The sequence below is a fragment of the Desmodus rotundus genome, chromosome 13 (assembly GCF_022682495.2).
Source record: "Desmodus rotundus isolate HL8 chromosome 13, HLdesRot8A.1, whole genome shotgun sequence".
Lineage (NCBI taxonomy): Eukaryota > Metazoa > Chordata > Mammalia > Chiroptera > Phyllostomidae > Desmodus > Desmodus rotundus.
The window spans coordinates 21,027,642-21,315,999 of NC_071399.1; the positions used below are offsets into that span (position 1 = coordinate 21,027,642).

General features: G+C 40.8%; 1 protein-coding gene and 1 pseudogene across 1 annotated transcript; both read left to right on the forward strand.

Annotated features, from left to right (window-relative positions):
- The first annotated feature begins 94,583 nt into the window (after window positions 1-94,583).
- On the forward strand, window positions 94,584-217,118 carry KCNU1 (potassium calcium-activated channel subfamily U member 1). Its single transcript, XM_053916742.1, is given in 27 exon segments — window positions 94,584-94,778; window positions 97,492-97,611; window positions 109,586-109,647; window positions 110,699-110,789; window positions 112,511-112,622; window positions 113,557-113,632; window positions 114,856-114,931; window positions 119,552-119,722; window positions 120,643-120,734; window positions 124,193-124,303; window positions 128,097-128,202; window positions 129,315-129,397; window positions 130,637-130,706; window positions 133,705-133,857; window positions 137,638-137,750; window positions 138,123-138,191; window positions 141,332-141,421; window positions 141,559-141,656; window positions 148,136-148,250; window positions 187,802-187,889; window positions 191,154-191,378; window positions 195,653-195,839; window positions 202,012-202,083; window positions 205,128-205,267; window positions 212,436-212,630; window positions 214,280-214,404; window positions 216,851-217,118. Coding segments are annotated over 27 exon segments (3,303 nt in total).
- Window positions 217,119-226,109: 8,991 nt separating this feature from the next.
- Window positions 226,110-228,529, forward strand: LOC112306691 (exocyst complex component 3-like; annotated as a pseudogene).
- Window positions 228,530-288,358: the final 59,829 nt, after the last annotated feature.

Consider the following 288,358-nt stretch of genomic DNA (forward strand, 5'->3'; position numbering starts at 1 on the left):
ACGGAACTGCATGCCTGAAAGTGATTTTGATAGTTTTATGTTATGTGTATTTTACTACAAACAAATAATTACCCCATTCAGAAACCATTATTGAACATCTGCGGTACACTAGACATGGAGTCAGTCAGGCGTGGGAGTTCGTCAGTCCAGCAGGGAACCCCTGGCTCCCCACAGGCAGGGGTGGGACTGGAAAGGGACTATGGGAAACAGCACTGTCTGTGGTGGGTTCTCACATTGTCTGCTGAATGCTATTTCGTTTAAACCCTCCATCCACCTCCTCCATGAAACCCCCGAGTAAGCCTTTTTTACTCAGATTTTGAGTAAAATTTCTTTGGAGAAAACCAAAGAGGTGCCAAGATATTTTGTCCAAGGTTGACATGGGCCAGACACAGACTTAGTTGCAGGCTTTGCGCTATATCTCCAAATACATTCTGCTCCTTAATGGCGACATGCACTGTCTTATTTGCAGCTCCAGGTACTTGGCATGGTGTCTGGCCCTCACCCTCATCCCATAGGTAATTAATGAATGCTCCACTGACAGGAAGAGTAATTGATTACTGAATATTTCTCTCCCACCTGAGAAGTAGCAGGGCATATCCCCAGTTATAGCTGGCGCTGCCATGAGACAGGATTGTGAAGCAGGACACTAGCTTACCCTGGCGCTTACACCGGCCCTCCATGGGCAATGTCGGGCATCAGGGGAAGTGCTCACTGTTGGCTAGACGCAGGCAGAGAAGCACAACAAACACACAGGCTGATCCAAGCAAGATTCTGGCAGCTACTGGCTGACAGAGAATAACAACTTGGACTTCTTAAATTAAAAAAAAAAAAAAAGAAAGAAAACCTCCCCTTTCTTGTTATTTGACTCCTCATTTTCTCTTCCCATCCATCGCAATCTTCTCCCATCTTTTATTTTATAGAAATTTTTTGGTTGGCTCCTCCTAATGAGTCTGTCGGTGTGGGGATATAGTTGAGTGGATGCTTATCAGAGATCAACATGGAAGACAAATAAATTGATTTTAGTGAAAAGCCTGACTCTAGTCCTCATCAAAAAAACAAAATACCAAAATAATGTTTAGTATGCTTTTCACAAAAATGGAACATTGCAGTTTTTAAAGACTTCAGATAATTTTAAATTGAATTTTTATAGCAGTCTCTTAAGGTAGAGAGAGGCAAAATAGTGTAACAAACAGGAAATGAATCTGGATTGAAAAGAGGCTGAGGCTATGTCCTGGCTGACCACACACCGGTGGGCTCAGGTCCCACTCATCTGAATGTTTTAAACCCTTATTTTCTTCATCTATAAAATGGGGGTTAAGATGATCTTTTTCTTCTAAAGCAAGAATTAAGTAAGAAATCTCTAAAATTCATATAAATGCCCTGGCTGGTGTGGCTCAGTGGATTAAGTGCCGGCCTGCAAAGCAAGAAGTTGCCAGTTTGATTCCCAGTCAGGTCACATGCCTGGGTTGTGGGCCAGGTCCCCAGTAGGGGGTGCAAAAGAGGCAAGCACACATTGATGTTTCTCTCCCTCTTTTTCTCCCTCTCTTTCCCTCTAAAAATAAATAAATAAATAAGTTTAAATTCATATAAATGCTTACTATATATTCATTCAAAAAATATTTTTGGATCATCTACTGTGTTCCAAGCACTCTTCTTGGCCCTGAGATACAGCAGTGAATAATAAAGTCAAATTCGTTGTGCTCATGTTTTTCTTCATATTCATGCATGTTTGTTCATAGAAAAAGGTACGAGGTATAGTATGTCAGATGTGTAAGTGCTACAGAGAAAATAAAGCAAGAAATGCAGAGAGAGAAAGTGCCAGGGAGGGAGAGGACCTGTAATTTTAAATAGGATGAGAAGTCAGGGGCTGTCAGAGGAAAAACAGCTGGGACAAGAGCCTCCCAAAAACAGGAGCAAGAAGAGCAAAATCCTTGAGAGGTGAATGTGTTTGGAGAGAAGGCAGGGAGGGAGAGTGTCCTAGGAAATATGTGGAATAGTAGAAACACGGGGTCTGGCTTTGCAGGGCTGATGGCCATTATCAGGCCTCCAGCTTTACCTCTGAGAGGGCAGATGTGGAACTAGAGGAAGTACATGGATAAACATGTGGATTAATTCACTCTTCTTCATTTTGCTGTTCAAAGAATTGAGTCTCTGGGAAGATAAGACATTTCCAATGGGTACATATTTGATTTAACCCATGATTGAAACCCAAACTTCCAAGTCCTTATTGACGAGGAAATGAACAAGGTGGCATCCGTCGTTGTGAATTCAGTTCAGGCAGGAGGTAGGGAAGCCATGTTCTGGCAACCAAGACCTTTCAGAATGGATAAGGCAACATTATGTGGGAGCCCATCTATGGGAATTAGACTCTGGTTGTGATGAGAACAGCCAAGAAGGTTGGCTCTGCCCTCATCCAGTTCAATGACGCTATTGCACGCCTCTCAGACTGGCAGTCTAGTCACTAATGGCATCCTTCTTTCCTAGTCAATTCTGTGTTAGAGAAATGGCAAGCTATTTCTCATTACTTAAGGCCCAGTTTCAAATAGCGGTAACTATAGCTTCTAACACACTGCAAAGAAGACATTTCTAAAGTGGCTATCAGAAATACATATTCATTTTGCTATTGAGAATATAAAAGCAATACCTTCTACTTGTGGGGAACATCATTTTTCTAGCTGTGATTTGTTCATAAAAGAGCAATATTTGTGACAAGAACCCAGTGAAACAAATGTCCTTCTTGATGGAAAATGTCCACACTAATTTGAAGCTGTAAAATAAGAATTTTAAATTCACCTTTCTGTGATTTGGCATTTGCAACGTCTCCGTAATTTAACTCATGTTGAGCTACCTGAAAGGACTCAATGGATAGTGCTACACAGTGAAATACCAGGTTCATGCTCTGAAATTGTTACCATTACCTTTCAAAGGTGCTTATTTCCGGAGTGCAGTTAGGCGTCCTATCATCGTCCTTTCTTTGAAATGTCACCCTTGTTCTGTCAATGGCTCCTGTCTGCGTGTCTGACTAGCTTTGCAAATGTCTGACAGAAAATTGTCAAAAAAAGCTATAAATTGAGACACTTTTTGTTTCTAAGTGGAAAAGATGGTGTTTTGGGGACAACACAGATCAGCCGAGCAAATGCTAGGTGAGTTCACCAGCTCTTTTAAAAGGCACAAGGATAATGCCAGAGGGTTGGGCCGTTTCCCGGTCCCACTGCCCTCGTGTAACTCTCTCCACTCTACCTCCATCCGGCAACTCTGGATAAGCTCTGTGGAACTTCGGCGACTCTGGCAGCTCGACCAGTGGAGTGTTCAGGACTTCCCGATGCTATAATTCCCGTGCAAATATTCAGACAAAATAAGAAAGAGAACCCAATGAAGGAGACAGTTTCCCACCACCAACACACTTGGCTCTTTAACACAGAATCTACTTTATAACCACCGATGAGAAGGATCGAACAGTTAATATGGAAGAAGTCGAAAGCCTTTCTGTATTCACAGTGCCTATCTTCTGTTTATCTCTCCCTGAGCCTCTGGGCAGCACCGCAGGCATCAGGGCTCCTCAGGCTTCGGGGGGGGGGGGGGGGGGGACGGGGAGTCACACAGCAAGAAGGGCAGTCGTGGGAGCAGGGGACCTGTAGCACCGGCCTTGTTGATTTGGCTTCAGACACCTGCGATCTCCCTGCTGGGTGGCCGCACGTCCCACACAGAGCAGAGTAGAGGAACTCAACTCGCATTTTTAAAAATGTTTATTCACATTCATAAGAAAATGACACTTCTGAAGAAGTAGAAGTTGTTTCTGGTTTCTGGCTCTGAATGTAAGGAGCAAGTCATCACTCCATCCTAAAAAGTAAAAAGCTGAACAAACTGAAATAATACCAACTCTGACTGGATTCACGAAAGAGAGAAAACACACGGCAAACCGCTGTCCTCAGGACTGGAGAGGTAGACACGTGGCTACAGGGAGCTGTGTCCTCCTGGAACACAGATGCCTTCGCCACAGGAAAACACCACAGGTACCTGTGGCAGGGGAGGAACCTAACTGTAATTGACAAATTGCTGGAGGCTCATTGTGCAAAACTCTGAGAACCAAAAATGCCAGGGAGACCCAGTTGTGTAGAGGGGATCCCCACGATATTGTAAGATTTATCTTTAGGAGCCCTTCCTTCTCTCAAGGGAAACTAGCTAACCAGAGCCAAACTTACTGGGGTTTTATCCAAACCTAAGTGACCTGGGAAAGGGAAACACCCAGGGTCAGGCTGTTCTAGTCCTTTTGCCCCACATAAAGGGTAAAAAACCACCAACTGAGAAACACTTGGTGGGAGTTCACAGCTCAAAGGCATAGGCTCACTAGAAGACTGAGGCCTCATCGTAGGGACAGACAGCACTCCGTCTCCCTGCCACGTCACACCACATTACCGAATGTCTGTTTACAGCCATTCCTTTTACATTGTATATCACGTGCAGCAATCAACAGTAATTACAAGGCATACCAAAAGGCAAAATCACAATGTAAAGGCACAGGACAAGCCTGAGAACCAGGCCTGGCAGAATTGTTGAAATGATCAGCCGGGGAACTTAGAACAATGATGAGCAATATGCTAAAGCTCTAATGGGTAAAGTAGACAGCAGAAAAGAACAGATGGGCGGTGTAGGCAGAGAGCTGGAAATTCTGCGACACAATACTAAAAAGAAATGGTATAGGTATATAACACTGTAAAAGAAGCAAAGAACGCCTTTGATGGGCTTATCATGGAACTGAAGATGACTGAGAAAACAGTCTATTGGTGAGAGGATGTATCCATAAAATTCTCAAAACCCAAAAAGCAAAGTAAAAAAAAAAAAAGATAAAACCAAAACATAATATCCAAGGACCATGGGACAACTACAAAAGGCATAGCATGTGCATAATGGGATTACCAGAAGGAGAAGAAAGAAAGAAAAGAAACATTTGAAACAATATGGACTGAGAATTTCTCCCAAATTAATGTCAGAGAAAACTATGGATCAAAGATGCTCAGAGAACACCAAGCAGTATAAATGTCAAAAAGCCCAGCAGAGTAAATGTCAACACGACTATACCTAGGCATATCATTTTAAGATTACAGAAAATCAAAGATTTAAAAAAATCCTGAATGAAGCCAGAGGGGGGAAAGAACCCTTACCTCTAGAGGAACAAATAAAAGAATTACATTCAACTAGTCCTCGGAAATCATGGAAACAAGAAGAGAGTGGAATAAAATATTTAGAGCGTCAAGAGACAAAAAACACCAACCTAGAATTCTATATCCTGTGAAATTGTCCTTTGAAAATGAAGTGGAAATACTTTCCTAGAAAAACAAAATTTGAGGGCATTTGTTGCCAGTAGACCTGACTTGCAAGCAATGTTAAAAAAAAGTTCTTCAAAGAGAAAGAAAATAATGTAGGTCAGAAACTCAAATTTACACAAAGGAAAGAATAAGAAGAAAGAAAGAATAAATAAAGGTAAAATAAAACTTTGTTTTTTCTTTTTCTTAATTGATCTAACATGTAAATTTGTTCAAAATAATAATAGCAACAATGTATACATCTTATACCATATCTATTAGCATATATGCTTATGTACTGCATATATTACATATGCCTCTATATGTTTATATGTAAGTGAAATGAATGACAGTAATGATAAAACAGTCAGGAGGATAAATATAAATTATTTTATTATAACATATTCACACTGTCCATAAAGTGGCATAGCATTATTGAAAGCGGACTTATTTTAGTTGTAAATGTATAATGCAAACTCTAGAACAACCATTTAAAAAGGTAAGAAAAAAGTGTAACATATTTTAAGAAAGAACAGAAAATGGAATCATACAAAATGCTCAATTAAACCACAAAAGGCAGGAAAAAATTGGAAGACAAAAGAAGGAACAAAGAACAAGGACAACAGAAGACAGTAATGCACACAGTAGGCGCTGTGTCAGTATCACTCTGAATGTCAATGGTCTGAGTGCTCCAGTTGAGACATTGTCACAGTGGATTAAAGTCACACCCTGTCCAGCCAGCACAAGGACCACTCCAAGGGAGTGAGAACACCCATGTCCTGCAGGAAGCTCAGGGAGGAGTAGGTGGTGAGTGGCTACGAGTCGTTGGAACAGGCCTCTCTCAGGAGCTGTTTTTGAACGACTCCTAGCAGAGCTTCCTCCCGCAATCGCTTTGCAGTAACACCAGCAGGAGCAGTTCGACCAGCGCCGGCCAGATGCCTCCCCGTGAGCAAGTGGCCTGTCAGGTCTCAGTGAGTTTGGAGAGGCCACTGTGGGAAAATGAAGCCGTGAAGGACACAGGGGAAGGGCAGCCATCTAAGCAGGAGGAAGATGACCGGACAAAAAGAAAGTGAAGAGAGAGTGATTTTCCTCCCCAACCACGTTGGATGACAGAGGAAAGCTAGGAATTAACAGCAGAAGACACTTTGTGTTTAAATTAGTTTTTCTTAAGCTACACAGTTTGTTCTGTGCTCTAAATTCTGACACTATAAATCATTTTTGTCATATTTTTCAAGTGCCAAATTGAAAGAGCCTATTCGGGTATGACTAAGAAGACTCTGAAAAGTTTTTATTCTAAACTGACATAGCTGTCAAGATTCCCGAAAACACAGACCACGTTCACATGCCCCCTGACAGCCCTGCTGGAACACAGGCATTCCGCTGGGGCGGTCACAAGGCAGACCCAGTCCCTGTGCGGGTACGGATCAGTCTTGCAAAGATATGAGGTCAAGTTAATTCAGCCTCCAGGGCACCCTGCCCTGGCCGGTCCACGTGCTTACTTTCTCAGCTTGTCCTGCCTACCGTCTGTGGTGTCCCAGTGTGGGAAGGTCCAGGATGCTGCGCTGAGAAAGCTGATCTCTTTCTGCACCACGAACCAGAGGTTTTGAGCCACCTCGTCAGTCGGTTGTTCCCTGATCAACTAATTTAAAATTGATCCTCCCGTCCATATTCCCTTCCTTTGTTTTATAGCTTCTTAGCCCTTCTTACCTTCTGCTGTATTATAGGGTAATTTGTTTGTGTTTTGCCCTTTCTTCCCTGCCCATTGGAATGTAAGTTCTATGAGAGCAGAACCTGTTTCGTCCCACTCCTAGAACATTTAGTAGATGTTCCATAAAGTTTTGTTGAATAAATAAGTTAATGAATATATGCTTGAAAATTACAACAGCACATCTTGGAAAACATACTCTAATCCCAAATCTGCAATCTCAGCCCCTGTTCCCCTGCTGGAATATCTGTTACATGGTGAGGCTATCAGTGTATCTTCTACACAAGCCGTACACTGAAAAATAAGGGCCGTCAAAAATTATTTTGGTTTGGTATTTTGATTCCTGTTCTGTTTGGAGGAAAAATTTTCCCCTAAATTCCAAATAGCTCCTTTAAGAATTTTCATATCCATATCTGACAGTTCCAAGTCATGGCTTTCAAATTAGCCAAAACAGGAGGCTGAGAATTTACCAGAAGCCCCTTTTCCTGGAATTACTGATTTTCCTTCTGACAGAAGTTCATTTGGCTGACCTCAAGGGCACCATGCAAAGCTGAACTTAAATCTCCCTCACAAGGAAGGGCTGGCATTTCTTATAACTCCCGTATACTCTTTAGCCACTACTATTTTAGTTTTATGCATTTTAATTGATGCTCTCTTTCTGTTTGTTTGTTTTATTCATTCATATGTCGGCTTACTTTCTTATTTATTTTTTACAGGAGCCCAAAAATGGCTCACTAGAGGAAGAAATTTAAAAGCTAACAAATAATTTCAACCCAAATGAGCCTTCTTACAAAAAAAGATTGGGCTGGCTTGGTACACCCAAGATACCCTAATCGCTACCAAGGGCTCTAGACTTTGTCAATACACCTAGCTAGCTGAGTCAAGAGAAACTATTGCTATATATCTTTTTATTTTCTCCAAGCCATGGAATCTAGAAAGGAGGAATGCTCTCCTTTGTGCAATGCTCTCCATTCCTGAGTGGGGCAGAATGTTTCTTCACCATGTATCAGAACACTGGTACTCATTTATTCATTTAACAAATATTCATTTAACAAGCATTTGCAATGTGTCCAATGTTGTCTTAGAAATTGTAGATACAAAGAGAAATACAACCCTGCTCAGGAAGAGCCCACAGTGTTACAAGGGCTATTATTCTGCAGTTTATATATATTATATTAATTATGTTGTGTTGTGTTATGTTATGTTATGTTGTATTATATTTATTATATTATATTGTATTAAAACTAGTTGATGTTAAAATGTCAGAGTTCCGGGGTCAGCAGTGAAATGGGATCACAGTCAGAGAGGAGGTGATATTTGGGCAGTATTTTATCAAGTAGGATTTTAGCAATAATGCAAGTCTGCCTTCTGTCTGTCGGAGGTAGCGGCATCACTGTGGACGACAAAGGAGGGAAAGAAAAGTGGTTCTGGGAAGGACATTACAGGCCAAAGAAGAGCAAGTGAAAAGAGAAATATTTGGAGTAAGGCCTGAAATTCCATCACCTTGCTAGAGCACGAGATAGCAGAGAAACACTTGCCTGGGATCGAAAGCGATGTTTGTATTTCTCAGCATCAGCAAGACTGTTTGAATTCAAGACTGCAGTGTGATTTTCCTGAAAATCAGAAGTAACTTTTGGCCTTACCCTTTACCCAGCTCTTCTGAGATCTCTGAAAAAAACTCAGGAACCATATGCAAATGTGGCGTTTCCAGTTACGTATAAGCAGCACTGTCACTGCTAGCGAGGAACAGGACTCACATTAGAATCTAACCATTAAACAGGTATTGTTCTGTTGCATGTGGCTGAAGATGAGTCATTCTCTTAGCATCTTCTGTCCTCACCATTAAACACATAATGGCAGAAAGACAGGCATAGCATTTTCTCCCTCTGTGTAGAACAAAACAGATGAGTCGATTTAAATTTATAGTTTCCCTTTCTGTTTGTCCAAGAAAAGTGATTGTTTTGAGAAACTGACATCAGCTCTGATACACACAAAAGAAGAGACCGTTTGTCCATTATGTATGAATCCAAATGTAATCCTCTGGGCTGGGCTGGAAGACTAAGTCAAATACTACAGGGGACCTTTAAATTGGGAACGGAGTCAGAAATGACTACAACACAAACATATTAAAGGGAGGCAATTAAATGCAAACAAATACTATTGCAATTTTCTCCTAAGGAAATATAATTAGATTGCCAAGTAGATTGCTTTTGGATTATTTGGATTAAGTGTTGCATTCTCGAAAGCTTAGTGACTTCCTAGCATTTCATTTCCTTGGAAACCACGAGTCTCCACTGTTACAGGTTAAGCAGATTCTCTCATATGCTTTGGGAATCTTTTTTTTTTTTTTCTAATGTGCTTTTGTTTCTAAGATTGGGAATCACAGCATTTGAAAATAGGACACCGACAAAAGCAAGGATTAGGTCACAGAGTTCTGGCTGATTTGGAAAGCCTGGGCAACAGCATCATTACTGCAGCCTGAAAACATACTCACTGGGTTCCACAGATAAAGGACCATGAACAGTCATTCTTGCTCCTAAGGTGACCTTGAGACTTTAATAAGCTGTACAACCACATGGAAGAGCTCCTACATTAGTTAACTCAAGACCTTTCTTTTGCTCTCATTTTTGCCTGCTTTCCAGCCCATGAGACCTTGAGAAATAACCTTTATTTACCATGTTGTTAGCTTCAGACTGAGTTGAAAGTCACCTCCCAGGAGGAAACACTCCCGAGATTTCACCTGTGTCTGATTAATAAAGTTTCCATTTAGAGAAGAAACTCGGGCATCTAAATAAGGAACCACGCTGCATATACAATAAGAGATAAAAAAGAGAAGGCCAGAGAGATGTCAGTGGCAAAGATTCATTGAGGAAATAAAAATGAAGGGCCATTGACTTCCTGTTTAAACTAGCCAGACTCACCAATGAGCTAGAGACTCAATTTCATCATGAACTTGATGGAGTCAAGTCTCACCTGTCAAAGACATGGGCTTACACGGGTGCAAACGGGTGACTTGACTGGTTACAGACATCCTGACTTAACTGCTCTGATTCAAGCTTGAAATGTTCTTTTAAAGTGCTGAGTCTTCCTGAACTGATTTTCACAACTGGCACACTCTGGGAGACAATGCAGTCTCTCTTCTTAACAAGTTTGGTCCTTAGCAAAACTACGACATGGGGAGATGGAGCTTGCATTCCATTTTCACTTAGCTCCTAAGTTGGTCACCAGGCACAGGTATCCATCTGTCTCTCTTTTTTTAAGGGCTCAGGTAAATCCGTCCAACTGAGACTGAGCTGACTGAGGTTTGCACTGTCTCACAGTCCTGAACCTCCAACACCAATTTCCTCTTCCGCCTGCCGTTTCTTCAGGTCTGTGCTCACTAAGTGAACTTAATTGTCTTAATGGAATCATATTCATCGCATTTAGTGTGAACGTGTAAAACCTAGTGGTACTCTGGGCATTTTATTAGATGCTTTTTGGAAATTTACCGTAATCCCAACATGGGGTTTTCGGAATTGTGTCAAAACCATCAGTTTAATGGGGGAGATATTTGGGGTGAGAGGGCTTGTTTGGTTTCTGAACTCGGATCTGAGGGTGGTTCGGAATTGTACCAGACAAAAGAACAGCCTGAAGGAGGCTTCACACCAGGGGTCAGCAAGCTTTTGCTGTAAATGGACAGTAAACATGTTTGGCTTTGCAGGCCCTCTGGTCCCTGTAACTACCTTGCTCAGCCGTGGAAGTGGGACAGTGCCACAGACAACGCATCATGAGTAGAAGTGGCTGTGTTCCAAGAACACATATTTTACAAAAATAGGCCAGGTCAAAATTTGGCCCCAAACATACAGTTTGCTGACCTCTGATTTATACTAATCAAAGGAAGACACCAATTACCCATCAGCCCCAGGTGAGTTGCAACATCCAGACATGTGGGAGAAAATTTAAAAATAATTCTTTTAGAAAGAAAAAACCGTGTGTGTGTGTATGTATAGGTATGTGTATGCATATATAAAAATAAATATGAATATTTATGCATATATTTCTACATACTCATACACACTTTTGTGGAAAACATATACATATGGAACTTATAAAACTTTATTTATAAGACTCTTTAAATTATAATCTTTTCATCTATAGGGTATTTGTGCTTTCAGTTTAGATAAGCCAAAAGTATGTTTCCCAGAATCCCTGTCTTTGTCCATTTGCAGTGACATTGTGCAGGAGATTTGGAAGGAAGCAGGCTGGAAACCAACACCACTATCTCACACTCTCAGGTGGATGCAAGGACCAGGCACTGTTGCGGCCCACACTGGTGGCTGCTGACCCACTGATCTGTGGGTGTGAGGCAGCCGCTGAGCCCTCAACCCCTCCAGATCTGGCCACACCTCCACCTTCCATTTTCCAAATCCTGGCCCGGTTCAAGTGCAACTCTGTGGAGGAGGACACCAGCTTCTTCTGCAGCCCTCCCCTCGCATCAGGGAAGCTAGCGGCCTGGAGGCAGTGAGAGGCGGCTGCAGGTTCCAGTTTGTCCTCACGGTTTGCAGCTCACCTTGGGAGTTTGTCTGTCCTTCTTCCCACTTTCACCTCCTCTCCCTCTGGACTGCCAGCCCTGCTGAGGTCAGGCCCAGCTGCAGATGGAACCGCCTCACATGAGCTCTTTCACCAGCTCCCAGAACTGCGTAAGGTCCAGCTCTTATAATCATTCCTTGTTCTGCATGGGTCATAGTGATGCTGCTATTCTGATGAAGCTGATGTATTATCCCAACCGCAGAAGTGTCTCATTCAGAGAAAGGACATTCAAGGATTGACAATGAAAAGGACTATGTTTTCAAATATTATAACAATAGTGCTGTTCATTTCTCCTATGTGAAGGTCACACTATTTCATTCAACCCTGAGATTCTGCAATGCTGGCTTCTATAATGATGTTGACCTGTTCACATGGCATGGAGTCTGGTTTGCTTTTCTTCTCCTCTAGGACCAATGCTACACATTAGTGAGGCGGCTGGTGGAAAGCCAGTGGAGCAGTCTCTTGCCCCAAAACTAAGCAAAGCCATCTGGGCCTTGGAGGAATTGAACCACATCCTTGACCTCAATTAGCACCAGTGTTTAACCAACTGCAGAAATTCAAGCTGTGATTCACTCCATTGTCTTCTCTTTGATTATCCCCAATTGCAATGCTCTATCCATACTTACCTTCTGAAACCCAAAAGGCCACGCTCTTGGGCAAGCGACACTGAAAGGCGTGATGTCCCAGTATTGTCACTGTTGCGACTGGAAGGATGGCAGCAGATCATAGTTTTAGCTTTCTTGTCTTAACTCATGCCGCACTAAACGAGTGAAGGCTCATACCTATTTAGTTAATGAAGAGTTACCTCGTTAACAATGAGAGGTCCATTACCTCTCATCTCAGCACTCCTCCACCTGCACCATGCTTCTCCTCGGCTCCTTAGAAAAGGAAAGCTTACTTTCAGTTACCTTTTGCTCATGTTCAATGAGTTAATTTTCCTCAGTTACAATTTTCAGCATACAATACACTTGTTTCGTTCATCTGAGTCACCGGACCAGTTGCATTGTGTTTTATACTTTCTGCTGTCTTAATTTGAACTTTAGTAAAATTGAGAAGACAGAGGGAACTGTCTTACTGTAAGTAGCACTCCTTTCATCTACCTAATTGCTTTTGCTGGTTATAGCAGTTTGTCTCCTAAACACAGGGCATTTGCTTAGATGATTTTCAGCAAGTATCCCACGTATATGCTACTTGATGGATCAGGTTGCTTGTGTTTGCTTCTACTACCCCATAAACCAGCTCAGATAAAAACTAAATCTTAATGGATAAAGGTCACAGGAGAAAGATTGTTTGTTGTTTCTAAAGTTTCTTTTTCCACTCTAGCTCATGTAATGCTATATGTCTCTATTAAAACCAGCAGTGCTTTTAGTTGGAAACCTTTATGAGGCCCATTTGTAGATGCAGACAGATGGGGGCCAGTCTGCAGAGCGTGTGGAATGATGTGGTTGATGTGTCAACTGGTGGGATTTTAGAAATGGGTTTTTGATGGTGTGGTAGGCTGAAAATGACCCCAAAGATAGCAGGTCTGAATTGAGCCCTAATTCCTGGAACATGTAAATATGACCTTATTTGAAAAAGAGTCTTTGCAGACACAAGGAGTAACTTTGTAATTCAGTTGAAGGTGTTGAAATGGGGAAATCACCTGAATCCACTGTGTGGACCCTAATGTAATTACAAGCACTGTATATTCATAAGAGAGAGACAGAGGAAGATTAGACGACAGAAAGAACAGAATGTGGCAAGATCACAGGATACAAGATCAACATACAACAGTAACACCTGTATACTAACAACTCACATGTAGAAACCAAAACTAAAGTCAAAATATCATTTCTAGTCATGCCAAATAATAAAATTATTTAGGTATATATGGAAGAAAAATAGGGACAGGATCTGTATGCTAGAAAGTATAAAGTACTTATAAAAGAAATAAAAAAGAATTTTTGAAATGTAGAGAGATATACCATGTTCATGCTTTGGAAAATTCAGTATATGAAATTCACCCAAATTAACCCATAGGTTTAATTTAATTCATATCAAAATGGTAGCAACATATTTTGTAGACAGGCTTATTCTAAACTTTCTGTAGAAAAAAAGGCAATTCACAGACAGGGAGAAAATATTTGTAAACCACATAGCTGACAGAGGTTCCATATCTAGAACGACCAATCCTATCAGAAAATGGGCAAAAGTATAAGGAGACATTTCACCTAAAAGGACATGCAGATGGCAGATAAGCACATGCAAGGACAGTTAACATTATGAACCATGTAAATAAATGCAAATTAAAGTAATAGTAAATGTCAATATAAATTAATGAAAATTAAAACCACAATGAGATATTACTACACACTTGTAAAAATGACTAAAATAAATAATGCTGATAATACCAAATGCCGACAGGAATGCAGAAAAACCGAGTCACGCATACATTACTGGTGTGGAAGCAAAATGGTACAGTCTCCCTGACAAAGAGGTTGGCTGTTCCTTGAAATAGCAAATGTGCAACTACCCTAGGACCCAGCAGCTACACTCCTGGGCATTTCCTCCAGAAAAATGAAAACATGGTCGAAGTCCTGGTCAGGCGGAGTCAGCAAGAGCGACCCCGCCACAATTAGTGGCCTGCATTAGGAAGCCTCTTTGCCCTACAGGGCAAATAATTCATTGGTCACGTTTTCTTTAGGCAAACAACCAGAAACAAATGCCTATATGTATAGGGACTAGCTAAAAATGGACAACTACTGTACAGTGGTTAAAATACTGAAATAGTTTTATGGATCCTAACAAGGTATACTGAAAATATATTGAGAAAAAAAGGTTAAAAACCATTTGTATATTATGCTGTGTATATGTTAAATCATACGACATAGATAAATTTTATGTGTGTATGGGTTACACAAATGTTCTATAGGTCTACATACACATACGTGCATTTTTGTATGTATAAGTACATATTTTTAAAAATAGTTGAGGAAGAAGTTATACATTTTAAATGAATTCCTCTATTTTTTAGAGCAGCTTATGTTGAATTTTCTTTTACCTCTAATTGAACATATTCTAATGATATGCTCTGTAAGAATGAGTACTTTGGTCTAAATGAGGAGACATACTACTCTCTCTTTCTCTATATTCAGATATGGAGAGAAGTAGCATATTTGTTTCTAGTAGTATATTTGTTTGTAGTGGAATAGCTCAATCAATCCAAGGAATGGAAAAACATGATTTTACCTTAATTCACCCCATTAAATGGACTCTAATTCATTTTCTTTCCAAAATATAATAAATAGGACATTGTTTTATGTATTTTAATATCTCTTTCTGAAACTTAGGAAACTATAAGAAAGGACTATGTCTAAATTATACTGGGAGTGTTTTTTATTATACAGTTTTACATCCTTTATATCAATATGTGGCCAGCATATAACTAGAATTTTTAAATAGGAGAAAGTTTCTCTACTCTACCATCCTCTGTTTTATACTAGAGAGGTAAAATGGCTCTCAGATCATAAACTAGTAAGAGGAAGGTCTAGACTCCTAAGTTCAGGTTTAATATACTTTCCATCATACCATATGGCCCAATAGCTAATAAAAATGTGCTAAAGTGTCTTCAAAAGATTAGTGTGGATTCCAAGTCCTTGAAAGGTTGATGCATTTCAACCACCCGGCAAATGGTCCAGACAACAATACGTGTGAGGAAGCTCCAGTCTGACCTGTTAAAACAAAAGCTGGGACTTATACAAACCAACAGCCAACATCCATATAGACACTGTTTAATGGACGAGAACAAATAGCTCTTGTTCTCATTAAAGAGCTTTCTGTGCTGGCTCCAGAGTATGCTCATAAATGTAATTCACTCTTTGGCTGTCCAGGCCTCCTGACTAATTGTTCCCCAGTCCCTTCATTGTCTTGAATAAGTAACATTGACTGGCTTAAAATATCAGGTGACTCAATTGAGTGATAATATAAAATGCATATTTTTCAGAATAGTCTCGTAAACCTGGATAGTACATCATTTCCATAAAAAGAAAGATAAAACATCATGGACATGTGTCAGACTCAGAAATAAACTCCTGCTACCAGCATGAGAAAAGCCTAACAGAAATTCTAAAATCAATACCCCAAATAACCAGATGCCATATTTTCCCGGACTCGGTGGTTTCGTTGTGAGTAAAGCTCACTGGGATCTCCTTTCAGACCCAGTGCCTCAGGCACGTCCTCGCTAGAGCATATTCCCTGGGGGTGGAGTAACTGGGTTGGAATTCAGGCCCCACTGCAGTGACCTTGGACAAGTTACCTAACCTCATCTGTACAGGGTGATTAATACCAGTTTCCACCTGTGGTTATTTTATTTCTGATCGGGCACTCAACCCAGCCCGTCTACAACAAACAGGTGCTCAATAAATGAATGTCGACCAGGTGCCAGGCACTCTGCTCTGCTGGGGTCAGGTGGAGGTGAGTAAACACGGTCTTGTAAAGGAACGGAGGAGGATAAAAAGGCTAGGGAAGCGCAACAGCGGAGACAGAGGCTGAACTCTTCGGGGGCTGAGAGTAAAGTCACATTCGAAGAGAATTATGAATTTCTCCATGACGACGGGATGATTTGAGACAAAACCTATAAGATGGGTGAAATTTTGGCAATATGAAGGTGAGGAGACAGAGCACATTTTTTGAGCAAAGTCCAGTTTGGTGTAAATAAATAGGAGAGGAACAGTGAGAGATAATGATGTAAAAATGAGGCTAGGACTGCATCAAATTACCACTGTGAGAAATTTGGACTTAGTTCTGTAAGTGATAAGCCATAAGTTGGTATTCCCAGCAAGGTAGTCGTGTGATTACAACGTGGCTTTAGGAAAATTAATTTAACCAACGTTAACGCACATGTGATGGGGAAAGAGAAGCTGGAAGTAGCAGTAGGGTTACCTGGGGTAAAATTGTCATAGAAATCTCCTGGAGAGAGAGAGCAAATGCCTGCCCTCATGAAGCACACATTTTAGTGGAGCAGATATGTAGAATAAAAATAAACAAATAAACCAGTAATAATAGGTCAGGTCATAATAAATAAATCAAGGTGAAAGAATGAAGTGTGGTGAGGGTTGATGTTACAAGTAGTGACGACCAAGAATGAATACTGTGAAGAGGTGAATTTTGAACAGAGACCAGATAAAGCGAAAGTCTTTGAGACAGAAAAAAATTTGCATTTTTTGAAAAACAGCACGGCAGCCAGAATGGCTAGAATAAATTGAGCAGCACGGGAAGATGTAGAAAATGAAGTGTGAGAGGAAAAAAAAAAACAAAAAACGGTGAATTCTGGTATAACTTCCAAGCCACACTGCAACACTGATGAGGGTGTTTGGATTTTCTCCACACCCGAGAATCATTTGACCTTGTTTTCTCTCTCAGTTTCCAAGCCATTGAGACCAAAGTAGATACTAACACAACCCTCTCTGGTAGCCTGTGTCTGAGTCTCCGAGGAATAATTTGGGCTTATTTTTGACACCCTGGCATGTCACCCATTACGCACAGGGGGCTGTTATTCCCTAAAGGGAGTTAACATTTACATTATCAGTCATCTCAGAAGGAGAGATGCCCTTGGGTATGAAGCAGACCTTGGAGGCCGGCTTTTGGCAGGCGAGGGAATGTCTGCATTTCTCTGGACTGCTACCTTGGGCCTGGATTTCAGGGAGTGTAGTTTAGTGGTGCCCATATGCCCGTTACATCAGAACCACCCAGAATATTTTACAAAGTAAAGATTCTCAGGTCCCATGCCTGATCTACTGGGTAGGAATGAATGGGAGAAGAGGAAAGATGGGTATGGGGGAGAAAAAACAACTCTTTTAAGCTTATTCTTAGTAAACAGGCATTTGGGAATTACTCCCTGGTTGATATTAAGGGTACTACTGTTCCCACCTTCTCCCCAAACTCCATGCTCACTCTTTCAGGCCTGTGGGAAAAGGCTTTAGTAGTCACCTGGAGGTGTCCCATGAGGCAAGGTTAGTCAGTTACTACTTTTGATATCAGTTTCCATTTTATCTCTCTTTGGATAATTTTTTTTTCTGTGTCTATGAGTTTGGGCTTTTTTTTTTTTGCTTGATCCCCTCATCTCCCAAACCCCTCCCCTCTGACAGCTGTCAGACTGTTCTAGGTACCTGTGGGTCTGTTTCTATTTTGTTTGTTAGTTTATTTTGTTCATTAGATTCCACATATAGGTGAAATAATGAGATATTTGTCTTTTTCTGACTGGCATATTTAAGTTAGCATAATGTTCTCCAGGTCCATCCATGCTGTCATAAAAGGTAAGATTTTCCCTTTTTAAACAGCCTAATATTATTCCATTGTGTAAATGTACCAAAGCTTTTTTATCCACCAATGGACTGATGGGTACTTGGGCTGCTTCCAAATCTTGGCTATTGTAAATGGCACTACAATGAACATAGGGGTGCATATGTTCTAATTATTATTGCAGGTTTTTTCAGATATTACCACAAGTGGAATCTCTGGGTCATAAGGCAGTTCCATTTTTAATTTTAAAATGTAACCCCATCATGTTTCTTTTTTAAAAAAATATTTTTATTGATTATGCTATTACAATTTTCCCAGTTTTCCCCCTCTATTCCCCTCTGCCCTGCTCCCCCCAACCCTCCAGTGTTCCCCCCGCTAACTTCATGTCCATGGTTTGTACATATAAGTTCTTTGAGTCCTCTGTTTCCTGTACCATTTTTTCTCTCCCCGTCTACCTTATGCCTACTAACCATGCTTCTTCTTCCCTGTCCCTTTTCCCCTCTATTCCCCTTCCCCCTCCCCACTGAAATCCCTCCATGTGATGCCCATTTCTCTGATTCTGTTCCTGTTCTGGTTGTTTGCTCGGTTTTTGTTTCTGTTATTTTTTTTTTCTTTTAGGTTCATTTGTTGATAGTTGTAAGTTTGTTGTCATTTTACTGTTCATATTTTTTATCTTTTTCTTACATAAGTCCCCTTAACATTTCATATAATAATGGCTTGGTGATGATGAACTCCTTTAACTTGACCTTATCTGGGAAGCACTTTATCTGCCTTCCATTCTAAATGAAAGCTTTGCTGGATAGAGTAATCTTGGATGTGGGACCTTGACTTTCATGACTTCAAATACTTCTTTCCAGCCCCTTCTTGCCTACAAGGTTTCTTTTGAGAAATTAGCTGATAGTCTAATGGGAACTCCTCTTTAAGTAACTGTCTCCTTTTCTCTTGCAGCTTTTAAGATTCTCTCCTTGTCTTTAATCTTGGGTAACTTAATGATGATGTGCCTTGGTGAGTTCCTCTTTGGGTCCAACTTCCTTGGGACTCTGGGCTTCCTGGACTTCCTGGAAGTCTATTTCCTTCGCCAGATTGGGGAAGTTTTCTTTCATTATTTGTTCAAGTGAGTTTTCAATTTCTTGCTGCTGTTCTTCTCCTTCTGGCACCGCTACAATTCAGATATTGGAACATTTCAGGTTGTCCAAGAGGTTTGTAAGAGTCTCTTCACTTTTTCAAATTCTTTTTTCCTCATTTTGATCTGGATGGATGTTTATTTTTTCCTTTTGTTCCAAATCGTTGCTTTGAGTCCTGGTTTCCTTCCCATCACTGTTGGTCCCCTGAACATTCTGCTTTATCTCACTTTGGGTATCCTTCATTTGTTTTTTCATTTTTCAACCAAGCTCAATCAGATCTGTGAGCATTTTGATTACCAGGGCTTTAAGTTCTCCATCAGATAGGTTGGTGATCTCCTCCTTGTTTAGCTCTCTTTCTGAGGCTCTACTCTGTTCTTTTATTTGAGCCATCTTTCTTTGTCTTGGCACTGCTGATAGGTTGTAAGGGGGCGGGGCCTTAGGTACTCACCCATGCTGGGCAACTCTCTTTGCTGCACTGTGGTACTGCCTATGGGGGAGGGGCCAGAGAGGGAATGGTGTGGCTACCTGCTTGTCTCTAACACACTTTTCAATGGACTCTTGGACTCTCCTGTGAGACTGGAAGCTTCTCCTACCACAGCAACCCAGCTGTAGCCCACAGCCACCTCTGAGTCCCCTTAAGTCAGCCCCTCCCAGGCAGCCTGCCTAGCTGGGCAGCCAGCCCTGCCTCCAATGTTGCCCTGGTTTTTCTGAGTCAGCTGACGGGTCTGCTGCCTTCCTGACTGATCTGGTTGTTCTGGTTGATTTCTTCTTTAATTTCTTGGTTGTTGGAGTTCCATGCAGTTTGGTTTTCTGGTGCTTTTGGTTGTTTATTGATTTCAGATTGGTTGTTGTCCTCCTTTTGGCTGTGCGAGGAAGTGAAGGTTCTCTACCTACACCTCCATCCTGGCGGGAACAGTAACCCCATGTTTTCCAAAGTGGCTGCACCAATCTGCAACCAACAATGGAAGGATAACCTTTTCTCCACATGCTCACCAACACTTGTTGTTTGTTGATTTATTGATGATAGCTGTTTTGACAGATGTGAGGGGATATCTCATTGTGGAATAGTCTTACTTTTAAAGCTACAGTCACTTTTCTGCTGCTCCAGGAAGAAATCAAGGAAGAATTTTGAACTCATTTGAGCTCACTGCAGTATCAGTAGCCATTAGCAAGCAACCAAGGAGGAATAAAGTTAATAGGAGGGGAAAAGAAGTCAAAACTCTGAGGTTTAGTGTGCCAACCATGTAGAAATCTTTTCTCTACTGACAGTCTTGAGAATTCATTACCTGCGTGTATGCAGAAAGCCTCAAATTTCTTTATGATGAGAGCCAAATAATCAGAATACATAAGAAATCCAGCACCAGAAAAGTCACAGCTACTTTTTAGCCATTCATTGCTCTGACTAATGCCAGAGCTTTACAAAGTAGTGGCCAGTGCTCTTCCGACTCCTGAATGGACTGTTGAATCATCTCTCTACTTAGGGGTATTTTTCTTGTTATGTTGTTATGTTATGTTATGTATAGTATAGTACAGTATAGTATAGCATAAATTCCCTCATATAGTAATGTTTCTCTTTCCCAAACAGTTAGGAACTGATTGCTACATAGAAAATATCTGCAAATAGTTGGTGAATAGAAGAGGAAGCTGAAAGGATTGTCATATCGGAGACAACATCTCTAGTTGCTGAGGCTGCCACATCCCTCATGTCATTCCATCTCTCATGCCTCTTTCCTGGCCTGCAGTAAGGTCTACCGTCAGCCAAGCCTCCACGAGGACTCTCACATGTAAACCTGACCTTACAGGCTCCCCACCCCCACCGCTATCCACATCATCCAGTTGAGTATGATATACACATAGAAAGATACCCATGTAAAGTCTGCATGCTAATGTGGTTGGACAGACCATAAATGTGATATAGAACATAACTGCAGGAAAGGATGACCAGCACACACATAGAAGATGTGATAAAAGAGATGAACCTTGGGGCTTAGAAAACAGCCCCAAAACAAGTGTTGATAGGTGGAAGTGGGCTGTATTCGGATAGACATCGCAGGCAAACTGGTTTTAGGAAGTTAAATCTTGCCTTGCTACTGAGCATAGATTTGAGGAAGCGACGCTGTATAAAAGGAAATCAGCTAGGAGCATTTCACAAGGCAGCGGTGGGAGCCCACATGATGGTGCCAGGAAGGCAAAGGAGAGGTGAATACGAGACAAGAAAGTTTATTTTTCATTGAAATTAGTAACTGACTTGCCTTAATCAATGAGTCACAGTCATAGAATGTTAGAGTTGCAAATGGTCTTTAACGTTTGTCCCATTCAATCTACCATTTTAGGGATAAAGAAACTGAGGCCCACATTTTAGTACATGTGCTGCTGAAGAGAACACAAAAATTGAGGTCCATGTTAAGACAGCATTTTAACTAAGATATACTGTACTTTCTTCTTTTTTCTTTTTTTAAATATACTGTACTTTTACTTTCTCTTATAGGAAATCTTGGGGAAATAGAAATTCTATAAAAAAATTTAACTGAAAATGGACTGAAAGTCAAAGAAGTAAATATGAGTAAAACAGTAAGTTAAAAAGAAACTTAAGATGATGCCACATAATTACTTTCAGGAAAGGTGCTGATTCCAGATGGTTTTATGGGTTAATTATACCAAGTCCTTTTAGAAAATATATGAACTATTTCAGAACATAGACAGATTGAAGCTCCAAGTTATTTAATAAAGGTAGTGTAACATCAGTAAAAATATCTGACAATGAGCTTTCAAAAAATTAGAATCCAATCTTACTCATGTATGGAGATCAAGTTATCCTTAATAAATGTTATGAAACTCAGCCTAGAAATTTATTGAACAACATATCAAAACCAAGTAAGATTTATTTCAGTAATATAAAAATGGTTCAACAGAATCTATTAATTTAATTCAAAACAGTATTAGATCAGACTTATAAAAACGTAACATCAAACAATAAACTCCTGAAAGATACTTCATAAAAGCAACATTATTTCATATATTGTTTTTTATTTTTCAATTAGAAAACAACATCTCACACCAAAAAACTAAGAGTAAAATTTTTTAACAATACGTATATTAAATATGTGTCACGAGCAGGGCCACATTCCCCACACTAACAGAAACACCTCTCATCTTTTATAACCAAGAATACAGACAGGCACATCAATCACCACTGTGAATTTGCATTATTCGGGGAGTTTTAGCCAATACGATAATATAAGGACTGAAGTAAACTTTAGGTATTAGAAACAAAGATGTAAAACTTTTATAATTGTAATAACATTTTCTAATGCCTGTATGAAAAACTAAGGTAATCAAGTGAAAAACCATTAGAAATGATCAGAACTTAGGAAATTCAAATGTGGTAAATATACAAAAAAGTCTTCCTCATATATTTACAAAGCTGATTAGAAAATATGGAGACATGATCCCATTCATAAAATTTACATAAATAAACAAATATATAGTATAAGAAATCTAGCAGTGATTATAATAATTGCTATCATTTATTGAACAGCTATTTCTGTCTCAAACACTATGATAAGTGCTCTTACATATATCTCATTTGATTTGCCATATTCTCCTGTAAGGTAGACACTGTTATTCATGCCATTAAGAAAACTTACACCTTGGAAGGTTAAGTGACTTGCTTAATTTTACTTCACTAATAAGTAGATGACAGAAATATGAAAATAATTTTTAAAATTTACTGAGTGGCCTTAAAAAATGCCTGAATAAATTGAATAATATATTCTATCTCTGGATGGAAAGATTTAACATCATAATAAGTCCGATCCCCAAAATGCATATACATGTTAAATTCTAAAGGTTATTAGAAAGAATACATATGGAAGCATAACTCTAAAAGGACACGGAGGGAAGAAAGTGAAGCCGCCTGAGCAGAAGCCTCAGTCATGAATATTTGGACGGACAACACAAGCCATCCCAAGCTGCGAAAGTGCGCTGACTGACCTGGGAAAATATTTATCATACATACTTATGTGAAAAACCAGGATGCAACATTTTCTATGAGGTATTATTTTTTACAGCAGCTCCATTTGCAGTGCTGCCTCATTCTCACCAGTTCCTTTTTTCCTTGTGGCTTCCGCAGCTGCTTCAGAGATGCCATCCATACCTTCTAGATCATTGAGAACAGCCTTGTGAATCATAGTTTTCCGTCCTCCTGCATTACGTAATGCTCATAGGTGGGAGGAGCCACAGAGTCTTAAGTGTGGTTACACATTTTCTGGCTATTTCCCTTAAGTGTCCTTGCAGGGCTGTGCATGTGTATGCTGGATCTTCATTCGGGATTGAAGAGAGCTGTAGACTATGTGTTTCTCAGCAGGCCTTACAGACCAACTGCCTTGTCCTAGGTGTTATGGCTGATCATGAAAACTATTTCTCCTCTATCACGGTCACACAGCTAGACTACATTTCCCAGACTACCTTGTCAGGTGGGGTCATGGGACTGAGTTCTAGCAAGTGAAATGTGAGCAGAAGCGATGTCTGCTATCTGAAGCCTGGCCCAGCAAAGATTCCCTGTTCTTTCCCTCTCCGCTGGCTTTATATAAACATGCACGCATGGAAGTCACTTGGTCAAGAAGAAAGGAGGCTGGGATCCTGAATTGCTGCTTGGAAGGGAATTGCCCACTGATTAAGAGCCCCTTATCTGGACTTGAAGCATGTGAGAAATAATCTTCTATTAAGTCAAATCGCTGAGGTTTGGAAGTTACCTTCAGAGCAGGTTGTTTTCCTGATACGGTTCTACAGTCACACAGTAGGATAGAGGTTATGCCTTCTCATACCACAGCAGCGATGGGCCGTGGGAGCAAATAGCGAAATTTTTGCCATTACACCATCATAGGAGGGTCAAGAAAGATTCTGCTCCGCTCCTTCACCAGCACGGATAGCCAGACAATTAATTCCTAGCTCCTAGTGATCAGGCAACTAAGGCTCTGTGGGCCGTGCAGGCTAGTTTCTACTTGGGTTTCCGAAGGAAAGAGAAGCAAGCCCGATTTCCTTTAATGAGAAGAGCAGGGATATTGGACAGCTGAACAAAAAGGCTACAACGAAGTGGGATGTGACACCAGCAAGCTGTGGTCGAGGTGCTACTCAGACCTCCTGCAGGTTCATCTCCTGCCCCTGGTCCCGAGCTGGCTTTGGGCCAGATTGTTCTGTTTCTCACTGAATGCGGGACAGGCCTCTTCCGGCAGCATAATGTGTTTGACCTGGACCCAAACCAGGATGTCTGGGTCACAAAATATTCTAGGTTTTTATGTTATGAGGGGTTTCTGTGTTTGGGGCACTGTAGTGAGTATCTCGTGTGCATTATTACATTCGAAAACCTAAAATCTATAATCTAGCCTGTAACATAGTCCTACTATTACACCTATTTTACAACTGAGTGTACGTTCAGCTCAGTGTTGGTGGCCAGTTTCTTAACTAGGAAGAAAAAACATAACAGAATTAGGGAAGAAACAAAAGAAAGAAAACTGGTATTCCCTTGGTTGGGCTGGAAAACATCCAGTGAACAAGAGACAGCGAGATACAGAGGGAGAGAGGTTGTAGCATTGATAAAAAGGGCCTGTCCTATATCAGACTGTAAGTTGCATTATATTGGCATTGTCATTAATTTTTAATTTTTAGTGTGGTTCACTGGCCCATTTTCCTAGTTATGAGGAATCCGCTTTCGCACTGGGAGAAAGGCCCTTTGTGGACCAAAGGGATAGAGAGCAGGCTGACAGCTGCAGGGGGTGGGGGGAGGAAGTGTGGAGGGACTGAGCAAAAAGAAAAGGACTCATGCACAAGGACAACAGTGTGGTGATTGTAAGGGGAGAGGGTGGAGGGAGGAGGAAGAGGGTGTAAGGGGGATGAATGGTCATGGAAAAAAATACAATAAATATTGCAGGAAAAAAGTCAGCTTTTTTCAACCAGTCCAAAAGCCTGCAATTAATTTATGCCATGCAAATAATAGATGGGCATATTAAACAGAACAGCTGGCAAGTTTACCCTCTCATGTGAGTGGAATTCCCTTCTCAGGCATACAACTGGAAAACAAATTAAAGTGCTTGGCTTCTAGCTTATAGCTCGTGACCCCAAGATATTCTTCTCCGTGGGTACAGTAGCATTAAGTTGAGCCGCCTTCTCCTGTCTTCATTTCTCTTCTTTGATGGGCAGAGACATGGAATACATGAGCTGCTAGAGCCCGCAGCCTGCACCAGGGTTCCTCCTGTCTCTGCCCTGCCCCGTAGTGTATTTGCTGGAATCATAACTCTCTAACTCAGCACTCCAGCACCAGCCCTGTCCTTCTATTTCCTGTCTTTTTATTTGCTAGAAAACATATCGGGGTAGCCTCGGTTTTCTGTTGTTGCACACCTGGGGTATCTTGTTCAAAAAGTGGAGGAGGAACAAGGTGCTGCCTTAAAGTTCTTTAGGAAAGAAAGTCTGCTTCCCTTCATGTGTTCTAGCATCTGTCACCACTCGTCTCTTTTTGTCACCGTAGCCCTTCCAAACATCGGCGATCACACACTGTTGCAGTCACTGATTTGGTATATGTGTGTGCATGTGCGTGTTATAACTTACCTTTTTTTTCCTCTCCGAATTTTCATAAGAATTACAAGGGAGTTAAGAATGCCAAAATCACCATCTTAATCAACAAACGTAACACTTTATGTTGAAAGAGAGCATAACATGCTTGATATTTTTCAACATAAATTATGTGAGTGAGTTTAAGATTCTTATGATAAACCCTACTTGATGTTCTTTTCTCAACACTCTTACCATATGTCCTGTTTGAGGTCCTTGTCTCTTGGTCAGCAGCTCTTAGATACTATGTAAATAGGAAAACGGTACACTATAGCTCAAGGACATGCTTCTTTTGGCCCAGATAATCTGGCCTCCTATTGAAAGCACTGTGAAAAGCTCCAGACACTTGGGTCCTAGTGGATAACTTCACACTGAATGACAGGGAAGCATTCTCCTGAAAAACTCAGGAGCTCCCTTTCAGGGATGGAGTGAATCAAGGTTAATTTACATTTCTGAACCTATTCTCTGCATTGCTGTGTGCTGACACAATTGAGTTTCTAGGAGACAACCAAAGTAATACAGTAAAGCACAATTTTAATGTTATTACAAGCCAGGAAGAGCCATGATTAATTACCACTAAAGCTGAAGGGCAGAAAGGAAGACTCCAGGAATCAGTTTAATTAATCACTTGCTTTAGAATTAATAAAATCCCTCTAAACTTGGTAAGAAAGAGGCCTGACAGAGAACAAATGGTGTTTGCTGTTCAGGAAATTGACACAAGCTCTTAATCTCGAGAACAACTGAGGCATCTTTGAGTTATTTGCTTTTATTTTGCTTCATTTTTAAAAAGTAAACAAAATTGATTCTGATCTTACGTTTTTTGTAAAATAGATAGCAATGCAGTCTGGGGTTTCCAAAGGCCTCTGCAAAGAGGTGGCTATCTCATTTCTGCTGTGTGCCACTCCCATGCTACGTGTATGCTGGTCCCCTTGATGCTAATCAAAACCCCACAGAGACAGGCTGCGTCTAGACTGTGGGTGAAAGGCAGAAGTTTGTAATTAGACAGGGCAACTGAACAATGGACATATAATCAAAGCAGGCAACCCCAACTCCAAACTGCATGTTTCAGCTGGCACACTAACCAGCTGATTGAAAACTCTCCATCCTACCTTAAGAAGGCAGAAAGGACCCAAGAGATCGACTTTAAATTTACTAGAGAAAGGATGATACCTATTTGGGGCAGCTTTTCTTTCTCTCAACTGGATTGAATCAAATCAAAGTGAGATCCCTCGAATGCAAAGCTGTGCATAGCTCCAGCTGGACATCGCACAGGCTGCCGCATGGGCTGCCCGACACACCGCCCCAGTGAAGCCTCTTGACCACGTCCTCAGGAAAGAATACCGTCCGTGAGCAGCACTGCGGCAGTAGCTAATGAGCAATGAAAGCTTCTCCCTTGTCAGACATGGTGTTTTCATGTATTATCCCACTTGACTTTTTGACTTTCCACAAGAACCTTCTGAAGTTCTACAGCCAGGAGGAGTAAGGTCAGAATGTGAATTCAGGCTTACCTGAGTCTAGACAAGATCACTGAGAGAAAAAGAAATATATATTTATAGAGCTTTCTATGATATGGAAGTTACCAGAGATTCCTTAATTCAAAGTATAAACAAAAAGAAACATCATTGATATTATTTATAATCAATGGTGGGTCATTATCTCTCTTATCTGAGGTTTACTGGTATCATTCATGCAACCTCCCTTTTCATAAATCTCCCCCAAAACCTGAAATTGTCGATTCATTTTTGCTAAGGAAATATCTTTAGAGTTTCACATTTCAGAATGAAAATCTGACCCATCACTTCATTGCAGATAGCGTTCAGGTTATCAAACAATGAAATGAACATAAATACTTTCAGCACGATGATTATGCATCCACATTATTTTGTGGGATAAGTCCATCAGCAGAACTCACAGGATTAGAGAATACTTCTAAGGTGAAACAGAAGTGAATATAGAGTAGAATGGAATTTTATATACAGATTAGTTTCTAGTATCAGCCTGTGAAACAAAAATCATATACGTTAAAAATCACCTGTAAACAGTCTTAGGAAGATGGCATGTTGGGAGCTATACCATCTCACAAGTTCAGCACACTAGCATTTGATGAGATAGCTCTTTCTTCCCTAGGGCACAGATGGAGGAGCTGGCCTAAGCTTGGAACCACATTGTCTAAGAAAGGTATTCCTCCAAACACTCCAATGCCACTGGATGTGGCTAAGAACTCGTTTCCTGCCATTAACCCTGAAGCAAATGCTTATTAGGTGGGTTGTTTTAGTTTGACTAATTCCCTGTCATCTCCTTGCCTTCTCTTTTTTTCTTGACTCTCTCTCTCTGCCAAGTATGTTTAATTGAATTCATTAAAATTAAAAGTTCATATGACAACACAATTAAAAATAGGCCAAAGACCATAACAGAGACTTCACCAAAGAAGATATACAGAAGGCAAATAAGCACGTGGAAAGATGCTCCACGTCATATGTCATCAGATAAATAAAAATGAAAACCATCACAAAACAACCATTGCACATCTATTAGAATGACCAGCATCCCAAACACTGACAACACCAAATGCTGGTGAGACTGTGGAGCAAAAGGAGCTCTTGTTCGTCGCAGGTGGGAATGCAAAATGGTATAATACTCTGGAAGTCAGTGCGGCAGCTTCTTACAAAACTAAACATACTCTTACCATACAGTCTAGTGTTTGCACCCCTTGGTATTTAGCCAAAGGAGTTGAAAACTTATGCCTACACAAAAACTTGCACATAGATGTTTATAGCAGCTTTATTCATAATTGCCAAAACTTAGAAGCAACCAGATGTCCTTCAGTAAGTGAGTGGATAAAGAAACTGGGGTACTTCTGGGGAATGGGATCTTATTCAAGGCTAACAAGAAATGAGCTATCAGGCCATGAAATGATATGCAGGAAACTTAAATGCATCTTAGTACGTAAAAGAAGCCAATCTGAAAAGGGTGCTTATAGTCTGATTCCAACTATCCTGGAAAAGGCAAAACCATGGCGACAGTGGAGCAATGGGTGGCCTGGGAGGGGCAAGATGACTGACTAGGTGGAGCACAGCGGACCGTTAGAACACTGAAACCACTCAATAGGACACTACAGTCCTGAGCACATGTAGCTATGCTTTGTCCAAACCCACAGAACGTCCACCACCAAGAGTGAACCCTAGTGTAAACTACAGACTTCAGGTGATCATGATGTGCCAATGCAGATTCATCACTTTTAACAAACGTATCACTCTGGTGAGGAATGTTAATAATGGGAGGGGCTATGCATGAAGTGGGACATGAGGCATGTAGGAAATCTCTGTAGCTTTCTCTGCATTTTGCTGTGAACCAAAACTGCTCTAAAAAAAATGGAAGCTATTTTTTTAAAGTGCATATAAAGTAAATTCACTGTACCTTGTTGATTCCTACCTACAGAAGCATGAAACTAGCTGGTGGCTCACTATGGCCTCCATTTGGTAAATGATCAGATTGCATCGGAAAGAGTAGATAAGGATTCATTCCTGTGCCTCCCACTAACTTAGAGAATAGCTTCACTGTCTTACCATTGAGCCAGAATCATTTAGAACTAATGATGATGACATAAATTGAAGGTGATGATGAAAAACAAATAATAGGAAGGAGAAGGAGGAGGAGGGGAGGGGAAGGAAGAGAAGCAGGGGGAGAAAGAAGGAGGGGAGGATGAAGAAGAGGAAGAGAAGGGGGAAGGGTAGGAAGAGGGTGAGGCAAGGGAAACGAGGAGTTAATAATCTGTTTACAGAACACTTACCATGTGCCAAGCAGTATGCTAATTGTTTCTCTTGGATTGTAGGAGATCCTACAACAACCATATGAAGCTGGTACAGCTATTAGCACCCCCAATTTAAAAATGAGGAAACTGCTGCTTAGTAACTTGCCTGAGCTAGCCTCTGATATAGCCAGTGTTCAAACCCAGACAGTCTGACACTAGAGCCTGCGCATGTAACAGTTATCACAGTGCGTGGAGCCACCTCTAATTCTGTCTTTGCCACCCGCTCCTCCCACCACCGTAGTTTCCTGCAGTCATCAAGTCAAGGAAATTCTGCCTCCTGGAAACACAGTTCCTCCTGCCTCATTGCCACTACCGCTGCTAGATTCAGTCTTTCGCTTGGCTCTTAACAATTGATATGTGCCTGGTTTTTTTCCTAGTCTTTCTTAGACTGCCTAACTAGCTTCTCCTTTTTCCTAGTTTTCATTACTTCAAACCATTCTACCCAGTGCTGTCAGAGTGACATTAATGAAATACAAATCTCTATGGCTCCCCTTTTTAAACCTGCTATGCAAGACCCCATTACTGCAGAAATATAGTCAAATGCCTTAACGCGACATGCAGAGTCTTCTGTGATCTTGCTTCAGGCTACCCTTTCAACCTCATCCTCTACAACATCCCCACACCTACTCCTAGCTCAGTCATATCAAACGACTCTCTTTATGTCATTGTTTATTCTGTTCCTTCTGCTTAGAATGTCTTCCTATCGCCCAGGTTCAGATTTTTCTCTTCCTAGAAAACTCTTACCCATATTTTGAACCTCACCTTGAATGGTCACTCTGTTGTGATGTTACTCCTGGCCCCACGAGGTGAGGCAGACCCTAACATCTCTATCCTTTCATAGTCAGTATGCCTACCCCAAAGACAATGATCAACCTCTTGAATGATGATTGTCTTAGGAGGAGGCCTGTGGGCTCCAAAGAGCAATGACTACGTAACATGAGGGGCCCCCTACTATCCGATCCCCAACTGTAAATACTCGTATAGCCTTCTCTCACCACACGTCACTGAAGCGCCTGCCATAGTCTACCAAATCACGTCCTCCATATACCTCATCATGTATTGCTTCTGTGCAATTCATTGGTCCAGCCATCTCTTCTATCTGCATAGACCCTGCCCCTCAAATTCCCACCTATAAAACCATTTCTACATTTTCAGGTCTAGCCCCAGTAACACCACCTCCTCAAAATTTTCCACACCCAGAGATGGTCTCTTCTTCTTGGAACTGACATTAAACTTCCTGAACTTTGGATTCATCTCCCTGTCACTTCATCATTTTCTTTTTTGTATCAAGCTTCTCTGTGTCCATGTCTTTGTCTCCCTATTCTAAATCAGTCCCTGAGTATGTTATTAGAAATCGAATCTTCTTCATCTTTCACTTTCATATCAAATCTACTCATCTCTACTTTCCTCCTGCTGCAAGCCCAGTCAGGTATGATAGATGAGTGAGTAAATGTTAGTGACTAGCCCTGTTTCTCCTACCCCTCTCATCCTCATAATCCCCTTTTGCTAAAGGAAGGGCTCATAGAAGCAGCAATAGGCTAAGAAATCGTTAATACTAGAAAATGGACGGAAGAGTGTTATTTGGTTTATGCTTCTGGGTCTAGTTTATATCAAGACATAGTTTGGTCTGATCTGACGATGTTGAGCTGGGAGTTGGCAACACCTCACTGGAGAATAAGAATCATTACTACTCTACACACTTGTGTTTATGAGGGTCTGTGCCAAACATTCTGTGTGCATTTGCTGATTCTTCATAGCAACCTAATAAAGTAATACCGTTACTAATTTTACACGTGAGAAAACTGACTTATACAGAGGTTATGTAACTTATCTAAGATCACAGAGCTAGGTGGTGGATGTGGGAGTGAAATCCATTGCTATCTGACTGAAACTCAAACCTTTAACCACGAGGCTCTTTTCTTTAGAAGCTTCAGTGTCTGACGTCAGGACCCAGCTAACTTACCATGGTAGAAGAAGGAGAGCAGTAATGTCCCATTCTCTGGAGATTTATTTAAAGCAAAGTTTCTCAACTGTAACACTACTGACATTTTTGGCTGCAAAGTTCTTTGTTGGCAGGGGCCGGGGGAGTCAGTCTTGTGCATTTCAGGATATTTTTGCAGCATTCTAGCCTCTATTTGCTAGATGCCACTGATACTCCTGCACTGCCCTCCCACCCCCAATTCTGGTAACCAAAACGTTTCCAGACATTGCCAAATCACCCCTGCTGACAATGACCTGATTTAAAGGGAAAGAAAGCCTCTTTGTTAGGACAGGATGGCCCAATCACAATTCAAGCAAAATGCTAAATGGAATGATATTGCGAGAGATGGAACTTAAACTAAAATAGTTGGTCTCAGTTGAGTGGCAGCAGGGCAGAATTTCCTGAGGTGTTTTCTTTAACATTCGTGGCTGTTCAAAGTATACCAGGACCTTGGACAGAGGTTAGGACAGCTGAAGCAGTAATATAAATCTTCCCTCAAGAGGTAACTGAGGACCACAGGCATTTCTAAAACATTTTGTCTACGTGAAGCCAGCTTCCAACATTTTTACACCAATAAAATCCAATTAAAATCATCATTGAGAGTGTTTTTCAGAGGAATAGCTATCAAGGAGCACTTTGACAGGAAATACGAGGAATAGGAGGAAGGTCCCCACCTCCCCCCCCCCCCCCCGCCAAATTTGCCATGGTAACAGAGCTAGGTATTTTAATGAATTGTTCATTTGAATTGTAATTGTTTGTTTTTTTGAAAATTAGTATTAGGGGAGCTCTCTTACAACCCCTTCATTACAAGGAATGAAGGCAGAGTTCTTGGATTTAGATAATTCTACTACTGTACCAAATAAAAGTTAGGAATAACTGAAGTCTGAACAAAGGACAAATTAACTGAAGTTGCTGTGGGATCTTTGCATTTTTAGAAGGGACAAAAGTGGAAAAGTCAAGGTTTATTGTTTAAGCTCTAATGGTATAAACACAAGCAGTGGTTTTAGAATTCTTTGCTGGGAGTTGGTGCATTGAGGGCCCTCTTAGGAGAACCTTGTGCTACCATTCTGGTCTTCCCACTCACTAGACAAGAGTCCGTCATAAAAATGTAACTCCTTTAGACTAACCCAAGTTTCAATCAATAAACACAAAGTAACCATGAATAGTACTCCAGGTATGACTTACTATGTAAAGAGTATGAGGGAAGTCAGCCATAGGTTCTCGTGTTAAGTACTTAGTCACATTTTTGAGGAATGTTGATGTTGAAACTTACTGTTGGAATGAAAACACTTTGTAAATGATGTGGCTTCTCCCCTTACCAGCTCTGTGCCTTGGGACATTGTCACTCAATTTCTTTGAACCTCAGTTTTCTTTAAGATGAGGACAACAAATACCTATATTGAAGAGTTGCTGAAGGATAATGTGATTTATTTTCTCCTCTTTTTCCTTCTGGGTTTTCCCGTGCTTGCCAGGAAGGATGTAAACTATTTAAGGACATCACATGTGCTATTATTCCAGTACAAGGTTGTTTCTCTCCCTTTCTCTTTATTCACGGCTGCATTCATTCCCCCACTAGATTGATTTTCTTGCTGCCAGCCAGCAGTTACATACACAAAGAAGTCCTGAATACTCAGCTCTATTCACTTTGGGCAGCTCTTTTATGCATTTTGTGCTGCATAAATATCTGTTATTTTCTATTATTTATGCTGCTGTCATTTCTATAAAACCCCACATAACTTATACTTGGTCGAAACAGGGACACCATTCAGATTTCATCTGCTGACATTCCTTGGCATCCTTGGAGAAGCTGGGAGGCAATGCACTGAGCCATTCACAGAGAGCTCAGCAGACCCTCTTTATTCTCCCATTTTCTGCCCTGGCTGTCCCAGGTTCTATAGAGTAATGGCCAGGACAGATAGAACGGAGCACAGAAACACAGTAAGAAAAGGAATTGAGTACCAAGATGATATTTTTGAGGCTAAGGTGCCATTGAAATGGTGTTGACTAAATTTAAACTCTACTAGGGTCTCCATTATCTTAAAAATCTGTTATTTTGTTCTGTCCTAGGACTTGTGCTGACAGCAAGTAGCATTTCTTAGCAACTATACCAGAGAAAGCTGTGGGAATTCAGAATGAGGAGACTGTTAGTCTCTTTCAAATAACCCATGAATTAAGGGGTGATTTTAAACATGAGCTCCCTGCCTCCATAGGGTTCTTTTCTTTAGAAATGCCTATGAGGGGCCAACTCGGAAAACTAGGTAAGGGACCTGAGTTTGCGGCTGCAGGCCCTCCAATCCTACTTAAATCAGAGCAGCTCAGAGTTAATCTATTTTTAATATATTAAAATTATTCATGAATTTTTTTAGAAAGTAGTTATATTACTAAAAAGACATTTGAACACATTTGAAGTGGTGCCTTTGGGGCTTTGTCTGGAAACCTCCAAACCCTAGACTAGATACATTTCTGGTTTTTGAAAATCAATGACTTAAATAGCTACAGAAATGCAAAGAATGCAAAGGATGTTCAGGGGGAGAAAATGAAAGTGGTCAGAAGTCAGAAGTGTCCCTGAGCCAGAAAACTTGTAAAAACCAACAATGACTTTCTATCTTTTTTCACAATGCAACTTCTCAAAAACGTATTTCTCACTGTCTTCACTCCCATTCACAATTTAATCCCATGTTACCTGACTTTCGACCTCATGGCTCCACGAAAAACATAGTTTTCCGTGTAATTAGATGGAACAAGCATGGCTCAGTCCTTATCTCACTTCACGTCTCGGCAGCATTTGCTACTGATGGCCACTCCTTCTTGAGACCATGCAGATGGGTTGGGCTTCGTGGTCCCCAGTGGTTCTGGCTGTCTTCTGGCCTTCCTCTGTCTTCCTTCTTCTTCTCCCATCCCATCAATTCTATCTTAGTTTCTCTTATCTCAGTGTTGTGTCTTCTTTAGTGAACTCACTCCTATGATTTCAATTACATCTAAGTTCTAATGACTTTTAAGTGTTTTTTCTAACTCTGAGCTATAGACCCACAAATATTCATTTGTATTTCTCAAAGCCATCTTATTTTCAAAACGTCCAATGTCTATTTCATTATCTTCCCTATCACCTCATTTTATATGCATAGTTGTCCAAACCAGAAATCTGAGTATCATTCTTGACTCCAGATCTTCAACTTTCCCTTTCCTCTACTCCTCCCTCACATTAAATCAATCACGGAGACCCATTTTTATTCCTAAGTATTTTTCATATATTTATGATTTTCTTCCTTCCCATTCCGTTCTTAGGTTAGCCCACCCTCTTCTGTCCTCTGAATGACAGCAGTGACCTCCTGGCTGGTCTTCCAGCATTCATTCACTTGTTCCTTCTTCAACCCACTCTCCATACTTCAAGCAAATTAATCTTTGTAAAGTGAAAATTTAGGTAGACCAATGCTTTCATACCCTCTAATTGTTTCTCACGTTTCCTCAGTAAAATTAAACTACTTTAACATGGCTTATAAACAGTGGACAAGATTACTCCATCTTGGCTCTGAAGTGTCATCTCTTGGTATTCTACCAAAATCTGAATTTATACATATTCCTTATTCTATGGCCTTTCTATCTGCTACTCTTTTCTTTGGCGTGAATGATCTTCTCCCGTATTTTTACTTTACTAAGCCTGGCTTAGTCGTCAAATCTCGGTGTACACATTACTTCCTACAGGAAGTACTTACTAATTTCCCAAACCTTGATGGATTTCCCACCCCGGTGCTCCTACAGCACCCTTCCCTTCTGTACATGAGCACTTATCCCATTGTGCGGCCACAGTCCGTTTTTCCATCTCCCATCCAGACTCCAAGCTTGAAGAAGGCAGATACCTGTTATAGCCTGAGCATTTAGCAGTACACTTGGCATTCGGTGAAGAGCTCCTGATGAATGGAAAATAAGTGACTTCTAGAGAACAAAAAAGAAAGTGCCTTAAAGACTCAAGATCGTTGACGTCTGAGGAGCATAAAAAGAAGGAACTAAAAACAAGCAAAGAGTGATAAATTTGTTCCCAGCATGCACAGGATCACGTCACCATGGTTTCAAGTATGAGACCCGTAAGTCATGTAAGACAACATATGCAGGGTTTAGGAACTGGTGAGGTTAATGCATCTTTTGGATTGATGTAGTCGGGTTCAAGAATTGACCACATAGATGTGAAACTAGGCTGGACTTTTTAACTGGACATCTGGGACTGATCCAGGATAATAAATGTTAGAGAGGAAAAACGTGACAAGTAACAGAGACTCCCCAATACAAACCCGAAGCTTTTGTTGGAGGACAGTGCTCAATCAATAAACGCCTTCCATCAGCAAGGGCTATGCTAGGTCCTCAGTTACTCAGAAACAAGGCAGCCACCTTCCTTGGTTTAACTAGTTCAGAACATCGAGACAAAACCACCCCACCACCACCAACGAGGAATTGCACTGAATTTGTAAGCACGACAGCTAAGACGACAATTGAACTAAGATACTAAGAACGGATGAGTAAGATTTAATCTGACAGAGGTGAGAAGTGGAGAAACTCTAGGAAATTCTAGGCAGAATAGGAGCAATCACAAAGCAAGAACCATAGAAATTTTTTTTTTTAAAGCATGGCACAGTCAGGAATAGCAAGCATATCCATGAAACTGATCATAAAGTTCATGTAGCGTGGTAGAGGGTGGTGAGGCAGAGAGACCAGTAAAACTCAGACTTTAACCCCCTGCTAAGGTGACTAAAGGCACTGGATAAACACCAAGTTTTTATGGACATTTGTAACATAATCAGATTTAACTTTCAGAAAATCTCTTCAAGTGATTGGAAGGTAGAGAGACTAGAAGAGGCAGAGCTTAGATGAGTGCTAAGGCAATAACCCAGGGAACTCTGGGTAACTTTGAACATATATGGCTCAGTCACACAGATGATGGACTGTGTGTGGCGGGGCAAGGGGAAGCTGTGTGTGGATGGGTAGGGTATTGGAAGTAGATGAGGTACAATCTCTCCTTCTCCAAATTTGGATTTCTCACAACTGGTGCTTTAGCAGTCTTATTCTTCCACACAGTTTGAAAAGGTCAGATGCCTGAATTAATTTCATGAGGTGAAAGGCAACTCAGAGAAAAGATAATGAAGCATATCACAGAAAATATACCAGGCTATTTCCTCATTTTTAAGATGATTTTGTGCTATCTCAAGTAAATCCATTCACCAGGTTTCATTTTGTCTCTTCAGCGCATCTTCCTAGGTGCACGGGAAGTGTTTTCCTCAGCATATTATACATGAAAATTTAAATCCCAGGTATATTCGGAATCCAAAGATCAACGCATTTGTTAAAATATCAATATAACAGGAACAGCTGGCTTGTTCCCTTCCCTAAAAAAATTAAAAATGTCTTTCTGAATGTTCCTGGCAGATCTGTCATCTCTTCTTCAAGCCAAATGACAAGTGAGTTATACAATGGGGCTTTAAAAGGTTCGAACCATATTGAACAGCAGATGCTCTGAAACCATTATTTAGAGAGTCTGCCTGGGCCCCCTATTGCCCTCTGATTCCCTCGAAGCAATTTATGACCTACTCTCGCTTTGCATCGGTTAGATTATGACTACATTAATCCAAAAGATGCATTAACCTCACCTCTACTTCGATTTCTCTGAGTCCTCAGCCCCAGCCATGCACACACACGTCACATCTCACCACCATATATACACACCGTGCTCTTTCATATATTGTCTAATGCAGGATTATTTCAGGAATGTATTTGGGCCAAAATGACCAGTTTGATATACATTGAACTTTTACCTAATTCACTCGTTCTGGGCTTTTCTGCTTTTGTTCCATCATAAATCCTCCAGCAGCTTTCATTTTGGAGGATAATGATCTTTCTACTTACTTCTATTTCATCTTATTTCTCAATCAATCTACCTTTAAAATTAACCTGTGTTAGCACTTCATATGATGCCTTACATGAAATTCTAGAGATCGTCCTCAGATTCACACATTAGAGGGACTCAATAGTGTTCATTATAATGCTTTCAGTGAAATCTTATCTTAGACATATTGAGACTACAAAATACTCAGCACTTATAGATCTTGTTGAATTCATGACTATTACCTACACAGCCGCAAATCAGGAAAATTAGAGTTGGAAAAGTCTTGTTAGGACGGAGAGTCTATGCCTAGAGGCTATGTAAGAATGTTACGTGTAATTTAACATTTATTAAGACCCCCCAATACACTAGGCTCTTTACAGAACAAAGAGCTGGACAGAATCAGAGCCTAAATTATTTACAAAATTGCACCATCACCCTGTCTATTTTTCTCTCTAAAGTACTCCAGACAGGGAGCATCTACGGTTTTCCACGAACCATGATTCTATGCCTTGATAAATTTTTCTGATGAGAAATTTTTTTCCGGTATCTAGCCTATATACTCATTTGAAGAAAATCTTAATTCACTATATGCCAATTAAAAATTAGGAGCAAAATCAACCTACAGAATATAAAAACTGAGAGTAACCTCTTTCTGAGTTCCATCCAGTTTCCTTTCCTATCTTGAAGAATACGGAAGAAAACCAAATCTCAGTCAACATGATTTACATATTTGGTCATAATTAGCTGAACATTTCCCTGCTCTGTCTCTTCTCCTTTCTTTCTCTTAATAAATATACATCTGTAAATATGTTTACTTAATACAATACATTACACCCTGCTTGGCACATAGTAAGCACTTAACACATTTTTGTTATGTGGATGTAATAAAGACAATTTTTTCAATAATGTAAGACTGTGGTAGGCTTGGCTCCTCTTGCATTGTTAGACTCAGTCTACTGGGGCAAATGAACCAGAACGCTGACTATTCACCGTGCTTTTAAAAAGGCACTGATTCCGACGCCCAGTCCTCTAGTGCACCTCTAAGATATACAGACTCATGTATCATAGAGAGTTCAAGTCAATGAACACTCACACCAGGACTTTTCACAACCATTCAAAAACCATTTTGACTAAAACATTCCATTGCATACTGTGAGAAGTTTTCAAATAAAATAAATTAAAACCTGGCCACTGGGAGGAGGGGTGGTGGGAACCCTCAGGGTAACTAATTTTTTGTTTAATTGCTCACTGACTTGATAGAACTGAGAAGTGTTGGTCTCAGACGTAGACTTACTGTTTAAATGGACATACAGGTGCTACATAAACTACACTAGACTTACTGTTTAAATGGACATACGGGTGCTACATAAACTACCCGGCCACTCGATGAACTGATTGCATTACTTCATCTGACCCCTGCTTCAATGCCAAGACCTGTATTGTCCATACAAACACCCCAGGCTGCAATTTTTAAATATTCTCTCATCTTGGCTCTGGAAATAGAGTGATAATTATACTTAACTCTAAATTTTTTTCTTTAATTTTATTGTTGACACTATTACACATGTCCCCATCCTCTCTTCTCTCTCCCCCTTTGCATACCTCCATCCATCCCATGACCCCCTTCCCTCTGGCCATCCCACAGAGTTGTCTGTGTCTATGAGTTATGCATGCATGTCTTTGGCTAATCCCTTCACCTTCTTTCACCCAGCCCCCCCTTCCCTCTGACAGCTGTCAGTCTGTTCCATGTATCCATGCCTCTGTTTCTATTTTGTTAGCTGTTAAGATTTTTAAAAAAATCTTGTGCTCTTTGCCACATAATAAATGAGACATTGACCCTTAATTCTCCTGCCAAAGGAAAAAAAATGGCACTGTGCTCTATTTTCTTTTCCAAATGCTCTCAATCTACGAAACCCTTTCCCCTACTCCCCATACTGCATCCCACCGCAACCAAGCAGGGGACACACGGAGATGTATCACTAAAGCACTTGCCTTTAAACAAAAATATTTGTCATAAAAGAGGCCTGCTAGTCTTAAATCTATGGCTCCTGGAGGTGAAGAAAGCAAGTGTGACAGACCTGCATTTGAAAGCACTGAAGATCATCACCATTCAGATGACGTATCAGGCGATTGCACCCCACCTTCCTGGAGTGAGGCGGCCTGTATGGGAACGGAGCTGTGGGAAGAACCTGGAACAGCTCTGGGCTGCCAGTCAGGGACCTGCGGCTTCCCATCTGCTGCTAACTCACCATGTGACCTTCAGAGACAACACACATGCCTTTTCTTGGTTTTAGTTCATTTTCTTACAAAATGAAAAGGTCGAACTAGATTATTTCCAGGGTCGTTGCTACTAACAAGTTTCATACTTTAAGAAATTTACTTTGCAGATCTTGACATGACAGAGAGTATAATTTGACCCTTAGTACCATACCTGTACAATAGAAATCTACCATGACGTTAAGCATCCATAAGGTAGATGTCCCTTACTGACCTGGAGCATTACTCTTTCTATGTTACTTTGTCTCAGCCTGGCAAGTTACCCTCACTTTACAGACGAGGAACCTCAAGTTGAAAGAAGATAACTTCCTCTGTCACAAGGTCTTACAAGAGGTGGAGCTGGGGTTAGAACTTAGGTCTAAAGACAAAGCCCATGCCCTTTACATGATACCAGAACAAAGTATTTACAATTTTTTTTTATATTCCAGGAGCCACTGGAACATAATAATGATACCTAATCTATAGGGGCCTTTCCACTGTGCCAGACAGTGTTCTAAGAACTCTGTGTGTATTACGTCATCTAAATTTACAACAGTCCTCTACAGGGAAACCGTAGGAGCGTTAAGATTTGAATCCCTATTATCTTATGGCAGAGCTTGCTACCCTGTGATGTCTCTGCACAAACACATCTCTGATTTGAAACTGAGTTCTTTCTTAAGCAAATAGAGAAAATGCTTAGAGGTCTGGCTCACTGCATTGCTATCTGAAGGAAAACAATTTTTGATGCGGGTGTCATTGTGGGTCCTCCTTCCAGGCGTACCCAAAAACAGTGTTTGGTTAAACTGCGGTTCTCTCCTACTCAGTGTGAGCAACAACATTCCTCGGGCCATCAGTTACTGCTGCTCACCTCCCGGCTCTGCCACCTCCCTCACCTTCAGACTCAGCTCCCACCTGTCCCCACTCCATATTTAACTGAGGGGCCCCCGATAACTCCCCTAGACTGATATGGACCAACACAGTAGTGAAGGTGCTTCACTATTGCCAAAGCTGAGTATTTAATAAGTGATATGTAAATTGAATACGTGTAAAATGAATCACACTTTAATGTATTTTAACGTACAGGAACCAAGAAGCAAATGTGTATAGATATAAAGCAGATATTCCTTATTTTCTTTGCAAATGTATCTGCATCAGATTTTCAATTTTTCATACATCAAGTTGTCCTTAAGCTTGGCATAGCAGAAAAATTGAATGCTTGGGAAAGATCAATTCTTAGGTTTGCTTTTTAAGAAAAGAGTCCTTGTACACTCTGCTGACATTCCACTCTTTGGTAAGATTTGCATTTATACTAAACACACCTAAAGTATCATCTTCAGAGGGTAGAATGCATAGTCTTCCGTGACCTAGAAATGCTAAATTGTTTATTTCCTCAGAAGGGTGATGCTCCTGGCTGAGACACACTGAATACATCCATCATATTTTGTCACAAAGTAGTATCACAATTTAGATTCCTTAACCTAAACATTCACACTGTGTCCATAGATAAAAACTGACATGAAAGGAAACAACTAGCCATTGACTGAATTCAGCAAAGGTTCCTTTTCCCCATCTTCAAACAACCAGTTCATTAAATTGATCCACTACCCCAAGCAGTTTGTATATGTGTCAAGATAGTTTGAAAGACCGCATTTGGCGCCTAAGAATATTTTCACCTATTTTCATCTAAGAATATTAGATGCTCAGTAAGTATTTGTTGAATGAAGGCATGATATTCTCCAAATACAGGTTTGTGACATTTTTGGTGTATGCTGTAATGTCCCAGATTTATATCTTAATATAGCTTCTTATCTTATCAGGGATCATGTCTACTAAGAGGTTTATTTTCTGTTTAAAACAATAACAGAAATGTTAATTGAAACATCTGGCATCTTTTTCAAAAGATTTTACAAGTCCAGGAACCTGAAAGCTGCTAGATTTGGGCCCAAGTCTTGATCTCCTATTGTCTTCGGCAGGGTGACCTTGTTCAAATCACTTAGATCCTTGGAACCTTAGTTTTATGGGAATGGAAGTTAAAGAACAACTAAATGATGCTTGATTTTGTTTCATACTCTGAAATTCTTTTATTTGTAGGATATTCTCTTCCACCCATTCAATGTTTTAAGGACTTCGTGTATATAGAACCTGTACTGGTTGAGAAAAAAGATATAGACAAAATGGAAGACCTCAGTGCTTACTCAATAGATAGAGAAAATAAGAAATCAGAGAGATCTATTATTATCCAGTTTTTACATGTAAATTTATGTAACAGTTATTTGAAAAGTCAAGTGCTTTCTTACTGTTGCCTCCAGCATTGACAGTCCTGAACTTGTGAATTATACCTGACATGAGCGCAGCTTTGCGACTCTTCTTTTATCCAGATTACAAAGCCACTGCACTGTCTTTTCCTCTTGGATGCTCCATTGAACATACTATACAATTTTTCAACACCGTAATTTGATCAGAGAACATCTGCAAAAAATCTGAAACATGTTTTCCCCTTCTCAGCACTTGACTTCAAGCTTCCCACATCAGGCATTCTTCCCCAGTTTCTGGGACACACTGTTGGGCAAATCATCAGCAATGTACTGTTTTGGACAGTGCCAACAGAAAAGAAAAGGAGCCAGATTAACGTCATCATTAACAGAATTCTTAACTACAAGCTCACCTATGGATAAATTGGTCATTTGAGAAATAACAACCTAGTAGCATTTTCCCCACTATTATTCTTTTGAAATTGCTTATCAAGATTATTCCACTCACATTTATTTCCCCCAATACTGTAAGTTTTCTGGAAAGAACTGCCAGACATTCCTTGGGGTCATTGTTTCAGAAAGTGGAAAAGTTCAGGTAACATTCAAATTTTATTTCAATCGTGCACATATAAAACCTATTTACTTTCTCTTATTGTATTCTTTCCTTCTATGCCTTATAGTCGTCTAGGCCTCATTTCCTCCATTCCACAGAAATTCAACAACAAAAAATGCCACCATAGCTATTAGTTCCCCGCCTTTTGCCCCTTGTTTTCCTAATTGCATTCTATTATTTATTTTTTTCTTATTTTCTTGTAGATTTCTAGCTGCTGTATCTGCTTTCCAAATACACTCAGATTCGCAGATTCCAGGGATTAGGATGTTACACATATGAATGGGAGGAGAGAGAGGACATAATTCGGCCCATAACTGGTTTCTTTCTTTCTCTTTCCCTTTGTTTGTTAATCCACTATTATTCTATGCTTCACCATTAGGAGCTCATACAATCCAAATAAAACACAGGGAAGGACTTGTGACAGAATTATCCCCACTTTTTCTAAGTATCTTCTACCAATTTTACTAGTGAGGAAAGTAAAAGTCAGTGAGTTGCCCAAAACCCCACATCTTAAAGTCAGATCTTCTGATGTGGCATATATGGTTTTTATCTCAGCTCTATGTCTTCTAAATAACCCCTATCCACCATAAACCGTGTGCTTCCTGCTTTGCAAAAAAAAAAAAATTGTCATGAAATGTCAAATGGTATTTAGACACCCAAAGATGATTTAAAAGCAAACATTAGAAAATCAAAGGATCTGATCTCAGAATAGCTCATGCTCTCCTAGTCCAACACAGACCGCATGCTTGTCTTGTGAGCTTCTGGACAGCACAGAGCCAGCGTCGGACCTACTTATGACCATTTGCCCATCCCTGACATTATTTTATCACTTACAAAAGCCCAAAGTTAATAGTCTAACACTGATCTTGTCCATACAAATTGAAGGTGTCTTTTGTTCAACTTCTCTTGCTTAACAATTTACAATACAATTTTCGTGCTGAATGCTACAAAGCTCAAAAAGTAAGGTAAATACTAAAATAATTTAAGAACCCATGTTCCTTTTATGAGAATTCTGCTTCTGTTTTATCTAAATATTTTCCACCCGAATGAACTTTAAATGACTTGTATACAATGTATGCCCCCATCTCTCCAAGAACGACTTGAATAATGTTGTAATTAATATGCACAATCACACAGATTTGCCCTGTGACTATAAACACAATCTCCACTTAGTGTACCTATATTTATCCTCCTCTAAAACAAGCATAGAGTTAAGTGGAGTGATGTGTGCGAAATCTGCAGCAGAATCCTGAGCATGCAGAATGTACTGAAAATGATGCGTAAGTGATGGAGCCGATATTGAGCACGCAGCAACATGACAGACGGGAGTTCTCTGTGCTAAGTCCAGTGAGTGGGGGAACGCCTTGTTGTGTTATTCTACAGGGCAATACACAAATGCTAATGCATAACAGTCATAGAAGCACATGATTTGAGTCTCTATTCAAACTTCCAGAGGGCTGTAACTGATTTTTAGTTTTTGTTTTAAATCAAAGCAAAGTAATAACAATTTAAACAATCTTTTAAGGCAGAGCTTGCTTTTTGCAGCAGATGTGTCACTTGCTGGAAAGGGCTAGGAGAGGAGGATGGAGGAGGGGTTTTGAGTGCCCTTGGGGTCCAGTCTTCTGTAGGATGATACCTTTGGTAAATGGGCTGGAGGACTCATGCTTACCCTCACAGTGTGGTAGGGAGTAGGAACAGGAAACTCGAGGCAATTTCTTCAACATCTCCATTTTACAGCTGTGCTTTTGAGAGCCCGAAAAGCAAAGTGACTTGAGATCGCACAAGCCGTTAACAACAAAGCCAAGACCTCATCATCTCTCAGTTCCCTGCCTCTGTATGTTTGGTACTATTTACAGGAGTTGAAGATAATCCACTTATAGTAAATACATGAGGCTGTATTCTGTGTTTTATGAACATAAAATAAATCATGTCTTTAAAAAATCCTGTTTTTTGTTCTGATAGACTGACCTTCTAAAAACTGAAGTAGAATGTGAACACTGATATCCAAGGGACTAGTTCCACCCAACTAATATCTAGTTCCATCCATCTAATATCCAAGAGCTTGGTACATCCAACTTCACGTACTCACAGGCCTTCATTCAATGGCAGCAGGCCACTTAGCTGTCGCTGTGCTCTGAGAAGTCATGAGGCAGGGATAAAATGTCTGGGTCAGGAAGGATCCGAGAGTTCACCAATTAATGTCCTTCCATCATGGACATCTTCCCTGTAATATCACTAATAGGTAGTGATGAGTCAGCCTTTGCTTTAGAAACCCCAGCGGCAGAAGCTCGCTATCAATATATTCTGAGGCATTGTGATCCATCACATTGTGTTGTTTCTCTGGAAATTGGTGGTTAGGACTACAAAGTATGGTTGTGTAAGCATTTTGAGATTTGTGCAATGATGTCTGGCCACACAGAGAAAATCTCAACTCAAATATAGTAGCCCTGTGCCCTGCAAGTGATTGTGTCTACTTGGATAAAGGAGCATTCTTTGTACAAAAGCATCCGTGTCTCCCAAGCCAGACATCAGTGGGGCTGTCAGCAGTTGGGGGAAGAAAGGACAGGAAGTCCAGCTTTTTCCAATTTACACAGACACAGTATAAGCTAGTAGTGGCCCTAGTGGCAATATGTACAATCAAGAGAGAAGTGAGCAGGGAGGGCTGTAAGAGAAGTGTGCTGAGCTGGGTACTGATGCCCAGAAGTGATTTCTCCAGTGTAGTCAGTAGATGAACCAGTTCTCTGGTCTTGCGCCACCAGTGAGCTTCTGCACTCAACAAAAGCTAAAGTTATGGACCCTTTTAAAGATGAAAAGAAGCTGTGCATGGGGACTCTGGCTGGACAACCTTGAAGGTGAAAGTAAAGAATGTAAGGCTAAAGGCCCACTATTCTGCAAGGTCTCCTAATGTAGCGGCACACCAGACTCTGAGCATCTAGCTCCAGCCTAACTTCCCAGCCTCATTTCCTGCACGTGGACCCTCCCTTACCTTCACTCACCCCTCCCCTTCACCAAACAGACACCGTCTGTGCTCTGGCCACACTGCACTTCTCACCACTGCACAGCCATCTGGCTCTTAGGCCTTCCGTCCCTCTCTGCCAAGCTGTTCCCTAGGATTAGTCTAGCTTCTTCCCTGGAATTGACCTGCCATCCCTACTCCTGACCCAACTCGATGGTTGTTTCCTTTGGGAACATACCCTTCCCCACCCCATTTCCATAATACTCAGGACTCAAAGATAGGGATCATTCCTTATTTGTCATTGTGTCCTATGTATTCAGAGAGGATAAAGAAATTTCTTGGTGTAGCTATCTCTAAATCAGGGCTGTCTGAAACGGTCCTTCACTGGACGTTGCTTTTTTGTGGCTGTGATTTTCCTACACTATCTCCTGCTTGTTTTATCCCCCAATTCTTGAAATTCCAAATCGGTGTGATCTTTAGAATTCAGCTTCCTTATTTAAAATTGAGCGAATGATATAAATATCTCATAGGTTTAGGGGATTAAATGAGATAGTGTATGTACAATGCCTAGCAAAGTGCCTGGTTGTATTAACAAGAACTTCATTATTACTGGTGTATATTCCATTCTCACGATGCACATGCTTTTGGATCTGACTGAAGCGGGATTCACTAGGTAGCAAAAGACTGTACTTTTAAAACTAACTCAGGAAACCACTGACGTTAAACTAAAGAAATGTAACGTCAAAAAGGGACATGTATTTTTCTTTAAATTGTGACTCCCCAGATCTATCACAGCAGATAGCTGTTTCTTTGACTTTTTGTGGAACTCACTTCCAGTTCTAAAATTTCCAGGATTCCATGAATGGCTTTCAAAGACCCAGCACCCTTAATTATTCTAACTAGAAGTGAGGCACACAGGATAGGGGTAAATTACTCCTGACCCATTTTCCTGGTGGCTTCTTGCGTAAGCTAGATAGCTGCATTATACAGGAGACCTGCCCCATGTACAGTCCAAATGTTTATTTCGCATGCTGTTTAAAACCCACAATAATTGATCTGAATTCAATTGGCTTGGGACATCAGACTCTCTCCCTCTTCTGTATAAAATTCACTTCGTTATAATTTCAGGTCATAGGTCATGACTTAAACTTCTCTTTCACAAAGCTAACTCATGTCTGTTTCTCACAGACCTCATTTACATCGTGATTTTAAAGTCTACCTCGTTTAATTTAAAATCACTCTAAAGCATTATCAAAATGAGGCCCTGATTATGTCTTTCAGTTGATGAAAACCAGCATTATTGCCACATCCATATGTCTCAAAAAACGAGTTTAATCTTATCAGATCTGTCACAATTATTTGTCAGGCTGAAAGCTATTGATTATTAATGGTAATTACTGGCTTAAGAAATCCCTCCCCAGGTTCTGAATTTCAAATCACAGAACCTCCAGGCTTGCTAGCAGAGGCTGTCACTGGGACTGAAGGGAGAGGGAGGGGCCAAGGTGGTGGGCCTTTCTGGGGGGGGGGGCCTCTGAGGAGATTGATGAAATCACAGATAGTCTTTAACCAAATACCAAGCCTACCTGACAGAAACCACACAGCAATTCAAAGGGTCCAGGAGCAAGAGCGATGCATTTTAAACATACTCCCAGCCTTCGGTCTGTCAGTAACAAATTAGACTTGTCACTTTCTGCAAGCAGATTTAGTGAGGACATTACCAATGTTAATGATCTGTGCTCACTGGGGGTGGAAGAGGCTGGAAGCAGAGTTTGGTAGCGCCTAGGGAAAGCTTTAATTTTCTGTTCATTTCTTTTCTTCTGGCTCCATGTATCATGACAAGTGCCGTTTTGCCACAGCCATCCCTCTCTCCAGTTTGGAAATGTCAGACCATATGAAAATCTCATATATTCTATGCTTCAACAGACAGACCAATGTGTACCCACTATTTACCACTATCCATGAGTTCAATTTAGGAATGTCAGGGGAATTAACCTTCCAGAGGAGTGTGTGTGTGTGTGTGTGTGCGTGCGTGTGTGTGTAAACACAGGGCTTGTTTTATAGGACGAAGATTCTCTTAGGTTGTCCATAGATGTGTTTTAAATAGGATCCACACTCTCCTGGACCTTGCTTCTTGTTTCCCCTGAAACCCATATACTAGAGGAAGAAGCTTGAAACTGAAGTACAAGCAAGAACTCAGTGTTATAATAGAGGATCTCCAGCTTTAAGAGGAAAACTCCTTGAATTGATCTACAATAATTAAAGATTTTTCTCTAATGCAATTTTACCAGGCTGCTACAAGAATTTTTGAAACGTGTAATACCTACTTAGTCAGGGGCACAGACCTCTTTTCCTTTATCGAATACAAAAATGACAACAGCCAACACAATAGTCTTTGGGTGTGAATGACTTGTGTTGAACCATAAATATATAGGTCATATAATACAGTTGCATCCTATTGGTCACGTTGCATAATAAGATTGCATCTGATTGGTTAATTCTTGGTACCAGAAATCCTTAGATACATGTATAGACACCTGATTTTTTTTTAAAAGTCACTTTGGAGCAAAAAGGGTAGGTAATTACTACTATTTTTTTTGTAAATCGATCAAAATTATACCTATTTTTTGTCAGGTTGGCAAAAAGTATATAGTAATGCCTGCTTGAGTGTGGTTGGTAGGATACGTGAATGTCTCACACGAGATGGACAGCAATTTGAACATTTCACCTAAAATGTCACATGGTGTGCTTGAGTGTGATATTGTTATGCTACAGAATCACATCCTTATGATTTTTTAATAAAAGAGTTTGTAATAAAAAAGGGGAGTTATTTGGGCTGGATCCTGTATGTATTTTTTGGTGTGTTGCCCAATTTTAGTAATTAGTTTATGTATGCCATGAAATGAAAAAGGTTGAAATTCACTGCTCTAGTGCATAGATGCAACGCCATTGACAAGTATACTTTATATTGCTACATCATTTTTTCCAAAACTTTCTCAGAAATGCAAATGACAGGAAAATCAGGATGTTTCTCCTTCCCAAATGTAACCATTGATTATATAGTAGATATGAAGTAGATGAAGAAAATCAATCCATCTAAACCTACTAAGCTCCAGTAATTATTTCAGTGACCCAAACTCCAAAATTGAAAAAAAAAAAAAAAACTTTAAGGTTGATAGCTCAGATTAAGAATTAAATTTGCCAAACACCCACAGAACTTACCAAATACAAAACAGACTGAAATGTTGTGTTACATTAAAAGACACGAATGATTTCAAAGAGTAGGCTGTAAGGCTGGTATATTGAAATTGGGCTACTTTTAGTCTGAAGTTTGTCCACAGCTTTGTATTTGCAGCCCCTCACACAACTCAGAGGCCTGAGCCCAGCAATCCACAAATGAGTTAATAAAAACCATAATTAAGGACAATTCAGTAGGGAAATTTATTTCATGGTCTTGATATGATGGTATTATGGGCTGTTCATTAATCATTACGATTTTTAGGGTTGTTGGGGGGAAATATCAATGACAAAGAGAGCGCATAAACCACAGGGATAGACCAGACAGAGTCAGCTTTGCTTTCAAGCCCTGAGTTTGCAGCAGCCTGCTAGCCGAAAGCACACCAAGAGGAAGGGGAAAACAAACAAAAGCCTAAACAGGCAACTCCAAGGAAAGCTTTCAGAAGCAGCCTGAGTTTGTTCTCGCCCCTTGGTTAGCCCAAGCCAGCACCTGCCCCAGCACCCGGGGGCAGCAGAGCCGCGTGCTCCTCTCTTACTGTAGGCCAGCACCTTCTCCACTTTGATTCTCTGGGCTTTCAAGTACATACATCCAGACACACACCCCAAACTGAATCTCCACAGGGAAAACCTCAGTTCTTTCTTTTTTTCAGGGTCTTTTCTTCTGCCCCCCTTTTGCCTTATTGCCTCTTCCTCACATACAGTTCTTCAGCATCTACTTCACCTGCAACCCCGTTTTCCTTTTCAAAACTGTCATCACTAACTAGCTGTTCTTAGTCAAGAGATGACTGAGTTCTGCGAGGCACCTCCCACTGGGAACTTTGCCTTGGTGCAAGAGGCTCTGAATTACAGGTTGGCTGCATTTCTGATGCATCCTGAGCATGACGTATTACCATCCAGGGATGGAGGCAGCCAGTCGCACTTGGACTGGGTAGCTCAACAAACATAATTTTCAGACATACTGGATTTTGCAACATCCGCATTGGATTTTGCCCCACAGGGATACTACTTATTTATTCCTTTAATCTCTAGGGCTTTATGGATTTAAGAAGGCCTGAGTCATAGGAGCAAATTACAATGAAGCTTTTTAAAGTTTAGCCTAAAACCCAAGATGCAAAGAAAAAACTAAATGAATGGCAATTCTGAACTTAGAGAACAATGGTTTACTTCTAACATGTACAAGTTGTGTTTAAAACCCAGCAGTACCAAAGGATAAACATGAAGTAATGAATGTTGATGTATATATTTGTCAGTTTTTACTGTGGCAACAAACAAACTCAAGATCTCAGTAGTTTATAGCACATTTATTTCAGATTCGTGGATCCGTGGGCCGGTAATGCTCTGCTGGCTCAGCTGCGTTTGGCTGGGCTCAGCTCCAGCTTGCACTTTGCGTTCAGATCTGCTCCACTGGTTTTCATTTTGTAACCCAGGCGCAAGGAGCAGCCACTCTCTGGGGCATGCTGTCAGGGTGACCGAGGACAGAAGCTCAAAAGTAGGAGCAGAAATGGGGAATTCCTCTTAAAATCCTTCACTTGGACCTCGGACAATGTCACAGTTATCCACATTTTATTGTTCTAGGCAAGTCACATGACCAAGCCCAAAGTCAGTGGGGTGTGAAAGCTATTGTATAGTAAAAAAATGAATACTTGGTCTTTGTTTTTAGTTCCTTTCACAGAGCTCCTAAAACTTTTGAAATTTACTGTCTTTTATATGCCAGTAAGGTGACACAAATGGAGGGGGCCCTTGGTAGCTTTAGGATGGGTGTTGGTTACCAGAAAACCAACCATATGAACACAGGGTTAGACTCAAGGCCCTAACCCCCAGGTAGAAACAAGAAGCTGGGGACTGAGTTCAAACACCAATGTCTAATGATATAACCATTTGTGCCTATGGAATAAAACCTCCATAAAAACTCCCATGATAGGGTGCAGGGACTTGCAGGGCTGTTCAATTCATTGATGTGCCGGGAGGGTGGCAGGCCCAGGGAAGGCAAGGAAGCGCTGTGCCTCCCCAGTTTCACCACACCCTATGCATCTCTTCCATTTGGCTGTTCCTGAGTTGTATCCTTTATAGTAAACCAGTAACATGAGTGAAGTGCTTTCCTGAGATCCATGTCAATCTAGAAAGCGAGCGGACCTGAGTGGGAGTGCGGAAGGGGGGTAGTCCCCAGGCAGAAGTGTAGGTAACCTAGGGACCCCGCTTGCAATTGACATCTGAAATGGGTGTAGTGTTGTGGAGCTGAGTCCTTAACCTGGGGGGTCTGCACTAACTATGGGCAGTTAGTGTCAGAATTGAGTTAAACTGTTGGACATCTAGTCATTGCTGAAGAACTGGGAGACCTGAAATGACACATTTGGTGTTAGAAACCAAGCTTAAGGAATGGGCAAATACTTAAAATCAAATAATACAGTCAACCACAGGGGACTTTGGGACATATTTAAATGCATTAAAAATACTGAGTACTATTGAGGATCCTCAACTCCCAGCTTTCTAGGCTACTCCCCAATCAACTGTAGCAAATACTATCATCTCCTTTTTCTTCATAAAAACATCGACATAATCCAGCATGGGTCAGAGGAGGTCCTCTGTTTCCTAGTAAATATTTCATATAATTTGTCTTCCACTCAAGTTACTCAGAGAAGAAAAAAAGACAAGAATTACAAAACAACACAGATAAGCCCAACACAGTCCTTGGAGCTTCCCTTTCCTCAGTGCCTTTGATCTCGTGACAGCTCTGTAAGGGGATCCCATCCCCCCCGTGCCCACCCCAGTTGTTCAGACGAGGAAACTGAGATTCAGAGATGGGCAATTTGCCCGCACTGACACAACCAGCATGCAATGGGACCAACATTTGAACTTCGCCCCATATGGCAAAAGCTTTTCTCTCTACTCCGTATTTTTCCACAGGAAAGGCCACAGACCTGACTTTGTCCCTAGGAAAGACCAACTAAGAATTTGTTTGGTCATGAAAACTATCAAAAGGTTCCTGTATTTGGAGAAGAAGGTAGTAAAGTAAAAACTATGTTAATTGAGTAAACAAAGCTGGTATTAGATATCTCTGGCATAAGTTGTTCACAGCTAGGGTTTATTTGCTTATTTTTCCAGAGCCCTGTACGTACCTTACAATCTACACATACATAACAGACAACCCCCAAAAGTGGGAGAAAGATCTGAAGAGACAATTCACCAAAGAAGATGAACAGATGGCAAAGAAACACATGAAAAGATGCCCGACATCCCCAGTTGTGAGGAAAATGGAAATTAAAACCACAATGAGACACTACAGCACACCTATTAGGATGGCTAAAGTAAAAAACAAAAAGACAATAACAAGTATTGACAATGATGTAGAGTAACTGGAACTCTTATATACTGATGAAAAGTAATCCTCTATAACCAAAATTGTACAGCCACTTGGTCAAACAGTTTGGCAGTTTTTTAATGGTAACAACCCATATGACACAACTATTTGACTACTAGTTACCCAGTAAAAAGAACAACATATGTATACAATGATATTTACACATAAATATCCATCAATAGATACACACATAAATATAGTGTGGTATGTCCACACACAGTGGACTACTACTCAGTGATAAAAAGAAATGAACTGGATATACACAACCACATGGGCGAATCTCTGTGCTAAGTTAACTAAGCCAGACCTTCCCACAAAATTATATGATTCAATTTATGTGAAATTCTGTGGGGGAGCTTTGCCCACAGAGCCCCCCATGGATGAAAATAAGTCTACCAAGACATGATCTGCTTGGGGAGGAAAGGTGGCTGATCTCTCAAAGGAGAAGGTCCAGGAGCCTATTCCTCAGTGGGCTTTTATTGGGTTTATTTGCATAGGAATACAGGGCGAATATATGTAAAGCTCATCAGTCATTGTCAAGCAGTAATGATCAAACACCAGATAATATTCAAAGAACTCTTAGGGCTTATTCTGAGTCAGGGTCAGATAGTTAAAGGGCCATAAAACTTTGGGGAACAAACTCATTTCATGCTTGGACCCTTATCATTTAAATTGAGAGTATTGGAAAGTAGGTTTCACAGGATTTTATGCATTCTTTCTTAGGCTGGATCACCCTAGGGAACCCACCCTTTCCAGCACAGGGCCGAACCCACCTCCGGCATTGTTTCATGCTTAAGTTGGGTAGGGGAAATAAGGCAGACAAGAGATTAGGAGACTTTTTGCAGACAGAATGAGGACTCAGGCCATATCAAAGCTGAGGGCCGAGGGTCCATCACCCCCTTTTTCTATAGCCCCCCGAGTCCTTCCCTGAGGGCCCCTTCACAACCATGCCTGTCTTGGGTCGTCGCTCCTTTGAGGAATCTTACTTGTCATTGGCTAACCGGTCATCCGCCTGGGGCCAAGCAGGGTGAGGTGACAGGGGGCAGAGGTGGTGCCCCTGCCAGGGAGATAAGCCTTGTCTCCTTAGTGGCTTATGGTCCCAAGTCTTTTTACTCAGCTTAAGCCACAAGGGGTTACAGTTTCTGAAACCAGGCAGGGCGGTTCCCAACAAAATTCTAGAAAATGCCAATTGATCTACAGTGACAAAAGCAGATCGGTGGTTGGACAAGGACAGGAGGTGGGGAGACATGGGTAAAATCACAAAGAGCGTGAGGAAGATTTTGGAAGTGCTAAATGTTTTTTTTTATTTTGATGGTGGTGATGGTTTCATGAGTATATACCTACGTCAAAACTTATTAAATTGTACCCTTGAAGTATGTTCAGTGTATTATACGTCAATTATAACACAATCATGCTTTTTTAAAAATAAAAGTACATCACATAGGCATACTGTGAAGAATAAATGATTTCGGACATGAAAACTTAGAGCCATATCTGGCACATTGTGGGCATTTAATGCATGCTAAGGTCTCACTACTATTGTTTTTATTGTTCTTGAGAGGGATGTTGCAGGGTCATTGCTGCCATTAAGTGTATCTGCAAGGATCTACTTTCTACTTTCTGCAGCAATTGCCTTCCTATGTCACTGCTCAACCGTGACAGAGCCGACAAATTCTAGGGCAAAGCCTTAAGACTAAGTCTGACCAATGAACACTTTGTCATGTCTACATTTCACAACGCGAGAAGTATATTAGGAAAATAAAACCTACTCTGTGTGAAGATGAATAGTTTCTGCTTAGAATGGCTTTTGATAATCCTAAATGAGCTACGCCAATTCACTGAGCTCAAGAGGTTAAGTTCTCCCCCAACCATTTTCCCTTTCACCCACCCTGAATGCTGAATGGAACTCGGATTATGAACATTGCGCTGTTTGTTGGGGAATGTGGAGTGAAGCTAGCTCAGCTCCAAGGTCAGTCATAATCCATGTGCTTTGGCAGCTGAACTAATTTCCCAGGTATTAAAGAAGAAATTTTCACTCTTTTACTTGTGTTCTAATGTCATTGCTAGGTAGTTCACCTTCACGGTGTACAGATTCCTGCTGATACACGAAGACCCTGTAGGAAGTGACCTTGGAAATGTAACAAATTTATGAGTTTCTCTTTTGGTTGCAACCAAAGGCCAGAAAGGACATGTGCTAAGAGCACTGGGGACTGGCCAGGGAAGTCACCAGTAAAGTGGCTGTAAACCTCATCTTACGTAAGAATATGAATTCCGTCCATAAAGTATCCAGCCATGTAACATGAAAAATAGTGACATTTATTGAAGAAGATACAAGATACAAGAAACATTGTACATAGGACAATGATACCTCAGTCCCTTTCAAACCGTTGGACCTCACACAGTTGTCCCAATTGCCATCAGATGCTCTGTCACATTTTCCTGAATCTTATCTACAGTCTGAAATCTCTTCCCTTTCAAAGGTGATTTTAGTTTTGGGAAAAGCCAGAAGTCTCAAGGCACCAAATCGGGGCTGCAGGGGGCTGAGTCACCTGGGTGATATGGTGTTTTGCCAAAAAACTCTGTGTGAGACTTGATACATGAGCAGGGGTATTGTCATGATAAAGCTGCCAATCACCAGTTGCCCATAGCTGTGGCCTTCTGAATTATCTGAATAGTTTCCATGGAGGAATGTTCAAGCTGAATGCAAAATTCGATGCAGATTTGTTGTTCTACTGGCTCAGTCATGTTGAATGTGACAGCTACACAGTACGCATGCTCACTCAATGACATCTACGGCCCCCACCAACTAGAACAGTGAAGTCGTCATTGTTTACACATGTGCATTCCAGTCCACAGTCCGTGGCTGTCAGGTTACATCAATGTTGTGCAAATCATTCTCATTATGTTAACAACAGCTGGACTTCTTCTGGACAGATATCCTACACGAGTGACTAGGGTTAGGTCCAGACTGAATAGTGATTTAAAAAAAAAAAAAGCAGGGGTGGGGAGAGAAACTAAAACTCTACAAATATTTGGTTTGAAGAACATCAGTGCTATTGACCTTTCTAAGTTTTTTAAATACATCACCTTGAAAATTTTTATCTATAGTAATTTATCCTAGCTCCTTATACATATTCTCTCCATCTTACTGGTGATTAGGAAGGAATAGAAAGGGGAAAATGTGAAATTTGTGTCATCTTTATCTTCATCTAGTATAAATTTAGCACTATTTGCCACTTTCTTGGAAACACTCTGTATGGAGATTGAGAGAAGGTTGAACTGAGGCTGAATCCAATGTGGTCTTTGTCCTCACAACTACAAGTGATCGAGCAAAACTCACCTTCACTGAAGGAAGGGAGGCTGTCAGCTCACCGTTATAGCCACAGCACCTAGAACATACTGACCAATGGACCACAAGGTTCCTACAAGAGGATCAGAAAGAAAAAAAACCTTTTACGCACTGAGACAGTTATTCATGTTCTCGCTGGTGACTGACGTCTTTGACTCAGAATCTCGTTTGTGAGATTCACACATGTTGTATGTGCAATAGTTTAATCACTCTTCTCATTGTATAACATTATATTGGGTTGCCCAAAATGTCCATTTAGTTTTTTCCATAAAAAAGACACATTTTTCATTTTCACCAATAACTTTATTGATTTGGATATTTTGAGTATGTCAAGTATCTCTCAAGTGGTACAACGTTGATTGTTCTTAATGTCTCAATTTGATCGTTATCAACTTCGACTGGTCTACCAGACCACGGGGCATCGTCCAGCAAGAAATCTCCAGCACGAAACTTCACAAACCACTTTTGTTACCTTTGATCAGTCACAGTGCCTTCTCCATACACTGCACAAATCTTTTATTTTTCATTCCAGTTCTGTTTTTACCTTTCTTGAAATACTAAAGCATAATACGATGAAAATATTGCATTTTTCCTCCATCCTCAATATTAAAATGGCTGTACAAAAATTCACCAATTTTGATAAGTTTTTAAAAAATGCGTGCTGATATGACAGCTATCATCATACCATCCAACAAAATTGTTTCAAATGAAATTAAAGACAACTAAGTGCTACTAGAGTCATCTCACAGAAAAAACCAAATGAACTTTTTAGCCAACCCAATAAATATATCACCATTTATTTATCTGATGGGCATTTAGATATGTTTTCAGTTTGAAGATATTACAAATAATGCTACTGCAAATATTCATGAATGCATGTGTATCTACTGGGTATACCCTGAGGAATGGAGACGGTAGGTCCTGGATATGCATATTTCAGCTTTTGAAGAAATTGCATGGGTCCCTCCAATGAGTGTTCCAATTTACACTCCCACCAGCAGGGTTTGAGAGTTCTAGTTATTCCACATTCTTGAGAGCACTTGAAATTTTTGCTTTGGCAAGGGTGTGCTATGGTACTTCAGTACAGTTTTAATTTTCATAGTTGTGTTGACTAAGGAAGTTGAGCGTGCTTAGATTTAGCCATCTGGTTAACCCTTTCATGAATTGCCTCTTTGTGACTGCTGTCCTGTTTCTTTCTATTGAATTTTTTGTTATTTTGTTTAGACTCTTTACAGATTCTGGATGGAAACCTTTTGATGAGGTTATGTATTGTAAATAGTCTCCCCACGCTGTTGTCTGCCTTTTTATTTTCAAATATATGTTTGACAAATAAAATTCTTAATTTTAATAAGTTTTCTTTTATGTCAGTTCTTTTATGATTAGTACTTTCTCCCTTATTCTCAGATCACAAAATCATTCTCCTAAGTTTTGCTCAAAAAGATTAATCATGTTCCTTTCTCATTCATATCTACAAGACATCTGAAAATTGATTTTGGTGTACAGTGTATAGTAGGGGTTAAGATGCATTTTTCTCCCTATAAATACCCCATTGACCTTATATTATTAACCAAGTAAAAAACCCAAAAACGACTTTCCTCCCCTTTCTTTGCAGTAGCAAGTTTTTCATAAATCAAGTAAGTCTGTCTGTGTGAGTTGCTTTTTGGACTCTGGTTTGTTCCATCAGCTGGCCTGTCTTCCGAACTCCACACCATTTTAATTATGCAGCTTCATGCCAGGACTTAATTTATGCCTATTAAAGAAAGACTAACTTTTTCTATTTTTTTCTTGTCTTTTCTTGGGCCTTAGACTTTCTCTATAAATTTTAGAATCAACTTTTCAGTTTTCTAAAACAAAACAAAAACATTTCTTGCATTGTAACTGAGACAGCTTTGAATTTAAACAATTGGTCTATGGGACAATTGACATTTTGAAATACTGAGTCTTCTAATTCATGGACACAATAATTTCTTCCACTTATTTTAAAATTTATCTCAGCAAGTAGATTTTAGTGCAGAAATTCTTTCCACATTTCATTAAATTTATTCCTAAATAATTGATGTTATTTATGCTACTATAAATGGTATTTTTTATAAATTTCAAATGAAATTTATTTTAGATGAGATACAGAAATGCAATTGGTTTTTAGGTTGACTTAGAATCCAGTGACCTCATTAAATTAACTTATTACTTCTTTCAGTTTTTCTGTAGATTTTTTATGTTTCCTATTCATATATTAAGGCTTTGTAAAAATAATGACCATTGAATTCATCCTTTCAAATCCTTACTATTTTTATTTTGTTTTCTAAACTATGTTCATTGTCTATGATCTTCTTACATATTGGATAGAAATGAAAATAGCATAAATCCTTCTTTCATTCCCAGTTTTAGCTGTTAGTAAGACACAACTAAGTATATTGTTCGTATAGGTTATTTTTTGATAAATACAGATCTTACCAGATTAAGAATGTTTGCTTCTATCACTAATTTGCTTGGAGTTTCTATTATGAATGTTTATTAGATTTTATCAAATGTTATCAGATACTTTTTGGCATCTTCTGAAATGAGTATATTATTTTATCTTTTGTTCTATTTATATAGTGAATTCCACTGATTAAATTTTTAATGTTAAATCAAACATACAATAATAAAATAAATCCAGTTAGGTTGTGTTATTAAAAAGATTCTTATATATAGTTGTACACAATTGGCTAATATTTTAAAATTTTTGCACTTATGTTTATAAATTACTGATCTATAATATTCTTTTCTTGTATTTTATTGCCCTTGGTATAGTATTTTGTAGCTGCATTTGGTAACAAAATTATTCAAGTTTCTAAGAGAGGTTTTGTTATTGTTGTTTTTCTCTGAAAAAGTCCATCTAAATTTGGTATTTTTAAAGCTATTTATTCACCTCGTCTAAACTTTTTAATCTATGGTTTTATCAATTCAATTGGTCCTTTTAAAGAATCAACATTTTCTGTTATTGATTTTTCTCTGTTGCAATTTGTTTCTATCTCCCTAATTTCTACTCTGAATTTGTTTCATTTTCTCCACTTTCTCTGATTTTACTACACAGCCCTTTCTCCAACATGACGATTTGATTCTCAGATCATTGACTTTTAGCCTTTCTTTTCAAAAATACTATCAATGATACTTTGAGAGCAGCTTTAGTTTCATTCGACAAATTCTGATGTACTTACTCTATTTTTATTGTCATCCACACAACAGGATTTAAATCCGAATTTCTAATTTAATCTAGAATTCCTCCAGCTAAAGTGTACTAGTCTTTCATTTCTTTTTCAGCCATAAATGCATGGTATTCAAACTTTTATGTAAAAATACTTAGATACAAAAAGGAATAAAACTGCCATTTTTAGTTGGCATATCCTGTGCCAGTAAATGGTCAAGCTTTTTCCTTATTTGTGCTTTTATATTTAATACTCACAACAACCTTGGGGGTTTGGATTATTATCTCCTCTCTACAAATAAAGTAACATGTACAAAGATATTAAGGGATTGTGTTCAACTAATATGTATTAAACCGAGGGTTTAAAGATGAACAAGATAAACTTTTCTAGCTCTAAAGTCTGTGTTTTCTTTCATTCATTCTCTCCTACTCCATGCTGCTTCTACACATTTACTACCATGTATTCAAGAAATAGAACCTAAGAATTACCACTAGAATGAGTGAGGTATCTCAGACCCTTCCTTATATTTTGCAAGTAAGAAAACAAGATTCCAGAAAAGTTGTATAGCTGATCCAACTTGTATGCTAGCAAACGGTTTGGCCAGGACCAAATCCGAGGTGTCCTAATTCCTAGAACAATGATCTGTCTGCCCTTCTGAACTGTCCCAGTCCACCACTGAGAAACCGGCAGTAATGCCACACCATCACCCGGCTGTAAATCTGAATTTAGTCTCTCAGAGTTGCCACAAAAGAGTACAGAACATTGCTATTGGTCCCTATTAGCTCCTTAAAAATATTTTTCATAACTTCTTCAAAAGCTTTCTTGTCCCTCCTTGATAGTCACTGGCGGGAGTTACTGTGGAGAGCAGAGGATAAGAGTTCTCAAGTGATCAGGAGGAGTGCTTTTTGGAAGTGCTAAAAACTGTTAGCTGGGTTTAAACGTGACTTCAGGGAACAGAGTCCAGGTATGTGGATTCTATCCGGCTTGACTGCTAAAACTCCACCTGCCAGGTTTTTCCCGTCTCTTGGCCTCTAGCACTTTGAGCAGCTTACCCTTCTGCCCACAGGGGAATCCTGTGAAGGGTACCCAAAGCTTTGATATGGGGTCCCTGTGGGCTGTGACAGGAAAGAGGGGGTCGTAGATGCATGATTTAACCTCTTTTCACTCTCCATGCTCCTTGCCAGAGAGAATCTCTGTCACATCAGCTAACGGCAGCGACAAGACCAGAGAAAGAAACCATAAACTGTAAAACTCTATTCTCAGAAAACACATCATCCAATGAATGCCTGGTAGCTTTTTGCTGAGAGACAATAAATGCTACTGCTCTACAGTAAGGAGCAATGAGAACTCCTCTTCCCGCGGGAGAAAAAATACATCTCCACGTGTGACATGTAGTTAACATTATGGATAGCGTCTGCCTGTGCTCTTATCATGATGCAAATTTGTTTTCTATTCACTGGCTTGAACAGTAACAAAATAATATTAAAATGTGAATGAAACACCAGATACAAATTTTATTACAACTTCCAAGGCAATCTGACTGGTGGGGCGGGGGGGGGGCGGTTAGGAGTGAACAAAAGCAGTTAGTCACCTCTAGTATGTATAACCTCTATTGGAAAGCCAATCTGCTTATTAATAATAAGCCAAATGCTGATTGGAATAAGTTTTATACGCATTGCCAATGTTATATAACTGGATTTTACATAAAGTTTCTGAAGTGCTGTGTACTAACTTGTTGACAAGATTGTTTATTATTTCTTTTGGATGAAATATAAAATGAAATTCTGGCCACAAGGATCATAAAAACTATTTTATGCCTTTTTTCCCTCCCTAGGAATAGACATACCAGTTGTGAGGTTCTGGATAAATGTACTTCAGATTTATCCTTTATATTAAGCTGCCAAGAGACAGGACTCGTATATCTTATAAACGTAGTACAGCACCTACGTTAGGTAAGTTTGAAGGTGTGCATTGGTGACAATAACCTGGAGACTTTTAAGACTTATGCAGCGGTAACAGAACTCCTACAAGAAGTGAACTCTAGCATTACAAGCAGACACAGGAGATTTTATTATCTTTTATTCTGTATGTACATGGTTTCCTCATGAGTATGACCTGACTCTCGGAGAGTTGCTCATTTTTACCATAGACCTAACTGCCTTTAGGAAATGGAGAGATGATTTCCTCACTGCTAAATTTAGTTTAAGGAAATTAAATCAATTTCCTTCGTAGTACCTTTCAATTTACACATTTTATGCCTGTATTCAGTCTAGAGTTTAAATACGTTTTTAAAAATATTTATTTTAGGAATTACACTTTTATTTCCAAGATTTCTAGTGGTTCTTTTTCATTTTCTACCTGTTCGTGTTTTGTCAATGCGTTATTTTTCTTTTCTACTAATAGTTGCTATAATGTTTATCTTCTTGATTATATAACCATTGTATAAAAGTTTTTCAGATGGTTTATTAATTTCATATCACCCAGAGAAAATTTATGTGCCATTGTCGACATTGTGTAGTCTTTCTTAGTTGACAACGGAAGGAGAAGTTGTCTCCTTCTGTTTTGGAACTTTGGTTTGCAGCTCCATTTGGAGAAGGGGAATTTCCCCTTTTATCTCCTTTTCTCTCTTCATTTATGCCTATTCTCTACTTTCAGTTTCTTCCCTTACTCATTCTTTTCCAGGCTCCCAGCCCAGAACTTAAGTCTTATATTAGTGATGTAAAGACAGTATAGACCTCGTTACTGAGCCCATGGGTGGTTTGGCCCAGATTTGGTCTTAGATCTACACCCACATCCTCCAGAATCCCCTCACTACAGATGTGGCCTCATGGAAGCCTCAGAGTCTAGTAGCTGCCAGCAGAAGTGGTTTTAGCTTTTTTTCACAAATGAGTTGAAGGAAAGATGTACCACTCTCCAAGTTCCTAGGTTCAATTTATCATTTTGTATTTTATCTATCACTTTTAAGTGTTTGGATCCATAGAAACTTATTTCTGGAAAACATATATTACCTTTATTTAAATATATATTTATTATATATATATAATTTTGTTATATTACATATTTTATATACAATATAAATATAATATAAATATAATATAATTTTGTTATATTATATACATATAAAATTTTGTTTAAAACACCACTGGATGTGGGATGTATTGACTAATGGATGTGAAAGTCAATTTTAGGATAATCTAAGTACAGAAAGTTGATCTTAGGAGCTGGAGAACAATATTAGAGCTAGAAGTGTCCACCAGTATTGATTCCAACCTCTTCCTTTGAAAACAGTAGAACTAAGACCCAGAGAGGCTGTGAGTTGCTTCTCCAACTTTTAGACTCCAGGCATGTGGGAAAGGGGGGCAAGTGATTTCACTCTTTCACCAAGGCAAAGCCTGGGGTAAGTCTTTTAAAAGATGAGATGTTTCTCCCCTCGAGAATGCTATGCAAGGGCCAGAGGAACTTGTGTCTGCTTTAGGGAGGCAGAAACAAAAACATCAGATTGTTGCTCGGCTTCGCCCCCCAAACTGGGGGCTGGAGGAGTGAGGCCAGTCAGCGTGCACGTTCTTGCATTTGGTCCTGGCCGGAACACCATCACAGACGAGCCTTAAGTCTGGTTTCTGCTCCTCGGAGCTGCAGAAGTCTGCTGGGTCCCTGGTGTTGGCTTCTTACTGGCAATAGTCTTTCTCACTGCTGGAAAGGGTCAGTATTCTGTGTATGGACAAGGCTATTCACATCTATAAATTGATTATAGGAGCCAAGTGAGAACCCTCTTAAAGTGACAAAGTCAAATTGACTTACAATACGCAGAGAGTATAGTAACTGGAAAAACATGAAAAAGATCTTGCTAAACCTTCTGAGTTCCTGTGATCTACTTCACTATGGAAAAAGCCACTGACAGGAATAGCAGAACTTTACAAAAACATATATTACTTAATAAATTTAGGTTTCCTTCCCCTCCACTCCAGTAACTAAATGTAATGTTAAAATCCTACTAATGTTTTCTGGGTTTCCCATATCTAACATAACTGAATTCTCAATAAGACTACGTGAACTAGTTACCGTAATAGCTACTGTGATCTCCACGTACATCTCGTCAGGACCCACCACCCATCCAGCAGCTGCAGGGGAACATCAGCTCTGACTGTTCACACTGCCTTCCTCTCGAGAAGTTACCCGTGGCCTCAGGGAACTGCTGCACCTAAGATTTTTGCCCCCTTCCAATGTGTAGCATACGGCCACCTCTGAAGAGCATTCACGCCATTGATGTGGCCAGTGCTTTCTTCTTTTTCTCTATCAGAAAAGAAGTTCAGAAGCAGTTCTCACTCATCTGGATCTCATAAGATTGGGGAAAGGTTTGCGTGTGTGTGTATGTATGTGTGTCTTTATATATATCCTTCTGTGTTGGTAAATACGAAAGAGAAATATTTAATTGATATATATTTTTTAATCAAAATAATTTTCTGAGAGGAAAGGAAGCACAGATACTTTTTACCCATGAAGTTAAGTATAGTATATAAATATAATTGATTTCACATACCATGTTCATACATAGGAAGACTTAACATCATTAAAATGTCCATACTACCCACAGCAATGTATAGATTCAATGCAATTCCTATCAAGATTCCAATGACATATTTCACAGAACTAGAACAAATATTTCAAAAATTTATATGGAACCACAGAAGGCCCCACATAGCAACAGCAATCCTGAGAAAGAAAAACAAAGTTGAAGGAATCACAGTACCTAATATCAAACTATACTATAAGGCCATAGTAATCAAAATAGCATGGCACTGGCATACAAACAGACGCATAAACAAATGGAACAGAATTGAGAGCCCAGAAACAAACCCACACCTTTAGAGTCAACTAATATTCAACAGAGGAAGCAAGCACATACAATGGGCTAAAGATAGTTTATTCAATAAATGGTATTGGGAAGTGTGGACAGGTGTGTGCAGAAAAATGAAACTAGACCACCTTCTTACTTCTCATGCAAGAATACATTCAAAATGGATTGAAGATTTAAATGTTAGACCCAAAACCATGAAATAAAAGAGCAAAATATAGGCAGCAAAATCTCGGACATAGCTCATAGCAATATTTTATCAGATATATTTCCCAAGCAAGGGAAACAAAAGAAATAATATACAAATTGGACTACATCAAACTAAAATGTTTTTGCACAACAAAGGAAAACATCAACAAATAAAAAGGCAGCCCACAGAATGGGAGAACATATTCATTGATACATCTGATAAGGGGTTAATATCCAAAGAAAAAAGAACTTAAATAACTCAACACCAAAAAAACAAACAACCCAATCAAAAAATGAGCAAAGGACCTGAATAGACCCTTCCCCAAAGAGGACATACAAATCGTCAATAGACATATGAAAAGGTGCTCGATGTCAGTGATCATCAGAGAGATGCTAATTAAAACCACAATGAGATATCACTTCACACCGTTCAGAATGGCCATCAATAAATCAACAGCAAGTGCTGGTGAGGATGTGGAGAAAGAGGAACCTTTCTGCACATGTGATGGGAATGCAGATTGGTGCAGCCACTGTGGAAAGCATTATGAACATACCTCAAAAAATTAAAAATGGATCCTTTTGACCCAGCAATCCCATTTCTGGGAATGTATCCAAATGAACCCAAAACACTAATAGAAAAGAACATAAGCACCCCTATGTTCACTGCAGCATTATTTACAGTTGCCAAGATATGGAAGCAGCCCGAGTGTCCTTCAGTAGGTGAGTGGATAAAACAACTACGGGACATTTACACAATGGAAGACTACTTGGCAGTAAAAAAGAAGAAAATTTCACCCTTTGCGACAGCATGGATGGACCTAGAGACCATTATGCTAAGTGAAATAAGCTGGTCAGAGAAAGACAAATACCATATGATCTCACTCATATGTGGAATCTAATGAACAAACTGAACTAATAAGCAAAATAGAGACAGATTCAGAGAGAGCAGAATGACAGCTAAAGGAGGCGAGGGGAGGGGTGGAGGGACTGAGCAAAAAGGGAAAAGGACTCATGGACGTGGACAACAGTGTGGTGATTGTGGGAGGCAGATATAAGGGGACTAAATGGTAATGAGAAAATAAAACAAAAATTACTAAATTTTAAAAAATACTAGCTTTTGAGCCTGAAAACTGACTCCCATTTAGAAACTGAGTAAGGATGTTGACTATTTAGCATCATATGAGATAACTTTCTTCAGCCTCTTAATCTAGTCTTGATTTATTTGTTGTATAAAATAAGTTTTGTTCTTGGTGGCTGTTCATCTCTTTTGCCCCTGAGAACACTGTGTCCCAGTAACCATTTTCACAGCTCTCTACAGGCCAGGCCGCTCAACTACTGCTCAGACCTTGACATTCATTACAATAATTGTGCCAACCGGACTGCACTCTGCAAGTGCAGCCACCTGGACTCTATGATAATAGATCCTATTACCCCACTGTTACAGAGGAGCCCCATTGTATATTAACATCTCCTACTCTCTTCCCTGGTCTACAGAAGTCAGAGTATCATTCCACTTTCCGATGATATTTTTGCCCAGTTCTCTAGGGTGTTTCTTATTGCTTTCGTAACTACAGTATCTTTGAGCTCTCTGCAATGCAGTTGGCAGATGAGTTTTCTGGACTTCCTCTAGCATGCTCATTCCTCTGGGCCTTTTAATTCCTCCTTCTGCTGTGTGCCATGGAAGTTCTAGCATTTCAGCTTAACTTCGTGTGGGCCTTAGCCTTCCGTAAGCTTCTAGGGACATCCTATTAGCACATATGCATCATCTCCTAATGATCCTTGCCAGGGCAACAAATTGTGTATGTCCATCTTTAGAAATTCTCCATAGAGATGGATAACTGTATGTTCTGTCCCTCTAGTTTTACTACCCTCAAGTTCCTGTCCTATGTGTATGGGAGCCGGCCCAGCATGAGGTTAACCTAGACCAGAGTGTGTGGAGAAAGAAGGGGCTAGAGGTGTCGGTTATGACCTTGAGCTGCCCCATCATAGGCTGTAGTGGCTGGTCAGTGACCCTTCTCTTGTAAGTTTCTCTAGGAATAAGACCAATGAGAATTCTGTAGAAAGTGTTCCTTTATAGGTAAACTTACTATATGAAGCAAAAGGACTTCATCCAATTAGGAATGTAGTATAGACAATTTTGTATGGATCTCCTTTGGGAGCCAAACCGCCTATTCCCCAGAACTGGGATTATTAGCTGCTAATGGTTCACAGCTGTGTTCCTCACTGGGAACTGCCTTCCACCGAGGGATCTGCTTTACCCAAGGCTATGCTCCACCCAGGGGGTGTCCCTCGAGCAGTACCTGGCTGATACAGGGTTATAAAGACTTGTCCTCTTGCCTTGACTGAGACAATAGAGGTCCATGCTCCTCTGACCTGATTTGCCTGAATTCTCTGTATAATCCATTGAGTCTTTACTTGCAGCCACATTGCAGGTAGCTTCTCTTTCTGCCCAATCCTGCCTTTTACACTCCCTAAAAGACATATTCCAAGTGTTAGTTCCCAATAAACCTGTAGCATTCAACCCTCCATCTCACAAATTGTTTCCAAGGGATTCAATCTAAAGAGTTATTATCATTCTCATTTATACTTTAGGGAAAGTGCTCTCTAATCTTATGGTTAAATCTCAGTCTTTTAATGGGGCTGTGTCTCTGAGCTGTGACCTTCGCAAATGTTTCTCCCCCACGCATACCCCATCTTAGGTGAGACAGGGGACTAATAGAGGGGACTATAGTGGGGGTAAATGTCCTTCCTCTGGGTGAGACAGAGAACTACAGAGGGGACTATGGTAGGGTACATGTCCTTCCTCCGAGTGAGATAAGGCTCAAGCCGCCGTTTACCCTGGAGAGAAGGTCTTGGGGAGAATGGCCTGACTATGGCTCAGAGTGGTGACTTTTCTGCTGCCTCTGCTGGAGCCATAGGAAGATCTTTCTTGGTTCTTCAATGAGCAGAGCTGTGGGGTTAAATCTACTAAAGGGCGGTGATTCTCCTACGACTGTGGCTTCTAGGGTTTCTAATTCTCATGCTAGTCTATATTCAGCCTCCACCTATTTATCAAAATAACCACTTAAGTATTTCTAACATTTTATTGCTCAAGTGACAACTGCCCCAGGTAAGAAAATATTGGCTGTGAGTGTGGATTTTCCTGGATCTCCAAATTTTGGTGTGGATATTTTTCTTGAGACCTCAACTCTTCGGTAGATCCAAGAAAGGTCATTAATTAATAGTTTGTTCAGTTTTTTTGTATTGTGAGGTTGGAAGTGATGACTTCTAGCTCTTTACTTGTCAGAGCTGAAGCCAGATATCTCCTAGTCCCTTTTAAAAGTTAGTGTCAAAAAAAAGGTGGAGGGGTTCTAGAGGAAAAGAACATTAACATAAATTTCACCAAATAAAATTTGTGTTACTTTACTGGATCCTAGTTTGAACAATACGTATTTTTTTAGTACCACACATTTTGGGTACAATTGGAAACATTTTAATATGTACTTGTGATTAGATTATATTAAGGATATATTATTTTATTTCAGTGCCATAATGGTATCATTAATGTTTTTTTCGGATGCTATGCTTATTTTTTGAAATGCTATTTAAGAATTTAGAGTAAAATGCCGTAATATTTGTAATTTACTGTTAAAAACCTAGAACAAAAAGGCAAAATAAATGTCAAAATGTTAACAATTATAAAATCAAGGTAATAGATACATAAATATTCATATATATAGGTTCATAGATAGGTATGTATGGCTATTCATTACACTATGCTGTATATTTTTCTAGATATTTAAACTTTTTATTTCAAAATTTTAAAATAAATTCAAAATATCATAAAATTAATAAAATTTAAAATATATCTACCTTGCCATGTAAATAAGTAGAAAATTATATGTATGAGATACCAAATAAAGTATTGGGTTACCCAAAAAGTCCATTTAGTTTTTTTCCATAAAATTCATTTTTACCAATCATTTTATTGATTTGGATATTTGGATATTCTTGTATGGTATAAGGGTGGTTGTTCTCAATTAATGTCTTGATTTGATTGCTGTCAACTTCAGCTGGTCTACCCGACTGTGGAGCATCATCCAGCGAGAAATCTCCAGCACGAAACTTCTCAAACCACTTTTGACCCAGTCAGTCAGTCACGGCACCCTCTCCATATACTGCATCAATCTTGTTTTGCATTTCAGTTCCATTTTTACCTTTTTTGAAATACTAAAGCATAATATGCTAACAATCTTCAATATTCTAATAGCTACACAAGAATTCACCAATTTTGATCAGTTTTCAATGCGCTCTGATTGACAGCTGTTACAACACAATCTAACAAAATTGTCTCAACTAAAGTTAAAGACAACTGAGCACTACTTGAGCCATCTTACGGAAAAAACCAAACAAACTTTTTGGCCAACCCAACAGAATGCAAGGCACACAGAAGGTGCTCAGTAAGTGCAGTGAAATACTATCCCCCCGTTGGAAATTTTCTATCCTGGAGCAAGGGTTCGTGTGTTGGCTTAGAATAAATAATGTGGTCCTCTGAAATTAGTTTCACTTCACCTAACTCTCATCTTTTCCCAGGAATGAAGGGCAAATCAATGTTGCTTGTCAAGCAAACACTATTAGTGTGAATGCAGCATATGTTAATGCCTTTGCAACTTAATGTTAAATGATCGGTAAGTGAGGTAGACACCTACAACGCCATCCCAGCTGTGAATTTCCTGACACTTGGTAGACATCCATTAAGTGACTGATGCTTAGTGAGGGACTGGCAGGTCAGTAAATTTCTTGATTTTCTGTGCTTCAAAGAGGGTTCCAGTCTGTGAAAATACACATTCAGAAGGTTAACTTGCATTTAGCACGCGAAAGGTTTACAAACATGAAGTCGCCTGCTTTCCTGCCACCTCATTAAGCTATTCAACAGTTCTGTATTCTATGAGTTATGGATTGCTTTCAAAATCAGTTGGAACACAGGAACCATCTGGCATAATGCTGTCACCTCAAATATGAGGAAACTAAGCTCAAGGAAATCAAAGGACTGCCTGGACCAGAAAACAGGACTCTTGTTTTGAGTTCTGTGTCTTGATACATAAAACACATATAAAGTTACATTTCAGGTAACTTTAGATAGGACTTCAACATAACATGGAGATTACTTTTTATTGTATTCTCATATAATTGTGGTTTTCTCAAATATACGTTTATTAATTGTTTACCATGTGACAAGCCATCAGGACACTAAAAGGAAATTCTGTGTTTATTGCCTTCAGCAAGCTCACAATCCAGTGCGGAAATTAAATGAACAATGGTGAGCAAGTAACTGAGAACAATGGAAATATCGAAGACAGGGGAATGGATTTTGCCAGGGCTGGCCATGTGAGGAGAGTAGATGTCATGGAGGAAATGGGTCTGATCTGGGTCAATGAATATGTATTCACTGGATGAAGTAGGAGTGACAAGGGACAACAGGAATAATGACACAAAAATACAAAATGTAAAAGAAAGGTGGAGATAGTAAATTTATCTGATGACTCAAGAACTTAGCTTTTGCTCAGACTGTTAGTTTTAGCTGTTAAAATATTTCCCAATTCTCTGTAATAAAATAAACATCAGATTCAGGGTAAAAAAAAAAAAAAACGCCCTCAAAATTAAGAGACTATTTCCTCAAATCTATCTCTCACTCAAATATCTAAAGAAATTTAGATATTAAAGAAAGCACAATGGCCTTGGCTGGTGTGGCTCAGTGGATTGAGTGCCAGCCTTTGACCCAAAGGGTTGCTGGTTCAATTCCCAGTCAGGGCACATGCCTGGGTTGTGGGCCAGGTCCCCAGTAGGGGGCACATGAGAGGCAACCACACACTGATGTTTCTCTCCCTCTCTTTCTCCCTTCCTTCCTCTCTCTAAAAATAAATACATAAAACCTTTAAAAAAAGAAAGAAAGAAAACACAATGTAGGACATTCTCAACTTCCCTGGATTTACCAAATCCTCATATTACAATCCCAGCCCAGAAGTTCTCAAGCATTGTTTTAATTCAATCATCTCAATGTTCATTTATTTTAAAAAATATTTAATGCACATCGATGGTGTGCTGGGCCCTGACCGAGGTTCCGAGGACCCTGCCTGAGTAAGACAAGCCCAGTTTCTGCACTTACGGAGCTCACACTCAGGCACAGGCCTTGTTTCTTTCCATTCATTTGAGCACTTCTTAATTTTACCCTTTCATTCTTTTTTTGGTTTTGTTGTTTTTTTTACCCTTTCATTCTTTAAACAATGCAAATAACTCACAACAAACTATAGTTTGGATTGAAATACACCATCATTTTTTCCCATCCCACTTCCTATTGTTTCTCTTCCATTTATCTTCTTTATTAATCTCTTAAAAACACTGTCACTCCCTGCTCACAAATCTCCAATAGGTCCCTGTGGCTCTTTGCAGTGAATGCATGGTCATCTTTAACATCCTCTCCCATCTCCCCTTTCTTTGAGGATCACTCTTGTGTCAGCTCCTTTTATTGAGATGAGTGGAACACGCTCCCCAGGTTTATTAGGATGGAGAAAAACATACAAATTCCTTACACTAACTGCAGCTATGTCTGACCCCCCACCTTCCTGTTCAGCTTTATCAACCTCTGATACAGCGTTATTCTCATAATTTCTATATCAATGCCTGAAATCTCATCCATCACCCTGTTTCTCCCACCTAAAAAGCCTCAGTGCTTTTGGATTCTTCCAATTTTCAAAAATTAATTTTTTTGCTTTCTTGAAATACTATTCATGTTATTATTTTCATCTATATTTACCTCAAGAGATGCACAGTCTCCTGAGGGATTGGGGCCACATCCATCATTATGTGCATTAGTCATAGCGCCGGGAAGAAGTGGGTGCACAGAGGCAGGGTGGGACGAATGTGAGAGCTTTGTGCTTAGAATTGAACAGACCTTGACTCAGATCTGGTTTAGAATCTGAGAGATCTTGATTTAGTCAGGTACCAACGAGTAAAAGAAAAAACACTAGATCTTTTTTTTTTTAATTACAACTCTGAGTCTCTTAGTTCACCAACAAGGAAACAGGCAGCAGTGAAGAAACTTATTTAGTTGCTCACTGGGTGCTACAGAATATGACTCTATTTGGAGACAGCACCCTTAAAGAGGTAACTAAGGGAAAATGAGGTTACATAAGGATGTCGGGGAGCTAATGCAAAGTGACTAGTGTCCTTATAAGAAGAGGAGATGACTAGGACCCAGGCACACACAGAAGATCATGTGAAGTCAATTATCTACAAGCCAGGAAGAGAGACTTCAGAGGAAAGCAACCTTACTGACACCTTGACTGGGGACTTCTAGCCTCCAGAACTGTCAGAAAATAAATCTGTTGTTGAGGCCACCCTGTCGTTAGTACTTTGTTATGCAGCCCTAGCAAACTAGTAGACATTTTGGTCCTGGGAAGTGGGGTGCAAATAGCTAAATAGCTAAGACAAATAGCTAAAGACAAATACCTGAGACAAATAGCTAAAAATGTGGGAGTGGATTGGAACTGAGTGATGGGTAGAGGCTCGAAGGGTTTGAGGCGTGTGTTACAAAAAGCCTTGATTGCCTTGAAAAGACTGTTGGTAGAAACCTAAAAATTAAATGTGTTTCTTTTAAGGTCTCAGGCAGAAAGGAGGAACATGTAATTGGAACCTGAAGGAAAGTGATCCTTGTTACAAAGTGGCAAAGAACTTGGCTGAATTGTGTTCTCGTGTTTTGTGGAAAGCAAACTTGTAGGAGATGAACTTGGATATTTCGCTGAGATTTCTATGAAAGCGGATCACTCAATATGATTCAGAGATAATAGGAGGAGATGTGGGAAAATGAAAGCCTGTCTTGGTTTTCAGAAAAGCAAACTTTCACTAGAAACTGCAGCGGGAAGTCAAGAGAGAAACTTTCAATACAAATCCTATGACTTGCACTAACTTTCTGATCCCCCTAACAAGGATCACAGAAGAAGTTTAAAGAGCAATGTGTTTAAAATCTGTCTCAACAAATGTCCCAAAGGACTAGTTGAATACATTTAGCCTTAACTTTAGTTTGAGGCTTGCAAAGCCAATAATTCTTGACACACACTTACTGTTCCTATTAATTGACGAAAAGTGACCCGAACTGTCTTTAGGGAAGTGCTTAGTTCAGAATTTTTCATCCTGCAAATGAAATTGCTGGGTCCCATCCACAACTTCGTTATTCTTGGGCCAACGACCAGAGTCCAGGAAGAGAGTTTGATCTCTGATTTCAAGCAATCTGTAGAATATCGAATTTGAACAAATAGACTTCTGTATCTTTCTCCCAGGTCATTATTTTAAAGGCTTTAAAGATTTATTCAGAAGGAGGTCATAATTCTTAACCAGACACACAAAATATATTAAATACTAAGTTGAAAATGCCCAGTTCCTTTCCTCATAAACCATTGAGATAAGGCAATTTTTATGTTTTTTCTAGATTTTTTGCATCTTAAAGAGCACTTTTCTACTTTTCGTTGGAATATATATTGGCTGCAAAATAGTGATGTTGTTACATGTATAAACTAACAGGACATCTTAATTGAATAGCATTTTTTAACTCTTAATTTTTCTATTTGTTTCATTTAGATCACATAAAATCACCACCAACAGAAGTGTGACTTTTCTTTCCATTCAAACATTTGACAATCATCTATATAATTCTCTGCATAATTTTGTCACACATTTGTGTGAATTTCTGGAAGGTAAAAACATGCCTTACACTATGGTATTTATTTTTATCTAGTATCACACCTTGCAGATGGGAGGTGCGAGATACACATTTGTCAATCTAATCTAGTGAAAAACAATATGGAAAAACAACATTGTACACAATACCTTCCTATGTCAACTCGTATAAATCCCAAACGACTAATAAAGCATCCAGAAAGACCATAATGATAGGCCATAGGCCATAGGCCATCAGGGGGCCACTTCACTTAGGCATGTGGGTGTGGAGGTGCATTTACTCCCCACAGAGCATGGCATCATAGTGAGTCTCTAAGTCCAGTGGTCCATGGAAGCTCAACCGTGCTAAAGATGGACGTGTCACTTCTATCCTCAAAACCTATCACACAATGTTATTTCTGCTATGTTTTTCGGTTTGGACACCTCTGTGGGCTTCTCAACCAAGGACTTTCTGAAGCTTCTGGATAAAACTTTGGCTCCAGAAGAATTACTTCGCAGGGCATTCTTTAAGGGCAAAGATGGGAAAACTCTCTACATCAGTAAGAAATCAAAGCCAGGTCTCTTATTTTCAAAAGAGAAAGTCAATTTTGCCACCATTCTGCCTGGTTATTCAAATCTAATGGATCTCCTTTCAGCCCAAAATTGCAACTATTTGTGTTTTCAGCTGCTTATCAGTGTCCTAAACTTGAACATTTTGCCACCAATTTCCAACCTGATTTTTTTTAAAAAAGCACATCCACCACCAGCAGTCACCCTCTTTTGGAAGAATACATACAAAAATAATTAGTATTATGGGGCCTCTGGGACATCATCGAGCATAACAACACCCATGTCATAGGGATATCAGAAGTAGAAGAGAGAAAGCAAGAGATCAAAACCTACTTGAAGAAATAATGACTGGAAACTTCACTAACTTGGTGAATTAAAAAGACACGTAAGACCAGGAAGTGCAGATAGTCCCAAAGAAGATGAATCCAAAGAGGCCCACACCAAGACACGTTATAATTAAAATGCCAAAGATTAAAGGCAAAGAGAGAATCTTAAGAGGAGCAAGAGAAAAGCTGTTAATTATCTACAAGGGAGCTCCCAAAAAGACCATCAGGTGATTTTTCAACAGAGACACTTCAGGCCAGAGGGGATGACAAGAAATAATCAAAGTGATGAAAAGCAAGGACCTAAAACTGAGATTACTCTATGCAGCAAAACTATCATTCAAAATCAAAGGGCAGATAAAGAGCTTCCCAGACAAGAAAAAGCTAAAGGAGTTCATCACCACAAAGCCAGTATTACGAGAAATGTCACGGGGTGTTTTTTTAAGAAGAAAAAAGATAAAAAATATGAATAAAATGCCAATACATATCTATCAGTAATTACTGTAAATGCAAGTGGATTAAATGCTCCAATCGAAAGACAAAGCATTGCTGAACGGAAAGAAAACTAGGTCCCTACATGTGCTGTCTCCAAGAGACTCACCTCAAATGGAAAGACATAGAGACAGACTAAAAAGTAAAGAGATGGAAAGACAAATGCCATACGATTTCACCTACATACGGAATCTAAAAAATAAAATAAACAAAAACAATAGATACAGAAAATATTTTGACACTGTCAGATGGCAGAGGGCTTGGGGGGAGGGGAGAAGAATGAAATAGGTGAAGAGATTAAGAGGTATAAATTGGGAAAAAAATTCAAGACGTTATCTAAAAATATAAGAGTAAAGAGGGCTTTTAAACCCCCTCAGAAGATTTTAGATTTGTGGTAAAAATAAACAGGGAGATAAAGTAGCTAAAGAAGGTTTGCTGTGGCTAAAGTACTCTCCACTTCCATAAGCCTTTATTCACGTTTCCCTATTGTATGGGGTCCAGCAGAAGTAAGGCTTGCCTGAGTGTGGTTGGTAGGGTAATAATATGGGTATAATAATTTGTAGTTTTAATTTGAACATTTCACCTAAAATGTCATATGGTGTGCTTGAATGTGATATTGTTATGTTACAGAATTATATGCTTCCTTTGATTTTGTAATAAAAGATTCTATAATTAAAAAGGGTATTATTTGTGCCAGACCACTGTATGTAATATATATAACATTTGACTCTTCTAAACTGGGGATGCTTGTACCTGTCACCTCAGGTGAAGGTAATGTTTTATTTCCCAGCAGACTACAAGCACCTTGAATACAGCAACACCATTTTTTCTGTTCTTTTGTCACTCCTTTACACATACAGATACTGCAATGATTGTCAGTCACCAAGAGACTCATGAAAATTGCAAGAGGGAGGTGATAGATTACAATATGCCATGAATCTCACTCTGACCTTTATCCATGCCTCCGTGCAATGTGACTTCACAGGGCTTCCCAGCCAGGGACAGAATCTGTTCCTTAATCCTATGCATCTGGCCTGTACTTGCTTTGACCATGGAATGGTGGCAGAAATGATGCTGTACCAGTTCCGGGCCTATTCTTCAAGAGGGCTTGCATGTCTCATTCTCTCTCAGAACCCTCCTAGTCACCATGTGAACCGACACAGGCTAGCCTGCTCTGTATTAAAAATTGCTTGACCTGTTGTCCCTAATAACTCAGCTAATAGGTAGTCCACCCCCAGAAGCAGAGCCTCCGGGCTGACCAGAGCTGACTACAGATGCATTACTGAAACAAGCTGAGAGTAGAATTGCTGACTCATAGAACTGTGAGCTGAATAAATGTTTGTTGTGCTAAGCCACTCTGTTTAGGGTGGTGTTTTGAAAAGAGAACCATAAGTGATGGGAGGGATGAAGGGGAAAGAAAGGAAAAGAAGAGGCAGAAGGAGGCAGGAAGGGAGAAGAGGGCCTCTGTATGTGAATGACTTTTTCATGGAAGCTCTGAACCCTGTATTTTATTTAATCAGGGTTACTGTTGCATTGGTAGCATTCAGCAAAGTCACTAAAGTTATGTTGCATTCCTTCTTCTATTTTATCAAACTTGAAGTTTAAAATATTCATACAGATAAAAGAACTCATTATAATTCAAGAGAAATGTCTTCATTTGCCATTAGTTCCTATGTACAGCAGCAGCACCTGTCTTCCAGCAATGGGTAGCTACTTAGTCTCGCTAGCAATTTTCCCTTTGATTAAGCCCACATATCAGAACATTACTGCTTTCCTGTGTCTATTAGGATAGTGGTGATTTGCCTTTTTAAGGCTGTTGATAGAGCATTGAGTGAGGCAATGTTTTTTATAGAGACATTGATCAGATTCCTGAAGCCACATAATTCTGGACTCCGATATGAAGTTCTCATTTTTTTTTCCTTCTCTCCCCACCATACACCTTTGAATATATATATTTATTTTAAAATCAGGAAATACATGAGAAATAGTACCCAGTGAAAAATGCTTACAAAGACCTGGAAAAAAGGAGGTTAAGGGGTGGAGGGATCGAATGAAAAGGAAAAGGACTCATGGACATGGACAACAGTGTGGTGACTGCAGGGGGACAGGAGTATAAGGGGATTACATGGTAATGGAAAAAATACAATTAAAAAATATCAGTATAAAAGTTTAGATAAGAGGTCATTTATTTGATCTACTATCAAAATGTCAGTGTTCTATCTCGATACTGTGCAAGGACCTCAGAGAGTATCTGTGGACAGGGGAAACTAAAGAAAGAAGTACAAGAGGTTAAAATAAAGAAATAGTAAACCCTTGAATCACTCAATTGCTTACCCCCCTGTTAAGGGTTTTTGAAAAATTGGAAGAAGACTGGGGAACCAAGGTGATAAGCAAGGCAGTGATGCCGAGTTATTAGAGAATAAATACATGGGAAAATAGAAGAAGCATGGGATAGAGACATCCAACATTTTCGTCTGTAATTTTGGCTTTAGCCACCTTTGGTGGTCTTTTCACTCAGTGGACTGCCTGGCAGATCAAAATAAAATTATTAATGCAAGTAAAATTAATTGTACTTATCGGGATCCCTGGACCTGTGTAGCCCGGTGGTATCAGTCAATGCACTTCCATGCCCCTCCCATCCTCACACACTCTTGGGTGAGAAGGGCTGCAGGAGACTCATGCTTCCCAAAGCATTTGTGCAAGAGAATTGCCCTAGAGATTTTAATAAACAAGATAGACTTCTCTGAGGGTTGGGGCCTGCTCATCCAAACTCAGAGAACCTCCCCAGTTAATTTTCTTGCAGTCATCCCGCTTCTGGTTTCTGACCAGATTTTTGGAAACCACAGGACAAGAGGAAATTAAGGTCAAGGTTCTAGCGTAAGGTATTTGTAGAGTTTTTGGTACAGTAAGTTGATGTCTACAGAATTAGTTTTAGCACTTCTATAAATACACTGTTTTAATGAGGCTGTAAAGCAGGGAATACAAATACAAACTCCTACCGAATGAAGCAGGAAGAATGAAGACTTTAAGCAGGCAAGTGGAAAGCATAAGAAATTGGGGAGTAATGCCCTGCCTAAAAGTCATAGCCGACTACTGCCATCTGGACATGCGGGCACAGTTCCATTTGTCAAACACATTCAGAAACCCAGATATCTTAAAGGGAAATTTCCCAATGTTAAAGTGTTAACAACTTGTCTTTAAGAACTTAAAACACTGTCCTTCACGGATTCAACTAGATGTTTCTCTGGGCTGGAATGTGACTGCTTCATAAGCTGCTTTTGGGCATCTGCAGGTGTGACCTTACCTTTGTATAATTCCACTGTGTAATAAATATTCTGAGGTATTTCAGGTATCAAAAGACTCTAAGCACAGCAAGGAAACTGCCCCAGATTTAATAATGACTAATGTTTACAAATATTATTTTTCCCCGTGTACATTATGACTTCATTCTAAAGACAGACCGACATGGGGCTCAGCAACAACCCTCTGCCCACACATAAACTCATACATGCGTACTTACTTCTCTTTCAGCATCTTTTTGTGTGGCCTTATCTACGTGGGGTGTTTGTTTCCTGGCTGGAGGGAAGCACATTATCCAGGGAGACTGGGTGTAATAAGGTAAAGGAACAGTGGCTACCGCTCTCTGTGTTTCCTCTGACTTCTTGGTCCTTGTGGAGAATGGTGTTAAAACCACAAAATAAAACAGCTCTTTCCTGGAGAGATCCTGTAGGACTCTGAACCCAAAAGTGCCCAGAACATCAACACAGAGCCAAAAGTCCTATCCCTTTCTCTCCAGGTGACCATGTGGCCCCGGAACCTGGGGACCTCAAAGACAAGGCAGCTTCCTTTGGCACCTTTAGGGCATCGTAGCTTTTAGTGGGTTGGGGTCAGGAATTTAGCATCTTTTGGAGAGTGGCACTGGCAGTCACAAATGACCTACCTAGAGTCAACTGTCAGCAGCCACCATCCACAAGGAAAGCAGAGTTGACATAAGCCAACTCTTTCCTGTATATCAATGAAACCACGCAGGGAAGAACCAGAAAATTGATCTGTGCCCACCATATACCTGCCCCTAGTGAATGCCCTATTTCCCCCAACAGTATCAAATAAGGCTGACCTAAGCCAATTTAGCCATTCAGAGTCATTAGGTTCTTTCTGGCAAATATTAGTTGTCTCTAGTGGTTAGAGATGGTTGGAGCCAATTGTTTCCTTGCATCATTATTGCCAGATAGTATGTTTTTTAACAAATCAAAACCCATACCCAATTCTGCCACAAGTACTAATATTTACTGGCAAGCAGGCATCAAAACCTGCAAACCATGAGGTCTTGCAGATTTGGCGAAGTTCCTACTCTCTATCCTTTCCATTGTGTGCCGTCTAGGCACGCCACAAGCCACTGGGGTGAAAGGCTCATCTTGCCATACCAACTAGTCTGATAGCAGACACGGCTGTGTTTCTAGTTTGATCAGAGTGAAGAATTCACTATCGAGTGGGGAACTCGGGAATAAGTGGAGTTCTAGAGCTAGGGTAACACTCAAAAAATATTAGCCCGCTGGGATTGTCAGAGTATTCGTCACGCAAGGGTAGACTTTTCTGTACAAGTGTTTCTGGCTGATATATATTGACGCTATTCATTTCTCCATGGCATAATTTAATATTCTTTATGTTAATTAATAAACCCTCTGGCACCACATCAGACTGTGATATGTGAAGCACTTTCTGTAGTCCCCTCTGGGGAGTGTGAACCATGGAATAAGGTTTTCAAATTCTAACCAACCACCTCTGAAATGTTCTGAAGTGTAAATTATCGAGTAGCGTACTTCACAAGTCATGTGACCATCCCTGCTGTACAGATTAATGTTAACGTAGACATGTATATGCACCTTATACTGTCAAACCGAAGTACTTCAAGTAAATTTTAGAAAATAGAGCAACATTTCACAGAACACTGTGTTTGGCCAAGCAACTCACTTTTCAGTGAATTCACTTTACAGTGAAAGAATCCAAGCCCATGGGATTCACTGATCTCCCCACCCAATCCGTCATCTAGAAGCAGCTAGCTCTGTAAAATGGTAGAATGGCTTATTAGGACACACTGTTAACTAGGAGGAAACACCAAACAAGACAGGGTACTGTGCACAGACTTGGTGTTCCCTCTGCATCCGCAGCCAGCGATGGAGCCCCTTCTCACTGAAGCACAGGCATGGGAGTGAAAGGAGTCCCTCTTAGTTTCACGCACATAACGACCCCTCACAAAACTTCCTCTTTTGCAGCAGTGACATTTCCCACTGGATAGTCATTATCACTTTCCTTGCCCAATATCCCCAAATCACCTCCTTTTCTGCTTAACTGGAAGCCAGAGAAACCCAAATTAGCCAGGTGTATGTTATAGCTTCAGATTGATTGGGACCATATTTAGTGGCAACACTATGCTCCTGAAATATTAATTTTTTTGCATTTTTAAAAACATTTATTGTATTTTTTCTATTACCATTTAACCTCCTTTATCCCCTTCCTCCCTGCAATCACCATACCATTGTCCAAGGAAAATTTTAAAACCACAGGAGCTCTGGAAGGATCAGCTTCTACCTGCTGACAAGCTGTCCAACTGCCTCGGAATGCTCAGGTCAGGGCAGGGATGCTCAGATCAGCCTTTTACTGGAAGTCTCTAGGAGCCAGTCTGAAAGAGAGAACATGAATTTTGAAGACATTCAAAATTGTCCTCAGATCTGACCAACGGATTGGACGGAAAGGAGGAAATTGAGGAGTGTGTCTGGAAGAATGTGCCACAGCCTAGACATCGCTGGGGAGACTGGTTCTAAGAAAAGTGTGAAGCTAGCTGGCCAGTGCCCGCCAGAGCTCTGCCTCCACCCTTGGGTCACATTGCTGTCTGGGGAGGAGAGGCCAGGCCTGTGGCATAACAGAGGATCCCGACCACTCTGGTGTGGAAAATCCCTTCCAAAGAGCTGGTTGAAAACAGAGAGGAACGTGCCTGCTGCCATGCTGAGAGAAGAAGCCCCCCGTGTTGGTTGGGGAAGGATTGGGCTCTTTGTCAAGGACTCTGAGACAGAAGGAGCAGCCATGATGGAAAGGTAAGGACATCTAATCTTTTTGTAAGGTCATCCCCTCTCTTAACCAAATCCCTAAAGAATAATGTAGAGAGGAGGCCCCAGAAGTGCTTCATCAAGAAGGGAGAGGCTCCGAACACCGATATTTGCGGAATTACAAAATAGTGATAACGTCGGGTAGAAATCCAGATCACCTGTGGGTTACAAATACATGAGCCAAAGGGTTGATATTGTCCTTAATACATGTTTGACGTTGAAACAAAGAAAGGATGGCCTTTCCGATGGAAAAAATATCAAAGGATGTCAACAGATAATTTGCTAGTGAATAAAGGAGACCAGAAAATATTATCCCAAAATATACCTCTTTGATGTAAAAATTTTTTGAGCTGAAGGCAAATAAGACACAGAAAATTCAGAAAGACCTCTTCTTTTTCTGCCTAGATACAGGGTATACCTTCTCTTTTTATTGCAGACAGACTCTTACCAACCCAGAGGGGGTACAGAGGACCCTGCAAACAAACCTCTGTTCAACTGACCCCATCTCCCTAGTTGCTGGTCATCGCGTAATTGTTTACTACCCTAGCACAAACCCAAACCCCTTGTCTTGTCAGTCCTTCACAAATGTATTCAAATAGATTATTGTTGTTTTTCTATCTAAAAAGTGCAAAAGCTCCCTGTTCTCGTTACTTCTTTGGGTCTTTATGCTCTTATGAAGTCTCCCCTGTGCATGTAAAATTCGATCAAATTTGTACGCTTTTCTCCTGTGGGTCTGTCTTTTCTGCCCTACATGAAGAACTGTGACTTACAAATGCATAACGCACAAACATTCACTTTGAAAATCAAAAGAGAAATGAAAATTAAGATGACAAAATACATTAGATTATCAACCCAAGTGGTATTTTAAAAATGCTAAACACTACAGAGAAGAGAGAAGACCCAGAAGAGAGAAGAGAGAAGACCCCGAAGCTTCCGTGGGAACGAAGGCGGCACAAGCTTGCCAAGTAGAGATCTGACAATAATTATCGAATGCTTACAAATGCCCATGTCCTTTGACATAGTGATCTCACTTTCAGGACTCAACACAAGGAAGTCACTAGAGATGAGGGCTGATATTTACAAAAATACTCATTTTTATAATAAAAACATCATTTTTATAATGAAAACACTGAAAACCTAAATATCTAGGGAACGGCTAAGTAATTAAGGTAACGTAAGTATTACACAGTCATTGAAACAATGTTTTGAAGTCATTTTAGTGACATGGAAAGTATGCAATGTCTAACATACAGCAGAGGGAGAACAGAAGGATGGGAAACTGTAAAGTAGGATTACCTACAAGCCATCAAATCACTGAACTGTAGCTCAGGCATCATCCAGGCCCCTGAAATCATTTTATGGATAAAGAGATTAAGATTCAAAAAAGAAACGAGGGATGAGAGAGGATAAATGACTTCCCCAAAGTCACAGAATCAATTACAAACACACCAGGGCCAGAATTCTAGTCCCTCAACTCCTCATTCATAGTTCCTAGAATTTGCTTACATAAATTTCCTGACTCACATCACGCACCTTTATGGCTTTCCACCCTCCCACCTGCATCAACACAGGGCTCTCTTTTCATTAGCATTACCCTCACCAACCAGTTAGGGCTCTAGCTCAACCTATCTTATCTCCGCATCCTTACCTGACTAGGTAAAGGGAAGTCTTTTTTGACTACTTTGCATCCACTCTAAATCATTTTGTTCCTTTCTGCACCATGCCATTAACACTTTAAAGAATATGCATTCTGGGGGGCAATGTCCCCAGGCCTTCTCAAATTCACATCACTTCACCCATAAAATGCTATAAAGTATAACTTAAAATTTTAAGTGACCCCCTTAGACAATTAATGATTCTATAAATTAAGTACTAACGTCTTTCACATAGCTATTAAAATAAATTCTGATAGAGGCAATTGCTGAAATAGTTTCACAAATTGCTTACCCTTGTTTCTCTGTGGCGTAAGTAGCTCATAGTTCTGAATTGAACTTTCCATTAGAGTTCCTAATATTATTTTCTGGCTTAGAAACATAACCTTTGGAGCCAGTTAACTTTCATTACAAACTTAATTGTTGACTTTCTTTCAAGGTCATTTTTCAAAAAATATGTGTTTTCAGTTTTATTTTTAATCTAATCATGAGCAATAGTGAATAGACAGTACTAATAATAGAGAACAGAGTTGAGGCAAGATTTAGGTATTGGGAAGCCAACTAAGTTCACCTACTAAGAGACTCACCATCATAGCCCATTTCTAGACTATTAAGTTCAAATTCATGAGCCCTGCAAAATCACTACATCATGGTTCCAAATAATTGAAATTTAAAATGTTACCCATAAATGCCAAGAATCTAATCTACTGTTTTAATGATGTTTTTTTATTCTCAGGACACTTTATTATCTACAGTCTATTTTTTAAATTATCCTATGCCTATCTTACCTCCCTTCCAATTAGCTTAGGTAGATATTTCGATGTTCTTAACCCCATCCCTAGCACGTTAAACAGCTTCTCAGTACTTACCTGTTTGACAAAAGCTTGGCAACCACACCAGGCTCAGATTGTTAGTGGGACCGAGAGGAAAGACTGTAATACATGTTCTTGGGGCACCCCTTTGGTTTTATGCAATCAAACCTTTGGTTTCCTACATTACCCCAAAGTGAATGCTAAGGGGGAAATTGCATTGTCCATGTATAGTGGAGGAAGAATGAAATTCCACAATATATAGCATTTGCAAATTTCACGATATATTCCATTTGCAGAAAGTAAAGATGAACACTCAAATTGCCGTGTTCTTCCTTCTTTCTCCAGCAAATGCCAATTCACAGAACGATTAGAAAGGCATGTCGAAACATGACCTAGCTTTGCCATGCTGAGGACTATGGAAGGACTTAACCGGTGCTCCAAAGAGCCGGGAAACTCAGACCTCTAACTGGGGACATGGAGGCAGGACCTGTTGGGTGTTCATTGTTACATGTGTGTTCGGGACTTTGAACAAGTCAATTATTTTGACTTGAACTTCCTCTTGAATAGTTTTCTGGCATAAATTTGCTTTGGCTAAAGGAAGATTTTAAGGATTGTTTTTCAATGATTACAATAAATCTCAGCAGGTGTTAACAACTTTTTGAGTCTAGTAAATAAATTTCAATTAGATTTGCATGGTAAATACTAGGGTGCTTTATCACTGTTCCCATGGACAATCAGGACTGAGTCCTCACAATTGTACCTCCAAAGATCTCTCACATTCATCCACTCTTTATTGTTCCTCCCATCATCATCCAGTATCACACTGCCATATTCCCTGACTCGAACTTTAACAATCATTTTCTACTCTTGTTCTCCACCAATCTCTTCTCCCCATTAGAGAGAGAGTTTGCGCAACGTATCTGGCGTCAGGTCTCTCTGCTCCAAGTGCTCCTAAGGCTTTTCAGTGCTGTCAGGATAGTAACCACACACACAGGATATAAATCCCATGGCCCACAGAGCCTTATGTGGTCGGGCCCTGCGCACCTGCCAATGGGCTCAGAACCAGGGGGCTGAAGTTTGTCTCACCTGGAGGGAGGCACGTGGGCCAGAGGAGATGAGGTTGCTGGTGGTGTTGGGGGGTGGGGGTGGGATTTGTTAAGGATTTTTGAAAGCGTCCCTCATGATTCTAATATTCCAATATTCAGAGTTGAGAACCAAGCCTCCCAAGTGGGCAGCGTCAGCTCACTTTGTTTTGAATTCTCAGAGAAGTGTGTTTACTTTCTTCGGAGAACTTGTTTTCCTTTGCAATTTTAGACAAGTTCAGGGGATCGTTTTCTTGAAAGCACTGGAACCGTTGTGGGCAAGTGCCTCCTTAGCACTGTGGCTTCTCAGAGCCTGTTCCGTGAGTGGCTGAATGAAGGACAACTGCAGGCTAGTTGGTTATTTTGTTTAAAACATTTACAACAAAGCAGTACATATTCATTATAGAGGCCATGAAAAATATATAATAAAAAATTCTTATAATCTCACCACTAAAAAATAACAGGTATCCCTACACTACATTTCCTTCATATCTTTTTTTAACCTAAGTGTAAATATGTAAATATTATTGGGATAATAGTATATATTGAATATCACTGCCTTTCTTAAAAATAAGTTGTTATGATAATTTTCCATACAATGAGTGGGAGGATAATATTCTACCATGGATGTCTTTATTTTTTTTCTTTTTCCATTTAGTCCTTAGGTACTGTCTATTATTTTTTTCATTAAAAAAAATAAGTTCTCTTTTTGAAGTGCTTTTTTTAAAGTTCTGATCGCTTAGTAAAGACAGATAACTTAAAATAAATTATAGAGTCAAAGGAAATAAATATTTTGATGCCTTTGCAACATTTGCATTTTCAACAGCGGCATTTCAGGCAAAATGTCTGACTTACCCTTATGAAAAGAAAACTTCCTTCTGCTGGAATTTTCAGGTTGTTTTCAATTACTTGTTTTTATCTTCATCACTGAATATTCATGTTCCTTTTCATTTTTCCAGTAATGTTTAGTGTTTTGTATAAATTTAATAAGTTATTAATAAGAAGGATCAAAATTTGGGCCAATTAATTATACCAAAAATATTGTTTGGTTTTAATTTTATGATGTCTATAGCTATAAAAATTAATTTCCATATTATCAAAGAAATTCATTTTCCTTTTGTGATTTTTTTTTCCTTTCTCATTTTGCTTAGAAAATCTTTTCCCTTGCCAGATCAGATAAATAGCAACTGCATATTCTTCTGGCTTTAATTTCTTTTTCTCTCTTTTCTTCTCTCTCTCTGTCTGTCTCTCTGACTCTCTGCCTTTCTTTACATTTTTAGACATTTACCTGTAAATCTCATTTCTCCTTTATAGAACCAAGCTCTGGAATTGAGAAGAGACATGGTTAAAAGGAAAGAATACATACTGTGGGATCAAAGGATTTGGGCTTCTATTTCTGATTAGGTCAATGATCTTAGATAGGTTAACTCACATCTCTGAGCAAACTGGGAATCATAACATCCAGTGTCCAAGACTATTATGAAGGAGATGTCATAAAATAGCTGGATCCCAAAGAGAATATTTCTGTTTTCTCTCCCCTTTGCACACATGTTCATTCTTTCATTTCATGACATATTTTTCTCTGTAATGATTTTGTGTTTCCTTCATCCTCTAAATTCTACCTGATCTTTCTTAGTGTCTCCTTAAGAATAGTCAGTATTATCTGACCTCGTAACCCCCTCAGGGCTGCACCCCCCAGGGTATAATTGAGTGCTAAGTGCCTCTGCACAGTTTCTCACTGCTGTGTGTGCGTTTGCCTTCCCTGCACAACTCCGTCCTCCACTAAACTCTTCATCTCAAATGTGAAGACAGTCTCCGAGATGCTGCGGAGGAGACAAAAGAAAACCTTCCAAATCTCAGCTGCCCGACACTTAATTTATCAAAATGAAATCACCATTCAAGAACTTAACCCCTACTGCCTGCCACTTGTATGCTAACCAAAAACTTGCACCTTAAAAAAATACATATATGGAAGGATTAACCAAATTCCAGCTACAGAGAGCAAGTATCAATGACAAAGGATGTATTATAGGTTAGTCCGCCCCCACCACCACCACCGCCTTTCCAGTGCATTGGGGAGCTATGGGGCTATTTCCCTGTTCTGAACACAGTCTCCAAAATTGAGACCTCAAGGTGAAGTACTTCTAGGTGGCCTGGGCCCACCGCCCAGGGTACCCTCTTTCCCATCTCCTACTGGACCTCAGTGTCTTCAAAGTACCACGAGTCTGACTTCTTAGAGAAGAGTCCCATTCGGGCAGGCTACAGAATGCTACTAATCAGGTGTGGTGACTGGCCTCATCCCTTCAGTGTGCTCTGCCTTCCCTTCTGTCTATCCCCCACCCTTTTCTTTTCTCCTTAGACTGCAGAGATCCCATTAAATAATGGGACTTCCAAACAGAGTGGAGAAGGCAATCAGGATGGTCACGGAAGGCCACTAGAGATCCTTCATTAGCATCAGTGCCCCCTTGTAAGGAATCATGTGGCCTGAAAGGAGAAAGGAGACTTATCCTCTCAGCAGGGGGGCAGCCTGAGAAGCTGAAGGTTTCACTGCCCAAGATAAAGGCAGCGGCTTGCAACAGACCCATCCCTACAGCGATGTTGGTTAACGGCATGAGAAGGAAAAAGTTTCCCTCGACACTCTTAGGTCCCTGCCTGGGTCTGCAAATTAAACTGACAAAGCGAAATGAACGCGAAAAAAGAATACAAATTTGACTGAATTTTTACATGTTCATAGGAGCCTCTGCAAAAGAATGAAGACCTGAAAAAGTGATCAGAGAAGGCAAATTTTATACCTTTCAGACAAAGAAACAATACATTTGTGGAGAATTGACAAGACAAAGGGGTTTGGAGTAGGGGTAGCTAATGGTAGAGGGCTAACTAGAAAATAAAGGTTAGCTTAGCAAATATTTTTATACAGCCTCTGTGGCCCTACACTCCCTGCATGCCTCTGGTAGTAAGAATGCTCCTTTCCACCCAGAGGAGGGAGGGTACCTTTTACATGGCAGTTTTATAACCTATTTCAGGGAAAGGCAAGAGAGAAAAGCAGAAGGTCAAGGTGACCTTCTTGTTTCTGTCATTTAAAAAATTCCTTCAGATATTTATTGCCAATGTACCCTACTTTGGGGTAACATGTCCTGAACCCCACCAGTGAAAACACTGAGTCTGGAGTTGAACAAGACTGTAGACTGGGCTTTGAATTAAAATAATCACTTCTTAACTCAGGGACCTAGGACAGACTGCTGAATTTCTCTAGACCTCAAACTTTTCATCTCTAAAGTAGGGAAATTTATGTCTCATGCAGTTGTGATGATTTAGTGAGACAATTTGCATAAAGTGCTTAATAGGGAACTCTATGCTCAGTAAATGACAGCTATTGAGTATCCAAAATGCTATCCCACTGAGGGCGTAACATACCTTACATTTATAAAGTGCTGTCCTCACAGTGCCCCACGAGAACCTCATGCAATCTATGAGGCAGACAAAGTAGGTGTTTTATCCCTCAGGAGACTGCTGGGTTTTCGTTGTTTTCAAATCTGGTAAGTAAAAGCCAAGGCTCAGAGCCATCATTTGGCAGCTGAGGGCACTGTCTCCTGGCCACAAAGCGCCCAGGGCGCTTTCTCTTGGCCACAAAGGATGTCTGGACTCTCTAGGGGAGGAGCCACCGTCTACAGAGGCCCGGACTCCCCTGTAAATAATGAGTTTCTAAACAATGTGAGTGGGTTGACCTCATTCCATCTACTTGATCCAGCCAGGCAGGACTGACGTTGAGAAGTCCAGCTGTTGTGTACTGTCATTTGCCTGATGATTATTCCAGGAGCAGGTGATTTCTATCAGTGCAAGGGACAGATAGCTTATTTCACAGAAATGCAGGTTTGCCAAACTAGGAACCCTCAGCAAATGGAAGCAGAGCTGATTGGTCCCTAACCCACACCCAGCAGAAGGTTAACGATGTGGTCCTCTGGGGGTTGCTTGGCCAGGCAGGGGTTCTAGACTCTGAACATCTCTACTCACTCCAGCACGGAGAAGCACATGGGGCAGGTAGGGTGAGGGGGAATGACAGCGTGTGTGATGGGTTTAGAAGGAAGAGTCTAGGAATTAAAAGGAGCCCCATAAGCTTATTTTCCAGCTGGTGAGGAGATTGGGCGTACTCAAAAAGCCTTGGAAGAGTCCTGGGCCATCTTTCTCACCGCATCATTGTCGTTCTGGAGGGAACTGTTGAATTTCTCCTGGCTTTCTGTGCTTTCTTTGGCATCGTCACATTTACTGGGGAGGGATTTTAAAGATTCTCCTGCCTATTTCCTCATTTGTGTGGTGGATCTTGATTGCCAATGATTGAGATCACTCTTGTAAGGTGGTCTTTGCCCCAAGAAGACCCCACACTAAAGAAGACATTTTGAGTAGAGATGCAATAAAATAATTTGTCTTTTTGGTTCTCTCATTAAATTCACTAATCCAACAATAATGCTTCTGGGCAAGGGTTAACTTCACAAACGTGTTCTGGTTCTCCGACGTATGAAAATCCAGGGAGGAAAGGTATCCTGTGACTGTCTAACTAGAGAGATTCGTGTGTGCAGACCCAAACATCTGTCCTTCTAACTTCACTGAGGTGACCCAAGGCACTGGCAGACAAAGGGACGGCCAATGTATCTCACTGTTAGTTGAGATTCCATTTCTTTCCCCCTACTCTGAGCAGGACACACAAAGGTATGATTTTTTTTTGGAAGTGTTTATTTGGAATGTACTCCCCGTTCAAAAAAAAAAAAAAAAAAAAAAAAAAAAAAGGCTTTTAGGGCAAAAGTTAGTCAAGGTCTCCCCCTTGTGGCAAGATTTCCAAAGGGCAATCTTTGCTTTGCTGAGTAACTGCAATGACACTTGCTGGTTGGGAACCTGCCCCTTGACATTACTGATCAGGAATAGTGTCAGTGAGGCCCTGGACGGCCAGCTCCGTTGGTCCTGATATGCCAAGGTTGCAGGTTCAATCCCCAACCCAGGCACATATAAGAAACAATCAATGAGTGCATAAATAAATGGAACAACAAAGAAATGTTTCTCTTTCTCTGTCCCTCTCTCTCTAAAATCAACAAATAAAAAACAAAATTAAAAAAAAGAAATAGTGTAAATGAGGAGAAGAGGCTTACAAGCTCAGTGTTGGCCATTCCATGGAGTTTGATTTTCTCAACTAACAAATAAAATCTTGCCAACAAAATGCTACACTGTCTCCTTTCAGTATCTCTCCTGGCTAGAGAATATTTGATTCTCTGCTATCGTACCTTTTCCTTCCCACCATCAGTTTAATGATTGTTAGAAGTGAGATAAAAAGACACTTTAAAGTACTCAGGAAGCTCAAAGACTTCACCAAATACCTTGATAACTACTCACCATCATCAGTTGGCCTTTTTTTCTCCAAAACACTATGCATTGGGAGGAGCTGAGGTAGCTGTGCATTCCCAAACTGAAGAATACATTCCTGTGCGTTGGTCTGGATTTGTTTTTAAAAGAAATAAGGAGGAGTTAGGGATAAAGAGATTTAATGTTCAATAATTCTCACACCTAAATGCACATAGTTCTTGCCTATTACCTTCCAATAGGTCCTTATTTCAAGGATATCCCCCCAAAAGAAAATAAATGTATTAATACAACAGTTACATTCAAACTCTGTATCAAGGGCATTGATTACAGAGGCAGCTTTTAGAGAAATACAATTGAAATAACAATGCTGATGAACAATGTCAGAAATGCTAATAAAATGGGCAACATTACCCTTTGATGGAAGAAATAATAAAGCAGGTGAAGAAGCAAGGTGTCTTAGAAGATGTTAACCCATTTCAAAGCACATTATTTGCCCCATGCTAGCACTTTATGTCTTTGTTTGGATTTTTAAAAAATATGTAGATTAAAACATATTTGGTTTTTATAAAGTTATCTGATATCTGTAGAGCAAGTGTTTTTCTCCTGAAAAAATTAAAAAACTGCTGGGCTATTCCCAAACCAAAGACAGAGCTAAAGGCCAGTCTTCTCATCCCCAAAGCTTGCAAGGAGACGGGGCATTTCAAGAGTGTCTGGGTGAACACACCAATCCAGGAGGAGCTGATACAGGACAGATGTCTTTCATCTCCTATGCTGTTGGTGAAAAATCAGTTTTTCCACGTAATCTTCCAGGTGGATGTGACACCCAGAGACTCAAACACACACACAGAGTACATTGAAATTGCGATTTTGGGAATACACACACACACACACACACACACACCCTGCATCTGGATGAATAATATAACCAGCTGCTTGGAAAACGCTTGGTGACTGGATAGTAGACCAGAAAATCCAAACAGGAGCAGTAGAGAGGAAGGGCAAAGGGATGGCATGACGACCTCTGGGCAGAGTCAATGGCTGGAGCAGCCAACACGCCACTTTGGCTGCTGGGCACTCCGCATTCCGATGTTCAGCCCGCCTGACTGCTGAAGAGGCTGACTGCATTATTCCTTTTTCATGGGAAGATTCTCAGGGCTCTCAAAGACTCACAGAGGTAATGGAAAAAAAAAAACTCCAGAGTTATCGACAGTTTAATTTATCCTTCTGTTCTTTCAAAAGGGGCAGTCACAGAGGATAAACAGAAGCTGAGTACAAAATGGGTCTTTCATGAGCCTGAGTTTGGAAGCCCTGTATTTTGTAGAATCGGGTGTCCCTCTCTTCCTTGCTTAGTTTCTGTTTTTTATTTCTCCTTTCTACTTCTTTTCCAGAGGGGTCCTCCATCTTCTCAGAAAAACAAAAATGAAACCAAGTCAAACAAAATCTTGCGGCTTGTTAATTACCTATGAAATACTTCCATCTACTGGCCAAATGGAGAAGTTTCACATAGCATTTTTTGTTGTACCAAAATTTATGAAGACCACCCTCCAAACAGTGCAATAATTAAGAATTACAAATCAGAAAATTAAAGAAGCTTATAAAATTCTTCACTTTGCACGTAGCAATTCGCCAGAGGAAAATCCTCATGTATTTGGTATACCTGTGGACGGACACACATACGCAGCGTGCCAATACCCAAAATGAACTGTAACTCTGCGTTGCTACAGAAAGCACACGAGGGAGAAACAGGAACGGGAGACTGAACAGAGAGAGGGGAAGGGATAATCTCTCTGGCAAACTGGTTAGCATTTTGTAATGAGATCACAAAGTAAACAAACTCTGGATTCCAAGATGGGATCAGAGACTGTGGCCAAGTTAAGCATATTCCTGCTGAAGAAAAGTAACTCCACGAGATCTGAGGTGAAATTCAGGTTAATTTATCAAGATGATACTCCTTCAAAAAAAAAAAAAAGAAAGCCACACAGAATCGAAGCTTCCTCCTTTTTGTTCATTTTTTTTTCCCCAAAAAGAATCCATCTAGGAAATATCGGATACTAAAATATTAAAAAATGATAATCTTGTTAGAAACATAATCTGGGACTATACAAGCGAAGATTCAGAGTATGCGAAAGCCGGTAGGGATCCCAAATACCAGCCCAGCCTCCTCGTATTACTGATGAGAAAATTAAGATTGGGGAGTGTAAGAAGCCCATCCAAAGACTTGTATTTCAGAAGTAAACCAACAAATTTGAAGAAAAGATAAAAACAAAGCCCAAACTTGTATGGATTTTAAATACAATTACATTGTTTTTAATATTAGTCTCCCAGAATTGGCAGTTTCTGAAAATAAAACCACCAAAATAGTATAGACGTTCTATTGGATTAAAGGGCTTACCACCACCGTGGAACATCTTGCTGTGGTTTATCCATTTTGAAAAAACACAGTGAAGAAAAACGTGCAGTGCTTTTTTTAAAGGGTGAATTTCAGTAGATCATGGATCTAAATAGAATATGGACTAAATCATATTCTTTCTTTCAAAAGTAAGCTTCCTCTAAAAGTGGTTAATAATACAATCTGCCCTATTCCATGAAACTCGAGGAGCTGAACCAAAAATGAAACATCAAGAAGAGGAAAGGTAAAGACTCAGTGACTGAAACAGCTTCATGTAAACACCTTGAGAAACAGAGGCAATAATCTTTAAGTGGCATTCCCAAAGTGACAGACACAATAGACTAGTAAGAAGATGTTTACCCAAGAAACAGCTTACCGTGGCGCGCTTTCGCTCTGATGTGAGTGTTCACTGGGCAAAACCATCTTCATTCCTCACTTTAGAGCTGGTTCTGTCACTGACGAGCTGTGCAAACCGAGGCCCAGGACGTCCTCAGCAGTGGGTGTGACCGGTGGTGTGGATATTTTTTGGGGGGTAAGAAAGAAACGTCTGCTTACAGAAATAGAAGAAGGTGGGGCTATACCATTAAGTGTGACAGCTGGATACAGGCCCTTACAAGATACCATTACAATGTGATTTACTACTTTCGGAAGCATTAAACACACATCCGTGACTGCTGTTATGTACACTTAAAAAATGAAGTTCTATCCTTTTTCAAGCATGGCACATTTCTTGAAGAAAGTAAATTTTTCAAATGAAACATATGTTCAATCTCATTATAAAGTATAATTCTTCCAGAATATTTGAGTGCCCAGAAGTAAATTATGGAGATGTGTACAAAGCGAAGCTAATTATTAATCAAATCACTGACATGTTAAAAAAATTCATCCGAAAAAAAAGGAAATCTTCAGTAGCATAGTGTTGTTCATTTCTTAGATCTAGTTTTTAAAAGGGCCCCAACCACGACCCAGAAGTTCCGGCCAGAAGTGCAGGGCTGGCTATGACACACCCTCACGCTCACATCTACACGCCCGTGTGAGGCCCTCACGCCCCGGCCTTTGCTGGCGGCTGCCCGCACATCCCACCCACCAGCACACTCACTGCACTAGCCTCCTCCCACTCTGGCGCAGTGTCTTCTCCGACTGGAAGCCAGGGCGACCCTTTCACAACCGGCACTCAATCATTCAACTCCCTTCTTTCAAGTCCTCCCGGTGTTTCCTCTTACCATAAAGTGTGTGTTTGTATTGTTTAACTTAAACTGGAACACAAGGCCTTGGATGATCTGGTTCCCCCCATGCATGAATGGCATCTCTTGCATCGTGGCTTTCTACCGGCCACCGATTAGAGAGCCATCTCCCTTCTACCCTGCCCACGGTAGTCCCACAGTCTAACAATACGTGTGCCCGGTTTCCCCAGCCCACCAGGGGTCCTGGCCTAGGTGGCTTCTCCTGCTCCAGACCTCAGCTTCACACATGGCGTAGTCTCTGCACTCTTCACTTGAATCAGGTTCCTCCTTCCACTACACATTTCCCCCCCAAACACTTCCCCTGGTTTCTAATTGTAAATGTCCTCAGCTACCTGTATGGCCTGGCAGGTGTTAACTACGTTTGCTTTGTTGACATTGTGCTTCCAGAGCCTGGCACACAGTAGCTACTCAAAATACACACACACACACCATGTGTTCACACATACACACGCACACCTTTGACAAAGATTCTGCTGGTAGCCAACAAAGTAGATACTAGTTTGTGTTTCTTCAAACTCTCGAGCACAGGGAGAGCACTTTCTTAGTTATTGTGAAGGGCGACGTTGCTTCAGAGTTGTCTGCTCCCTGTGTTGTGAGCGCTGAATGGCCACCAAGTTGCAAATGGCAGCTTTTCTCTATCACACACTGTCCCCGGCGACAAAAGCCCGGGCAGAACACCCCAGGTTCAAGATGAATCCGGAGACACTGACTGAAACCACTCACACATGTTTTCACTTATCCACAGATGCTGATAATTATATAACAATAACAGGATATTAGGGGGATGAACTACCTGTCTGTTTAAATGAAATCCTTTTTGTTCTCACAGGTTTACTTCTGGGAAAAGGGAAAAGATGCCTACACAGCATCTTGGAAAGAACTGGTAATACTACGACAATATTAAAGAGCAAGTTAGGAAAATTGGAAAATTTCTTTGATGATGATAGCTCCATCGTTACTTCAGTGAAATCAGTCTAAGTAAATGACATGAATGAACTTTGACCTGGAAACTGTGATCTAATTTTCCAAATAGCTATAGGTGTGTGTGTGTGTATCTGTGTGTAATATATACAAATAATTCTTCCTTCCCTCCCTTCCTTCATTTTTTCTTTCCTTCCTCCTTCTTCCCTTCCTCCTCCTTTCTTTATAATCAATGCCATTCCAAAGGAACTGAAATAACTCTTCTTGTATGGGGTCTTCTGTCTTTCAATATAAAACCTTATTGAATCCCCACAATAATTCTATTAAGTAGGTGTTCTTGTCAACACAAAGTTAGACTATGAGAAGGAAAGCGACCTGTTAGACATCGCATAGTAACTCACTACAAGGACTGGGGCTGGAACCCAGGGCTCCAACCTCCTGCACAGACCGGACTTCTTTGTCACGCCGCCCTGTGCTAGTTAGCTAGCTTGGTGACAGGACTTAGTGGAGATTATCGGTGAGCTTAAAGGAAGGAACTGTAACAATGGCAGCAGTCCTAGGAAATGTATTTATCTTCTCGAACTAGTCTGCCACCCAAAGCAGAGGCATGGCGGACTGCAAAGGACAACAAAGTTTCTCTCGGGTCTCATCACCTCGTGTCAGGTCACTTCACAGCAACTGGGAAGAACCAGACCCCCCGTTAGGCTCTGACATTTTTCCTGCCGCTTGTACACGCAGAAAGGCAGGACATTTCTTACACCTTTGAAAACATCAGAGAAAAGAGAAGAAATTGCTCTCATTCTGAACTTTACCTCTGCCGAACCAAAGGGCTTGCTGACAGGGCAGAGATAAACACAACAAAGGGTAAGGTCCCATAAAGAAGAAGTAAAAGGAACAGAGGCACAGGTTCAAACAACAATTGCCCAGTGTTCACCCTGGCAAAATTGCCTTCTGTGATACCGGTACTCTCTCCCATACTTTTCTTATTGAAAAGATACACTAAAATCTTGAAGTTCTTCTCTCATCCATCCTTCGAAGATTACTGAGCGTGTGGTATTTGCTCAGGTGAAGAACCGACTCACTCACTGACACACAGGTGGCTGAATGTCATTTCATTCAAAAAGAGTCGTTCTGACATCGTTGGCCTGCACAAACCAAACAGAGAGGCTGTCGACCATGGCCGCAAAGGATGGAGATTCCTGAAGGTCAAGGAGAAAGAGACAGAATGAGATCTAGAATCCACAGCATCTGAAGGCCCCTGTTGTGGACCCCAGCTTTCTCCCTCTGTTCATTCATGGCATCCTGTGAGTCAGCCCTGCGTGCTTAGCCCACCCACGTTCTTAGAACTCTCATCGCATTGCACCCAGTGTTAAGACGCTGTATGCACTGAACTCTAACTCCTAGAATCATTGCCACGTGATTCATGACATCATAGAATTCTGATACTCAGTGTCCTGATGTTTCAAACCAAGCTACAAAATGCTAATGGGCAAGAACTGGGGAAAATATCCTGCACAACTGAGATCCAAGCTGCGTTTATTCTTTCCTCCTTAGGGACTTTCTTAAGTGGACTTCTCATCTTGTTCCTTTTCAGGCAAATCTGGAGGGCCATAAAGAAACTGCACAACATCAAGGGAACAGGAATTCTCTTGGTCAGTTTCCTTATCTGGGATCCCACTGTATGAAGATCAGAGACAGGTTTGATTTAGAAATCATGTGTTTGTGTTTGGAAAATGATTAAGGCTTCACTCGGTTTTTACAGGCTAACAGAGGCAGCTCTGCTCTGCCTTAGAAAGGGGCTGATCTGCTTGAGGCTGAAAATCAGACCCCAGGCCACTGCTTCAAAGGCCACAGGTACAGGGCCAGGCCTCCTCTCCTATGACTTGGGGAAGAAATATCTTGTATGGCTGCTGATGAATGTTAGCTCTGGAAAGAGATCGCTTTTCTAAAAAACAAAACAAAACAAAACAACAGCAACAAAACAAAAAAAACCCACCCACAAACATTATGTTTATGCCTCTCTTTTGAATTTTAAAATGACAACTGTGCTAGGTCCTGTGAGGGAGGCAAAAAGGAGCACCAAAATCGCCCTCACTTTCATAAATCCATCAGTCATGACACGTATGCATTTACACATGTACACTGCCTTCCGTAGACCATGTTAACACAACACACTGAGTTACACATACCTAGCACATGGATGCCCGCACATACACACACATAACATCCTGCCTCAAATGCAGAGACCTTTTCATACCAAGACAAGTTGAGCAAGGACGGGTGGTATTGACTGACACCTGGCAGATGATGATGACGAAAACCATGCTATATTACCCAGATAAGACGTTACGTAAGAGCTTGAACTAAAACTCTCAAATGCTACATAACTGCTATTCTACCACTAGTGGTCCAGGGCAAAGAGCTTTATTATGCCCTGTGTGGACTGTTTCTAGATTTTGTTTCCTAAACTTTCTCTGATTTTAGTAATTTCCCCAACAGAACACATTTCATCTGGACAATATAATTAATATTACAGGGTTGCTTAAAACATTTCTCTTCATGCTAAACATTGACAAAAAACAACAGAATTTTAATAGCTTGGTAACTTTTTAAGTTCATTGGCCATCTCATAATACGGAACTCAGGTTTCTGCATTTGAGAAGTACCCAATATTGACGTTCACAGATTTTGTCGCAAAGTAAGTTCACTCTATTACTAATTACTTCTAGATCAGAGGCTTTAAGTAACGACATAAAAACTGGGGAAAGAATTCTGGGGCACTGACAGAGTGTGCACATGGGGTGGTGAGTTAGCCTTCTTTCCTATTTTCAATTCCGCACAATTCAATGAGCGGAATTATTTAATCCTCTTAGACTTCTGTTCCAGGAACTATATATCTTCTTCTCCATTACATTCATTTGCATGTAGTTGCCAAAATGTGAGAACCCATTTGTCCATAAATATTTGCTATATTTTTCATTTCTTTGGATGTAACTCCTGTCTACCCTTCAGTTCAGAGTTCCACCTTTTAATTAGGAAGCAAGTGTTACAAAATGTTAAGAAATGAGGTCCAAGAAACTAGAATACTGTATTATTCTGCTCTTGAAGCTTGAGGACTTCGATAAAAGTTGAGTGACTTCTCAATGACTTGTTATACTAATACAAATTGAGAATGCTGTATTTTTTCTCTAAGCTTTTGGGAAAGTTGGCCTAATGTAAAAAATGTCACAAATCTGGGTACTGTCTTGTAAAAATTATTTGGAGAGTCATAATTTTTCTCCTTAAATGTCCATTTAAAAAGGTTTACTACATTAGTAAGTATAATTTTATTATATCTTAGGGCCAATTTGTTTTCCACTGAAGGCACCTCCAATTTTATAATGCAATTCAAATGAGTGTTCTATATTAATGTCATATTGAATATTTTTTAAAAATCAATTCTAAACACCACAGGAATGCACTTGATGAGTTATAGGTAAGGAAGGGCAAATCACTGATCAAGATATGAACTCTACCCAATAGTTATTTATTAAGAATTCTCTTCCTACCACTCAGAAAATATGAGTAGAAAAATTAAGCCATTTCAAAACCCTGGCCCGACCTAACATGAACTTCTCTAAAAGTCAGAGGGTACAGGCAGCATGTGGTCAGTCCTAATTTGCTTGTGCTTTTCTCGGTGGTAGTTCCAGACCAGCAACAGATGTGGAGGTGAATTTAGACTCCATCTCTCCCAATTGCCTGCCTGTGGGCAAGTCATTTAATTTCTCCATACCTCGGCTTCCTTATCAATATCAAATGGATTTAATCATATTTAATCGTAATTTGTGTACATCATAGGATTATTGCCCAGGTCATATATAATAAGTAAAGGCACTTAGCAAATGTGAGGATGAATTATAACTTCATCAGGATACAGTGCTAGATAAGGAACTAAAAGCAACATCATATTCCTAAAACTTTCCTTCTTCTTTTTCTCTCAAAAAAGCAGATACTTAAGCAGTCACCTAAAAATCCATCTGCAATCTCTTTTCTTTGTCCATGTGTCTTGATGGAAAAGGATAAGGCCCTTGTTCCCACAGCAGCACTATGCCTGCTGCTCTCAGCCCTGCGCCACGTCAATGAAGGGTCTGAGAGTAAGAGTGTGCGAGAAAAGCATGATGAAGCCTGTCAAACCCAGGGTTAAAAAGCTGCTCAGAAGACCAGCCAAATACAAACTCAGTAACATTCACCACTTGAAATAGGGTTCCATGGGTTTGGGCTAACTATGTGGGGTAATTTCTGACTGATACTGCAGCAGGAGAAACTATCGACAGATTACTTTCTCTGAGGCCCAGCTCACACTCAGTTCCTTTCTCTTGCTTCTAGAAACTAATCTTGTCGAAGATCATCGGCAGTAAACACTTAAAAAGTCTCCAGCTCCATGGAGAATTTCAGGATCGTATAGAAATGTTACTCTCGGCACAGACCTTCGTGGGGCGAGTGTTGGTAAGTGCGTTTTCGCTGTTACCTAGCTAGGAGACTTCAGCCATGGGATGATGATGGTCGGTACATATAATTTTATCGTGCAGGGAAGTGTCTGATGTTCTCTGATGGCCGCATCTAAAATATCACTTCCTCCCAACTGCCGTCTGTGTCTACCCTCTTTAGCCATTGTTTTGCTTGTTTTTTCTTTGGAATATGATTACTTGGAATTATATTTTGTACTTATTGTCTGCCCATCCTCCAGAAGAAAAGCTGTATTAGGGCAAAGGCTGTACACGTTTTGTTCTTCTTGTATGGATGTCTGGCATATAGCAGATGTTCAACAAATTTTGATGTTTCCTGGATTATCAGCCCTGAAATGTACAGCTCTATTCCAGTCCTTTAAATACCATAGCCTCTTTTCTTCCTTAAACAAACTAGTCATTTTCTGCCGTTTCACAATACAGGGTCGGGCAGAAATAACCCCATTGTGTGTGGTTGGTACTGTAGGTGGCCGTCTTCCATGAGATGAACAGCAATTTGCACATTTCACCTAAAAGGTCATATGGCGTGCTTGAGTGTGATATTGTGATGTTACAGAATTACGTGCTTATGATTTTGTAATAAAAGATTTTTATGTAATAAGAAGGGGCGTAATTTGTGCCAGACCCTGTATTTATCATTTCACTCCGTGTTTAAATCTGCGAAACTTGGACCTAGTAAAACTCAATCCAGATGTCATCTCCTTGCAGAAATCTGACCTCATCTCTCTATCAGGCGAAGAGTCTCTCAGGCTCCATGGTACGCACTGGACACCGCTATTAAAATCTCTGCATGTGCCTCTCTCCCCAGTACACCGTGAGCTCCTCGAGAGGAGAGATTATGCCCCAGAAATCTTTGTGTACTGTTGTCTGGAAATACCAGATGCCCCATAAGTGAGGAGTACGCTGATCATCGTTTCAGCAGTAGACTGTGATCTGGAACATTAAAAACCAGAATCTGGAATTTGAGGGAACACTGCCCTCAGATGGTGGTACGACAGAAACAGACACATGCAAACTACCGTTTCCTCTGCTTTTTTATAATTGGTGAAGACATCGCTCTTTTCCGATTAATGTTATTGAATTCAAAATAATCAATTTTTAAAACTTATTTGGAAGTACATAAGTAAAACTGCTGTACTAAAATCTGCAAGAAATGTTGAATCATCTGGGAATGTGCCTCTCCTTTCTTTTCTTTCTAAGATTTTAATCTTTTTGTTTTTCTGTCAAAGTTCCTGTCAGAATGATCTATTAGAGAAGAATTTTGTGATTCTGATTATAACATGGATTTCTTGATTAGGATCTCTTGAAATTTTCTAACTGTGTTTGACTGTATGAGGATAGTATTGGAAATAATGTATTGTATTAAAGGTCACTGGCGTGAGGCAGAAGAGAAAATTCACCCTCTACCAAATTCCCCTTTTTAAAAGAACACCAGTCCCACTAAATCGGAGTCCATCCCATGATCTTTTCTTAACGTGAACACATCTGCAAGGCCCTGTTATCAATGTTATCAAACAAGATCACTCTCGGGCGTACTTACCTGTAGGACTTCAACATACATTTTTGGGTGGACATGATGCAATGCACAGCCATTGTAATGATAAATGTAATAATCCTCAGCAAAGAGATGACGTCACAAATAGCTTTACACCAAAAATGTAACTTGGAGATAATGAATAAGTGAAAAATACAAGAAATAAAGAAGAAATATTAAAATGCAAAGGTAGTAAGAACTTTTAGTTCAGTTATCTCATATCAGGACATACTAAATAGACAGAAAAAAATAATAACCGTAAAGAAGACAAGAGTAACTTAATGAGAGAGCTGATTGAAATGGTTACACTCTATATGTTGAAAACGAATTCAACTTACAAGTGACTATGAACTATTTGTAAAAATTCAGCATACATTAAGCCACAGAAAATCCCAACTATAAAACATATAAAGTGCAGACAACATTAACTGAACCGAGTGCAATAAATAGGAAAATAATAAACAAACCCAGGAAAAAAAGAACCAAAAACAAAGACCTTATAGCTAAAATTTAACAAAGTTCTCTCTTTAATAATTCTTGACTTGGGGAAATCAAAATAATAATTTTGGTATATATAAAACACAAAAATAGTGAAAACACCACATATCACTTACGCCTACAGTATAAGCTGAGGGCAGTCCTGGATTAAATGCTTAACAATAAAAGCCTTTTGATAAATGAAAACATTTAAATAAATGAATTAAGCATGAATCTCAAAAAGTTAGAGAAAAAGAACACATTAATCTAAGAAGAATAAATATAAAGTCAGAAATTAATGAATTATAAAACAGCTGATTATTTGAAATAAACAAGAACTTGAACAATAAGATTAAAAAATAAAATTCATGTGAAATATTAAAAAAGAAATAAACAACAAAATAGAGAAACTAATAGCTAGTCTAAACAAAGAGGAGAAAAAAAGCACAAATACATATGAAGTAGGACATTAAAATGGGAAAATAAGTGCAGATAAAAAGAAATTTGAGCCCTGGCTGGTGTAGCTCAGTGGATTAAGTGTCGGCCTGTGACCCAAAGGGTCACTGGTTCGATTCCCAGTCAGGGCACATGCCTGGGTTGCAGGCCAGGTCCCCAGTGGGGGGCACACAAGAGGCAACCACACATTGATGTTTCTCTCCCTCTCTTCTCCCTCCTTTCCCATCTATCCAAGAATAAATAAATAAAATATTTTAAAAAAAGAAATTTGAAATATATTTGTGCAATTAAATTTGAAAACTGGATGATTCCTTAGGACAATATAAATGACCAAAACTGACCATAAAAGAAACTCAAACAGACCAAATATCTGAAGAAATAAAGATGTTTGTTTTCAAAGACCCATGTTAACATCACCACCATTACCCCTCCTCACCTGCCTCCTATGGGACACCCAGATGATTTCAAGGCCTAGTCGAATAAAGCTTCAATGACTGGACTTCTCTAATGATAATTCAATAGTGCCAGGACATAGAAAATAGAGGAAGAAAACACCCACTTTTGTTTTTCAGTGAAGGCACAGTACCTACATCAAAACCCCCAAAGATGGCAAATTAAAAATCTCAACAGACTAATGTCCTTAATACTTTGGGGGAGGATTCATGGCCAACCGCCCAGTAGAAGAAGAAAAGGAAGGGGGGAGGGACAGCAAGAGAAGAAGAAAATGAAACGAGAAAAAGAAAAAGATGGAAATTAAGGATAAGGAGGAAAATCCAATAAACAAAGGGGGAAAAAAGGTATTATCTTGAAAGCAGGATACCTTCTAGAAATCCTTACAGAGATTAGAACATGGCAAAGTATCAATCACCTGTATGGGTTTTTTTTTTAAAGTAATCACAAGGTATGTTTTTATTACTACCTGTGGGATATTTGCTTTTTCACTAATTCTAAATATAGCCCTAGTCCTAAACAATCTGCTCGCTTGGAGGGAGTGGGGTATGTTGTTAATTATGCAATTAACTCTGTTGCTTTGTTTGTCTGCCGGCTAGACCATTCAGAACCAAAATTGTGGCTCCTGTTTAGTGCGTGTATCTATTTTTAGTTCCATTCTAAGCACCACTTTATGTCCACATTCTGTTTTTCTGTCTTCTCTGACTTCTATTTTTTTAGGTAATCTAACACTTTGTGTCCTTGTATTTGCCTTCACTCTTTCCCCTAAAAGTGCAATCTTTTCTGTGAATGTAAGATCCTTCCTGTAGATATGTAAATAAGCCCTTAGCGAGAACAAAGGTTGTCAGTCTCAGTGTACAGAACAACTAAAATGAGCAAAGAGAACATCACAATTCCTTTGGAAATGAGAAAGAATATTTCAAAAATGATCCTGGGAAAATTGACTAAATAAAAAATTATTTTGCTGGGTTTTGCTCATTTTTGTAATGTAACGGAAAGAAAAACATAAAACATACTAGAAATGATCAGTTTCTCCACAGTTCACATCCCTTGTTTATGTTATAAAATTAAACAACCTTTTCTACCACCTTGAAATGCTGTATCTTCATCTAGGTTTTATTCCATTTCCTTTCTTATTTCATATTTCATATTTAATATACCATCAACTATCAGGAACTCATTTTGTTATATAGTATGATATATGCTTTAGTTCAGAGCTCTTTATCATATGAACAAAGAAAAGACTGGTAAAAATACAATAGTCACACTGATTATTTCCAGATGATTTCATTGTTTGTCTTTTTATGCACATGGTAAAATATTCAAGAAGTATCACAGGGCACATAGTAAGAAATTACTTTCTTCCTTACACTTCTCTCCATCCACTGCCGTGAATTTCTTCCTTCAAACCTGCAGATTCTTAGCAACACTGTCAGATATATTTTCTTTAGTTGTTTAGGTAACTTAAGATAACTCCTCTCCCTCCCCCATCGTAAGTTCTATCTAGAAAATTTAAATTATGATAAAATAAAGTTTCTGATAAAGTTTGTTATTCCTTGTGGCAGTTCTTTGTGAAGAATAGTAAAGCGAATGGTTAATGGAGCCAGTGGAAGTAAAATTAGACCTCAATTAAGTTAGTCCACTGATCTTGTGTCTGCGAACTGAAATACACCCCGGGAAGGAGGTAAAAGTTGTTGCAACAGACTTCTGAGGGGCCAGCAGATACCACCAGTTCTCCAACTTTCTTAAGTGCTATTTGTTAATATGTATCTACCTGAGGACACTTCACAACGGTCCTCCTCTCCCATCATCCTTTTACAAACCATCTTACAAAACAGATGTACTATCAACACCTCCTTTTGATAAATGAGGAATTTGAAACACGGAGATAAAATGAAAAACTTATAAAATGGGGATAAATAATCCTATCTACGGAGAGTTTATTTCAATGAATAAATGAGTTCATATATAAGATGCTGCACCCTATCTCATTTGAGGAATAATTAATATCCATAAATACATACATTAATTTAAAAAGCCATCTATTTTGGATGAATTTCCTATGTGATTTTACTTTTGATGATTACCAGAATTTGTAATATAGTTACGTTGTTCAATCAATGCATCTTAACAACTGTAATGATAATTCAATCCAGAATAAATTTTTAAAGTGCATTTAGATTTGTATCTCTCTGATGGCGAGTGATGTTGAGCATTTTTTCCTATGTCGATGGGCCCTCTGTCTGTCCTCCTTGGAGAAGTGTCTCACAATGAGACACCACTTCATACTGCTCAGAATGGCTACCATTACAGAGTCTCTTGCATTCTTTTTTTTTTTTTTGAGTTTTTTGCCCCTTTAATTTTATTGTTCAAGTACAGTTCTCTGCCTTGCCCCCCAAGCCCACCCCAACCCCCAGCCTTCCCCACCTCCCTCTCATTTCCACCCCCACCCCCTTATTGTCCATGTGTCCTTTATAATTGTTCCTACAAACCCTTCACTCTTTTCGCCTGAAATTCCCTCCCCTCTCCCCTCTAGTCAATGTCGGTCTAAGATGGGAGTCTCTTGCATTCTTAAAGTTTACTTGAGTGCACAATAAGTAACAGAACCACCTTTGTTTGTCAAAGCCACAGGACGTTTTCCAAAGAAAAACAGCCACTAGAGAAGAATGCGACTTTGAAGGGCTCCTTAACTGCTCCATAGATTAACACTCTATCTGCGGTTAGACAAAAACACTCTTTCTCTCTCACCTCCTAATTTACACCATTCTCTCCTCCACGACCTGCCCTGTCCCTCCCTTTGGGTCTCATCTAGCCTTGCTGGAAATTTTCATTAGTCTCATGATATACATATACATATAATTAATATATTTTTATCATAATTTTGCTACCCAGTTTTTTCCCATTTATTTTATTTTCCCATCCAGTCAGTTTTACAACCCCACCAGTTTAGGAAGAGAATTTTCTAATAAGTCTTTTTTTGACACCAATATATGTTTCTTCTCTATCATTCGAAGGTCCACCCCAGGTCTGGGGAAGAGTTGACTGGATGGGCCCTGAGTTGACTGGAAGAAATCCCCAAGTTGACATATTTCTCTTTTGCAAGGAGATTGGTCAGGGAAAGCGAGTTGTAGCCCCCCCCCCCAAGAAAGAAGGATTAACATGCAATAAGCAGGCTGCTCCACCTGGTAAAGCTTGTGCTAAAAGAGCAACTTCTTAACCCCCAGGTTACTTTTTTCACCGTGGCAGTGGCTTACATTGTTCTTGCGAGGACCCTGGTCTCCAAACGCAGAGCCCATATTTTCATCGCTGGGGCAGCTTTGATGAGCTGAGCCTTCCTGAAGTCTGAGTCAGCTCTGCCAAAGAGCTGACACTTCTTGCCAGTCTGGGATCCCCCTATTCAGGACCCTGGTGGCTCCCCCGGCCCCGCGGCTCTGCCAGGATGCCACCGCATGGCACTGCGCACGCCCAGCGCCAGGTCTCAGCACGCGTGCGCAGTCTTCGCAGACAGCGGCTGTCGGGGCTGGACTGACCTTTCTGGCTTCTTCAGTTAAGTTTTATACACACGAATTTTTTTCTCGGAGTACTTCTTTGGCTACTTGTCACAGACTTCGGCTAGTAATGCCCTTATTTTTATTAATGTCTAATTCGCCTTTACGTTGTTTTAAGTTTTAATTTCTTGTTTGATCTTGGTGTATTGAGATTAATGTGGTCTGCTTTTATTTTCTTCGGGATTGAGTGGCTGGCTGGCTTTTTTACTTTGTTAAAATTTATGGTCCAAGAATATCACTGCCTTTATGATTTCTCGTTTACAGAATGTATGGGGAAATTGTTTGCTGCCCGGTGCGTGATCATTTTTATTACTACTTAATGGATTTTAGAAAGAAAATACGTAGTATTTTCCAGTTTGATATATAAGAACTGTTAATTGTGTTATATGTTTTCTATATCCTTAATTATTCGATGACCGATTGAAAGGGGAATGTCAGAAATTTTCATTGATTATTTTATACTTTTATCAAATGTCTTGAAGTTCTAACAGGTTTTGAATGATAAATTTTATGTAACACCAATTAGTGCCTAAAGTTACCTATCACACCTATTACATCTTCTCATCGATGTGACATATCCATTTTTGTCACATTTAGCGTTTTTTAGTTTCTTTTATTTTTCTTGCTGGAACATTTTAAAATGTAACATTAGGATATAACATTGCTTCCATTTTATTCAAACTTCACTGGGATGTCTTTGCCCAGCTCTTTCAGTCTTCAGTCTTATTTCCTCCTAAGTGTGTCTCATAAATATCATGTACCTGGATTTTAATTCTTTTATGACTTACAAATGCATTTATTTGTTAGTTCACCTTATGGTGATCTGCTTTATTGGTCTTTATAATATTTAGAAATTGAATTTTCTGCATAATAGAATATCTAATATTAGTGGCTTGAAAAAAAACCAAAAGGGATGTCTGTCAGTGAGAAAAGGGAGAATGGGTGTCGGATACACAACTGAGCTCCACCCCAGTCTGGGTTCCGAGTCTTACTGGGGAGGCAAAATTGCACGGTGGCTGTAATTTTTGAGAGATGTGAACTCACACATCGGCTCCTCCACTTCCTACTGTGCAATCCTGGGCAAGCAAGTTTTCTTAAATTGGGTTCTGTTCCTATAATGTGAATAACCTCCTTTAAAGTATTGTAGGGGAAATTATATGATAATACATGTAAACCATTCAAGGCACATAAGAATTGACCATTAGTGGATATTTCCATTTCTGATTTGTTACTTTTTATTACTTTTATTTATTTCCCTGCATCTTTGACTTGGATGATTCCATTTTTAATACATAGCATAGGCATATTAGGTAAATCAAATTCAGAGCAAAATTTCCATTCTGTATTTCTCCATGTATCTGCATATTTTATATCCATATTCTCTTCTTGCATGAGATCTTTCACACCACTCTTCTTTCCTTCCAGAAGTTGAACTAATCTGACATTCATTTCTAGATTACTATTTTGTTTCGAGCATTATATACCTGTTAATATTTTTTTTCTTAATGTTTACTTCAGGGTCAAAAACTGCATTATTTTTACCTTTCATTAGGCACCACTTTTATCTTTCTGATTTTTTTCTTGAGTACTTTCCATATTTATTTGTAAGGGAAAATGTGGGTGGTATAATCTCTGAATTCTTGAATATCCAAACATGGCTTTTATCTTGCTCTCACAAGTGAACAACAGTTTGGTTGGATGTCGAATTCTTGGCTTCCAGTCCTTTTTTTCTGAAATCTCAGTAAATGTTTCAGTGTCTTCTAGCACTTAAGATGACCTGCTATCAAGGGTGTCCAACCTTTTGGCATCTCTGGGCCACACTGGAAGAAGTAGTGTTGTTTGGGCCACACATTAAATACACAAACACTAACAAAAACTGATGAGCAAAAAAAAAAAAAGGTTTTAAGTAAATTTATAATTTTGTGTTGGGCCCTATTCAGAGCCATCCTGGGCCACATGTAGCCTTTGGGCTGTGGGTTGGACACCCCTGTCAACTAGACACTAAGCTCTTGTCTCCCAGCTCCCAGTCCACCCTCTCTCCTCTGCTCTGTGGTGTGAAGCCAGGACTCAGCAATCACATGTGTCTTGTGTGAGCTCCCTTATATTTAGGCTCTGCTGACAGGGGCACAAGAGGAGACCAGAAACCTAGTGGAGAGGAAGGGAACTGCTTCTTACCATGTTTTGCATCTGTCGTTTTCAGCCGCATCTATTCAGTGATATTTTATCCCTGTAGTAGTCAGCACTTAAAAACAATTTAAAAAACTATTTTTTTCTCAACACTGCCAGAACCAGGCTCACAGCATCTCCTCAGAGGTACAATTGCCAGCCAAGCCTGGTCCCATCCTCCTAGGTCTGAATCTCAACTCCCAGAGGATACCTCTTATAAGATACTACATGTTGATAATCTTGACCTCTTTTTTTGATCTCTCAGGCAGTGTTGGGGTGCAGCTTCTTGCAGTTGTGATATCTGTGTTACCCCCATATTCTCTTTTTGCTTTCCAGATCCTCCAATACTAACTACTTAACAGACTTTTAGAACCTCACTAGGAACAATCATTGTAATTTTTAAAAGTTTCATTACGTAGTCCATGTTAACTCTTTCATGGGAGTTCATTTCATCTCCTTTCACTGCCTGATCCTCCTGTTTTCTTATACTTCCCATGTAACTGCCAATTTTCTATTGCCTGCTAATAGTCATAAGTGAAAGTTTAAAGTATTCACAGTGTCCAGTGTTAACCATGTTGACCACTGTTTGCATTCTGAAGATGCCCATAACTGTCCATCAAGTAAACAGGGAGAGTTGAGCCCCACTGTGGAAGGCAGAGCCTCAATTTACTGCGCATTTTCCCACACGGACAAACCCAGGGCGAGAATGCTGTGGCCAGCAACTCTGCAGAAGGGGCTGTCTCTGGATGGGGTCTCAAATTACTCAGTTTATTTTTCTGACTGCTTTCCAAGGTGCTTCCGAGAAAAACAGTCTTGCTGCTAGCTACAGGGTTCCTCCTCAGCAGCTGCTTGGCTTCAGGGTGCCTCCGCTAGGCCCCTCTGGCTTCGTGGCTCCATCTTTAATCCACACCTCACGTGGAGTGCTTTCTACCCTTGCCAAACAGCCGGGTTTCCAGATTTTGCCCCTTGAACCCAAGAGGCCGTCGCAGAATTGTCTCCCATTTCAACCCGACTCACTGAACAGTGTTCACAGCTTTTAGGTCCCGCTGCCTCCTTTTGGGTTGGTGTGCCGTTTTCTGTTCGCTGCATGTTAATTCTAGGTAATGCTCTCTAGGGTTGTGACGTAAGGCTCGTACTGTTCGCAGTGTCAACAAAACTAACATTTTCTTCTTTTTTGTTGATTTCGATGATTTGGAGGATGGTAAACATTAGTCTGCCACCATCTTTCTGGAAGCCTGTCAATGTATGATTTATACTTGAAGAATCACTTAGAAAATTTAGTAAGAGAGAAAAAATATGTTCATGTGTAAAGGAAAGAGAAAAGATTTCATGAAAACCATGTATTATTATCAATATGCTGATACACACACACACACACACATACACAATCTGCACATATCCACCCCCAACATTTTCCCTGAGCTTAGCAACATCTCAACGCTTAACGTAAATGATAAAATAAAAGCCAGTAACTCCTATGAATTAAGTAAGCTGCAACACTGCCACTTACAAAGCAGTTAGAAGAAAACCAGTTGAAGCTCTCAGCATATTACCCCATCACATGTAATGAGGGTAAGCTGCAAATAGAAAAGGATTTTTGAAACAACTTCTGTTGTAGCAGAGGTGTGGGATTATATCCTCTCATTTGAAACCTAAAGGAAAAGGCTTATGAGAGACCACTCCGAAATTTCAATTTGCATCTGTTGAACTTTGGGGACACAGTGAACTGACAGCTGGCTCCCTGTGAGAAGAGGCTGTCTGGCTAGCTGCTCTGTGCCAGAGGAGGTGCCACACTGAAGGTGGTCTGTCCTTCTAGTGTTTGTTGGGGCAAAAAAATGCTTGAGGTGGTCCAGGGGCCAGGTGTGAGTCCCATGTGAGAGCTTCTCCTACCTACTCAAGAGGCATCTGGAGGGGAAGGACTCCAGCAGAATATAGGACTGTGAAGTGCACTGAGAAAAGACCCGGGAGCCTCCAGTGGTTCACCCAATTCACAGGGACCACGAACAGGACACACAGCAATGAGATGTCAGCAAGATGGCAACTCTCCTGCCCCCTCCTCTTGCATTTCTCATCCCCTTCATATTATTTTCCGAACATGTAGTATTCACTAATGTACCATATCACTTAAGCTCCATACAGGCAGGGACCTCTGCATAAGTTGTTCACTGGTGTATCCCAACCACCAGGATAGTATATGGATCAGGATAGGTACCACAGAAGTAGTTGCTGAACGACTAGAATTGGGTTTGCCACAGAGCAGTGAAAGAACTCGTGACAGTGAACTTGAAACACCTTCGGTTCTCAGACAGCCCCGGCGGGGAACATCGTACTCTAAGGTGGGTCCAGTCCAACTTTCAGCTCTGACCTTGCCTTTCTGTTCACTCCCCCACATGGCCTGCAATTCTGCAGAGGCCATAGGTAGCCTGGTCACTGGGCAACTAGGAACCCCAAAAAGGATTAACAGAGAAGAAACTGACCTCTTTCCCAGTAGAGGTAACCTGCCCCAGGAATACCGGAGCTAGAAGAGTGTAAACCTTTAATTGTAAATAAAATTCACTTTTATTAATAGTATTATTAATACTATGCTGGACTGGACATACTAAGGAAACAAATGGCTTGGAAACTAGACATAACTGGAGGAACATTCGCCTACCTGTAGTTGGCCTGAAAAGTCAAGGGGGCTGCGAAAGAGTTCATCCAAATGCATCGGGGGTTTCAGATGGATACATTCCTAATTATATTGTACAAGCTCTGCTTATTTTATAGACTAGATACATTGGCAGGTTAAAAGCGTTCGTTTTTTTCCCCTCACTGTAGCACTTTCCCTCCTGTCAAAATTCAGACCATCTGAATTTTGTGGATAGACATGTTTGGGACTGTTTGTCCTGCAATATCACAGGCAATTCAACTCCAAAGTCTACATTTTCTAGCATGTACTGAAGCACAGAACTTACAATAAACACTTAATGAATGTTTCATGAGTGAATGAGTGAATAAATGATAGCACTTCTTGAGATTAGATGTCTTCAGGAGCAGCAGGAAGAACAAGCTACTATGAAGCGTGTAAGAGTTAAAATCAGGTAAGTAAAATGGGTAGGTACATGCTTGTTTATTGAATACCCAGTAAAGATCCCATCCATTTTTCTTGAAAGAAAGAATGAAAAAAATGAATGAATGGCTACTAACATAAATAAACTGTGAAAGTGACTATGCATGTATAGGCATGATGAAAAGAAGAAAACGGTTTCGTTGATTTGTTTATTCATCATAGTCATGTCAATGAAATGGATTTTGTACATTTTCCTCTGTTTTTTTTCTTTCAGGTGATCCTTGTCTTTGTACTAAGCATTGGGTCTCTTATAATCTATTTCATCAACTCTTCTGAGTGAGTAAAATCCCTAATCACCTTTGTCTGCTATATCATTAGGCTGCCAGCTCATTTGGAATTTTCTGTCAGGAAAAATGGTTAATAATATACTTTTGAACATATTCACATACACAAGCTCATAAAAAGGATAAGTGTTTAGTTTCCCCCAGGAAGCAGTAAAACCAACTCCACAAAAATGCGCGCACCGCGTCTGCATCCAGCCGTGCTGCGATGCTAGGGGCTCGGGTGCCCTGCACGTGTCTAGTCTCCGGGCTGTGGGTCTGCAAGCCTCCGGCGCTCGTCTGCTCCTTCGGGCCACTTAGGAGGGCTTTGTGTGCCTTTGGATTCTTCAGGCATTGAAGAGGAAGTTCTGTGGTCATTTCAGGGTTTCTCGTAGGTTTGAAACAGTTTAGGGTAGTCTTGAGAAAGAAAAATGCTAGATCTCATTTGGGACAAAGGAGCAAACTACTGTCTGCTCTTCTCCGAAGGCATCTTCCGCTTTTATGCCAAAGTGAGGAGGAACACAGTCTAATCTGAACCCCAGGCTGAGCCTCTGGGAATTACCTTGGACTTCCAGCGGAGGTGAAATTGGGATTGCAGGGCCAAAGAGTCAGGCAGCTTTAGAGGTCCTCGGGAAACTAGTAGTCTTTGCTTTGTGAATTCCTTACCGATCTTTTAGAAAATTTGCTCTTTTAATTTGTCTTCGGTCATTTCATTTGACCTGGAGTAGCTTTGTATCAAAAGGGTATAGAACTTAAATTTGGGGGCTGGGTAGATGGTCATACAAACCAAGAAGAACCACATAATTTCTAGGCCTCTGAATCCCTATTGGTAAAACAGAAGTAGATGCAATAAACTCTGGGAAAGGAAAGCAGATAATTTTCTGGTTATTTTCAGCTCCATGCACAGCCTAGTGGTTTTGTTCATGCATGCCTCTACTCCCAAGACAAAAGAAATTTCCTGGAGATATGCGAACTTAGGTGTCTGGATTGGTTCTTTTTATTTTGTCCTAAGTAGGCACAGCTTTTAAAATGTGCATCTTTATAAACCGTCTTTGTTTCTTTTGTAGCCCTGTTGGAAGCTGTTCTTCATACCAAGACAAAACCATCCCTATTGATTTGACTTTCAATGCTTTCTTTACTTTCTATTTTGGGTTGAGAGTAAGTACCTATTGAAAGTGGGATAAAAAGACAAACACAACAGGTACAGCACAAAGCGGTCTGTGTGTGCCTTGGTTACACTGTCAGCCTGTGTTTTTAGGCTCCAAAGTTAGAGGGTCTATGCCCTAAATAGTTAAATGTATACTAAGACATAATAACTCTCTCTCCTGCATCTGAAGCTGTAACCCAGGCCAAAAATTCCGATACAAAAATATCATCAACCTGTCCCACTGCCCTCCTGACTGGCTTTCCACCCACCATTGAGAGAGCTTTACTAATAATCACAAGCCAGCAGAACCTGAGTAACAAGCTCTGAAAATGTCACGGGCTTCACTGACGGCATCTGTGCCCTGTACCTATATAAAACACTTTCACGTCTTTGTTTAATTTTTGTTACACTCATACATTCAATAGTTCTCTCATTCACGGCATTTATTGAGGACCCACGCTAGATACAGATTTCAGTGTATTTATCCATCCCATGTTTTATATACATACAATATAGGTATGTTATACATAGGAGTTCTGTCTGGAAAAAGTCCAGCTATGGTTAATATAGCAAGCATGGTTTGTGTGACATTGATGTACCCTGGAAGCCAAGGACGGTGGACTGGAATGTGCATGTGTGAACAATGACTTCACTGTACTAGTCAGTGGGGGTGGTAGATGTCATTGAGTGAGCATGTGTACTGTGTGGCTGTCACATTGAAAACGACTGAGAGAGTAGAGCAACAAATCTGTATCATATTTTGTGTTAAAATTGAACATTGCTCTGTGGAAACTATTTGGATGACTCGGGAGGCTAGCTATGGGCAACTGGTGATTGGCAGCTTCATCATAACAACGCACCTGCTCATGCATCACGTCTCATGCACTTTTTTGGCAAAACATCAAATCAACCAGGTTATTCAGGTTCACTACAGCCCAGATTTGGTGCCCTGCGACTTCTGGCTTTTCCCAAAACTAAAATCACCTTTAAAAGGGAAGAAATTTCAGACTGTCGATGAGATTCAGGAAAATATGATGGGGCAGCTGACAGCGATTGGGAGAACTGTGTGAGGTCTTACTTTGAAGGGGAGTGAGATGTCATTGTCCTATGTACAATGTTTCTTGTATCTTGTATCTTCTTCAATAAATGTCTCTTTTTCATATTACATGGCTGGATACCTTCTGGACAGGCCACATATGGATGTAATATGTGTTTCTATGGCTATCCTTCAGAACATAATCTGACCACACTGACCATGAAAATCTTTTTATAGCAAATTCTCCTTTCTGGAAATGCTTGCTTTGTTAATCTAAATAGGGAAGCTCATAAACACAGGCCTCAGCCAGCCAAAATTCTAGACAGCTGTACCTTTCCCATTGAAGGCCATGCTAAATCATGTTTCCTCATTGCTTACAAATGGAGGGTTTTAGTTATATAATTACAAAGATCTAGGAGCAGCGGAAGGTCAAAGTGTGAGAGTTAAGATCCAGGAAGTAAGGTGGTTTCCTGGTTGTTTATTGAATACCTACTGAAGGTATAATCTTTGTATCTACCTAAATACAGATGTATCTATATAAATAGATCTATAGCTATATAATATGTTTGTGTGTGTATATGTGTATATGCATATAATGGAACCAGATCAAAGAGCCAGTTGGTGAGTGAAATGTGTCTGAATAAAGCCACTCTAGTGGCCACACAGAATTTGGAATCTTTTATTTTTATTTCGTAGTTTTTGGCAGCTGACGACAAGATCAGGTTCTGGTTGGAGATGAATTCAATTGTAGACATCTTTACCATCCCACCAACCTTTATTTCTTATTATTTGAAGAGTAATTGGCTGGGTAAGTATCTTGTGGGAATCGGAAACAATCTCTTAAGAAAAGCCTCAATGTCCATTCCTAAGTATCCTCTATTTTCCTTTAATGCCTAAATGCCATTTTAAGAAATTCCTTGCTGTACTTTTATGGTTTTGTAATATATTTTCAGAAGCCATTTTTTTACCTCAGTACCTAGCAGTGTGAGGCGCCTGATGCGCAGTAGGTGTTGATGTTTGTTGTTGTTAGTGGACTGGCTCATCCAGGACTTGAGAGGCAAGGCACCCCATCCCCGGGGGCCCCTCCATGCTGGGATCCATGAGTGGGAGCGATGAAAAGCCTCGCTTGGCCTGTCAAATCTATAACTCATGAAATCCAGACACGCTGTGACATGTTGGAGATTTGTTTAGGTACTTAGTCTTTGTGGTAGACGTATTGACCGTACATGGGAGTCACACAGCTTTTACTGATTTTTATGTAATTTTACATTATTATCTATAAAATATTTCTTGCTATCATTATTATCAAACTATATAACATAAAGCCATCAAACAAACAGTGAGAAACAGATCACGGACATTCTATAGTTAGAAGTTTAAGTGGTTTATGGATAATTTGTTTTTTATTCTAAAAAGAATTAAGTAAAATGTGAGTAGTGCTTATTACAACATATACATTCTATTAGCTCAGCAACCCTATGAGGTAGGTACTATTGTAATTCCCATTCTACAGATGAGAAATTAGAGAAGTTGAGGACATTGTTGTAGATTATAACAGCTACTAAGTGTCAGGGCTAGTATTTGAATGAGAGCTCACACTCTTAAACCCACGACATTATAGTATATTATGAGCATTTCAGGGAGGGAAAGAGTGTAATCACTCTGAACTGGGTTGTAGCTCAGGTCATTCCCTGTTGTAACCCTCTTCTTCTGGCGGCTTTCTCCTTCCTGTCACTTTCTAGGTTTAAGGTTCCTAAGAGCACTGAGGCTGCTAGAACTCCCTCAAATCTTGCAAATTCTGAGAGCCATCAGGACCAGGTAAATGCCCTTCCCAAGTACCACTCACTCACTGTTTGGGGGTGGGGAATTAAAATGTTAACTGAACCTTCAGTTCAACTCATTTCTCATCAAAATTCTGGTGCAAAAATCATGACACCCTGTAGCTCCCAAGGTATTATTTGCTCACTTTCTCCCACTGTGTTAACATCTCACACTTGCTGAAAAGTCTGCAATCATTTTGAAGATTTTGTTTTTTGCTTGTTTTGTAGAGCTACAATGTGTAAATCCACTTAGGCTTTAATTCCCCTACCATCACCACCTAAATAAAAAATCAGAACAATTCAGAGGCTTTGGTTCTATACATTGTCTGCTATGAATCATGTCTTTCCTGGCTGGGAACAAAAGACAATCCCTCTGAGCATGAGAGCTGCCCAGTGGCCGCAGTGAACTATTGCTTGCAGACACAGAGCCACCCAAATGTCTCAAAAAAAAAAAAAAAAAGCTACCTTTGAGCAGCAATACTTATAAAGTTTTAAGCAGTTTGGTCTTATGTTACCCACTCAAAATCTCCATGCCTTTAGGTCCTCACTAGAAGCACCAGGTATTACAGGCCGGAGAGATCTCACTGCTAAATGTTTACACGCAATGGGGATCGTAAAAGGCTGTTCTTGGGTGACAGGTGGCCCCACCTGAAAACCACAGAGATTTCAGTAAATGCCAGGGCTTTATTTAGGAGACAGGAGCTTGTCTGATCCTCTTCACTCAAAGGTGCTGGTATGAGCTTGGCAATATGAAACCATATTTCTGTGACCTACCCAAAGTTTCATTTTGCAAGCCTACTCTGGATTCCTGGGACACTGCAGTTCATACAGTTACTTTAGGGAATTAGCAATCTATTAAATTTATTTTATGATGATACACATATAATATGTCTTTAAAAACAGTGTAACATTAGGTAGGCTAGAGGATATTATAGCAAAATCTAAGCTTTTTGAACAGGTGTGTGTCACTGGGTCTGCTTTAGAGCTGTGCATCTTCAACTCTAATGTGTATCTGAAGGAAGCAGAGGATCTTGCAACACTGCAGATCTGTAGATGAGAGGTGGGGCCTGGGATTCCGCATTTCAAATACACTCCTGGGTAAGTGTATCATTGTTTTGGGTCCATGAACCATACTTTGAGTAGCAAGATTTCAGACGATGAGGTATTCGTGTTTTCTGGAACCTGTCAGAATCCAACAGCTGTTTGTCTTTCTTCTTCTAGCAATTCAGTGAAGTTTTCCAAACTGTTATCAATAGTTCTGAGTACCTGGTTCACAGCTGCAGGATTCATTCACCTGGTAAGCATCTCCTGTTGCCAGTCAGCATGAGTGTCTTTTCTTTAAAAAATGGAGGTTATGCTTCTGAATTCCTGTCTCCATCATTAGAACTAGCATGAGGCTTATCTTTTTACTTCCCACTCAGGGCTTTCTCCCCCCCATATTTACGACAAATGTGTATCTCCTACACTCAAGTTATCTATGTTCTTTCTTCCAGCTTTCAAAACCTTCCCTAGTAAAGCTTACCCTTCAGAGGTAGAAGCAATAAGTAAAATTTATTACTGTATCTTCATAAGTGTTCCAGCATTTTAAAAAAGAATAAATAGTCAAATAAGTGAAGCTAGACAGAGAATTTTATACTTTTAAAAACCAGAAAATTGTGGGGGAGGTGTTTCTGAGTTGCAAAGGGGATTTCTTCTTTCTGAAATTAATCTGCTTCCTTTGAGTATAGGAAACGTTAGTTTTTAGCCCATGTTAGTCAACAATATAATGAGTGGATTTCAACAGTAGGAAACTAACTTCTAGACTGTGTTGCTCTAGAACAGTGGAGGAGCAGTGGTTAGAAAATGCAGAAATTAAAATGGGATGTTAAGAGCATCCACAGGCCTTTAAGAAAAGCAAAGCAAAACAAAAAACTTAGCAGAAGTCATTTTCACATGGGCCCTTGTCTCGAAATTAATTAAAATAATAACAAGAAAAAAGAAAAATGTCAAATACCAAATGCAAATTGTTATAGAAACTTCAAGAAATCTGAAACCAGCCACACCCTTTCTTAGCACTCAAGCAAGCAGGAGATTTTCCTGAAACGAAGTGTCACAGCAGTGAAGGCAGGTCCCTAGATCTAGAGGATTGGTCCGAGGGTCACGGGCCTACCAGGGGAGAAGCAATCACGTGTGTCCCTGTAGAGACCTGCAGGCCATCACAGGATGGAAGGGAAGCCAGCGCTAAAGGAGCAACGACCTTTTGCCTTCAGCAGCAGTTCCAACATGGGGTTCTCAGGCCGAATGTAGCTGACAGGCATCTTTTATTTGACTTAATTATGTTTGCATTTTATTTTCTATTTTTTATTGCATGCTCTTCCATATAAAAAGATTTCTGGGTTTGGGGGGAAAACACAAGTCCAACCCATTCTGCCAAGGCCACCAGCAGTCCTAGTGGAAGACTAGCTGCTTCCTGCAAGTAGCGTGTGCTCCTGAGTTGGGCACAGTCTCTGCCAGGCTTATTTGAATCATTCAAGATTCTTGATTGACCCTTCTAAGCATGTGAATATGTGTCCTTATTGGGCATCCAGTCACCCAGGCAAAGAGACCCCCGACAAGGATGCGTGTAGAGAAAGAAGGAGAAGTAACCAGATGGTTTGTGACTTAAAGGGATCTACTGTAGTCCCACCAACATCTAGAGCATTAACAACCTAGAAGAGCTATACCCCAGAGCAAAGAGAATGGCAGATTTTGTTGAGAGGATATTTGAAATGACAAAACAAAATAAAAGTGTGACTGTCTCAATTCACTATCTTCCCATAGTCACGGCTAAAAGTTAACACCATTCAAAGGTGAATATGAACCAGAAAGCAATCAGTACGGTGCCTCTCCTTAAATTCTGCCAGAAATGCCGAGAGGGCGTGAAGGACAGCAGACATCAGTTTGCACAGCAACAGTTTGCACAGCTGCACAGCGTAACAGTTAAAAGAACAATTACAAGATAATTTGCCCAAGGCAACAAAGGTTAAGAAAAAGTCCTTTATATTTGAGAAAAATACAAATAAAGAGTTCTAAAAACTGAAAATGATCATTCAAACTACATATATAAGATTTTAAATAAAAAGAATTCTAAACAGTAGCAGGAGGTGAAAATGGGCTGAAAGCTATCAGAGAAGAAGAAAGTGTCACAGAGCTGAAAACTGCATCAGGGGAACCACGATGTAGTACCTGCAACCACGCACGCTCAGAAACGCGGCGGGCAAAACTCCGGCCTGGAAAGAACAAAGGTGCTCGGCTGGCAGTTGAGCAGAACCATGGAAGATGGGCAATGTCGACTCAGCACACTGTTGAATTGGTGTTTCTGGGGAAAATGGCATGGCAAAGGGCACCAGAAAAAGTGCTTAAAATAAAGTTTTGAAGCTGTAGATTAGAAGACATACTGAATGCAGGAAAAATAACTCTAAATTATTTACTCTAACCATATTTTGGGACAGTTTACTGACCTTTGAGGATAAGGAGAGAATCCAAGCAGAACAAAGCAAAGTCTATAAAAAGGGGAAAAACTCAAACTAGCCTCAGATTGCTGGGCAACATCAATCAGCACAGGAAGACGACAGAGCAGCGTCTGCAAAGTTTGTGTGGAAAAAAGTGTAACCTGTCCTGACGTTTTAAGAGAAAATAACACCTATCAGCCCCTTTAAAAATGTGTCTTGATGATAAAATCCAGCCACAGAGGCGATGAATCCAAATTAAGAACTCAAGAATGAAGAAACCACGATAAAAATTAGTGGTGGTGATTACTGAATGACGTGAAAATAGAGCTAAGACATAACTAAGGGTATTATGGTTATAGACCAGAACTCCCATCTACAGTCAGAAAATAATGTATAACTAGTACAAAGGATGGGGGAAGGAGATGGGAGCATGTCCTTCTGCCCTCCTCCTCCATAGCATTTCTAATCTGAAATTGCAACACAAAATTTGAAAACATAAAAATTCAGTTGCTTTGAAATAGGGAGTTAAAAATAGATAATTCAGTATCTTAACATTGTTTCATAATCCTTTATCCTAACTTTAGTTTACTTCCCACGTGGGACTGACAGGCGGTTGCTAACAGGGATAAGAGGAAGAGCAGACTAGACGGGCAGAGCAGCAGAAGGCCGCCATGTCTTGGGGCGGGCTGGGGAGTGGGGAGGGATTGGAAACACTAACATGATACTCCCAGAGAGAGTGAGTGAAACCCTAAATCGTTCTTTAAGTTATTGTGAAGAAGATTTCCAGGTTGAAATAAATTTAGTTTTAGTTTGTACGGCATGTTGTATAAGGATATGACTGAAGCCATGTGCTAAGATGTTTTAAAAGACACTGTAAGGTTTTAGCTTGAAGGAGACTGTCCCGAGTAACTCTTGTATTCCTGGGCGGAATATATACAGAGTGGGGCAAAAATGGGTTTACAGTTGTTGATATAAAAAATAATAGGATAATTAATAAATACTACAAGAGTAAACTTTGGTTTTGCATACTCACAGTTATGTGTATATATTTCTAGGTGTATGTATATGTATGTGTATATATTTGTATGTATGTATGTATATTATTTTAAAAATCTGTGTGATTTAAACTTGGTTTTCTAACAGTACAATAGTCTCAGAAAATAGTGAAAACTCCAGAAGTCAGTAAAAACAGATTAGTATACTTTGTAACGTAATCCACAGGCCATGGGAATTAAGTATAGACATACAATTTCCTTTTTTGGAGTGGGATTTATAGGAGTCCACACTCATAACCTACTCATCAAATTTAAGAAAGAGTCAGCACTGGGCATATCACTTTTAAAAAGTGATCACATACCTGCCCTGACTGGTATGGCTCAGTTGGGCATCATCCCACAAAGTGAAAGGTTGCTGGTTCGATTCCCGATCAGGGTACATTCCTCGGTTGCGGCCTGGTCCCACCCGGGTCATGTGAGAGGAAGCACATCAGTGTTCCTCTCCTTCTCTCTACCTTCCTTCCCCTCTCTCTAAAAATAAATAAAAACTTTTTAAAAAAAATTGATTATATACCTGGGCAAACTACATTATTTCTCATTTCTATTCCAGTTCTTAACAACAAAACAAAACCTACTTTGCCCAGGCATCTTAGTATTTTATTATTTTTGCATCAAATAGAAAAGGAATATATCTAAGAAATATGTAAGCTATTTGGAAAATATGCCTAAAATGGAAAAAAGGGGAAATTATATATACTCTATATAATTGTTATATGTTATTTGTTGTGATATACTCAGATATTGTATATTTATAATGAGTTTACATATCCTATGTATACATAAAGTATAATGTCATTACCTAAGTTACTCTTTTTATTTAATATAACAAAGATAACTTGATTAATTTAGTTTCCTTAAAATGTGGAGACCGAGGGGGGAATCAGAGGAAATATTTTTCACTGAAACATAAGTGAATCACTGAAGAGACTTTTGTGGGAAGTGGGGGAAATAACCTGGGAAGCTTGTTTGCTTTTCCTTAGACACCCGCTTCCATGAGGTTAAGCTCACTAAAATAAAGTGCTGACTTGAGTGCTCCTTCCTTTAATGACAGCTAACCCTGACTTGGTGAAAAGTGAGAATGAACAGTAATTGCTCCAGGCCATGGTGATGTGCCCGCTTGAGAAGAGAGAGAAGTGGGCAGCGAATTTCACTATGGAGCGTTCCAAATGCGGGCTCATGCTACCTGCCCCCAAGATTTCAGCAATAATCACAGTGGAAGAAAATAAGACTTCACAATCACTACCCACAGTTTGCCAACACTTCACAACAGCCTAGGGATCATTTATATCTCATGAGAATTTGGAATTGAATTAAGTAATTTTGTCTATCCTTTGTAAACTTCCCTTGTAGTCCATTCAGAGACCTTTGCTGAGCCTTTTTCTTTTTGGACAGGTGGAAAATTCTGGGGATCCCTGGCTCAAAGGCAGAAACTCACAGAATATATCATATTTTGAGTCCATTTACCTGGTCATGGCGACAACGTCAACCGTTGGCTTCGGAGACGTGGTAGCAAAGACATCCCTAGGACGAACATTCATCATGTTTTTCACCCTGGGGAGTTTGGTGAAGAATATTTTTAATATCTTTTGAATGTAGCTATGTAAATTAAAAGCATTTGATTAATGGTGAGAAATGAAGCAGTTTTGGCTTGAGAGTGAATGTTACATTGTTCAAGTGTCAAATGAAAAGCTGTATGGATCCCACGTTTTCCCAAACTGTATCCCCTGGAGTACGGGATGTAATGTTTCGTTGCCAAAGATGAGGACTCTTGACAAAGGAGAAGTAGACTTTCCTATTAGCCTCTACATTGGTTTGAGCAACGGTATCTTCCCTGATCTTCGGCCCATCAGATTAAAGTCTTTCTTCCAAAGAGGAGGGGCATTTGAGATTGGATCTGAAGAAAGTGCTGTTGTTTCCAACTCAAATGAGTAAGCTCTCCGAACCAGCACTTTACTTCAGATGGGTGAGAGTCTGTGTGCGGTTCAGGAGTGTGTGTCCAGGACAACGGAAGCCTCCTTTTCTTTTACTTCCTAATTTCAGTTCCTTAAAAACAGTACCTGAGCCCTCTTCGTCACCTTTTGACATTCTGCTGTCCACATTGCTACATCTCCTCACTTCAGTTTGCCTTACCCCTGCTCTGCCCTGCATGCTCCCCTCACCAGTGCCCTAAATGACAGCAAGTCGAAGAGTCAGAAGGGCAGTTGGTGGTGATGAAGGGGCAAAATGGGAAGGAGGTTGCCTTGCTGCTTGTCCTTGTTTTATCGCTGTCATCATTTTGAATGCCGAAAAGCCTTTTATTCAACTTTAACCAAGTGTGAAGGCTGAAGTAAGAAAAGAAATGATCTCTCTTTAAAGTAGTTCATAGTGATGCCCCTCATAGATGAGACAAAGTTTTATGTACCTTCTTTCTTCTTTATAATCTCAAAATTTTGGTGTTTCCTTTAAAATAATGAGATTAAGGTTTTATTTGCTGATCATTTTAGATAATATTTGCAAACTATATCCCTGAGATGGTGGAACTTTTTGGTAACAAGAAGAAATACACCACTTCCTACGATGTGCTCAAAGGAAAGAAGTAAGTGGCTTTCAGCTACAGTTTCTATAGTTCGAGATACTCTGCTAATCACATAGCTGTTTCTGAACACCTGTTGCTTGGCTTAGGTGAATATATTGGTAGAACCCTTCATTCGCTAAAGAGGGTTGTGCTAAAATAAATGCCATAAGAAGATAATGTTTGCTACTTGATACAAACTAATACATAGATGTTCATAAGAACATTAAATTAACTAAAATGACAGATGATATTGTCATTCATTGTCAAATATTGATTGTGACAATATTTTGACCTTCCTTATTACTAACTATTCTCTTATACCCATTACTATTTGTCTTATTCATTTTAATCATGTGGTTAACTCAGGCTAACTTTATATAATGGATCAAATTCAAAATACAGTTTGAATTTAAAATAATTTGGTTGTCTTAGCCCCAACTCCCCTAAGCCTATGGGGCTCATTCACAGGCGGAGGTTTGCTAGAGTGAGGAGCAATTTCAGCCCCTTCTCCAGCACTTCATAGATCTCCTGTGTCCATGCTACAGCCACTATTCCCAGGAGGAAAACAGATTTGTTTTTACTCTATTTATTTGTTGGTATATGTTGCCTCAGTTTCTATTATGCTTTTCACATCTAAGGAAAAAAGAATGAATTGGAGATCTTCAACTTGAAGTGATTCTTTTTTATTTAGTCTCGGTCTCCTATAGAGGAAGGAGGCACAGTGGAGCTAAGTTCTTTTGGAATGGTCTCTTAATGCAGTTGGGTGAAAACCAAGATTGACCTAGGACAAAAAATAATGAAATGAATCAAAACAATGGAACAAACTAGATAAGCCAAAGTTCGATCCAGTTTATTTTGGGGAAGGGATATGTGACCCATGCTAAATAAGCCAGTATGGTCTGGAATATTTAGGGTAAAGTAGGTTTTTAAAAATATATATATTAAGCCTAAGGCAATTGACAACTATTTTCTACCACAAAAGTTACATGCTTATACTTTTGCACCTGTCCTAGTTGTCTCTTCATTGGGCTCACTTTTTTTCTAACTGCTGGATAACTTTAGATGTGGAAGATAAACCGAAATACCTAGATCCCAGTGCTACCTCAGCCATAGCATTTAACTGTGGGAAAATCAATAAAACATTCTGAGCCACAGTTGTTCCTCAGTGAAAAGTGATTTTATCATCCAATCAGGAATCAAGTGGAAAGTCAAATCAAATTACACATTTATGAATCCATTAGAAGTTGTAAATAACCGACTTCCAGCGAAGATGGAGGCAAGGTAGATCACTGTGCCTCCTCACACAACCAAAAGAGGGACAACAACAAATTTAAAAACAAAAAACCAGAACTGCCAGAAACTCAAACTGCATGGAGGTCAAACAACCAAGGAGTTAAAGAAACATTCATCTAGACTGGTAGGAGGGACAGAGATGGCAGTGGCTGGAGAACATGGGTGGGCGAGGTGGTGGCTGGTAGAGTGACCAGTCCCACATTTATGTGCAGATAAACTGGTAAGAACAACTAGGGAGTAAGACACACCATGCAACCCAGGGTTCCAGAGCAGGGCAATGAAGCCTCAAAACCTCTGGCTGTAAAAATCTGTGGGGGGTTGAGGTGACAGAAGAAACTCCCAGCCTCACAGGAGAGTTTGTTGGAGAGACCCACAGGGTCCTAGAATGTACACAAACCCACCCACCTGGGATTCAGCACCAGGAGAGCCCAGTTTACTTGTGGGTAGTGGAGGAAATGACTGAAAGCTGGCAGAGAGCCAAGCAAGTGGCATTGTTCCCACTCAGACCCCACCCCCACAAACAGTGCCACAATGCAGCGATGTGGGTTGCCCTGCCCTGGCAAATACCTAATGCTCTGCCCCTTACTATGTAACAGGTGCACTGAGACAAAAAAAAAAAAAAAAGAAAAGAAAAGAAAAGAAAAAGCCCAAATGAAAGAACAGATCAAAGCTCCAGAAAAAAATACAACTAAGTGATGAAGAGGTAGCCAACCAATCAGAGGCACAGTTTAAAACACTGGTAGTCAGGATGCTCACAAAAATGGTTGAGTATGGTCTCAAGATAGAATAAAAAGTGAAGGCTATGAAAATTGAAATAAAGGAAAATGTACAGGGAACCAACAGTAATGGGAAGGAAACTGGGACTCCAGTCAATGGTTTGGACCAGAAGGAAGAAATAAATATTCAACCAGAACACAATGAAGAAGCAAGAATTCAAAGAAATGAGGAGAGGCTTAGGAACCTCTGGGACAACTTTAAACTTTCCAACATCTGAATCATAAGGGTGCCAGAAGGAGAAGAGGAAGACCAAGAAAATTAAAACTTATTTGAAAAAACAATGAAGGAGAACTTACCCAATCTGGCAAAGGAAATGGATTCCAGGAAGTCCAGGAAGCTCAGAGAGTCCCAAAGAATTTGGATCCAAGGAAGCATACACCAAGGCACAGGATAATTACATTACCCAAGATTAAAGAGAAGGAGAGAATCTTAAAAGCAGCAAGAGAAAAGGGAAGAGTTACCTAGGAGTTCCCATAAGACTCTCATCTGATTTCTCAAAAGAAACCTTGCAGGCAAGAAGGGGCTGGAAAAAAGTATTTGAAGTCATGAAAGGCAAGGACTTACATCCAAGATTACTCTATTCAGCAAAGCTATCATTTAGGATGGAAGGGCAGATAAAGTGCTTCCCGGATAAGGTCAAGTTAAAGGATTTCATCATCACCAAGCCTTTATTATATGAAATGTTAAAGGAACTTATCTAAGAAAAAGAAGAAGGTCAAAAATATGAACAATAAAATGATAACAAACTCAGAACCATCATCAACTGAACCTAAAAAAACAAAAACAAAAACAAACTAAGCAAATAGAACAGGAACAGAATCACAGAAATGGAGATCTCATGGAGGGTTATCAACGGGGAGGAGAAGAGGGGAGAAAGGGGGAAAAGGTACAGAGAATAAGTAGCACAAATGGTAGGTAGAAAATAAACACGGGGAGGTTAAGAATAATATAAGAAATGTAGAAGGCAAAGAACTTACATATACAACCCACAGACATGAACTAAGGGGAAGGAATGCTCGTGGGTGGGGCAGTGCAGGGCAGAGGGGAATAAAGGGGGGAAAATGGGACAACTGTAATAGCATAATCAATAAAATATATTTTAAAAAAGTTGTAAATAACCATGAAAATCATAGCAGTTATGAGTTACCGTTTTAGTCCTAAAAAGCCATGTGTAATTCAAATGTGTGACGTGATACCCTATAAGAGATGATCTAGAGACAACAGAAATCTTATGCTTCTTTTGTATCATGGAGATAAAGTTCTGATTGTTTCTATTTTTCAAATCTGGGTGATTCAAATACCAAATTTATTTAAAATTAAGTGTAAGCTCATGGTCCATCTCTAAATCTAGACAGGGAGATGTCTACTCGTGTTCCTCGGGTGATCACCGGACTTGCTCTTGCCCCCAGGTTCATCGTGGTCTGTGGCAACATCACCGTGGACAGCGTGACTGCCTTCCTGAGGAACTTCCTGCGTCATAAGTCGGGGGAGATCAACACGGAGATCGTCTTTCTGGGAGAGTAAGTGTATCTGTTTGGCTCGTGAGCTCTAAATTAATGCTTGCGATATATGTGAATGTTTTAAATGGAACAAAGTTAACCTTGTAATATTCATAGAAAAGTTACAAACAAAAAGAAACAAAAATAAAAGAAAAAGCAACCTCATGATCAGAGTTATCTCCTGAAAAAGTTTGGGAAGGTATCTTGCCAGAAGTCTTTCTGTGTACATACTATTAAGTGATGCCCTATCACTAAGGTTCTTCTATACTTATTACTATTATATATGGGCCATAATTTTGTGCACAAGTCTGGCACACTTCATAATTGCAACTCTAACTGTTAATGATCAGGACTGGACATCTAAAGCTCAGAGAGATGCAGGAAGGATTTTTTTGATGATGTTTTCTATGCAGTGTGCCTTTTCACAAGCAGAGTCAAAGATTTTGTGAAACACTGAGAAATGCATATTTAATACAAAAAGATTTTGAAATTGGCAAAATGGTTTCTAATTCTTTTATTTTACAATTTTAGTTCCTAGTGAGATGGTACAACATTTGTGTGTTTTGATGATTTGCTTTCCTTTTTGAAATTCCTCTTCATTTCTTTTATCCTCTTTTCTATGAGACTGGTCATCTGTTATTTTACTGACTTAAGCACTCAGTATATTTTGATATTAGCTGTTTTATGTCATGTGTTGTAAATATTTTTTCTCCCTCTTTGCCTTTTAATTTTTATGCTTTTATTTTAACATAGGAGCATTTAATTTACATGCACTTCAATCCATTCACTCTTTATTTTATTATGTTTTTGGTTCTTGCTTTTCTGACATTCTTAGGCCTCTCTGTTCTAGGATTAAATAAACATTTCTCTAGCATTTCTGTGTCTTCATATGGAAATTTTTCTTATACTTAAGCTCTCTGGAATTGATTTAGTATAATGTAAAGGGAACTAACTTCTTTTTTCCCCCCAAGTGGTTAGTCAGTTAGTCAGACATCACTCAAACAAGTCAGGCAGATTTGAAGTGATATTTTGATCTCACATAGGAATTTATATAGGATTCACCTCAACTTTTACGCATTTTATAGTTAAAACAGAAAACTAAGCATTGTTTTTGATACTCCTGTCTCCCTCAAACACTACGTACACTTTCATCAGTGTCATCAATTTTGTCTCCTAAATACATTCTAATTCCATTTCTACCATTTCATTTCTACTAGCACAACCCTGTTCAAAGTTAGTATCTTGTCTCTCCTGAATTTCTATAAAGGCTACTTTATTGATGGTTTCTTTTTGCTCAGAATTTCTTCTATCTTTATATGATCAGTTTATTTTCATCCTTCAGCACTCAGAGAGAATTTCTCTATTCTTCTAAAGTAGTATCTTCTAAACCTTCTGTCTCTTTATGCTGTTATATCTTCTTTAAAGCACTTATCACCATCTATAATTGTGGTAGATTTTCCTTTAATACAACTATTAACATTTTCTTCCCTTACTGTGCATTCATGCTTCTCCTCTCAATAAAAGATGGAGTCTCTTCTTCTTCCCTTTGAATCTGGCCTAGCCAGTGACTTGATTTGATACATAGAATGCGGTGACACTTGGTTAGTTTAGGCCTGGCCTTTCAGAGGACTGGCAGTTTCAACTTTCACTCTAAGAGAGTCCTGAGCCCTAATACATCATATAAAAAGTCAGACTAGTTTGCTGGGGAGAAGGCCCAGCCAGATCTCACCTGCTCTACTCAGGTAGCTGCGACAATAACCATGTGAGTAAAGTCATTTTGATCATTCCAGCCCTTAGTGAAACTCTCTGATGAATGTACCCACATGAATGGTCACAGCAACACTATGTGGAATCACCTTGCTGAGGCTGGCCAACCACAAAATCTTGGAAAATAATATATAATTTTTGTTTTAGGTCAGTAAGTTCTAGGATGGTTTGTTTTGCAGAAACAAAAAAGTAGTGTGGTAGTGGAAGTAGGGTGCTGTTATTACAAAAGCCAAAACGTGGTCTTTTCCTAGGAACTGCCGGTAGGCAGAGAGCAGAAGGGCCGCATGGAGACTCTTAGTGGAGGCCATAAAAACAATGAGGAAAGTGCTGTTAGGAATTGGAAGAAGAGCAGAATTTTGGTAACAGTGTCACTAAAAGTAATTTGGAAGATAGAAAATGTACCTGCTGCAGTTGTGAAGCTGGTTAAAAAAATTAACTGGTAGAATGTTGAGTGTCATTTGCCATCATATAATCATGTATGATAACGTAAGAAAATTGAACTGGAGAAGAAACTTTTTAGTTTTTAGCAGAATGTAAAAGAAATATAGAAGTCTCAGAACACTCTCTCTAGCTGGCCAAAAAAAATTTCAAATAGGATAATTATATCAGCAGAGAAAAAAGTCAAATCTAGGATGCTGCCTATAAAATATGACCTCAAGTTTCAAGGTCAAGATCCAATGAAGGATGTGGCTGAAGACCCTCTGTTAAGATCTCAGAAGGATTTAAGGTGGTGACTTAACTGATGCTCCTTTCCATCAGGAAAAGGGTTTCTGAGAACCTGAGGCCATTCTTCCCAGAATTCTGACATTATCAAAGTAGAGATCTATCACCAGAAGAATCATGACTGTGACTTTGTGGGCGCGCTGTGAACCTGAATAATATGCACAGAAACATGTCAATGCTTTCAAGAAAATTTTACTGGTAAAAGCACTGCCAGCTTGGGATAAAAGGGACAGAGAGATTTCGAAACGAAAAAAAAAAAAAAAATGCCTCCGGGCCTCCAATGTAGCACATGCAAAAACCAAGCTGAGAAAGCTGCTCAAGTACAAATAGGGGACATTTATCAGGGAAAAAGAAGGGTGACTCAAAGGGTCAGAGGGCAGAAACAAGAATCAAAAAGAACATGGGTTAGCTCATAAGGACAGAACTGAGCTCTAATCAAGAAGTACAGGGATTTAGAAGTACAAATTGGTAGGTACAAAATACACAGGGGGATGTTAAGGACAGTATAGGAAGTGGAGTAGCCAAAGAACTTCTATGTATGACCCACGGACATGAACTAAAGGGGGTATTGGTAGAGGGAATGGGGGGCACTGGGTGGAGAGGAACAACAAAAATCGAGACAACTGTAATAGCATAATCAATAAAATATATTTAAATATACCCTCTGCCCCCTGGAGTAGGGGGCCCTAATAATATATGCTCAAAGAGATTTTAGAATTTCGATGTGCTGAATTCTAGCAATTTGTATGTGCCTTTCATTAGAAGCCACACCTCTTTTGATTGGGAATGTCTTTTGAAATTTTCCTATTACTTTTCATGGTGTGTTTGGTGTGGAGATGGGGACAGTAAAACCTGACTATTTAGTTCATGGGTCTTCAGATGAGGAGGAGCTATACCTGAGGAGCCCCATCCACATCGAGACCTGACTTAAGAAGATAAGATCCAAGACTTGGACCTGATTGCTCTAAAGAGATGAGACTTGGGGAGGAGAACATGAGAGTATTTTGTATGGGGGAGGGATGTGAATTCTTGTGGCCAGAGGGAAGACTGTGGTAGATGGGTTTTAAAAGATGGCTATCAGCAATTTCTCCCAAATGTTTACACATGTACCATTTCTTTACCAACTTAGACCTGAGCTTCAGACCCATCCCTGGGATCAGGCTAGTGGTGTCAACATGACCTAACCATGTGGATTAATAACGAATGGAATATACGCTTCTTCCAAGAGGAGATTAAGGGGTCTATTAAATGCAAGTAAACATAACAGTCTCTGAAGCAAAGTCAGTCATCTTTTTCCATCTTTGGGTCTGCGTTCTTTGTCCAGGGTTCCTCCTTCTTTGGAATTGGAAGCCATATTTAAGTGCTCCATGGCCTACACGACTTTTGTTTCTGGATCTGCACTGAAGTGGGAGGATCTGAGGCGAGTTGCGGTAAGAACTAATTTTTATTCGCCTTGTAGGTAACCTCACCTGCAGTCATTAAGATGATAGGATATATGCTCTTTTAAAAGCATTACTCTAGACCCTTAAATTGGGGGAAATATGACTTTCTTAATTTAAAAACTGACCATAAAAGAAATGTAGTAATTGACCTCCAGTTCCTCTTTGACAAATATCAAGCAGACCTCACTGTTTGCCTGCACTTACAGTGAAGTTATCTAGTTTACCAAATTCCCTATCTAGAGCTATTTTATTTCCACACTCTAAGAGATCTGTAAAAATTATAGATAGCCCAAGTGTGTTTGATCTTACCATTCAAATGGGATTCTCACCAGAGGACAGATTTACCAACTTCTAAACACACCGATGTGCCTCCTGATAGGGGAGACGTGAAGGAAACTAGCAGAGATCCCATTAAGGCTGGGACTCAAACTAATGATTAAAGGCCAACCCTGTAGACAGCTCTCATTTAAGATCAAAGCCAGCTTCCTCTCATTTTGTAGGTTTCACAGAATGATATAAATCAAAAGGCTTCAGCTTTTTAAAGCAGAGATCTATAGAGTTAACATAGAGAGTTGAAGCAGAAAATGACAGACTCAGAATAATTATTGTCTTTCCTGCACTTTGGTTTTATAAGAGCCACGCTAATAATTTTCTAGAATCTTAAGATTCAGAATCCACAGATAGTGAATGACTGCTTACTTTGAGCTAAGCAGACATCCAGTTCCTTCATTCTTTGCTGTCCTGAAAGGCAAATAAGTATACAGGCAGTTGCTTTGAAAGATCTATTACCCATCAGTAGGCATAAACTGATGATTAGGATGATAGGAAAGATGTAACTATGCACCCATTTTAAAGCAACCTAGAATCTATGCTGGAGACCCTGTGTCTTAGTTCCACTGCAGTCCTCACAGCCCTTGCAGCATTTACAGGACGACAGCCCTGATGTCATTGCATCCTTATCACAACTTCTCCCCAAGTGTGTTCTGTTTCTTATTGGAAATTTTATGAAAAAAAAAACCCCATAAGAAAACCCAAAAGAGGAACACAAGAGCATTTCCCATGTAATTAACAAATGATTGCTGTTCAATCTTGAAGAATAGGTGGAATCTGCAGAAGCATGCCTGATTATAGCCAACCCTTTGTGCAGTGATTCACACGCTGAAGACACTTCAAACATTATGAAGTAAGAAGCTGGTACAGTGTTTTTAATGCTACAGTGTTGATTTATTCCCGCCTCTTTTAAAATAAAGCCTGCTGCACAGGCCTAGACAGGAGAAGATGTCATTCACCACAGCAGTAGGTTCATCATGTTACAGGTTTCTGCCTATTTTCTTTTTTGCCCCCAGAGATGGTGCAGATGTATGAAAAAGTCATTGAAAATACAGTATCCTAAGTGTCTGTGGTCTTCTCTACATACTTGCCTCAAGTTTCATATAATAGCTATCTAAACTTAAAAAGCAAGCGTACAAATAACTGGTAACTGTCCAGACAGCATTATTGTAAGTAGTACATCCTCTCCTGCTCAACAACAGAGATGCCATTGGTGATATGAGAACACTATTAATAGGCTTTACCTACTGGGTTTTTTTCCAGTGATTCTGGTAAAAGATTGTGCATGGTTCAGTGTGATGGGCTTGTGACTACCGGAAATTCTTTTTAAGATGGCTAGAATAAGTTACCATCTTTAACTGTGAACTATCTATGAGCAGGAACTTGACTTGTAACAGATTCAAACTATCGTTGTGATGGCAATGGCATTGTTCCTAACCCAGATGATCTTCTGGCCCCCAAGGCAAAATAAACATAAATAGCTGAAGGTGACTCCACAGATAGTAAGAAACCACTGAGAATTTGCCCTGTGCACAATATGGTAAATATGACATGAACTTTAGTGTCTTAATTTGTAAAATGAGAAAGATGGATATGAGAGTCTGTAAACTATTTCAAGCTACAAACAGCAATTCAATATTCAATTTTTACTTATAATTAATGTGTTTGAGTTTGAAGGCTAAAATGTATATGAAACTGTTTATTTCCTTGTCAAGAATTGGTCCCACAAATCAAGGGGGAGGGTGGAGGTGGGGGAGGGAGGGGGTTCAGCTGGGGTGGGGTGGAGGGATGGGGAGAAAAGGCACACAACCGTAATTGAATAACAAAAAAAAATTAAAAAAAAAAAGAATTGGTCCCAGAAGACCATAATCTTCTAATACCAAAAACTGACCTTTTGATAGATTTATTTTACTAAGTCACTAAAACAACTGTATCCTATTAAACAGGACATTTTTAGAGAACAGCATAACAATGAAACTTATATGCCATTTTATTATGCTTACCCACATATCAATTAAACTCTGAACTGAATTGTACTACAAAGCCATTGTATGTGGCACGTCACTGATGACCATGTTTATTGTTTATGTAGGGTACTGTCCATCAAGAACTATAGCCCTAATACCAGAGTCATCATACAGATACTTCAATCCCATAACAAGGTATTGTAACTTTCTAACCGATCCAGTCACCTTGTCTGTTAGTCTGTGGAGCTAGATGAACTTAGTTCATCTAAGTAATAGATGAATTTATTACTTCCAAATGGCTTTACACTCAAAAAGTTTTTGCCAACTGTAAGTGAAATTTGGAGTCTTATTAAGATTGTTAATCACTTACAAATGTAAATTCAGAAAAAGGTGTATTTGTGTATTTTAAAAGCTGCTTGCTACCTGGTGGTCTAACTTCCAAATCATCCTCAGATCCTCTGCTTTGGGACACTGACAGGTCTTGGCACACTCTCAACTGATTAAACAATCACAAAAGTTTGAGAGAGAAAACAAAGAGCTAGGTTGGGGTTGATTTATAAGGTTTACCATATACATGAGGCCACTAGGAGAGGTCGATGTTTTCTATAATGCAGAAGAAAAACCAACACAGAAAGTCAAGGAAAATGAAGAAACAGAAATATGTGTTCTAAACAAAAAGCAAAACAAGACAAAACCTCAGAAAAATATGTTAATGAAAGAGAGATAACTTGCTTACCTGACAGAGTTCAAAATAACTGTCATAAAAGTGCCACTGAACTTGGAAGAAGAATGAATAAACAAGTGAATATTTCAACAAAGAGGTAGAAAATATCTAAAGTACCGAAGAGAAGTCACAGAGCTGAGGAATACAATAACTGAACTGAACATTGCAATATAGGGCCTCGACACAGACTAGATGAATCAGAAGACAGGATCAGTGACATGGAAGACAGAATAGTGGAACTCACCTAACCAGAGCAGCAAAAAAGAAAAAAGAATGCAAATGAGTTGAGACAGCTTAAGCGGCTTATGGGAAAACACCGAGTGGACCAACATTTGCATTATAGGAATCCTAGAAGGAGAAGACAGAGAAAAAGGGACAGAAAGCTTATTTAAAGAAATAATAGCTGAAAACATCCCTGGCATTGGGAAGGAAACAGACATCCAGAGTCAGGAGGCCAAAAATTCAAAATAAGTGGAAGCCAAAGAGACCCACACTAAAGTGTCAAAAGTTGAGGACAACCAAAAGTTGTTTATTTGAGACTTTTCTTGTTTCTTGAGGTAGGTACTTATTGCTATGACCTCACTTATATATAGAATCTAAAAATAAAACAAACATACAAACAAACCCTGACCTCATAGATGCAGAGAGAAGATTGGTGGTTGCCAGAAGCAGGCGATGGGAATGGGAAAAATTGGTGAAAAAGATCAAAAGGTACAAACTTCCAGTTAAAAAATAAATAAACCATGGTGGTGTAATACACAGCATGGTGGCTATAGTTAATAATACTTTATTATATATTTGAAAGTTGCTAAGAGAATACATTTCTAAAGTTACTATCACAAGAAAAAATAATAACCACAATTGCAATGGATGTTAACTAGACTTAGTTTTGTGATCATTTTGCAATGTATGTAAATACTGAATCATATATTCTTTCTGATTGGTGTTTCAGGAGTCTTGGAATATATTGCCTGAATCCCAAAGCACCAATCAGAAAGAATATATGACCAGAAAGTATCCATCCATGTATATGAAAAATAGTGATAGTTATTGAAGAAGATACAAGATAACAAGAAACATTGTATATAGGACAATGACATTCCAGTCCCCTTCAAAGTACACATCTTGGGACCTCACAGAGTTCTCCCAATTGCCATCAGCTGCCCTGTTGTATTTTCCTGAATATCATTGATGTTCTAAAATCTCTTCCCTTTCAAAGGTGATTTTAGTTTTGGGAAAAGCCAGAAGTCTCAGGGTGCCAAATCTGGGATGTACTTGGGCTGAGTCATCTGGGTGATTTGATGTTTCACCAAAAAACTCTGCACGAGATGTGATGCATGAGCAGGCACGTTGTTGTGATGAAGCTGCCAGTCACCTGTTGCCCATAGCTGTGGTCTTCTGAATCATCCGATTGGTTTCTGTGGAGGAATGTTCAAGCTTAACACAAAATTTGATGCAGATTCGTTGCTCCCCTCACTCAGTCATTTTGGATGTGATGGCCACACAGTACACATGCTCACTCAATGGCATCTACCGCCCCCACTGATTAGTACAGTGAAGTTATCATTATTCATACATGAGTATTCCAGTCCACTCTCCTTGGCTGCCAGCTTACCTTGATTTCACACAAACCGTTCTTACTATGTTAACAATGGTTGGACTTTTTCCAGACAGACTTTGCATGCACCCCTATGTTCATAGCAGCATTATTTACAATAACCCAGATGAAAACAGCCCAAGTGCCCATCAGTAGATGAGTGGATAAAGAAGATGTGATACATTTACATAATGAATACTATACAGCTGTAAAAAAGGAACTGTTACTCTTCGAGACAGCATGGATGGACCTGGAAAATATTATGCTAAGTGAAATAACCCAGTCAGAGAAGGACAAATACCATTATGTGGAATCTAATGAATGAAACAAAACCAGAGCATGGATACATGCAACAGACTGACAGATCTCAGAGGGGAAGAGATGCAGGAGACTGGAAGAGATTAGTCAAACAACATATATACATATATGCATAGGGCATGGGCACAGACAACAATGCAGTGAAGGCTAGGTGGAGGGGGCTGGTGGGGGGAAATGAGGGACATCTGTAACAGTATCAACAATTAAAAATAATATTGGATTTTTATGTTGTACACCTATAACTAATATAATGTTATAGATCCACTATACCTTCATAAAATCAATACCCCTCAAAAATAAATCAACAGAAAAGATTGTGAATTTTGACTAGAATCAGAGCCTAAGCCATTTGACCTGTTTTTGCAACTATAGCTATTTTTGTTTTAAAAAGTGGAGCAGTTGACCACTAACCACTTGTCAATATTGAATTTGTTCTTTTCTCTTGACCTGGGCACAATAAATGCTTTAAAGTAAAATAAAGTCATTTATATAGAAAGAGATTTCTCAAATTATTTTTATTCTTAATATTTGATCTACTTTCTACCATGAAACAGGTTTTCCTGCCAAAGATTCCCAGCTGGGACTGGACCACTGGAGACAACATCATCTGTTTTGCTGAACTGAAGCTTGGACTTATTGCCCAAGGATGCTTGGTGCCAGGCTTGTGTACTTTTCTGACATCTCTATTTCTTGAGCAAAACAGTAAGGTAACCTTGTAAACTGATGTTGAATCTTGGCTCTATCCCCATGTTCTCACACATTAGTATCCTAAATAGATATAAAAACTGAGGAAAGCAAAAGGCCCCAAGAAATGAGATTTGACTTCTACTTGAGCTGGAAAGGGATTGAGAAATCTAGATTGAGTTCCCGGGGACTGCACTGACCTTGAAAAAAGTTACTTATCTTATTCTTGCCTAAGATTATTTATCTGTATATCATGCAAAATAGAGATCATAACTCTGCTTCCTACCTGCTCCACAATAATATGAATGTAAATGTATTCATAAATGTAGAAGCGCTTTGAGTTATTGAAAGTAGAACTATAATTAAAGGTCATGTTATTAGTGGAGAAGTCATATATTTAAACATAAATTAAATATAAAATAATCAACAGGATAATAAATATATTTATCAAGCATAAATAATAATACAAATAATAATTAAAATCTAAATTTCTAGGTTATTTGGGGGGCATTCCATACAGTAATAATACTGACCACAAATCAAGTGCCTTCTGTGTGCTATGCATTTTAAATACATTATGTCTCCCCTTCACAGTATTCCAAGGTAGTGTCCCAGCAATGGGTCAGTGATGCTAAGTAACCTGGTCATATGGTAAGTGAGTAGCAGAACTAGACTTGCCTGACCTGCAGTCTTACCACTCGGCCCTATCCTTATGGTTGCTGGGGTCTACAGTCTCCCACATCACCTTTGTCTGAGACAAAATAACCAGCTAAAAAGGGCTATTGAAATGAGTTAACATAGCACAGAGGATGGCCTTCGAAATGCTAGTCCCATGAAATGTTTTAACCCTCAGCTGGGCCTGGTATCCCATTGTCCAAAGGCCCTCCAGAGATTGACCTTTCTCTCCATTTAAATACCAGTCCACTTTTGCCTTTTTACATGCATTTTTCCTCCTGGTCTCTCTTCACACTTACTTCCCTTGTTCAAGAAATTCAAAAAATGTTTACATTTTTTCTGGTGCTATTAAGGAAAAGCAACAGAGGTGAATGATGCTCTGGCCAACAAAGCGCTACTTGGAACACATAGAATTCTTCCGTGGTTCCTTCTGTGAATGTGAGGAGACATGATATACAGACGAATAGAAATGGCCATCGGGCAGATGGAAATGAGCTTGATGCCCCCACAGTGACCATGCTTTAACCTTCGATTAGCGGTCACTGTGTCTGGCCTAGGGAATGGCTTGTCAGGAAATCCTCTTTGTGTCGTATGGTTAGAAAGTGGAAGATAACCACGCGTCCGCTGTGATGATTGCAATTTCAATCTCTGTGGCTGCAGAAAATGAAAAGAGTGAGTTCTCTATCTGAAGACCTCTTCTCTCTCATGGAAACATAGGAGGTAGAAATGTAAAACCAGCACTTTTATGCTTTTCTTTTTCTTTCTTTTCTTATTTTATTTTTAAAAACTATTTTATTTTTGATGCTACTATAATATTACAGTTGTCCCACATTTTCCCCCTTCACCCCCATCCACCCAGCGCACCCCCAACTTCCACGATCAGACCCTTCACCGTTGTCCGTGTCCGTGGGTCCTTCATAGATGTTCTTCGACTGATCCCTTCACCTTCTTTCCATCAGTCCCCACCTCCTTCTTCCCCTCCTACCACTGTCAGTCTGTTCCATGATTCTGTGCCTCTGCTTCTATTTTGCTCATTAGTTTATTCTGTTCATCAGATTCCTCTCATAAGTGAGATCACATGGTATGTCTTTCGCCGACTGGCTTATTTCACTTGGCATAAGAATCTCCATCTTAAATTGTAGCGTCCTCACTGAGGATGATTATCTGCCAATATTCGTCACAAGGTGGTTTTTGGAATACAGGAAGTGAGAGGTATTTGTGGTCATGATCATTTCTTTTTTTTAGATGTAAACTCACTTTCAGAAATCCTAAACCGGGCAGAGTGAGTCAGAGCAAGATTTTTTAATGCCGTATGCTGCTCTGGTGCTTCACATTCTGTAATTAACTATTTGCTTGGGTGTAATGGCCAGAGCTCCACTATCTTATACTGCACTTTTCTCAGGTTAGGCACTTAACTTTCACTGTTAGTTTTTGCATCTACAAATGAGAGTTCTTGCATCTATAAATGAGAGTTGTTAATCTCATAACCAGATTTTTCCAAGTATTGAGTTGATATTTGTAGAACTCCTGAGTGCTCAGATCAAAAGGCCTTGGATCGATAGCATGTGTTCGTTTGTTTTCACTATATCGAGTACATGGCGGGAAATTAGTTTGAAAAGCAGTTCCGTCGGCGTTAGGCACAAAGCATTCCCTTACCAGCTTAAATTTAGATTAGATCTAATCCAGCTGATTTACTTGAGCTCCCCGATTCTACCATCCAAATCCAAAATCCTTCTTGTCTTCCTGTTTCCCTTTCTGACCTTTTAAAAACTAACTCAGGAAGTCTTCTCCATCTCTATGGTTACCATTTTTTACCCTTTTCCAAAAGTGAAACATTTAGATTAAAAGCATTAAGCCAATTTTTTCAGTAGTAGGGACTTGAATAGTGGCATGAACTGCCCAATGAGGTGAGCCCTCCTCAGCAGAGGAATTTAAGAGAGTGGGAAAAGGCAGGAGATTCAGCTGAGCCTTGGGAAGCATTAGGGGTTGCCTGGATTGCGTGAAATGGTGATTCTCTTTAGCAGGGCAGAAATATTTCTTTGTGTTTGTATTTTCATTTGTTTTTCCTAAACCACAAAATGTCCATTGGAGAAGTAGTTCTGAACTGGCGTTAACTCTCCATGGCTACAACGTTTCAGAGTTTATAGAAATCCCAGACTTTTATCTGAGATTCTGGGCTTTAAGGAGCCTCTTCCTGCCATATCAAAACAGCGTGGTAGTGATTCTCGTGGAAGCAGGTGGAGGAGTACGAGGAGGATGTAGAGAGAGAATAACAAAGTTGTGAGGGACCTCACACAAATAATGGAGATGGGTGATGCAACCACCCCTCTCTTCTCAGGTTGAATTTAGCCTTTTTGAGAGATACCCCTCTCCCTTCACATCTCCCATCTATCTAGAAACCTACTGCTGTCCTTGATTTTTACATTTGCATTTCCGTTAATAAGGGTGGCTCTTTGAGTTCATTTGAATCCATGAAGGGTTCTGATACTGAGCGGAAACCATGTATATTTTTTTCTTTGCAGTAAGTGATTAGAAACATCGCTCAGAGATATTTCAGGATAGCTGCAGACCATCGCTATAAAGCCGAGTACCTCAATAAAGTGACTCGTTTTCTTCACTGGTGGGGGGCTCTGCTGTCAATTTGTTAAAAAAAAAAGTAACATCTGTGAAGTGCATTAAAGTCAAACACAATAAAATGAGGTTTGCCTGTAGTTAGTTATAAAATAATATGTTTAAAAAACCAATCTTGAACAGCCATATCTAGGGAGAGACAATTTAGATTCTATATTATCCTTCCCATCTTATTACTTACGCAAAAACCAGGCTACCCTGCTGAAATTATTGGGAGAAGAATTCTAATCTCCAGCAAGGACTCTTGGTTGCCCTGTGGGAAGAAGCTATGTTATGCTTCCACCTCATTCTGAACTCTTTAGTGAAAAGAGTCGGGGTGTATGTGAGAGTTTTCGTTCTTCCTTCGATATTTCTCCAGTTAAGCACTAGGACAAATCCCCTTCCTACCACCTAAGTGCAATGGGTACTGGTTTGCTGCTTAGCAAAATATACAACTTGAATGATAGCATCCCATATTCCATGCCAAGTGCTTCATGTGGCATGATTGTGTATTACAGGTTTGTCCTAAACAACCCTGGCAGAAAATTTTTGTAAATGGCCTGAAGAACAAAATCCTGACTCAGCGTCTCTCTGATGACTTTGCTGGAATGACTTTTCCTGAAGTTTCCCGGTAAGTTAAAAGAAATACTTTCCACATTTTTTCATGCAACGGCATTCTTTCAACAACATTCACTGATGACCCTCTGTAGGTCGGGCTCCATGAAAAGCACTGAAGATGTAAGATTATAAGACCTGAGAGTGAATGAGTCTGAGTCTGTGCACCCTAGACTCCGGGGGCAGTTTTGTCTCTGCCCCATAGGCACGCTGCCCGTGAGTTACTTCAGGCCGGATTCACGCACGAGGGGGAATCCCTATTTGGGAGGCGTTCCTCTGCTGAGGTTCTGGCGTTCTCCCAAGCGCAGGGCACCCAGCGTTAGTCATAGTACTGTGAAGCAGCACCCTGCTGGCCTGCCTTTCCTCACGACTCTGTCTTCCTTTCCAGGCTCTGCTTTGTGAAGCTGCACCTCATGCTGATAGCCATCCAACAGGAATCCATGTGTTCCGGTTCCTGGTAGCAACGAGGCTTTGAACCTCTTCAGTGTTTTTGAGGGGAATGTTATGACTAAGAGTTTTCCAAAGAATACAGCCATAGCTAAGCTTTCTGCTACTTGTTGAGAGCCAGGCTATTGGGCACCCAGGTTGCCGTGGTGCATTTAGTGTTACCTCTAAAGACTGGGGTTAGGATGGTCACCCTGAAGGGTGGGCGGGCACTTTGCCTTTGCTCCTGTGACCCTGCCCCTATTCACATGAGCGGGGCAGAGAAGAAACGATCACCTTCTCAGGTCCGTTCCTCTTAATGTATTACCAGGTCTTGCAAATCTTGGCCATGAAACCATACTATGAAATAGAATTATTTACGATAAAAATGTTCTCACAAACTCTAGCTTTAGAAACAAATCTGCAAAACGTGGCAAAATGGGAATTTGACTGGCCTACTAGATAAAGTCTCCTGTTAATAGGGTAAATGAAAGAGATAACATTACCAGCATTTCCTGAGAACCCATATTGGATGATATTAGAAGCAAAAGAAGTTATCATGTATTAAAAAATAAAACTTTGGACAAATAGAAAATCAGCTACAATGACACATAGTGAAAAGATGATGAAAAATAAAAAGTGGGGCTTAAATGGATGAAGAACAAGACAGATGTTATCTTATATATGGTTTTCGTTTAAAACTCCCTTAAATTAAACTGGAATCCACACATTAGTTTCTAGTCTTGATTATGATTTGCTAGCACCTGAGACCCCTTCCAGCTCTAAACTTGACCTTACCAGGAACCCTGCCATTGCAAGGAAACAGTCAGAATTCAATAATTTTGAGTGATAGCACATGGACGACAAAGGAATGATTTTACACGAAAGGCTGGAAAGAACAACAGTTCTGTGTAAGGAGAAAGCGTGCCGAAGAAGTCTGGGCAAGAGAGACCCGTGGGGTGCGCTGCAGAGCAAGTCACTAAGGAGACAACAACGAGGACTGGCTGGCTGGCTAAAGTCTACTCATGCTCACGAAAAAACTCAAAATCGAAACCCAAACCAAGCAATTTGGATTTCAGACCAGCCCAAAACTTGGTCAAGTTTTAACCTCTTTTTGGCCTTAAACAACCTGGGCTACACATCAGAATGATTTGCAAACTTTTAAAGACGTATAGATTGTAAAACCCCACTTCTGAACTTGACAAAATCAAAATCTCCAAGGGCGGAGCCTGACACTTCTTAAAGTCTCCGTGAGATAGTCAGTTTACTCACTGGCAATTGGGAACTACGGGACCAAATGCTTTTAAGTTCCTCTTCAACTCTGACATCCTAGATTTCTACAAACATTAGAATGACTAGTAGGACATCATACACTGGCAACATGAATCCCTAGTAAGGTATTATTAGGCATAGCTAAACAGAGGAGAGGCCTGAGGCCCAGAAAGGTTACCCAATTTCCCCAAGCTCACACGACTCCCAAGTGGCAGAGCCAGAATCTGAACTCAGGCTGGCCCCGGGGGCTGTGCCTGAGATCACCGAGCTGTACTAAATCCACCACAGCCATGTGTGAGTGGGAGAAAAGCAGGGCGTCTCAGTGGCTGGGCTTTCCGCGAGTATATTGAAACACTGATGGAAAACCTCTTCTCTCACCTTTTATTTTCTCCTCTAATGAATACACTTGAATACACTCTAAGACTTGCAAAACCCCTGGGTAATCATAAAGATTTGTCTCAGGGGATAATTCGTCAGCTGCTAAGAGATCATGTTGGACCTGACCCACTTAGATAATATTCTGAGATTGTTCTAGCAGCGAATGTTCTCCAATAAAGCAACTGGCCATGATTAATGAGGAGGGGAATTAAGCAATAATGCCAGTTCAGAAAAATCTTCAAAAGTTCACCTCTTCTTTCAAATGCAACCAGAGATATTGATGGCGACAGTATCTTCATAACTAAATGTTTAATAAAAGTTCAAAGGACCGTCCCTTTTGAAAAGGAGCTATGAAGATACAACTAAGTATATGCTTGCTAGCTAGTGAACTTGCACCAGTGATATCTGCGGTGGGAGGCACACACCCATGTTCATTCTCTTTTGTAGTCAAAACACTCATTCCACTCGTTAACGCCAGACAGAAAACACTTAGGAAATGCCATCCAATGTCGTAAGTAACAATCTACCTGAACATGGCTATTTGGCGCCTTCCTCCTCTTGGCATTGGGCTGAATCGCGTTTGCTGCACGAGCCCTTTTATTTTTGTGAGGCTCTGACACGTGGAAGTTGCTGGGGAGTACTCTAACAGCAGGGTAAGCTTTGCCAAAATAAAGAGCCGACCCCTTTCTGATGCGAATACAAAAGTAGTGTGTTTTCAAGGACGAAAGGAATACTTTCATCACGCACAAATGTAGGGCAGGGGCTTAGAGGGTTTAAGACCTCATCATACTGGAGGTCTGAAAAGTAACAGGAGGTCTGACAAACACAGGGAGAAACGTGGGGAACTCAAATAGTCGTAACAAAGGACTGTAGTCGCATCAAGGAATATCATGGACGAAGTTTGTAAGATAGCATTCTCCATCACACAAACAATAAGAAAATTGAAATTCAAAACATTCAAGTAATGTAGAAATAGAAACAAGTCATGTGGCTCCTACCCTCAAAATCTTGCAATCAGGAGACAAAAATGAAGTCAAAAGAAATATACAAGGCCAGGAAATGCACAGGCCAGTAAAAGGAACTTCTGAACCCAACTAATTACTAGACTTAATTGAATTTTAAAGGGCAGGTAGCCTAAGGATGAGCACCACTAGTACGTCCAGCAACTGTGTGGCCTTGGCCTAGAAGGCAATGGATAGCCTAAATCATCAAGGCGTCACACATCTGAGTTGGTTTGACCATCTCAGAATCAGGACACAGTCCAAGAAGGAGCTTACCCTTAGCTCAACCGTGTACGCAGCTCAGCGGTTGTGTTGTGACCCGGCTTCCCTCGGCGCATGTAGCAGCAATCAGAGTATTAAATACAGTCAAATTCACATTTCCTACCATGTTTAGCAGGAAAAGGGCATTGAGTCCTATTAACTCTGCAATTTAGAGAATCCATTTGTAATGACAGAATGAAACACCAAACATTGGCACAGAAATTGAAGGGAAAATTACTGTATTTTTATTTTCTGTCTGTAGTGGTCCAGTATTAAATCCACCTGAGCAGGTTAAGCTGCGTAGGAACACATTAGGCTTCTTTATTGCTGAATCTGCAAAGACTGTCAAAAGGTAATTTTTTTTTATTACTTTATGGGGAGAAAGTCCTGAAGCACATAGAACTTAATGGCAGGCAGACCGAGTCAGCGCCATGCTTCCTTAGTGTGAAGCCTCACAGAAGTCATTCTTGATTTGCTCTCATTGTCCAGGGCCGCCTTCTACTGTGCCACCTGTCACAGTGACGTGCATTCTCCTGAGCTAATTGGAAAATGTAGCTGCAGAAGCAAGAACCATCGAGCCTTCCCAGGTAACTGCACTTTATATCTGGCTGTCCTCAGCCCAGCTGCTGGGGGTGTGGCCAAGGAAAGAGGAGAGGTCTCCCCTTAAAGGACAATGCCCATTTGAACTTGGCCAAGAAGTGGCAGACTTATCCCCACGGGGCATGCAAGACCTGAGAAACAATCTTTTAGAGCTGAAAGCAAACTTGCTAGTTTTCTAGTTCAACTCGACCACAGGCCAGGCAAATGGGTTCTAAAGGAGACTCACTGAGGAGCAGGTCCATGGGGCTTCTCATGCTGCCATTCTGCATGCAAAATTAAGGCTCTGTCTTAACCCTGTCTTCGTTTTTTCTGAATTTTTCAATTTCCCCTTGAGAATCTAAGACAGTTTTGGGCATAGAAAAACAAACAAATTAAAACCCATTCCTAAGATGACCACGTACAAGCCCAAAAGAGCAGCCTCAGATGACATCAACCTCACCAATACTCTGATCTTGAACTTCCAGCTTCCAGGACTGTGAGCAAATAAATATATTTCTGCGCCAAAGAGAAGAAAAACTATTCCCTTATAATTTCCTGAAATGCTTTAGTCTGAAGAATATTATTAATTAAATGGGCTTTAAGACCCTGTTGTGGGTTCAGAAGTGAAACATGGGCTCTTTCTGAATTCTATAACAATATGAATCTTTTTTTAGGCAATAGATGAAGCTGACTAAGTACAGGAAATAACCCACTAAAGAAGGTGTGACTAAGGAGGAAAAATGTATCAAAAGTATCATCTCACGATACATGTCTTTATACCCTTATGAACATTTAGCATGGTTTCATGCAGTAGACACATCCCTACAAACACAGTGTGCAAATAACACTGTTTCACATAAATATACACACCCATATACTTGCACTGCTATCAGTCATTTTGCAAAACAAAAATGTTTTGTAAAAATGTTATTACCCCTTTATTTAGCTGACTTTTAAGTGTGGTTTTACTATAAATATTTTAAAGCAGGATGTCACTCTCATATAAAGATAGAAATATTTTTGTTTAAAGAGAAAGGCTCTGCTTTTATATTTGTATATACACTAAATTTTTCCCTCTTCTAGGACATGTATTTTATAGTATTAAAGGAAGCCTTTCGAATCTAATGTTTGAGCTTCGATGTAGTTATCACATTCCTCAGAACTTTATTATTCTCATAATAGAATCATTTCTTCTTTCTGCTCCTTACGGACCCTCTGTCACCACTCATGCCAAGCCTCACCCATGGGATTCAGGAGAACTCCATTAATCTGGTATGGAGACTGAAATACCAGGGGACAAGCGAGTTTGCTGTTCTTTACTTCAATCTGCCAGATGATGGCAGCAGAGTTCCATGAAATGCTCACTGATCTCGTGGCTAAAGGGTAGACTTCAGAGTGGATTTGAATCTGGAGAGTTAGTTCAAGCCAAAATGTTCCAAAGAGGACATCATTATAGAAGCTGACTGCTTGGCCTTATATACTTAAAAAGTCATGACAATATCTGGAAACTCTCCCAGAGAATTGACTTTTGTAAAAGGACTTAGAAATTTACCAATGGGTGCCAAATGGATACATTACTGACTTTGGATTAGTACCAATTCCAGGTTGAGTATTTCATGTTTCACAGCCAGGTGAAGGGTATTTCCAGTCTACTCCCTTCAAATAAGTATCACTTGATTGAGCTAGTAAAGTTTTCTCAATTCCACCAATTTCTTCCTCCTACTATACCAAACGAGAATTCAGAACACTTGAATTCTGACCACAGCTATTCCACTCATTACCTGTAGTTTAAGGAAAAGATGTTACCTTCTGGGGTCTTGGTAGTATTTCCAAATTTGGAAGTTCTTATCACCTCTATGGCCCTTTTTCATTCCGATAGTCCAGCAATTTTCAGTTGGTGTGCAGGGAGAATTTTTAAAACATGAAATACCTGACTATTTAGTTAGGGGCACTGACCTCTTTTCCTTTAGATTTTCAAATTTAAAAAATGACAACAGCCAACACAACAACAGCCATCCAGTGTGAATAAATTAAAATTATACCTATTTTTGTCAGATCAGCAAAAAATATATATATTTTGATGTGCTACAGAATTTTAGTAATTAGTATATGTGTACCATGAGATGATAAATATTGAAAATCACTGTCATAGTCTAAGATTCATAATCCCTCTACCTCTGATTACTTTCACTTTTCTAAACCAGAACCACACCAGAGGTTCTCCACTGAAGCTCATTGTCTCTAGTTTTAGCAAGGCAGCAGGGTGCAGTGGTTAGAATGGGGTGCGGCACTGGTCACTTAGCTGAGTGGCTTAGGCCACATTATTTAAGGTCTCCCTAGGTTTCACATTTCTGTGAAATGTTGATAATATATTTCAGAAGATTAAATGGGAATATTAGTATATACAGGCATACATTTTGAGTATATTAATATAAGAAAACATTAAGACCAATGCTAGGAAAATGGTAAATACTACATATATGTTAATTATATTACCTATAGTAACATACAAAAAATTATTTTTTTCTAATCAATGAGATACAGATGAGATAAAAACTGGCAGAGGAGTTCTGGTAGAGTATACTGATTCTGCCCCATTCGTTGGCATGAACACTAACAGGGCTAGCCTTCAGAGCAAGAGGAATAACTGTCTTCCTGCTTTTCTGCGTAATGTCAGTTAGCTAAGTTACTGGGCAGGAACACTCCTAGTGCCAACTGTAGAGTTCACTGCCTGCTGTTTCACCATCAACATCTTGAATGCTGAAGGAAGCTCTTCGAGAAGGGGTCCTCAACCAGGGCAAGGAGGAGAACGTAGGAATCTGCACGTATGATGGAGTGGAGGGAGTGGGCAACGTGAGAATGGCCCTCGGGAAAGTTGTGGCCAAACGCTCCGATCTGAACCCCTGAGAACTTTTCCAGGTCTCGTTAGAATGCTAATTTTTGGAATAGGGTCATACCTGAAAGGGGAATTATGAAAATGAAATTGGAGACAAGGTGTGAAAAGAGTTAGAAATAGTTTGAATAGGTGGCCCAAACTTGAATTAACCGGTTTGTCCCTGGGTCTCTTTTTTTTTAATAAACATCCAAGACTGACTGAGCCCTCAGAGAGAAGTGGCCCCGCCAGTGTGCCCCAGGGAGGGGAGTTCCAGACCCAGAAGGTAGTAGGATGACCACCCCAATGCCGCCCCCAGCTCCTCTCCCCAGGATGGCTTACCTCAGCCCCTCTGAAGTCACCAGAGCTCTCTTCCTGCCAGTGGCCTTAGACAGGAGGGAGAGTAGCTGTTTCTGTACGACTCTTCTCTAAAGCAGGGTCACCAGCACACGCCCACCAAAGCCCAACAAAAGGAAAGCGATTTGGTAATGAGTCCACAAGGAACATACAGAAACATCTTGCATTCCTACATTCTTCACAGTTGTGATTGTTCTTTCTAGTCCCACGGTTGACTCTGGGGCTCCACATGCTTCGGTCCTGACTGTTCATCTCCCCCGCAGCTGCGGCCCCCTTTATTTCTCATTCCAGTGATCACAGCCGCTTTCTAGCTGGTTTCCCTGGATCTATAATGGTTTTCATGAAATCAAGTTCTCATCACGGGTGGATATATCAATAAAGAAATAAATAGACGATGAATGTTACCCTTGCTTTCGCAAGACTGCGGCAGTGGCTTGGTCTGTCGTCCTGCTGGTGCTGCAGGTCGTAAGAGCAGTGGTTCTTGTCCAGAATACGTGGCACCACTCTTCAGGTGTGTGACCGTGATTGGAAATACAAAATTTTGTAAATAGCTGCAACAAATTAGCTATTTAGTAGATTGGAGATGATTCAGAATTATACAAATAATACAGGGGTTATTCTCACTCATGTGAACATATGCTAAGATTTCTGGAGGGAGATAGAAAGGAGTAGAATTATTGCTATTCATTTGGAAATCATATCTGAGGCCTGTCTTAACATGTGATCTTATCACACATGCCAGGAAGGGAAAATATTTGCACGTAGCTTTCACGGAAATCACTTCTTGAAGAGGAGAGAGAGATGATAATAATAATGTTGGCCGCAGATAGGACTTTCACTTCTTCACAGTCATCCCCAGGTCTCACATGCCATGTCTTTTTGATGTGTAATGTGTTATTCAAATGCCTACGTTAGAATATCCATGGGGAAGTCACAGTAAGCTGTGGCAAGACACCATCAGTCTAGCTAGAGTGTTAGGCAAAATCCATTCCATGTTTTTCTTGCCCAAAATACGAAAAAATAATTACTTGCACACTGTAAGCAACCGACAGATAAAAATATAAATAAATAAAATTATCAAACTGTCTTAAAATGAAATCAAAGAAACCTCAGTTACTTATCTACTACCTTGAGAGAGGTGACTTTACTTTCTTATTTTGATTTTGATTTTTTGACTTTTTTTTCAAATGTCCGAAGCAGCATAGACATTGGGGACAAGGGCAGCGATAGATCTTGCTCATTCTTAACTGCCCTGTCTGCACTCCGGTACAGAGAGCACTTTTAGACTCTTTTCCTGAAGGTCATTAGGATTATAGAATTCAGAGTTGGAAGGGCCCAAAGCAGAATACGTGTGCCGGTTCATCTTTTACCTCCAGGCTGCCAGGCTGCCAACGCGCAGCCAGAGGCTCGGCCCGTCCGCACACAGGCTGTTCTTTCCGGCCCCATACCCGTGCGTGTACTTCCATAATTATGAAAGCTTTCAAAATTATACAGATCATTACTGTGTTTTCAGAAGAGATTTTATAAAGAATGACACAAGGGAAGATTCAAAGCTTTAGCAAAAATTTCACACCCTTTTTTTAGTACCTGGCAAATGCTTTTGGCTGGAGAGTTAGGCTTCGAGAAAGCAGAGACTTCCCGAAAGCTCTATTGTTCCTAAGCCAGTTTGAGCATGTTGCTTTTCACATTCCATAGTTCAGCTTCTACCGCGTGTCCTAAGCCACTAGCCTTTAAAGACTGACGTTGGTAACACACTAGTTCTCGCTCAGACTTTTCTTCAGATATTCCCTTCCTGGGCTGTTTCCCCAGGGCCACAGATAACCGCGAAATAAGGAAGCATTAGTCAGTCTGAAAGCCCCCGTCAAGCCTCCATATGTAAGTAGAGGCTTCTGAGGATTATAGGTAGGGAGCAGTCTTACGCCAAAGCTGGCTCTCAGCACACCTGTGTGATGCAATTCCTGATGATTTAAGCCGACAAATCACGTATCCAAAGGACGTCCCTCTTCTCCCAGAAGTGTGTTTTGACTCGATATTTTCTATGGATTAGAATGGTTTAGAAAGGATTACAACAAAAGAAGAGGATGCCAAGATGTCTTTCTGCGGCTTTTTCTGTCTGCCAGTATCCAAAACCTGGTGACATGGGGGTTTAAAGCCTTGTTCCGCATGAACTCCCCATTCTGAGTAGTCTCAGTACGGAAATGATTCTTAAATTGGCACAGGAGGTAAAAGCCAGGTCTCTTTTCTCTACTTGGGTGGACGAGGGAAGAGGAGTTGCAATGATGGCTACTCTTTGACTCTGGCCCTCACCTTGATAACTTCTTCTCGGACAATCTTCCCATCTCTGATCAGGTCCAGGCAAGCAGATGATGCAGTGTCCTTGAAGAGTGAAAGACAAGCATTTAACTTCCAAAGCATCCTTTGGAAGAATGTTATTTTTTTTTTATCATAATGCCAAGTGCCGATTGACCAATGAAGTCTCCCCATCCTAGTGTGTTGGAAGGACTCCTAGGTGGCATGTGGGTTCTGAAGTAAGAACGGCATGACCGTGTCCCAGCATGGGGGGTCTCAATCATGACGAAGAAGTAATGGTTCAAGTGTCCACTCTTCCCATCCCACTGCAGCTTCATGTTGCTCGTGTTGTTATTAACTTTCAAATACCCCTCATTTCTCCTCACAATCACCCTTTGAAGTCCCAGTATTATCCCCACTTTTCTGATGAAAAGATTATTTGCTTTTGCATTATTTCCAGATTTTGAACTTTACAGATGTGTTGAGAATTAATAATAAAAGAAGCTGTGTAGGGAACATAAAGTAATAGGAGGCAATATCCAAGTGGAATGAATTACAACCGGAGTGCTATCCGCAGAAGGGAAAAGGAGACTCATGTAGTGCTTTTTTCTTCGAGTCGTGTAGGGCTCTAGACCCTGCCTGTAGCAGGAGGCTCCCTAGATGGAGTGCTCTTGGGCGAGATGGGAGGACTGGTGGATTAGAAAAATACAGCAGCAACTCAATAGGTACTTACTGTGAGCATATTATGTGGTATTGAAATCCTCACAATCATTCTTCACCCACTATCAATGCTATAGAAGGAAATTAAATAGTCTTTTATAATTTATCCTCTTACAAGTAGTCTGTAGCTAAGGATCCCCAGCTTCTACCCAGTTAAGGACCTAGAAATGTCGTAGCCAATAGCAATGATTCAAAACTCCTTATGGACAGATGTTATGCCAGCTCTCTAAGCTTGCTATGCTATTGCAGGCACAGCAATGGTGGTAAAGACCAGCAGCACGAAGGAACCCCGTGGGACAGCAATGAAGGATTCTTTTCCGGGGGAACAGCCAAGTGCAACTACCAACTTCAGCTGTGCCACCAGGTAAGAGCCTCAGAGAACCCTGGTCCCCTATGGTTTTCTAAGAGTCACGGGGTAATAAAAATTTCTCTTAAATCAGGATATTTGCTTTATCAGCTCCTATACTGGCCAATGGAACTGTTTCTCACCAACCTGACTTCACCCCTACTTCTCCCAATATCACTAAGCTAAGCAAATATACCTCTCCCAACACTCTTGAAATAATCTATGATATTTTCAAGGATAATGTGATAGCCAAAGGTCATGTGCCCAGTTTCTTTCAGATCACCTTTCTGGCACTCTAGAAATGTGAGTTGAGATGAAATTTCAATTATTCCCAAATGGCTTTTTTATTATTAATATATTCCCCATTTTCAACCAATCAGTGATGAGATTGCCTTTTTTTGGAATCTGCAAGGTGGGGTCAGTAGCCCCCACCCCTTTCCATACAGCTCTTTAATACATTAAAACTTTGATGAACTAGAATGCAGGGTTGGAAGAGGAGAGTGGTCTGATCTGTCTAGGCATTTTAAATAGAGGGTTGATCTAGAACTTCTATTGCTCTAAACTCCATTGCGAATGTACTATGTCGGCAACATTGCGTTTAGTCGCTATCCTGTACCAGGAAAATCTCCAGTGGCTGACAAATGTGACTGTACCCTGTTAAGTACGATAATTCAGCAGAGCGTAGTCACCATGCCCTGGCGTTACATAAAGTAGGTTCGAATGCTGGCTATAAACATCGTGATTTGGGGCAAGCTGCTTAACTTCAAGGTGTCTCGGTTTTGATATCTTAAACGAGTATAATCATAATGAATTCCTTATATGTCTTTTTTGTGGTGAAATTAGGTATTTAAAGCACTTAATTCCTGGCTGAGAGTAAGTGCTCATTAACTATTCTTTATAATTGCAATTATCAATTAGTATGTCTAAGAAGATGTACAAAATTGGACTGAATGTATAATAAGCGAAGGGCCTTCCAAAGATGTGGATTTTGAAGTAAATCATTGATCTTGTTTTTGCTCTAATTCACCTCTTTCTTTTAGTGCACAAGTGCTCACGCTTTTGATGAAGGGTTCTGTAGGGAGGGGTCACTTTAACAGAGGCTTTACTGTGCCCCTTCTACAGGGGAGGCAGGTGTTAAATGCCTGAGCCAGCAAAGGTGCCACCACTTCATGTGCACTGAGAGGAAGGCAAAAAGTCCTAGGAATTTTAGTTTCTACCCTTCCTTGCCTTTCGTTCCAGGATTTTATGGGACTGAGCTAACATGTAAGAAAGGGTTAAGAACTGTTTAGAAGAAAGGTGCTAATAATTTCATGAATTTATATTTTGCCTCATTCTTTTTTAACTTTTTTAAAATATATTTATTGATTATGCTATTACAGTTGTCCCATTCCCCCCCCCTCACTCCACTCCATCCTGCCCACGCCCTCCCTCCCAAATTCCCCCCCTATAGTTCATGTCCATGGGTCATACTTATAAGTTCTTTGGCTTCTACATTTCCTACACTATTCTTACCCTCCCCCTGTCTATTTTCCACCTATCATCTATGCTACTTATTCTCTGTACCTTCCCCCCCCCCTCCCACTCCTCTATTGACAACCCTCCATGTGATCTCCATCTCTATGGTTCTGTTCCTGTTCTAGTTGTTTGCCTAGTTTGCTCTTGTTTTTGTTTTAGGTGTGGTCGTTAATAACTGTGAGTTTGCTGTCATTTTTTTTTACTGTTCCTATTTTTTATCTTCTTTTTCTTAGGTAAGTCCCTTTAACATTTCATATAATAAGGGCTTGGTGATGATGAACTTCTTTAACTTGACCTTATCTGAGAAGCACTTTATCTTCCCTTCCATTCTAAATGATAGCTTTGCTGGATACAGTAATCTTGGATGTAGGTCCTTGTGTTTAATCTTGGGTAATGTAATTATGATGTGCCTTGGTGTGTTCCTCCTTGGATCCAGCTTCTTTGGGACTCTCTGAGCTTCCTGGACTTCCTGGAAGTCTATTTCCTTTGCCAAATTAGGGAAGTTCTCCTTCATTATTTGTTCAAATAAGTTTTCAATTTTTTGTTCTTCCTCTTCTCCTTCTGGCACCCCTATAATTCGAATGTTGGAATGTTTCAAGATGTCCTGGAGGTTCCTAAACGTCTCCTCATTTTTCCGAATTCTTGTTTCTTCATTCTTTTCTGATTGGATGTTTCTTTCTTCCTTCTGGTCCACACCATTGATTTGAGTCCCAGTTTCCTTCGCATCACTATTGGTTCCCTGTACATTTTCCTTTGTTTCTCTTAGCATAGGCTTCACTTTTTCATCTGGTTTTTGAACAGATTCAACCAATTCTGTGAGCATCTTGATAACCAGTGTTTTGAACTGTGCATCTGATAGGTTGGCTATCTCTTCGTTGCTTAGTTGTATTTTTTCTGGAGCTTTGAAGTGTTCTGTCATTTGGGCCTTTTTTTTTTTTTTTTTTTTTTTGTCTTGGCGCGTCTGTTACTTTAAGGGGCGGTGTAATGCTGGTCGCTGGGCTCTAACGCTGTACGTGGGGGAGGGGCCGAGAGGGAGCATTGGCGCCCGCCTCACTGTCCTCCGGATTTCAATCTTTCACTCCGATACCCGCAATCAAACTGGGCCCCTCTGGTGCTGCTTCCCAAGTGGGTGGGCCTGTGCACACTCTAGGCCCCTGTGGGTCTCTCCAATGACCTCTCCTGTGAGGCTGGGAGTCTCTCCTGCTGCTGCCCCAACCCCCACGGGCGCTTTCAATCAGAGGTCTGAGGCTTTATTTCCCCAAGCTGGAGCCCTGGGTTGCGTGGTCTGCTTCGCTCCCCGCCATTTGTCTGGTTTATCTGTGTGCAAATGTGGGGTCGCGGGGTGCCCGCCGCTCTGCCTGCCCTGTTCTCTGCCACTCTGAGTCTGGCCCTCTCGGTTTATCTGCGCGAATGTAGGGCCGCAGGGTCTGCTAGTGCTCGGACTGCCTGCGCCGTTAGTCCCACACTCTGCCAGTCTCGGTCCCGCCACGGCCACTCGAGTCCTCTCTGCCCTGGTGCCCGTCTCCGCCCCTCCTACCGGTCTGGATGAACGTTTATTTTTTATTTCCTTGGTGTCGGACTTCCTTGCCGTTCGATTTTCTGTCAGTTCTGGTTGTGCGAGGAGGCGCAGTGTGTCTACCTACGCCACCATCTTGGTTCCTGCCTCATTCTTAATGGCAACAAAACAGCTAGGGGCTGGCATTGTGATTTCCAGATAATGTTTTTTTCATTTAAAATGGTTGGTAAAATGTATTTATTGAATATGTGCCAGGCAGGCACTGTGCTTGTTGTGGCTGTAGACATAGAAATCGTGTTTGAACTCTTAGGCAATCTAGTTAGGTAAACCAGGTGAATTCATATGAAATCAGTCAGAAGCCAAATAAGGCAGCATTCCTTCAAATGCCACCTTGATGATTCTAGCAGCAGGTCAAAGGAGGAAGAGGTCAAGGAGGGCTGGGTGGATTGTTCCCAAAAATTTTCTGTGGGAGGTGGGACTTGGGAAGGTGGAGAGGAGTGGGCATCTCAGTCCCTTTGAAGGCTATGACATGGGACAAGGCATGGGACAGACGAGGATGCCTCCGCACTCCAGCTAGCCTGACGAGGAATGAGAATTCACGGTAGAGTGCTGTGAGAAATAACACCTCAGGTTTCTTAGGAATACATTCTTTGCTATTGATATTATGCATGTGTCTGTGTAGATATATGCATACATTGCATCTACATTGATGCAAAGTTGTTACGGAAGTTGTTCAGATTGGAAAATTGTTTGGATAATATAAAGACAAGACACGTGATAACACATGAAGTGCTTCAGCCATGTTTATACTTCCATTTATTCTTTGTCATGTCTTCTCTGTGGTGATAGAGGATGGGCAATTCATGGATAATCAAAGCCACAGAAAACCCTCAAATGGGATTTTAGCCATTCGCTTTCACTGACTGTTCCCATTATTCTTCAGCGCAGCCATAAAAAACAAAATAATTTAACTTATTGGTATTTTTCTCATTGTATTTAATTCCCCCGTTGGCTGTGATAAATAAGGAAATGGTCTAAAGCAGGCATCTAAAAGGAGAATTGATCCATACAACCTAGTACATCCACAGACTGAGCCCATTAGCCTTATAGCTGGCTGGAGGATCCCTGAATGTGCTTCAGCAACCTCTAAATAAGGTGAGAGAGTGAGAGTTACCACCCAGATCATCTCTGAAGTTTCGACTTAATTCACTTGTACCGTTAAAAGCAAGCTATGCTCACATGAACTAGAGGGTTAAAACAACACTAATCAAGGTCATACCGCTGATTAGACAGTGGTATACCCTTCGATAGGTAAGTACTGTTTGTGGGTGGATTTCCGTGATACTTCAGCAATGGAGTTGGTTAGCTCAGTTGATTTAAGTACAGTGTTAACGGCATCAAGGACAAATCTGGTTCCCTATTCTGTACTATAGAATAGGGTGGCTTTTTGTTTTGTTTTTCATTTTCATTTTTTTTAAGGGCAAAGGTAACTGCAGCCAGCACATAGGCAAACATAAGTCCTGGGTAACAACAGTGAGTGATATAATAGACTTGATGGCTCAGTAGAGACAAATAGACATTATTGGGGGAAAATGTCAAATGTGTGATATGTGCTATTTGTGATCCATTTTTGATGTGTTAGCAGTATTAAATTCACATACCAAAATCAGCATAGTCCTATTTATAGTTTTGCTGACAATGGGCTTGATGCTTTTAAAGATGTAATCTTCAGGCCACCAGTGGGTTTTCTGGTCAGTTCAGAAACTGCAATTTTCTGTTTTTAGTACTTGAAGAAATACAGACAGCTCTAACTTACACAAAAGTTGTAGTCTGATATCTCATTGCATCCCCGGTGTCTCTCCTTTCCCATAGAATAAACAATGTTATCAATAGCTATTAGGTTCTTAGACCAGCAAACAGAAGTCTGTGTAATAGATGGTAGTTGAATGTGTATTTGTGGAATACATAAACACTATAAACACTAGTTCTATTCACCTGAATCTTGTGTTCCTAAATCAAGGGGTCATGCACTATGAGAGATGAGGATTTCCTTTTCCTTTTCAGGTGATAACATTTGACCTATGAAAAAATTTGATAATGAAAACCCACCTCAATCATTCCTGCAGCCTCTTTGTCTTTGCTTCCAATTTCTGTATTCCGATCCCCCTACTCTGGGTGAGATGAGGGCGTTTCTGACCAATACCACAACCACCACATCAAGTCATTCACTATTTTTAAAAGTAGATGTTTATAAACTCAAGTAGATATTGATAGGTATCTAATCAGTAAACCAGGGAGAGGCAGACATTTCCAAACAGTGTGTGATGGATCTGGGCCGGGAAAGGAGACCATTTCTAATAGAAAGGTTTGTCTTCTTTGGACGCATCAGCCCTTCCCTAGCACTTCTCCCTCTGGGTCTGCTTAATTCGACTCTAATAGACTGTATTGAAATCTGAACATACTTTCCCTAATATAACTTCCCTTCCCACTGTGTCCTTGTGAAACTTATAGCCCAGGTCACAATTATAATGCCAACCTTTTTATACTCCCCATGTTCTTTCAGAGATACCAGAGACCATGAATGTTATTTTCTTCTCTTTTTAATGCCCAACTCAGCCTTAGCTGAGTGGCCCATGAATATCAGTCATGGCTATTATCACTAAAGCAGGTGTGAGCCCTAGATTACCATTCTCTTTAGCCTTTAAACCTCTGTCTTCTCATCTGCAAAACAGAAATAATATTAGAACCCAAACAATTGAAATGTTGTGAGGAATAAGTGAGACAAAACAGATTAAGTTTTCATGTAGAGCCTAACACACAGTAAAAATTGAGCAGGTAAACAATGGTTCATGTTGTTGTCATTCTGCCCCCCACCCCACACCCCTCTGCAGCATTTCCCTGGCTCTTAGATTTCCGTGCTTTGCAGCCATTTTATCCCACATTCAGAGGGAGAGGGTTTGATGTTTAAGACCTTTCACAATTTCACCGTCTGCTACCCACTACGACAGACATCATATCAATAAGGTTTTCAGTGAAGGTCTATAAGCAGTGCCTCCCACTGGCTCATTCGCTTTGCCACATGCAACTCTGCCTGGACCTTGCCACACCCTCCAGAACACTCGTTTTCGTGGCAATTCCACCTTCTTCTTTGGCTATTTCCCAGTGTCTTCTAGCCGACCAATCCCATGGAAGTCTTCAGTGTCTGAGAAAATTAGAGTCCATTCAGAAGGACCGCTAGGATATTCTCTTACAGGCCAGAAGCCTGTTAGAATAAGAGGTATACTGACCCCAATGGCACGGAGAAAATCATCCACCTGGGAGAAATGGTTTGTTTCTCTCTGGCACACCCACTTCCAGCCCTGTGTAAGTTATGCCCAGACAGGACTCCTGATACATCTGTCCCTGTGACCTCTCACTTTCAGGTCCGATGCCCTTCTCCACACCGAACACACACACTGTTCTCTTGGGAAATGAGACAGGACCCTACTTCCATCGTTACTCTCAGTTCTGCACATCTTATTGAACTCTGGGCTCTGGATGATCTGGGCAAGAGAAACATCATCTTTTAGCCTCAGTGATGTCCGAACGCCTACTGAGGACCAGCTTCCAAGGTCCTTCTGGGGGCAGAATATTGGATTTAAATGATCGTGCATGGTTCTTCTCTATCCACGTACATTCTGTCTGAGCTTTCTACAGAAACGGATCCCATGAGATCTGAGCAGATTCTTTTTCTTTCCATTCTTTCATATTAAGTTTTTAAAATGACTTTTCCTCTCAATAAGCATACACTTTTTTATTTGAGTAAAATATAGTCCATAACTAAGAAATCAAAAGCATACCATTGGTATGAAGTTTAATAAGCATTTTATCAAGCTGCAATACAAAGTCCAAAGAAATCAATAATACAATATGTATCTATATATATTTACAGGTATAGATACGGGGGTAGGGATAGAGATAGACATGCAGAAATGATATTTTTAAGCACAATGAGCCTGAGTTCCAAAGACAGATAAAAGAGTTAGAGTGGCAGAGTTTGTGGAAGACTAAGGATTTCAAAGGAATGCGTAGACACTTTCCTTTAGACCCTGTAAATACCTCTTTGTTGGTTCTTGCCTTGTACCTACCTGGGCAAAAATTGGATTTCTGAGAAGCAATGTGACACAGCCCCAGCAAAATACCAAACATATGTATACATACATGAATCATTTATCAAGTATGTATTGAATAAGTGATTTTTAGATTAAAAACAATATTTTATTATACTTGAAAATAGGAGGCAATAAAAAACTTCAGGCATCAGAAAAGTGTCGGAGTAATACCACAGAAAATTCAACATATCCCTCCCTTGCTTCTGTCATTCGCACCCTGCCTGTTTGACTAGCTCAGGAGCCTGTAATAAAGGAGAGACAACGGCCTTCCTGAAACCGCTTTGCGATTCTGTGGAGAGGGATTTAGCAATATGAAGTCAGATTCTCCTAGGACTTGTGGATTTGGAAATTTCCATTGACTTAGCCAGGTGGTAAGATGAGGAAGCAGCCCTCATAACAGGGGATAAAAACTACAGTGTGACAGCTGATCATTCACTGTGTATATTTATCTGCATTAAATCATTAGTTTTTGCATGTTTTATTCTTATTTATAATTTCCTTAAAAGGCCAGCATGAGACCTTGTCTGTTTAGGGTCATATTTAAAAGACCAACTCGACAAGACAAGGTTAAGATTAGAGGAAGCTTAGTCACTCTTTTTAAGTAAAACTCTGTTCAAGGACAAGGACATGACTTACATAGTTTCTATGGAAATAAAAAAAAGGCGAAGTTGGCACTTGCCATAGACTCTTTATTCTTTTTTGCCCTTTGTTTGACACCCCACCAACACCCTTCTCAGGGACTCGCAACCCCTACCTACTTACTGCCGCCATCAACATCTATTCAAACCATCATTTGCAAAAACAGAAGTTTCAAATATTAACCCATCCAAGAGTAGCTTTTTTTCTATCAGGGATCAGGACTTCAGCTAAGGAACAAATCTCTCACTGGGGGATTGCAGGCATCAGCCAGAAGGGGAAGTATGATTTTAGGCGACATCCAGTAATGGCCTCCTGGGTACATCCAATACCACACTCCAAAGCCTATTGCATACTATGGCATGTTTGCTTTTAGGTTGCAGCAAGAGTGATCACGGAGGAGGCCACCCAGTCCACCCAGACTATAGTGAGGGCTCCAGAGTGGGCTGGCAAGGGTCAGATCTCAGCCCTTTGATTTCCATGCTATGTGATCATGAGCAAGTCTGATTATTCTGTGGCTCCGGTTTCTCATTTATAAAACAAGGGGCACCAATGCCATGGGGTCGATGAGAAGATTAAGGGTGAGGCTCTTGGCTGAGTTTCTAGCAGAGAGTAAGCTCTCAATAACTGTTAGCCATTTTCTCAATGCAGGAGACAGGGTCGTCCACAAAGCGATTGAACCCATGATCTGGAAACTCGCCTCAAAGCAGCTTTCTGCTAAAATGTTATGAGAATTCTGCATTTGTGGTATTAAACCAACAGTGTGAATAGAAGAGACAACTTACAGGTAAATGTAATTTTAGTTTAAATATGAGGTCAGGCCACAGCAGAACTCATCTTTAGTAATGTGAGAGGCAGGCCCAGTTCCTGTCTCCCCATGAAGCAATATGCTCTTTTGCTGGTAGGACTGATTTTTTTGTTAGCCCCTTCTCTAAGGATATGAGAATGTAAGAATTTCCAGCCTATGGTAGAGCCAGGCTTGGCTCCCACAGACCATGCCGGCTTTGATAGTGAAAGTCAGAAACAGAACCAAAATCATCCTGAACTCAGCACCGTATATCAGGGACGTTTACTCAATCTATTAATGGTTTTCGTGCAATTGTCTATAACTTTTCATTCAGACTTGTCAAGAACAAGTTAGTTTTTGAGTCTGTAACTGTCCCCAAATAATTGGGAAAATCTTTCTTGCCAGGAGAGGCTTAAGAAAAGGCAGCTTTAACCAACTCCTCTCCTTCCTACCCCAGAACCCACTTCCCTCTCCCTCCCTCTGTCCTGTGCGGTTCTACAGCCGGTTGATGAAGGCAGACTTAAGGCAGGCAGAACGTCAGGGGTGCTGGGTGGCTTTACACCTTCGCAGCTTGTCTTCAGCACATACGCAGCTATCAGGACAATAAAACGTTGCTCATTGCTTCTACCCCGCAACCAATTAGGTCAGCTGGAAATACTGGAATTGCTTGGTAAACATGCTGGAAGATTGTGCTGACTTGTTAATATAAGTGAAAATGCAATTAGATTTATAACACTTTTTTTCCAAACCATAATCTACAACAACAACGGAAGAAAAAATTTCTCTTGCAACCTGCTGAAATATCATTATTAAAATGCACATGAAAAGTCAATTATGCCAGAGGGAGGCATTTAAGAGAAGTGAGTTTCCATACCCTGGGATTTTACCGTGGGGATTCCATATTTCTTATTTATTTATTTATTTATTTACCCAGAGATCTTTGCTGCTGCCAAATGAAAAGCAACAGATATTTTACTTATTTCACTCTGAAATATTGCTGTAGATACCGCTAAAAAGTAAACTAAATAACCGGCTCCCTGGAAACCTGCCCTGCGCTCCCCAAAGCCCAGGGAAAAGTCTAGTCTTCAACATTTGTTTTTATTTACAAGGCTGTCTCTCTTTAAGCAGTAGTCATATTCCTTAAAATGCGGAAATTAAATACTTTTTTTTCTAAACATTATTCTGTTTTACACTCTCATCAAGTAGGTTATTGTATATAATTCTATGGAGAACCCTCATCTAATGACAAGAAACAACCATTTTCCTTTTTTTTTTTTTTTATGTGGCGTTTCCTCTACTCCCAGGGTCAGACTAGGAGCACAGCTCTGCCCCCCGCAGGAGGGCGCCGGTGCTGCCACTTGCCCCGCCCGGGCCGCGGGCCGCTTTGGTGTGGTGGGCGGGGCTTTCTCTGCCCCAGTGGCCCTTTTGTCAGGCGAGGCCCCGCCCCTCTTCCAGAGGCTGGGATTCGAATCCCAAATCCAGTTTTAACCCAGCCAGCTTGCTGCCCCTCTGCTTTCTGGTTTCCTCCTAAGGAAATGCAGGTATTATGATATCTCAGCTGCATTTAAGGCACCAGTGGGGAAAAGCTAGTTTTAAAAAAACATCGTCAAGCAATTTATAAGCATGAGAGAAGCTGCCATTTTCAGTCTCACACTTCTCCCCAAATGTTCAGTTTAGATAATGAAAGAAATTTTTAATACATATTTTTAAAAAATCACTAGTATGTATATTATGGATAAATGCCTCTTTGGGGGACAGTTCTGATGTTGCTATGTAAAAATTAATGAAGTGAATCACATGCATCTGTGAATATATATACATATATGTACGTGATTTACTTTACACACCCTTTACATACATACATTACAGACATGCGTATTTACAGGAAGGTCTAGAAGAGCCAGAGATGGAGAGTGGCAAACTGACAGACTTGGATTAGAAGTCGAGTCTTAATCTATGGGTATGGCTTAGTAATTGAGAATAATGCAAAAGGTCTTCCAGCCTAGAAATGTTCACAGATTTTACTTATTTACTGATGCTATCATGATGATTAGCACCTTTATATTCCCATTTTATTACAAGTAAAGAGCACATTAATATTCCTAGTTCTTACAATAATATTACATGAAAATACATTTTGATACGGATCAGTTAGATTTCCTTCGGCTGAAATATTCTGTTGGATTTTACAGTAAGCCAAGCCTGGCGCCTGATTTTTGCACTGTTGAGTAAATCTGAACATTGTTGGACTGTTCTAAAGATTCCTGTGTTCAGCTTTTGCCCACAGCATAGTATTACCCTTCAGGACTGTGGGTAGTGTTTTCTTTTTTTCTCCCTTGAATTCTGTTTTACTCCTTTGAGAAACCCTTTTGTGGATCAGCCTTGGGAACCAGTTTTGAGAGATTTAGAGATGGCTCAGGGGGTGGGGGTGGGAGTGGGTGGGAAGACAACTGGGAGGGTTTTGTAGGGCCAGGTCAAGTGTGTGCTTGGTCTATAAGCCAGGGACACTTCTTAGCAACCACACTCCACCCAAACTAATGGACTTTCATCTGCACCCCTTAAACTCACCCAGGAACAAGGTCTGAGGGGGGTAGGGGGGAAGTATCAATGAACCCGATGAATAAGGCTCTGACCTCTCTGTGTGGATTCTGCCTGTTTTGTTTTGGTTTTTTTTAACAGTTAATTTTTAGGGAAAAGGGTGAATATATTAAAGTGTAAAACAGGTAGAAGCCACTCTGGGTGAGTTTATATTCATCTGTTTTTCAAAGTCAAAGGCCTATGTCAGGTGACTCTAAATCTTAAGGGATATTTGGGACCAGGAAGAACACAGGAGAAATGTTTTTACAATCTGTATAAGCAGATTATCTCTAAAACTCCTGATTATATTCCTCCTTCCAGAGGGTCTTCCAAAGTCTACCCGTCCACCCGGGATCTTTCTCATTCTTAGAGGGAGGAGGGATACAAGAAAATTGTTCTGAGTGAAACACTTTCACCGGATATTCTCCTCGAGCGGCCTCAGGCTCTCTTAGTCCTTCTCCTTGCTTCTCTGCTTCCCTTCATTTTACCGTTTCAGCCACTGGGGCTTGTCACAGTGTTTTTCCAGGTGTATTTTCCTAGGCCAAGAACTAACAGAAGGGTAGACAAGATATCACAGGGCAGTTCCCAGGAGTGAGGCGTGTGTCCACAGGCATGCACATAACTAAAAATTTCAGGGAACAGGAGGCTTCTTCAAACTGTACCCTGACCCGTGATCTAATGTCACCCCCTAGCTGGCTTGTTTCACACTAAGAGACACAGTGTGCAGGGCTAGGTGTTTGATGGAGCCCTGAAGTTAAAAATGAGAAGAAATGGAGAAGCAGAAAGAATGACTGGATGTGGAACAATTTTATTATACCAAATTAGGGAATAAAATTATAAAACTTTTCCCAAGTACCTGATTTCTTCCTCTATTAAGTGCACTCAGAAACACACTCTGAGGTTGGCAAAAGCAAAAAGCAGAACAGTGAACCTAGCAAGATTAGCGAATGGCTAACACCTGGGCAAGCAGTCTGGGTAAGGGATAGAAGAACAGAGCAAGGAAGCTGAGAGAGATTTCTCCGCTAAATTAAATCAATTCTCATGTTTTCTCTTTTACCTGTAAACACAGCTTGAATCTGTCTACCCTTTGCATCTCTAATTCTAATCCCAATCCAGCCACCATCTTCTCTTCAACTGCTGTTGAAATGGCTTTTGATCTGGTCTCCCCGCATCTCCTCTTATCCCCTCTTATCTATTCCTATGTTATACTTAGGATGATCTGTCCAAAGAGAAAATTTGACAATTCCCTTCAGTGGTTTTTCAGTGCCCTTAGGAATGAATAAAAATTCTTGACCCTGCCCTTGATTGCGTGGCCTGTCTCTCATAAAAGTCCTCTGAACCCAAGCAATGCTACTGTATTCTCTCACTTCTCCAAATATGCACTGTACTTCTCTTCCTTGGGCCTGTGCACACACCTAACATGTGCTTCCCTTCTCATCTTTGCCTAGTAAATTCTTCCTCTGTTCCAGGGGTGCCCCACAACTCAGCTCAAAATACTCTAGATTACTAAGATACAAAGGTATTTGATTAACATCCAAAAATAGTCCAACATCACATGATAAGGAATGAACTCCTTTCAAACAAAAATGTGTTTCTCATATTGTCTCTTAGAAAGCTGATTTATCAACAAAATTTATACATTTTAACTGATGTTCAATTACTTGCAAGTAGCAGAAATCCTTCTAAAATAAAGACAAGAAATTTTCTAATAAGAAATCACAGAACAGAAAATATATAAGGGAGAAGGCGATGTATGTCTTCTGGTGCGACTGCAGCCAGGAAGTGGAAACCTGTGTGCCCGAGGCGTCTGCACTGTGCCGGTGGGTCCCGGGAGCTGGCGCCCTGGCTTCGTCCTCTGCACAAAGGCTTTCTGTAACCCTGCTCAGAGGAATTTGGTTACTCCTGTCCACAAGCCACACCCCAGCTCCAATTCTACAAACTAGGTGCCTAGGTGCCCAGCATCCCAGTTTCCCATTTCAGGGGGAAAGTGTCTGGTTGGGTCAGCTCAATCAGCTTCCCTGACTTGTCCAATCATATCCAGGAAGTGGAGTAAACTTGGCTATTATGTGAGGGCTGAGACAGTTCTCAAAGAAGTAGAAAGGTACAAATAATGGGCCTGATAGACACCCCAAAGGTGTTACTCCAGATGAACACAAGAACCATAATAATAATGCATAAATACATTTAAACACTGTCACATCAGTTGGAGGATATATATATGTATATGTGTGTGTTTATATATATACACACACATATATAATGAGCCTGCAGAGGACACAATGGTATAGCAAACACTTGTGGTGCCATCAAATAGTAAATGTATCTTCAAAGAGGATGTATGTGACATGCAAGAAAAAAAACGAGGCATCAGTTAATTGTAGAATGGATCGCATATATCAATGCACTGTCTATTTCCAGCTAATATTTGGTGAGTGCCTTTGATGTGCATTGTGCTTTCACAGATTCATTAATTACAAAGTTGCTTTGAGGGATGGGTTAAGTATGGTGCTGGAGATCAGAAAATTAGTGAAATTAATAAGGAAGGCTTCCCGTAGGAGGCAGATCTTGAGCTGTGTTTGAAATGCCAAATGCTTTAACAGCTGGCATACTGTGATCTGCATGAATACAAATAATTAGTACAAAGCAAAGCAAACCTGATGGAAGGAAAATACAGGTTGGCTTTCCCTCCCTCGCATGAAATTTACCTGGCAACTGGGAAACCATCAGGCCTTTCCTCAAGTCACTTTCTTGGTATTCTTGAAGACCTGCCTAGAGTGGGCTCTGTAAAGATTAGTTTATGGCTTAGGTATTTGTAACATTTTAATAAGGCTTGGAAAGTTAGATGTTATTTACTGCAGCTGCCAATCAAGTACCTGCATGAGAGCAAGACCAATGTAACAATAAATGCTAAGCACTCCAGTGTTCAGCGATGCTGGCAGGATGCACTGCAGGCTTTATGGATGTGTGAGAGTGAATATACAGAAGCTTGGGAAAAGGTCATTGGTATTTTTGGAGCAATAAATCAAGTATGGAAAGATTTGCATTTTAGCTGTATAACATCCAGAGCTGGATTAGAGGGAGAGAATACTTTGAAGTAATATTTCTCTGCTGACTTGTTTTATTAGCTTCCCTTAAACATGTTACATTATTGCTTATAGAATTTCATTTACTCGGATTGGCAGCTTGATAAATACATCTATTGGTGATGATTTGGATTGCTCTGGGCATTAATATTATTAAAACCTGTCACAAGGAAATGTCTGAAAGATGACTTACTGTAAAGATTACAGCATGAAATAAATCATCCTGTGGTATTTGTTACCATTTATGGCCTCTTGGAGCTGAGTCAATCCCTTTTTATGTTGCATTATTTTTCAAGTTTTTATAGCCTTACATTATATATTGCTGTCAGGAATGAACAGATGGGGTGTCGAACATGAGCTTTCTGAATAATTCCCACCCTCCAGTTATTTGTATGAAGGACAAGTGCAAAACTGTGTGTTCTCAAGCAAAAAAAGGAGAGAGAGAGAGGTGGAGAAGCTGCTGTTGAGGAAAAGGGATCCCTTTTGTCAGATTGTTTAGGCCAATTACACCAGCTGGTTGGAATCCCTGACTGGCATTCACCCTGTTTGGGTTTCAAGTAAGAGCTGAGGTAGCTGTATTTGGCTCCAGAGAGCCAACAAATGCCATTTTCAAATGCATTTTCTCAGAGTGCCTCTTGCTGAGACACTTCCACATTTGGAGGTAAACGTGTCATACTGTCTTCCTAAAAAAGCTGGGACATTAAAAAAACAAAAACCCTACAAAACAGTAGAAAAACATGAAGACATATTGAAAAGATTTAATATTCTTTGAGTGAATGACGAATGTGTGAGCATCCCGTGGGGGTGCACAAAGGATTCTGTGCAATCTGAATTGTTTAGAGTCAGCATAATAGGAATGAAAGGAGCCCATGGAGTTTTTGAGGTCCCTTGAAAGAGGCAAGAACAAAGGTCTGCACAGCCTGTGCACTCTGAAGCCAGGTGTGCCTTTGGGAGACCAGTTATTCTCCCCTCCTCTGATGGGACCAGGCAGCTGCTTAACTGTCCCACAAGCCCCTCTGTAGAGTCCTTCTGAAGGTTCTGCCACCATTGGAAGATGACAGGAAACTAACCTACTAAAAAGCCAACCAGCTTTTTAAGAGGATGGGGACGGGGGGAAGTATATGTGAATTTTCCTCACTTACCTACTCTACCCACCACCACATCCATTCTGTGCATTCCATAAAGTACCAGAACATTTTGGAGGAACACATAGTAGACCCAGAAACTTGGTGACCATCACCCAGTGCTTACTGTCTTCTGACTTTTGAGCGAGTTCCTTAATTACGCATCATCGTAGCTTGTGGATAAAAATATTCTTTTCCGCTTACCTCATGCTATTGCTGCAAAATGTCAAATCATAGGGTAGACAGACACACACACACACACACACACACACACACTTTTAAAGTTTACTGGCTCCTACATCTGTCAAAGGTAGGTATTTTTTTTCCATTACCCTTTAGCCCCTTATACCCCCTTCTCCCTGGCAATCACCACACTGTTGTCTTTTAATCACTGTGGTCCACCCAGTCTCTGGCCTTCTCTCCTGCATTTTCTTGAGTTTATCACTGTCTCTTACTCATCTTCCTAATGTCTAGCCCTCCCTCCACCATCTCTTCGAATTGTCACCTTGCTGGGAGTGATTTGTAGACAAATCGTCTGAGCGTTAGCAGCCCCTCCCCCAGACCATACCCATTCTCTCATACTGTACCTCCAACTCTCTTGGCCCCATCTCTTCTTCTTTGTCATCTTCCCAAGGATTGTTTATAAGGGCTTTTGTTTGTTTGTCTCATTTGCATGAAGATAGCATCTGGATACACCATGTAAACGTTGACATTCACCAGTCACACCTGAAAGACAGGGCTGAGGAGGACTGCTTCACTGTAGGCAAACTTCACAGCTTTGCTGTCCTTCGTTTGAGATCTCACTCTCACCGCACAGGAAGTTTTCTGTCCTTAGCGCAGGGGGAGAGTACCGCAGGATAAATTTCAGATAGTGAAGGAGTTGATGAAGGCAGTCAGTGTAACGCAGCTTTGAAATTTCTGTATTCCTGTGAGAAGTACCATCTCTCCCTCTCTCTTTTCACCATTGCCCCTCACAAAGGAACATTTGCATAAGCCCCACCCCTAATCAAATCAAATTGTCAATGCAGAGCCTCCCTAGTCTGACTGAACATAAATCTGTAACTCTTAAATGTTAACTTACTTTGTTAAGTATGCAGCTCCCCTTTTTACTTTCTTCCCTGATTCTTCCTCCCCTCTCTCCCTTTTCTATTTCTCCCTTTCATATCTAAATGTTATCTACTTTTGGTTCTGCAAAGATGTACTGATTGATTTTTTTACATTATTTATTTATTTATTTTTAGAGAGAGCGGGAGGAAGGGAGAAAGAACGAGAGGAACATCAATGTGTGAAAGAAACATCCATCAGTTGCCTCTCGCGCACCCCCTACTGGGGACCTGGCCTGCAACCCAGGCATGTGCCCTGACTGGAATTAGAACCAGCAACCTTTTGGTTCACAGGCTACCACTCGATCCACTGAGCCACACTAGCCAGGGCAAGTCATCAAAAGTCTTAGCCTCTTTTGAATAAGCACCCTGCTGTCTGTGTTTCCATATATAGTATCCGTCTCAGCCAAAACCATGCTTTGCTAAGTTAAACAGTCAGTGAATGACCTTTTTTGCACTCTGGCGACTGGTCACGGGCCCGCCTTGATGTTCTCTCGCCCACTCCCACATGGAGAAAACTCTGATGCTCACCATGTGCCCCTCAATCTGCGGGCTCCCATACACAGAGCAGCATGGCTTACGCTCAGAGCCTGGATCTCCTATTCACCAGCAGCCCGACAGTTCCTCTATGCTGAATTCCCTATCTGTGAAATTAGACAAGAGGCGAGATATGATCATCTAAATCTCCTTCACAATTTAAGTTATCACTTGCCCCTGCCAGGTGCCATAGCTGGAAACATCCTCATAGTAACTTATTCCCCCTTGTGCTTTGCCTTTTCTGGAGAGGAAGAATTCCCCTGAAAATAATTACCAGTGTCTTCCTGTAACCAGTTCCTCTGTACATCATTCAGAGTTTACAGATCCTTCCCCTCCTTGTTTTAGCTCTCATTACAAAAGTTATCATAAATGCACTAAAACCATTCAGCCATTCATTAAACTACCTTAAAGGGGTGTGTGTGTGTGTGTGTGTGTGTGTGTGAGCACGTTGTGTTGGATGTGGGTCAGGAAGAGATGCAACATGACCTAAACTGATCTGACATAATAAAGTTTCATAGTAATGTTTAATTACTGCTACTCACCTCTTAATTATTAATTCCACAATTCCAGCACATAAAATAACTTAATCATTTCAGAATTTGCATGACTAATGGAGTGAGTTCTGATAGAATAAGGATAAGTTTTATAATTAGGTTTTGCCGGGAACTTGTGCAAACCAGTCTATTTATAATTTGGTCAGCTCCTGATTTTTAATGAGGGCACTGAGAGTGACTGAAGCCTCTGGCAGCATTCACTTTATATTTTAATTACCCACAGTAATTCTGACAATTACACACATGTCATAAATCACATCATAATGACCCATGAAGAAAGGGTATTTAATTACTGAAGGAGGAGTTAGATTGAACAGGTAGATGGGATGTGCTGAGATGTGAACCATATTTGAAAGCTGAGCTACCTGGCTCTGTGACGTGGAAGAACCAGCCTGTGGGACTTGCATTATAGAGAATAAGGCCATTCCCATATGTGCAGCTTTAGCTTCAACATGTAAAAAAAGCTTTTCAAGTCTTCACTCCTGTCCTCACAAGAAAAACCTGATCAAACTGAAAATTAAAGAGGTTTCTTCCTCCATCAGAAAACTGAGGTTGCGAGGTAAACCATCACCCTGAAATTGGGAGAGTCACAGTGGAGAGTGCTTGGGAAAGAAGCCACTGGGGCCATGAACTTGTAGGAACACCTAACTAGCGATTTTGATGAATGACTTCAGGTTGAGTGTGAACTAGGAGCAAAGTGACAAAGTCCTGAGAGCGTTAAGCTTAGAGAGACCTCCTCCCTTTGGGAAGTTTTACCTCAAGCAACTCTACCCAATTAACATAGTGAAGAGCCGAGAACACTCCCTTCAGTAACTCTGGCAGAGGGAAGGGCAAAGTAACTGTAGTGAAACGCACCCAGGGAAATCTCCACAACACAGGCCTACTCTCCAGGGGAAAAGATTTTACTACCAACACCTTATCTCCAGTGAAGGAATGGCATTTCTCCCACTCTAGCCCCTTCTAGTCTTCCTGTGTTGCCTGAAGGGAGCAGGGTGGAGCTACAATACACTTGTGAAGATCACAGTCCCAACGTGCAGAATCTACTGAGAAACTGAAATATAATCACAAAATTACATAATCCTTTCTCCACAATTTACCACCATACTAACAGGATTCCAGTACAACAACAGTGAATTATAGTTGAAATAGCCTCAAGATGCAGACTACTCAAGAAAGAGTTCTTAGAGAAACCCACAGTCAATAAAGAAGAGAAAATTGAGAACACTGGAGCGATTTGAAGCCTATGGAAACCACACAACAGCACTCTTGAAGCATTGTGCAATTGCTAGCCAGATTAACATAAAACCTCACACTAGAGATCTCTTTACCTTACTTCCTGTTATCCAACACACTGTATATCATTGTAAAATCATGATGAACCATGCTAGAAGGCATGAAAAAACACTACCTGAAGAGAAGAGGCCAGTATTGAAACAAGATTCAGATATGACATGAATTTGGAACTATTAGGGTATTCAAAATGAGTATGATTAATGTTAAAGGCTCTAATGAAAAAGATAGACAACATGGAAGAACAAATGGGTAATGTAAGCAAAAAGATGAAAACCATAAAAAAGAATTTTAAAAATGCTAGAAAAAATACTGTAACAAAATTAATTAAAAATGCCTTGGGAGGCTCATCTGTACACTGGATACAGTGGAAGAGAGAATAAGTGAGCTTGAAAATATGTCATCAAAAATTTCCCAAACTGCTATGAAGAAGAAAAAAGAAGGATAAAAAACCCCAGGAAATCAGATATACAAGAAAACTATAAGCTGATATCTCACAAGAACATAATGTAGAAATCAACAAAGTAAAGGCAACTCAAATGCAACAGTGTATAAACACAATCATGCACTGTGACCATGTAGATTTTATTCTAGCTAAGCAAAGCTGGTTCAACATTGAAAGTCGATCAATGTAATCAATGACATCAACAGCCTAAAGTAGAAAAATCATATGCTTATTTCAATTGATGCAAAAGACAAAGTTGACAACATATAACACATTTATGATTTTTTTTAAATCTCAGCAAATTAGGAAAATAGAGGAACTTCCTCATCCTTTGATAAAGAATATCTACAAAAAACCTACAGGTAACCATATGGAATAGTCGGAAACTGAATGTTTCCCCCTTGAGATCATAAACAGGGCAAGGATAAAACCTCTCATCGCTCCTCTTTAAACAACATACTGGGTGTCGTAGCAAGTGAAATAAGGCATGAGAAGGAAAATAAAAGTTATATAGATTGGAAAGAAGGAAGTAAAATTATCTTTCTTCACAGATGATAATATTATTTATAAAAGCCCCTCACGAGTCTACAAAAATATACCTGCAACTAATTGATTACAGCAAAGTCACACGATAAAAGATTACTACCCAAAAGTCTATCATTTTCCTATATATGAGCCAGAAACAACTGGAATTTCAAATTTTAAAAATACTATTAACAAGAGCAACAAAAATTTACATACAAATTTCACAAAATATGTATCAGATTTATACAAAAAAAACTGTGATGAAAGTAATGAAAGAGCTAAATAAATGCAGAAATAGTCCATATTCATAAGATTGGAAGACTCAATATTGTTAAGACGTCAGTTCTTCCCAACTTGATCTATAGATGCAACATAACTCCAAGCAATATTCCAGGGAGCTACTTTGTAGACAAGCCGATTCTAAAGTTTATTTGAAGAAGACTTGAAGTCGCCAGCACAATACTGAAGGACCCATATTTCACAATTGTAAGACTGACTGTAAAGCTCCATTAATCAGGACGTCATGGTATTGGTAAGACATACCAAGCAATGGAACACAAAACGAAGCTCAAAAATAAGACCACACAAATGTGGCCAACTAATGTTTGACAAAGCACAGCGAATGCAATGGAAAAAAGCATAGTCCTTTCAACAAGTGGAAGTGTAGCCACTGTATGTCTATATGCAAACCAAACAAACAAAATGCCTAGATGTAGACATACTTTTAACAAAACTTAGCTCAAAGTGGATTATATATTTTAGTGTAACATGCAAAACTATAAACTTCTAAAAAAAAACCATAAGAAAGTGCTTACATTAACTTGGGTTTGTGGGTTAGTTTTTGGATAAAACATCAAAAAGTACAGTCCAGAAAAAATATCTTGTAATATCAATAAGTTGGACTTCATTAAACTAAAATTTCTGCTCTTTGGACACTGTTAAGAAAATGAGAAGATAAGCCACGAATTGGCAACAAATATTTGCAAAATATGTATCTGATAAAAGATTTGTACCCAAAAGAAATGAAAACTCTTAAAACTCAATAAGAAAACAAAGAATCTGATTAAAAATGGGCAAAATAACTGAAAGGACACATCAACAAAGAAGATATACGGACAGAAAATAAACACGTGAAAATATGCTCAAGTTATGCGCCATTACTGAATTGCAAATTAAAACAACAATGAGATACCACTACCTACTTATTCATATGGCTAAAATTCAACAAAATTGACAATGTCAGTTGCTCCCAAAGATGCATTGTAACAGGAATTCTCATTCATTGATGGCGGGAAGGCAAAATGGTAGTTACTTTGAAAGACAGTTTGGTGGTTTCTTAAAAACTAAACCTAGTCTTACCACGCAATCCAGTAACTGTGCTCCTAGGTATTTACCCAACCCCTTTGAAAACTTATGTCTGCACAAAAACTTCATGTGAATGTTATAGCAATTTGCTCATAAACACCAAAAACTGCAAGTAATGAAAATATCCTTTAATAGGTGAATGGATAATAAAGTATGCTTTATCCAAAGAATAGAATTTTATTTAGCAATTTAAAAAAATGAGTTATCAAGTCACAAAAAGAGATGGGTAAATCTAAAGTGCTTTTTGCTAAGAGAAATCAGTATGAAAAAGCTACATACTGTATGATTCAAATTATATGACATTCTGGCAAAAGGCAAAACTATAATGATGGTAAAAACAAGTCATTACCTACCCATCAAGACTTAGCCTAAATGGTTGCTTATAAACAAGATAAAATTTGTGTATGTTTTGAAACATAGCATGATGTCCCATTTGTTCTTCAGTGATTTCATTTTACTGCAGAAAGATATTTTTCCAAATAATTTCCAATACTCTTGCCTTTGTAAATGTTGATAACAACATTTAAATGGGAAAAGCAAGCAATACTCGCTTGCTTTCAAGCCTTCTCTCCTAGGATGATACTCATTTAGTTATTTGCCACACATGAGAGTCTGATTTTCAGCTTGATAGGTTTTGCTTTACCCTTCCAGGAAGGAAGTGTACCAACTAGGCAGTCACGTGACTTTATAATAAAACTATGTATGAACCTAAACTCTCAGGCTGGCATGGCCAAAGCATCCCTCTTCATTCACAGAGCAACCTGGGGATCTTGATCAAGTCAGAAGCTCCCTAAAATTCCTCATTGCAAATGAGGTAATTGCAGGATTGCTCTGAGCATCAGCAATAGTGACCATACAGTGCCTGACACAGTTCCTTCCAAGCTGTGCTTACTCAGTACATGGTGCCTATTATAAAACAGACTGTGACCTGACATTTGCCGAAGAACACGAAATTACAGCAAAGTGAGCTACTTGAGTGATTCTTATGCTAATCAGAGCCTGTTGCACCTACATGTCAGGGACAGAGTCATGTTTCCAATCTGTTGCCACATGAGTTTGAGCCCAAGAACGAGGGAAACTTTTCCTATGGGAAGAGGTTAGATAGGTCATATTGACCCTGGCTTCCTAAGTTAAAGGGAGTTTATTCCAAGCACATTTCTTTAAAAATAGCATTTATTAAATCCATTTGCTACGTAACAGTCATATTCAACCTACTATCCAGAACATTTTTCCCTGAGATCTGGGGACTTTCGATAATCTCATGGTTTGTTCTTGAATGTCTTCAATGGTATTCATCATGTCGATTCTATTACTCTAAATTTCACCCGTTATTCTCATATTTTGGTGGGGGGCACATCTCATTGTTATCGCCGTACATCTACAAATAAATATGAGTTTCCTGAAGATCATGGAAAGTGAAAGCTATAAGGAAGTTGAATTTTATTTTTGAGTTTGAATTTCTTAGTAATAAGGTAGATGGTCTGGACTTACAACTTCCTTAAATTAATAACATGTGGCAACAAAAGTGGCCAAGTTTAAAGATGCAATCAATGGCCACCACCAGTTACTCAGTCTTCAATCATTAAGTCAATAAACATTCCCCGGGAACTCCAGGGATGTCCCAGTAATGTCAGCGTGCCAGACACTGTGCAGGAAGCTAGATCGCATCCGTGATCTTTGTTCCCGTGCAACTCCATCGAACGCATAGAGGTTCTCTGTAAGACGTATAGCAGAAATTTCAGTCGTCCTTCTCCTTCATCTTCTACAAATCTTAATGCCATATGCTATACTCAGAATAATGGCAAGGTATTTTCAACCTCAGTGAGTCAGAACACTTAGAATAAACAACTGCATAACTTTACCTAGAACTTATCTAAGCATCATTACTGTTTACATAATTTTAGGTGGAAATAATCCTAGAAGCACTATTGGTATTTTACTGATTCTTTACGGAAGAACGTATTGACAATACCTTCTTCTAGATTATTCACTTACCATTAGTAATTCTATGTATATAGTACATAGGACAGTTATAGTTCATTGAATTGGAGGGGAATTGGACACTATAGAAAAATAAATAGAATTCTGTGCTTTGTTCTTGTGGCCACTTTTTAAATGAAAGCTTTATTGATACATAATTTACATATTATAATATTCACCCTTTAAACTATACAATTCAGTGGTTTTTAGTATAGTCACAGGATTGAGCAACTGTCATGACCAAGTTGAGAACAGGTTCATCCCTCTCAAAGGAGACTTCACAGGCATTAGCAATTACTTCTCAGTCACGCCGCCCGCATCCCCTGGCAATCACTAACCTACTTTCTGTCTTTACGGATTTTTCTATTCCAGACATTTTACAACAATTGAATTATACAGTATATGGCATTTATCTCTGGCTTTTTTTTTTTTACTTCACATCATGTTTTCAGGGTTTATCTGGGTTGTATCATATCTATTCTTTATTCCTTTTTTAAGACTGAATAATATTTCATTGTGTTGAAATGGATTTGTTTACCCATCCATTAGTTGATAAACTTTTTGGTTATTTCTATTTTAGGCTATTATGAACAGCACTGTAGTGAACATTTGTTTATATATTTTGGTATAAATACATGTTCTCAATTCTCTTGGATATATACTTAGGAGTAGGAATGTTACGAGTAGTCATTTTAGGTTATATGATAACTCTATGGATACCGTTTTGAAAAACTATTAAACTGTTTTGCCAAGTGGGTGCTCCATTTTGCAATGCCACCAGCAATGTGTGAGGGTTCCAATTTCTCTACGTCCTCTCTAACACTCATTATTGTTTGTCTTTTTGATTGTAGCATCCTAGTTGGTGTAAAGTAGTGTCTGATTGTGTTTTTTATTTGAATTTCCCTAATGACTAATGTTGAGAATCTTTTCATGTGCTTATTAGTCATTGTGTGTTTTTTTGGATAAATGTCTATCAAGAATTTTACCCATTTTTAAATTGTTGTCTTTTTGTTGTTAAATTGTAATATATGTGTGTGTATATTTATTTACAATGTTCTTTACCTGTAAAAGATATATTATTGACAAATATTTTCTCATATTTCATGAGTTGTCTTTTGACTTTCTTCATGAGTCCTTTGAACCACAAAGGTTTTCAGTTTTGATAATATCCAAATTGTCTATTTCTTCTTTCATTGCCTGTGCTTTTGGCATTATATTTATGAAACTGTTGCCTAATATAAAGTTTTGAAATTTTATACTTGTTTTCTTCTAAGAGTTTTACACTTTTAGTTCTGCATTTAAGTCTTCGATTCATTTTGAGTTAATTTTTTCTGTAAAGTACGGTAAGGGTCCAACTTCATGCCTTCCCATGCGGATATCCAGTTGTCCCAGCAGTATTTCTTGGAAATATCCTTCCCCCCTCGTGAATTATGCTGGCACCTTGCCAAAATGAATTCACCATTAAAGTGAGAGTTCACATCTGGCCTTTTACTTCTATCCCATTGATATGTGTATGTAATGCCATGTGGGTAATGCCATGTCTTGATTAATGTAACTTATAGTAAGTTATGAAATCCTATTCCAACTTGGAGTATGTTGAGCTTTTTGGACATGTACATTTTTTTCATCAAATTTGGCGAACTTTTTTCCATTGTTTATTCAGATATTTTTTCTGCCCCCTTCTCCCTCTCTCTTCTCTTTTTGGGACTCCCATTATGTGTATGTTGGTACAATTGATGATGTCCCAGTTTTCTGAAGCTTTGTTCAGATTTCTTCATTCTTTTTTTTTTTCCTATTCTTTAGACCAGATAATCCTCATTCACCCATATTTGAATTTGGTGATTCTTTCTTCTGCCAGCCCAAATCTGTTGTTGAGCCCTTCTAGTGAAAATCTTTTTAATTATTACACTTCTTAACTTCAGACTTTCTGTTTATTTCTTATATCCTGTCTCTTCATTGATATTCAGTATTTGGTGATATATTATTCTCATTTTTCTTTATTCTTTAGACCTGGTTTCCTAAAGTTCTTCGACCATATTTATAATAGCTATTTTAAAATAATTTCCCAGAAAGTCTAAAGTCCTCAGGGACAGTCTCTACTGACTGCTTATTTCCTGTCTATGGGCCATATTTCCTTTGTCTTTGTATGTCATAATTACTTATTGAAATCCACATATTTTTAACAACGTATAATATAACGTGGCAACTCTGAAGTTGTCTTCCTCATTTGCCCCAGAGTTTGCTGTTGATGTTTCTGCTGTTGTTTCTGCTGTTTGTTGAGTAACGTTCCTGAACTAATTCTCTAAAGTCAGTGTGCTTTGTGGTGTACTGACACTGAAGCCTCTACTCATCCTAGCTTTGTGGTTTCCCTGAATCAGTAAATCTCTCTGCCTTTTGTGGAGGGACTCTGTGTGCCTGTTTGGGAATGTCTTTAATACTCTAGAAGCTTACATCTCTGCCTTAGCCTTCCCTTCCTGCTTGTGCAGGGTTTCAAGGTCAGCCAGAGGTAAGAGAAGGGATTAGGGATGTCTCAAGAGTTCCTGGGTATCATGTACACATGGTGTTATTTTAGATCCTTAGAATGAATAAGTCAAAATTTTTCAAAGCCCCCAGTGGACTTATTCTCCAGCTTTTCCATTTAAAGTTTGTTGGTTTGCCTCTCGCTTGCCACACTCTCATCTCTGCCTCAAGTATCTGGAAGTTTAAACAATTGCTGCATATCATTTCTGGAAAATTCCCCAGAGGAACCAGCTAATTCCACTGAGAAAACTCTGAGTCAGACCAAATAAAGACAAGTCTTTTGATTGTTTTTCTTTAGAGAATGTCCTTAAGCTGAAATAATGACATTTTCTGGAATAAGGCTTTTGAGAAAGCTCAGATTCTTCCCTCCTTACTGCCTGCTAGATGGCCAGTTTTCCTGGCTGCTCTGATTATGAATCTGTTGGATTTCAAAGCTATAGAGCTGAAGAAAGTGGGAAGGGATTAAGGCAAGTTAAAATGCCACAAAACTCACCAAGATTCTGACATTTTTCTTGAATCAAACACTTTTTGGATTCCTCGAGCCTTTGGTTCATTTCCACAGTTATGAAAAAGTTGATTTTGAAAATTGTTGTCAGTCTTCTTGATTTTATAAAAGTGAACTTTTGGAGGTTCCTACTACTGTTCTGAAAGTGCTTTTCTCCAGGAAGTGTTTTTCAAACTTGTTTTTCATCTTATTAAACTTTAAATGATCCCTTAAGCTGATATAAAACCATCTCTTTATCACACTGGTCTCTTCGACTAAAATTTGCCACTTTTAATCTGAAAATTTTTTAAAAACATGGTATAATTGTAGATAATGTAAATTATCTACAATTAATAATTGTATTAATGTAAAAAATTACCATTAATAAATGCTACAGGGACTATGTGATATCTTTGGTTTGTGCAAATGTGATTTTAAAATGATGTCAGGGTCTGGTCTAGATCAGGGTTCAGAGAATTATGGCCTGAAGGCCAAATCCAGCCCACCGCTTCTGAGAATATTGATTGCAACGGCAAGCCCGTATGTTTAGTTGACAAAGACAGAATAGCTGTGTTGAAAGAATGCAGTATCCATCGACATTATCAGATTAGTCACTTATCCGAGTTCACAGTAAAGTGCTGGTTTAAAAGTTATGAAATCTATTTTATCACAGCAGAATTTGCAACCAAAGTTTGCCTAAGAGTGGTTCATTTGGTAGCCAAGAAAGGAAACTCATTTACTGATAGTGAGTCAATTAAATTTTATTTCATTGCAACAGCCAAGAAGTGTGTTCAGAAAAAATAAAATTGTTTTATATCATTAACCTTTCAGTAAGAACAGTTGCCTGAAGAGTTGACATTGGGAGCAATATCAATAGTCAATTGAAAGATAGGACAAATGACTCTGAGTAGTTTCTCTTTGCTCTTCAGGGGACAACGAATGTAACTGATACTGTCTAGTTGTTTCCTAAAGAGCCAATACCAAGTTTGAAGCAATTGAAATTACCCTCCTGGATTGTCTACATGGCACAACTACCTGTGAAAATATATTCAAAAAAGTGAAGAAACACTAATTCTGCACAATGTGAAGTGGAATCTGCTAAGATGTATTACAGCCGATAGGGGTAAAAATACATGTGAAGCAAAAAAAAATCCTACTTAGACAAATGTATAAGTTGTGAAATGCAAGATGTGTAAAGACTGGTTGTTCACTGTATTGTACATTAGCAGATATTTTGTGGAAAATAACTGAATTTAGCATGAGTTATTCAGCCAATCGTGTCGACGGTGCACTTCATTTGCTCTCGTGGACTTCCCCATTGTTAGTTCTGTGAATTTTTGTCAAGCACAGAAGCTGCATGTCCTGGCTTGCCCTAACACAAACACTTTGAGACCTCAACAGTGGCTAAGATTTATTGTGATTTTTTTGAGCTCTGGATTAAGACCAAAATTTTTATGAATGAAAACTTCCATCAGCCACTATTATTGAACACTAAAAGACTTTGAAAATTAGCTTTCACTGCATGTTTGATAGTTTTTTTTAATGAAATCAACATAAAATTAAAAGACAAAACACAGCTTATATGTGAAAGTTATTCTACGATAAAGTCATTACAATAACAATTACTGTTCTTTCAATCACAAGTAATGTCAAGTTTTTTATATACTTCCCATGATGTCAAAAGTTAAAACAAAGTGAGATAATTATTTTCACACAAATTTATAATGGGTATATTTTCTAATTTAAGTTCCAGTAGTATTGTTTTTTTTTTTACCTTGATATAAGTGCCAAGGACATTTCTATATTTTTAAGTTCATTTAACTACAGTTGAGGGATCCATGTAACCTTACACTGCAGGTGATTAATCTGCTATATAATGATATGCTAAAAGCAAATATCAAGCGAAATATCTAACAATTCTATAAATGCCTTCTGAATGATGAATATGCTCAACTACCCTCATATGCTCAAGGAGTACTATCAATATTTGAAGTACCTATCTGTATGAAAAGACATTTTCAAAGATGATATATGTTAAATCTCATCAGGGTCATCATTGACATATGAACCCTTGCAATTGATTTTGGTGATAAAGAACACTAAATTTAAATGCTAATTAATTCAGAGACTTTTAGCCAAGATGGAGTCGTAGATAAACACATTTTGCCTCCTTGCACAACCAAAAGAAGGACAACAACAAATTTAAAAACAAAAAACAACCAGAACTGCCAGAAAATCAAACTGTGTGGAAGTCTGACAACCAAGGAGTTAAAGAAGAAACACTCATTCAGACTGGTGGGAGGGGTGGAGAAGACACATAGCAAGGTGCTGGCTGGCGGACTGGGTGGTCCCACACTTGCATGTGGATAAACTGGGAAGAGCAACTGGGGAGTTAGACAGACCATGCAACCCAGGGTTCCAGTGCAGGGCAATAAAGCCTCAAAACCTCTGACTGTAAAAACCTGTGGGGGTTGCAGCAGTAGGAGAAAATCCTGCCTCACAGGAGAGTTCATTGGAGAAACCACAGGGTTCTAGAATGTACACAAACCCACTCACCAGGGATCAGCACCAGAAGGGCCCAATTTACTTGTGGGTAGCAGGAGAAGTGACTGAAAGCTGGCCCAAAGCTGAGCAAGCAGCATTGTTCCCTCTTGGACCCCCTCTCATACATACAGCACCATAATGCAGTGACATGGGTCCCCCCCCCCCCGGCAAATACCTAAGGTTCCACCCCTTACAATGTAACAGCTTCCTGGAGACAAAAAAATATGGCCCTAATGAAAGAACAGATCAAAGCTCCAAAAATAGAAATAAGCAATGAAGAGATAGCCAACCTAGATGCAGAGTTCAAAACATTGGTAATTAGGATGCTCACAAAAATGTGAGTATGAATGCAAAGTAGAGGAAGCAGTGAAACCTATGCAAAGTGAAATGAAGAGGAATATACAGGGAACCAGCAGTGAAGGGAAGGAAACTAGGGCTCAAATCAACAATTTGGAGCAGAAGGAGGAAATAAACATTCAACCAGAATAGAATTAAGAAACAAGAATTCAAAAAAATGAGGAGAGGCTTAGGAACCTCTGAGACAACTTTAAACTTTCCAACATCCAAATCATAAGGGTGCCAGAGGAGAAGAAGAAGAGAAAGAAATGGAAAACTTACCTGAAAAAATACTGAAGGAGAACTTCCCCAATCTGGCAAAGGAAATAGATTCCAGGAAGTCCAGAAGCTCAGAGTCCCAAAGAAGTTGGACTTAAGGAAGCACACACCTAGACACATCATAATTACATTACCAAAGATTAAAGAGAAGGAGAAAATCTTAAAAGCAGCAAGAGAAAAGGAGACAGTAACCTGCAAAGGAGTTCCCATAAGGGTATCAGCTGATTTCTCAAAAGAAACCATACAGGGAAGAATGGTCTGGAAAGAAGTATTCAAAGTCATGAAAAGCAATGACCTACATCCAAGATTACTCTATCCAGCAAAGCTATCACTTAGAATGGAAGGGCAGATGAAGTGCTTCCCAGATAAGGTCAAGTTAAAGGAGTTCATCATCACCAAGCCTGTATTATATGAAATGTTAAAGGGACTTATCTAAGAAAAAGATGATCTTTATATGAACAGTAAAATGACAGCAAACTCACAACTATCAACAACTGAACCCAAAAAGAAATAAAAACAAAAACAAAGTAAGCAGACAAACAGAACAGAAACAATCACAGAAATGGAGATCACATGGAGGGTTATCAGTGGGGAGGTGGAGGGGGTAGAATGGAGGAAAGGGTACAGGGAATAAGTAGCATAAATGGTAGGTACAAAATAGACAGGGAGGTTAAGAATAGTATAGGAAATGGAGAAGCCAAAGAACTTAAAGGTATGACCCATGGACATGAACTAAGGGACGGAGGAATGTGAGTGGGTGGGAGAGTGCAGGGCAGAGGGGAATAAAGGGAGGAAAATGGGACAACTGTAATAGCATAATTGACAAAATATATTTTTTAAAAAATAAATAAATACAGGGTCCAGCAGAAGTAACACCTGCTTGAGTATGGTTGGTAGGGTAATAATATGGGTGTAATAATTTATAGTTTCAATTTGAACATTTCACCTAAAATGTCATTGTGCTTGAGTGTGATATGCTTATGTTATAGAATTATATGCTTATGGTGTTGTAATAAGAGATTTTGTAATAAAAAAAGGGGGCATTATTTGTGCCAGACCCTATATAATGAGTTCTGCCTTAGTTTTAAAAAAATACTAGTTAAGCAAAATCCCTTTTAAAATTTCTTTCTTTTCATTAGTAGATCTGTGATGCAAAAGTTATTGTTACATTTGAATATCTTCAATGAAAAATTGTGAAAATTTATTCTCTCTTTTGTTATATATACAGTGCGACCTACATAGTAGCAGTGTGGCCTGAAAAGCTTAACACATTTTTACAATCTGACCCTTCACAGAAAAAAACTGTCAGTTCTGTTTTAGATAGTTAAGTTGACCCATATCATATCAAATATGTGGAAATAATGGATAAAAATAGGTGAAGATTTTTAGGATAATTTTATAAAAGTGATAAGCCTCATTTCAAACTATTACTAAGAGTTTTGAGTTTAGATTAAAAGGATGTTGAGGAACTTGGAGAAGGAGAGTTGAGCAAAGAGTATCCACATAAAGAACAATTGACTCTTCAGTTACATAATCTCAACTTTCCACTGAAACCAAGAAGTATATGTGATAACAGGATCCAAGGGTAGAACAAAATAGACATTAGAACACCGGAAATTTGGTGTGGTTACAGTGAGACTTTGGCCCTGGAATTCTCAGTGAAAGAGGATGGTCGCCTGTCAGATGGTCAGACGGCAGAGGCTGGGAGGGGACTCCGCAGAACATGTAGTTTCTTCACTTCGCAGCACGATGAGAGCTCGACATAACTTGGAATTCATTTCCATGGAGACTTCGATATGGAAGAGGACGAGGTGATAGGAAAGCTTTTGTATTCGTGCAAAATAAGAAACGACTCACCAGAAAGGCAAATATTATTTATATTTGTATTAAGTATCTGTATAATTCTATACAGATGCCCGTGTATTCTGATCTATAAAAGCCAGAGGTTCTTAACTGAAAACCTTGACAATGCTGTCTTCATCTGGTCTACAAGGCCAGTGAAGAGGTGCATGCATGCACTTTTACCTTCTGGATGGCAGTGGTGGGCCATGGGCTGATACTGTCCCTGCTGTGAGACATAGCAAGCAAGGTCCAACTCGAAACCCACCTATCAGCCTGCACAGTGGTTCCGTGGTACAAGAGACATTTAGATGAGAAGAATTTTATTGCCGAAAGGGGTTTGTGCATGTGTGTGTGTGTTTGGTGGTGATTTTTAAATTACAGGAAAGTTCCCAGAAAGTTTTGGAGAATCACATTCGCGTTCATTCTCTCTCTTTCTCTCTCTCCTTTCCCTTCCCCCACCTCCTGCCACCCCTTTCTCTTCTCCCTTCCCCTCTCCCACTCATATAAATGGCTACAACTAAGTAAACAATATTGGAAAGGTAACAAATGCTTTCCCAAAGTTCCTTCTGGAGCTAAAGTAGTAGGGGTAAGAGGTGAGTCATTCAGATAATTCTTGATGTGAAAAACCTCAGCTTCAAGAAGTTCAGAGATTGGTGTCACCTGTATAGTCCCACACAAGACAAGTTAAGGACTTGATGCGCTCCAGAAAGTTAATTTCAAATTGGAGGTGAACACAACAGTATGAACATTCTACTTCTTTTCTTCTGTTCTGATTCCTCTTGCATTTAGAGAGCTAAAACACAGGGAACATCTAAGTAAGAGTGCCCATGACCTTCCTGCCTTGTTAAGGCCGTCTCACCCTGGGACTCCCATCTCCCACTAAAAAGCCCAACTCGTACGTTTCATCCCTAATAACAGAGCTACTTTAATCACTTCTTCTTGTTAAAGAATGCTAACCACCACCTTTTCCCTCCCACCAGAGACCTCTAATTCTAACTTTTCACCTTTAATTAAGGCACACCGCTTTTTAAAAATAGCCATCATGTAACACAGAGAGCAGAAGGAGGGCTCTGTGTCATGAGTGCTCCCAAGGGGCCTCTGTCTCCATTATCTCCACTGCTTCCTGACAGGTCACTGGTGCTAAGTAAAATGTTACAATACTCAGGATGCCTTCATTCAACAGGCTTCCTTCCAGTGATCGCTTCCAGATGTGAGGAAAGTTTAAAAGTCTGTGGCCCTCAACACATCATTAGGTCCTTCCAACGTTTCCAAAGATTTGTAATCACCAGCACACTAGTAATTTGTCTCTATTTTGACATTCAGCCACAGGTATTTCAGAGAATTAAGGAATGTGGATACAAAGACTTCACAAATAACTTCCTATTTCAAGGCAGAAAAAAAATCTAAGTATATTCATGTACCCTAGAATTATCTTTATTTTTTCTGCACAGTTTATACCTTTTCCATTTGACACCCTCTCTCCCTCCCTCCCTCCCTCACACATACACACACACACAGACATGCAGACATGCACACGTGCACACTCACACCAGTAACACATTGATGTGTGCTAGTGCTTCCAATCCCAAGTTTTTAGGGGGCAGTTATTGTTAGTAATTGCCCAGGCCAAGCCTCTCACCCCACTGCATAAGGAAAGTATTTTTGTCCTGCTAATCTCTGATCCAGGCTTAATCCCATTAAACTTTAGAAAGTATATCAATGTAATTAAAAATGAGCTAGTTTTCAGATATTTTACATTTCTACTTCCCACCTCCATATCCCACCAAAAAGGTAAAAGAAGAAAGTCTTTTGCTTGAAATTTGCATTTGTTTCAGTACTTTGTTTCAGGGGAAAAGCATCAGAGTAACTAATTTAATTGTTCAGTTCCTAGTTCATGGAACAGATAAGAATGTACCCTAAACCGTCTATGGAGGGAAAAAATTTGTCATTTAGGTCAACCTCTATGTTTACTCTGTCACATGACATTTAGAAAGCGTTGGGTGGTATGGAAAAGAGCATCTAAAAATACAACCTCGCATGTAAAGACTGGCTGAGGAAATTGTCCCCAATTAGATGTGAGGCTTGCCTAAGCCCGAAACTCTTCTGCCTTGGGCACAAACTCCAGCCTTTATTCAAGGTCCCCACTGCTTGAGGTCATGCCCCATTTGTTTTCACATTGTAGGAAATCCCAAATGCAATATCCGTAAAATATAAAGGGGTTTCAGTGAGGGTCCGTCTGGGAAATGGGTGAGGAAGAGGGAAGTTTTTTTTTTTTTGTCTTTCCCGACCTTACGTCTGGTAACAATTTAAGTTCTGAGATGCCTGCACGCATGTTTTCATAGAATATACTCTGCGAAAAAGCTGTCAGTTTATACTCATCGGAAATAAAGCAAAACTTAGCAGAGATTCTTAAATGTGAGCTCGGATGTGGGTTTTTCTATTAGAAACACCGTTCTATTCTTGCCTTCACCTGGGCTGGGGCCCCTCTGACCCGGGTCTGACTTTTAAGCCAGAGGGTGGAAAAACTTCTTTGCCAAGATTTTAAACTGTAAACATGGAAAACAGAGGCCATGGGTTTGATACACTCCGTCTGTAAAGCAGCATTTAAAGGCAAACAGAACACTCTTCACAGCTGATTTGGTTTACCTTAGAACACAGTTTACATTCTCCTATGTAGACTGAAATAATATAATGTTAAACTGAATACAATGATATCTTGAATTTTGACATCTTAAAACACCTTTTACAGATTTTTAAAAAATCATACTGACAGTCTTTACTATTAAAGTTTATAATTCCACCATGGCTTCTAAAAGACTTTGCATATGCGAAGGTTCAGGAGACAGGAACCAGAAGGAGAGGGGGAAGATATAATTCACTGGGACCTGCTTGTCTTCAAACATGCAGGGCTCTGGCCACCCAACTGTTTTTTCTTCCACAGAACATCAGCCAAACTCATCTGTATACAGAGATGTGGATGGGTTTCTGAGCGCACCATAAAAAGTTTTCTGGGCATAGAGTTTCAAGTTTTATTCTTCCTTCCCCTTTCTCCCTCCGTCCCTAAGACCTTTTCATACTCGCAGGAAAAAAGTATCCCCTTTCTTGCAGTGAAATGACCGGTTTAGTACTGAAAGCCTGCTGGCCTGAGCAAACCAGCACAGTCAGCCAGCCGAGCTTCCCCACATCGGTGTCTCATTCCCCTCCTTTCCTAAGGTTTTCCAATTTGGCTACCGAGAGCGTGTGGTGCTTTAGAGATGGCCACTCTGCTATCAACATATGTTACGTCCCGTGAGAATTCACGGCAGGCTTTCTCTCATTTTACCCAGGACAGGAGCCTCTCAGCAAGGACAGTTGGCCAGGCTGGAGGGAAGGCACAGCGCCTGGTGCACACTTTCACTTTCTAATGGGAAAGGAAGAGATGGCAGAGACCTTGCTAGCAGGGACGGCTGGTTGTGCTGTCTGCCTCCTGAGATTCTCTAGGGTTGCTTGGTCCTGAAAGGCTCTCGGCGCTCCCAGGAGCCCTTTTTCACTCGCTTATGCATGGGTTCCTAGGGGAATGGACGGCAAAAAATTATCCTTGTTTTTAAGTCTTAAGTTTCCCTCCAGGGTAAAAATAATGCCTTATAATGAGTAAATGGCAACCAGGTGAAACCCAGAAAAATAAAGTTGAAATGTTGCCATAAAGGCTCATATTCTGAAACTTGACTGTAGCATGGGTGTAGGTGTGTAAGGGTGTGGGTATATGTGTATAAGATTTAGAGAGAGGGAGCGGGAGGGAGAGAGAAAATGCTCAGGGCAGTGTGGGAAGCACTAATTACAAAACTTGCTCTAATGATTTCCTCTTTCTCAGTTCACAAAAGGCGGTGGTCAGAACTGACATAAGTGGGTATTTTCCGGTTAAGTGTGGACTAAAGAGGTTTGTCACTATATACGGAGTCATTGGAGAGAAGGCAGTTGTAGCCTGCAAGATAAACAATCCCAAGTAGCCCCAAAGGCATCCTTGGGCTAGGGATTTCTCTTCCACGTTTGGTGGGAACTAGAGCACCACCTTCAGGAGACTGTTACAATGGAGTTCTCTGAAGAACCAAGAAGGGCACTGAAACTCCTGGGCACACGGACACATTCCTCCTTTTTTGCTCCAACCCTCAGCCAGGGGATTGGCCATCCTCCCTGTACTAAGACTTTATGAAACTTGTTATTGTTATTCAGTGCAAGTCTTGAGCAAAAAATATATTGTTCTGCATCCAGGCCAGAAAACTCTCTCCTAAGAATTTACAAGCCGCCTATCGAGTTGTAAGGAGGTTTCCGATGGAATGGTCACAAGCCAGGATTTGCTAACACATCCAAAAATGAAGCCTGTAAAAGAAAAATAAAAACCATCAGTGCCTTTTGAACTTCTAATAGGTGTTGTGAACAGTGGAGGATCTCATCCATTGGTAGATCATTTTCAAGAATAATCTAAGTCAAGTCTGCTAATTGGGAGAAACCATGACCCAGCGCTGAAACCTACCTCACCTTCCTAATGGAGGCTTTTCTGCATGGTTTATTTTCTCGCTCATCAGGTGCCACCATTAGAAACCAAAGGCACATTGTCCTTCATTCATATTTGCCTTTAAGTGGTAGAATTCACACAGGATAAGTTGCTATGGCCATGGCAGAATAAAAGTTCTCTTCAGAATAGTTCCACAAAGCATAGAGGAAAGAGCCTGCCTTCCTCATCTGGGACATGTTCGAGCATGCGCTCACAGGACCTTGGCTTTGCATTGGAAAGCAGCCTGAAGAAAGGCAGTCGTCAGCAAAGACAGCGGGGGGCTTTGTTCACATGCTGCTCTACACATCCACAAGCATGCTGGCTGTAAAAGCTGTCTCACCCAGCACACTTGACCTATGGACTTTCAAAGGTGGATGTCAGGGACGTGACTCTGAGGGTATTTCAAGGTTCAATACCTCTTGGTTGATCCCAGGTGAAAGTACCACCACTCGTTGCTTCTGCAATAACAAACCTATCTTGTGACAAGTAAACCAACTCACCTTCATCCCAAATATGTCCTGTGGAGGGCCCTCTCAGATAATCCCCACCATGTTTCTTGCCAGCCTATCCACAGGGAGAGTGCCCTCACCGAGATACTTTGACCTGTGGTGAGGATATGGCTTTTCCTTCTGTCCTGAATGACCCGAATGGTGCCCTGTGGGTGCCTTTTCCTCCGAGAGCATCAGCCTTTGTGTTATAATCCCTGTTTCCAAGTTCTAAGACTGCTAATGCTGCACATTCTCACCGATGATTTATTAGTCTCTTTAGGAAGGTATATTTCTGCGAGGATCGTGTCATTTGCAAGACATATGGCAGGAGGGAGCTTTAGTTAAGGGATGGTGAACTAAATTGCATCAGGTTTTGCTTTGGCAAGGACACCAGATGGATGCCTTTATGATGAAGTGGGTCTCCTCCAGCCTTTTCTTTTACAAAGGTCTCCAACAGGTGTTTCCTCTAAGGCGTATCTGTTTTCCATAACATCAGAATGAAAAAAGAGATGAATGAAGAATGAAGAAAGCCGTCTGTGACAGCTTGTGTACATAGATCATACTTTTATTATGATAGAAAAGAAGTGTATGGTGAATGATTTGCTATTCTGAGTCAAGTTAAAATGTGCTTGGGAGAAGATTATCTTCCATTTGCCAAAAGGGCATTTAATTTTCGGATTAAAGACTCTTCATTCATTATGGTTGGGTGAGGGGATGGGGGATGGAGGAGAAGTGGGGAAAATCTAAAAGTGACCAGAAGAAAAGTTGCAGCAGTTGTTGCAGACTTGAGGACAGTGTGCAGAAATCCACCTCCCTAAAGGTAACTTGGGGCATTTTGGCAACACCTGAAAGTGTCTAGGAAACTACACTTGGAGAGAAAAGAAGGTTCTATGAATGAGTAACATAGTCAGTTCTTCAAATTCTGATATGATTCAAAATCAGACTTGGCCCCTAGATGTGTTGCCTTCAACAAGCTTGGCCTAAACCCATTACCATGGCCCTGTCCAGCACCGTTCAGAGAGCTTGTGTGACTCTTAGGATCCTAGGTTGGGTCTCATGAATCAGGAATATTTAAACCACCAAAAGACATGTTAATTTAAATGAGCAAGGTAACCCATTGTGGTCAAACTGACCTTGAGGCTTACATTAGAATATCTTCTGGCTAAGGAAATGATTAGAATCCTCTCAGTTTATAAATAGGTCTTAAAAGGAGCAGAAAATAAGGATTGCACGTAGGCCTTGGCTGATCTCACCAGCAATTAGCCTCTCTGCTGTTCTACACCCTTCCCTATGCCCCATCTTCCCACCCCAGCTTCTCTGTCTGAGCCTTTACCTCCTTACTGTAGGTCTGACATTTCAAGTTTTTCTGTCTGAAAACATATTATTTAAGATAGCAATTTAGAAACGAACCTGATTAAAAGAGAAAAAAATATGTATCATTATGTTGGGGCCTGAGATTTTGGGCCAGGTGGTGAGTAACAAGCTACATTAATTCACAGGAAAAACCCCTAACCCTTCCGCACGGAAAGCAATAGGTGGCATTGCTCCCAGGATGGACAGTAAAATCTCTCAGGAGATTGCTGTCATAAGCCATTGATTACCAGCGCTGAACCTAGTGTGAGACAGTATAGTGTGTCCCAAAAGGGGTTTCAAGGGATAGTAATAGGTATTTTAGAACAAGTAAATAACAAGCACATAAATAAAGAAATAAATAAAAAATAAGTAAGTACATAAGTAAATGTGGAAGTTTTTGTGGTGAAATAAGTGTGTGAAACACTGTATTATACAAATTTTATACAATTTTTTTTGCAAGGCTTTTCAGAACCTTCATATGCTAACGTGCAGTGTGGGTCTCAAAGAGGTGATACTTTTCTCAAAATGTATTGGACTGCAGAAAACAGTTCCTTAGAGCTTCTCCAGTTACTGGTGTTCCGAAAAACACGTTTTTTAGAAAAGGTGTTTGTGTTAAGATAAGATGGACTTGCGGTAGCAATCATGAAATCTCAGGGGCTTAGCACAACAGATGTGTATTTCTTGTTTGTGGTACATGTCCAACAGCAGTCAAGGTCAAGGAGGCCAGGGCATTCTCCTCCACATAGTCACTCTTGTACTCAGGCTGGTCATCTCTCCAGCAGGTGAGGAGAGCACCTAAAGAACAGCATGGGGGCTTTCACAATGTCAATCATCACTTCTCACATTTCATTGGCCAAATCAAATCATGTGGCCCCACCCAACTGCGCATATGTTAAGGAAGAAAATCGTTTGGATATTGTGAGCCCCAATAAACTCAGCCTGAGCATTATATTCAATGGCAGCTTTATAATTTCTTAGCTCTTAGACTCTTATCCACAAAATAAGTGGTGTTCTTTAAAGCCTCTGGCAGAGACAGAAGTGCTCACAAATATTTCAATTCCTCCCCATGTCCCTCATCCCCCTTAGAGTTAGCAGGAGCCATGTGACTAGTTCTGGCCAGCAATGCACGTGCCACTTTGGCCCAAGGTACTTAAAGCCCAGGCTCGATTCTCCAGTTTCTTTCTCTTCCCTTGTCTTAATGACTGAGGAGGGTAATAGGTCCTTCTGAGCCCTAAACTTTCTGTGGTTTCAAGAGTGGCCTTTATTCGCTAACAAGCACATATGCATTCCTGAGGTTATGTGTGAGATTTTTCAAAAGATTGTCTGGACCCTTTTTGGTGACTGAATATATTGCATGATGAACAGCCGTGCCTAGCTGCAGTGTGGCGTGATCACGTGGAGGGCTTTGCCAGGATTTAGATCAAGATGAAAGCAGAGTCTAGTCAGATGCAGGTCAGTTATGGAAGCTTTAAATAATGCAAAATGCATTTAATCAGTACGGACGCTTCGACAGACCCATAGGAAACACACTGAGAGGAGAGGGGAGGGAAACAGGCTAAGGAGAGATGCTACCCGTGACTCATCTCACGGCCTTTGAAACGTCGTATTCAGGGACACAAAGCAGCTCTCACGATTTCCCCCAAACAATAATGTCATCATGGTGGTCGCAAAACCAGGAGGAGGAATAACTTCCTTCAAAGCACATATTATCAAAGGTAAAAGGACCGGTGTGTCCGTTAAACAAACGCACAGGCCTGTGCACACACACAATCCTTGTGGCTTTTGCCCAGATTTAGCGTATCTTCAGCTGTGATGGAGTCCGGACATTCAGCTCCTGGTGTCCTTCAGACACAGACCTTTGGTCTGGAGTCTCAGAGGCCTGAGGTCACTCTCCTTGAGTTAGTCTTCACTTGGAGCTCAAGGCTTTCCCGAATTTCACGCCCTGGCTTTGTTGCACCAGAGCCCCAGACGTCCTCAGGCTAACTCTCCGTTCCTCCTGTTTAGGACTTTCCTCTACGACGATTCTGACTGTCTTGACAGCAGTGGCATGTTTCACTGGTGCAAAGCAACCCATTTGGAAAAGGTCGTTCTGGTAGGTGATCTTGCCCCGAATCTCACATAAAATTAAGCTCCTCGTAGTCATAAGTACCTGCCATTTCTCTTTGTAAACTATGAATTTTGAAGGAAAAACACACATCTAACCAGCCAGATGAATGGGTTTACAGGGTAACAGATGTGGCCTTTGGCAAAGACTATGTGGATAAAAATACTGGGATTTAAAACAATTAGATCAGATGCTTCAACTACTTCTTCCCTCCTTTAACAGTTTAGCTGAGTCAGTTATTCAGAATAATGTTCTCCTGAAACTTTGCTGTTTTGCTAGTAAATCTAATTTAAATACACCAGGGAAACCTACTATTTACAAGAACTCTGCAGTCTTTCCTTTTTAAAAAAGTATCAATAATTAACATTTTCTTAGTCTACTGGTTTTAAAGTTTGAATTTTCTATTGCAGTTTTTCTTAAAGCTGACTATATTTATACTTAACACATTAGTCAAGAATGTGTCTCCTAGATGGTTTCCCCCTACGACTTGGATGGATCCTCGTAGATATTAGAATCCTGTCCCTGTCTCTGTCCTCTCAAGATAATAAACTCAGCTCAATGAAATGCCAGCGACTAAGATGTTAAAAGCCTTATATCTTAATCCAAGCTCTGAAGCCTGCTTTCTGGATCCCCGTCGATTCTCATTTTCCAGAGTGAGGAACTCAAATATGATCTCTGCAGCTTGCCTTGCAAGCAGTAGTTGGTAAATTTAACTAACAAAAGTGATTGCTTGCCTATTGTATGAGCCCTATATAATTTTTTCATCTATGACTAATTAACACTTACATATTTTTTCGTGCTTTCCGAAATTATTTTAGTTCGCTTTTTTGTCACACACACACAAAATCCGTGTGCCCGTGTCCTGACAGAATACATTTCAGTTTTTGTGAAAGCATGATTGGTCATTGATGAGAAGCACAAAACCGTCAGAGCTGTCCCGTCAACTAGACTATTAGGGTCACTAAAACTCACCAATTTAGCAATCATAGCTTATTCTAAACTCAGCAAAATAAACCTCCACTGAGCAGGCAGCCAAACATGTTTTCAGTGGGACGGAAATCTTTAGAAATGTCAGGAAGATGACCGCAGATGAGAGCGTCCAGGAGACCAAGAAACGGAAATAGACGATGTTTTATTAGTTCATAGACAGGCTTCTATGGCAGGTACCCTCCTTATGGCACATGATGTGGGATGTAGGTCAGAACACCAGCTGAGTCTTTTGATAAGTATAGAAAGGCTTCTAGTTTAAGAAATTGTAAGAGTTTTGGAACTTGAGACCCTAGAGGAAAAATGTCCAGATTGTATTTGAAATAGGTTTAGTTTACAGAGGGTCAAGTAGAAGTGGTTGCTTTAAGTTACTTTGAACAAATAGTGCAACCTTCCCTTCCCCTTAAAGCCGCCATCTTTCTCAGTTGGGAGATAGCTTTGTGCCACAGATTCGTGGAAAAATTGCCTCTCTAGTTGTGCCCATTAATGCACTGTGCCGTGTATCACTTTTCTAATTGTTTAGTTTTCCTTAGAAGAGCAACTGTTGGACTTTAGGCACATTGTATTAAATACTGTTAGAGGCTTCATTATTCAAGTTAAAAATAATTGGATTAGCTAGAGATGATTATTCAGTGGATTTGGTTAAGATTCATATCACTCTCTAGGAAGGCTTTCCAGACAAGTAGCTTTATTTCCCCTCTCAGGGCGATTCCCTTTGGGGAGTATTTCCCAGTATATGCTAATCTGACACACTAGAATCGTTGAGATGTCAGATGTAACTATTTATCCTGTTAGATTTCCTCAGCCCCTTTTCACAGAAGCTTGCCGTTTCGCCCAGCTGAGGACTGGCACGAGGGAGAATGGATCTACCTCTTTGAAACATTCTGAGTCTTCATGTGCTCGGGAATGAAAAACACACAAAATACATGGCGTGCTTTTAAATACTTTTAATTTGTTGCCTCCCATCTTCCAGGGGTTCTCCTCTGAAAATCTAGGAATTCTTTAAGAATCTGATTTGATTAATAGTTAATGATTTGAACACTGTATTTTCAATATATTGTTTAGTTTCCACAACAGAAGTAACTTCTATGTATTTTTAACCCGTTTAAACTTAAAGTCAGGGAGTTTAACCACTTTGTCCTTACTCATCCAACTAATAGCAAAACCAGAATACAAAGCCAGGTTCAGGACTTGCTCAGCTCCATCCCAGCTCCAGAGAGGGAACAGTGGCTCATTTCTTTAAAGAAGTCATACAAAGATTTGAAATAAGTTTCCTTCAGGAATACTTTTACTTTTTTAAAAAGTTACATTTATCATTTCAAAGAGTCTCTATGAATGTGGGGAAAACCTATTCTAAACCTTTATCATGTGTATTATTTTGTTTCAAATTAGAGCTATAAGGGAGATGTTAACAGTTGACAATGCTGATAATAGTATGAGACATATTCAAATATTTGGGATCAAATGGAATTTTTAATTTCTTTGGTGCACTTTCCATGAAGAATGATTTTTTCAACTGTGGGAAGTCTATGGAATCAGCTCAGTTCTTGTAAAAGCATGAGCGATCATCTGATGAGAAGCACAGAACCGTCAGAGCCATCCCATCAACTATGAGACTATTAGGGTAGCGGCAACTCACCACATCAGCAATTGTGTCTCATTCTAAACTAAGACAAATAGTTATTAAATATAAGTATTAGTTTGGACCGTGTGAACTTGCCAATATTCAACCATTTTGGACCCATCAAAATGTAATTTTATATGGCTCAAACTAATATGTTTTTTCATACATACGAAAATCCGCTGAAAACTGTAACCTGTTTGCAGCTTGATGCAATTCTCAGGGCTCACGGAAGGCATAAAGGTAGCGATGGAATCGGAATGTTTTAGTTTGTCGTTGAGTCTCACTATAGCACATACAAGGCTAAACACATACGATGAAACTGAGGGATATTTTCCCCATTTGGTTCATTGATTTCGCACTGAACTGCGGAATGATGCTGATTTAAGTTTTAATTGATGCACTCCAGGCTAATAGAAAACTTAAAAAGTGAAATAAGAAGGAACTCCACAAAAAGGTCAGGAGTATAATTGCCCTACTCTGAATAAGTCCATTTTTACAAGCAGTTTCCAGAGCCCTGTTATCTTTATGGACGTGCCCCTGTGGGTGGGCCTAGGAGAGCTGGGGTGAGAGGAAGGAGCCCTCTCTGAGGGGCTCTTACCTTGTTTCTGAAAATGACCAGATTCTGGCATACTTATGCCTAGAGACGGACTGACAAGTCAAAACATGAGTTTCGGAACCACATTGTAGCGTGTATCTTTGGAGACGCCCACTCCACCCTGATGGGGCTTCGGAATTTTGTAATGCCCCTGAGAGCTAGCAACTACACCCAGCAGGAGCTGAAGGACATCGTGTTCATCGGGTCTCTGGATTATCTGCAGAGAGAATGGCGCTTTCTCCGGAATTTTCCCCAGATATACATTCTGCCTGTAAGTATGACATAAGGGATAGTAAGTATTTATAATGATAATAATAACACAAACCATACTAACATTACTGCTCCTATTAGCTTGCAGTTATATAGTGGTACCAGAAGCTGCTCTATGCATTTTTACATATACTATTTCATTTAACCTTCAAAATACCCCTGTGAGGTCGATTTTAAAGATGTTGAACTTTAGGCATGGAGAAAGTAAGTAGCCTGTCCAAGTTAACACAGCAGGTAAATAGCAGGGACTTACATCCAGACAGTATGCTCAGGAGCCGCTGTGTTTGATCTTTATAACCATGCTTCACGGTCTTCACATCAATGAGTGTTTCTCTGCATTTCTGAATCGGATTCTGACTGAATGTCCAAACCTCAGCTGACACCGGCCAGCCTTTATGCTCTGACTTTCTCATATTTCCTGGAGATACATCTTTTCTGGAGCACGTGATGCCATATGGTCCTTGATGGATGTCTGAGAAGGAGGAACTGAGTTTATATTTCTGAGAAGTGGGTCCATTATGCATATGTGGCATTAGGGTTGTAATTGTATTTGCTCTGATCCCTCATAGGTCTGTATCCCGTTATTGCCACCATTACTCTGAAATTTAAAAAACAAAACAAAACATTATGTGTAGTGTGAAATGCACCAAAGCATTGACTTTTTATGAAAGAATGCCGGTAATATGTAAAGAATATTTTTCAAACTTCAAATATTCTCTCAAGAATTTCATTTGCTTTTGTAAAAAGCTACTGTAAGTTCCTCCTCACCACTCCCTTACTTTAGTTCAAAGAAAGAAAGAAAAGAAGCCCAGAATTCTCCTGACGCAGCTAATGTGAGAAATTACCTAGCTTCCAGTCAAGATGGCAGTGAAGGCAGACACAACTCACTTCTTTGCACAGTCACATCCAAATTACAACTAAAATATAGAACAGCCAGCACTCAGAACTGTCAGAAGTCGAGTTGCATGAAAGTCTGACAACTATGGAATTAAAGAAAACACCTCCATCCAGACTGGTAGGAGGGGCACAGACACAGAACAGGCTGGTCCCATACCTGTATATGGTGGATAAAAATTCAGGAGGGATATCTCAAGAGTGAGGAGTCCCAACCCCACATCAGGTCCCCCAGCCCAGGGTTCCAGTGTCAGAAAGATAAATCCCCACAACTTCTGGCTGCATAAACCAGCAGGGATTGAGTTGATGGAAGAAACTTCTGGAGCTCCAAGCAGTTCCTCTTAAAGAACCCCCACACAGACTCACCTACTCGAACTCGCTCCAGCAGCAGGATGGCAGCCTGAAAGGCACCAGTAGCATACTGGTGGAAACTGAAGTGTCTGGCATGAAGTCAAGCAGAAGCCATTGTACTTTTTCTAGACCCTTCCCACACAGAGTCAGCAAGCTGGTGCCATATCTGAGACTCCATCAACCTGGCTAACACTGTTTGAGCTGCCTTGGAGATCCCCAGAGACACTGCCCCACCCAACATATGGGCCCACCCATGCTGTTTTTCCATATGAATGGCTGGTCTTTTCTCATGCTTCACAAGTTCCTAAACCCTCTCAAGCAAGCAACAGCTGGCTTCAGTGAGCCCCAGGCCTGGCACTAGCAGCAGCCAGCCTAGATTTATAGCTTCACCTGGGAATCTCCAAGCCCATCACAAGTAGCAGCCATCTCAGATGGCTTTATAACTTAGTCAAGGTGGCCCCTGGCAAAACACAGGTGGGGGCTGGCCTTGGCCTTCACCACCTAGGAAACCTCAATGCCAGCATGCCCAGTGGACAGCTACAGAACATATTGGAGCACCACCACCCTGCCCCTACATAGGTGATCCTCCACAAAGGATGGAGGTTGGAGGTCACTGGTGATAGCCAACCCTTGCAGCTGACTGGCCCTGATAAATCCCTCCCATTGATCTGCCAACAGCAACCAAGGTTCAACTACAAGAGGAGGGTGTACTCAGCCCACACAAAGGGTGCACCTCCAGTACCCAACTTGGGTGATAAGGGAGGCTGTGCCACTGGGCCGTACGGGACACCTACGAAATTAGGCCTCACTACCAAGACATGGAATCAAAGCAGCTCTGACTAATACATAAAAACAAACACAGGGAGGCTGTCAAAATGAAGAGACAAAGAATAATGGCCCAAGTGAAAAAACAGGTTAAAACTCCAGAAAAACAGCCAAACAAAATGGAGATAAGCAATCTATGAGATGCAGAGTTCAAAACACTCATTATAAGGATGCTCAAGAAACTTAATGAGGACCTCAGCAGCATAAAAAAGATACAGTCAGAAATGAGGGATACACTAATTATAATAAAGAACAATTCACAGGGAAATAACAGTAGAATGGATGATGCGAGAATCAAATCAAGAATTTGAAACATAAGGTAGCAAAAAACAACCACACAGAACAACAAAAAGAAAAAGAATCCAAAAATTGAGGATAGTATAAGCAACCTCTGGGACAACTTCGAGAGGTCCAACATTGGCATCGTAGGGGTGTCAGAAGGAGAATAGGAAGAGCAAGAAATTGGAAATCTGTTTGAAAAAATAATGAAGAAAACTTCCCAGATTTGGTGAAGGAAATAGACATGCAAATCCAGGAATCACAGAAAGTCCCAATTATGATGGATAAAAGGAGGCCCACTCCAAGACATATCATAATTAAAATACCAAAGGTTAAAAATAAAGAGAGAATGTTAAAACAATAGGAGAAAAGAAGTTAGTTATCTACAGGATAGTTCCCATAAGGCTATCATCTGATTTCTCAAAAGAAAATTCACAGGCTAGAAGGGATTGGCAAGACATATCCAAAGTCATGAAATGCAGAGAACTACAGCCAAGATTGCTCTACCCAGCAAAACTGTCACTTAGAATCAAAGGGCAGTTGAAGAACTTCCCAGACAAGGAAAAAACTAAAGGAGTTCATCATCACCAAATCATTATTATATGAAATGTTAAAGAGATTTAAGAAAAAGAAGATCAAAACTATGAACAATAAAGTGGCAAAAGTACATATCTATCAACAATTGGATCTAAAAAATAAACTCAGCAAACAAGAAGAACAGAGACAGAGTCATGGATATGGAGAACGTTTTGATGGTTGCCAGATGAGAGAGGGTGTGGGTGAATAGGTGAAGAGGTGATGGGATTAAGAAGTACAAACAGGCCCTGGATGGTGGTGTTCAGTGGATTGAGTGTGGCCTGAGAACCAACAGGTCGCTGGTCAGATTCCCAGTCAGGGCATATGCTTGGGTTGCAGGCCAGGTTCCCAGTTAGGAGCGTGCGAGAGGCAGCTAATTGATGTATCTCTTGCACATCCATTTTCTCTCCCTCTCTTCCTCCATCCCTTCCCCTCTCTCCAAAAATAAATAAATAAAATCTTAAAAAATAATAAGAAGTACAAACAAGTAGTTACAGAATAGCCATGGGGATGTAAAGTACAGTATAGGAAATAGAGTAGCCAAAGAACTTCTATGCAATGACTTGTGGACAGGAACAATGGTGGAAGGATTGCTTGAGGGAGTGGTGAGGTCTAGGTGGAGGGGGACGAAGGGGGAAAAATCAGGACAACTGTATTAGCATAATCAATCAAATATAATTTTTAATATATTTATTGATTATGCTATTACAGTTGTCCCATTTCACCTCCTTCACTCCACTCCATCCTACACATCCCCTCCCTCCCACATTCCCCCCTATAGTTCATGTCCATGAATCATCAATCCAATATATTAAAAAAAGAAATTACCAGTATTCGAATCTAAGATACCTGAAGGCAGGGTCAGCTTTCCCTATTTTTCTACCAACGGAAGGAATCAACCACCACTTCGCCAGTTAATCTGGAGAGTACAAGAGGGATCGGCTAGAAGTGAAACTGTGAGGATACAAAATTTACCTTTAGAACCATAACTTCTCTTTCTCTGATTTTTGTTTCCCTCACCACCGTTTCCCTCCCTCATTTCTCTTCTCCCACTTCAGTTATTTAAATGGATTTAGGCTTCCCACTCTCTAACCTCCTTTGTCTTATCCAGATTTGTTCTTGGGAAAGGGTCTGTGAAATGTAGCCACACTAAGGTATTAATGATTGATTGATTGATTGATTGATAAGGCTAAATGTGTCAGAGATCAAATAACAAAATCTTAAAACCAAGTGAGTGAAGGCTGGTTTGGCTCAAAAATAGTTATCACCCACAAAGACCCACCACCATGAGCCATGACGTAAACTCTGCCCATCTGAGAAGTCTCTCCTCTACCTGGCTTTCTCCATTAGGGATCTGCACTCTTTGCTGGAGACCTCCACGCAGTCAACATAGAGGAGTGTGCCATGTGCGCGGTCTTATCCTCCCCATCCACATCGTCGGGCAGCCAGACTCTGGTAGACACAGAGACCATCATGGCCACCCTCAACGTAGGGTCCCTGCGGATAAGCTGCTGTGCCCCGACGCCCTCGGAGCCAGGTAAGAACAACAGCCTGACAGGAAGAGGCTAAGGAGAATGGACCGAGGAAAGAGATTTAACTCCTCTCTCAAATACTTGAATCATGGGGAGGAGTAGTGGACAGTTTAGTCCTTGGGAATCCTAGAAAGTCAACTGAAAAATGATTTCCATCTTCTAAGCAGAATGCATGTAACAGTTGTTCCCATTAGAATTGCAAGCGCTAATGTTGTTACTAATCAAATATCAGTGAAGATAGCACTTGGAATATTATTATAATTAATAGCAGGTATTATTATCAATGAAATTCTCATTAGATCTTGTAAATGTTCAAGTTATTATTCTTAGTTTCATGGTTGAGAGAATGAAGTATAATTCTCTCTTATTCTTCAAGATGCTTTCAATATATGAATTTTACAATATTATCTCTAAAGTCTCTTCCAACTTCCATAGACGAAAAATGTCATAACTCAACCTCAGATTGGAGAGGGAGTGAGAAGCGGAGATATCTCCAGGATGGGGATCATGCCTTTTCCTCCTGTGTATCCTCTCAGTGCCTTGCACAGTTATGGGTCACTCATTCAACGCTTACCGTATTTACTGAATTGAAGCAAACGAGCCAGTGAGCGGGACTCGTGAGCAGTTTTTACACATCTCCTGTGCCCAAAATGTGCTTGACATAAATTCCCACTACAAAACTGGTTTCTCTTCTCCACTCCCTACATAGGAAAAGACTTACATATTAGTCTATTTCTAAAAACTGACTGCTGGCCACCAAACCTAATATGAAAGCACTCTTACTGAAGAATTTTCTGTATCTGAAGCAGATTTTCCATTCCAGTAAATCATGATTGGAGTTCCCTGGATCCAGCATTTCCCTTGGGGATGTGGATTCTCTGGGTCAAGATCAGGTGCTCAGTCCTCTGGCCACATAGCCGCTGACTACAGCTATTCTACTTTGCATGGAGCTTGGGAGGTCAGATGTTGAAGGCTTTGCAAGGCTTTCATGATTATGGATGTGGATTAAAATGGTCATGAGTCAAACTGGGAAACCGAAAGAACTCTCTCTGACCCCTAAGCACTGTTGCTAGGTGGAAAAATATGATGTTCTTGGGACAAGGGGATAAACAAGTAATCTAGTCTAATCTTCAGTATGTGAACTAAGCCAGCTATGTGACATACCCTCACTAAGCAATCAAACACCACTCAGCACCCAGGGTTTTAGGGTGTTTTGCAAAGCAGAACTAGAAGCAAAGCATATCATGTATGTCAAAGTACACTGAAAATCCGGACTAAGGAAGTGGGAGCCATACCTCTGCTGAGAACATCTGAAGATCCATAAAAATGTTGTTGTGTTCTGCACATTAAATCCTTAGGTCAGCAGTTAGGGTCACTTAGATTTACCCAGGATTTGTGGGTGGTGCATATGTGAGTATGGTGTGGGAGGAGTGAGGGGTGAGGGTGTGGTGTGTGTCAGTATATGTATGTGTGGGTGCCTGTGTGCATCGTGTTTGCACACATCACTTCTGTAACTGGGCGGAGAAGCAGTATTCACTCTGAAGGCAGTATCACCAACATGCAAATGGAAATGCCCACTCAATAAAAGTCTGGATAAACTGACAACATCATAAGCCACCTACGTAATCGTCTGGGTGATTTGTCCTCCCTATAATTAGTTTATAATCTTACATCCTATATAAACTAAAAAGATAGAAACCTATGATTTTAATTCTGGTTTCCTTTATATGTAGTGATTTTCATCCTTCCAGTTATTCACTCAACAAAAATATATTGATTCTGTATGATGTCTCATGTGCTCTGTTACAGGCTGGAGGGTTGCCCTGAACAGAGGAACTGGCTGGATTGGTAGAAGGAGGTAGAGGAGAGAGGAGGAAAGGACTGGAAAGGAGGAAGAGAAAATAAAGGAATGTCAAATACACGGGTGGGCACAAGTAGGTTTACAGTTGTGAGTGCACAGAGCAGTTTATTCTTGTGTTATTATTTACTAATTACTGTATTATTCATTTGCATAACACGTGTAAACCTAATTTTGCCCTTGTCTATTTGAATCATCATGAAGCATGTATAGGTTCTACCCCAAAGATAAAAGGGAAACTTTAGAGAAAAATTATTGTGTAGGCCTGGCACCATTTTTTTATGGATGCCATACCCACCTGGGTGGTGGGGAAATGTAAGTCCAGATGGGCTCTGCTGAGCAACCTAACAGAAGTCAGCCCGTCTGCTTATCTGGTGCCATAGCATCAGCAAAGCCACCTTCTGAGCACAGAATAGCAAAGGACCGTCACTCAGAAACCTCCCCAGTTACTCTAGCATTATAGGACTCTACCTGAAGTTTGTACACCGAAATCCCCAGTCTGCAGAGAAGCCTGTTCGGCTCTCTGAACCCCCCCCGTCCCATTTCATGGTAATACCCTCTTGCACCACATGAAGTGGAGATGGGAGCGCCCATCTACAAGAGTTAACAGTGTAAAGGACTGTGAAATTCTGCCTCTGAGGTAGAAAATGCCTCTCCCGCTGAGCACCAGGGTAAGGTGAGCTGATGGGCAGCTTCCTTTCCCTTTCTCTAGGACAGTGGCTCTCTATAAGGGGCACTTTTGTCCCCAGCAATCATCTGACAGTGTCTGGAGAAATTTTGCTTGTCACAGCTTGGGAGAATGCTACTGGTGTCTAGTGGGTTAAGGTTAGAGAAGTTGCCAAACACCCTACTATGCACAGGACAGCCCTACACGATAAAAGACTTTTTGGCTCAAAATGTCAATAGTACTGAGATCAGAAATCTTATCTGATGAGTCTTTTCAGGGATCAGTGGGCTTTTCTACATCTTCACAGCCATGATAAACTTACACATGAAGCCCACATGGTACCACCAGGCTATTCCACCAGTGATTCCCCAACGGATGGTGGGGGCATGGGGACAGCACAGGGAGGAATCTCCAAAGGACCCTAAGAAAGCTGACCCCCTGGACATCTCCATGGAAACCTTTAGGGTTTTCAGTGATGCTCTAACTGCTGCCCTGTCACATCACAAGGAGAACAGGTTGGAAAACCTAGGGACTGAACTAAATAATCTGCGGCATAGTCTAAACATATAACAGTAATTAAGTCTGACAACTTAATATGCTACTGAAATTTAAATGTACAGTTGCAATCTGCAATTAAGCACTCTTTTGTAATAGCACCCTGCCAGCCTACAAGATTTCAGGTATAATACTGTGTACTATTAGCTAACAAAAATATTGACACTGGTAAATGTACCCAGGCTATGATCTGAACATATTCAAATTAACCATTGCTCCCCAAGAATGGATGGAAGTAAGGCAGAAATTCAGTTACTCTCCTGCAGCTGGTGTTAGAAGCAGATACTTAAGCGTCTCTTCAGCTGGTGTGGACATGTGTGTATCCAATAAGAACATTTAACTTCGAAAGTCAGGATAATCCAAGCCTTTTCTAGAGGAACTGGAATCAGAAAGTGGGGGTCCCAAGGAGGATTGCCCCTTTGTGGGGATCTGAACTAAATATTTCACTGAAAATGCCAGCCAAACCTTGTGTATTTTAAAAGGGCTTTTAAAAGGGCTGCAGAGTGGCCCTAAAAAGGGCATGGGCTTTGAAGTTGGTGCTGATCGGGGGTTTGAAAACCCATCCATCATTTACAAGCCATTTAATCTTGGACAAGGTACGTAAACTGAGTCAGTTTCTTCAAAGGTGACTCAGTTATGTTGATTCACAGATTCGTCCTGACCATGGTATAATTCTTATTTCCCTACAGCTTCTCCTGCTCACAGGAGCCAGAGGGATCTTTTACAAATGTTTATCAGATCATGTCAGTTCCAGTAGGGAGTTTGAATTTCCTCCCACCTCATCCTGTTTATACTGGCTCTTTCCTGCCCTGGGTCCCTTATCCCGTTTCTTTACTGGGATGGCTTTTTCTCGCCTCTCAGGACTCCGTTCCAAGTCAGAGAGGCCTCTCTTCAAACCCCAATTAAAGGCATCCCATCGACTCAATCACAGTACTCATCACTGTCTGAGAATATTTTGTAATTTTGTACTTGCAACATGTGGCATGTAGTTGGGGCAGAGACGTCCACAGTCCTAGTGTGGAGCAGATACTCTTAAAATTTGTAGAAGGGAGAAAGGAAAGAAGGCAGGAAAGGGACATGCAGCAGGTGAAGCATCTTCTGAGGATAAAGCAGAATCTTAGTTCCCCCAGGGCTTCCAGCATTATGGAAATCCCACAGCTTAAGGTATTCAGGTTCATCACGACCACGGTTCACCAGGGAGTGAGGGTGTCTGAGCTCTAGCTGTTCATGTTCACCTTCCTTTTTTTTTCTTTTACTGAGGTAACGGGTTTGTAACACATGTTTCAGGTGTACCACATAATTCAGTATCTGTATGCATTACGGCAGGCTCAACGCCAAAATCTGCTTCTATTTCTCACCACACATTTGACTCCCCTTCCCCATTTGCCCTCCCCACCCGCCTCCCCCTGCGGTGACCACCAGTCTGCTGTCTGTATCTGTGAGTTTGTTTTTGTTTTGTTTGTTCATTTGCTTCTTTCTGTCGTTGTTTTGGGACTCTTCTGTTTTGTATTCTACAAATGGGTGGATTCCTATGATTTTTGTCCTTCTCCACCTGACTCACACCACTTAGCATAATTCTCTCAAAGTCCAATCTTCCTCCTAAACAGCCGTGTGAACAAAGTTAGCCCTCCGGGCTTCCATCTCCTCACCCAAATTCCGAAGGGCACGGCCAGCTCTGACTGTAAACCACATGTGTTGGGCTCTTCCTGTGCATTTTTAGTTTTTGCCCTGAATCCTCCCTGAAGCATGACTCATAATTTTTGTGACTATCAGAAATATATTCACCTCTTCTCTGCATAACACGAACTGGCCGCTTCACTGAGTATTTCTTGGTGAGATGGAAGAGGTGGTATATATTGCAGTGCACGGCATGCTGTCTGACAGTAACCTCCCTTTGGGTTTACTCTTTTCTCCTGTCGCTGTCTCGGTGGCCAGAGCTCCCACAGCCCTCCTTTGGTCTGTCTCAGGCCATCTTACCTGCCTGCTCACTCCATTCATTCTGCACCTCACTCTCCCACCCTACCACTTACCTGGCTCAGGAAACAGAGGGCTCTCCAAATACTTCACCCTCTTTCCAAGGCAGCATGGTATTTTAATTAGAAGCAGAATTTTAACTTTTCCAGAATTTTTGCTCTGTTACATAGTATTCTCAGAAAAGTTACAAAGGTAACCAGCAATTTTAAAGCACAACTTCGGATGAGATAACTGGGTGTGTGGGTGTGTGCGTTTGTTTCTTAACTGGACTTCAGCTTCCCTTTTCTTTCTTTACATTTTTTAGTTTAACTTGGAGACCAAACTCTGGTGTCATGCTTGTTTTTGAAAGTCCATAGTTCACTACCTGATAAGGCGCTTTCGGGCCCGTGCTGTGCGCCGGCTCTCTTTTGGAGTCAAGGCTCACAGAGGTAAATGAAGGGCCTCCCCTCCCATGCAGGGAAATCTGTCTGTAAATTGAACACAAAGGGCGGAGGTGCTGGATGACAGCACATCTCCGTCTTTAAGGAACTCCCAAGGCATTCTGGGCTGGAGCAGGCCAGCCAGAGATGGGAGGCAGCCCGTTCTGCCGAAGAAGAAAGAAGGTGTGAGTAATGTCTCCACCCAGATAAGAAGTCGGAGAGGCAGGTGGCTCTATCAGCCAGAAGCCAGTTGCAATTTTTCCAAATGCATGGATGGGACAGTGCCGCCTATTTATTCATCGTTTCCTAAAAGTTCTACAAGCAAATGGATGTGGTTAGAGGCACTGCCTGCCTGAGCCATTGCCCAGCACCACCACACCATGCAGAACAATCATGTTGCTTGTGATGTCAACACACAAGTACTGGGAGAGCTTTACCTTTTACTGTAATTCATTTGAAGTGCCATTTAGAAAAAAAAACATATGTGCACACACACACACACACACAAACTGTGTCTCAAAATGGGATGCTGAGGACGCTCACATTCCTCTGAATACAGAAAAGGATTTGGGATTTGGGCATGAGAGGAACTTTCCAAAGACAAAGCACCAAGTTACAAGGTGTACTTCTATATCCGTATCGTATTTGCAAGCCACTTTGTTTGCATTTATCAATCTGTTTCGTTCTCTGTTGTCTGTCTACAGAGTTGATGTTACAGAGCTTCGAGGGAGCTGGGAGCTCAAAATACCGAAGAGTCCCCATCCTCACTGAACTGAGTAAGTTCTGTTTCAAGGACAAAACTCAAGGGAGAAATCTGTATGATCCCTAACTGATGCCCCATGTTTCTTTTTAAAATCCACCATCCAAAGCCTGGAGAAACAGAATGGAACCCAGAGAGCATTAAGTGCTTGATGGGACGTTACACTGGGCTTTTACCCGATTGGCCACATCATCTGGCAGAGGGTGTCAGGGTGCAGGAATGCCATCTGCCTTCTCTACTCTTCCAGTTACCAGGAGAGAGAGACCAGCAGCTGGTTCAGTCTTATTCAGAGGGACTCTCCCATGAGAGGGGACATGGACTTGAAGACTGCCAAAAGAGAACTTCCTATGCCAAATTAACTACGCATCCTGGGACTTTAGGTCAGGCATCTTCCTTTCCTGTAGTGATACCAGGGCTGGCACCAGGATAAGGCAAGCGAGGCAACAAAGAAGGTACAGACTTGAAGGAGATGCCTACTCTTAGGGTTCTTCAACTTTGTGTCCAGGTGTCCCTTGTGTCAGTCATCTTAATTCCAGTCTAGAGTGGTGGTCTTACAAAATGAAAATACTAGATGCAGAAATATCAGAATAAGCTGTTACCTTTCACCAACACCTTGTGGAAAATGCACATTATGAAATGTTCCTGGATGTGAGGAGCTCTGGGAGCAGAAAGCAGGGTAGGGAAGGTGCCTGTGTGCTTTGGGAGGTGGAGGTGATTGTGAGGCACGAGAGGATTCAATACTGGTGATAACTGATGCAGAAAGGGGAAGATATCAGAGAGGGGAATGGTACCTTTAACACAGATTAGACCACCTCAAAGACCGTGTGTAACGCTGGTCCAGGGTATACGATTTGACCGGAGTCTATAGTATAGCAATATTTTCAATGGGCATTTTGTGACTTTGAGTATCTGAGCTGAGCTGAGTGGCCTGAATTAGGATGATTTCTGAGCCCTTACTACTCAAAGTGTAATCAATGAGCCAGCAGCATCAGCAGCATTTGTAAGCTTGTCGGACCGGTAGAATGTCACTTATACCAAACAAGATGAACAGACCTCTTAGTCCCACAAAGGAAGCAGGGGGACCTACTGAGGAACCAATAGGTGACACCACTACCACGTGACCTGGGAGTGACAGTGCCCCAGACAGGAAATAGCCTATTCGCAATGGGTCTGGAGCAGCAGCTCTTCAGACTGAGCTTTGAAGTTCTCAGCTCTCTTGATCCTGACTGGTAGCAGTCAGCCTGTTTGTAACCACCTTTAAGCTATCAGCTGCAGTTTTTATTTATAGTTTAATTTTATTTTTTTACCCTTTTGAACCGTCTCTAGCCCTGAGGTGTAGCTACACTAAGGACACTGACTAGAAGACTGTCATGTAAGTTAGAGTGGCTGGGAGGGAAGCAGTCAGGTGCTGGCTGGCCCAGTACATCTGGTCACTCTCGAGGGACTTACAGCTTCGTGCAACCGAAGACTTCCTGGCACCAGGTGGCCCTCGTCAGGTTAGCCTGACAAATCACCTGCCAGCTCACTGTTTTTTGTTCTTTGGCTGACTGGACGGGGTCACAGGGACATGAGGGCTGCAGATCTGACTGCCAGCACTGGGGTACAGAACGTACAGTGACCTGCAGGAAAATGCCTGGGAAAGCTGAGGCCCCTGGGTTGGGACGACACAGCAATGCAAGAAGAGGAAATCGTGTGTGCAAAGGAAATGTGGGTTGGTATTACTCAGACCTTGCTCCTCTTTTTAAAAAATATATAGTTCTTGGGAGAAAATGATTCTCTAGTGCTAGCAGTGTATCAGTTCACCCAACCTTACTAAGGAATCATTTAAAGAATTAGGGGAAAATCCAGTCTTAGTTAGGAATGTATTTTGAGGTGTATGTCCAGGAGACTTGTTTCGATCTGCATATGACTGGCAAAAGCTGTGAAGGTCTAAGAACTTAAGCTACTTGCAGACTAACCTGTCACGGTTTCATGGAGGCTGACAGAAGACACAAAGCCTCTGGGTCAGAGACAAAGAAGAGTTTATTATTCACAGTGACAGCAGTAGCCAGAGTGTCATCACTTTTGTGCTTATTGCCCAAGCCCTTGCTCCCACCACTGACACGAAAGGGGCCAAGAGATACCTGTACCCACCGTGGATTGCTTTATAAGAGAGGAAATAGAATCTCTCATAATGGGCAGTGATCATGGCTTCCCCTTGCTCTGGTGGGAGACATCACCTCTGTGCAAACATGTTTGAAGTAATAGTCTTAGAACAAAGGCAGTTAGTGCCTTGGCAGGCACTCCAACAAGGACCAGTTCCGTTCACTTCAGAGGCTGCTTACTGGGTCCTGAGTTGCAGCCCTGGGCCAGTGTAGATATGCGAATGGGTAATATGGCCACTGCTACACTGGCCTGAATTAGGATGATTTCTGAGCCCTTGCTACTCAAAGTGTAATCCATGAACCAGCAGCATCAGCAGCCTTTGTAAGCTTGTGGGACAGGTAGAATCTCAGGCCCCACCCTAGACCCAGTGAATCAGAATCTTACTGTAGAAAGATCTTATTGCAACAGGTGACTCATACGTGCATTACATTTTGACAGGTACTGTTTTAACTCATTCAGGACCAGATGATGTAGGAGAAATACCAAGACATCTGTGGCATAGTATTATGAAAAAGACTATAATGGGGGTGATCATATGTTCCTATCTGTGCCTCTTGTCTCAGTGCAGTTATTGAGACTGCCCCCTTTTACTTCCAAAAGGTCCTGGTTTGAAAGATAAATTATGTAAGGGTGACAATCAGGACACTTGCATGGAGAAACTGAGTCTGAGGTATGAGGATATCCCCTTGATGATGAAGGTGCCCAAGAGGGGTTCATGTCCTTAAGGAATGAAGAAGAAACTTAGAAAGAGAGAAAATGCACCATAGTAGGGGCAGGTCCCATACTGACCCCAAAGTAAGCCTCAAACCCTTTGGTCTAGTGGTCACCCCTTGGTCTGCCTCTATTCTTAAGGCAGATGCAATATTCTTAAGCTTGCCTGCCTGCCTTTTCCTGTTTGCCTCTTTTGCCTTGCAGAAAATCCTTCCAACATCCACTTTATTGAACAGATTGGTAGGATGGAAGGGCGCCTCCCAGGAACAAGCCTGCATCTCAGCACTTCCTTTTCCACAGGCTCTGTCTTTTCTGGCAGCTTCTTGGATTCCCTCCTGGCCACAGTAAGTGCCACCAAGCTGAGGAGCCCCCAAGACCAAACCCCTAGGAGAGGGGAGCGTGGATGGCTTACGGCATGGGTAGATGATGATAATGTCTCACAATTCTAAATTCTCTTCGGTTTTTTTTAAAAAAAACTTGTTCACATATAATATTTCATCTTTTCTTACAAGATGAAATATCTGGCAATGAGAGCAAACTCTACATTTTCAAGATTAAGAACATAAGAGGTGGTACACTCAATACCAGGGGGAATGAGCGCTGCACGTCTGCCTTTCAGTTCAAGTGCATTGGGCCCTGTGGTGGCAGCACTTAGGAGATACTGCTTTCTCTTCTCTCTGAAGCATCCCCAAAAGCTTTCACAGAACCCAGCCATAAAGGGACATGGAGGTCTAGCACAGAGCTTTGGCCTTTGGTGGTGTGAGTTCTGTCCAGAGCTAAGTCAGGTGTCCTTCCACGCCGTCCCTTGCTTGGGGTGGGTTTTTGACTGCATTGTTGTTCTTCAGCTCTCAGCACCTCTTAGCATCGATTGCAAAATTCCCATAGTAGAATTAATTCATTGTGCAAATAGCTATTTAACAGTAGTCTGTGCGGTGCTCTGCTGTAGGTGCTGGGGGCACAGACCAAAGTCTCTGCCCACGTGGGACTCGTGCTAATGGAGGAGACTGATGTAAACATGATGAATAAGGAACAGGTAGGGTGTGTCAGCTGGATACAGGGACCAAGGGGATGAGAGACAGGAAGTGTCGGGTTGGAGGAAGGGGTTGCAGCTTCCAATAACGTGGCCAGGGAAGGCTGGAGGAGAGGAGAGCCTGCCGTGCTGATCTCTGAGGGAGAAACACGGGGACAGGAGGGAGCAGGGCAAAGGCAGTCAGGTGGGAGCCCTGCTGGTGTGTTCTGGGAATTTGACTAACACTCCCAAGATTTTTGCATAGTCACTTGTGAGTGGCTGTGCAAAGTCCTCCAAAGGAAATTCTTACAACCCACTGCCTCACAGATCCCTCCTCCCTGAATTTTCCAAGGGAAGGGCAGCAGAATGGCTGAATGTCTATACACAGATGCCTAAATGCACAAGGTTAAAGGTACGATGATGATGTGCTGCCTTCCGGAACTCCACGTAGAAGAGGAATCATTCCTTAACTGTGTGGTGCCTCAGACGTGCAGCTCTCACTTTGGGGGGAGCATGGCAGGTGCACATGTGGCCCCCTACAGACTCAGTGCCCTTTGGTATGAAGGGCATTACGTTGCTCTGGGCTCAGCCTCCCCAAGCCTCGGAGAACTGGGGGAATCTCCTAAATCCCATCGACTTTCAGAGAGAGAAGCCTGTGTTAGTAATAGTTTAACAAGTCAGTAGACTGAGTTTCCTAAAGGGTCGAGCAGCATTCAGCTTTCACTGAGCCAGGGAGAAATGCACTGGGGGGAGTTGAGAGAGGTTGGTTTTCTGGGAAGGTGGCTGTGTCTGTCATTGATACATCAATTACCTTGCCTGTAATTAATGACTGGCTGTCAGGCAGAAGGTGACTGTTGATGAAATGGACCTGTCTGTAGGATACATTTTCGATGACTTTAAGTCCCAGTTCTCTTCAGAGATTCCTAGATGGCAGGCAGCTTTGTGCCTTACACTAAACTTGAGCCTTAATTAAACTCCACTGGCCCACGCAGGTAGGAACACCGTCACAGATTCTATGTGGAGCTGGTCGGAAGAGCAGGATGGGCATAGAAGGGCTGAAGGAATAGAAATAGAAACAAGTGAACACATAACGTAGCATAGGAAATACAGCCTTGGTAATGAGTCGGCACCTGGGCCTGTCATCACTCACCACATGAGTGTGACCTCGTGACCTCCTAGAGGAGCACCCCTGCCTCCAAAGCTGCCTTCAGAAACTGTATCAATGGGTGCCTCGGTGGGAGAGGGCGATGCAGTCCTGCTGGGAAATGAAGTGAGCTATGTAAAAGCTCAATTGTTTTCTGAGGCCCCACGATGAATTCTGTGGGGGAGAGAAAAAGCCACATGCTGTGGCCTGATACATGGGATAGCCACTTGAGGTCACAAGCCACATTGCCCTGAAGGACTCCTGGTAAGTGCTTAGTTTAGGGGTGGCATGTGGTTACTAATAATGGGATGCCATGGACATCCTTTATGTTAAGGGACCAGCTTGGATCTTAAACCTCTAAACCTATGCCTAGTGGCTTCTGCCTCGTGGCCTCTGCCTCAGCCCTTGAATCTTTAGTGATGCACGGCACGGCAAAATGAACACCCTTAATGCTACGTAGAGCTCCAGCCCCAGTCTCTGGCCATGATGAGCTGAACAAGACCTTTGGAAAGATTCAGGGAACCCCGCCCACTCTTGTTTTCCTTCCCCCTGGGCCTGGGACTGCTCAGCCTCCTGAGGGTGGGGGTGACCTCCCATCATCCAGCCACCCAGAAGGAAAAGCCTGAAGGTCAGTCCCATGCTTCCAAGTCCATCATCCTCACTCTTCTGAGGACCATTGGATCTTGATCAGCCTCCTAACTTTATCCATGCTCAGGAGCCTCAGAGAGGAAGAGAAAATGTATCCTCTTGCACTGGAAACATCTAGGGCCACTGTGGTGGCTCCAGAATATATTCTCCAATATCCCATGTTATTCTCCAGACATATCAGAGCATCTTGAGGAGAAATGTGGGAGGAAGGCAGAGATCTGATGTCCCTGTAAGTGAGGATGGCAGTTAAGGGCCCAAGGTCTGTCGCTTCCCCTAGCACACTCTCATGGCAGACACCATTAATGATCACGGTTTTCTGCCTCCAGATCATGCCTGCATCTTTCCTGACTCAGAACTCGAGTCCACTTCTTCTGCTAAGTTTTGTTGTTGAGATAATCTTAATAATCAGAGCAATATTTGTGATAAGAACAGTAATAAACATCTCAAGCACTCACTTTGAACTAAGGTCTTTGCTAAGTGCATTACCTACGTTACCTTGTTCAATTCTCCAGTCAACTCAATTAGAAGAATACAATTATGAGCCTCATTTTACAGAGGAAGACTCTGAGGCTTGGAGAGGTAAGTAATATGCCGAAGGTCACAGCACTCAGATGACAAGTTGGTTTTCAGACCCAAATTTGTAAAGATAATAGAGTCAGACTACAAACAACCGCCATTCTGGGAATTTCCTTTGGTGATGACGACTATTTTTCCAGTACATTGACATTGAAGTTTTGCTTAGAGGAGCCTGTCTCCCAGAGTGCTCTGGAGTCGCTGAGGAGACAGGCAGGGAAGATGAGACCAGGATGCGCCCACAGCACCGCGCCCACCCATACCTTCCCTCCAGTCCGAACAACTCCGCTTTCACCTGGGTCGTGTTGGAGGCTCCTATGTAAGATCTGACTTGAAGAAGGATTTCTGCCGTTAAGAAGACTTTGAAAACCACTTCTTAGAAGTTAGACCATACGACCAATAGGAAGACACAAAATAAAAGAATCAGAATGCTGATCTCCTCTATTCTGAGAGAGGTTTCCAATTTCCAATCGGGAGTCCTATATGGGAGACAGGAGTCCACCACTCCACCCCATTTTGCATGTCCCTTCTGTCCCATAATATTCCCTCCCCAAAGAACATCTTCTGTATTTGGCTCTTCCAACCTGCTGCCAGAGCTTACTGCACCAAGAAATGTGTTTGGCTGTGCAGTCAGAGACTAGAGTTAGAATCAAAGTGTTTGTTTCTCTGATGCCCATACTACCCAGAAGGGCAAATGGATTCAGAGCAGACGCCCTCAGCGAAAGGGCAGCGTATACCTCAGCAGTTTCTGAAACGAGATGAGATCATCAGTCTTGACTCCAGTTTGGGGAACTATATTTCCAGCCTAATATTGAAGGCCCTCTTCCTTCTCATGAGTATGCAGAAGACGTAAGTACCAAGGACAGAACAAATCCCGAATAATGTGGTGTAAACTTGTCGCTGAAGTTTTGCTTTAGATTTTCAAGCAGGTATTTCCTATTTCCCTTGATATACCTGTGATTTTTCTTCTCAACGTAAGTAATGTGGTTTCCCTTCAAATCTCTTGATTCAGTTGACACTGTGGCTTCTGTTATCCCCTGGTACGCTGCTGTACACTTCTGCCCCCATGGAGAAACATGCCTACGAGGTATAACTAACTCAGATTCGCCTCTCATCCTCTGCCAGTTCAGTGCTATGAAAATGAAACATGGAGAGGCCCTCAGGACCACGAGCAGAATTCCAGTACGGCTGTACAACAATAGAACTTCAGAACTGGACATGAATTAGGAAGCATTTCCCTTTATTTATAAGAAAAGTGAGGCCCACAGAAGTGACGTGACTTTATCAAGGTCATTCATCTGGTTAGTTGCAGTTGCCTTGCCATATAACTACATTCTCAATTAGAAGCATTTCTCAAAGGATGTTGGGTCTTAAGGTCTTTTCAGAATAAAAAGCAGCAAGTAGCGAAGATGTTAGTACCTATGTTATTAAGTAATATTCTAGGTTATGAGAGACCTCACGCTTCATTGTAGCTAAAAGTTAAAACACTTTGGGCTGCAATATTTTCTAACACTGGGAGCCCAAATTCTAGTCAATAGGTTTATATTAGAAACACTATTCGAGTTTGGAAATTGTAAAATATTTCAAGCACTTTTCAACTTTCATATTTTCTTCAGAAATAAGAAAAGAGAAGGAAGGTGGGTGAGAGGGATGAAAAAAGAGACCAGTAAAGCCAACACCACAGAACCCCAAATGATAAAAATACGAGATAAGCCTGCAGACTCAGGGTGACCTGCAAATCCCATTATTTCCCCCACTATAGAACTGCAATCCTTTTGATGTTGAAACTGAAGAAATGATATATTCAAAAGCTAAGCCTGTCTCAGTTAAGTATGTAAAGTACACGTTTCCCTAGAGCCTCCAACACCAGGATAACCCTAGAATTTACCCCTGTTCTTTAATCAGTAGAGAATTATTCTAACAGCATTATGTTTGATCACTCTACACTACAGCCTCTTGTTCTTAAATGGATTGTGGCTCAACCTGGATTTACATCCTCTATTCCCTCCAGGAGTTCAGGGAGCCGATTCCATAAGCAGGCTCCTGGGAGGTGGCCCGCGGGAACAAAGAAGAAATGGGAGGAGGACACGAGCATCACTCAGGGGATGGATGCCTTTAGTCTGGATGTTAGTCTGGGGGGGCATGCAGAGTCATCCTTTAATCTGAAAAATAGTATGAAAGTTTTTAAACTTTTTTCTATGAATTTATGTAGATTGTATTATTTCCTAGGTCACCTTGCCCCAATAGACCCTACATGTTACTACAATATTTATTTGTTAAAGATCAGCTGCCAATTGCAGTCAACCTGCCTACAGCTGTCGAACAGGGCCTTGTTCGGGGCACTCCTGAGGGTGTGGGTGTTAGGGAGACAGAGCCCGTGCTCCGACAGAGCACAGGACTTCCGGAAGTGCTGCTCGGGGTGCGTTCTGAGAACCACCAGTGTCAGAACCACCGGGAGTGTCCTTTCAATTGTGACTCCCACTTCCGTCCGTAAATGCTGGTCCATTGGAGCTGGGACCCCAGAAATCAGCGTGCATGAATATCACTTCGGGTGAGCCAGACATGTGAGAACCAATGTTGAAGAGAACAGAATTTAGTGAGGTGTGCTGTGCATCTCATTTAGTCCCGCAAGTAGTGCTTAAAGGAGGGTATCATTATGTCATCTTTAATGATTATAGAACTCTTGCTGAGGAAGAACACGTGAATTGTCCAAAAGTATTCAGCTGAGACACGCCAGGCCTAGATTCAAACTCAGGTGTGTTTCAGACAAGCCATTAATATAAAATGCAGACTGAAATAGAACAGTAACCAGTGACCATGGGACCACCGAGAAAGGATAACTTTATTCTGATACGGAGACCAGCACACTGTTGGCCAAATTGACAAGGGGTGAACAAGCTGCTCCAAGCAGGAGCACAGAGGAGTAAATGTAGAGCGTGAGCAACTACAGGCAGACAGCTGTGCGCTGGAGGGTCCGCTGCGGAGGAGCTGGGTTTGGTTTTGTAGCGGGGGCCTGGCCATGCAGGTTTGAGGAGGTGGATAACATGGTCTGATTTGTTTCTAGAAAACCTCTCTGGAAGCATTTTATGCAGTAGATTTCAAGTGAGAAGAAAAGCAAGGACAGCCAGCCACCAGGTCCATATTATAACCCAGCCTGTAGGAGATAAGACCCTGAATTTGGGAGTAGAGAAAATGAGTGGCAAAATTTCTAGACTAGTAACAATTGAAGTCATTCTTATTTATAATAAAACAAAATTATTGACTTTTATATAGGTAATATATAAACAAATAAACTCACTTCTGTTGGAATAAAAATCTAACAGATAAAGGGTAGAAAATTTAAAGCATTATATATTCACTAGATTTGAGAAAACCTAATGGGTAGTATATGTACACTGCTATTTACGTGTATGGCAATGCCTAGTCTACACTGACTTAGGCAAGAATCCTTGAAAAAGAAGTTTCAGAAAATGGCTAGGGTCAGTCATTCAGACGCACAATAGTTTCAAAATAAGAGGTTCACCCATCTGTCCTCCTTTGGTTTCATTTTGATGCCAAAGACTTTAAAATTTCATTCATTTATTCAATAGTTACAATCTATGAGGTATACAATAAGAGCTATAGGAAATCTAAATATTAATAAGGCCTAAGTCAATACCTGTCCTCAAGTAGGTCACAATCAAAAGGAATATAAATACATTCTCATCCAGAGGATTCAAGTGTAGATGACATCATCTGTAGTCCTAAGGAAAAATCTATTGCAGTCTCATTGAATATGTATATTTAAATATATGTTGATGATTACTAGGATATCTGTGTCCTGACGTACGCCTCTGGTCATTTTTGGTAGAAGGGACATCCTTGGTGTCACTATAATTACCCATTTTCTTCTTCATTATAGTGTAACCCCCAAGGGAGCAGGAACTGGGTCAGTATTATTTTCTCTGCACTTTGGCTAACTCAGCACCCCATCCCAACTGCCAGCTTTTATGTGGTTTTAATAATAATAATGAGAGACACTGCTTTGCACCACTGGATCCATTTCAGCGATGCCCGCAAAATCTCCAAGCCTACAGCGAATCCACCGTTTAGGAGCTGGCTCTTCTGCCTTAACCCATGGCCCGCTCTTGCGTTCCAGGCCTTCTACAATTACCACGTCCTGGAGTTACTTCAGACGCTGGTGAGAGGAGGAATCAGCTCTCAGATGGAGCAGCACTTGGATAAGGATAAGTTCTACGGGCTGACTGACAGCTGCAGCACACTTTTTTCTGGACCAAGGCGGTGCAAGCTGGGGCTTCTGTCCTTAAGCCAAACCATGTTGTTGGACATTGAAGTGAGTCTCCTCTCGGCAGAGTTTCCCGCTTTGCTTCCTTACATCTCTGAGTTTCTGAAAATGGTCCAGGCTATCTGTGTTCCTAGATGGCCTGTAGCACAGAAATAATAACAACACTAATAACAAACTAATACAACTCATGTTCATAGAGTGGTTTACAATTTGCAGGGCATTTTCACATGTGTTATATTTGTTTCAACAATGCCAGAAAGTAGATAAAGTGGTTGTTATTATCCCTGTCTTCCACATAAAAGTCCAAGTCTGCAGGAAGCATCAGAGGGGTCCAGTAACTTGTACTTCGCCAAGAGTATTAATCATTGTAACAGCTAATTTTCACTGAGTATTTCCCTTATGCCTGTCTGCTTTTTTTTTTTTTTCATTTAATCTATCTGAGGATTTACATAGTAGGCATCATCATTAACCCCCCTGAACAGATCAGGAAGCTGAAGCCCAGAGAAACAAGTACTTACCTGAAACCACATTGTCTACTAGTGACAAAGCGGTGGTGCCTCTAAAGCAACCTGACCCAGGTCTTCCCACTCTCCCTACACCTGAACCACTAAACAAATTTGATTAGGTCAGCTGAGATCAGGCAGAAGGATTCAGTGTTTGGGTCTAAGAAATTGATTGGAAAAGGCTTGAGTTTTCTTAACCCATGAGCTAGTGAACAGTAGATTATAGCAAGGGAGAAGTTAACCATTCTGGAAGATTCCAGTGGAGCATCTGGGCATCTGGAGATCAAAGTAGAATCCAGCCTGGAAATGAGTAATCTTTTTATCAGTGTGGAGCCTTCTGGTTTAGTTTGCCTTGGCATTGCATTCAGCTCTCCAGTGTGACTGTGGGGGCAAGCGGGTAGAAGGAAATATCTCTGGTTGGTTCAGAGCACATCAGCAGAGCCCCTTTCACAAGAAGCAGGCTCTTCCAGCCCTCTGTGCCTGGCATGTCTCAACAGATATTATACTTTTGTGCTCCTGGGTCCCTTACCTAACACTGACTTGTTAGTGATTATATGCCAGGACAATAGCCACCTGCAATTTCCTGGTGGTATCAGAGGCAACAGTGGACTTGTCAACACACTCCTCCTTTCTTTCTCCAGTTAGGTCTTGTCCTCTCACCTCATTCTTCATCCTGAGGAGTCACCCACAGAACTGAACCCATGAGTTGGTGCTTCTGAACCTTTCACTTGCAGCACCTCTGTTGGCTATGGCCTGGTATCAGTGTCAAGGGGACCATGTGGTGAGACTGTAATCTTCTACAGAGTGGGATAAGATCAGTCTCCAGAGGTCACTTAACATCCCAACTATTTATATACCCTAAAAACGGGTTGTTCCCATCTGCTCATTGTTGCTTCTTAATGGTCACCAGAACAGTAGTCACCTGAAACACAGCATAACGACCTGACCTGCCACACCCACCAGAGGCTCTTAGAAGACCAGAGTGATAAAAACAATCACGGGGATTAGATGCTCAAAACTAATCACAAGCCTCACTTACAAGCCACTGGACGCTGCCACCACAGAGATATTAGGAAATGATTTTAAGGTCTTCCAAACTTCTATTACAAGTCAAAGCAAACGACACCCCAGTAAGTGCTTGTTATTTCCTGGTTAAAGTGCCAACAGATATATGTTTTTCTCTTCTCTCCCCAGCCAAAAAAGACCTTTGGGCAAGTTTTCTGTGGCATGTTAGATAATTTTGGAATCCTCTGCTTTGGCTTATACCGCGTGATAGACAACGAGAAGCACAACCCGGAGCACAAAAGGGGAGTATGCTAGTTTGGAAAGTGCCAGCCACCCACCCAAGCACAAACGCCAAAGCTGCTTTATTGTCTGTGAGAGACAGGTTCAGAACTCAGGGCCCACAGTTGCAAGCAAGGGTGCAAGGAAGTAGGTTATAATGTAAGAATAAGGAAGAATGCATGTAATGGCGTGAATAAACCCTGGTAATTACGATGCAAAGTAAGCCATGTAAGAATGGTGTCTCTGTCCCCGGGGAACACTGAAACGCAGACTCAGATTTTGAATCTAGGTTCTTCTTGTTATTTAACTAAGTTTTTCTTTTTCTTTTTTCTTTATCTTTGTCTGTGTAACTTTTCAAAGCTAAATGCCACTGTTCACATTGGAAAGATTTACTCATTTTATGCTGGATTCACTGGATAAATATTTACAAAGTGCCTATTTTCTAGCCACTGTGCTTTGTACTTATAAATTATGGGAGTTAATTCAAATTTAAGTTTAAGGAAACATCAATCTGAGAGCAGTGGGGAAGATCCAGGAAATGAATGTAGAAAGCAGGGGAGAGAAAAGACGTGCAGTAATGCAGGTCTAATCTAACATAGTCAGAGTGAACAGGGTTCAGGAGAGGAGGAGAAACTGAAAATAATAGAGTGGAAATAGATTGGTAGAACCTGGTCCTGGAGGAAGGAGGAAGAAGCCAAATTACTCAAAAGGGAGTAATCTTGAATAGAAAGAAAGATAATCTCTCTGCTCATAGGAGAAAAGAAGGAAAAGAACGGAGGCCAAGGCACTCGATGAGGGGTGTGCTTAGGGGAACTTTTATGGAACACGAGGATTTCTCAGTGAAGTACAGGCACAGTCACTGCTGAGAGGAAAGACGAAGGGCGTATTCCAGGGAGTTGAGAAAGAGGTAAGAGTTTAGATCAGAGTTATGGGAGAAGAGGTTTACCGTGGATTTGTAGGAGCAATTCTAGGCTGTACTGTGAAAGGACAAAGGATTGGAAGTCCTGATGAAGTTAGAGAGTCGTTGTAATCAAGAGTATGGGACTGAGAGAGAGAGAATAATCGGAGGTTGTGGCCAGACTGTGATATATTGAAGCATAAGATTTTAGAGGGGAGACATGTCAGGAAACTACAGCATCTAGCATATGATCCGGAAAGTGTGCTTTGGAGTAAAGATCCCTGGGAGTGGACATCAAAGAAATGTGTCTGGAGGTTGAATTGTGAGCATCGTTGACACTGCAGGTACATAAGATGATGGGGCACCAGAGCTTGAGAGAAAAGGTGTCCCAAGTGCCAAAGGTCTAAATAAACACGGAGGGTTATAGTGATACCACTGAATCAGGAGGGAGGGCCGTAGGGCTGTAGAGCACTAACCACGAAGGTGGTTGTGAGGAGTGAATGCTGCTGATGTCTCTCTGTCTCTGTCTGTCTCTTCCTGAGCTCCTCCCCCAACACCTCTGGAAAGCTTGTGGAACATGGTAATTGGGAGAATGTGCAGCCCATACTTGAGAGGGCCTCAGGGAAACAAATGAGTTTTCTGTTTTAAAGGGAGTGTGTGATTATAGTGGGCCTTGTGTGGGATATTATAGCGGTTACAGGGGACTCCGTGGGAAAGATAGAAGTGGGAAGGTTAATCAGTAAAAGAAGGTCAACTGGCATTGAGATTGGCATTTAGGAAAGGAGAGGTGACCAGTCATTTGGGGCAGCAATGAAGAAATGCAGAATCAAAAGCATGAAAGCTATCCTGTCTCAGTGTTCCAGCAGGAACCCTGGTGCATTAATTAATGTAACTCACACTCGTTGAGGCTTGGCTGTGTGCCTGATACAGAGTGAGGCACCCTGCCTCCTTACGTTTTTTCCACACAGGTCCACGTTCTGTGTGTTCTTCAAGATTCACCAACAGTCAGTATTTACTTACCAATCAAGGTTTCAAATACAACTTTAACTTTTGTGTCTTTTCCTTATTGACCAAACGACATTCTCTGTGAAAGCTGGTGGCGTAAGCATTAGGGTGGGCCTAAGCCAGGATGGAAATATCTGGAGTGCATATCATCCTCCACCTTTGATAAAGCTGGGATACATGCTCACAGTATTGTGCCAACTGAATTCATCAGTGTAGTGGATGTTAAAATCAAAGAAGCCTGGAGTCAGAAAGGTCTCTAGAGACCTATCAGTCCAAACTACAGCCCTGTCCCTCTCCCATTAAAATAAGGAGAAAAACAAGGCCCAGGGAAGGGCGATTCCACAATGGTCAGTGGCAGTGGCAGGGGTAGATGCTAGTCTCCCAGTGTCCAGGCTGGGACCTCTCCTGCTGCACTGTGCCAGAGACACGGACTACTCACAAAGTAACTGAGGATGCAAAGCAAAGCAGATCCATCTCCTCCTTTGGCCCAGCAACATGACTGCCTTATTTTGGCCACTGCCTGTAGCCACACTGTCCCAGCTGCAGAGCCTCAGCCTCATCTTTGCCTTTTCTTACAGGTTTGTGATCACGCGGCCGCCCAATGAGTTTAAGCTGCTGCCCTCAGACCTTGTGTATTGTGCCATCCCTTCCAACACTTCGTGCAACAAAAAGGATAATTCTTATCAAGGTTCTTATGAATTTACAAATTCAGCACCACAGACATCAGGGACCCCAGAGGCACCTGCAGACAAAAATGATCCTTCCACAGCTTACTCACATGGCCAGATGACAACACAGCCATTGTATACATCAGTCAATATGTTGGATCCCAAATCTATCCATTAGTGATTCTGAGCAAGCCGTTTTGACTCAGAGTGGTAAACTATCTCCCCAGACACATCCAGGTAAAACTGTGAAGGAAAATGAAACATGAAGAAGCCCACTGTATATTCAAACTAGACCTGCTGATATTTCCCACAAGCTCCTAGCTTGCTACTTACAAGGCATCTCCAGAGATGGTGACTTTGAACAAGGAAAATAAAAATGGAAGCATGACATTTTCATGCCCATTGCTTAGTGGTTGATCAACAAGCCCACACCGTTCGGGAAGAAGCAAAATGCTGGTCCAGTCCCACTGGATCTGGTGTGATAAATAAAGATGTGATATTAAAAATGCCTCCATAAGGAAAGTTCATTGCTCTGTGTCCCGTGAGAAGAAAACATGGTAGTTTGAGCTGTGTTAAGAAGTCCTCTAGCACTTCTGGGTTCCTCCAGTCAGAGAATGTAAGTAATCAAAATAAAATGAGAAGGACTTGGACCCAGGAGACAAGAAATGAAGAGCCGCCAAATAAGAATCTCACATTCTTTCTCCTCAAACAGGCAAGCAGTAAACTAGTATATTATCTCCTTTTGTCTTCTCATGTTTTTACTTCCTTCATCTGTCTCTATAGGAGGTGAAAGACCAGATGGGGAGATGAGGTTTGAACTGGGAACAGATTTATGTGAAACTAAGACTATTTGCCCAGTACGAGAATGAATATGGAAGTATCTTGGGATGGGGTGCCTGATACTTGCCTCAAGTATATTGAAATAAATAATCTTAAATTCTCTAATTCAAGAATAAAGACATATAACAGAAAAGGTATGGAATGTTTTCCCATATTCCATAAGGAACTGACCCAGTGCTCTATAAATCTCATCTTTAATTAAGTCATTTCATCTAGATATTACTTTGTTAACATGGGAAACAAAAGCTCGGCATACCCAGGAAGTATTTATTCCCAACTGGTGGTCTTATAATGATGAGCTTCATAAGCAGTGTCTTCTTGTGTCTCAGACACCACAGAGGAGAAGGGAAAAGAAAAACCGTATTTCTCACAAATTGTTTTACATAATGTTTACTATGTCCTTGACATCTTTAACAACTTCATTGCCGATTTGGTATTACTTCCCTATTTTACAAAGGAAGAAACTGTGGCACAAATAGGGTTGCCAGATAAAGAATACCCACTTAAATTTGAACTTCATATAAACAACAGATTTTTAGTACGAATGTGTCTATAAATTATTGCACTTAACTAGTAAGTGATCAAACCAACATGTAAACCTGGCTGATTTTACTCTAGCGCTTATACACATTGTGACTCCAAGCACACAAATAAAGTAAAACTAAAAAACAAAAAAAAACCTCATCCACAGGAAATAAAATTTCGTATTAGTTAAGCTTAGGTTGTAATGAAATCAGATTAATCTATGTGGAAAAAAGAGTAATTGTAAGGAAAGTTGTCAGAGGCCAAGGAAATAAATTTTTTAAAGCTTGCCTCCCTTCATCTTTCTCTCTTAACATATAAATGGTAAAATTCCTGCAATTGCAAATTTGTAGGTAGTTACAGGTGCATGAAAGATTTAATGGGCCTGTCTTTGAACCTCAAATCCTAATTTCTAAAAGGAAGTATATAGTGGGCTCAGCTCGGGCCACTCTGTCCCACTGTCCCACGGACTGAGGAGCAGGTGTTTCTGAACAGAGGCAGGAAGGAAGGTTCAGGGTCGGAGGGAAGAACAGTGCCTGGCCTGGGAAGACACACTACCAACACCTACTGCAAAGGTACCAGTCTTTCTCTCCATTTCCTGGGCCATTGTATACACATAGCAGGTTCAGCATAAACAAAATATTTCTGAGAGAGTGTGGAGGAGCCCTGTGTATATTCAAGTCCAAAAATCTACCTCTGTACAAATACTGACCAATCTCTTTAGCATCTCAGCCTCAGTTCTCCACATTAAAACCTTATCCCACAAATATTCTCATTTCCAACGGAGCAAAGAAATTAGAATGAGAAATTCTATATTCTTCAGTATTTTATTGGACTGGGTACCAGAAATATGCCTAAAAAACACTGAGGTACATGCAACTATCGCCAATGTGTTAGCTCTCATACTGCCAATATGGATAAATAAAATTGGCACGTACCCCTAGATTATGTGCCAAGTGAGTCTACAACTTCAGAATCAAACCATTCACCTATAGATGGCAACATTTTAATACAAGTCATAACACTAGATCTTTTGGCAGTATAGTGGATACTTAACTCATAATGATTGTTCAATTCCTATTAATGGAAGAACTGATAGGAAGACAAGAAAAAACATGCAAGCAACTTACAGTTCATAAACGATATGTGGACCAGCAGTTTTTATGGGAGTTTTTTTTATCATTTGACCCTTTTGAAAATTGGATAAAAGCCATAGCCTTCCTCCCCAGAAATATTAGTGTATGCATATACTCCACAAAATTCATTATTCAAGTGGGAGGGAGGTCATGGATCACACTATAGTCCATCCGTAGCCTTCCCAGATTGCTAACGTAGGTCTTCTACAACCAGCGGAGGGGTCACCAGAAAGAACGAGGGCCAGCAGAGCCAGGAGACCTGAGTACTTGTTTTAGGTATCTCATTAAACATTAGTGACTTGGGGCAAGTCCTTAGAACTCTCTCAGCTACTTTACCAGCTCATTTTACATTTTGTAAAAGCAGGAAGCTGAACTAGAAGATTTTAACATTACTTCTGTCTTCATTTATTGAGCCCATACGCCTATTTATTTACTACATACTGTATATAAGGCACGGTGCTAGATGCTGAAGATAGGGTAATTACCAAGACAAAATTGCTTTCTTTGTATAGCATAAATAACTAGATAATTACAGGTTGTGTCAAATACTGTCAAAGGAATAAACACGTTGATGTGATGGAGAATGCGGTGGTCAGGAACCATTGCAGGGTGGGATCCTGTGGAAAAAGGGAACTTGAAGTGTTCAAGAAAGCAAGCCAATGTGCCTACAGCATAGTGAATAAGCCAGAGGAAGAATTACATGAGATAATACTGGAAAAATAGGTATGACCTGATTAAGAAATCGGACCACAAGAAACATTATATATTATTCCAAGTGCAATGAGAACTCTTTAATAATTTTAAATAATGGAATGCTGTGTTGTCATTAGTATTTTCAAAGATCACTCTGGCTCTTATGGTTTCAGCAGTATGACTAAGTGATTTCAACTGGATTTGAAATGGAACCTTCCAACCAAAGGCAAGGAGGTCATATTCAAAAAGGGTGTTTGTGAGAAAGATAGGACTCGTATAGAGAACTGGTTTGTCATTGGCTGAGATGATAATGCCATGTGGAGCCAGGAAAGGTAGATGAAAATTGAGACCCAATTTAACCATCACCTGGGAAGGATCAGCCCATGTGTGTAAGAGACAATAAACAGACTCCTCCTGCTGGTCCAGGAAAAGAACAAGAAAATTTATCTTTGCTTAGGGATGTGGGTACAAAAACAAAAACAAAAAACACATCTATCATGAGAAATTAAAGTTCCACGCTCATATCATGTACAGCTGTAGTACCCAAATTTACATCCTGCGTGGAAGGAATTTAAAACTGAAAATGTAATGGGAAAAAAAACCTGGTTCTGGACTAATAAGTACCTTGAGGTAACTGGTAGAAAGAAAATTAATAATGCTCAATGCTTGGCAGGAAAGAATTCTACACTCAGGGCAACTAGGACTCCATGGGGTGGGGTGGGAGGCAGTGAATTTAATACTTTTTAAGAACTGACAACCCATAAAAACTCACAAGTGAAATGAGGAAATTACCTTCTTAAGCGAGAGTGAGCAGACAAATAAGACAAGAGGGTTAGCATGACCCCAGATTTTGGGTATTAAAACAATTTGGAAAAGATCATAAAACTGAGATATTTAAAATGATGAAAAAGTTTTAAAAGTATGATTAGAAGTCATAAAGAAGAAAAAGGATGAGCAGGCAGAGTTGAAAAGGAATAAAAACTTATAGAAAATGTTGATTAAATTAAAAAATTAATGTAGAGTTTGAGCAATAAATTAGGTACAAATAAATCTGAAGACTTTACTTAAAATGTAAAGTGGGAAGAAAACACATGGCAAATATGAGAAGAGCTGTGAAGAGACATGGAGGAAAGAATAAAGAAGTCCGGTGTATAAATAACTCAATTTTCAGATGGGGAGATAACGAAGAAGATGCCTCCCCAAAAAAGTCTTAAACTTTTTAGAATTGATAAAATATAAGAATCCTGAGATACAAGAAGTCCAATGACTCCTGAGCAGGAAAATTAAAATTAATATATATGCAGACTAATTCATACTTAGAAAAGCAGATTTCCAACAAAGGGGTTGCCATCGAGAAACAAAAAAAGAGATAATGGACTGATAACATCAAAATGCTGAGGGGAAAATAACAGAAGATGTAAAAATATGCACATATACTGTCTAAATCACCATTCAAAACAGTTCCTCAGAACACTTAGAGGCCTGTATGGAAAGAATGAGAAAAGTTATACTTAAATGAGAAGAGAATGAACCCCAAAGGGTGGAGAAATACATAAGGAACAATTATAAAAATAATTGGAAATTGTTGAGGTAAATATAATAGATATCATTTGGAGTAATAATAGTAAAAATAATAATTTTAGAAGGGTTAAGAACAAGTTGGAACTAACAGGTAGAAAAAAAACGGAGATTATGAAAGAGATGTGATTAAGTAAAACTATCGTAAGATCATAGCATTATTTGGGAGGAAAGCAGAGATAATAACTGTGGCATGTCAAATTTTTTGAAGAATAAAGTCTAAGATAAAAGGAAAAATACATGACTTCCAAATCAGTTGATAGAAACTGTGGCAAGGGGACAAATAAAAGTCAAGAATGTTGACTCAATTTATAAAAAGCCAGCATTTTTTTAGAAAAGCAAATTAAAGGAATGGCATATAAAAAAAGTAAAGGGTAGTACTAAGTACAGGTATATAAGTCATTAAATAAATTTAGATGGATCAATCTAGTTAAAGGATAAAGACTTTCAGAATGATTTAAAAACAGTTATATGCTGTTCATATCATAAACTATAATAATTCAGAAAATGTGAATTTGAAAGAAAATTTAAAAGAGGTATGCTAGAAAAATATAGACTAAAAGCCGTGACCTACCATTAGCAGATAAAGTATACCTCGGGGCAGAAACCATTACTGAGGAAGATAATTTCGTTTTATAACCATAACACTAATCTTCAGCTAGCAAACAATATGAGTTCTGAAATTTGGGGCATATAACAAGGCCTTAAAACATATAAAACTAAAACTGACAAAAATTATAAAAAGAAAAGGGAGTTGTTCAATGGATACAGAGTTTCAGTTTTACAAGATGAAAAAGTTTTAGAGATCTGAGATCTGTTGTACAATAATGTGCTTATAGTTAATCACAACTGTAACATTCACTTAAAAATGGTTAAGATGGGCCCTGGCTGGTGTGGCTCAGTGGATTGAGCACCAGACTGTGAAGCAAAGGGTCGCCAGTTCAATTCCCAGTCAGGGCACATGCCTGGGTTGCAGGCTAGTTCCCCAGTGGGGGGCACACGAGAGGCAACCGCACATTGATGTTTCTCTCCCTCTCTTTCTCCCTCCCTTCCCCTCTCTCAAAAAATAAATAAATAAAATATTTTAAAAAATGGTTAGGATGGTAAATTTTATGTTACGGTTTGACCACAAAAAAAAAATCAGCTATACATATAAATCAGTACAAAGAAATGAATTTGTAACCTTATACGCATGTGTGGAAATAGATTAAAAATTAATTAAAAATGAATGAGGTCACTGTTTAATTTAACAAATTAAAGAAATAGTAGTAAGAGAATAAACTAACGTAAGTCTAAAGAGATTTCACATCTCCCTTGGTATTTCCCGGCGTACTCGTCTGGAGCAGAAAACCAGAACACAAATCCAGAGTCTCCTTTGCAAAATGGCTAACCATTTGTTATTTTGAGAAATAGCAAAAATGCCCTCTATCAGACAGATGGTTCAGGTATGCATAAAATATGTAATATATAACCATTATATTACACATTTACATATATACCATATATACATACCTACATATATAAGTACACACAGATACAGTGGCTTCTGGAAAACTAAAATACCTGGAGGCTTGGTTTTAATGAAAACTACCTCCTCCAGCATTTAACTATTCAGCATGTTCACTTCTACTTAAGACCTCCAATACATTCCGAACAACTCTAATTAACTATAAAATCCTCAGGCTAAGTACCTTCAAACTGTAAAGAAGATGACGGAGGTTGGAGTTCAGTGAAGGTGGTGCACGGTTTCCTGGAGAAACGATAACTTCCAGCTCAAAGCCAGGAGTGGATTCTTCCAGAAAACAAAGCTCAAACTCTAAAAGCCATCCGACTGCAGATCCTGGATTGACGTGTTTAGGGAGGGCTGGCAAGGGAGATGGAGAGGGTGCAGGGAGAGGGATGATGGCTGCTGGAGATGGAAGAGAGAGAGGAAAAAAGGCCCTAACACTAATTGGGTTTGAAAGAATACGGAATGAGTCCAGCCCCTGCATGCGGAGAAGAAAGGACCCTGGACAGCTGATGCTAAATTCAGATTAAACTAACTGCAGGTCCCCTGGGGATGTCACAAGGTAAACCTGATTGTCTCTGTCATTTACAATCATTATCAGGTAGACTGCCTCTGTAATTTTCCTGGGGAGCCAATTAACAGATCCTGAAGCTAGGGGGGAATGCCCCCGCCCCCATCTTGTTTTTGAAGAGGAAAAACAAGGCAGAATTTGTGCTGCTGTCTCTGATGGTCGGATAACTTCAGACAACGCAGTGACCCCTCAGCTCGTATGAATGGCTGACGTCAGCCCTTTCTCTGCTTGCTTTTACTCTTTTCTCTAGCTACTCAAATTAGCTACAGATAGCCCAACAAGACTTGCTACTTTCTTTTCGGAGACATGGAAATGCTAGTCATCTTTCACTCCTCCTTGTCTTCAAGAAAATATCTTTGCAGCATTTCGTCTTGCAAGGAAGTGGGGAAAGGCCAGCGGAGGCACAGAGAAGATAGCAACTTAAATTCATCACTCAGCCCCTCTCTGTGCCCTGACACCATTTTTTCTCCTGACTTTCTGTCACATTCAGACTTTTTAACTAGTTGCCTACATTCACTACCTTATTTCCACATCTCTGATTCACTACTCAAGCCATCCCAACCTGCCTGTAACCCCCATTATTCTGCTAAAAATACTCTTTCTCAGGTCACGAGTATTGAAGTCACTGTGTGGCGGAGAATATTTAGTGCGGCTGGAACTGACATCTCAGCGGGAGGCAGCACCGCTGGTCTCCATCCTGAAACATCACCTTCCCTTGGCTTCTGTGAAACAAAACTCATCTTCCTTTTGCTTTTCTGACTGTGCACTCTCAGTTCCCTTCAGCTCCGCTTAGATGCAGCCCAGTTAGGTATCAGCATTACTCAAAGCTTGATTATGGACCACTTTTTTGTTTGTTTTTTTTTTGTCTCAGGAATCCCTAAGTGATCCAGATAATTAAAAAACACTGGACAGCATATACCTGCCATTAAAAGGACAAGGACATTTACCAAAAGCCATCATTTTCACACAAGAAGATGGGCCTAAGTCTTGCCAGGTTTTTAAAAAATTGTCAGAGAAATTGAGAATTCTAATTTTTATAAAAAATATTATGCTTTTAAATTTTTGTTTAGAACTATGATGGAGTTGTTGTAGCAGACCAACCCTAACTCCATGAAAAAAACATTTTTAACTGGATAAAAACTTTTCAAAATACCGCTTTGAAGTAACCATAGAACAACATAGTAAGAACTGAAAGGCTAAGATCCAAGAGAAAAGAAAAACACGGAGGTGACCTCACCATTAGACACTCTTTTTCCCTCAAGGCATTTGCCAATTGTTGTAGTAAGTGGTGCTAAACAAGAGATCAAGTTGAATTTTAAGGCTAAGAGCTTTCAGCAGTCCCATGGGGCTGGGAGGAAAAAAAATTGGAACTGAAGGTTATCAAGGCAGCTTGGAATGGAGGGGACTCAGTTTTAAGGAAAGAGGACTGGAAAACTGTGAGCATGACTTTATGCTGCTTTTTACCCAGAGGGAAGTATTTTTTTTATAAATATATTCCAGGTTTGTTTGGGTCCCCCCTCCGAAATGACATAGCCACTTTAGAACTATTTATTCCTAATACTTCCAACATGAGAGGCTGAGAAGCTAAGAAGAAAGGATCAGCTATGAAGCTAGAAAGCTACAGAGAGCTTTTGCCAGCCCCCAAGTGCTAAGGAGGGGAAAATTGGCATCCAAGGCCTGGCAAGGGGGACAGACCCAGGTAAACAACCTTTGTTTTCAGTGAGTCTTGCAAGGTCCTACTTTAGGATTGCTTGAAACTAGAAATAGAACAGTTCTCACGAAGCCTGAAGTCAACTTGAATGCCTCCCATTTTCTGATTGAATCAAGATGATCAGTCCCTGCTATGATTACTTATAAGTAAGAAATTAATTCTTTCTGCTGCAAGTTAGCTTTATTCAGAGTTTCCACACTTTCTCTACACAGTATCCAGCACTCACTAAAGTGGTTGGAGTCAGTCTTATCTCTGCCTCAATTTATCCTTTTCTCTAGTAACCTAAATTAACCTCCAGATAGGCCAGCAAGCCTTCTTTTCTTCACCTTTCTGAGATATTGTAATGTTAATAGTCTTTACTCCATTTTTTTTCTTTAAGAAATAGATAAATAAAGAATTACCATGAATGACAGTGGAGAGACTCAAATGACGAAAACTAAGAGAAAAGAAATAGAAAATGGAGAAAACCCACAGATGATCTCGATATAATAACAGAAAGACTTCAAAGTAAATGTGATCAGCATGTTCAAGAACTGGGAGACACTTCCAGGCAGGTACAGAATGTCAGTGTGGAGGGGTCACCCCAGTATGACAGGTGCGGGCATTCTGCCCACTTTTTAACCATGAAGAAAACAAACCAGGAGGCTCCTGCTACAGTGGTCCGAAGGTTTGGTGGGATGCTTCAGGGCCTGCAGCAGTGGAACAAAGTGGAGCAGTAAAACAGAGAAGAGGCCAGATTGAAGGCCCCTATCAAGTTGTATGGGGTGTGCATGGGCCTGAGCAAGCCCCACAATGCACTGAGTGATGTCAAAGACATCCACCATCATCAGCAACGACTGGAGTAGAGCATCAAAACCATCGGGAGCCTCAGGCACATGAAGGACGCCTTGTTTGTGCAGCTCAGCCAGCTTGCTAAAACGGCAGAGAACCTCAAGCATATCTCAGTGACCCAGACTGTGAGGAGACCCAGGACCTCATTAAACAAGGGCTCACTCTCCTGCAGGCTCACCAGAAGTTAATGGACCTGGAGTGCTCCCAAGATGGGAATGTATGAGCAGCACTGCGTGGAAAGTGGGAACACGCACAACTTGATCCTTATCCATGGTTGTCCAGAGGCACAGGGGGCCTCTCCGACGAGCTAGCCAAGCCGCTGTGGATGGTGCAGCAGAGGTCACTGGTCGCCATCCCCCATGACTCCAGTTTGCTAGTCTTGGTTGTCAGGCTCACTGAAAGGGGGAAAAAATTGACAGGTGCACACCTGACCAAAAAAAGTAAACTAGTCTGTCCCTTCCAGGAGGTCCAAGAATTGAAAGGAGAAAATGTCTGCCATCTTGGAGAGAAATACGAGAATGGAGAGCACACGGGCAGACATCGGGGAGTCTGACAAGAGGTGGTTTGTCTGCCACCTGGAAATCACAAGTAAGTACATCCTGGATGACCTCATCTTTGCCTAAAGCCTGATGGTTAGGTGTGTTCTGCCCTACTATGAGGTTTTTAGAAACCTCCTGCATGTGAACCACAAGGCCCCGGGTACGTGGCTACAAGAGCTCGAGCTGGAAGACCGACAAGCAAATGAGATCATGAGCCTGTTGTGGGCCTTAAACACCTACCCCGGCACAGAGATGACGGGGACCGTGGAGCTGGCCCCGGAAGCGCACTTCAACGGCCTGGAGGGTTCACCTTCTCCAAACATGGTCTCTGAGCTGTTCCACACGTACGTGTCAGCTCTCTCCTCAAACATCATTGCCTGGCTGCAGAAAGTCCCAGAAACAGACAAGGAAGACTGGATTAAAAAAAACACCAAGCCTGAAGCTGACCGGTGTGGGTACTACCACCCAACAATCCCTGTCATCATCTTCCAGATGTTCGAACAGCTGTCTTCAAGTTGCTGCTCAGACACATACACGAAGATTTGAAAATAATGGTACTAGTTTGTGTCTTCAGTTACACAGATACAAAGATGAAGCTCGGTTGTACAAAGAAATATACATGGGAAACTAGCAGTATATACAATAATAGCAATTATCAGTCACTGCCAGAACCCATAGGCAGTTTAAAAAAGAAGCACTTAAGAAATGAAATAGAAGAGGGTGTATCTCTGAGCCAACCACACATGGATGGGGTTGGAGACACGATTGCACCGGAGAGCTGCTGCGGCCTGCCAGAGGGGGTCTTCCGGGGTCTGGAGCGACATCTCAATGAGCTGATGCCACAGAAGTGGCTCCGGCTCAAACACTATAGGCATCATCTGTGCCACCATGGAAGAATAGCTCAAAGATTTTTGCCAAAATTGAAAGGCCATTTAAGTGAAATCATATGGTATTTAGTGAAATCATATGGTATTTGTTTTTCTCTGACTGGTTTATTTCACTTAGCATAACATTCTTACAAGCCAAATAGAACTAACAAGCAAAATAGGAACAGACTCATAGCGAGCAGGCTGACAGCTCTGGGTGATGATGGGGATGGGGGTTGAAGGATTGAGCAAAAAGGAAAAGGACTCTTGGGCATGGACAAGAGTGTGGTGATTGTAGGGGGTGGATATAACGGGGACAAATGATGATTGAAAAAATACAATGAAAATAAATTAAACGATAAAAGGCCATATAAAAACAGGATGATAGTGAGTGGTGGTGGAGTAGCCACGGATCCTCACGCAGAAGCATATCTCATTCCAGAGTCCACAGGGGCACGAGCAGGGTGCTGAGAGGCGGGTTAGGGAGGCTGAGCATCTCCTTCTGGTTCCAGAAGCTAGCTCCTGGACTTGGTGAAGGTATGGATGGCAAAGGTTATTAAGCTAATAGACCCTTCTCTGCGCTACCTGGAAGTCTCAACTCCGGTCGGCAAATACCCAGACATCAAGGATGACTACATCAGCACGCTGCTGGTCGTGCCAGGGGACACCAGCTGGGACATGAAGAGCAGATCATCGAGACTCTGGAACAGGGCCCAAAGCAGGCAAATCAAAATGACGTGTCCATCTTCAGGGAAGTCAGTTCTGAGTCTGACCGTGGCAAAGCTTCTCAAGTAGCCAGTCAGGTTCCAGCTTTGTGGACATTTTCTGCACTGATCGCATCCACCGTCGGAAAGATATTTAAGCAAGAGTGACTCTCAAGGCCCCCCATTAGGTGTTTTAGTCCCTAGCGTCTGTCTCTTCAGGAGCCAAGCTTGTTGTTTGTGAGGTGCCCGAGCACATGGCTTCTTGACTAACAATTCCTCTGCCATCTGTGATTCTTCAGGCTTTCTCATTTTTATTGTCACCATCCTTTGTGAGGCAGGATGCTGATGTCCAGCGCCTCACGGTTGGTTGTTTTTCACGGTGGTTAAAAGGGGACAGAGGCTGTGTCTTCAGTCATGTCTTGGCCCTCACTCTCTTCTGCATGGTGTACGACTTCTGAAATCCCGGTACTTAATAAAAGAGTCTAAAGTCTCGCAGAGAAATGAAAATTAGAGAAAGAAAAATTGGATGACAAGATGGATACATTTACCGAATTTGTTTATTAGCTCTAATTGTTCTTAGTGGAGCCTTTAGAAACTTCTAAATATAAGATTGTCATCTGCATACATAGACAATTTTACTTCTTCCTTTTTCATTTGAATGTGTTTTACTTTTCTAACTTGCCTAATTTCTCTGACTTTCAGTACTATGTTGAATAAGAGTGAAGAGTGGGTACCCCTGTCTTGATCCGATCTTAGAGGAAAAGCTTTCAACCTTGTACATTGTTTTATAATTTTCAGCCTTCAAGTCTTTCATCTCTTCGGTTAGATTTATTCCTGAGTATTTTGTTGTTTTTGATGGATTGTAAATGGGGCTGTTTTCTTAGTTTCTTTTTCGATGGTTCATTGTTTGTATATAGAAATGCAACTAAATTTTTCATGTTGATTTTGTATCCTGCAACTTTACTGATTTTATCTACTAGTTCTAACAAGTTTTTCTATGTATAAGATCATGTCATTTGCAAAGGTAACTGTATTCTTCCTTCCGAATTTGAATGCCTTTTCTTTCTTTTACCTGCCTAACTGCTGTGGCTATAACTTCCAACACTATGTTGACTAGAAGTGGTGAGAGTGGGCATGTTTTTGAATGGGCACATTTGTGTTTTTATCCTTTAATCTTTGTTAGCATTTTATAAATAAAATCCCTGACAATTCCAATATTTCTGTTCTTAGCAATCTAAATTTTTATGTTTTGTTTCTGCTGACTTTTAGCTTTACCTGCATTCTGTTGTCTTTTCTTTTAAGAATATTGTTGATCTTGGTCTGTGGTATCATTTATTAAATGATTTCTGCTTCCTAATAATAACTTCATAATAGTCATCAGCCCCTAGGTCAACTGCATCCCTGCAAGCTGTCCACTTTTGCGGGCTACCAACCTGCTGCATCTCTGGCTATAGTATATGGATCTTTGTTCGCTTCTCTGTTTTAAAGTGTAGTCCATAAAGAGTTCCTCTAATTTTTGTGTAGCCAACAATGCCTCAAAACACATTTCCTATGCAGGGTGTATATTTTCTTCAGTGAAAGGGCCCTCCCAGAACACCTGTCAACTATAGTGGCAGAAACAAAAGTTCTAGCTTATTTTGGCTAGAAAGCAAATGAGATGTTTTCACGACCAACTTTGATAAACTCTGGCCAAAAGCAATGCTAGGCAGGGGTCAGGTGGAAGTAAGACACAGAGATGGCAGAGGTAGACGCCAATGAACTCAATTATTCTTCAATTCCAAAACCATCTGGCATTTTGCGGAGTGACAGTTTGGGGGAATTAGGAAGAGAAAAGCACTCTTGGCATGTACGCTGGCCTCCTTATGGAGGGCCCTGGCAGAGGTAGTGGCATGCGGGCTTAACAAATCAGATCAGATGCTGTTATTGTGCAGAGGGAGCACGTACAGTTTATACCATGAAGTTGTTGATTGGCTTCTAGAAATCTGTATGTATATAATTCTCACATTCTTGTACCCTTTCTTTTACCTTTCTTAAAAAGTGACTTAAGATAATCTGTCACAGGACCAAAGAAATTAGACTTCCTGTTCCCACTGCAGAGAGCCCCTCAGGGATGTCCCGGGTTGCAGGTCTCTCCAGAGTGGCCTGAATGGGGTTGGAAGAGCAACCTAGAGCCTTTGCAACTAGGAAGAGGTTAAGCTCATGTGTCACCAAATGTCTGGCTGTCTCCCATCACGGCAAGAACTGTTCTATTATTTTTAACAGCAAAGGCCAATCACCTCAACAGTTCAACATTTCTTTTGAGTGGTCAATTGATTTTACACATGGATTTTACCTGTGTTTTTGACGTTGAATCTGCTATAGGAGCCTCCAAACAAGCTGATTCTGTGTTGGATGATGGGATACGAAATGCAACCAGCACACTGGTGCAAAGAGTAATGATTAAACTGCTTCCACCTGGCAAATGGGAATAAAACACACAGATATTTGAGAGATGGAAATACTTGCTTTGGGGTGCCTGAAAGCCACCTTTATTTTTCATAAAATACAAAGCAGACAGCTACAATTTCAGCTGACTGAATTCCTGTTGTCCTGGCTCCTAGAATAGCCTCAAAATAAGTTTTACTTTGATAACAAAGCTAGAAAACACAGATTTCAATAAGCCCAGCCCTTTGTTGAGGGGACCAGGGGCTTCATCAGAGACAGGAGAAGTAACTCTGACTCTTATGGAACCTGTGTAATTAAGAATTTGATTTAGATGTCTTCTTTAATGGATGTCCACAAATGAACGTGCACTAAAACGGACTTGTCTCTTTATAAAATTATCAGTACTCGGCTGACTGCTACTGGTATTTGAAATCATGAATCTCAGCGGCAGTGCTATCCAAAATATGTGTACATTACGAAAAATCAGATTGGCAGTTGTCTATGTAGAGGGAGCAGAACCTTTGATTGGCAACCCCTCCCAGATGTTGTTAGTGGGGACATGATTGTTGAATTCTGACCAGGGCTGGAAGGCTGGGTCTCTTGGTATGGTGGAAGGGGACCTTAGAATTTTACTGGGTGACTGTTTACCAATCACCATAGAAGTATTTTGATACTATATTGACCAATATTGTCATGTCAGTGAATCCTGGCCACATATCAGTCTCTTGAGAGACTTTTCTAGAAGTCCTACTACTTTCCAGATGAAACATGTAATATTCATTTGGTCATGTGGCTGAGATTATTTTGAGAGTCCTTATATTATTTTTTTTCCAATCAAAGTGGTTGTTAGTTGCTTGACTTATTTTCTTAGCCCTTATTCTTTCTTCAACCCACTGCAGTTGGTCTTTCTATTAGACACACCACGGAAACAATTCTTGTCAAGGTCACCAGGCACCTGCGTGTAATTCTGTTCAGGGGCTAACTCTGTGGTCTTATTTCACGTGAACTCTCAGCATTGTACATAGATTATCATTTCTTCTTCTGAGAACCCTTCACTTATTTCACTTTCACGATGCCTCCTTTCCCATTGGTTGCTCCTTCCCAGGCATACTGACTAGACCCCATTATTAGAATGTTCCAGCGCTCAGCCCTGGCTGGTGTGGCTCAATAGATTGAATGCCAGCCTGCAAACCAAAGGGTGACTGGTTCGATTCCCAGTTAGGGCACATGCCTGGGTTGTGGGCCAGGTCCCCAGTAGGGGGCACACGAGAGGCAATCACATTAATATTTCCCCCCTCTCTTTCTCTCTACCTTCCTCTCTCTCTAAAAATAAATAAATAAAATTGTAAAAAAAAATGTTCCAGAGCTCAGACCTAGACTGCCTCATCTTCTCTATGTGTATTATCTTCCTTGGTGACTTCATTCAAGTCCATAACTTCGAATATCTTCTATATGTTGATGACTTTAAAATTGATCCCTTCAGCCTTTATATCTCCCTTAGCTTCATGTGTTTACTGATTTCAACACCAGGATTCCTGATAGTACGTGAAATTTAACATGGCCAAGACAGAACACTGATTCCACCATCTCCCGGCCCTGATCCTTTCCACCTCCATTATACTACATCTCAGTTAACTCCACCCACATGTACCCAGTTGCCCGGGGCCAACAGAGGAAGGAAGGCCCTGTCCTTTCTTTTCCTGGGGCCCATAGCCAAACAATAGGAAGTTCTGTCACTTCTTCCTCTAAAACACAACTTGGTTCTGTGTACTCATTGACCACCTAGTTCACCCTAGTTTATCACTTTAAAACTGGACTATTTTCCTGGCCCCCTAAGAGATTTTATTTTAAATTACAAGTAAATTAGTTTTCAGGGTTTTTTTTAAAAACGACTCATTGCTTCCATTCACTACTGTATTCTTGTTACTTAGAATAGTGCTTCTCACATATTAGATTCTGTGAATAGATATTAGATGAACGAATTAATAATAAACATGAGTTTTTATACTAAAAAAATACTTTTCATAGTTTTGCAAAAATCTTACTTAATTGACAAATAAATGTATAATTCATCAAAACATGTGTCCTGAAGTTACCTACCACTAAAGACAGGAACAAACGCAGTTCAGAATATGGCAGCTCATTATTTTACTGCTATCAAAGATATTCTGTGTTTAGGCATTTTTACACATGGGGTTCTGATCTGAGATTCAGAGGAAATCTTCCTAGCCTGCTGCTGAAGAGTTCGCACTCAAAGAAGTCTGCGAGAATTGTTCTTTTGAAAATATTCTTCAGAAAGTCTGTGCTTTCTTAACCCATGTGTTTAGAGTAGACTATTAAGTTTCACCCTTAATAGAACCTCCTACGTTCTTAAGTCACTCCAACATTTCCCAAACACGCTCCTCACTGCATTCTCATTTTATTCTTGCCTTTTAATAATCTTCAAACCAGATAACCTAAGAAACCCTCATTAGGCAAACATTGTCTTCCTACTGGGGTAAGGGAAAGCTGATCATTGGTCATGTGTGGAATGCAGAATAAAGCTGTCTTAAAGGCTGAGAGGCACGGGCTCCAGTTCTGGCTCTGCTGATTTGTTGGACATGAATTTGGGGGAGTGGCCTAACTTTTCCGAATATCATTTTTTGACCCAAGAATGGTTGCTAACAATGCCTCCCTTATAAGGTGCTTGTGAGGATAGGAAAATTCTACCTGGGTCAGTGCACACAGTTAAAGTGCAGACCCCATGCCTGGAGCTGGTTGATTTTGGAAAGCTGCTTTGTTCTGGATTTTCCCACCAAGGGTGTCATCTTGGTCTCTGTCCATCAAACATTACTGATCACTATTACTACAGCCAGTGGCAGGGCCTCCCTCTCCCCAAGATCCAGATAACTTGAGGACAATGAGAAATAGGGGAATCCTGAGACGCTTGTAGTGTCTCACTCATTACATCAAACATGGCTGCCTGAGCTGACTACAGTCACACTGGAGATAATCAATAAACATTTCAGAATGAATTAATAGATGAAGATGGATGGTTTTTCCTTGGTCATTTAACTACTAGATAAATCTGACCACATTTTTCATTAGTTGGCTGTACTTTACAGGTAAGAGACTCTTGGATTTGCAAGATGATACACAAAGGAGAGTGGCAGAGCTGAATGAGACTGGAAAGCCAGAAGGAAAGGGAGCTGAAGGGGAGGAGTTGTGAGTTCCCAGAGAGCAGAGATTCCATCCCAAAGAGAAAGTCCTTTACTGGGTCAAGGCTGCTTTTGCATGATTCTATGATCACCAGGAAGAGGAGAAATAATCATATCAGGTGTCTGCTGTACTGTTCAACATGGCTTGGCTTACATTACTTTTGAAGTCAGACAAGTTTAAGTGCTTTGTGTGAGGGAGTTGCTCAGAAGACACCGGATCAATAAGGCAGGTGCTGCCAGAGCTGAACAGGGAAGTTTTTTGATGTTGACAATGGCATACATTCCCGTGCAGAAAGGAGTAATCCATTCAGTCACAGTTAAGAAAAAGTTATAGGTGTGTTGCTTTTGTGATCAGAGGCAGTGTCATCTGGGAGTGTGGCCTCCAGGAAGACAAGGCAGGGTATTAGCATGGCTGTGGGTCCCTCAGGAGCAAGAGCAGCCTTTTGTTGAGCATCCCTGGCTTCTGAGTGGAAAGGGGGATATTTGCACACACAGCCCCATGGGGCTGCTATCAGCATGAGCTCCACCTCCTCTTGTTTACACATCCCGAGCATCTCATCAGTTTGTGTCCAGTTGACTCCTTCCGTTGCCTCTCCCTGAAGTCCAGCACAGTCTACAGCAAGGCCCGTGCTCATTCGGGGCTCTGCTGATTCCAGCTCAGGCTTGTTAGAAGCCCACGATGGACCATAGGTGTCCAGGGAGACACTTTTTCACCTGTCACTCACCATAGAGATTTCCAGTATAAAGAAATAGAATAAGATCTATGGTCTTGTGAGAGTCAACTATGAACATTTTTTCCAAACTCCAGTGATGTTACTAGCTTGGAATTGGCCATACAGGGAATATTTGCACCATGGATACTAGCAAACTCTACAATAATGTTTTTTGTTTTAAGTTTTGAGAGCTTGTTGTTGAACATTTACCAGTATAACACTGGGTAAGTTGCAGGGGCAGAAGGAGGAAATCTGGAATTCAAAGCCCTCAGTTACCCTTGCTACCCTCCCTCCTGGTGGCTGTTTAAATAGCTCAGATGAACCTCTTCTGTATAGCTTGACAACCATAGCCAGCCACAGGTTTTGTGTGTGCTTTAAAAAAAAATCAGATTTGTATTTTAGAAAGGTAACCCTGGCTGGCCACAATGAGTTGGGTAGACTGAAAGGGTATAAAATCAGACATGATATCAAAGGCAAAGAAATCAGATGGTAATTTGATTGCCCTTGTCCAAATAAAGGATAATGAGGCCTGGACTAAGGCAAGAGAAGTGGAAATGGAGAAAAGAAAACAGATGTAATACATGTTAGAGAAATAGAGATCACAGGACTTATTAATTGATTGGGTGTCAGAGTGAGGAAAAGAAAAGACTGCAAGATAACACTCAAGTTTCATATGACACCGCTGTTCACCGAGACAGAAAGATTATGAGACTTTGGTGGAACAACGTATATTTAAAGCAAGTTGAAGTGCCTGAGAGACAGGTGAATGGGACTGAAGGTCACAGGATCAGAGTTGACTAGAATGCATTTAAAAGTCGCAGGTGATACGAAGGGATTGCCAGGGATGGTATGAAGTAAAAAGTGGACTAGGGGGAAAAAAAAACAATGCAAAGAATTAGAGAATTGGTTAGCCATTAATACAAAATATTGAGTCAAGACCAAGAAACAGGAAATCAAACAAAGAATGCATATGGTTTAGCTGCAAATTGTTAGAGTTTTTTGCCAGGTCAGTTTCTGGGAGTTCAGGAAAAGAAGGAGCCAGACTGCAGGTGTTTGAAGAACAGTGAGCAGGTGGAAATAACAGAAAGCAAATAAGAAACACAGATTCAAAGCTTGGAAGGTAGGAAAAGCTGCAAGGATACACAGAGTCAAGAGAGGCCTTTATTTTTAAAACAGACAACAGATTTGATCAAATTTTATGCTATGCAGAAGGGACCAATAAGGATGGAGTTGCCAATCTGAGGAGGAGAAAGGGAATCACGGATACAGTAAAGTCTTAGACAAGACAGGAGGGTCAGTCAAGAACACAACTGAAGGGAATGACCTTGAGGACAGAAATAACAGTTCTTCTGCAAGACCAGAGGGATGGGGGTGAGAATAACTGCAAACATACATTTTTAATTGCTGGAAATTGAGGGAGCTTAAACCTCATGTTCTCAGATTTTTTTCTGGAAGTTCTGAAGAGTTTAAGGAGAGAGGTAGAAGTTCGAAATAATCATTGTGAATGGGAGAGTGCATAACACTCTATTTTAAGCCAACATTACCTTTAAAGCACAGACATAATTTTATTTTTCTAGTTTTGTATATTTTATGACCCTCCCTTTTAGCATCTGTACTGTCACAAATATAATAGCACATCTCACACTGTATTGCTGTTGCTCACTTGATTACCCGTTTTTTCATCTAGCAAGAAGCTCATATAAGGTAGGAACAGTGCTTCAACCCTTGCAGAATGCCTAAAGGAGAACGGGTGATTAACAAATATTTGTTGACTGGGAGAATGAGTAGATGTCTGAATCCATGCATTCTTCCCAACTAAACTGTAAACTCCACTGTGTCTTAAATTTGGTTGGATTACTCAGCATTTTCAGTACATAGAAGCTGCACAATCAGAATAAAATAAAATGAATGGGGCCACTTCAAGACCAAAGTGTTGACATAAAAATCAAGAAGTAGATGCCAAGGAAGATGCCTGGAATGAGATACTGGAGAAATGGGATTCAAACTAGCTAAACCTGTGTAAGAAAATGCACCCATCTTCCTCCTCCCAATAGCTTCTGGTTATTAATTTTCCCCCAGTTTTAGGGAAAGTGTCTTTTGATCATCCCAGTGCCTAATATTTTCCATTTAATCATGGAATCAACAAGTCATGCACAAGGATTAGGAGCATCCCTCATCCAGCCTATTCTCTGGCTTCTTGGACTGTAACCCTCATGGTCTGAATACCAAGCTCCAGAGGGGTAACCAGGTAGTGTCATATGTGTCCCTGCATTGTCTTTCTCTATTTCTAAAACTGTGCTCCCAACTGCCAGCCCTCTGTGCTAATAGACAGAGAGAAACCCTTCAGGCAGGCAATGAAAGGCAACTCCTGGCTGCACTACTCTGAGGTGTCCCATAGCAAATGATCGTGGCAGGGAAATGTCTTAATACAGCCTGTTGTTTAGCATAATTGATGTGCAGATGCAGCATTGGTAGAAACAAGCCCAGTTAATTGGTCTCTCAACCTACATTAGCTCTTGCATTGCAACCAATTAGGCAAGGGCCAGAGGGCCCTGTGCTTGGCCATTAGAACCCCCACACTGGGACCAGAAAGGTGCTGGCTGGCAGACAGCGGACCTGGTATGAATGACTGCAATGAGCAGTGTGCGCAGCTGCACCGCAACCAGAGCCATCTGTCCATTTAGGAACATGAGACCTTGTACAACCGATCTTAAAGGCGACAAAAGGAAGGTAATATTCAGGGGAAGGAAATCTGGGCTCTTTTAAGGGGTAGAGTACTGAAGGGATCTTTGAAGATTATAGACTTGAAAGATATACACCTAATACTAATCCTACAGCAAGATTTCTAATGAACTAACTAAGAGCCTGTCTCTGCTCTCTGCGACTCAGTGTTTCCAGAATGCCCTGGACTTAGAAAGGAAGGACAAATTTCAAGGGGACAATGTAAGGTTGATGCTCAAAGTGAGATCCTCAGGCCAGCAGCCCCATCGCCATCTGGTAGGGTGTCAGGAATGCAGATCTCAGCCCCAGCTCTGACTCACCGACTCAGAATCAGCATTTGGACCAGATCCCCAGGTGTTCCACTTGCCCATTAAAGACTGGGAAGCAGTGCTCTAGGCCAGGGATCAGCAAACACGTTTTATGAGAACACAGCATGACCCCTCATTAGCCTCTCGATTATTCTGCTTTCACTAGACAGCAGGGCTGAGTATTTGCAATGGAGATCTTGTGGCCCACAAGCTGAAATTATTACCCCCAGGCTCTTTGCGGAGAGAGCTGGCCAACTCCTGCTCTGAGCAGAAATCTCTGTAACCAGCCCATGTTTGTCCTCAGAGGGTAGGTTAGTACCAGATATTTTATTTGCTGTTTAAATGTTGTCATGGACTTGGTGGACAGATGGAGCAATACACAGGGTCTGGCAGAAGGAAGGCCTGCTTGAGTGTGGTTGGTAGGGTAACAATATGGGTGTAATCACTTACAGTTTTCATTTGAACATTTCACCTAAAATATCACATGGTATACTGAGTGTGATATCGTTATGTTACACAGTTACATGCTTATGAGTTAGTAATAAAAGATTTTGTAATAAAAAGGGGCGTTATTTGTGCTGGGCCTTGGATGTTCCATGATAACGATCCCAACTCTAGGGACTTCGGACTGTCTAAGCGTATACAGCAAAAGTTGGCAAAAACTTTGGACTTTCTGCCCCCTTGCCTGAGTTAAATGGCTTGAAGTATCCCTTCCCTCTCTCAGTCACCTGGAGAATAAAAAGCAGTGACAACCTGGCACTCTCAGTAAAGCGATCACCACATTTCTGTGTTGCATCCTTGATGGCATATTTGTTGTGACTGGAAGTAGCGATTTTTTTCCGAATACACTGAGAGGTTTGACTTTATGCCAGTGTTTGGGGATAATTTCATACCCAATGAATCACCTAAAGAGACTGCATTCCCTTCCTCCTGATTTTCACCAGGGTGGGATGGTAAAACAGGTGTGACTATGCTGCTTTACATATGGTGAAAGGATTGCTGAAAATGTGCATTCCTTCCTGCATGCCAGAAAGAGGGCTTAGGCAGAGAGTCCACAAAGGAGCGCAGTGACTAATGGTGAGGAGGAGACCTGCTAAACCAACATTTCTGAAATTGCCGAGATATTTTGATAGGAGATCCTGGCCTGGAGCTCGTAGGCTTGCACTTGCAAGAATATTAAAAAAGCACCGCACTGGGTTTTTGAAACCCTTGGTGTTTTTCTCAGTGTGTGCTTCCCAAGTCTCTCTCTCTCTTTCACACACACGCGCGTGCATATACACACACCAACGAAAACCAGTCTGCAGCCTCAGACCCCAGACGCACGCATCAATCATGATCCCAGCGCTGCCAGCAGTCATGTAACTGCTTAAAGACCTCAACAGCCTTCTGGCACTTAAAGGAAAAAAAATCATCTAATTAATCACAGGTGAAACAGCTTGGACTGTCTCTAAAAGCCCCTGAATTTACTGCCAAGCTTTGATGCTAATTTTCTTTCTAAGTAACCCCCTAAAGAAATTTACAATTAGGTAATTAAAGTAATGAATAAAGAGATACTTAGGTGGAGGGAAAGGAGGAGAGGGAAAAAGTCTCTATTTCCACCCTGCAGTAAAGGCATTTTGGCATGCATCATTTGTGAATCGCAACTTAAAGGTCCTCAGAGTGGCTTTCTCCCAGAGAATATTCTAAAAATCCATACTTGAAAGACCAAAACGAGGCATATACACGAGGTTGGGAGCAGGTCGCTGCTAGAGCCTGTAAAGCAGGAAAGGAGATCCACCTGCTAGTGGATGCTCTGGACTTTGTTTTGAATGGCACGGTGGTGTCTTGTGGGAAGAGGGGTGGCGGTTCCTTCCTGGGAGCTGACTGGCTGGCATCACTAGATTTGACCTGGAGATCTCGCCTTCCTCATGCTCTCCATGTGCCTGCTGGGGATTCATCCTACATTTTGGGTTTAATTGGCTGGAAAGAAATTGCGCTGATCTTTTATTCGGGAAGTATTCAGGGAAAGGACTTTGGATTTTATGATCCCAGCCCCGATCACTGGGACATTCCGGGAATGGGAGCTTTAGTTAATGGGCTGCTCTAGGCTTTAGAATTAAACAGAAATACTCCTCATTTCAACAATGCATCAAACAAGTTCTTGCTACACTCCAAAGTGCCCAGAGCTCCAACCATTACTGAAAAGTCTTGCTGGCAACTATTTTTCTGTCTTAATACAGTGTTATAAGCAGAATACTTTTTAAAAAATAACTCAGAAGCTTGAATTTTTTGATTGAAAAGCTCTTTACTCTGATTTATATCTGCCTTCAAGATAGTTTATGAGCTTTTTGAGCAAAGAATAGAGCAGAGCCCCAGTTCGTTTCTTTACCAAGTCTAGCAGAATATGAGTACTAATAATTTATTATTGCTTGATTGTATCATAGGTTTATATAAAGGAGGTAGAAGAGATTATACTCAATAAGTACTGGCTCAAAGACAGTCCCTGAAAATTTAGTTTTTGTTTTTTAACTAAGTTACCATATGAACTCATGCGTTTACTTTTTCCCCCTCCTGAAGGGGACGGGTGAAACACATAGAATCAGAATTTTGACTTCGATGTGAGGTTAGAGATTTTATAGTCTTCAGCTCCATTTCAGAGCTGAGGGGAGGGATTGAGGCTCAGAAAGATAAAATGATTTGGCAAAGATGCACAGCCCCCTACTGGGGAGTTAAGATTATAGAGGCAAGACATATTTCATTTGTAAACTGCTCTGCTACTTACCAGCCACGTACTACAGTAAACTACTTGCCTTCTGAGCTTCTTTTTCTCACTTACAAGAGGAAAACAACAATATTCATCAGTTCCAGTAAATATTAAATGCACCAATATAGGTAAGATGCTCAATATCATACAAACACTAAAAAATACTGAGCTCTATTATTTATTTTTAATTACTATGTATTTAATTATAATCTCATTTTTACTGAATGGATCCTTTTTCGTTATCTACAGTTCCTTACTGCCCGCCCAGAAAGGTGGTCATAAGCGGTCCTTAGGTTGCTCAGGGCAAAACGGCTGCAGATGTCCCTGTTTGGGGAACCGCACCAGAGCTCCATTGCCCTGTATAAGGAACAGCCAGTATTTGGGAAGCCTCTCTGTCAGACCTTTACCTTCTTCCTAGACAACACAGAACGATTCCAGTTTTGAACCTCACTCCTAACAGAGGAGTGAAAGATCTTTCCCCCAGAGAAAATAATCGCAGGACATAACTGAACCCAAGAAGAGAGGTGGAGGGTGGGAGCGAGGGTCATTCAGAGACTTAGGTTCCTTCCTGGTATTTCCTGAATCAGACAGCGCTGAAGGTCACCGTCTACTCAGCCCCCATCTCCCTGGTCTGCTCCCCAGTCCTAAGAGCCTCAGTGCCTCGTTCTCCTCTGAGCCTTTATCTAAAAGGCCAGGGAAGTTGGAGAGGCCTGCCAAGTAGGAATTAAAAATGACAAAACAACTGATTAGATCTGAGGTGACAAGAATGAGAAATAAAAGCCATTAGAGCCCATTTGCAACGTACCTTCAATGAGTCAAGTTTCAAGGTGTTCCTCCACAGATTATTAATGGCGTGACAGTGTTTCCCGTGCAGGAATCTAGTACATGAAATAACACCAGTGTACACGCACTGCATTCTAGATGGTAAGAGGGGCACGTCCTCATTCATTTAGTTTCACTGATTTGAAGAGACGCCCTAATTTGGCTGTCAGGGTGAGTGCCCATAGAAACACCCAGTGCTTGGAGAAACAGATCTCCACAGTCAATAGTATTATTCTATAGCAGGGGTCGGCCAGCTATGGCCTGTGGGCTCAACCTGGTCAGCTGCCTAATCTGTTCTATGGCCAAGGAGTGAAGAATGTATTTTCTGTTTTAAAATGGTTTTTAAAAAATCAAAAGAAGAATATGTTATGACATGTGGAAATTTTATGAAGTTCAACTGCCAGTGTCCATAAATAAATGTTTACACACGCATTTGTTTGCATATAGTCTGTGGTTGCTTTGCGCTACAACAACAGCGTTGAGTAGTTATGACAGAGACTGAGTGGCCCATAAGTCGGAGTTATTTACTATCTAGACATTTACAGAAAAAAAGTTTGCCCGCCTCTTTTTATAGGATTTCTCAGCCAAACTAATTTCCTTTGCAAAAAGAGAAGCAGTCACAACTTAGCCAAATACTGTAATGGTTGTCTATGGAAGAACATCGCCTCATTTTAGAGTCACAGTGTGGAAGTCGATTTACCCACTGTTCTCTGGGACAACCACCCAACCCTGAGAGCAGCAAGTTCCAGGTTTCGTAAAAGTCACTGAAGTTGAGGTCCGTCCGTGTGGCCATTCAGACACCAGGGGAGGCAGCTGTTCCCAAGGCGATGTACACGTCTTTTCAGAAGTCACCCCAGACTATTGATCAGGAATCCCTTAGAGCTGGTGCCCTCACATTTTACCTCCATCTGTAGAGATAAGTGAGAACTCAGAAAAGTCCTTATTATTATTCTATCACCTCTGAGTTATCATGCATTCCTGTCTCACTCCTATGCTTGGACTTTTTTGCACAGTTTCCTTCCCCGCTTCAAATCTGATTGTGGCCCTCAACTGGCACACCCAGTTGTGTCCAAGATACTCCAGTCACAGGTTGCTTACAAAGTCCTTTTCCAGTCACTTTTTATAAGGGAGAGCCACAGGGGTGATGTTGCTGTTGTTTGGGGGCAGAATGAATGAAGGCTGGTGATGAGCTACAGTGACCTTGGCCTGGGAGCCTCAGACCGCACCTGCATAGGCTCAGCCAGGAAGTCTTTCACCCACAGACAGGCTCAGAAGAGCTGTAAGGTCCCAGTGACCAACGGTCTTATCATCCAGCTGGACAGATGCACAGACACATTCATAAGTAACACGTGGGAAAGACAGGACACACCAAAGAGGAGGGACAAGCAAAACAAAGGGGCCTTGGGGGATACATCCTCTGAACAACTTTATGGAACAGGTGAAATTGGAATTGAGTCATAAAAACGGTCGGGTTGCACTAGTCAGAGAAAGGAACTAATGGAATTTTCGTGATGAGAAAATTCTTTTCTTTTTAGATTTATTTATTTATTTATTTTTAGACAGAGGGGAAGGGAGGGAGAAAGAGATGGTAAGAAACATCAATGTGTGGTTGCCTCTCACACACCCAGCTACTGGGGCCCCTGGCCCACAACCCAGGCATGTGCCCTAGACTGGGGATCAAACTGGTGACCCTTTGGTTCGCAGGCCTGTGCTTGATCCACTGAGCCACACCAGTAAGGGCTGTGGTGAGAAAATTCTTCAAAACAGAGTTATTTAATACCTCCATGATAGTTGGTGGCACAGTCAGTCTCTTGACTGCCTACTTGAGCGTTCTTCAGAAAAATAAAGAGTAAACAAAGAACCCTGAGCCAATGTCTCAAAAGCTTGAGAAATGAAGTTTCATAGTTTACAGTTTCTAAAACATAAAATCCTTCTCGGGGAGCCTGATCTTGGGTGAGGTGGATGCAGGCAAATGAGAGGGACTTTTCACCCTGCTCTTTTATCAGAAGAGGCAACATTTGGGCAACCGCCCGTTTTCAGGGCTCCTCTGCAGGATAATCTCTGCATTGAACTAGGGAATGCAGGTCAAGGGCCACCCGAGAAAATCCTGCGCCAAATGCAGGAGCTGTGTCACAGAGGTGACTTATGTCCTCTTTAGCTTTTAGAAGTTCTTTCTTATAGATCTTCACAATATTTTTTTCTTTTTTGTATTGCAGAATCTCTCATTTATGGATGTTGAGGTTCCTTTCCAACAAATTTGGAAGAAAAAAAAATCCTCGTTTTTAATGGTGACCTCATGAAGTGGATGGAAGGAAATGTGTGGAGTTCATTGAAATGACTTCAAAGGGGGTTTTTTGTTTTCTCTAAATTTCATTCTTTTAAAAATGCATCCCTGAGTTATAAGCAGGTGCCGTCGCATCCAACTGGGTAGAAATTACGAGACACTCCAGTTAATGGTCTTGCAAAAGAGTAGGTCGCATTGGAACCTGACAGAAATGGTGTTTGAAAGCAGGAACAATGACATAATACCTGACTGACTCGGGAATAGTATCACAATCCCCCCAGAGCATCAGAGAGAAACAGAGGCCTTGTGGACAAAAGGCTCTCTGAAAGCAAAGGTCCCTGCACCTCCCTCTGGGAGTTGCCAGTAGGTAAACTATTGGAGGCTGAAATTTCATCTGAATAGGTCTCTGCCTCTGGTGCTCTCGGCAGCTCTGCATTTGTCATCAAGTGCCTGTCCTTTGAGAAATGCAGAGGACTGTTGATGTCAGTGGGTTATGTTCAGTGCTTCAGGGTAAATTTCCTGATCATTGAGACCCCTGCCAGCCACCCCACCTGGTCATCAGCTAATAGAAGAGCAGCTTCACCAAAGGCTTCACAGTAAGCATGTTGTTCTGCTCATTACCTTCCAAAGAGCCAAAATGAATCTTCCAAGAGGCACAAAAAGACCACCTTTAGCCCAGAAAATATCAACAAAGGAAGGCAAGAACAATTGCTCTATTTAGGCATAAATGTATACTTCTATGTATAGAAGGCAGATACCCTTCCTCCATCACATAGCCAGGAATGTACAGTGTTGTGTGGCGTAACTACCCTTCAGGAAAAAAACCCACTAATTTGACAATGTGCGATTGCTAAAATGAAAAGCCTCTTTAACTAGAACTAAGTTTACTCCTGTTGACTCAGAAGAACTCTGAAGAGGAAAAGGTGGCTGCAAGTTTCACCGGAAAGCCTTCAGGTTTGAACTCGCCTTTCTCCTCTCCTCTATTCTGCCAGTCACAGGAAGCCTGAAACCCCTTTGACACTTCAGCGATGACAGATCCTCCCTGAGGACTCCATAGGCACAAATAAATGCATAGTTCTCCTTGTCAACCCAGCATTGAGAGATGATCCACAATTGGCCTCATTTGTTAGTGTTAGCAAGTGTGATGCTGAAGCTCATTATCCCAAGGAAAGCAAAAGCCTAGAACAGGTTCCTGAAATCGGCTCCCTGTGGAATCCTAGACCTGTCAGCAAGCCTGGGTATATGAATGCACCATCTCCAGCTGGCCCCTGAGGCTTGCTTGTCCCTCTTCGCGAGTCTGCCAGTTCTCACCTTGAACAGTCCATCTCTGGAAGTGTAATCACAGAGGTGTTTTGACCTAGGACACGGATATTTGGTTGTCTAATCCAGTTTTCTTTCCGTCACTACATACTGCCTTCCTATGGAGCAAGAGAACCCAGTGGCTGTGACTTTGAGGCGCACTTGGGACATGTGGCCTTCTCAGACAGAAGTGTACTCCACCGTCCTAGTGCCCATGTAGGAAGTCACTACCCATTTCAGCATTACACACAAGACTGCATTTCGTGTGAGCACTAGTGGTGCACTAATGTGTCAGTCATCCCTCATTAGACTGTGATCTCTTAAAAGACTGGGGTTGTTTCTTTATTTTTTTCCTGAGAGGGGAAGAGAGGGAGAGAAACATCGCTATGAGAGAGAAACATCAATTGGATCCCTCCAGGGATGGAACCTACAACCTAAACATGTGCTCTGATCAGTAATCCAACCTGCAGCCTTCTGGTTTATGGGCCGATGCCCAACCAACTGAGCCACACCGGCCAGGGCCAAAGACAAGGGCTTTGAGGACAGGTGTGGGCCTGAAGGGGCATGGACTTTGGCCTGGGTTCAAAAGCTGAATTTCCACATTTTCAACATCAATTCTTAAACCTTTCCAGGACTCAGTTTTCTTCCCTACACAACGAAGAAAATAAGGAATTTTAGGGACTAAATTGTGTCTCCCACCTCCCCACAAATTCATAGGTAGAAGTCCTAATCCCTAGTACCTCAGAATGTGACTGCATTTGGAGGTCGACTCTTTAACAGGGTAGTTAAGGTTAAATGAGGTCATTAGGGTGGGCCCTCACACAATATGACTGGTGTCCATATAAGAAGAGGAGATTAGGACACAGACAGGCACAGAGAGAAGATCCTGTGAAAATCCAGGGAGAAGACAGCCATCTACAAGCCAAACTGAGAGGCTCAGAAGAAACGACCCTGCCAACACCTGACTCAGTCTGTTTGGGCTGCTATAGCAAAAATGCCATAAACTGGTGGCTTATAAACAATCGAAATTTATTTCTCATAGTACTAGAGGCTGGAAATCCGAGACCAGGGTGCCCACATAGTTGGGTGAGGGCCCTTTTTGGGACAGCAGACTTCTCCTTGTGTCTTCATGTGTGGAAGGGGCTGGGAGCTCTCTGGTGTCTTTTATGAGGGCACTAATCCTATTGGTGAGGGCTCTGTCTGCATTGATCTAATCACCTCCTAAAGGCCCCGTACCCCCATCTGAATAACATCACCTTGGAGCTTAAGATTTGAGCGTCGGGGCACAAACATTCAGACCATACCACATCTTGATTCTGGAATTCTAACCTCCAAAACTGTAAGAATGTAAAGTTCTGTTGTTTAAGCCACCAGGCTGTGGCACTTTGTTATGGCAACTGCAATATTGTGATTTATAAGAAATACATGTTTGGTCATTCAGATAAGCAAAATATATAACTCATATGTCTTTGGTTTTGTCCATGGCTCCCAGCTCACAGCCCCCAAACCCTTAAAATTTCCTGAGTGATAAGAACAATGGGGGCATCTCTTATCATAATATTTGGTCTCCTGTTCTCAGTTCCTGAAATCTTTAGAGCCATAAAGTTAAAATGGGTGTCTTGTTATTTATAGCAAGCCCTTTCCACCACAAGTGGGTTTATGTCCATGAGGTGACTTTTGGAAAGCATCTGAGGATGAGGGGTGGTTGCCAGGGAAACCAACTATGAATAGAGGGGTGGAATTTTAAGTCCTATCCCTGATTTCCAGAGAGGGACGATGAGATGAGCCAAAGGTTGAATCAATCACCAGCAGCGAATGACTTAATAATCATGGCTATAAAATGAAGCCTTCATTAAAAAACAAAAAACAAACAAAAACAGGCTCAGAGTGCTTTTGGGTTGGTGAACATGCAGAGCTTCAGGAAGAGTGGAAAGCTCAGAAAGGGCATGAAAGCCCCACACTTCCTCCCATATACCTTGCCATGTGTGTCTCTTTATCTGATTGTTGATTTGTATGATTTAAATATCCTTTGTAATAATCTGTGATCTAGTGAGTGAATGGGTTTCGTGAGTTCTGTGAGCTGCTCTAGCAAACTGATGGAGCAGAAGGAGGGAGTCAAAGGAACTTCTGATTTATAGCCAGTCATTCAGAAGCACAGGTAACAGCCTGGGCTTTTGGTTGGCATCTGAAGTGGAAGGGGGTCTTATGGGACTCACCCTTGCCCTGTGGGATTTGATGTCATCTCCAGGTAGATAGTGTCAGAACCAAAGTGAACTGTAGTATACCTAGCTGGTGTCCTGAGCATTGCTTGGTGATGTGTGGAGGGGAACCCTTCCTCCACACTTTGGAATTGGGTCCAAAACCCAGAAAAGCAGCCCTAGCAAACAAATACAGGCAGGTCTGAGCTAGAATGATTTTTGCCCTAACAGTCTAGGTTGATGGTTTATATTTTTGAATATCACATACCCCTTTGAGAAGGTGCTGGAATCTAGGGACTCTCTGGAAAAATGAATAAACACACACAAGTCTGCAAATCATTCAGGGCCTCAGTGACCTGCCCATGGGTTATTAATGTCCTAAGGATTTCTAGAAGCTTGGCTGATGACTTGATCTTTCACGAGGCAGGAAGAGAAAGGGAATAAAATCCTTAGACGGTAATAAGACATTTTTGTGGACGTAGGCCCCTAGAGAGAGTTAAAATCTGGGAAGAAATGTTGCCAGTCTCACTTCACCTAGCATTCCCTGAAAGTGACTTCAGTCCCTTGTTTTAGGGGAAGAAAATAGATTCTCGAATTTAAAAAAGATATCTTTGCAGACATCAGTAGACTCCCTCAGAGCATTTCCCCTACTTGTCCACCTTTGCTTGAAAACACAAATAAATGATCCAAACTTAATATGCTATAATATTGATGGAAATTTCCCTTTCCTACCCAGCTTTATAGGATAAAAGCATTTGGCCTCCTCACTCTATCTAAGGGATGAGGGGATGTGAGGGACAAAGAAGGGAGCAACCTGGGTTCTACCTGTAAAATGGTTAGCTCTTACAGTCATAGAACCTTCGTTAACAACTACAGACTCAACTTTAGCTAAACAAGTCTCTAACGTTTGGTAGGTAGATCCTTCTTCCTCCCACTGGTGGTCACCCACGCCATAGCCTACTACTTAGCATCCCCAGCAGCACTGGCCATTTCTGGTGCTAAGCTCCCCTCCAGGCTCTCCTTCGTCTATCTCCCCTCCGTTCCCCATCGTGTCAGATCAGCAGGTTGAAGTGATCTCTATGGTTCCCTCCAACTAAAATAGTTTATGACTTTGTGATTCTCTGAATCCCAGTGCTGTGGTAGCTCTAATTTCAGGCTTGTCTCTAATTCTTTGCTTTGCTTCACAGAGCAGGAGAAAGGCTTATGTTGCAAAATGCATCCCAGAGAGCAGCGCCAGGGAGACCAGGAATAATAGGGTGAATGTAGGCACAGCTAATGAGGAGCACAGCAGCCCGGCCAGGTAGAGGAGGGGGAAGGGCCTGTTTGTTGATTGTAAAAAGCTTTGCTTGGCAATTTGGCAATGCTGATAATTATAGGGCAGGGGAAATTGGAGTGAAATTATGGTGGAAATTTTGGTTGAGAGAGCTGTTCCAGGGGTTTCTTTCTAAGTGGCTGTGTTGCATGCAGTGTGGGAGAGTTGGCAGAGGGCCAAGGATAAACCTTGAAGGGAGCACACCAACTTCCTTACCTACCTGATTTTAGGACATTATCCACAGGTCCTGTGCACATTGGTTTTTTTCTGTTTGCTTTTGTTTCTTTTTCTTTCTCATTTTTCTTTTTCTTTCTTTTTTCTTTTTCTTTTTTCTTTTTTTTTTGGCATAATACTAGGGGGCAGGGGAGGGAGTTTCCTTGCCCTGAAATGCAGGGTCACTGACTCACCCTTACACTTGCTGTAGCACAACTTCACTGATAATCCTATCAGACAGAACACACAGGATAAGTAATGCATAATTAGGGAACTTCTATAAGAATTATGTGAGATAAAATAGGAGGATGGGATTTGGAAATTATCCTATGATAATCCAGTGAGACAGGGCTGCAGCAGAGAGAAGCAGTGGCTGTGCAGACAAAAGAACTGTGTAAGATCTAGCTTTGCTCTTGGCACTTACGGAGACCTTGTAACCAATGCTCTTTCGGTCACACTTCCCCTAACCTTAAAACAGTGTAGACATTTTGTAATTGTAATAACAAGTACAGGGTGACCTGGGGTTGGTAATAGTAATAGTAATAGTAATAATAATAATAATAATAATAATAATAATGATTTCCTTTCAGAAGAAATGAGCAGAAACGTTAGGAAGCGGTGATCAAGTGTGACATGCTAGAAATCAAAATTTGGGGCCAGTACTATTACTAGTAATGATAAGGACTATGCTGTGAACAAGGGGATGTGTGGCTAAAATGAAGATGCATTCTGAATTTAGAAGGAGGGAAAGAAACTGAGAGGCCAGGGTATTAGAAGGATTTTCTCACCTTACCGTTGAAGTCACCAAGAATGAAAACAAAAAGAGTGGGGAAAGGGAGGGCTGTCACAGTAGGGGAGGAGAAGGGAGGAAACAGTGTTCAGTCTTCAGTGATTGGAACTGAGAATCCCAGAAACACAGTTCGAAACTGGCTGGAGGATGACATTGTGTGCTTCAAAGAGCAGGTGCAAACAAAAGCCTGGACGCTGCCAAGATGGAGAAGGTGGGCAGTTTCCTACCTCAAGGTTCTGCTGAGAAAACCCAGCCCCCACCGGAGAGCACAAGAGGGGGGTGGGCAGCCAGGCTTCAGCTAGAACAGGAAAGTGGAAAAATCAGCGGGTCTGAACATAGACCATTTTGCGGATGACAGACAGCACTAGCGAAGGATTTGAAGGGATTGAGAAAGGTGAAATCTTGAGGTGTATTAAAAGATAAACTGAGCATATTAAAAATTCTTAGTTTATTTGGGCAAAAATCAATTTGAATTGAGCAGTGCCAAACCGGAAGTAGTTAGGAGTCCTCCGCAGATCGGTGCTATGGAGGAAAGATGGCAGAAAAGAGATGTGGAAGCAAAGCAAGGAAGTTGCTTGACTGACCGTAGCTTAAGCATTTGCCTTATTCCAAAACGCCTGGTTGGCTGTTTGTGATTGGTTGTCCTTAGGTTTTGATTTCTTAATCTTGAGACGTTTCAGGCTTAGCTTTGGGCACTGCCAAAGTACTAGAAGCACCTCAGTCTAATGGGCTCCTTGTTTAATTAAACAGGTGAGTTAGTTAATGTACAGAGCTCTATGGGATGAGAGCCTTGGTGTCAAGAAATACCCGTGAAGGCTTAGAAGTTTTGTGGAGAATGAAGAACGGGGGAGTGGTGAACATAATCGATGGTCCCTTTCGGTGAACTGAGTGAGCCTTTCCTGGGACTGATTTCTCTGGAGGACCAAAGCAAAGAGATGAGACCATGACAAGGGGTGGGAGGGTGAGTAAGGACAAAAAGCCTGTGGCGTGCTCTTTGTCATTGCTAGGGATAGTCTGAAGGTCTGGGTGGAGGTGATGAGGAAGCCTGGTGTTCTTTGGAAGGGACCTGCAATCATGTAAGGGCAAAGCACCTTCATCTTCCCCATTAAGAGAAAAATTAAGAAGACTCAAGAACAAGAAGCTCACGTGTGCACACACATTCACACACACGCGTACACACATACTGAAAAACATACCTCTGTTCAGGAAGCTTGCTTCAGATGCCCAGTTTCTTAACCTCCTCACAGCAAGCAGGGGAAAACTAAAAGCCCCACATCCCAGGCAGCTAATGGCTTTTTCTTTTATTCCACATTTTCCTAGTGATTTTATTTATTCTTTGGGTTAAGAAAAGAGAGAGACATGGAAAAAGGAAAAGGCCCACAGCAATGGCCAGGCCTGCTTCAAGGGGAAGCGGGACCCCGACTGTCAGCAGAGGAGGTGCATGTGTGTCCAATTCCTCCTGAAAGCCAGCCCAGCCTGTTTTCTGTTGCCTCACGCAGACACTTGAGTGATTTATTGCTTCTAACGTCTCTTAGTTTGTAATAAAGTTTTCAGCAGCTCTTTTTAGCTGCTGCAACCTCTGCCCCTGTAAACACACACACACACACACACGCTGGCTTCACTTTGTTCTTTTTTCACATAATGTCAACTCATAAAACTTTCATCAAGTCAACCAGGTGGAAAAATCCCCTTGCTGAAAAGAAGCATTCATTCAGGGTGGTGGAGGCAGCCCATTGGACAGGAGAGGGGAGGGGTAGACAAGGCGGGGAAGAGAAGAAAGTGCGCTGATGGGAAAAGGTTTACGCATGGGGAAGTGAGTGTGAACTTCCCAGGGGTGTGCCCTCTTGATGAAAGGTCTCTTCACCTTGCATTCCCCACCTGCCAACGTCCACAGTGCCTGACAAATCTGTCATTACAGGAATGGGGAATGGAATTCATAATATACATATTCAAAGAAGGAGAGCTTTGGGCCTAACACCCAAGGATGATAAGAAGGATTAAGCAAAGTCAGCTATTCCTCCCTGTGTTACAGCCCTGCATCTTGTGAGGAGTTGGTTTCTGCTTCCTTTCTCCCAGGATCCCTCTCGCCCTCTGGTTTCCAGCTCCAGCTCTGCTGTGTATCGCCATGGTCGTCCCAACCGCCATACCCCATCCAGCTCCCCAGAGCCTTCTCAGCCCACTCTCTTACTATTAGTCATTCCATACCTACTGCTGTGCAGGGAGCATAAAGACTGCCGGAAGGACACTGGAGAAGGAGAGGCCGGAAGGGATGAAAAATACGAGGAATGGTAGAGTAAGGAGATCTATGATGTCCTTTATTTCTCAAGCACTAGTATCATCACTACGTAGGAGTTTAAAATTTGGGGAAGAGTTGAGTATGGCCAGGGCCCATATATCCCAGTTTTCCTCACAAGAGGTTCATTTGGTGGACATTCCCTAAATTCCCAGAATCTAAATGAAAGCTTCATTTAGATTCTAAAAATTGACGATTTTCAGGGATCCTGTGGAACAACTGGATGTTAACCTTATCTTTCTGAGATTAGATGAGAAAAGAATGCAAAAGAGGTGGAACGGCCCACTTCTCACATCATCCTGGGGGTACAGGATTGTCCACGTGGCATCACCGGTGGCACTGACCTTCGTCACTTGGTTGATGTCATGTGTGCCAGGTTCCTCACTGTGAACTTACTATTTTTCCCTTTCTCTGCTTTATTCTTTGGAATTGATTCACTAATCTAGCCCCCTCACCTTTGGGAACATGGGGAAGTGGGCTTCACCTCTTGAAGGAGAGATTTATCTACATATATTATTTAGACTTCTCTTATAAGGAAGATTTGCCTCTCCTCCCCATGATTTATTTGTTCAGTCATTCATTTATATCAACATGGGCTCATAGATATTTATCTTATATTTCAAGTTATAGTTCAATGCTACTTTACTTATTTTGTTGCTCAAATTTTTCCTGCTTTGGCCATAAGGAGCTCTTTTGGTTGACTCCTGCATCCCTTTGCATATCTCCATCCTTTCTCTGTGTGTGTGTGTGTATGTGTGCGTACCTCTTTACTTCTGGTACAACAGGATGCTCCAGGCTTATCTTGTGTTTTTCCTATTCCAGCCCTAGACTATAGAATCAGCCATTTCCCCAAGGAGGCTAGATTTCTTTCTTTGAAAATGATATTTAGAAACTAAGATCAGGGTGCTACTACATATGCCTATTGGTATCTGGTTGATTTTTTATTTCAGACATTTATTTTTTAATTTTAAGATTGATTTGTTTCTTTTTGTGGTTTCTATTTCTGTGCTGATGTTTTCTATTTGTTCATTTATTATTACAAGACATTTTTTAACGTTCCTGAACATAGCTGCATTAAAATCTTTTTTGCTAGTTCCAAAGTCTGATTATGTTGTGGTTGGCCTCTATTGATTGCTTTTTCTCCTAAATAGATGTCAAGTCTTAGCTGAACATGTTTAGTAATCTGGGGTTGCATCTTGGATATTGTGTATCTTTGTGTGAATCACAAAGATCGTGTTTTTTTATTCTTCCAAAATGTCTTGATCTCTGTGCGTGTGTGTGGAAGTTGGCTGGCTGTCAGCAGGACTCGAGCTCCAAACCCTGTTTCTCTGTAGTGCAGTGGGCAGCGGCTGATCTCTCCATTCAACTCTTTGAGACCTAGTTGTATTTTTGGAGTGTGCCCTGCACACGTGTAGTTCAGAAATCAACCAGACATTTAGGCCATTTATGTACCATATTTGGAATTCTTGCTCTCTGGATACATTCTTTTTAAAATATATCCCTACACCTTCCTGTTTCTGTGGTCTCTCTTCTGGTTCTTCAATTAGCAAAACTGCAAGTTTCTACCAGAGTTTAGCCATTCCACATGAGGCCAAACTAAAGCCAAGGAGCCTTAAAAACATAGGAAATTCCCCCCGATGCCATTCCCTTCTGCCAAGTGTATATATCCATTTTAGATTTTGATTTGGATCATTTGTAAGTGTGTTTGGATAGTCATTTTATTGTTTGGTTCTGTTTTTTTTCTATTGTACCCTGAATTGATGATCGCTGTTAGTGGAATAGTTGGCCCGATAGGAGCTACTCATATTTACTAGAAGCAGGAACTTGTTACTGCTTTTTAATAGCAGGAAAAGTTCCCATTGACTATACTATTGTCACATCTTGAGTTGTCTAGAAAATATTTTTTTAATTCTTTAAAAACAAAATTTCATGCCATATTCATTTAATAAAATATGAACTTTTATCAAGAACTTACTTTCAACATCTACAAATTTTACTGAGAGCATGGTGTTCTTATGGCCGTGTAACTATCTGCCTTCAAGGAGGATAGAGTCCACTCAGAGAAATAAGACTTAACCATAACTAATAAGCAGCATTATGTAACAGCAAAAATCAATACTGACCTAGTGGTCATAAATACTGGGCAGGAAGAGCTCTTAATGGATTGAAATAGTTCAGCAAGTCTTCTGGGACTAAAAATTGAGCTGATCTTGGGAGAGGAAACATGATAATAAATGGTTAAAGAACAGAAATTCTTGTAGGAGAAGAATAAATATGTGAATAAAAATCTCAGTTTGATTTGGGGACGATAAACAGACCAGTTAGGCTAAATCATAAGGTTCAAATGGAGAGATTATGAGTTATAATGTTGGACCAGGTAGTAGAAGACCAGGAATTTAAAGCAAAGTTATTTGGATTCCATTCTGTTATGAGTGATGGAACTGAAATTCATTATATTGGTTATGCAGTAAGCTCAGGACAAGATATCATAGAAATAAGTTGTGGCTCTACTTTTGGCTATGTTCTGACATGCCAACTAGAAAATACAGGGAGCAGCCCAGAACCCTTTGGTTCAGAGAGGGGTCTCTCCCTGAAGTGGGTAGACTTTCTTAATGTCAATTATCTGTGAAAGAGGTAGGTTTCGGGAAGAAAACTCAAACCAGTCTGAAACTATCTAGAAAGGGGATTTCTTTTCCTTAGCCTTTATTCTCTTAATTTCTACTTCTACTTTGTTTCTAGAAAGTAGGGGAAAGATGATCCCTTCCACGAAGGACAAGTTTGAAATGAGTTGAGGAGATATGCAGACTAAACTCCATAAAAATCAGAGACACACATACCCACGTTGTTCAACAGCCAAGGGCGTACATCGTCTGGCAACTAGGGGCCACTGAAAAGTATGGGCATTTGTATTAAGATGAATGAGCTCAACCATACAAGTTAATTTCATGTCACTCTTTATGCTTATTTTCCCCACTTTTTTGTTATTTAAAAATATTTCAGCCTACGAGTTTAGGCTTAAGCATTAATTAAAAGTGGTAGTGGGAGTACAAATTAGTGACAAATCCTCAAGGAGATTCCTCATGGGGTCTCTGGGTTTGCTTGCATTAAGGAAGCTGAAATATTCCCCAATGGGTAATTGGAAATATGTTTTATACTTTGTATTTCCACCAACCCTGTGAATGTGGTACCATTATTTGCACTTTAAAGATGAGGAGAATAAGATCTAGGGAGGTTAAATACCTCACCCCCAAACACACAGCTAGAGGTTAGCAAAGCTAGAATTTAAAACTAGATGACTCTCAACTCGACTATCAGTTCGAACTAAAGATGGGCTCACAAGCTTGGCAAGGTGTCATGTCACAGACGGAGTCTACAAATAAAGGGAAATTCACCTTCAAGAGGGACGGTGGTAGGAGTAAGCTAACAACAGAGCTAAACATCAATATGCTTCTCCTTGACACGATCCACAATGAACAGTCAGAGAGTACTCTGACTGAACAAATAAAATTTAGAGCAAATTTTTAAAGTAATTCTATTGATTATGCTATTACAGTTGGCCCAATTTGTCCCCATTTGTGCCCCTCCACCTGTTACACCCCTTCCCTCCAGCAATTGCCCCTTAGTTCATATTCATGGATCATGCATGTAAGTTCTTTGGCTTCTCCATTTCTTTTACTTTTCTTAACACTCCCCTGACTATTCTGTACCTACCAATTATTCTTCTTCATCCCTGTACCTTTTCCCTCACCTCTCCCTTCCCATTCCCCACTGATAACCTTCCAAATGACCTCCATATGTAGGATTCTGTGCCTGTTCTAGTTGTTTGCTTAGTTTGTTTTTGTTTTATAGGATTCAGTTATTGATAGTTATGAGTTTGTCATTTTAATGTTCATAGTTTTGATCATCTTCTTCTTCTTAAATAACTCCCTTTAACATTTCATATAGTAAGGGCTTGGTGAGGATGAACTCCTTTAGCTTTGCCTTGTCTGGAAAGAACTTTATCTGTTTTCCAATTCTAAATGAAAGCTTCTCCAGGTAGAGTAATTTTGGTTGTAGGACCTTGTTTTTAATCACTTTGAATACTTCTTGTTAGTCCCTTCTTTCCTGAAAAGGTTCTTTTGAGAAATCACCTGACAGGTCTTATGGGAGATCCTTGGTAGTTAACTCTCTGCTTTTCTCTCACTGCTTTTAAGATTCTCTCTTTACCTTTAACCTTTGGCATGTTAATTATGATGTGTCTTGGTGTGGTCTTCTTTGGGTCCAGCTTGTTTGGGATTCTCTGTGCTTCCTGGACTTGTATGTCTATTTCCTTTGCCAAATTCGGGAAGTTTTCTTTTATTATTTTTTCAAATAAGTTTCAATTTCTTGCTCTTCCTCTCTCCTTCTGGCATCCCTATGATTCAAATGTTGGCACTTCCAGAGATGTCCCAGAGTCTTCTTATTCTCTCCTCATTTTTTGAATTCTTGTTCCTTCATTCTGTTCTGGTTGATTGTTTATTTCATCTTTATGTTCCAAATCATTGATTTGAACCCCAGCTTCCTTCCCTTCACTGTTGGTTCCCTGTGGCTTTTTCTTTATTTCACTTAGCATAGCCTTCATTTCTTCCCTTAAGCTTTTGCTATCTCCAATGAGTTCTCTGAACATCCTTATCACCAGTGTTTTGCAGTCTGCATCCAACCTTATAGATTAGCTCTCACCATTTCACTTAGTTCTTTTTCTGGAGTTTTGTTCTGTTCTTTCCTTTGGGCCATACTTCTTTGTCTCCTCGATTTGGCAGACTCCCTGTGTTTGTTTCTGTGTATCAGGTACAGCTGCTTTCACTCCCTGTCTTAGTGCACCTGTTAAGTTGTATGGGGTGGAGCCTTAAGTATTTGTCAGGGTGGGACAACCCACCTCACCACTTTGTGACTCTGTATGTGAGGGAGGGGTTAGGGAGGGGACAATGACACTGAGGCTTGCTCGGCACTCACCCCATTTCCAGTCACTTCACCCCTTTGCCACATGCAACTGGTGCCCCTCTAGCTGCTGCCTCAATGGTGGTTCCCAGAGTAGGTGAGTTTGTGTTCGTTCTAGGACCGTATGGGCCCTTTCAATGGCCTCTCCTGAGAGACCGGCAGTTTCTTCCACCACCCCATCCCCCACTGGTTATATCAGCCAGAAGTTATGAGGTTTTATTTCCCGGCACTGGAACCCCGGTCTGCCCAGGCTGTCCTGGTGCTGGGATTGCTCATTCCCAAGGTATCCCTCCCAATTTTATCCACCACATGCAAGGTGACTGTCTTGTTGTTGCCACCTCACCACTGCCTTGCTGCTGCCACACCTCGTCCTCTCCACCCTGGCTCTGTGTCTCTGCCCCTCCCACCTGTCTGGATGAATATGGCTTCTTTAAATCTTTGGTGGTCGGACTTCCAGTTCAATTTCCTGGCACTTCTGGGTGTTTTTTGTTTTAAGGTTAGTTGTGATCCTTCTTATGGTTTGCAGGAAGGTGAAGCGTGTCTACCTACACCTCCTTCTTGACTAGAAGTCCTAGAGCAAACTTTCTTGAATCATGTCAACAGAGCTTACTACAGGCAAAACTAAAACTGTGAAGAGATCTTAAATTGTCATAATGAGAAAATTACTGTGTCTCCCTCTTGGAAATTCTACATTCCCTATTATTTCTTTCTCCCCTTCCCTAGTACTCCAAATTAAAATTAAATTAAGACTAAAACTCATTTCAGAAAATCACTGAAAATCATCTCCACTTGATTTATCTCACTAAAGTAGACCAATTTATTGAGGGACTACGCAGCTGAATTTAGTCTCAGTTCTCTCTCATTTAATTAATTCATTTGACAAAACTTATTGAAGACTTACTATGTCTCGAGCATTTTTTGTAGGCATACAAAGTATACAACACAATCCTTACCCTCAAGGAGCTCACAGTACAATTACATGATCTAGAGAAAGTGACTTCACTGTCCTCAAGCTCAAACAGATAGAACAATTCGCACCTTTTTTTCAGAGAGACTAAATTCTCATAATATCAAGGCAGCCTGTGCTGCATTGCAGAATAAAAAGTAACCTATGAGAAAATTATTTTTACCTTTTATATACTGCTTCATTTAACAGTCAATAAGCTAAACCTAAACTATGTGGATGAATTAGGCAATTTTCTGCCAAATGCTCTGAGTTTCTATGAAACAACTAGCAGAGTAATATGAAATCACCTCCTCTTCTTAAGGATTTGGGATATAAAAGTATAAGAATGGGAATTGCTTTACAGATTCACTAAATATGACATTATTAAGGATTCAGTTTGTCTGTCAGTAACAGGGGCCCAGAATAGAGTAATTCAAATAGGCAGAAGTTCATTTCTCTCTCACATAAGAGAAGTTGGAGGGAGGTAAGTCCAAGACTCATATGGGAGTTTCAAAGTTGTCTGGATGAAATCAAACTTAATATAGTCTTTGTCTACTTGGTCCAAGAGAGTTGCCGTAATTCTAGCCATCACATTTATTTCCCAGTGGCAGGATGGACAAAGACAGTTGGGAAAACATACCGTCTTCCACATGGCCAATTCAACTTGAAGTCCATTGGTCAAAACTGAGATACATGGCCACCCTTTGCTGCAAGGGAAGCCAGGAAATATAGTTGTTGGGGGACAATGTGCCTAGCTAAAAGTGCAATGAGAACAAATATTTGTAAGGCGACTAGCTGTCTTCACCACAGGAAACACCAGAAAGACTATTGATAAGTATTCATTGACCTCTCCTTCATACTTACTTCCTTTCTGAAAGCTACCATCTCCTACCATCTAAAACAACTCCAACTCTAGGCAGTGGTTTCCAAACTTTATCAGGCATCAGAACCACCTGGAGGTGGTTCTTATTAAAACACAGATTGTGGAGACCCAGCCCCAGCACTTCTTATTCAGTAAGTCTGAAGTGGGACAAGATAATTTGCATTTTAATAAGTTCCCAGGTGATGCTGTTGCTGCTGATCTGGGAATCATATTTGAGAGTTACTGCTCTAAGCAAATGCACAAAACAGGAATGAAAGGGAAAAGGGGGAAAGCAAGAAATTATGAGTATTAAAGATGGAGTAGACAATGGAGAGTAGAATTGGCAAATAATAATGCCATCAAGCCATGAAACTGGGAACACTGTAAGTCAGCACCTCTAACCCACTTACTAAGCCTCAGAAGAGTTTTTCTAGTGTTCCAGGACATTGCAGCACAGAACATAAACCAGATGCTGTCATTCAGAGATCCTGGGTGTAACTGTGCCCTGACCTGCTCAACCTGCCTTTTTGGAATTAGCAGAGAACATACTTCATTGCTCCAAATTGCTAAAATGTCATTTGTTCCTTACTTCTAACACATCATCTACACACTCATTGGAATTGCTGGCCTGTGACCTGCCTGGGATATCTAACTCAAGTTTCCTCTGGAAAGGTAGAATGCTGACCCTGAAATAGTCATAATCAGCTTCCCTCTTCTCTGAGACTTATGAAATCAGTAACCTGGGAGCTTCCACTTTCTTGGTCATCTCTCCAGAGCCCCTAATTATGACCTCTTTCATTTGGAGCGGGGGAGGCGGGGGCCAGGAAGGCCAAGGCAGAAACTTCTAGCCACTGATCAAGAGGGACAGCCACATTCTCTGGTTAGGTGAGGTGACTTTATCACTGGGGCTTGTCTTTCTATTTATTCTACATGCTTTCCCCTCAGAACATATGTCTGCTATTGGCTACATACACAGGATGGGACAAAAGCGGGTTTACAGCTGTTTGTACATGAAATGGAGTTTATTCTTATTGCATTATTTATTAATTATTATATTATTTGCCATGTGAACAACTGTAAGCCTACTTTTTCCCACCCTCTCCTCTCTCTTCCAGCTCATGTGAGCACCTAAAGCATCCAGCATTGGGCCCAACATCCGAGGCAATTTTTAAGGGTTGAATGGTTGACTTGAACCTAGGATTTTTCCACCCACATTCTGTAAATAAGGCTTTGAGATTCTCTGCTGGCTGCCCTGTCAAAAGCTCCAGGCTTTACCTTCACCTGTGAGCACCACCAGTTTGTAGTCTCATTCTTTTTTCTCCCCTCCCTCGTCTGAAAACAAGGTTGTACTCAGAACGCAGGAATCCTACTTTTGAAAGAGTGCCAGGCCCTAATGCAGGCCTTTGGCAGGGGTGCACAGAGATAAAAGTGGCAGAATATACATTCCTAAGTAAGTTTTCCTGTGCAGGAGCAATAGCAAGTGCCTCAGTGCTACCCCAGGGACCCCCAAAGGCAGCAAGCAGCAGCAGTCTCAAGGACTGATCCTGACCCACCGGGTCAGTGAATGTTCAAGGAGAGGTCGGTTTACACTGTTGTTGTCTCTCTCTCTCTCTCTCTCTCTCTCTCTCTCTCTCTCTCTCTCTCCCTCCTTCTCTCTCTGATGTGTGCATTGAAGACCTCTTGGAAAATATTTACTGAGAGATCTTTGAGGAAAGTATAGAAAATAAGGAAACCATTAATACTCCCCAAAATTTGCATCTTCCTTATTCTTCCGTATTTGTTTGGCAAGAGAAACCTAAAGCTCAACCAAAAAGCCAGAACAGATAAGATTTTAAAGTCACCCATACCTCAGGTGCTGGGCAGTCTCTGGAAAATGAAAGTAATCATTTTCCAGAAAGTAATCTGTTTTAAAGACTTGATTGGGCTTAGGAAGCTAGTTCCCTAAGTTCTGTTCATCTGCCCTAATCAGCTGCATTGGGGGAGTGGGGGGAGTTCATTTAACTTTTCTTGCCACAGGGATAAAATAAGTGAGAACAATAAAAAGCAAAGGAGTGACAGAGGAAGAAAAGGAATTAAAGGGCTCCTGAGTGAATAAGTAATTTGATTCACTGTTTACATTGCTGGTGGAGATTTTTAAACAGTTGACCTACTGATGACCCTTTATATTGAGATTTCAGAGAAATTTTTAAAACCAAATAAACTTTAGAGAAATGAAAACTATTTTGGAAATTCTAGACTAATCCAAGTGGTCAGACTACGAAGGGGTTGGACAGGGGTCATTATTGGGGGCAGATCTAAAAAGACAGGGTTTTTTTTCCTGCTTAAAACTACTTGTTGTTTATGGGAACACATTATGTGCAAAGCATTATGTTGAGCAATTAAAATACAGCTGGGGAGAAAATACAGTATAAAGCACACAGAAAAACATTATATCTTTGTATGTTACAGTATAAAATGGTACAAACAACAGCAATCGTGATGATGTGAAATGCTGGAGAGAGAGATTACCACATGATGTGATATTTAAGAAAGTTTCACATAGTTGGTTAAGACTCTATTAGGGTCTTGTGTGATAGGTAAAATTCAAACAGGAGGTGGTTGTAATTCTAGAAAAAGAAAAAGACATGAGGTTAGACAAGGGAATGGAGTCTAGAGATTAGTGCTTATCAGAGTAATAGCAGAACCCCATGAAGAATTGTTGGGAAGGATGGTAAGGTAAGTGAAAGTTTACAAACCTTCCTTCCTATATACTACCCAAAAGAACCAAAAAGAACACAAGTAGAAAAAAATACTTTATTTTTGCCAAACCAAGGGAATGATCCTTGCTTTATTCATTAAGCCCCGAGAAAAATGGGTCAGATATAATCTGGTCCAAATAGGAATGAGTCATCAAATGCTGAAAACCTAGTCCAGCTTCTCAAGAAATCTATGCAGTGTTGTGAGAAGATGAAAATAATTCTATATAATAGTTTTTAAAGACTCTAATCCCCAATTTATTAAAATGAAGATTGAGTATATGAACTAGTCATGGGGGAAAAAAGCAAACACCCTAATGTAATTTTCTTTCCTGACTTAGGCCAAACGTCCCCTGTGAACCCAACAGTCGTGACAGAAGATTGCATGGTCACGCCACATTGTTTTCCCCTCTTGAATGGCTTCCTAGGCTGACTCTGCAACACGGACAAACCCCCATAATATGGAGAAACGTGGCTGGAAGCAGAACCAGCCCTGGTACAGTTATTTACACTATGATAGAGAGAATGTGTTTGCACACCAAGTTCTTTAGCTGCCCGGGGCTTCAGTTCCTCACCCGTTGACTAAGAACAACTGAACTAATTATTTAAATTCATTGTCCAAGCCTCCTGGTAAAATTTAAAGGGGACAGTAAAATGGTACACAAGTAAACTGAAAATAGAAACAGGAATAATGCGATTCAATCAGGCAAACAGCAAGCCCAGGAAGAGTTTCTTGCATTAAAAAAATGATGAATAGAAAAACAAACAAACCAACATAATAATAGAAAAACAATCAAACAAGCATAAGACCCATGTAGAAATCCTGCAATGCTAATGATATACCCCCCAAATTAAAATGAATATAAATAATAAATTTTCAATGAAATTCCCAAAATAAAATTTAATAAGAAAATATAAGAAAAATTTAGATTGCATCACACTCTCTAGAAAATTAAATAGTCTCTGTAAACAAATTGAAAGGGAAGAATAATTAGTAGACTGAGTGTTTTATTAAGTTATTTTTAAAAATCACAAAATACTAAAACCAGCAATATTTATGGAGAATTGGCATAAAACAAGCATCCAGTGAGGCTGAAGAATAAAACAGAACAAATGGGGCAGAAACAGTATTTGAAGACATAACAGAAGAAAATGTCCCTAAAGTTAATGAAGATTATCTATGTACCAACTGAAAAAATTTGCCATAATTTATCAAATTTCTCAATAAACCTTAAGACATATTCTAAAGAATCTTCTGAATTTCAAAAATAAAGAAGTGCTACAAGCAACCCAACAAAAGTTAACTTACATTGGAAAAAAATCAGACTGACTTCAGAGCAACAGAAAGACAAACTAAAGACTGAGGCATAGCACCCCCTGAAAACCAACTTGAGGTAGTCTAACTAATTACAAAATTAATCAAAATAAAAAGGTCATAATAAAGATTATTTGGGAAAAGCCAATGTTGAACATTTATTGTATAAAAATATAGAGTTATGGTCAACTAATTTTGCTAATTATATTGAAGGAAAAGATTGTAGATTTCTAATTCTTCAAGGACAAGTTATGTAATATAGAAAATAATAACCAAAATATAACAATAATTTAATAAAATAATAACTTTACTAAGAGAACTATACAGGAATATAACAACAAAACCCAGAAAGCAAAGTCTAAATGACCTAATTTCTATATCTTTAATATAAACAAAATAAATTAATGTTACTTTCCCAGTTTAATTAAGCAATAATTATGTTTGGACACATTAGTTAAACACATCAAGTATTCACAGTCAGAAGAAATAGCATGCAGTTCTCAAAAAACTGACCCACAAGGAACATAAACATACATAACAAAAGATACTCTAGTAAACTCATACCATAAGGCAACAGAACAATTATTTTTAATACAAAAATTAATTAATTAATTAACCCAAAGAAAGAAAAGGTATACAAAGCAAAAACATAAGATAACAAAATAATATCAACTATACTCTATAAACATAAATATAAATTGATAAATTACCTATTCAAAGAAAAACTCTCAGACTGGGCTTAAAAAGAGACATAATTTCAGTCTTCAAAAAACATACTTATAAAGTGTGCTGAAACTAAAATGATGTGCAAATATATAGCAGATAATTGAAAAATAAAATAAAACCACATCCAACTAAAGCAGAATGAACCAGGGTTGCAAAAGCTGTATCTTGCAAAGTTGAATTCAAAATGAAAGTATTAAATAAGACAAAGAGAGTCCTGTTTTAATGATGAAGAAATAACACTCAATGAATGTGTACTTAACCTCTACCTGTATATGTCGAGTAGAATAAAATTAAACTATATAAAATAAAATCTGTTTAAAATGCAATAAAAATTTTACTGAAACACACTAGGAGTAAGAAACTTAAACACAGTTCAAAATCAAATATAAAAAGACTTTAATGTTTTAAATAAAACATACCTGTTCTGAAAAATATAATATTGAAGTTATAATACACAATATTTCACTTCTGTTTCTATATATAAAACTTCATATCTAATAAGTAAAAATATACCTACTTTTTATGTTCAAATGCTACGTTTTTAAAAAGGTGTATCATATAAAATGTGAATAAAATTTAACAAATTCCAAAGATAACACCTTTTTTCACTGCAATGCTGCAAAATGCGAAACAAATACCAGAAAAATAAATAATTCACAAACTGAAATATTTTAAACTCTAATGAAGTGTGTATTGTGCTAAGTCATTTGACTCAGGTCAAAGAGAATGTCAAAATCATAATTAAAACAATAAATAACAATACAGGAAACTTTTGCATTCAAACTTGCTAAATGCAAACAAAATTGTGCTCACAACATGATTAATAGCCTTGAATAGCATTGTTATTTAACAGAAACTGGTATCAATTATTAGTTTTAATTCAGAAAGGTGGAAGAATAAGTAAAAAAATTAAGGAAAACATATGAAATACATTCACATGGATAAAACCAAAACTCAATGAATTCAGGTTTTATAAACTCTAAACTGCAAAGCACATGAATCCATTAACTTGTCTATTAAGAAATTCTAAATACATATATAATAACGGATAAGATGAAGGGCTGTATACTCACAGATTTAATTAACATTAGGTTTTTTTACAAAAATCTTTATCTGATACTACACCAGTAAAATTTAAAAATAGATAAAAATAAAGATTTTATTGAAAAATATAAATTATGCAAATTAGCACAAAACAAATAAAAATATTTAAATTGATTAATAACCGCTGGGGATTAAAATCAAGAATACTGCAAAAACAAAAATATTGGGTTGGCCAAAAAATTTGTTTAGTTTTTTCCATTAGATGGCTCTAGTAATGCTTAGTTGTCTGTAACTTCATTTGAAACAATTTTATTAGATTTTATTGTGACAGCTGTCATATCAGTGTGCATTTAAAAAATATTTATCAAAATTGCTGAATTTTAATATTGAAGACGGAAGAAACTATGTAACTTTTTGGCATATTATGATTTATTATTTCAAGAAAAGTAAAAATGCAACTGAAATGCAAACAAGGATTTGTGCAGTGTATGGAGAAGGTGCTGTGACTGATCGAATGTGTCAAAAGTGGTTTGTGAAGTTTCGGGCTAGAGATTTCTCGGTGGACGATGCTCCATGGTCGGTCGGGTAGACCAGTTGAAGTTGATAGCAATCAAATGGAGACCTTAACTGAGAGCAATCAATATTCTACCACATGGGAGAAGGCCAACATACTCAAAATACCCAAGTCACTAAAGTTATTGGTGAAAATTTCAAATGTGTTTTTTATTGTACAGAAAAAAACACACAGACTTTTTGGCCAACCCAATATATCCCCCTAAAAAGAGTAAAGACAGAGCTGAGACGGTTTCAAATATGATTCGTAGGGGCACAGTAGTTTTTGAATGACATACTGAATTCTCAAAAAAAAATGAGGATTTTTCTAATGTTTTCCTGAGGCTGTAGCCCTGGGAATAGCCTGGACTCATGGCCAGCTAAATCAGAAATAAATTTTAAACTTTATTTTTCTAGGCAGCATCAGGAGCCAGGAGAAGGTGGACAGTTAAATAAAACATCAGTTCACACCTATTAAAAGCAGTAGACGCAAGGTTCCATGCCAAATTGGCTTGAAGAAATAGTGTGGCAGGTATGCTTTTAATGAAGATCATTTCTCCACCTTCCTGTTTTAATTTGATTTCCCTGGCAGAGTTGTGCTTCTTTGGCTTGGAGGAAATCTGCTTAACTACCACCATTTCAACTGGGAGCCAGACAGGACTGGATTTCTTCACCACTTCTGCAGTTTGGCTTTTGACTTCCACAGGGTGAAGTCAAAAGTCCTGGAGAGGATCCAGCAGGAAAGGAGAGGCTGCTCTGTTTGGCTGGGACAGGCCACACGATGTCAGTGGCAGAGGCTGTGCCCACTTTACACTACATTTTGAACTATATCCTCTTCGCAGATTCACAGCAGCTACAGAGACTCTCTTTGTAAACTGCTCCAAACTGCAAAGTACCTCCTCCAGCTGGGAGCACAGCTGAGGCCTAAAGCCTGTTCGGTTTTAGAGCGGGCTGCGCCTGCATTCATGCATTCATACCTTGCCTCTAGGGCTCTCCACATATAACCACACTTTCCTTATAGATTACATAAAAATTTCATGGCCATTTCATTGTTTTTCAAATAGGTTCAAAATTCTATCTGCCTGCAGAATGTCCCACAAGGCCTTAATGCAGACAGACAAGTGTTTGCTGAGCATGTCTGTATTTGTTTCCTATTGCTGCTCTAGCACATTGCCACAAACTTAATGGCTTAAAACAACACACATTTTTTAAATCTTACACTTCAGGAGGTTACAAGTACAAAATGGGTCTTATGGCTCAAAACGAAGTGTCAGCAGAACCTCCTAATGGAGGTTCTAGAAAATCCATTCCCTTGCCCTTCCCAGCTTCTAGAGGCCACCTGTATTCCTCATCCCTTTTCACCATCTCTAAAGCTCATCACTCCAACCTCTATTTCCATTGTCATTTGTTTCTCTGCTGACTTTACCCTCTTGCCTCTCTCTTCGAAAGACCCTTTTGATTACATTGGGCCCACACAGATAAGACAGGATAATCTCACCATCTCAAGATCTTTAACAAAATCACATCCACAATGACCCTTTCACTATGTAAAGTAACATATCCACAGGTTCCAGGGACTAGGACCTGGACATCATCAGGGGCCACTTTTCTGTCCACTATAATGTCCTCAATGGATAGCCCAGCCTGGCTAATATAATTCAACCAGGCAAGCGCCGTCACGAAGTCATAAGTGATTAAGATCCAATGAAAGAACAAGAGGTGTAACAAATGCCAAGTTGTCAAAGGAGAGTGAGGACATCCTGTTTGGAAGTAGTCACATGAGCCATTTTGGAAGGAGAGCCAGGAAGCTGAACTGGATCTCGAAGGGTGAGGGAGAGGTTGCTTCCCTGAGTCCCAGAGGGAGCCTTGATGAGCAGTAAGTAGGCAGTTAAGGATATGAAATGCCAGCACTTTCATCGCCAGATATACAAACACCAAATAAATGGCTCTTGAGAGAGGAGGAAATCAGAGTTTATCTTTGGAGCCACCGCTTTCGCTCCCATCTATACTCTCTCTCTCAACCCCCGGAGAAGTAGATCAATGTCCAGTGTATTCCTCAGAATACACTGGACATGATTGGGTCAAGGTTATGCCTAAATGGAGTCTTTATTCCTCTTGAAAGAAGCCCTGTCAATTCCTCCATTCATCAGGAGGGAATGTGTCCTAAATTCCTCAGCTGGAACTCAAAATCCTTTCTCCCTGAAACAATGTTCATAACGAATGTCAGATGGAGTTGGAAAGGACTTCAGAGAGCATCTGGCCAACCTTCCTTAAGCAGCAAGCTGGTGATACCAGTCTAAGTGCTCCCAACCACATTAAGACACATGGAATCTCTGCTCTGCCCTTATCTTCCTGTGTTTTTTAATATATTTGGTTTTAGTTTAGTTCAAAGTTATCTGAACTCTACCATTCATTAAAAAAATAGTTATTTTGAATAAGACACACTCTTATTTGCAAATCTAAGAGGACATGCCCAGAAGACATGTGTTCCCATCACTAATTAATGCAGGCAACCTAAAACAGCTCTTAACAAGTTGGCCCCAATACAGTCTCACTTATGTACAATTACATCACTCCTCCTAATTTCTGGCTCAGTTTGTCAATTCCCCCCTAAATCATCATCTGACATATTAATTCCATATCTCACGAAGTCCTTTCTCCAAATTTGCCTACTAACACCTACATCCATTCACTATTCAATCCCAGCTCACCCCTTCTAAGTTTTTCGTACCCATCCTCAGAGCTCAGAATGTGAGTGGACAAAGAAGAACCATGTACGCCTGGACCGCAGCATTCTTGCTACCAAGGGCTAGTGTGCCCTAAGACCAGGGGTGATGCTACCAGGCTAGCCACCGTACACACAGGAAAGAAAAACTCCAGTGTGGTCTCATGCTTACAGCATGCTTCCATGATCTCATGAAACTTCTAGTCCGGGGCAGGAGATAAAGAAATTAAACAGTCACCCAAATGAACACACAGAGTAATTCTACGTTTTCATAAACATTTTGAATAAAATATGCGCTATGCTCTTTGATTACACTTTGGGACTTTCTGTGATGATGGAAATGTTCCACATCTGTACCGTCAAACATGGCAGCCACTAGCCACATGTGGCAACTAAACATGCAAAATATGACTATTGTGACTGAGGGAATAAATTTGAAATTTTATTTCATTTTAATTAATTTAAATGTAAATGCAAATAGCCTCCTATGGCATGTGGCCAGCGTTTTGCACGGCACAGGTGGAGATACTCAGGCTGTGTAAGAACCGCAGCCACGACTTAGTCACCCTTCTAGTCCCGGAGCAATCAGAGGGCTTGATATATATTTTGCATTAAATAAGTATTTCCTTTTCACTGAATGAAGAGAGGAAATAGGATTAAATGTTCCTATTGTGTTAGTGTGGAAAGGGGCCAACAATTTCTTGCTTAAATTCTGTCTCCACTTCTTCTTATTAGCTGAATGAGTTTTGGCAAACTATACTTTTTAAGTGATGTAATAATATTAATAGTAGTTGCTGACATGTATCCACTGCTCAGTGCGTGAAGTCCTTGACGAGACTCTGCTTGGTGCGCGAGACAAGTAAACTAAGGAAACCTTTTCCGCTGAGTAAATAAACCAAGACTAGTAAGAGGTTAAGTTAGTGATTTCAAACTGAAGCTCATGACCTATTACGAGGTATAAAATCAATTAAGTTGAATCCACCAGTCTAAATGTATATAACATATGTATGTATCGGCACACGTGGGTATAATAAACTTATATGTGTATATGGATTGTGTGTGTGGTATGTGCATATATGTATTATGTGTATGCACTTTCATAAGTGTTTGAAAACCACTAGTTTTTTTTGTTTGTTTGTTTGTTTTTTAATATTTATTTTTTTTTATTTTTTTTTTATTGTTATGCAATTACAGTTGTATGCCTTTTCTCCCCATCCCTCTACCCCACCCCAGGTGAACCCACCTCCCTCCGCCCTCTCCACCCTCCCCCTTGGTTTTGTCCATGTGTCCTTTATAGTAGTTCCTGTAATACCCTCTTCCCACTATCCCCGCCCCCACCCCCCACCCCCGCCCTGGCTATTGTTAGATTGTTCTTAACTTCAATGTCTCTGGTTATATTTTGTTTGCTTTTTTCTTCTATTGCTTATGTTCCAGTTAAAGGTGAGATCATATGGTACTTGTCCCTCACTTCCTGGCTTATTTCACTTAGCATAATGCTCTCCAGTTTCATCCATGCTGTTGCAAAGGGTATAAGCTCCTTCTTTCTCTCTGCTGCGTAGAATTCCATTGTGTAAATATACCATAGTTTTTGGATCCACTCGTTTGCTGATGGGCACTTCGGTTGCTTCCAGTACTTGGCTATTGTAAATTGTGCTGCTATGAACATTGGGGTGCACAGATTCTTTTGGATTGGTGTTTCAGTGTTCTTAGGGTATAATCCCAGCAGCGGAATTACTGGGTCAAAGGGCAGTTCCATTTTTAGTTTTCTGAGGAAATTCCATATTGTTTTCCACAGTGGCCTCACCAGTCTGCATTCCCACCAACAGTGCACAAGGGTTCCCTTTTCTCCGCATCCTCTCCAACATTTGTTTGTGGATTTGTTTATGTTGGCCATTCTGACTGGTGTGAGATGATACCTCATTGTGGTTTTAATTTGCATCTCTCTGATGGCTAGTGATGCTGAGCATCTTTTCATATGTCTCTGGGCCCTCTGTATGTCTTCCTTGGAGAAGTGTCTGTTCAAGTCCTTTGCCCATTTTTTAATTGGGTTGTTTGTCTTCCTGGAGTGGAGTCGAGTGAGTTCTTTATATATTTTGGAGATCAGGCCCTTGTCTGAGGTATCGTTGGCAAATATGTTTTCCCATACTGTTGGTACTCTTTGTAATTTGGTGCTGTTTTCTTTAGCCATGCAGAAGCTTTTTATTTTGATGAGGTCCCATTTGTTTATTCTTTCCTTTATGTCCCTTGCTTTAGGGGACGTGTCTGTGAGGATGTTGCTGCGTGGAATGTCTGAGATTTTCCTGCCAATGTTTTCCTCAAGGACTTTTATGGTGTTACGGCTTATATTTAAGTCTTTTATCCATCTTGAGTTTATTTTCGTGTATGGCGTAAGTTGGTGATCGAGTTTCATTTTTTTGCACGTAGCTGTCCAGATCTCCCAACACCATCTGTTGAAGAGGCTGTTTTTGCTCCATTTTATGCTCCTGCCTCCTTTGTCAAATATTAATTGATCGTATAGACTTGAGTTTATTTCTGGGCTCTCTATTCTGTTCCATTGGTCTATGTGCCTGTTTTTATGCCAGTACCAGGCTGTTTTGATTACAGTGGCCTTGTAATACAGTTTGATATCAGGTATTGTGATCCCTCCTGCTTTGTTTTTCTTTCTCAAAATTGCTGCAGCTATTCGAGGTCGTTTATGGTTCCATATGAATTTCTGCAATGTTTGTTCTATATCTGTGAAATATGTCATGGGTACTCTAATAGGGATTGCATTGAATCTATAAATTGCTTTGGGTAGTATGGCCATTTTGATAATGTTGATTCTTCCAATCCATGAACATGGTACATGCTTCCATTTGTTTGTATCTTCCTTAATTTCTTTCTTCAGTGTTGTGTAGTTTTCTGAGTACAGGTCTTTTACCTCCTTGTGAAAACCACTAGTTTAAGTAGCTTTGTCAAGGTTACTCAGGCAGCTAATGGTGAGCTGAGATTTGCACCCAGGCTGTCTGACTCCGAGTCTTATATGTTAACTGGTGTACTCTACAGCTTCCTCTGGTTTTGTAAGAGATGTATTTAAACTGTAAGCAACTTACACATAACTACAAAAAGCCTCAGCCGTCCTTTAGATGTGGAACATGCACGCGTACGCAGGCACACACACACACACACACACGTACACTGTTTTTGAGTGATGCCTGATATCTTTTAGATTGAGTCCAGTGCCTCCAGCTATGGACCAAAGAAAATTAATCTTAATTTAAATGTCTCTAAATCAACCTAAAGGATTCCACTTTGGCAGAGATTGCTAGGGCTCACCAATATACATATTTCTCTCTTTCACACGGGCACACCACTGGCCTGTATTTTCCATTTGCCTTAAAGTTAGATGAGGCCATGTGGTTGAGTTCTGGTCACTAGAGTACAGGTGAAAGTGATGTGCACCATTTCTAGGACTGGCCTCTAAAACCTCCCACATAGTCCTCTAGACTCCTTTTGCTCACCACGGGCTGGATACATAGAATGAAGTGGAAGATTCTAAAGCCTAAGGGGAGGGCAAGATGAAAGGAGCCTTGGCCCTGAATGCTGGGGAGGACACAGCCCCTGACCTCTCCCCTCACCCTGCTTTGGACTGGGTCGTGAGTGAGAAGCAGTCCTTAGCTGTATTGTGATAACTGCAATTTGTTGTTTGTTACAGCAATTGTCCCATCTGACTAATGTATCACCATAGTTGATGAGATGCACGAAAGAAAACAAATCTGAGACGTGTCCTGCTCTGAGTTCATCTACTGTCATTCTGGGTTAAGGAGGGCTACAGAACCACCCGGGGGTCCTGGAGTCAGGTTGAGTGAAAGGTCTACATCCAACTGTTTGGGCATCAGAAGATAAAGACCACGGGTATTCGATCATCTTAGTAACACAAATTCCAATTTGTGAAGTGCTTTGTTTTGTAATTGCAAAAAGAGCTTTCTCAATACATGATTGCATGTGATTAAATTGAATATAGACAAGAATCCCCATTTTACTGATGGAGAAGCTGAGGTTCAAGTATAGTAGTATTTACCTGTATATTATATTTACCTGTGTATAGCAACCTCCTATACACATTAAGAGTAAGGATATGATTCATACCCAAGTCTGCAGACTCTAAATCTAGCGACTTACTGGAAAAAAGGTGGAGTGAGAGGCAGCAGGCATCCCAAAGCCAAGGTGATGGTTGGTCTATATAGGTCTTGCCTCATAAGCCCAAGATCCTGTCTGCTTGCTGGAAGAAAGGCGCACATTATATCTGAGGTTTTAAGCTTTCTAAAGTATTTTTACAACTATCATCACACTTGAGCCTCATAATAACCCTGTAAGGCAAGCAAGGCTAATGCTATTAACTCCACTTTATAGATGAGTCACCTGAACTCCAGAAAGATAAACTTTCCCAGGTATATAGCTTGTTACTGAAACAATTAAGATTAGAATCCAGGTCTCATGGCTCCCAGATCTAAATTATTGTTGCAGGATTATGCTTTTTCTTTAGCCCTGACCTAAGAGAATTTCTTTGTCAAATGATAATTCTTCATCAGCCAGAGGTTTGTTTGTTTGTTTGTTTGTTTTTCTAGAACTTGATAGCTCTGCATGAACTAGACATTTTTTTCACACATGTTTTTCTAATGCATTTTAGTTCAGGAGAAATCAATAGTTTTAAGAAAGATGAAAGTGTTCCTTAATTAACTAGGTGCTTTTTCACCCTCAATCTTTCTTAGTGCTCCTCATTTGGGACCAAGGAACAGTTTAGCTTAGCATCTGATGTTGCCGGCATGGTGTTGCTGTGGGAGGCTGCCCTTGCCCTGGCAGGGACAGGATGCGTGGAGTAGGGAAGGGGAGATGCAGCATATCCCAGACGCTCGGATAAGAGACCACAAGCTCCAGTTTTCCGTCTTAGAACCCAACAGCTGATTGACAAGAAATTAAAAAATAATAATAAAAATAACGAAGCCAGGGAAGGGTGGTCGTCACTGTCAGACACACGTGCACTTCATTGCACCTGGTGCTGGAGAGTTAGAAGATAATTCTTGGGACAGAAGGTCATAAATCATTTCAGCGACGTGGCTCAAGAGAGAACGTACACTCTGCATTCTGAGGGTTGATGGCAGGAGGTGGAAATGATGCAAGTAGCAAAGATGGTACAGAGGGCTGAGCAGTGGCCCCCACCCCCCACCCCTCAGAACCAGAGAATATGACCTTACATGGCAAAAGAAATGATTAAGTTTGAGAGAAGCAGCTTTTCCTGTTTGGTTTGTTTTTGGAGGGGGGGTGGACTATAAATGCAGTCATATGTATCCTTCTAGATGAGAGGCAGAGGAAGTGTTGAGATACATGCACAGAAGAGAAGGTGATATCAAGATGCCACACAAGCCAAGGAATGCTGACAACCTCAGAGGTTGGAAGACACCAGGAAGAGGTTCTGCCCGGAGCCTCCAGAGCATGGCCCTGCTGACACTTTAATTTCAGACAAATTAAGTCCCAGCTCCAGTACTTAGCTGTGTGTCTTTAGGAAAGTTACTAAATCTCTCTGAGCCTCACATTCCTCTTCAATAAGAATGTCTACTTCACAGTTTTAGAACTAAATAAATGAGATATATATAATTAATTTAATATATACATGCAATGCACATTCGATCCCCTTGAATGCGATATTCGCTTCAACATCCCGTGGAACCCAACTGATACCTGAAATACACTATTTAAATGGGGAACTCAGACTTGACCCTGTTCGTCTTAATCAGCAGCAATTATCTCCCTCAAACTTCCTGCTCCTGATGCAAATTTACACTGATCTATTTACTTCCTAACCAGACCTCATAGAACATATTTTCTTACTGACAAAACTCAGATTTAAAACTGGACTTTCAATCCTTTTATTTGATGTCTTCATTAAGTTTTACATTTACAGAGGTCTTGCTAATCATTTATAGCCATTTATCTATTTTTTATTCTCAAGCAGTTGCCATAGCGTGGTGAAAACTGCCTGTTCAGGGGCAATCAGCAAATGAAGGCCAGAAAAAGGAAGACCTCGGAGCCCAGAATTCACTCTGTGCATGCACAGGCCCCTCCTTCTAAGCTTTCTTGTCGCCAAGGGAACAGGCAAAGGCCTCAGACAGCAGCTCTGTACCACGAACAGAAAAACAACAAAATCACCAGGCTTTGCCTACTGTCCCTTTCCATTTCATTAGGTCAGTGAAAAGCAGAACCAGCAAAAAAAAATTTTTTTTTACTTTTAATTTTAGTATTGTCAATTGTAATAAATTCAACTAAGTTTCACTAGCAAACTGCTTTCTGTTTGTCCAGGGGAATTAAGCTGTAGTCTTCAAATCCTGCCTTAACTAGGTATTTGGTTTTGGAATAAAACCGCAGTCTCTCACTGCACTAATGAATTCTGTGGGCTGCTAAAGATCTGCGGCCCAGGCTGGACTTGGTGGGCCATTTGATTCATTTATCTCTAGTGACTCACTTAATACAATGTATAAACAAAAGAGGAAATGCCTTCTGAGGCATTGGAAGTACTTAATGGCATCAGACAAGATAGTCATAGCAAGTTTGTTGATTCTTCCCACGACTTGAACAGCAGCCCAATTATCTTTGCATAAACATCCAGTTAAGATTGAAGTGTTAACGCAAACAGTTGAGATGAATAAAACTTTATTAAGTTGGGGCTGAGTATTGGGTGACTAGATAGCTGAGTGTCAGGTGAAGGCAGCCAAACGACAAAGAAGGGGCTTCTGGTCCCCAAGGAGTCCCCTGGTTTCTTTCCAGGAGCTGCTGATCTGAGAGTGCTCTCCGGCTGGCAGCCTTCTGGGACTGGCTGCTGTTAGTGGGTGTCCTGCTATGGTTGGATGAGAATGACAGCAGAAACAGTCAGCGCTCTGAACATTTGCCATTTCCAGCTTGGGAGAAACAAGGAAGTCCAGAAGAATCTGAACTCAAACCACAAAGCCACAAGCTCATACATATCCTAAACCAGAGAAGGAATAGTCGGAACATGTTGGCCAGTAGGAGGAAGTCACAATTCTTCTCTGAAGTGAATTTCCGACCATGCTTCTAGGTGAGCGTTTCAAAGGTGTCATCTGAGGCAGAGATGTTGATAAACTCCTTAATACAGCTGTCAGGCTCTGATTAGATTCCTGCCTGTTTCTCCACTCTTGCTCTTTCTAATTCCAGTTCTATTTCAAAACTCACTGGCAGTCTGGCAGCCACCCTCCTCCCTCAAGTTTCCTCCTCTGAAGGATCTTGAATAGCTATCTTCCCTGCCAGAGAATTCTTCTCCTGAGTAGTGACTCCTATTCATTCTGGCTTCAGGGCTTCCTTTATCGGCCCTCTCTCCCCTTCCTGAAGTGTCTGTGTGAAGTGTCTTTCCATCTGCATTATGTTAATATCCTCAGTTCTCCGAGTACTTGTCGGTATGGCCCGCTCCTCCAACCTGAGTTTCATGAAGTGGATCATGTCTACCATCAGCTGCCAGAGCCCTGGTACCTTACAAGATTTATGGCACATGCTTATTAAATATTTGTAGTTTGGGTGGATAACACAGAAGCTGTGTGTCTGTACGTATGTATGTGTTTGAGCCCAGTGATGAGGGGTACAGAAGAAAATAAAAACTCCAAATCAAACTGCTGATGGTTTTATTTCTTGATCACAGGCCATCTCTCCCCTTATCAGTAGGCATCTGAACTGTTGATATAGAAACCAAAGCAGCTCTGTGGTTGTTTTAACTGACCTTAAAAGAAATGAGACCCAGGTCAGTATACCTTCAATTCCTATAGCTTCTAAAATACTTAGGTGTTCCCAGTCTATCTGTCTGGGCTAATGGTACCCCTTGCAACCCTTAAGCCCTCCCTGTACGCTTGGGTGGTTTCCTCTGTCCAGCTAGCTCAATTCACTCATTAGGCTTGGTTCCGGAGCCTTGGACCTGAGCTCTACTCTTGGCTCGAGCTGAACATGCAAGATTTTCCCTTCATCAGGCTAATGAAGTAAGAGTCTTATGTCATCATTAGTGCTGGTGTTAATCCAAGCAGAACTAATGTTGGTGTTGTTCCAAGTAGAACTAACCAAGCCCAGCCCCCATCAAGCCAGATGTTAGGCATCCCTTACTGATGTTAATGAATAATTCCCTTGGGTTTCACAAACAGCTGAGTCCACCAAATGAACTTCAGGGACCCAGAAGCAAGCCACATGCCTAATAGAGATTTGTCCTAGGAGGATACCGAGGGCTTAGAACTTCTGGGCTGAAAGCAAGCAAGAGTGTTCTTTTCTGGGTAGCAAATGGCCATACAACTCCTAGCTGTCCAAAGAGCAAAGAGGGCCACCTGAGGGCAGCTATCAAGCCCCTGAGGCTTTCTAGGTATGCTTTCCTTTGCAGATCCCTCCCTGCTTCTGTGCCAGTCTCCACAGGGGCTGTGTGTGTGTGTGTGTGTGTGTGTGTGTATTTCCCCCACTGGACTCTGAGTGCAAGGACTGTGTCTTTTCAGCTCTATGTCTCTGGCCTCAGGTAGAGACATCACCTAACTGTTGTATGGAGATAAACGATGCTACAATGTCTTCCTGAGATGCTTTGCTTTACCTTCCAATTCCACATGGCTCTTGTCTCATTCTCTATCAAGTAAAATATATCCACTCGAGACTTTCCATTTGTACTTGATCACTACTGTCATAGGAATTTGATAATGAGAATAAAAACCGTTTATAGGAAGGGTCAGACACTGTGTTCAAAAAATTGCATGCATTTTTTCAACAACCCATGAAAGCAGTATATCAGGATTTTAAAATACATGACAAGGCTTGAGGTCTGGGCAGGGTGAAAGAGGGGTTAGCTAAATGATTTGCTGATTTCCTTAAGGTCACTGGACTAGTCCAGACAACAATGGCTGGTGATACATCTATCCATTCCACTAGCAGTCGGGTGAAATTACCCCACCTGGAAATAAGGGAAAAGATGTCTACAATACTTCCTCCCCAAGGCATAAAATCCCCATAGTAGGAGACTTTGTGAATGAGAGGCTTAAAATATTATGAGAAAAAAATAGAAGGGACAATGAGGATAAATGGGAGCCTTTATGAATATTCCTTGGATTCCTAAAGTAATGTAGACAATACACTAGAGAGACTATCAAAAACAACTTGCAGAGCCTGGCTGGGTAACTCAGTTGGTTAGAGTATCATCACAATATGCCAAGGTTGTGGGTTTGACCCCTCGTCAGGGCACATACAAGAACCAACCAATAAATGCATAAATAATGGGACCACAAAAACCTCTCTCTCTCTCTCTCTCTCTCTGCCCCGACTTCTCCCTCTCAAATCAATAAATAAAAATTTTAAAAAATAATTTGCAGATATTTTATATGTTACTACTGGCTATTCTATAGCTGATTTCCATTTACTCTACCACTCCCCTCATGCTAGAATGTTTTCAGGCTCTAAGTTTAGTGAGATGCATATAAATGTCTTTTAATTAGTAATAGGTAATATGAAAACCAAGAAGGTTTTTCCCTCTGTGGATGGGCCTCCAGCCAGATGTTCAGAGTCCTGTCTACCATGACTCAGCCATTGACTCCCTCCTCCTGGGGTCCACTAGACCTGGAGATGAAGAGGCATTTGGACTCTTGCCCTGGAAAAAGTAAGGCTTTATCAGCCCACCTCCCCACTCAGTTGTAGCTTGGTTCCAACCTTGCTAACTCCACACAGGAGCACAGCAGAACACTCTGACCTAACTCTGCCCATCCTCTCACTCAAGTCTCAACTCCCATCTTAGTATAAAAACACGTATGTGCCCCAAAGGCCCAGTGTAGTCTGTCTCCATTTTATTTTCTTCTCTTAAAGTGGCATGGAAGAAATCTCTAAGCTTATTCTTTTTTATTATCTCTTCCATTTTATGCCTTTTCTCTCTTGCCAAACTACAGTGTTCTCTTTCTTCTAATTGTCCTTGTCAAGAGTGACTAAAATTTTCAGTATACACAGACTGAAATATTCAGTTGGAGGAAAAGTATATAGAAGGAAATTAATTTATAGTAAGTTTCTCTTAAAGAACCCTCATGGTTGGGGGCAATTACCGCATATAGATTCTTTTTATGAGTGAATGTCTAGTCATTTATGCAAATCTGAGCCAGACTACGATAGTGCTACTAGACCCATTTATTGAACACCCGGCCTTATGCTTTAAGCATTGCATTGGGCTAGGTACTTCCCATGTAATATCTGTAATTTAATGACCCTCAAAAGAAAACATGATCATTTTCATGTTACCAATGAAGAATCTAAAGCCCATTATCAACGTTAATTGATTCGCCTTAAAGTTACATCGTTGGAGATGAATTCACTTCTCTTTCCCCTGTTGAGGAAACAGCTGTTCATACCAGACAGGGGGCAGACACGCTGGCACACCTAGAATAGCCAGCTCCAAACCTCTGCAGGTAGTGTCTTAGGACACCCTCTCCCCGGGAGAGGTACGACTTCAGAGTTCCTAGAACAATCGAGAAGCCTACCCCACAGACGGCACTCTGCGCCCTCCCCTGCCAGCCTTGCTCCGTGTGATCCACAGTCTAGCACCATCCGTTGTCTCCTGACAGATAAAATGCCAAATTGTGAGAGCCTCCCTTTTGTGTTTGGTTTTTATACTCACAACCAGGTCTTCTCTCAGCCCTTTCCAATCCTTAAATTTACAGTTTATAATTGAGACATAGTTCATAACATTATATGATATTTTATCATGATAGATTAAAAATCAAAGTATGCCTTCAAGAAACAGTTTCCCAATTGGGAACAAGGAACTTAAGACATCAGATCTAAGCCCTTCCTTTAAAACTAAATCTAACCCCAACTTGAAAGAGTCTACTTTGCAGCGACTTTTCCCCTCTCTTTCCACGCCATCTGTGCATTCCCAGGGGCTGTAGATAATCCTCTAACCTCCCCAGGACCCTTCAGGGTCAAGGCCTAGAGGTGGCAACACCTAGGGAGGTTCTGGCAAAAGCAGAGCTGATGAGAAGGATCCCCATCAGCCTCCTTCCAGGAAATGAGGAAGATTCAGGAGTGGGAGGAACAGCTGATGGTTGGGCTGAAGGCTGGGCCAGGCCCACGTGAGCTGCAGGCTTTGTGCTCTCCATGGCTCATGAACAAGGGGCTAGGCTTTGCTGTCTTGCCAGGGAATGTCATCAGTGCTGCAGCTGCCCAAGGTGCGGAACCCTCAGGGAGAAGATATGAGGTGCCAACATGGCAGAAATAGAAAAAAAGAACAAGTCGAGGACTGGAAGTTAATTGAAAGCAAATGATGCATTTTGACTGGTGGATTCAAAAGCAGATGTCTATGGAAATAACCCAGTAGAACGCATTCAAGAGCCTAGAGTTATAAGTGAAGGTTATAAATATGCATTGCCGTGATTAGAGTTAACAATACAGCATTACATTCTTGAAAGTTGCTAAGACAGTTGATCTTAAATGTTCTCACCACAAAAGAGAAATGGTAATTATGTGACTTGGTGGAGGTGTTAGCTACCCCTATGGTGGTAATTATTTTGCAATATATAACTGGATAAAATAATCACATTGTGTGTGTTAAACTTATATACCGTTATATGTCAATTATATCACAATGCTGGAAAAAATAACTAATTGTAAAATAATTAATTAATGTGCAGTGCTGTAATCTCTTAGTTATATCTTTCGTTCCTCTCCTTCCTGTGTCCTAGGTCATTGGGATGCCACGTAGATTGTGAGAAAGTTGTGCAACAGTGTTGTTTACCCCCAACCCACCTCTGCGTCTTTCTCATACACACACTCATGCACATTCGTAAGCACACCAGCACATGCGTGAAGTTCCAATGTCAGGCAATGCTCTAGTTTGGGAAAGAATCATTCAAAGTTTCTCCACACATATGTGCAAAAACACACTTCCAAGCATGCAAGTATATTTTTCATTTGCATCTTTTCATAACAAAGGCCCAAACATTCATCATAATAAAATGATAAGCACATGCTGAATGCACTTGCAAAGCCCCAGAGTTCCGTAGTCCTCCCAGACACCCGAGAGCCACGCTGACGCACACCTACACACACACACACACCCTGCACCGTCCCCTGCCCACCTATGTCCAGAGAGTCACCAGTCTCGATGCCCTCAGCTCCCTCTCCCGACTTTGAGGACTGTCAATTTGCCAGCCGCCTCTGATCCCTGCCCTCCTTTTCCTCCAAATTAAATTTCAACTTTTTGTAAACCTCTGTGAAAATGACAAGCCAGTGCCAGAGCTGTCTTTTAATACACAAAAGCATAAATAATGCCATCCATCAGGTCTGTCACTCAGAAAGATGGATTGCTCGTTGTCCAGACCCCCGAATGACACCAAAGCCAAAGTTAGAAAGTGTCTCTTTTCTTTTCCGTAGTGGCTTTCTTACTCCTGTGCTCGCTTGCTCGCTCTCTTTTTTATTTGCCGGACTGCTTGATTCTGATTAATGGTCCTGTCAGGGTGGGATTCCACTTGCTCGGATAATGAGTCAAGAATGTATTCCCTGTCACAGGCGCAGCAGATGTCAGGGGCAGAAGGGCTCAGGGATGCCAGAAACAATATACAGTTTCTTCCTAGTCCCCTGACAGGCCAATATGCTGCACAAGGTCTAATTTATGTAGACAAAATGCAGGCGGGGCTGCAGCAACCAGAAACCTGCCCCAGAAAGCCCGGCCACAGTGCAGCTCGAAAGCGGCGCCTGTGTGTTGGCTGGACCGGCAGCAGCGAGCTGGTAATGAACATCAACCGTAGACTCAATAGTGCTGCCTCTCAAGGCCTGAACACACCGAGAGGCCCAGGACCCCTTTGACTTCATTAAACCGCACTTTATATCATTATGAGAAGAAATCAAACAGGGCAGAGGGCTGCTGTTTCCTTTAATGGCTTGATTAGGTTATTCACTGTTGGGCATGGGTGTTATCATACTGCAGGCTGCTGAAGGGTGCTAAGAAGTGTCAGCCACAGAGCCGCTCCAGCCAGACACTCTTTTCGCTCTGACAGGACTAATTTGATCTTCGGAGTTTGTGCACCAACTAGACCTGAGTCAGGGCCCCCCATCACTCCACTGGCACTTCAGGAAACAGAGCTGCTCCTCGGCCAAAACATAGATGCTTGTGCTTGGTCTCAGACCAAAGGCAGACACGCTTGCATACAATCAACCTGTCTGTACAGATTTCGTGCATATGCATGTACTTTTTTTTTTTTTTAGAAAAATCTCTCGGGCTGTTTCTTGAGTTATAACATTAAATCAATATACATTTCCCTTAGAAATGAAAATATGGCCGCATTCCTTTTACAAAGAACTCAAGCGGTTAAACATTGAAGACACACTGGAATGAAATAAATCAAAACCAAGCAGGGGACAGTCACATCACCAAGACTGCAAAGGTAAAACTCAGATTTACCAACCTCCATTTCAATCTTAACCATGTCACAAACATCTTCCATTAAAAAAGAAAACTTCAAAGAGATGGTAAAACTCCCTGTATTAAGTATTAAGATTAAGTAAGTTCTGCATGGATTCTAGACTTCATTTCTGTGGTTTTAGTGGAATCTTTTGAAAGGGTTTCCGGCTGCAGGTGCAAGGTTGAAAGGCGGCATGACTGAGCTTGAAAGCCAAGTCAAAATGTTATCAGCTGAGCTGACATTTCTTCCTTTCTGATGGTGATTTTCCCCCTTATTTTATTAACATGATTTTCTCCCTCACAGATACATTTAAAACTTAAATAGGATGCTGCCATCATGGGATCCAATGTGATGTGGTAGAAAGAGTGTGGATTCCAGAGGTAAGCAGGTTGGCATTTGAGCAGATTCTGCCTCGTGCGAGGTTCAAGGCCACTGGCGAATAGCCTAAGCTCTCTGAACCTTGTTCCTTTTAACTGTGAAATGTGAGTCATGCCATCTACTTCGTGTCATTTGAGATCACGCATACACAGTGCAGAATAGTGTTAGGCCTTGTGTAAGCATTTTCGGAAAACCAGGTGGTCAATAACTGATAGGAATTATTATTATATATTTTGTTCCACTGTCTAACATTATACTACACAAAGCTACTGCCATGAAGATATGATACTTTCCCCACTATTTAAGGGGAGAAAACAAATTACAATGGGCCCCTGTAGGCATCACCCACTTCAAATGAGTTTGGATACACCAATCATGTGTGTATCAGTACCAGTCTCATCCGTGGTATGAGTAAGGACTCATACCAACAAAGCTCATCCCAGTTCCAAGGACATTTCCCAGCTGACTCTTGGCCTACAAATCTAACCCTATTCCTTCCAAATCCTGAGTGCTGATTGGATCTCTCCGACTTCCGTCCGTATACGTTTCACGCTAGTAGCCACCTGAGATTGTTACAAGACATAGCAATGGGAAAAGGAAGCAGGAACAAAGTCCTACAGTAGTTTGTCTCCGCTAAGGTGAAAAGATGTACTGTTATATTGGGGGGGGGGAAGCAAGTTACAGATGAGTTATGCATATGAAATCCAATTTATATGAAATGTCTGTATTTAAATTTCTTTAAATTCTGGAAGGATACATAAGAGATTAAACAGTAGCCCTGGCCAGTATGGCTCAGTTGGTTGGAGCGTTGACCTGTAACCAAAAGGTTGAGGGTTTGATTCCCGGTCAGGGCACATACCTGGGTTATGGGTTCAATCCCCACGCTGGGCATATATGATCCCTGGTCTGAACGCATACAGGAGGCAACCAATCGATGCTTCTCTCTTGCATCTATGTTTCTCTCTCTCCCTCCCCCTCTCTCTAAAAAACAGTGAAAAAATGTCCTCAGGTGAAGATTAAAAAAAATTTTTTTTTAAGATTTAACAGTAGTTACTTCAGGGTAGTAGGCGGGAGGTCAAAATTTTTATCATGAATCTACATTACTTTTATATTAAGAACCAATTTTAAAATAAAGAAAAAAGACGTGGGAAGGCCAAATTAAGCAAAGCTACTTTTTAAACTGCCCCCTACTTAAAACACTGACCCCTCTCTAATGGTCTTGAATTTATTAGAGAGCCATTAGGCTAAAACAAATAGCACAATCTCAAGGAGTCCTCCTTTGTGAAAGTTCAGTATGAAAAATCCAAACAGCAGCGCTCCAACGAGAAGGAGCTGCAGCAAAGAGCCCAGCTGTGATGTAGCCACGAGGGAAGGTCAGACGGCGGGAATGGAGGTGGCCGTGGACAAGGGCGGCCATGTGCAATGGGGCTGTATGCTAAGGACCTGCTGAGGAAAGAGCGCACATCGGAGCGGGGTGGGGGGTGTTTTACAATTATGAGAAGATTTTCATGTTACAAATAATTCTTCCAAGGGTAAGCTCCTGCACTACGTTTGTGCATTTTAATACATACAACACCAAGGGCAAGGATATTAACATCTGCAAGGTTTAAAGACCGAATTACCAACTGGTGAACAATCAGATAGGTAGGTAGGCAGAGAGTGGCTGCCTCCTCCAAAAAAGAAACCAAGAGAAGCAATTTGCAGGCACCTTGTGGGAACACTTATTGTGTAAAATGAGCTGCTTTGCACCAGCTTGACCTTCAAACACGCCTATTTTGATTTATCTGAGTGGAGGTCATTCATCACAGACTAAAAAAATCCCAGAGCTGAGGCACTAAGCAAGGTCACCAGAAAGATGTCAGGGTGAGCACACTGGAACAAAAACTGAGAGGAACGCTGGAATGGAAAATTAATTTTAAATCCCAGTTACTGAACTGTTTCCAAGGGCTGTCTTTTCCAGGGCATGGGGAACTGCGGTGTGGAAACTGGCCCCGGCTGATTTTATGCGCCTGTCTAGGGCCTTGCGAAAGTGTGCTGGGACCAGAGGGTCAGCCCCGTCGTCATCGCAGTCATCAGTGCAGACAGAAGGATGGAAACAGTGGCGTCACTTGTGGTGAGGGGTTGAGAGTTACAGAGATGAAGGGCATTGCTGTTAGGAAGCCGTTTTCCACAGGTATTCCCTGAAATGTGCCTCACAGTCCAAATGAGAGGAAGAGCTGGAGTTGATAGCTGGTTCATCTCCGGCCACACAAGTGGTATTTCCTTCCTTGGTGTCCACAAACAGGTCTCCCCACTTCCCTGAGGTCCTCAGTTTTCCTTTCCACCTGAGTCAATCACCCATGCTGCCTTCAAAGCCAGCTCAGGTCCACTGTGCTCGGCCTTTCTTGTTGGAGTATCTTGTTGTTTGGGGTATCTTAATACCCCAAATCATTTTTTTGAAAGCTGACTTTCAGGTGTGAACTGTAAAGTGCTGTCAACAGCCTTCCTTTGCTATCCCTCGGAATGTGCTCTCTAGCGACACTGTGTGGAGGGGAAGTCAGAGGGACAGACCTTACTCTCTCTAGTTGGGGAAGCGTAGGTCGTCTCTGGCAGGTTCCATAGTGCCTGCACAGTCTGCTGCAGAATGGATGACACTGGTATTCCATGGGGCGAGGGGGGGGGGGAGTAATTAACCCAGATGTGGAAGTTACTCTCACAATTATCTCCCTTAAAACAAAAGCACAGCATACCCTGATGACACTTAAGTAAGTCTTCTTTGAAGAGGTTAGTAATCATTCCAGTTCACTCATCGTCTCTCAGAGAGGCCTGTCTCATTGGAGTAGTTCTCTCCCAATTCCTAGTCACGGTATTTACTCGTGATGTCCTTCATCAAGGCTCTCTTAAGGTCTGGGTTTCCTCAAAAGCAGGACCTGAGGCGAGAACTTGGGTGTAGGTTGTCTGTTGGGCAAGTGATCCCAGAGAGCAGAAAAGTGAGGAAGAGGAAAAGCCAGTGTATATGTGCATTGCCATTGGCCCTGGCAAAGATGAGAAGAGGTAGAAACAGCCCAGCTGTCCACCTCAAGGGCTGGGAGAATAGGGCATTTGCCCACCAGTTCCTGGTGTCCCCTGATAATTGAGGGTCATCTCTGGAGACAGAAATTGCCCCTCACTGGTCTGTTGCTGGCCAAGGATATGTGCTCCTGAGAGATATCTGAGAAAAACCCGGGCACAAGGCAGGAGACACAGGATGCAGGCGGGCAGTGGGCAGTCCCAGCAAAACCTGAGCTCACACAAACTGTCCACCAGTGGTGTGGGTTGAAATCAGAGGTGGGCCAAAGGGACATGGCGTGGGCACCGGGGGCATCTGCTAAGGCATTTGTTATGAAATCCTCTTACATATGCGATGTCTCCCTACCTAATGTCTTTTACACCCCATTTGACCGCCCCATGAGAGCGGAAACTACCTGAATGCCCTCCAAGGGCCCATAATACACCTCTGTGAGGTTTAGAAAATGGCACTGGCCCCCACTCTCACTCAGGCAGTCACAGCTTCTCAGATGCAGGACGCGGCCATGGGAGCTCCCCTTCGAGGTAACTGCTCACTCTGCGCCTCAGTGTCTTGCTCTTGTGCAAGGCAAGCCCGGCACATCCACAGAGGAGCCCTTAATATTTCTTCTGTCTTGCTGACTGGCTCTCCATCACACCTGGGATAGTAACTGCCTCACAGTAGGTGCTCAACAAATTCTGTTGGATAAAATAATTCAAGTCACCTTGGCCAATCTCTTTATGTGCATTTTAAGCTTTATAACTTTTTGCATCCTTTGACCATCAGAAGTAGTTTTCTTCTGTGGATGTCTGGTGGTTACATGGAACAGAGCCATGTATTCAGACTTTAGGGTCTGCCGGCCCCTCCAGGGCTCAGGGGAAGGATGAGGTCTGCCACGAGTGGTCCTGGGGCCCATAGTCCTCCACTGCAGGCTGCGGTGGGTTTCTACCTAAACAATCTGAATTGGAGCACACTTCCATATTCCCCGTCCAACACACACAGTTCTAATTCTATTTTAGAAGTATGCACCTCCTCCACATTTACTTAACTTTGATCATATTTCTTATAAAATCCTAGCTCTGGCTTTATGATTTAGGTATCACATATTAATTCATCCTATTCTGAGTTATTTTATAACAATAACTCACATTAGCTAACACTGAATCATACACACCTAACTCAGCTGCTTAAAAAAAAAAATCAGACCTTTTCCTGATCATAGGACAGCGACGAAGAGGATGGTTTTATGATAAGGGTAAACGTTGGACTTCACCCACCACAAAAACAAACAAAAGGCCCCACATTTTCTGTCCTTATTTATGGCTTTTCCTTGAATTGTCTTAAACCTGAAAAGCAGGCAAGAGGAGCAGATACTGTCCTAGTGTCTCTGAGAAGCATGGGACATAGTTACTGAAGCGCAGGGCATCACTAGGGCTCTCAGATGCACACGGGGGTCGTTAGCCCACACGCGTATATGCACACACATAATCTCACAAATACATCACCGGGAGCCAGAGCGTTTGATTGCATTTTACGGCCTGAATCTAGTCACAATTACAGGCAGAACTTTGGACCCTTCGTCTGGTCCCAACGGATCACCTGAGAGCTAGAACCAAACCTTACAGATAAATTTATTGCAACAGATGTGCGAGAACATTTTCAGTTTTGTAAAAGACTTCGAGCCTTCAATGACTCCCACCCCTCCACCTCAGTCAGGTTCTAGAAGATACTCACTTATGGGAAGAGAGTAGCTAAGTTTATAGTGGCTTGATGAATTCTGAATTCCGATCTTCTCAGAGAAAGTAAAAAAGGTGCTAGGGAGTGTTATAGCTTGAATTATGTCCCCCAAAGGTATGTTGAAGTCCTTTCCCCCAGTATATCAGAATGTGGCCTTATTTAGAAATAGGGTCATTGCAGATGTACTTAAGATGAGGCCATACTGGAAGAGGGTGGGCTTTTAATTCAGTATGACTGACGTCTTTTTAAAAAAGAAGAACACCATATAAAGACACAGAGACACACAAGGAGAAGATGGCCATGTGACGACAGAGGCAAAGATTAGAGTGATACATCTACAAGCCAAAGATTGCCAAGAACTGCCAGAATCAAAGGAGAGGCAAGAAGGACTCTTCCATAAAGCCACCAGAGAGAGTATGGCCCTGCCAATACCTTGATTTCAGACTCTGGGCTCCAGAACTGTGAGACAATAAATTTCTGTCGCCTTAAGCTGCTCAGTTTGTGGTCCTATGTTAAAGCCCCAGGAAACTAATATTGGGAACAAACTGGGATGACAGCATAGGAAGTAGATCCCACTGGGGCTTTGGAAGTATAAACATCACCACCCCCTACTGCCCACAGAGTGTACACTGGGGCTCTGGACATGCTGGACATGCTGCAGTGAGCAGAGAGACCCACAGGGAAATTTTGCTCAGTGGCCAGAACATTTCAGCTGCAGCACCAGGCTGCATGTAGATGAGGAATATGGTTCTTTGGATATAAAGTAGGGTTCCTGTGGAACTGGGAAATTCAGCCCTCCCCACCTGAGGGTTTTCAGAGCTCTAAGGAAAATGAGATGTGTATTAGATGTTATTGGAGTTTAGATAAGGTGGGAAAGGTGTGTTTCTTCAAGAAAATAGCTCACTTTCTCAAGGAACCTTGGGGGATTACTGTTGAAGAACAACAGGGAGAGGGAAAAAAAGGAGGAGGAGAAGGAGGCTAGCGTAGGGGAGAAGGATGAGGGGGAGGGAGCAGGAGAGAAACCAGAATAAAGATAAGGAGAAAGAGGAGGGGAGAGAGGAGAAGCAGAAGGGGAGGAAGAAGAGAAGGACAAGGCAAGATTTCAAAAAGAAAGGAATAAGGCTCCCACCTCAACTCCTCTTCATCCTCTATATCCTATTTATGCCCAGATATGCATGTTTGAATGCACCAGCTTTCTCCCTTCCCTCCACCGTGCCCTCACTCAAAATTTCACACCCTCTCACCTTGATCACTGTTAAGACTTTTTACCAGGCTCTAGAATCCACCTCTACACATTTGCCAGGCTGAGCATGTACCTCCCCTGCTCACAGCCCTGACACAGAACACGAGGACCTCCAAAACCATACTTCAGTCCCACTCCCTGTATTATCTTGTACTCCTCACTGCACGGCATCCTAAACTCAATTCAGTTATATGCCTGGGGTTTTTTTTTCATAAGTGTCTGCTTGGAACGTTCTTCCTCTTCTTCGCCCTATGAACCTCTACTCATTCGTTTTGATCGAGCACAGATTTCGCCCCCTTTGTAAAGACTTCTGTTGCCTCACATCTGCTCCGGCAATGGCAGAATGAACTTTCCCCTCTCCTGTACTGCCATAGAACTTCAGAAATGATACCTACCACACTGAGCTGTGGTTATCTCACTATAGGACAATTTGCCCCAACAGACTATATATTCTATGGGCACTTCATTTGACCATAGTATCCCAAGGCCTGGCATCATGTCTGAAATGTGGAAGGTTCTCAATAAATGTTGAAAAAATGAAGAACTTGAATGAGAACAACATACACCAGGTACAACAGTTTACCCCCATGGACTTTCCAAGCTAGTGTCCTTTCCCAAACCCATAAGGAAAATTCACCTGATTCTCGAATACCACTGCCATCTCCTTCTCTGCACTCTGCACAGGGCTCTCATCAAGTTCAGCATTGGCTTCGGTCTAGGAAAATAAATAGGCCTCCCCTTAGACACACAGAGCTGGCTAATTTATATGACAGGAGATTCCAGGCCCCCTGCTTCCTGGACTGAGCAGAGAGAACAAGATGAAGCGTTGTAACATGAGTTACTGTGTCCAGTTGGCCTCCCTCTACCACTGGGGCCTTCTGCTCCTTTCACAAAGGTTTATGCTAGAAGTCATTAAG